The 288,358-nt window shown below is 44.9% G+C and overlaps 1 non-coding gene across 1 annotated transcript; it reads right to left on the bottom strand.

Moving 5' to 3' along the window:
- Positions 1 to 234,320: 234,320 nt before the first annotated feature.
- Positions 234,321 to 234,392, bottom strand: TRNAE-UUC (transfer RNA glutamic acid (anticodon UUC)). Its single transcript has one exon. It is a non-coding gene; the product is annotated as a tRNA-Glu (tRNA).
- Between the last annotated feature and the right edge of the window lie 53,966 nt (positions 234,393 to 288,358).

The raw sequence follows: 288,358 nt of genomic DNA, 5'->3' as shown, positions 1-288,358 counted from the left end.
GTGATGGGTGTGTAGTAGGCCTTCCAGAAAGCTTAATTTCCTTTCTTCTTGGGGCAAAATACAATGGTACTGTACACAAAGAAAGGTTTTACTCTGCCCAGAGGACCCAGTAAAGCTTCCCAGAGAGACTATCATTCAACTAACTAACTTAGAGCTGCGGGAGGGAAACAGGAGAAGATGTGTGAAGATGGAGGAATAATTAGAGTCAAAAGCCGGGCAGTTGAGGAAAATAAGTCAGAGGGCTCTAATCTTCCAATAAACAGAAAGCAAGGTTGTCTTTTGAGGGTAAGTGTTACGGGCTGAATTGTGTCTCCCCAAAATTCATATGTTGAAGTCCTAACCCCAGTACTTCTGAATGTGACTATTTGGCAACAAGGCCTTTAAATAGGTAATTAAGGTAAAATGAGGGCATGTGGGTGGGCCCTAATCTAATATGACTGTTGTCTTTATAAGAAAAGATTAGAACACAGGTTCATGCTGGAAGAAGATGTCCACGTGCAAGCCAAGGAGATGCCTCAGAAGAAAGCAACTCTGCCGACACTTTGATCTCGGACTTTTTCTCTCCAGACCTGTGAGGAAATAAAGTTGTATTGTTTAAACCTCCTACTATGTGGAAGTTGTTACCACAGCCCTTGCTGTGAGGGCATAGTAACAGATTTGGGAGACTGAGAATGTTTTGGGAGAGTCACAATGAGGAAGTCAATAAAAGCTGGATGAATGGGTTCCTGAAGAGAAGACGGTCCAGCTGACTGAGGATGAATTCTTGATTCTAACCCAGCAGCACATAAAACTGGGCTGTGTTTGGATTCTGGCACCAGGAGGGAGAATGGTGACTTCTAAAGTGGCCGTGAGCATGTGAAGTGGCTGGCCTGGGGCACAGGGTCTGGAGAGGCAAATGCGGCTAGAGTAGACAAATGGATGGGAGACTAGGGAAGATTCTGGAATGGGAGAAAAATGGGGTAATTAAAGGGGAGAGAGTGAGAGGTAGGAAAGGACAGAGCTTGTGTTCACAGAAGGGCAGTGGGCTCAGAGGTGTGCTCGGGGTTTTAAAACAGTGAACAGAATTTTGTCATGTCATGTTGAGGACTGGGTAGGACTGAACAGTGACCAAGCACTACATGGAGGTTAGGGTAAGATGTTTTCTAGCTTCCAGTGGTCCTTGTTTTAACAGCAATGTTCTTCTAAAAAATGCAAACTCCTGGCTTGCAGATCCTCCTTGTCGGCCCCAGGGGCATATCTCCTTTAGAAGCATGGATATGTGAGACCCTGGACCCTTAACGTCTTCCTTCAATTATTATGTTCTGATGGAGCTAGAACCTAAGTCTCTTAATTCCCGATTTGGGACCTTCTAAAACCTGCTCACATTAGCAAGTGCATGGTGGTGAGGGCACTGGTACCCTTTCTCCACAAAGGGACAGTGTTTAAGAGCCATTGTCCCAACAACCTTTCCAGGATGAAGCCTCTGGATTAGCAAGACCCCATGACTAGGTGAAGGCAGGTGAGTGCATGAACCAATGGCTGGTTTCCTTCTTAGACTCTCACATTCTACAGTCCCAGGGCTAAGGTCACAAAATCATCCCTAAGTGCTTAGAGTGGAATGGAAGGAAACAGGAATGAAATATCTCAGAATGTCATTAGCCCTGCCCATTTTCTGCCTGTCTCTGCTTAGATGACTTTTTAAACCGTTCTTATAGATATTCAGGGACTCCATTACCCTTGCAATAGAGCCAATCATGTCCTCCACCTAGGCGAGAGCCTGCATTGAGTAGGTGCTCATTAAATGTTTGCTGCATTATTGAATGCTCAACAAATCTTCTTTCCCAGGAATTCTTTCATCCTTCTATCCTGCCACTCCTGTATTCCTTATCCTGTGGTTAGTTCTATGTTCCTGTGTTCCTTAGCCGCAGTTCTCAGCCTAGGTGTCAAAACACACTGGCTTGTCCTATCTTCCAGGAGGTACCATTGCAAGTAATTTGTTACCAATAATAAAACATCAAGTCTGGGAAGGTTTTATTTGTGAAATAGAGAAGATTTAAAAGAGCACTTATCAGGACTTCCCTGGTGGCACAGTGGTTAAGAGTCTGCCTGCCAGTGCAGGGGACATGGATTCGAGCCCTGGTCCAGGAAGATCCCACATGCCACGGAGCAACTAAGCCCGTGAGCCACAACTACTGAAGCCCGTGTGCCTAGAGCCCGTGCTCCGCAACAAAGAGAAGGCACCGCAATGAGAAGCCCACACACCATAAGGAAGAGTAGCCCCCACTCGCCACAACTAGAGAAAGCCTGCATGCAGCAATGAAGACCCAACGCAGCCAAAAATAAATAAAGAAATAATTTTAAAAATAAATAAATAAAAGAGAGCTTATCATAATGTCCTTTTACTGACCTTTCGGTTTGCTTTTTTAGTGGGAAAGCAAGGAGTAAGAGTCACAGCTGGGTTACAGGGCACCGTGTATAACCTCTGTGAAGGTAGTGGGTGTGTTTTGAATAGGTAACTTTCATCCAAGCATCCTGACTTGCAGGGAAACAAGTATGAGATTCGTAGTTAGAACAATAATTCAACGTGGAAGAGATGTACAGATCTTTAGCTTTCTCCTTGCCAGACTTAATATTCGCAGATCTGCCCAGTTACTGGACACTCAGACACTCCTAAAGAGCATTTTAATTGGCTGCATGGGTCTCTGAGGGCCTGCCCCCATTAGCATGAGAGTGATTCTTGCAAGTTGCCCAAACATAGCAAAGACAGCCGTGTCCAAACAACACCGTGCTGGGGACTGAACCGTGTCTCTCTCCATAGCCTCAGCTATTTCAAAGAGATCATTAACAAGGTGGAATTGGGTGCCCCCAGGGTCACTGCACAATATACATTGTTACTGTCTTTTAATGGACTTTCTCCAGACTTGGTGATTCTTAAACTGCGGCGTTGGCAGCTGCTAAAGCCAGACTGAGCCCTGCTGTCTGCAAGGAGAGCCGGCCTGCCAGTCCTGCCAGAGCAGATCTGAGCTTGGGCAGATGGATCAGGCCGGGAGAGGGGAGGAGGGGAAGTGGGCTTCAGGGGAGGGGGCACCAGCCCAGAAGCGAGGCAGCCCTCAGAGGTCCTTGTTATTGATTTAGCGTGAGGACTGAAAGTGGCAGGTAGGCAGGGGGTGGGGGCTGGCGGCAGGGAAGACAGGTGTAAGCAATCATGGAGAGTGACTAGCAGGGGTGCTGCAGATGTGGCTGGGGGTGCCAGCTGGTGGTGATTAGCGTGGGCGCTTCTGAGGGGCGCAGGATCAGATGGTGGTTTCAGAGACCAGGTGTGAGAGGCCAGTGAACCCCCTTCCCTGTTTGCCACCCTTTCCTACTCTTTCTCCTCTCCCAGGCATGTGTGGTCACCTGCACCTTCATCCTCTCCTACCATCCCCTCCAGGCCAACCCTCCCCATTCTGTACATTCCTCTCTAGGTGAAGGACATGGATACACAGATTGCGCCCCCCCCCCATCTTCACTCTCTCAGCCAATTTCTGAGATGATCGCACAGACTGAGCACCTTCAGACACCAGGCAAGACAAAACCTGCATGATCAGTAAGTACTATCCTGCTCATTCATGTGAGAAAGATACATGGTGGCAGAGGGTGTTTATAGCGTTCTGTCAACTTTTTCTGCCCTCCTTTTTATCACTTGCCTAAAATTTTTATAAATAAAGATTTGTACTAGAGTATAATATACACAAAAAGTAAACATACTAGTGTAACTCCCACCTGGATCAAGCACTAGAAAATTCATAGCACTTCAGAAGCTTTCCTTAGTCCCTCTTCTAGCCACTAATACCCTGCTCTCTCTCCAAAAGTGACCTCTTGATGGTAATCACCATAGATTCATTTGGACTGTTTTGGAATCTTATGTAACTGGACTCAAACAACAAGGCATTATGTTGTATTTAACTCTTTTTGTTCAATTATATGTTTGTATGCAATTTGTTCTTTTTCGTTTCTGTGCCCTATTCCACTGCATGAGTAATTCACAATGATCTGTTCTACTGTTAATAGACCTTTGGGTTATTTCTGGATTTTGGTTACTATGAACAATACTGTTCTAATCATTTTAATAGGGATTTTGCTGTATAATGTGTGCATTTCTATATATTTGGGAGTGGAATTATTAGAATCACAAGGTGGGTATGTTCGGGTAGAGTCACAACAGTTTAATAGAAAGGGTTTTGTGAAACGACTCTGTCATGCCTTGGCTCTGACATCATGAGACTAACCCTCCCATATCACAGAGGCTGGGAGCTCATGGTAAATTAGCCAACATCCACAGCTGCCTGTCCCAGACATTCTGTTGGACCACTCTGTTGGTCTAGCATTCTGTTGGATCTGCTCACGCATGTCAATGATTGGTACCCGATATCCATCCTCTCTTATGTCTTGATTCTTATCAACTCTGTTTCCCTATAACCATTTTGGGCCTTCCTTGCTTCAATTACCCCTTTGGATATGCTTCTGTAACTTACTGACCAGTTGTTCTGCCCAATTAAACTCTTGGCTACCTTCCCACCCCCCCTCCATGGAGCTCTGCTTTGGGGTCCCCAGAACTCATCCAGGCCAGCCCCAGCATCTGGCCTGTGCTTTAGAGAGGGTAAGGCGATCAGAGGTAGAGTTTGTCATCCCGAGAAGAGAAGCAAGTAGACTGGAAGACAGGCAAATCAATGAGACTGGCATTTTTCATTATTAATGGGGCTGCTTTGTCTTGGGTTAGTGGCTATTTGCAAAACTTCAGGTGGCCCAGCCCTTCGAGCTTCACTGTGTCTTGCCCATACTTCCCTAATATGCTGAGAGTATGTGTGTGTGTGTGTGTGTGTGTGTGTGTGTGTGTGTGTATCTGTCTGTCTGTCTGTATGTCTCCCAGTGTCTATTATTTCTGTGTCTGCAGCAGAGTGTTCTGCACCCAGAGGCGGATGTGATGAAGCCCTGTCACACGGTTGGTGGCGCGTGGTGAGTCAGCCAGGCTCCTCACTGGAGTGCAGAGAACAGGAACCCCCATACTTGGCAACTTGGGCTGCGTCCGCATGATTGGAAACAATCTGTGAAATGAGTCAGATCCATTGAGAAAACAATTAAGTCAGTGGGAAGAGAAAATCAGTAAAACTGGTGATTTCACATGGTAGAAAGAAAGCAGCCCATTGTTTGGTTACATTTTTCACTTTCCAGCTGGCCATCGTGACACTGAGGCTGGGCTTGCCTGCACAGATGCTTTTAACAATTCGATCCAGACTATGTCTACACAGCTCTAAAACTCTCCAGCAAGCTACTCAACAGAGTCAAATAATCAACTATTCTCCTCACTGCTAAGTGTGTCCTCTAGGGGGGCCCCATAAGAAATGATGGCAGACAGGAGAGACAGGGCTTTGGGAGCACCAGACCACTTCTGTTAAATTCCAAGTCTGGGGACTGAGTGAGCCGCTTTAAATATTATTTGGCATCCGTACGTGGGAGGCAGAGACAGCAGTCAGACGGAGTTCAAAGCTGTGAAATCCAGAGGTAATCCTCCAGATTCATGCTGATCAAATGTTTTGCTTTCATCCAAGGTGGCTGAGCTGGGTGACCCCAGATAAACAAACTAATTCTAGCCTTTTGGAGATCATTAACCCAACTCCCAGATTTTTAAAGGTGAGCAAAGGGAGGCCCAGGAAGGTAGAGAGACATGACCAGGATTATACGGGTAGAAAGTGAGTGTTTACTTGCCTAAATTCTACTGTGCTTGGCTGTCTCCAGTGGGTGCCCATGAACCAGGAGAGCTGGATCCAATGTAGGAATTTGTGATGGGAATATTCAAAAGGAATGGGCTATGGAGTAGAATCCCCTACTGAGAACTGGGGAGCTTCTCCTCATCCTTTTTAGGGCCTCTTCCCTGTATTACCTGCAAAAGCTCTCATCAATCTCCAAAGGACAGCAGGATCCAAAAGTAGGGGAAGGTGGATGATGTGGCTTTGGCTGGAACGTATTCATGACCTGAAGTGTTCTCTAATTGTGCAGATATTCCCATAAAGCTTATGTTATTAAGCTGAGCTACAGTACATCTGTCATCTCCATAAGTAACGCCACAGTGAATCTGTAGGTAAGCTCGGAACCCTGCCGTGAGCCACGCTGGGCTCTTAGCTTCTGCTCGGCGTTGTTATCTGTGCAGTTATAGCACCTCAGGGGCACGACTCAGGTGCTGGGTTTACAGGATTCACTTCCTCACAGATGCCCTTAGCTCCCCAAGACAACAGAAATTGTTACAAAAGATGGAGGCAGGAAGACCAGAGGACCCTAAATGTGTACTCCCGCTAGCCTGTTTGGAAGCAGCTTGGGGCCAGTGTAGGGAGCTGGAATGGGAAATTAATAGTCTTGGGTTCTGTTCTGACTCTTACAAACTGCTCAGCCTAAGGAAAATCACTTAGTGTGTGGGCCTTGCTCCTGCCATCTTTAAAATAGTGACACACACACACATGCCCAAGTACATGCCCCTTCATGGTAAGCACAGCAGTCTGCAAGCTGAGATGTTGAGTTCTTAGGATGAAAGTAATGACTATTAAGTGTATTCTACCAATTGGTCTGCTATCCTATGGCCATTCTGCAAAGGGCAGCAACACCTGCCATAGTCCACCATCTCCTTTTTTCTGGGGAAAGAGAGGAAAGAAGGTTAATGATGTCTCTACCCAAGAGAAATTTAAAACAAGTTGATGTCTAAATGCATTGTTGATGAAGTTGGATGACTCATTATCTGCTTGTGATGTAGAAGCCAGACTATTGTAAACATAGTAATTCTTAGTACATTAGGAATTTTCCAGCACTGACAATATTTAAGAACAATCAGATTCATCCCTAGTCATCACACCCCAAAGCCAATCACGGACTACCATTTTGGGGGCAAAACTGAGTGTTCAGTGGAGGCTGCCCCTGAAGGGACAAAATTGGGAGTATTTGCTTTAGCACATATGGTTGAATTAGTTGTTATTCGCTATAGAAAAATCACATTCCATATTTCCTAGGAAACAAGGCAAACTTTTTCAAGATTTGATTCCGTATTCAGCAGAATCTCTCTCCACAGCTTTTTCCGAGCATCACTGTAAGGTTTTCCCCTGTTTTAAAAAATTAGCTTGAGAAGAAAATGAACTGAGTTTGGAAAAGTATGCTAGGGAGATGCAAGTGAGGGTTTACAAACCCAGGGAAAACGTGCTGAAGAAAACCGCCCGCAAACTGGGGTCAGCAGACATTACTTTACAGACATGTCCATGGTTTGTCCAGATTGGTTAGGGCATGTTTCTTTGCAGCAATAAAAAACTAGAGACATTAACAAGCAATGATGTTAGATGGAATTAAGTAGCATTCAGACCATGAAAGGGAAAATTAAGGAGCTAACCTTCCACCGCCCAGACAGTTTATCCATTCAGTAAAAATAGCAAGCCTGTCTTTCCTGCCATCCCTGCCATCAATGGGAGAAAGCAATTCAGATGGTCCCGAAGGCAATGGCCGCCATATGCCCTTGTGCAGCTGTCCTTTCAGGACCCTCCTGTTGGCTTTGCGTGACTAACTGGCCCGCTAAGTGCGATATATTTTGGTTGTGAATCTTGCCTCTCTTGGTGGTTCCTGATGCACCTTGACGCAGGCACTGCCATATATCACCGCCTTTCTGCAAGAGCGCCACCCAGACACCATCCGTAGGATTGTTAACAGAATGATTCACAAACTGGTGGCAGCAGCTAAAAGCAGTGCAGTTTGCGACCCTAAGTGTGATGCCAAGATTCTAAATGGACTGTTGCAACAGCAAAGCTGCCTGAAGATTCTAAAACACAATTGTGTCAGTAGGGTTTTTGTAGGGTGGCACAACCTGTAACCGATGAGTGCACCCATCGTGTTTTCTCCCCAGGCACAGCATCCTTGCACTCTACTGGGTCTCCTGTCTCGTGGCTACTGTTTATTTGCATCCACAGGCACAGATCAGGGATTCTGCAGAAAGAGCCCCAGAGTGGTGTCTGATTCCCATAGGCCTTTGCAGCCAGCTCTCATGAAGTGATTTCCAACATTCAGTTTCTGAGAATTCCGACAATGATATGCAGACCATAGCAGATCTTAATGACAATAATATTATCTTGCATTTTCATGATGTTTAAGAGTTTACAAAATGCCTTCACACACATTATCATATTTAATCCCTGTGAGATGGGTGGTCTCTTCTCCATTCTATTGGCAGCTCAGTGTAGTGGAAAGAGCTCTGAAACCAGACTTAAGTTCAAATCCTGGCAATGACCCCACACTAGCTCTCCAACCACAAACAATTTGCTTCATTTCTCCCAGTTTCTTTTTTCTTACCTATAAGATGAGGAATCATTTCTACAACCTATACGATGAGGTGAGTGGTAAGAATTAAATAACATATGTAAAGATGCATAGCACAGGCCCTAATGCATAGAAGCACTGGGTAGTCATTAGTTTCTATCCACTTAAAGATGAAGAAAATGAAGCTTGAGAGGTTAAGGGAATTGCTCAAAGTAACAGCCAGTAAATGGCAGAACTGAGATTTCATTTATTTTATAAACATTATTGAACACCTACTATATGCCAGTGCCTCAGGCAGAGGAAAGTGGATAAAACATAATTCTAGCTCTTGAACTGTTCACGGTAGAATGCCAGAGCCTGAAATGCAAATAATCAATTACAATTTAGTGTGATCTGAGAGGCAAAACGTATTGAGAGAATGTCCTGAAGTTATAGGTGCACCCAGGTACCTATGCAGGAAATAAGTCTGAAGAAGAGGACCCTTCAGGGGAAGCAGCCATACAGTTCAATCTGAAATAGAATTTCAGCAGGTGGATCTGAAGCACAGAGGGGGACACTTGGGGACAGACAAGAGGGGAGAGGGAGGTTCTCAGGTGGCAAAAGTGAGAGGAATTGGAAGGGCTCATAAGGAATGCTGAAAAGCATGGATCTCTGTCTAATCAACACTCCAACAAATCCACGGGATGATTTTACGTAAAGAACCAATGTGGCCAGATTTGCATTTTTGAAATTGGGGCAGCAGTGTGGAAGATTGACTGGAGGAGAGCGATAATGGAGCAGCAGTTCAATGAGAGATAATGAGGCTATGAACTAAGAAAGTGGCAGAGCAGACAATTTGGAGAGATGTAGCTGAGGCGGAATTGACAGGACCGGGCAATTGATTAGATGTCAAGGCGTGAGAGGAAGAGAGGAGTCAAGAAGGACTCCCAGGTCGTTAGCTTAGATGACTGGGTGAATGGTGATGTCCCCACTGACACAAGGGGGAGGAGAGTGGGTTTGAAGGGATAATAATGGGTTCATTTGGATTTGTTGATTCTGAGAGACAAGTAGACACTGTCTAGGAGGAGATGTTTAGTAGAGAGTTAAAAACATGGGTCTGGAGCTGGGGAGAGGACTGAGGGTGAGAAGCAAAGATCGGGGGTCATCAGCTTTTAGATGATGGGTAAAGCTTGTCTTATGCTAAAACGATAGGGAAGGAAGAAAGAGGGTCATGAAGAACTCTAGAAAACACCAAAATGTAAGTGCTAGAAGTGAGGACTGTCAGAGAGGAGGAAGTACCAGGAGGAAGGGGGGCTTAAGACGGTCAAGGGTGACAAGTGTTTTGTGATGCTGAAAATAGAGGAAGGGACCATATTCCACCAAGAGTCAGAGAAGACAGAGACGGAAACTCCTATCATATTTGGCAATAGAATATCACTGTAGCAGCTTAGTTTTAGACAAGGTTGCTAAAAGAAGCTTTCAACTTGTTTTTGTTTTTACTATGACCCAGAATAAGAAGAATATTTTGTACTGTGACCTGGGACAAAAGTTTCCTGAACAATACTCACTTTCTGACATTTTATAGTTGTGTTCTATTCTATTATTCTATTCTATTCTATTCTATTCTATTCTATTCTATTCTATTCTATTCTATTCTATTCTGTTCTATTCTATTCTATTCTATTTTATTCTATCTGATCCTATCCCATCCCATTCCATTCTGAATGCTGCTTGGTACTCACAGAATTTATTTTATGACCAAGTAATGGGTTGCAAGCTGCAGTTTGAAAGAGCATTGGTTTGGAATTCCCTGGCAGTCCAGTGGTTAGGACTCAGTGCTTTCACTACCAAGGCCCAGGTTCCATCCCTGGTCAGGGAACTAAGATCCTGAAAAAACATTGGTTTAGATAAACATAATTTTCCTAGAGGAAAATTATGTGAAGTGTAAGATGGAGGAAAGGACACTGGATTTTGAGTGAAGACACCTGATTCATGGTGTGACTCAGCTACTTACTGGCTGTGTGACCTTAGATATGCCCATTAACCTCTACGTGTCTCTTTCATTATGTGTAAAATTCAGATAATACATCAGCTGCCAAGGGATCTTCTGGGGATCAAATCAGATAAAATATGTTAATGCAAAAAGAGTATGTCTAGAATAGTCCTGGTCAAACTAAGACTTTTTTTAGTCATACTCAAAGAAAGAGCAGAATGGTGCGTTATGTGTTGGTTCTGGCTCTCTTACCTGAATCCTGGAGCCAGAACATACCAAGAACCAAAATTGAACAGAAATTTAATCATGCAGCATTAGTGCTGTTGCCACAACACGTATAAAATACTCTTCTTCCAATACTATTGTCACCATCTTGGTTTTCTGATTCATACCCAGAGTACTTTATTACAAGGACTTTCAATAAAGTCCTATTGGGAGAAGACCCAATCCAGGCAGGTTTCCTCACCATAGTGTGAAATGACAGGAGAAAGGCTGCAGGAAAACATAAAAAGATGGGATCCTTCCATATAGGCAATAATCCACATGAACTTCAGTAGGCCTTGTGGTATCACTGTATTAAAGCATAATACGATCATTGATTTTTGTTATTCATTCGACCAGCTGCTACACTTGAATACCTAATATGCACTGACTTAGGTGCAAGGAAGATGACCAAGGCATGGTTCCTGACCCCAAAAAGTGTACAAACAGATGGATTAGCAGACACATAAATAGATAACTTTAAGTAAATGGTACAGGTCCCCATCCCTGAGGGTCTTCTCTACAAAGTTAGGGGGCTTAGAGTACATTGCATTAGGTCTGGATGCCACTGATGGGGACTGACTGCTCTGGCAGCCATATGGAAAGGATGTTAAGAGTGGGAAGTCCAGGGATAATTGCAGTGATCCAAGAGAGACAAGTTAAGGGCCTGAATAAGAGAAGCAGTATTAAGGGTGGAAAGGAAGAGTTCGATTTGAGAAATATTTTGGATGCTGTATTTAGATGTGGGGGTTGAGGTCAGGTAATAAATTCTTTAGGAACAAAAAATGACTAAAACTGCCCTATTCTACCCAACAATACTGTCATCCTCAAGCTCAGGGTCGAGTATGGAAAAATTAAGACATATCTACAAGGCACTGTAATGTGAAGTAGGAGATGCTAAGTGTTGAAAGAGAGGCAGAGATACCCGGCTATAGGAATCAGAAGGAAGAGGCAAAAGTTCCAGCTGGGTGATTCAGGGAAGGCTTCATGGAAGAAGTGGCATTCAAGATGGGCTTTGACAGTGGATAAGATTTTGCCATGAGTTGATAAGAGGAAAGCGTGTTTCTAGTTGAAGGAGCATCCTGAGCAGTCACTCTGGTAGGAGAAGGTCTAGTCTAGAGAGACAGGCTCTGGAGTCACATAGGCCTGGGCACAAACCTCAACTCGTTCACATTCTAATCAAAGAATTAGGGGCAAGTTACTTTGCTCCTTCAAGCCTCTGCTCCTCATTTGTAAAATCATTTATTTATTCCTTTATCTTAAGGAGTTGTTGTGAGATTTAATGAGATAATGTATTTAGCTGTGGACTCAGTGCAAGTAATCAATACAGTTAGCTGTTATCCTATTATTAGGACAAAGTAACAGGGAGTGGGGCTTGATGTGGGATTTGTCATGTAAAGGAAATGCATATGGCACAGAACAAAATGGAGAGAATAAAGGTAGGTCAGAGAGTCTGGGAGAGATTGTGGAAGGTCTTTAGAGCTAGATTAAGGCATTTGGACTCTTCTGAGATGGCAATGAGGAGCACAGAAAATTTACAAATAGGGTGAGAAGTTGAACTGCGTTAACTGAGATTAACCAGCAGCCATACTGAAGATAGTTTGAAGAAATGAGGAATTGAAAGCATGGAAATCGTTTTTGGAATTATTGCAAGAGTTCAGATGAGAGGCAATGAAGGCCCGAATTTGTGTAGTATTAGTAAGGAAGGGTAAAAGATCTTAAACATGAGGGAAGTTGTTAAGGGGAAAGAAGGAGAAATATCAAAGACACCCAAGTTTCCAGTTGTGGTTACTGGAATGAGCAATAATAAGTATTAATAGAATAACAAATATAAAGAAGACAAGAGGAGAAGTAGGTCAGGAGTTATAGGAGTCAGAAAATAAAGCAAAATGGTGGTTTCAGTTTTGGAGATTGTATATTATCCCAATATCCATTCTCCTCTCTCTTGTACAGTTAGAGACCTCATTTCCCAGCCTACCTTGCAACTGGGTATTGCCATGTGATTAAGTTCTGACTGATGGGGCGTGAGCAGAGTGATGTGTATCCCTTCCAGATCATCCCCTTTTAAAGAGCTACTTGTTTTCCATTCTTTAGTCCCTGTTCCTGAAGGCCTGTATAGAAATGCAGTAGCCAAGAGCCAGCTTCCACCATGCAGCCAAGGGCAACACCCAAAGCCTTAGAGCAACATGGGGCCCTAGCAGAGCTGCTCCTCTGCCCCCAGATCTCTACCAGCTCAAATTTGCACATAAGTGAGAAATAAACCTTCCATATTGTTTACGCCGCTGTTATTTTGGTTTCTGTTAAAACAGCTGAGACAGTTCCCCAACTGTAGAGAGAGGATGAGCTTTAGATAGAGCAGAAGGTAGATGGAGATGGTCAGGAGAGAGTTGAGGTTGAGGCACTGTAGCCATAGAGATAGGGCAGGGGTGGGGATATTGATGTAGGAGTCGTGCGAATAATGAAGACAATCAAAGCCATCTAGGAAATGGGATTGCTAAGGGAAACATTGGAGAGAGGGAAGGGGTGAGGACCACAGAATGCCCAGACAGTACAACTGCCGGGGTGCGGGGGCAGGGAGAGAAGGAACAGAGATTGAGACTGAAATGGAGACAGATTTGGAATGGTGATGAGTTAAGAAGGAGGAAGAGAAAGTAGAAGAGAATCATGGCAAAAGGCATTTGGGAGAATTTTTTTTCCATAGGAAAAGGGGCCATCAATGTCAAATTCCGCAGGGAGGTCAGGGAGGGTAAGAAATGAACACATGTGGGGGGCGAGGGATTAGAGTATACTTAGAACAGAAAATGACCACGGAAAAGTCAAGTTATTTTCAAAACAATGTGCTTAAGAAGACAGGGAATTTTATACTAAAATTTGAAGAGCTCAATCTAAAATTAATTTTTAATAAGTATAAGGCAAATAATACATGTAGAAACTTCCCCCTCCGGGAGGTAGAACTTAATCCTCCGCACCCCTCAGTCTGGGCTGGATTTAGTGACTGGCTTCCAAAGAATAGGGTGAACAAAGGGAAAAAATAGTAACTTTAGAATGGAGAAACCCGACAAATACCACCCAACTTACCCAAGCGATCAAGGTCAGCAATTCTAGCAATAAGTCACATGGATATAATGTACCCCCTATATGATGTGATGAGAAGGGCAATTCCACTCTGCGGTGTTCTCTCTCAAAACTCAGACCCCAGTCTAAATGTGAGGAAAACATCAGAGAAACTCAAATTGAGAGACATTCTACAAAATACCTGACGAGTACCCTTCAAAACTGTCAAAGTCATGAAATACTGTCACACAACAGCAACTCAGAAGACGTGATGACTAAATGCAATGTGGGATCCAGGAACAGAGAAAAGGACATTAATGGAAAAACGAGTGAAATCCTAATAAAATCTGAAGTTTAATTGACAGTACCGTACAAATGTTAATTTCTTTTTTTTGACACATATACCACAATTACATAAGATGTTAAAATACAGGAAACTGGGTGAAGGATATACCCTCTTTACTTTGTAAATTTCTGTAAATCTAAAATTATTCCAACATAAAAAGCTTATTTTTGGGCTTCTGTGGTGGCGCAGTGGTTGAGGGTCTGCCTGCCAATGCAGGGGACGTGGGTTCGTGCCCCGGTCCGGGAAGATCCCGCATGCCGCGGAGCGGCTGGGCCCGTGAGCCATGGCCATTGAGCCTGCGCGTCCGGAGCCTGTGCTCCGCAACGGGAGAGACCACAACAGTGAGAGGCCCGCGTACCGAAAAAAAAAAAAAAAGCTTATTTTTTTGGCCACGCCACGTGACATGTGGGATCTTATTTCCCCAACCAGGGATCGAACCCCTGCCCCCTGCATTGGAAGCGCAGAGTCTCAACCACTGGACTGCCAGGGAAGTCCAAAAGCTTATTTTTTTTTTTAAGTGGAAGGCAAGGGCAGAGTTTGGGGATGGTTCCTGCCAGGACTAAGCAAGTTTGAAATATAGAGCTTCTGGTCCCCCACTTTCCTACTCTTCCCCTCCCCCCACTAATTTTTTTTTCCATTAGTCTGTTATTACAGTACAATGGAATGTTCAATTTCACACTGTATGTGGCATTCCATGCCAACTAGAATAGTTAATGCAACTTTACATTTATGACTCTGCTTGGGTGTGAATTATTGTGTTTATGAAAATCTCCATATTAATGTCTGATTGTAAATCATTCTGCCGGCTCCTCTTATTAATAGCTCAATTCCCACGACTCACTGCTGCAAGCTATTCAGATTACTGCAACCGTACAGGAAAGGGGCTGCTTCCCATTTGTTTACCATTGAATTCTAACCATCTTGGGCTTTGCTCTAAAGCCACCATCCTCTAAATTGCCCAAGCCAGATATTTTGACTGTGTTTCTTTGTTGGTGAGGACCTTCTCTGAGGAGAAGCATTTATTATTCTCTGTTCTCACATTGCCTGCTTTTTAGGAATACCTGCTGGAAAGTGATTCTGGCATGGATTCTGGAGTTGGCTCAAGCCCTGGCTCTGTCCCATATTGGCCGCATGATCTTGCTAAGTTATTTAGTCTTTCTCTGGGTTCCAGTTTCTTCATCTAAAGTGGGAATTATAACACATTTTCTACAGATGGTATGAAAATTAAATGTGATGGTGTTCATAGACTTAGTATGGTTCCTGGCACATAGGAAGCCCTCAGTGGTCTTTTTGTGATGGTAATTATACCACAATAATGATAATATTAATAGTCGATATAGATGAAAGAATTCTGCCCTGGCAGCTGGAAGGTCTGGGATATAATTTCAGTTTCTCTATAAACTAGATTGCTGATCTTGGAAAAGTCACTTCATATCTCTGGCTCCCAGATTTCCCATATGTAAAATGAAGAACCTGCATTTTTTAAGCATCTCCTCCAGGGCTAGTATTCTATACTTTATGCATAGAACAAGTAATCACCCCTAAAATGTGTGCCCACTTTTATTCCTTTTTCCATCCTCCCCAACCCAGCCCCTTCTCCTTGTGTCAAAAAGTGCCTCAACTGGAGCTTACAGAACATTCAGGAAGGGGCCAGCCTTGGCTTTGCTTTTTCATGCTTCCTCACATGACAGCTCAAATCAGACCCCCTACCCCAGCCCCCTTACTGGCAGAAGGGGAAATATGAAATAACAGCAGGCAAGGAGGTTTTCTATGCTTCTGTAAATCATTAAAGCGGCCAATATTTTCCTTTGCTGCACCTCTCTTACCTCACAATATCTTTTTTTCCTGTAGTGAAATCCATTCCCCCAGCCTAGAAATGTGGGCACTTTATAGAAAATCTTTAGCTGGTACCAGCACAAATGGATAGGTCTTATTTTCTGTCTGCAGTTCATGGTGTTGCAAAGGCATTGCCAAAAACTATTGACTGAGACATAAAAGGAAAAAAACGGATGGACATGAATGTGGCCTCGTTCACATATACATTTACAAACACACAGACAATGAACATGATCGTGTCCACACCTGCAGGAAGATATTCCGCAAAGAGGCCTCCTAATCCATAGCCCGACACCCTACCCCCGCCCACGCTCAGGACCTACCCTATGCACTGGAGGAGAGGGAGAAAGCGGGGGTAAGCCCAGGCAATGTGATTTGAGGGACTGGGAAATATCCCCAGTACATCTCCCTGATCTCTGGGCCGTGATTCTGGAAATAGCACTCTTGAAGATCCATCCACTATGTCATTTTAAAACTAGAAAGAAAATAACATTCAGAATCTTTCTGGGATTCTTTTTCTAATATGATACTTCCTAAAAGTTATTGTGCTTTGTGGTTTAAGAATGACATGGGGGGGGACTTCCCTGGTGGCGCAGTGGTTAAGAATCCGCCTGCCAATGCAGGGGACACGGGTTCGAGCCCTGGTCCTGGAAGATCCCACATGCCGCGGAGCAACTAAGCCCATGCGTCACAACTACTGAGCCTGCGCTCTAGAGCCCATGAGCCACGACTACTGAGCCCATGTGCCACAACTACTGAAGCCCACGCGCCTAGAGCCCATGCTCTGCAACAAGAGAAGCCGCCGCAATGAGAAGCCCGCACACCGCAATGAAGAGTAGTCCCCACTCACCGCAACTAGAGAAAGCCCGCGTGCAGCAACAAAGACGCAACGCAGCCAATAATTAATTAATTAATTAATTAATTTTTAAAAAAGAAGGACTCAGGGTGGAGGTGTTCATATAATGTCACATGTAATCTTCACACATTTGTGAGGGAATTGTTATTATCCCCATTTTACAGATGATGAAACTGAGGTCCAAGCAGATGATGAAACTGATTCATTCAACATCACCCAGTTAGGAAGTGGAGCAGCTGGAACCCGAGCACAGGCTCTTGAACTCAGTCCCAATGTGTCTTCCATTCTAGCAGATTCTTTTCTAGCACAGGGTTCTGAAATAGAGGGGGAACCAACTGCAGAAGCTTGGCTTCTTTTTGATCAGAGGACTCATAGTTTGTGGGAGAAAGGGCAATGGGGCCTGAGAGGCAGAGAAGAGGAGTCATAGATATAGAGTTGGGATGCACAATGTTTAGTAAGTGTGCAAATGTCACTCACTTTATACTCACCCATATGCAGAGCCCAGTGGAATCCTTGTGCTTGTGTGCCCAGCAATATCGAATCTACCTATACATTTACTTACCCCCTGTGTGAATGATTTGTGCCCCATTATCTTTAGAAAGGGGGTGATAATCCTCGTCTTACAGAGGTACCATGAGAATTGCTGAGGCATGTCTACATTTGAGTAAAATTTCTACACAGGTATTTTTCAGTGATTAGTATGCAGGAAAGGGAGGAAATTTCAAATGCACCAGAAGTTTTTTACTCAGTAAGCTTTCTTGTTAAACAATCACTAAGGTACATGATTTATATACATACAGACTGCTCTACGTTTACAAAGCCAACAGCCTACACAGGTACCCAGTACCTGGCTACCTGTGCTCACGTGACGTGCTCGGGGAACAGGAGGTAAATAAATGATCTTCCTGAAAACCAGAAAAGAAAAAAAAGAGAGAGAGAGGCATTTAATTCCCTCCTTGTTTCTGCTTTCCTTCCTTCCTTCCCTCCTTCCTTCCTTCCTTCCCTCCCTCCCTCTCTCCCTCTTTCTTTCCTTCCTTCCTTCCTTCCTTCCTTCCTTCCCTCCTTCCTTCCCTCTTCCTCCTGCCCTCCCTCCCTCCTACCTCCCATTTTTTCTTCCTCCCTTCCATCATCCCTCCTTTGCCTCTCTTTGCACTATTCGGTAGCTTTGAACCCAAATAACCTGAATTAATTCATTCCAGGAGCCTCGATTGTCCAATTGTCCCTCAACCCTCACTCATCTCCCCTTCCTCCATGGCATGTACCACTCTTTTCTTGTGCGTGATGTCTTCCATGGGGCCGTGAGCATCCCTCATAACTGGAGGTCCACAGGCAGGCCTTTTATAGTCGCTCAGCACTGGCCATGCTCATTCAAACTGAAGGGCCCCTTGGATATCCTTCATCTCTGGCAGAACCAACATTCAGACCAAACGATCTGCTCAGTGTGCTTAGCCTACTGTCAGGGAGGCCTTCTGTCCGAGTTCAGCCTGACCAAAGGCTGCTTCCTTCCACAAGAACTGTGAATTGTCCAGAAAAGGAGTGGAGTGCAGGATGATAAAAGCCCTCAAAGAGAGAGGCAGGGCTCAGAGCCAGTGCTTTGAGGGGCTACAAGATTCCCTTTATGATGGGGAAGGGGCAGCTCAGCCCTCAGCACTGACATCCACTTCTCCGGGCTGGATGCCGCCTCGGCCCTCTGCCCTGCAGTGCGTCCCTTGTTTAAATGATGCACACGCTCTCCTGAGACCCCGCCACTCCCATCCTGCTCTTGGGGCTGCTCCTGCCCCCATCACATCCCCTTCCCTGGACTGCACGGACTCTCCGGAGGTTAGGGGAGAATGGCTGATTTCTTTTTGTTCCTTCTTAGATGTTCTGTTTGTTGAGCGAATTGTTTTCTTCCCGGCTCTGAGCTGGCGGCTGACACGGGCTCACCTGCGCTAATTAGCTAAGCCAGCTGGTGCGTTGGGAAGGTTTTTCTGGGCTCCTCTATGTGTGTTGCTTTTTTTAAACATGATCAATACCCTCTCGGGCTGGGCTCCCTCACGCACTCCCTATTGTTCTCCTGTTTGCATTGTGCCGGGGAGTCCTACTCAAGGACTCAGGGAGCCTCAGAAGACACGCTTCTCCCGAGCCTGGCTTTCAGCCTGGAGCTGGGGGAGGCCGCTGGGCAGATGCATCTTGACCTTCCCCCACGCCCGGGTTCGAGTCCGCGACCACGACTTGGAGCCAGTGTCAGTAGCGGTGAACAGCTCCCCAGGAGGCCCGAGTGGACCCCGGACGGTTGGGTAAAGATTGCTGTGCAGCTCCAAGGCAGACACCTTTCCCTCTCTGGGCCTCTCGTTCCTCGTTAATAAAAGGAGAGGTCAGTTTCTAGTTTGGGTGTGAGTACCCTAGCCCCGTGATTTGGTCTCCAAGGAGCATCCTGAGATTCAGACCTTCTTAGTGGGAGGGGTACAAGGAAAACACATTCACAAATAGGACGTCACTCGCTCCTGCCTTAGTCCTGAAGGTGGACAACGCATACCTTTCCCAAGTGGCACCCAAAGAGGTCTCAACCAGACAGGGGCAGGCTTCCACCCTGAAGCCCCGCCTGCAGCTGGCCCTGCCCTCCTCTCTGTCCACTGGGACCCATCTGCATATTTTGTGCAAGAGACACAGGAAGATTCTCTGCCGCTCTCCCTTCTCCCACTGGTATCTAGCTGTAGTGGCTGGGGATGCCCCAGGTGCAGACTGTGAGAAAATGTCTTCAATGTGATTTTGTTTTATATATATATATGTATATTTCAATAAACAGACGCTAGTTCAAATTAGGTTTTATTGATGCCTCATTCTGGGATTTAGATTTTTCCTGCTGTCTTCTCTAGATTAAAGCATCTTCTGAAAGTCTCTGGTGGACCTGGTGCTGGAGAGATTTTCTCTTTATATATTTCAATAAACAGATGCTAGTTCAAATTAGGTTTTATTGATGGCTCATTCTGGGATTTAGATTTTTCCTGCTGCCTTCTCTAGATTAAAGCATCTTCCGAAAATCTCTGGTGGACCTGGTGCTGGAGAGATTTTCTCTTTCCTGTTCAAGCACAGGAAAAATATTTTTTCTGTTCTCAAAAAGAAAGGTGTTAGGAATAATATCTCATTTTTACTGAGAAACTAGTACGTGTCAGATACTGTGCTAAGGACATACATAAGCTATTTTGTTAATTCATACAATGAACTTAGGTCCTCCCCGTTTTACAAAAGCTCAGAGAGGTTAAGGAACTTGTCCAAAGTCGCACAGGTAGTAAGTGGGGGCACCCAGAACCAAGCCCTGACCTTTCTGACCTTGGAGCACCTTCTTTCCTGGATCTTCTCCTGGACCCCCAGTTTCAACATCAGCAGCCCTGACTGCTGGGAGAGTCACCACATCTGATGACAACATGAAAGAGTGGAGAGGACACTGACCTCGACGCCAGGTCCAGGTTTCCAGCCCTGACTCTATGGCCCAGTGCCAGAAAAACCCACAAAACCAGTGAAGTCTCCAAGCTTTTGTATCCCGACTTCACAAAATTAGCGTGAAGATTAAATAAGATAATATTCATGGAAATGCTTTGGAAACTATAAAGCACTCTAGGAATACAGAGTATGGTATTTTGTTCTGACGCTGTCCAAGCCTGAGAACCGTGTTAACTCTGTGCATGGAAAAAGTCCCCCTGTCCTTAGTAATGCCTGCATTTCCCCACATTCAGCCCTACCGCCATGGAGGTGTGAGTGTTAAGTCTTCCCTGGCACCGGTCCCCGCAGCGATCTCCAGCTCCTTTACTCCTGAGGCTCCCTCTGGACCAGAGGAGGCTGGAATGACTGAGTCAGCTGCATTTTCTTCCATCTCAGGGCTCCCTTAAACCTGTTACTGAAATTGGCTCCGTGGTACCGCAGGTTTGCTTGCCATCCAGCAAGTCCCCTGGGGTGGCCCCCTTAATCACATTTGCTCTCTCTCCTCGGTCTGGCTGGCTAGGAGGACAGCAGGTAGGTGCGCAGGGTTTCTATGTATAGGTGAATGTGTGAGAGTGTGTCTGTCCCCTGGGAGGAGCTGGGACTAAGTTCTCCTGCAATAAAAGTGAGTTAGTTGCTGTCTTCCCATAACCGTAATCCATCCCACTTCTTCCAAGGAAGTGACAGGCCCCCGGGGTGGTGCATCTCCATGATTGGGAGAAATTGGCTATTTTAGTCCTTCTCTAGCAGGAGCAAGCTCTTTGAGATGTCTTGCAGCAGCCTGCCAGGCCCCTCTGCTGTTGAGAACACCCTCTCCTACTTTGTTCTCTGGTTCCTGGGCTCCCGCAGTGACCCTGGTGGGCTTCAGAGCCCAAGGGACACCCTGCTCTGCTCTGCCGGGAAGCTGGTCCTCTTTCAGAGGTGGGATACACCAGATCCTTTCAGATGCTCCCAGCCACCCAAGTTCCTCCTCTCAGCAGAGGAGCTGAGAGCATCCCCCAGGGGGGCTGGGAGCACAGCCCAAAGCAGGCCCGCCACCAGTGTGACGTTTCTTTGAAGTCTTATGTTTTATCTCAGGAATACATGTGAATTTTGCATTCCATGCCACAATATATATCTGTTTGTTCTAATATAAAAATGTTTAACCCCATATCTTCAAGTAAAACTGATGCCCTCGGAAGATACGTTTGTTTATTCTGTGCCTTTATACCGTCTCGTTTACCACCGCATACCCCCAGGGGTACAAGCGCTCTAGTTGGAGAAGCATCTGCAATAGTAACAACAACAAAAAGCATGTGTGTTCAGAGCTTCCCTTCCTCAGTATTCTGTAAAAGATGCTGTCTCTCTGCTAAGCTCTCATGTCTTAGGTTCTGGACACTAGGATAACAGAGAGACACGAAGAACTTGGGAAGCAGCAAAGACTAAACTGATCCACAATTTAGCCTGGCTGCTCCCAGTTGTTTGTTGAATGAATATTTTTCCTTGCTGCCTTAGTTCAACATTACCATGGAGAATCATATCCTAATCAGGCGGAGACAGCCTTTCTCCCAGTACCGCTCCCCCACTCCAGTAGGCTGCAAAGGTAACAGCCCAGGCATCTTTGTTATTTACCTGCCTATCATTTGCACCTGTCTCAGAGAGTGAACAGTAGCTTCTTTATAAGTTACGAAGTTCTTATTTTTTTTTTCATTTTCTGATGTATATATATATTTTTTTACATCTTTATTGGAGTATAATTGCTTTACAATGGTGTGTTAGTTTCTGCTTTATAACAAAGTGAATCAGTTATACATATACATATATCCCCATATCCCCTGCCTCTTGTGTCTCCCTCCCACCCTCCCTATCCCACCCCTCTAGGTGGTCACAAAGCACCGAGCTGATCTCCCTGTGCTATGCGGCTGCTTCCCACTAGCTATCTATTTTACGTTTGGTAGTGTATGTATGTCCATGCCACTCTCTCACTTTGTCACAGCTTACCCTTCCCCCGCCCCTTATCCTCAAGTCCATTCTCTAGTAGGTCTGAGAGGATATGACCTTGAGAAGTGGCTCAGGGTGTGGGGTGGTGCAGGGAGGAAGGAGCAGCAGTTCTTTTTCCGATTTGAATTGTCTCCAGGGGAAGCGCAGTTAAGAAGAAAACTGATGTCGGGATTGAGCAGATGAAAGAAGAGAAGTCTTGGAACTTTAGAAAACAAGAATGAGGAGGATTGATTTGACTGAGAGGAAGCCTTTTGGACGATCAAGGGGATTCCACTTGGATTGAACAAGTAGGACAAGCTGGTCACTGGAGGAAGTCCCCAGAGGCCAGGCAACTCTACTTAGAATAATTTAGAGGCACGTCCTTGCCCAGAGGCAGGGGACTGGACCGGGTGATGTGCTGCAGCCCCCTCGAGCTCCCTCCCTCCTTCTCCACTACCCGCTACGGTCCGCAGAAGGTACAGCTATAGGTTAGATAAATGATGGCGCCCAAAGGCACAACCTGATATAATACTCGCAGTATTTCTTAGACAAGGAAACATCCAGTTCTGTGATTTCACTTGATACAACAAAGCCAGACCTTTATCACACGACCGTACGCAGAAGCCGAGAGTGAGAGAACTGTAAACATCTCAGAGCCCCTCTAGACAGCCCCGTATGGAGACACACTTCAGTGGGGGAGGAAGGGGTGGGGAGGAAAGGTGAAGCCGGCCAAGTCGCAGTGCTCTGATTTGCAGGGAGCGTGGCGTGGATATTTCAAATCATTTCCTTTTCGTTAGTACCTCATCTCCCAACTGTTCTCTGAGCATTGTCTCAAATGTGGCGAAACAGCCGGCCTCAAATGTCAAAGCCACAGGGCTTCGTTAAATTATGTTGTCTTGCTACATTGGTGTGTCATGTCAACTCAAACTCCTGTACAGCTTCTGGGAGAAGGAAATGTTGTCTGACGATGAATTTAAAGGAAAATGAGCCATTTTTATCAAGGCCACTCAACATTAAATGTAGCTTTGGCTCTGGTCTTATCTGAGGATGCAGAAGTACTTGAGGGGAGTTACCTTGGAGCCAGAGTCCCTAATTCCTCTTGCATTTCCAGGCTGTGGGGTCTGAAGCATCAGGGAAATGGAACCAATATCTGACACCAGAGCCCCAGATGGAACTTTGTTCTATTCGCATTAATTGAAGGCTGTGCTATAAACGGTTACCTGTGCCTATTCATACAAATTAACTCATTTAGCCCTGTGGAGCACACGGTATTAGCCCCATTTTTGTCAGATGTGGAAACTGAGGCTCGGTGTTGGGGGAAGCATCTTGCTCAAGGAGCCCATACTGAAAAGTCATGCAACCAGCATTTGAACAAAGATGTCTAATGCCAGAACTTGGGCCCTTTCTGCTCCACCACTCCAAGAGGAAGCCTCATTCCACATTCATGTATTCACTTATTCCTTTACTTAGACCCTCAACAAATAGGCATTGGGCATCTACCGTGTGCCAGGCATTAAGGACACAGAGATGACTTGGACAAGGCCCCTGCACTGAAAGCTTGTAGAATCTAGTGGAACTCACCATCTAGGCCTGAAATATTTATTCAACAAATATTTAACATTTAGTCGAACAAACAGCTGGCCTGATTGCTCACACTTCTAGGCAGTTGTTTCCATGTCTTATAGTTGTTTCTGCTCTTGTTTTATGAGCGGGTGGCATCCTCTGGTACCCACGCTCAAGAGGCAAGGCAAACTCCTGGTCCAGACCTCAGGGAGACTTCATTGTGGATTTCCTAGGGCTGGAGCGAGGCCCAGACACTGTCTTTTTTTAGAAGTTCTACAGGTGAAGCATCCAACTGCCACGCCGAGGACGACTGAAACCCAAAGCTCAGAGGAAACAAATTCTTTTAGGGATCTAAGTGTAATTTTGCTTTTCTGACTTTTATTCTTTCATTTTGGGCCCTGATTAGTTTGGGAAAAATTAATGAAGAGGATTTTTTTTTTTTTGGCTTTCACTGTATGATATCTTGGATTATTATATTAAACAGACCCTCAGTCTCAGACCAGACATTAGCTGGTTAACACTGCGCATTGGCCAGTGGCCAAGAGTTACTTGTTTGAAACCACTGTCATTGAACTAGCTGGCTTGATTTTCAGACTAGCCCCTCCCCTGCGCACACCTTTCTGAAGACACTGTCTGAAAGACCTCAGCCTTGGCCTCCTGTTGCTTTTGAAAGTCTCACCGGTGCTGCCCCGCCCACCTCCCTCCTGCTGCCTCCTCCATTTAGTGGTACAGAACCCGTGCTTTGGCTCTGACACCTGCTCTTCATCCCCTGACTCTTTCATTCTCAGACTTCAAAGGCCCGCACTCACCTGGTGAAGAATGCTCCAGTGCCTTGGACCTGTGAAAGTCTGGGCCCGTTTGAGCCCTTTTTCACTTAGTCCTGCTTCCTCAAACCCCAGGCTCAGCTTAGCTCATAGGAGGTCAGAAAATTTTCTAAGACCAGAATGATGAAAAGAAAAGACAGGAGGGCTTCCCTGGTGGCTGAGAGTCCACCTGGCGATGCAGGGGACGCGGGTTCATGCCCCAGTCTGGGAAGATCCCACATGCCGCGGAGCGGCTGGGCCCGTGAGCCATGGCCGCTGAGCCTGCGCATCCGGAGCCTGTGCTCCGCAACGGGAGAAGCCACTGCAGTGAGAGGCCCGGGTACCACAAAAAAAAAAAAAAAAAAGAAAAGAAAAGAGGATAGTGGTAAAAATACTCTTTTCTCACTCCATACATACATATTTTGGTGCTTAGAACTAAAAGTTTACCCCAGGCTTTTAGCATCCGTCTTTTCTTCCTCCTCTTCCCCCCTTCTCCCCCTCCTCTTCCTCCTTTTCCTCTTTCCCATCCTCTTTCTTTTTTAATTCTATCCATCATTTAATCCAAGACAGAGAACTATCTGAAAAAAAAAATAGAATCAGACCATCTGAGTCCAATTACTTTGTCCAATCCTTTTGTTTTTAATTTATTTATTTTTAATTAATTAAGTTATATATTTATTTTTGGCTGCATTGGGTTTTCATTCCTGCACGCCGGCCTTCTCTAGTTGTGGTGAGCGGGGGCTACTCTTCGTTGCGGTGCGCGGGCTTCTCATTGCGGTGGCTTCTCTTGCTGTGGAGCACAGGCTTTAGGCGCTCAGGCTTCAGTAGTTGTGGCGCACAGGCTCAGTAGCTGCGGCTCACGGGCTCTAGAGCACAGGCTCAGTAGTTGTGGCACAGGGGCTTAGTGGGATCTTCCCGGACCAGGACTCGAACCCGTGTCCCCTGCATTGGCAGGTGGATTCTTAACCACCGCACCACCAGAGAAGTCCCAGTCCTTTTATTCTGTAGACAACAAAAGTGAAGCCCAGAAAGGGGGAGGGCTTTTCCCAAAGGCACCCAGCCTCGCAGTGCTATTAGTAGGACGGGAACCCAGAGCATCTGAGTCATCTCTCTAAGGTATAAAGAAGATCGTGTATTCTTGTCAAGTCCCATCCTGAATACACACCTCCGGATGGCCAGAGATGTCGACTCCGTTCTCAAGCCACTCAGCCTAATTCCAGGACAACTTCCCTGGTAGAGCCAAGAAGACAACAAGTTCCACAGTGGGCCAGGCCTGCGGTGCATCCAGGCAACCACAAGCATGTCATACAGCCCAAGAAGGGGTCACTGACATTCAGGAAATATGACAAGCCTCTGCCCCCTGTCTTCTGCCATGCATCGTGCATTGCAGTACACGACAGGAGTGGCCCTGGCTGGAGAAAGGAATCAAAGGCAGGGCCATCCCCGCAGCTGCAGGTTAATAGTGGACGAATTACACACTTGGAAAACAGTTTTCCCCTCGATGCGTTATCTGGACCATTTCAAAGCCCTTTGTCTGGGCTAAGCTGGCTGCGGGTGATGTTTGCAGGCTAGGGACTTGCAGAAAAGATATATTTTCTGACAAGGAGAAGGTCACCCAGGCAGAGGCCATTACAACGTGCTACGGTCGGGTCGGAATTTCCAGGATCCCGATCGATGTGGTCTCAGGGCATTACTCAAGCATTGGAATTAGAGCGCTGGCCAAGAAAATGCTCTTCAAATTGGTCGACAAGTCACGTGCCGTGGAAAGTCACTCTCTCATTTACCCTCAATCCCTCCATGCTAAAGCTGGGGCCCCGGGGGTCAGCGAGACTTCAGGAGGTGAGATTAGGGAGATCAGCAGATGGGGGGCCATGGAGGAGCAGTTGGCCCCAGGAAGCTGAGCCCAGAGAACTCCAGGCTGACGGTGGGAGATGGGGTCCCAGCCCCAGTTTTGCCCTGAACTCACTGAATAACCCTGAGTAGGTCACTTGATTCTCTGTGTCTCAGTCTACTCATCTATAAAGTGGGACAAATAAAACTGCCTCCTGGACACCTTTGGTGTTTTACTCATTAGACACAACAGATACAGAAACTGAAAACTTAAAAGTGGTAGTATTATCTTTCGGACATAATTTAAGGAAACAAAAGCCCTTCTTCATCAAGCCCCTTAGACGCATGTAGCTGGGAACAGATAGGTTATAATCGGTCCTTCCGACAACCTCGCCAAATTTAGTGTGAGTAAAACCAACTCAGACCCAACACAGGACTCTGAGCCTTGCTTCCAGGCAGTCTTTCCCAAGGCATTAGCCCAATCTTGGGAAATGGTCCATCTTGCCCATCCCATCTGCTTTGAGCTGTGTGTTCCAAATGCAAACTGACCCCCAAAATCCAGCCTTGATTTTAAGCAGTAGAAAAGTTGGGCTACTGTAAGGTTTCTTGGTTCCAAAATGCTGCATACTTGTGCTTTTGTGGTTCAAAATTAGTCTCTTGATCATGCAGATGCAATGAACTGCTTATGCTCCAAAAGACTTGGCACTGACTGGTTCATTTAACACCTTTGAGAAACACACTAAGGCCCTAGAGAATGCTTTGACCCATCCAGGGTCTCTGCCCACAGGGATCTGGGGACTGTGAGGCACAGATGAGAAATGCCTCTGCCATCAAGTTTTTACGCCATCAGGACCCAGTGTTCCCAGGTTGAACACATTGGACTCCTGCCCATAAAGGCGAGACAGATGCCATGATTTGCACAACATGTTCCCACACCCTGCCTGCTCCTTCTTGGGCAGCCACCACATTGATCCAGCTTCCAGTTCCCATCCAATTTCTGTGACTCTTATCACCCACTGGTTGACCTGTCCTTTGTTCTTGATGGTCAGGTCTGGCCTCCCAGTGCAGACCCCCTCGATGGTAATGAGAGGGGTGCAGACTCTCCTTGTCCGCTATAGAGCTGTTTACCCAGTGCAAGTCATTTCTGCTATTTAGTCTCCTGTGGCGCTAAGACCCTGAGTTCCTTGGGTTCTGGAAGTCAAGACACCATCACATCACAGAATCTTCTAGCAGGAAAAGCCTTTAGCTCCCACCCAGTTAGTAGTAGATACACAAACTCGATTTTTTAAAAGGTGGGAACTTCTCTGGTAGAGGCAGACTCCTGAGCTCCACCCATTTCCGCAGCAACCTCTGGGGATCCTTAGAGCCCTAACTATTCCACTGAACCCAGTATGAAAATCACTGATCTAGTCCAACCTCTTCGTTTTACAGGTAAGGAACTGGAGGCACAGAGAGTGAAGTGACTGTTGGGCTGAGTCACACAGCTATAAGCAGGAGAGCTGAGATGAACCCTGGGAGTGCTCACTTTCTAAGTCAGCACTCTTCCCCTGCACTTCATCATTATCTTCATCATCATTATTTTCATCAGTCACAATGTCCCCCAGCCCTTAATAAACATTGTCTGCTAAGCCAGCTTCCTTTTGTGGCTGTGGGTAACTGCACGTTATCTGCCGAGCCCGCCATGATATCTCTTCCCGTGATAGAGAATGTAATAGCCCCGGCTCAGAAGCAGAAGTGGTAGGGTTAGGAAGAGACCTGGCTTGAGAGGCAGGGATCTTAACTAGCCACCCAGTTCTGCTTCTTAATAACTCCCTCCTCTCTTTGGGTCTCACTTTCCTCATCAGTGAAGTGGGAGGAGCTCCATGGACTTCAAAGATTTGTTTTGAGAACCCAATGAGGAAGCATCCCTTAAAGTGCTGGGTGCTGTGTCCTGACAGGTAGCGGGTGCTCCGTTAAATTCCTTCATTTCAGATCAGAGGCCCACAGGGAACCTGTTGGAGGAGTTTCTGCTTTGCCTAAGCGGAGCAGGCATTTCCATCCAGATAAACTCGGCTTCTTTCTTTGCAGTCATGTTGCCTTCTTTGGCTGTTCCTGTGGCCGTAACTGAAAAATAAATAAACACGAGATGGGGGTGAGAGGTTGAGGAAAGGATGTGGCAAAAGACAAAGAAAGAGAGAGGGAGATTGATTTCTGGGCAGAATTTATACCTTTTTGGCTTTTTCCAAGGTAAATGAATAGATTGTTGTTGTTTTTCTGAGTGTGTGTGCGCCTTTATGTTATGTATAGACCCTTTTAAAGGCTTCTGGAAGCAATCCCTAACATTCTCTATAGGGACAGACAGATAATTGAATGCTTTCAAAGACCACTGTGAGGCGGGGAAAGTTCAATTTTGCTGTGTGCCATTGCCTGCATTGACTGAGCGCGCTGTGTGTGTGTTTTCTTGGGGAAGTTGAATATCTTTTTTGCTTTTCTTCCCACTACTGCCCCTTCACCCCTTTTCCCCCTTCCCCATGTCTGATGAAGCACTTAGACAGAGGACAAGAGACTATATATAATAGCCCCAAAGTCACACCAAATAAACACAGCCAAAACTCCCAGCCACTTCTCTGGCTGCCAGTGAAAAGCGCTGCCTCTTCACTCCGGGGCCTGAAGGACGGGGGGCCTTTCTGCTCAGCTATTATTAGAGCCATTGTGGCAGAAGCCCAGGCAGCTCTGGGCGATGGGGGGTTCTTGTTTTAATTTGTTGCCTGTGCAGGCAGAACAAAGTGACATGGGGAGAAAGGATGGGGGGATTTCCTCCTGCTGCTATTTCTCTCTCCATGACAGGCATTGGTGGATGTGTGTGTGTGTGTGTGTGTGTGTGTGTGTGTGTGTGTGTGTGTGTGTGATATGCTGGGGCTAAGGCCTGAGTGTGCCTGCTGGGTAGAACAAAAATAGCTGCATCCAGGTAGGAAAAGGTCCCCTTTAGGGTATAAAGGGGAGATGCATAGGGCTTTGAGGTTAGGCAGTAAAGAAAGCCCACCCCCAGATTCACGGCAAATTCAATGAACATTGGCCATCAATCTTTACAGAAGGTGCCTAGTTTAGTTCTCACAACTACCCTTTCAAATATGCCCTTTCTCTCTTTACAGATAAAAAAACCCTGAGGCTCAGAGCTGTTGAGTGAATTACCTAAGTCCAGTTCAACTGGCCCTCATTTCAGTGCAATTTCTACTATACTTGACATGTCCCACTGTGATTATGGAGTAGATCAGAAAGAGAATCTCTTAGGGTTTCAGATCCAGACACTGAAGAAGATTATTCCTCCTGGCTGAAGAGGGCAGGGTGGCAGACACAGTGCCCTTCCTAGAAGTTTAAGTAAAGAATGTCCCAAACATTCCCCATGGTATCACTGTATGTCTCACTACTAACCATCCCCTAGGGACCGTGTGGACCAGGAATCCTGAGTACATTTTCTCCTATTCTCACGTTGTAAGTCAGAGAATATAACTCACCTACTCAGGGTCACCAACCGATGAGGGACCAGGCTGAGATTCTAAGCCAGGTCCTCCCTCCCTTAAGCTCAGTGGTTCTGTCTTCTCCAGCAGTTCAGGCAGGGAAACACTCATCCTGAGTTCCAGGCACACCACATGGTGTCTTAGTTCCTGCCTGGTCCCATTGCTGCTCCTCCCAGCGGGACTGGAATGGCACTCATTCCAAACTGCATTTCTACATCCTGAGGAGCACATCAAAATGCTTAGCAAATGCTCTTTCCCTGGCTTTGCTGTGGTCTGTCTTGTTCCCCCCCCCCTTGGAATGCAAACTCCCCCAAACCAAAGCCCCATGGCCAAAAAGTTTTAATTTACCTTTAACCCGTCCCCCAATCTAAGGGCTTTAGCAACCACATAGAGAGAACTCATCATATCCTATACTATGCTAAGTACTCCGTGTTATTTATAATCCTCACAGTAGACCCAGGAGGGAGGGATTTTTACAGATGGTGAACTTGAGGCTCAGCAATGTTAAGTAACTAACCCGAGGTCAAACACACAGCAAGTATTAGAGCCATATTTGAATGAAAAACCCCACGCTCCACTTGTTGTTTTCTGCCTTACGGTGTGTGTGGTTTAAGTGCCTTTCCCTGTTCCTTTCACTCTGCCTCCCACTACTCCCCACCCCAACTATGGGAGACATTTAGTGCTATACTGCCCTCCCACGGAGCCTTGGTTCCCACTGGCAGGATCTGTCCAATCTGCAAGGAGGCTCAGCTATGTAAACTCTCTGGAGAGTTCTGAAGGGAGCATCCCGTTATCTGCTCCTTGTCAAAGGCATTAGAAGTTTAGAGCTTGGGCTCTGGCACAAGAAGGGCTGGGTTGGAATCCCAGATCTACCACTTATGAGTATGGTCATTAACTCTTCATGACTTGGTTTCCTTATCTGTTAAATGGGGATAATAGTATGTGCCTCATATGGTTATTAAAATGAGCTATATAGGTAGAATGCTTTGAACATTGCCTGGAACTTAGCAAATGTAATAAATGTTAGCTAATATTTCTTTTAACATTACTATTTTCTATAGAATCATAGATTTTAGCTCTAGAAGGAAACTAACAAGTCACCTGGTTGGCCCAATGTTCTATCTTGAGGCAAATAGAAGATGTGTAATCCAAAGGCCTGAATTTGAATCTCAGATCTACCACTTACTGCTGGAATCTATCACTTTGGACAACTTGTTTGATCTCTCTGAGTCTCAGTTTCTTCAGATGCAAGAAAAGGGTTGTAATAATAAATATCTGCATATCTCATAGAACCAGTCCTCTCATGGAGGATCAAGTGAAGGGATGTAATGAAGAGGGCAGATGGAATTTTATATTAATATTATTCCATTATTACCAGAAGACACATAAGACTCAAAGAGTTTAAATGGTTTACCCAAGAAGAAAGTGCTCATACATCAACCAAACAACCTGCAGTTATGTTTCCACCATCATGCCATTGGATGAAGGCCCAATGACTAGGGGCTGTCTGTAGGTCAGTGAAGACTGGAACTGTCCCCAGCAACAAGAGTGAGGCATTGTGGTGCCAAATGGCAAACAGACTGAAGAACTGGGAAACCAAAGTCAAACGATGAACAAACTCTCACCATAACAAGAACAAGTATGTAGGTTTCATGAGCCAAGATTATGTACAATATGGTGACAATGTCAGGAGAAAACACTGCTGATCTAATTCTGATTCCCACTGTAGAATGGGGAAGAACCACTGCTTTCCAAGTTCCTTGTAGAGGTTATTTGTGGTATTGTCTCTGCCCAGCTCTACCTTTCAGGACTCTGCACATTCCCTAGTACCTAGCATCCACCACCCCCATGTCTAATGCAGGAACAGCCTCAGCTGATAGGTCTGAGGATAGACAACTGACTCAACCTTGACCAATCAGATCTCTCTCCTGAGATTTTTGAATTTCACACCTGGACGCTTTAAGGCCAAGGAGCTTCCAGCACCCCTGTTGCTCTGTTTTCTACCACGTGGAGAAAACTTACCTGCAGAGAAAGTGAAGAACAGAGCTACAGCTCAAAGCAATGCATAAAAATGAATGAAGAGTGAGGCCTGATGACTTTCAAGACTCTCCTTCCAGTTCTTTGTTTTGAGATGCAGCCATAGTCCTGACCATGCATTCCTTTTCTTACAGTAAATTACCTTTTTGCTTAAGTTAGTTCCAGTTATGTTTTGTTATTTTCAATCAAAGCTGATCTGATCTTTCTATAAACTAATTCAAGAAGATCCTCAGTGGCCGTCTTCTTAGGGCTCTAGCATAAGATCTTGGTGGCAAGGGGTAACAAATGGGCAATTTGCAATTTACCCATGTGGATTGCCTCTCTCTTCTGTCTGGACTCAGCTTTGATACCTGGCCTCCTTCCTCCCCACATCGCCCCTCTCTTCTCTCAAGGTGCTTCCAGAGGTTCGGGTGGTCATTCTCTATGGATATCCAGGCACATTTACATACAGAGGGCACACAGCACTCAATTTTCAGAGAATGGAGCTGAGATAAAGTAAGGGTTGGTCTAGCCCTTTGCTCTTCTGGAAAGTCCTTGAATTCAGACCTTCAATGATTTTGAGGTTCTTGGACACAAGGCCCCTTTGCTTCTGCTCTATGACAGCCTGCTTCCCCCAAATTTACGAGCTAGCAATCATCCTCTCTGCCTACCACCTCACTCTAATGAGACATAGTCTTTGGAAGTAATGAATATCTTTTGTGCTAAGAGGTAAATATGCTTTAACGTAGTGATTTTCACACAGGGTATTGGGGAGGGGAAATGATATGTTTAAAATTTCTGGTGGGTGTAAACTATTATATAGAGAATGGATAAATAAGGTCCTACTGTATAGCACAGGGAACTATATCAATACCCTGTAATAAACATAATGGAAAAGAATTTAAAAAAGAATGTATTAAAAAAGAATGTATGTATAACTGAATCACTTTGCTGTACAGCAGAAATTAGCACAACATTGTAAATCAACTATATTTCAATAAAAAATTTAAAAAATAAGAAAATAAAAAATTTCTGGTGGGCATGTTTTTGCATAGTTAGAAAATGTATATATAATATATCAGATGTCTTCATAATATAAAACATAGAAAAAGCTCAGTGTAATAGTTTTGCGTGGTTTTGGACATGCAGAAGACAGAATGCAAATACAATAAGGCACAGATTTTGATGCACAAAGATTTGGAGCCCTGCCACATTTTCTTTACTGTTTCTAATAAGATTTAACTTACAGGTTACAGGTAATAAATGTACATCCCCAGAGAATGTTTACCTTCTCTCATACCTGCGTAACCAGCCACCACTGAGATCAAGATTTAGAAAATTTCCAATACCCCAGGAGGCTTCCTTATATCTCCTTCCAATCAATAGCCACCATGACCTCCCGCATCTCAAAGATAACCATTATTCTGACCTCCAATCACCATTGTTAGGTTTGCATGTCTTGGAACTTACTGTAAATGTAATCACAGTTCGTTTGGTATCTGCCTTTTGTGTGAAACTCACCCATGTTGTTGTGTGACTAGGACCTCCTTCTTTTTCATTGCTACGCAGCACCAAGGCCATGGGATCCTTGTGTAAATACACTACAATTTATTTGCCCATTCCACTGTGAATGGACATTTGGGGGGCTTTTAGTTTGGTCCTATTAGGAATGAGCTTGCCAGTCTTGTGCATTTCTTTGGATAGACAGAAGCACACTCATTTCTGTGGGATATTCACCCAGCTGAGTCACAGAGCATGTGTATGTTTGGCTCTAGTAGATACTGCCAAATAATTTTCTGAAGAGACTGTACCCACTGCACAATTTAAATTTTTAGTTCTTCAAATAGTCACTGAGCACATATTATGAGCCAGGAGCTGCACTAGGCATTGGGAACACAAAGAAAGTGAGCACCACCCGTGGCCAGAAGAGCTAACAGCCCAGTCACCACACCAACAGCTGGCTTTTATGTAATACGGTCAGAGCTGGGTCAGAGGTGTGCCTTGGGTCTCCGGGGTTGGTGTTCCAGACTTCACATGACCTAACAGAGGGCTTAGGCAGGTGTGAAAAGGACAGAAGAGGGTCCTCCAGCCCCTGCATATGTAGACCTTGCAGGCCCTTCTGGCTGGGAGTCCCACAGATGGAGTGGCCAGCCTCAGGCCAGGCTGTCAAGAGTAAACAAACGTCTGCCAACGTGAGCAATGATTTAAAGGAGAAGGTTGAGACAGTGCTGAGATGAATACCACTGACTCTGCTGCCATCCTGGAAGCCATCCATCAGGGCGGCTTGGCAAAGAGGGGCATAAATCCCCAGCCAGCGAGACCAAGCAGGGCACCAGGAGGAACGGGAGGCTATGGCAGCTTACAGGGCTGCCTCTGGCTGGGCAGGAGCCAGCATTTTGAAAGGTGTGTGTTTGGCTGAATCCCCAGAGGAGAGTTTGGTAGTGAGGGTCCCTGCTCTCCTGAGATGTGCATCCCCAAGGAGGACACCACTTGGTCACTTGCCATATTTGTTCCCCATCCTGTGCCCTTGCTGGAGAACGATGATTTATTTTTCAAACGAAAGGGGAATATTTAGAAGTGGGTTTGAAATGCACACATGCCCCTGTCCTCTGAACCTCCCTACCAGCAACCACTGCCCCCCACCATCAGCCTGGGGCCCAGAGGGATGGAGACCTGGGAGGTGAACAGGAACAGAACACCGAGTGGGAACAGCAAAGCGAGCAAGTGAATGGGAGATTTTTATGAGTGAAATTTGCTCACGAGCTTCTTTAATAACGTTATTCATCTTTCTGTCAAAGTCGTCACATTAATGTAGTGGGGAGAGATTTAGAGGAGATGAATTAAGATTTAAATACACAAGATGACTTGGGGAATATTTAAATACAATACATTTTATTTTGGTGCAGCATCCTTCGTAGCGGGTGTCGCTCATGATTCTCACCAGCGCACACAGCCTGGGAATCAACAAGTCCCTCCCCGCTCCTCTCCCTCCCGAGGCTTCAGCCACCCAGTGTTTGCTGGGCTCCTAGCATGGTGAATTAATACAGTCTAAAATGAGCACATGAAAAATAGTCTGGGTGTTGGGAGACCAGGGTGCCTGTTCTGGCTTAGACAAGTCACTTTTCCTTTGGGGACCTGTTTCTTCATTGGGAAAATGAGAGGAGTTTCACACTGAATTTCAAAGGATTCAGAGAATCCTTAAGGACTGATGCAGAGAAACACAGGGGAGCCCTGGAGGCAGAGTTTTGGACCCTCTCCCCTGCTTCCATAATAGTTCGTTGCTCTGCTTTTACGTATTGGCAGCTGCATACTGTTGCATTCAAAATAAAGTCACCTTGGCTTTAAAACAAGAAGAGTTCATTCATTCATGCATTCATCCATTTGTTCATTCATTCATTCAATAACCAGTAATCAAGCCCTTTCTCCGGGCCGGGTGCTGTGTTAAGCTCTCAGGATGCATCAGTGAACAAGGCTGACGTGGCTCCTGTCCTCTTGGTGCTCCTGGCTGGCCAGTCCCAACTCTCACATTCCCTGGTGGCATAGCTGAAAATAAAGAGTTTGTCCAGCTGGGATTAATCAGAGAAAGCTTCCTGAAGGAGGTGGGCTTCAAAGGCCATCTTCCTCTCCATTTTCCATGCCTGTTGAGCTTCTGGGCACACAGAGCTAGATTTTCCCCACAGGATGGGGAGGCTTAGTTCTAGCTGCAAAGAGGGTGAAGTGAGGACATCAGACGGGAAGCCAGAATAAGAGCAAGGAGCATGGCCCAGACATCGGGCATCCACTTCATCCATCTCCCCGCTGTCTGACTGGGCCGGAGCCAGGCACTGAAGCCCTGGGGAGGCTGTGGGATCCTATTCCCTTATCCCATCCCCCACCACCATTACCACCATCCTCACCTCGCTCGCTCAACTCTCCCCTTCCTCTGCTTAGAGTGTTTGTAGAACAGGAAAGGGATGGCTTCTTAGATCAGAGACTTTCCCACCCTGACAGCCTCTCTTGTCCCTCTCTGAGTCCCTCTCCCTGACCAGAGGCAAGCACCTTCACCCGTAGCCCTCCAAACCCCCAGGGAGCACTGCTCCTAGTGACAGGGCCAGAGACACATCTCAGCCTGACCCAGGTGAGTATGTTGATGGGAGTCCAAGAAACCTCCGGTCAATTCTTTTGCTCTGCCTTTTAAATCAGACTTCTCAAGTATGCTCTCTTTACATGTTATACTCTTTTAGGCTCTAGGGAAAGAAACATACTCAGGTTACTGAGATTGTTGCAAGAACACGAGAATGCAGCCTTACGAAAAGACGATCCTTGAGGTGCCAACTCAGCTTCTGTGCCTGAGTCACTGGGTCACACCCGCAGGAGCAGGCATTGTACCCACCTAGGGTCCTCCTCCCCCGCTCCCGTGGAGACTGAGCTACTCCTGGTGTTTGGGATCCGCTCCTTTGGATCCTACCGCCTCCACTTTACTCACCAGCCCACTCTCTGTACCTCTCACCTTCAACTTCTGAAGCAGAATCTGACTGATTTGGCTAGTCACCATCTGGGACTGGCCAGCTCTGAAGGTTTAAAAGGCTAACCACTACCACAGCTAATGGCAGGTTAGAGTTGACTGCCTTGGGTCCAAGGCCCATTCTTGGTCCATTAGCTGTGGTGAGAGGGATGGATTAAGTAGCCCAAGGCACAGAGACCACGCATAAGAAACCCCCCAAGAGGTCTATGGCTATGGGAGGGCAGGGCTGAGGCTCCCCAGAGGGACCAGTCTACCAGGTAGCCACCTGCCTTACTCCCCAGGACAGGAGGGGTCAAAAAGGCAGGTCAGGGGAAGGATCCATATACAGGGACTGAGGCCTTTGGAATTTGAGGTACTCAGAAACCAGGTCTTGTGTGATCCTCTGCTTGACCTCAAAGAAGCTTATACAGAGAAGGAATTGGAACTTCTCAAAGAGAGTGCCTCTTTTTCTCCAACATGGCAGTCTGGTCCAGAAAGCAGATGGTCCGAATGCAGAAATCAGGGTGATGAGGCTTAAGAGGGGTAAGCATACTCAGAACCTCGCCCTTCCCCACGCTTGAGGGGAAAGTGTGGACTCCCCGTGCAGAAAACTTGAGGACAGGACTCGTAGCTTTGCACCCAGCCAACAGATCTGGGATTTCTTCAGCCCTTTAGCATCACTCTAGGGAGGCATCCCAGGCAGTGGTAGAAATGGATGTGTGCTGGGTCATCCACACTGTCTTGCTGGGATTGCTTTGCTTCTAAGGCAATACATCTGTAATTCAGCTGCTGAGGAGAAAGTAGTGGGTCCCACAAGAGCTGCTTCCTAGAGTGGAAATTGTATGAAAGCCAAATACAGGCAAACCAGGAACTACTATCTTTTCTCCCCATCTCCTTATAAGAAGCCAAAGTCACCAGGCAAGTCTATAGTCCAGTCAGTTGAAGGTATGAGGATAGGAAGGAGTCTCATTCAGTGGCTGCCAGGTTTCCCAGACCACTGAGGAGCTATTCTTTCTGGAGACAGGAAGGCATGAGGTGACGCTATGGAGCCCTGCCAGGCCTGGACACACACACTACTGAGCCCCAGACAGATGGCAGCCAGCGGTGATGACAGGGTCAATCCAAGCGGTTCTTGGAGGCCTTCTCAGACTGCAGACAGACAATTTTTATGAAAGCATTGTGCAAAATTCTTATTGACACTGAAGCTATTATTCAATTATTAATATTACTGTTGTTGTTTGTTAACAATATGAGTCTTGCTACTCTCAGAGAATTAACAGTGAGAATATTCTTTAAAGACTGCAGCCCCTTTGGAGACCAACTCTCTCGCAGAGGTATCTATTTTTAATTCTACTAATGCTTCCCTTCTAAGAGGACACAGCAGTCCCTCCCAAAAAGGACGATTACCACCCTAGAGTTCAGAGGCTCCTAGTTTATTGAACTTTTCATTCTAAGGATGTAATACAAATGAATTTATGTCTGGGAATAAAATATAAATTGAAATATAAATGTATGAAGCATAAAAGGTCTTATCTTCGGCCCCATCTCCCCACTACTAGCCCATGAACCCATGTCCCTGAGCTTCTGGAAGATTAGATCCTCGATGGTAGCCTCATACGGAGCACATGCAATCCATGGAGCGTGGGGTAGTGAAGAGAAAGCCCTGAGCCACGAAAGAAGAAACCTAAGTTAAAATTGTGATCTGCTTCTTACCAGCTTTGTGCCTCTGGCAAACCCTTTGGACCCTTGATTTCCTCAAAAGGTACATAACAATTATCTTAGTCCATTCTGGCTTCTGTAACAGAATATCATAGACCAGGTGGCTTATAAACAACAGAAATTTATTTCTCACAGTTATGAGGCTGAGAATTCCAAGATCAAGTTGAACACAGATTTGGTGTCTGGTGAGAGTCCACTTTCTGTCTCATAGACAGCCATCTTCTCACTGAGTCCTCACATGGTGGAAGGGATGAGGGAGCTCTCTGGGGTCTCTTTTATAAGGGCACTAGTTCTATTCATGAGGGCTCTACCCTATAACCTAAGCATCTCCCAAAGGCCTCACTCTCTAATACCATCACAATGGGGGTTAGGTTTCAACATATGAACTTGGGGGGGACACTTTCAGTCTATAGCAACAATATTACCTATTACTAAAGAATTGTTGGGAGGGCCAAATGAAGTAATGGATATACACTCCTGTGGCCCTGGGCATAGTAAGGACTTAGTTAATATTCACTGAATCAGAGTTGAAGGAGGGCTATCCGCACAAAGTTGGTAGGATTCTGGAGACGGTTGGTGGAAATGTGTTCTCAACAGTTCGGGGCAGAGAATGGACAACCACACACTATGTTTAGACCTAGTCAACCATGAATGAAGGGAAATTCAGTTAGAAGCCCAGCCATAGGACTTGTCAAATCCTAATATGTGGATTCTGTAAAAATCAACAACATTCTTCCATGGATTCATTAAAACAAACAACCCCACTTATTTATCAACGCTATTCACCCCAAATGAAGATGACAACAATCAATTAAACAAACAAATCAAGTTAAAGAAAACTTAGCTCAAGGCAGACGTGATTAATTTCCTCATCATTGATTGACATTAACTGTATTAGCCAGCTTTGCTATGGTAACAAATACACCCTAAAATCTTAGTGGCTCATAACCAGAAGCGTTTCTTTCTTGTTCACAAAGCATGTTGGCAGCTGCAGATACTCTCCATGTGTCTCCTCATTCCTGGACTTAGACTGAAGCTACTTTGGGACCTGCTGTGTTGACAGTGGAAGGAACCAAGCAAGAGACCTCAAGAGAACCAGCAAATGTACCATACTTCTTAGAGTCTCTGAACTGTCCAATCCCATTGGCCCAAGTAGGTCACATGGTCAAGCCTGCTAATGCTGGGGATGGGGAACTAAAACACGTTCCCTCTTCCAAAGGCCACAATAAGTCACAGGTAAACAGGCAAGGGAACATAATGGTCTTATGGGAAGGGGATGCGTAACTGGGACTAGACAACAATCCGTCCATGGTGGACGTTGACCCTCTCCTTCTCCCCACACACTTCAATTTTACAGTATTCTCATTTAGAGGGTATTCTATGTTCTTTAATTTCATGTAGTTGGTGAATTTAGTGGGGGCAATATGGGCATGGGCCATCTCTCTGGGAGTCCCTCCAGCCACACAGTCTGCACGCTTTCTCCTTTCATCGTTCCTGTCATCTGCCCTACACTTCAGGCCCTCCCATCCTCTCTGACTGGGCTAACTGACCTGACCTTTCCCATGACTGGTCAGAAGACACAAGCTACTTCAGTGGCCTTGTCAGATCCAGCGCCAAAGCTGGACCTCCTCTGCCCCAAAAGCACCCACAGTCTGCTGGGTAGGGCCATCCAGCTCCACTCCAGCTATCCCTCCAGACTGGTACCTGAAAAACAGAATTTCTGCTTCAGGTAACACAGCTGCCCCTCTCTGAATAATGCATGCCATGCACCACACCAGACCAAGGACAAGCTCATGAGAAATTGGGGAGCTTTCATTTGATTTCATTATTTTGCTTTTAGACCCAAGCATTTGCTGCTGTCAGGCATTTCAAAGAGGACAAGACAACAGTGTGTTCTGAGACAAGCAGGGAAGGTCAATCATCCCTGGGGGCTAAAAGGACTGCAGTGGAGAAGGCAGGGTAGGGACAGCCCTCCGCAGAGGCACAGGGCCCTAAAGGGGGCACCAAGAATACTCCGTGGGGGTCTGGGGAGACTGAAATCCCGAGTAAACAGACTTTCTAGGAGACCTCCACACATATCAGTTAGTGGCAGGGGAGAGCAGGACACCTGGAGAGCTGTGACATGGTAACTAGGACCCAGAATCAGAGTTTAGAGCAAAGAATTGTCATCAGTAGAGCAAATGGTCCTTAATGCAGGAAGTTTGACTCCAACAAACAAGAGTTCAAGGCAATGAAGTAGCCCAACTAGAGTCAGACAGCAAAGCCAGGCTAACTACCCTCAAGGACTTCCCCACCCCCAGCCAGCTCCTTCCTGGTTTGGACTTCCCAAAGGACCTGCCTTAGGAGTTCCAACCTGTATCATCGTTCATCTGCTTAAAGAGGCAGCCTTAACCGTCCCGCGCTCCCTCCGCCACTGCAAACACGTGGTCTGCTCTAACCAGGCAGGTTCTCCCCTCGCCCTGCCCTGCAGAGCACAGGTGATTTCTCAAGTCCACGGCCCTTCCTGGAATCCTCTCCCCACCCCGCTCTGCCCAGCCAGACACCTGCCATCCTTTAAAGATCAGTGCATGTCCTACTGCTATTTGAACACTTAAGCCCATATTGATCTCTCCCTCCTCTCAATTCCTACAATCACCTCCACTAATGGCCAGTGTGTATGATCATTAATAAAAATGATAATACACTATCTCAAAGCATTTTCTCACTGGCCTTCAAGCTACACTTCTCAGAGGTCTAGGGTACTCACGGGTGCCTTAGAGGCCACTCTGGGGGCAAGGAAAGGCTGAGTAGGTGGTGAGCCCTACACTCCCACCCCTCCAAAATCACCAGCTCATCTCTTATCTGTGTTTTTGCTTGGAGTTTCACATACATTTTTTTCTTCTTAAAAAGGATTGCACTATTGATTTGGAAACCACTGCATTTTTTTTTTTTATTTCCTCCTCACAAGAAGCTTATGGGGCGAACAGGACTAGGTATTACCAGCAGAGGAAGCTGAAGGCTCAGAGGGGCTAACTGTCTCACCAAGGGAACAGGGAGGCTCCCAACTTCTGTCTCCTGAGTCTAAATCCAGGGTATTTACAACCCACAACTGGGAGTGGCTTATCTTCGACTGACTTGTACATTTCTTTCAAAAACAGAAACGGTATTTTAACATTTACTTATTCTGCTTCCTTCCTATTCAGAGCATGGCTGTGGGCACTCAGTAGGCATTTACTACTTACCTAGTCCAGACTGCAGGTCTGCCCTTGGCTTTGCTGAAGATGCAAGGCCCGCCATCCCCTTAGCCCTCTCGGGCAGCATGTGCCTAGGAGCTGAGTGATTTCCACAGCTGTACTAGGTACCTGGGTGTTTTGTAATCAAAGGGATACTTCTTTGCTCCCTTTTTCTCGCTTTTTACATGGTTACAAAATCTTATTGTTAGCCCAGAGGATGAGGTAATAGGACACGACATCCATATTGTCACTGTTTAATGAGTGCAGTCACCTCCCAGAGAATAATCTGTGTATCGTAGCAATAACGCTGCTGTTGACACATGCAGCCTCTGTTCTCTGCCTCCCTCACCAGCCTTACTCCATTCTGGGAATGAGGTGTTTCCACCCGGAGGAAAGATGGGGTGTCCTCCTTGGCCTCCCACTGGCCATGCTTTGGGGATACAACATCATTCTTGCCATCATCGTGACCCCGGGAGGAATCATGGAGAGGACTGCCTTCTGGTAGGGGAAGAAGCAGAAGCAGTAGGCGGACTCACAAAGGAAAAAAAGATAAATCGTGCTAAAATTGTTTCCAAATTGAATGTTTTTCCCTATTTTCAGTGTGGTGTCTGCAGTGCTCCGAGATGATTCCCTCTCGGGGTCTTCAGAAAAGCTGTAAATAGAATGAATTGCTTTTAGGGACATACTCTGATAGCTCACTTCTCAAGAAAATATATGCTAATGCATGTAGACTATCATTATTGGGGAGACCTATGTAACAACTCTTTTATGTCTATGAAGAGTGGATTTCTGATTGCTAGCATTTTGCCAAAGTCTTTGTCATGCGTGGGCTGAATATCTAGCAGGAAGAGGCAGATTCAGGTGTGACTACATGCTGGGTGTCTCCTAGGCCAGGGTTGGAGGGGGGGGGTCTGGGTTTGCCCAAGAAAAGTTTCTTATGAAACCAGAAGCAGAGAAAGAGCATCTTTGTCTAGGGACCTAAATAAAATCCAAGCCAGTCCGAACTCACCTGCAATTCTGGGACTTCAGGGTAGTTTAGAAGTAGGGAGGCCCCCAAGGAGGGGAGAAGGGTACCAACTTAGTTCAGCAGGGTGTGATGCTACACCCAGCCAGAGGGTGGCAGCACCTTCCACATGCCCTACAAGCATCTCTTCTGACCATTCCAGGGTGTTTTTGTGGGATGGCCTTCCCCTTGCTCAGCCAGCCTCTTTTGCATTTTCTTCTTCTACGGGAAAGTGGGTTAAACAGCACTTGGCTTTGCAAGAAACACAGCCAACAAATTAGATATCAAAAGTAGCTTCCTGTGTAAGAGGTCAGACTCCACCAGGCACACACACCGGCGCTCTGCTGGAGCTCCTGGGCTCTGCAGCCAGCTTCATTTAGGATTCATAAATACTTCTGCGCACTCCCGCACATACAGCCACCAAAGGAATTTCATTCTGTATCATGTGCATTCAAATGCAACAAAGTGAGAAAATGTGGCCATTAAAAAGAAGAAAAAGAAGAGGAAGGAAGAGGGGCTGAAGAAAGTCTGAGGCTCTGAGTAGCAGGTGTTTGCTGGTTGATGACTTGATGAGGATGCTTCCATCTTTATGTCCCCTCAGAGAATCCTCCCCCTGGCTCCAGTTCAACTGGAGCCAGGTGGGTGAATGCAGCCTATACTGGCTGGTATAGGGTACTTCGGTCAATGACACTTTAAATATGCTAAATTGGATGCCTGTCAAGGCGGGCATCAACCTTAGATATGGGTTGGCCCTGAAATCCCTTCTTCAAGGCTTCTGGGGAACTGGGATATTTTGAATGACAACTGGGGGTTTAAGTATCAAATCCAGATGCCCTTGGGAACCAGGTTGAGGGATCTAAACATACCAAGCTGGTCAGGTGATAACCTGGATGCGGCTGCCCATGCTGAAGGGGGCAGCAGTTACTCAGTGCCAGCGGGTTATGCCCAAGTGGGGATTGTTGTCAACTCTCCCAATTTATCAAAAGAAGCTGGAAATCTGTGTGTTTTTTTTTTAACATAAAATCTCTTGATTTTCAAATGATGACAGCTAATTTTAAAAATTAATTACTGTGCTGGCCAAAAAAACAATTCCAACAGAGTGCACCTTTCAATTCTATCCTAAACACCTTAGTCTGTCAAATACTTCCCTTCTCTGCTTGTTTGAAACCCATATGATCTGTGCCCCCAAAATTGCCAGGTTTGATTTTTCTGACTTGGTCTCTAGCTTTGCACTGTTTGCTCAGCAAGACTCTACACATTTCAAGGGCAAAGGCTTGTCTTTTTTCCCCAATAGTTCCAGCTGACAGTAGATGCTCAGCAATTTTTTTTGTGAGTTATAACCTACCCTATTCCATGAAGGATTTGAAGAATCCTACATAAATACATGCTGCAGAAAAATAAAATAAATAAGCAAGAGCATCAGGGTAGATACTTAGACTTGACCTACTGACTGGGTGCCTCTAAGGTATGGTGTTGTGTGAGTTTCCTCTGGATAGCATTCAGATGTCTTCCTTAGATTATATGCAGAACCCAGAGGGTTAAGAGGGTGCCTGGAACATGGGGAAAGCTCACAGATTGTTAGTGGAGTGAACGGAGGACAAAGCAAGTGAAATGGCCCTAGAGAAGGAGGCCTGTGCGCTGTGAGGCAGAGGGATCAGAATGTAAGATCCAAGCTCTGCCTTGAGCTGGGAGCCAGAATAAAGAATTGCAGTTTCTTTATTGAGCCTCCTTTGGTTGCAAGTGACAGAAATATAACAAAAACTGGCTTAGGCAAAAAAAGGAAGGTACTAGAAGGATATTGATGGAATATCCTTCCAAGCCATGAAAGAGAAGGGATTCATTTGGACCCACAGGAAAATCTGAATGAGATAGATCTCTCTCTGTATTTCATCTCTCCTTTGAGTTCTGGCTTTATTTTCTCCCTCAGCAGTCAGACTTCCTTCACGCATTAGGGAACAAAGCTACCAAAAATCTCCATGCCTCACATCCAGTAGCTTCTACCCCTGGGGGAAACTGCTTCATAATCTTTCTCATAGCAAGATTAAGACCCACGGGGAGGGGCTTTCAATGCCTCTCTGGGGTTTCAGTGCCCCTCCCCAGGGCCATCCCAATCAACCATGACAGCCACAGAGAAGGTTGCCATGACTGGTTGGCTTTGAGCAGATACCCACATGGAGTAACAAAATGGTAGCTTTTTTTGTTTGTTCTGGGTTTTTTTGTTTTGTCTTGGTTTGGTTTGGTTCTTTTTGGTGGGGGGGGGAAGAATTTGAAATTTCTTTTAATATTTTTATTTTATTGGGGTATAGTTGATTTACAATATTGTGTTACTTTCAGGTGTACAGCAAAGTGATTCAGCTATACATATACACATGTGTTCTTATTTATATTCTTTTCTCATATAGGTTATCACAGAATATTGAGTTCCCTGGGCTATATAGTAGGTCCTTGTTGGTCATCTATCTTGTAGACAGTAGTGTGTTTAATTCAAACCAGAAGGTTTGTTTCAGGGGAGGAACATTTCCCAGAAGATGGAGGCTCTGTTCTCAGAAGCAGGGAAGTGTCCTGGCAGATCAAACAGCCTCTGGAGTTCATATAGCACTTGGCTACAAGTGCCTCTTTTAGGATCATCTCATTTTATTGGTCCCTCAGAAAACTCTGTGAGGAGTGTAGAGCACTTATAATTGTTCCCATTTCACTGTTAGAAAAAATGAGGTTCAGAGAGATGAAGCAACTTAACCAAGATCACATAGTTTCTAAATGACCCATCCAGGCCTCAAGCATTTTTTTTCACTTTAATACCAATGCTTATCCCTTTATAGTGGAGGTGAGTGAGAAGGTTGTGAGCTTTCTAGAAAAGGAGTCTCTTATTGTAAGATCATGCTTTCCTGAATTATATAAAGCCTCAACGGGTAGAGCCCTAACTTGGTTGCTATTCCTCAGTTCCTTTTGGAAGTTTGTCAGGATCCCCTGAGATACATGCATCTGACCTCAATGGCCATCTCCTCACGGCTCAGGAATTTTGTTGTCTACCCAGGATTCATATCCAAAGACTCCCTCTAGCCACTCAACTCTAAACAGTCTAATTTTGCGTATTTAGAGGTACTTCTGTTTTGTGAACTGCTTGGAGTCCTCTGGTCCAGAAGCACTAATGCCCATAGGAAAAGAGGAACTGGAAAAAGGGAGACAATCCACCTAGGAGACGTGGTGTTGCCCAAGACAAAGATGATCATTTCCATTTCTGAAGTTGGGAGCAGCTCCAGCCACCTTTGGTGGGTGGCACTACCTCATGAGTACTGAGAACATGGTGGCAGGGTATTTGGAATCTTCCAACCAAAGATGATGAGGGGAAAAGAACTCCTTAGCTGTATCACCACTAGACTCCCAAGTCTCACGCCCTCTCCTGCTTTTGAGGCAAATCGTGAATATGCATCTTTCCTCCTGCATGTCAATGCCCAGAGAAGTACTGGATCGAATTGATTTGAGTTGGATCAGCCAGACCCTGTGCCCAAGCTGCCTTGTCTGAGTGTAGTCAGCACAGCCTAATAGAAAGAAAGAATTACTCTTGACACCAGGATTATCACTGCCAAAGACATCAATAACTTTTTAAAGATGTGAGATAATATAACACTAATTATCAATTGAGGGAACCCATCACAAGGAGAAGGCAAGTAAGGTTTCGATTTTCCTTTCTACATGAACCCTACCCCTCCATTCCACAAAGATTTGTTGTTCCCTGGGTTTGGCCTCGTGCATAATTCAGTGATCTGTGTGGCAGGAAACATTTAGAAAACTTCTTTCGCCTTCTCCAGGAGGCTGGGGCAAAGGTGGCTTACAGCTATTCATCCATGCGAGCAAAGCTATCTCTGCTGCAGCCCTCTGGAAGAGGTGGGACCATGGCCCCTCTCATCTCCATTTGGTGACTTGCTTAAGGGTAACATAATGATTGTTGTGACAGAGTCAGAGAAGAAAAATACAGGTTGGATGAGATAAATTCATACCACCTCAGGCTTCCCATCAGTCCTGGTGGTGAGGAACTCTTCCTGCCTTGGAGGTTTTGCTTTCTCAGAAGGAAGCTGTAGTGTTTAATGTTGCTGATGAAGGTAAAGGAATGGAATTCTTTAGGGTGTTATAGGGAAACTTAAATGAATTGGATGGTCCCTAATTTTATCCATTTATTCATCCTAAAAATTCTGGGCACTGTGCTTGGTCCAGAGCATACAGTGAAAAACACTCTCAAACCACTTGAGATAAGAGACACTGTTTTAGGAAAGATCTCGGTGTTCTCCTCATTTGCTGCCAGTAGTAAATTCTCCCTTCTCCCCTCCCCACTGCCAAAAAAAAAACCACTCAGGATGTATTGAGAGGCACAAACAAGTATATCAACAGTTGTGCTTTGCCTTTCTAAGGCCTGAACTGTTGGAACCATTTATTTTTTTTGCGGTACGCGGGCCTCTCACTGTTGTGGCCTCTCCCACTGCGGAGCACAGGCTCCGGATGCGCAGGCTCAGCAGCCATGGCTCACAGGCCTAGCCGCTTCGTGGCATGTGGGATCTTCCCGGACTGGGGCACGAACCCGTGTCCCATTCATCGGCAGGCGGACTCTTAACCACTGTGCCACCAGGGAAGCCCCCCCCATTTATTCTTTTTATTCATTCATCAGAAAGATATTTTGTGAGTACCAACTATGTGTCTGGGCCTTCACTGGATGCTGGGAAGACAGCAGTATACAAGACAAGACAAGACAAGATTTCTAGTGGGAAGTTGAGCTATAGACCAGTCCATAAAATGCAAACACAAGGTAGTTACAGAATGAAATAAGTGCTCTGAAGAAAAAGTTTATGATATAATAAAAAGGGATTGGGGTGGGGGATAAGTTCAGATAAAAAGTCTGTCCAAAAAGGTGATATTTGAGCTGAAATTTATGGATTAGAAGAAGCCAGTCATGCCAAGATATAAACAGAAAGAGTGTTGGCAGCAGTGGTGTGCTGGTAAATGTTTTACAGCTGGCTCTCTGGGGGAAATGAAAGCCCTGATTTGTAGTGTTTGCCAGTTTCCATGGTGTAAATACTCCCACACTGCCAATTTCAAGCTGCCAACATGATACTGCTGCACACAGAATTGGGAAGAGATGTGTAAAACAGATTCCCACTGCCCTGCGTGAGCTGCCTCCAGCAGACCACTCACTGGCTCACGGTTACCTGGCCATACCAAGGGGCAAGTAGGTGTGGGTCCTGGCCAATATTAAGGAATCAGTTGGCTAGACTGATGGGACTAGAGAGAGAGATTTCTGGGACTATAGATTGAGGACTGGGGTTGCTACATTCAGATGCAGCTACTAAATATTATATGGTTAGCACACTCCACAATTCAATGCAAGAGGCACTGCACCTTATCCACCTTGATTCCATTTTAAAATTGGATATTCCCATATCACCAATCTAGATATTTTCTACTTAAAAAATGTAGTAAGTGTAGGGCTTCCCTGGTGGCGCAGTGGTTGAGAGTCCACCTGCCGATGCAGGGGACACGGGTTCGTGTCCCAGTCCAGGAAGATCCCACACGCCGCAGAGCAGCTAGGCCTGTGAGCCATGGCTGCTAAGCCTGCACGTCCGGAGCCTGTGCTCCGCAGTGGGAGAGGCCACAACAGTGAGAGGCCCACATACCACAAAAAAAAAAAAAAAAATTGTCGTAAGTGTCATTTAATATGTGTGTGAATGTGTATGCATGGGTGGATAGGCTTGGTGTTGTGGGTACAAAAAATGAGAAATGCAGAGTCCCTGCCCTCATGGCGCTTACAAACTTATAGAAAAAATGGAAACAGGAAAAGAAAACTAACATTTATTAAACATATACCATTAATAAAAATTAGAGATCAGGAGGAGGGAAACAGGGGAAGATTACACATAATCTGTGATATAAAGAATAGATTTTTACAGTTTGATGTGACTCAGAATTTTCCAGAAGGACAGAAAAAGATGGAAAGGATAAGTGGTTTTCTTTGGCTCAGGCCAGGAAAATGTCATCTGATAAGAATTGTCCTAATTACTCTTCTAGTGAACACATGGTTTACCCATCAAGGAGACTTTGAGAGGGACCCAGGAGGTCAGTTTATAGAATTTGGCCACAGTCACCTTCAAGAATCTAGATAGAACCTAGGACTCAGAGAGATGGGCAACATCAGGGAACTGTCAACTGATAAGATGCCTTAACAATTTAAGAGTCCTTTGGGAGTGGATATTACCGCCTAATACTTGAATGCAGATGCTATAATTTATAACATGAAGTTGTTCTCTCTGATTGGCATTTTGGGGGTGGTTCCTGATGGTAAGTACCGTCCTTTGCAGGGCTGACCAATGAACATTCAGTGTCTGGCCTTTTCAAACTGCTTTGTCAGGGACTCTACAGAGATGTATTGATCTACCCTGTGTCAATAATGAAGAGTTTGAGAGTCTGGCAGGAAAACCAGATGGAGAAATCCAGCAGAATTGCAAACCTGGGACCAAGGCTTGGAGCTGGTTAAGTACCCAGAGGAGATAGACGCTTAGGAAAGCGATTGTCCCTTTAATTCTAAGTGAAGGAGTAACAGTAGAAAACGGAAAAGCATTTACAGGAATGTTGCTGTTAGGGGCAGGAAGAAGATTGAGAGAGGTAACTGGGTAATGGATGTTAATTTCCTAGAAACAAATGAAGAGAAAATCATGGGAATAAAGAGTTTCACAAAGAAGGACACAGTCAGCAGATTTAAACATAGCCAAGAAGTTATGAGATTGAGAACTGAGGAAAGGCCATTGAAACAAATGATCAGGATGTCATTAGTCATCTTTGTGACAGCAGTTTCAGTAACATCAGTAACTAACATCCTGTATAGTGTGTGTGTGGCAGGGGTCTTCCTTATCTATTAGCTCATTTGATATTCATAAAAAATGTGATGAAGAAAGTGAGGTTCAGGTAGCAAATAGTTGATCCAGCAACTGAGCCCACGTTTCCTGAATCCAAATCTCATCCTCATTCTGTTGTGTTTCACAGCATCCCTCAAGAGAGCACCTTGTCACCAAAGCTGGACCACAAGGAAGGAGTGAGATGCAAGGATGTGGTCAATGTCAAGGGCAGCGAGAATAAAACACCCTCTTTGAAAATCTGCATGGTGAAGAGAAGGTGAGTGGTCACTGGAGGGACTTCTTTTTCCAGGATGACTATAATGTTAAATGTTTTGGACCAGGAAAGGAAGGACTGGGTATCAAAGAAATGGAACAATGTCCCAAAAGGGTAAGAAGGGAAATGGGATCAAGAATACATGTGGAGGGACACTCATGGCACATCACTGGGAGAGTGAAAAGGCAGAGGAAATTCTGAGCTGAAGATATCATTGTTGGATGAGGACATCATAAGATCACCTTTAAGGCTGAGAAGGGAGAGGCACCCGTAGAGTTGAGAGATTGAGAAGAGGGGGAAGAGAGAAGGAAAGCTGCTGTGGGTGTTTGTTTGATGACCTCCTGACACCCTGTCATATTCTATTCATGTCTCCTGAGGTTAGGGAGGACCCAGAGACTTCTTTTAACCTACAGTGGCCACTTTGGGGCACTGGCAGTCCTTTTTTGGGGTAATGGTGGTATAATGCAAACAGCCCTTGGCTTGGACACCCAACACTTAGAGTCCAGTTCTGGCCTCAAGTTTTCCTTGGCTTTTTGTCCAGGAATTCCAACTCCTGGACAATATACTTGCAGGTCACACTGTTCTCAAACTCACTGGGACCAAAGCCATCATAAAGTAACAGAATTTCAAGTGTTGGAAAGATAACCTGGTCTAATCCTCGAATTCCCTTTATAACAACTGCACCAAGTGTTCTGCTTCATCATTTCCTGTGATAAGGAACTCATGACTTCATTAGGTGCCCTGTTACTCCTTACGTTTGTCTCAGATTTGGCTTCTAGGCAATACAGAACACAGAAGTAAATTGGCCAATTCCTGCTCCCCTGGGAGTGGTCGTAAAGGCCTTGAAGAGAACCATCATGCCACTTTCGTTTTCTATGCTTCAGAAAAGCAAACCAAATTCTTCCTGTTGTTTCTGGGATTCTGACAATCACGTTTGTTTTTGCCTGGACACACCCCAAAATGCTAATGACTGTAGGTGTGCTTCAGCTGAGCCCACATTCTGCCTCTTTACCTTTTTGCCTGAGGCTCTGATCCCCTTGGACTAGACCAGAGTCTCTCTGCCTCCAGTTTCTCTTCTCACAGGTTCATCCTACAAGCTGCTGTCAGACTAACCATCCTAAAACATGTTTTTTTACAGGTCACTTCCCTTGTCAGAGAAATCGCAGCCGTTCTCTATTTGCTACGAGATGAAATTCAAATCTGGCATTAAATACCCTACAAAATGAGCATCTCAGTATTTTTCCAAGCTTTTCTCTGTTCTGAATATCCCCCTCCAACCAGGGTTGCTCATTCATCTTCCCATTTATTCAACTATTTATTTATTAAAGAAACAATTATTGAATGTCAACTTTATGCCAGGCGTATGAAAGGTAATGGGAATACAAATATGATAGAGACATAGTCCTTGACATGAAGGTGTTCACAGTCTGGTGAGGAAGAAAACTATGTATGGACATAAACAATTCATGTTATCAAATATGACAAAAAAATAATCTCTAGATATCACAGCAACGATGTGCAAGGCTAACAGGGAAGGAAGTGATCTTCTCTGCTTAGAGTGGTAAGAAAGGATTCATGGAGAGGGTACTGTTTAAGTTGAGACTTGAATGATAGGTAGAAGTATGCATAGTTAGTAAGGAAAGACAAAAATGTTATAAGTAGAAGAAACAACATCTGAAAGACCATATTCTAGCAACTTCAAGTTGTCTAACATTTCAGTAGAGTATGGATATGTGGAAAAGGGGGGAGAAAGCAGTGGTGAGCTCCTAAATCTTTAACAATAAGCCCTTTGGGGTTGCGGAGGATCCTGATTTGTAGCATTTGCCTATTTCTATGGTGTAAATATTCCCATCATGACTGATTTCAAACTACTGATGTGACATCACTGAACACAGAGCTGCAGAAAAATTGTGTTCAAATGGCTCTCACAAGCCGGTAGAAAGTAGACAAGGACATAATCAGGAAAGGATTTTATAGGTTAAGGAATTGGGTTTTTTATCCTATGGGATGATGGGGAGCCACTGAATGGCTTAAAGCTAGATAATGACACAACCAGCTTTGACTTAAGGTAAAAACCACAAATTCGAAAAGATACATGCACCCCAATTTTCATAGCAGCATTATTTACAATTGCCAAGATATGGAAGCAACCCAAGTGTCCATCAACAGATAAATGGGTAAAGAAGATGTGGTATATACATGTAATGGAATACTACTCAGCCATAAAAAAGAATGAAATTTTGCCATTTACAGCAACATGGATAGACTTGGAGGGTATCTTGCTAAGTGAAATAAGTCATACAGAGAAAGACAAACACTGTATGATATCATTTATATGTGGAATCTAAAAAATACAACAAACTAGTGCATATAACAAAGAAGAAGCAGACTCACAGATGTAGAGAGCTACCCAGTGGTTACCAGTGAGCAGAGGGAAGGGGGAGAGGCAATACAGGGGTAGGGGAATAAGAGGTACAAGCTATTGGGTATAAAATAGGATGCAAGGATATATTGTACAACATGGGGAATATAGCCAATATTTTATAATATCTATAAATGGAGTATAACATTTAAAAATTGTGAATCACTGTAGTGTACTCCTGTAACTTATAAAATTATACAGCAACTATACTTCAATAAAAAATAATTTAAAATAAATTTTTAAAAAGAAAAACAAAAACTATATACGTGTGTAATTGTGGATGGGTATGGTATGAGAGAAGTAAATGATGAAAATTAGACTAGTTAGGACAGTGGTTCTAAACTCTAGCTGTATGCCATACATTAGAATTACCTGTGGAATTAAAAAATAATAATAATAGTGCTGAGATCTTAATCCCAAGATTCTTATTAAATCTTTCTGGGGCTGGATCTAGGTTTCTGTGTCTTAAATGCTTCCTGGGTGATGGCAATAGACAGCATGGGTTGCAAAGTGCTAAGTTAGGAGACTATTGCTGTGAAATATGTTTTCTCTTTATCCAATCTCATGTTTTGCCTTGGGGACCGTTCCAGCTCCACCTCCAAACACTCTTCAATTGGCTCATCCGTTCCAAGTGGCCAGTTCTTCCCTTCAGACTCAGTCCTTCTTAATTTTCCCTCCTGAGGTTTTCTGGACCTTGTTTTTGCTTCCCAACTTGGCCTCACTCAGAAGTCAAATAATCAGTGACCCTCAGTTTCAAGCCTGGCTGCTACGAACCAGTCCGGACCAATCTCACACCAAAACCCCAACACAGGACAGTAACCCTTCTTTTTTTTTTTTTTTTTTTTTGGCTGACAGGCTTCTTCTTTTATTGAAGCATAACAAAAATACAGAAAACTGGGTAAATTGCAAGTGTACTGCTCAATAGCTTTCCCCCAAATCACCTGTGTAATCAGCATCCAGTCGAGAAATAGAAATGTGTCCAGAATCCCAGAAGCCACTCCTGATACCTTCCAGTCACTCCCCCTCACTCTAACCACTATCCTGACTTCTACCACCTTAGGTTAGTTTTGCCAGTTTGAGGACTTAATAAGAATAGAATCATAAAATATTACTGATGGACTTTATTTTATTTTATTTAGTATTAATTCAAGAATTCATAGCTAATCTTTGGTTTTTTTACATCTTTATTGGAGTATAATTGCTTTACAATTGTGTGTTAGTTTCTGCTTTATAACAAAGTGAATCTGCTATACACATACATATAGCCCCATATCTCTCCCTCTTGCATCTCCCTCCCACCCCTCTAGGTGGTCACAAAGCACCGAGCTGATTTCCCTGTGCTATGTGGCTGCTTCCCACTAGCTATTTTACATTTGGTAGTGTATATATGTCCATGTCCCTCTCTCACTTCATCCCAGCTTACCCTTCCCACTCCCCATGTCCTCAAGTCCATTCTCTATGTCTTTATTCCTGTCCTGCCCCTAGGTTCTTAAGAAAAAAAAATTTTTTTTTAGATTCCATATATATGTGTTAGCATACGGTATTTGTTTTGCTGTTTCTGATTACTTCACTATGTATGACAGACTCTAGTTCCATCCACCTCACTAAAAATAACTCAATTTTGTTTCTTTTTATGGCTGAGTAATATTCCATTGTATATATGTGCCACATCTTCTTTATCCATTCATCTGTCGATGGGCACTTAGGTTGCTTCCATGTCCTGGCTATTGTAAATAGAGCTGCAATGAACATTGTGATACATGACTCTTTTTGAATTATGGTTTTTTCAAGGTATATGCCCAGTAGTGGGATTGCTGGGCCACATGGTAGTTCTATTTTATGTTTTTTGAGGAACCTCCATACTGTTCTCCATAGTGACTGTATCAATTTATATTCACACCAACAGTGCCAGAGGGTTCCCTTTCCTCCACACCCTCTCCAGCATTTATCATTCGTAGAGTTTTTTTGATGATGGGCATCCTGACTTGTGTGAGGTGATACCTCATTGCAGTTTTGATTTGCATTTCTCTAATGATCAGTGATGTTGAGCATCCTTTCATGTGTTTGTTGGCAGTCTGTATATCTTCTTTGGAGAAATGTCTATTTAGGTCTTTTGCCCTTTTTTTTTTTTTTTTTTTTGGTACGCTGGCCTCTCACTGCTGTGGTCTCTCCCGTTGCGGAGCACAGGCTCCGGACACGCAGCTCAGCAGCCATGGCTCACAGGCCCAGCCGCTCCGCGGCGTGTGAGATCCTCCTGGACCGGGGCACGAACCCATGTCCCCTGCATCGGCAGGCAGATTCCCAATCACTGCGCCACCAGGGAAGCCCTGCATTGGGTAGTATAGTCATTTTCACAATGTTGATTCTTCCAATCCAAGAGCATGGTATGTCTCTCCATCTTTTGGTATCATCTTTAATTTCTTTCATCCATGTCTTATAGTTTTCTGCATACAGGTCTTTTGTCTCCTTAGGTACGTTTATACCTAGGTATCTTTTTCTTTCTCTTGCAATGGTAAATGGGAGTGTTTCTTTAATTTCTCCTTCAGATTTTTCATCATTAGTGTATAGGAATGCAAGAGGTTTCTGTGCATTAATTTTGTATCCTGCAACTTTACCAAATTCATTGATTAGCTCTAGTAGTTTTCTGGTGGCATCTGTAGGATTCTCTGGGTATAGTATCATGTCATCTGCAAACAATGACAGCTTTATTTCTGTTTTTCCAATTTGGATTCCTTTTATTTCTTTTCATTCTCTGATTGCTGTGGCTAAAACTTCCAAAACTATGTTGAATAATAGTGGTGAGAGTGGACATCCTTGCCTTATTCCTGATCTGAGAGGAAATGCTTTCAGTTTTTCACCATTGAGAATGATGTTTGCTGTGGGTTTGTCATATATGGCCTTTATTATTACATTCTATGCTTAATTTTTGGAGGGTTTTTATCATAAATTGGTGTTGAATTTCGTTGAAAGCTTTTTCTGCATCTATTGAGATGATCATATGGTTTTTCTCCTTCAATTTGTTAATATGGTTTGTCACATTGATTTGCGTATATTGAAGAATCCTTGCATTCCTGAGATAAACCCCACTTAATCATGGTGTATGGTCCTTTTGATGTGCTGTTGGATTCTCTTTGCTAGTATTTTGTTGAGGATTTTTGCATCTATGTTAATGAGTATTATTGGCCTGTAGTTTTATTTCTTTGTGACATCTTTGTCTGGTTTTGGTATCAGGGTGATGGTGGCCTCGTAGAATGAGTTTGGGAGTGTTCCTCCCTCTGCTATATTTTGGAAGAGTTTGAGAAGGATAGGTGTTAGCTCTTCTCTAAATGTTTCATAGAATTCCCCTGTGAAGCCATCTGCTCCTGTGTTTTTGTTTCTTGGGAGATTTTCAATCACAATCTAAATTTCACTGCTTGTGATTGGTCTCTTTGTTTTGTTTTGTTTTGTTGTTTTTTAATGAATTTTTGAATTTTATTTATTTATTTATACAGCAAGTTCTTATTAGTCATCAGTTTTATACGCATCAATGTATACAGGTCAATCCCAATCGCCCAATTCATCACACCCCCACCCCCCGCCGCTTTCCCCCCTTGGAGTCCATACATTTGTCCTCTACATCTGTGTCTCAATTTCTGCCCTGCAAACCAGTTCATCTGTACCATTTTTCTAGGTTCCACATATATGCATTAATATACGATATTTGTTTTTCTCTGACTTACTACACTCTGTATGGCAGTCTCTACATGCATCCACATCTCAACAAATGACCCAATTTCGTTCCTTTTTATGGATGAGTAATATTCCATTGTATATATGTACAACATCTTCTTTATCCATTCATCTGTCAATGGGCATTTAGGTTGCTTCCATGACCTGGCTATTGTAAATTGTGCTGCAATGAACATTGGGGTGCATGTGTCTTTCTGAAATGTGGTTTTCTCTGGGTATATGCCCAGTAGTGGGATTGCTGGATCATATGGTAATTCTATTTTTAGCTTTTTAAGGAACCTCCATAATGTTCTCCATAGTGGCTATATCAATTTACATTCCCACCAACAGCACCAGAGGGTTCCCTTTTCTCCACACCCTCTCCAGCATTTGTTGTTTGTAGATTTTCTGATGATGCCCATTTTAACTGGTGTGAGGTGATACCTCGTTGTAGTTTTGATTTGCATTTCTCTAATAATTAGCGATGTTGAGCAGCTTTTCATGTGCTTCTTGGCCATCTGTGTGTCTTCTTTGGAGCAATGTCTATTTAGGTCTTCTGCCCATTTTTGGATTAGGTTGTTTGTTTTTATAATATTGAGCTGCATGAGATGTTTATATATTTTGGAGATTAATCCTTTGTCCGTTGATTCGTTTGCAAATATTTTCTCCCATTCTGAAGGTTGTCTCTTCATCTTGTTTATGGTTTCCTTTGCTGTGCAAAAGCTTTGAAGTTTCATAAGGTCTCATTTATTTATTTTTCTTTTCATTTCCATTGCTCTAGGAGGTGGATCAAAAAAGATCTTGCTGTGATTTATGTCAAAGAGTGTTCTTCCTATGTTTTCCTCTAAGAGTTTTATAGTGTCTGGTCTTACATTTAGGTCTCTAATCCATTTTGAGTCTATTTTTGTGTATGGTGTTAGGGAGTATTCTAATATCATTCTTTTACATATACCTGTACAGTTTTCCCAGCACCACTTATTGAAGAGACTGTCTTTTCTCCATTGTATATCCTTGCCTCCTTTGTCATAGAGTAGCTGACCATAGGTGCATGGGTTTATCTCTGGGCTTTCTATCTTGTTCCATCGATCTATATTTCTATTTTTGCGCCAGTACCATATTGTCTTGATTACTGTAGCTTTGTAGTATAGTCTGAAGTCAGGGCATCTGATTCCTCCAGTTCTGCTTTTTTACCTGAACACTGCATTAGCTATTCAGGGTCTTTTGTGTTTCCATACAAATTTTAAGATTTTCTGGTCTAGTTCCGTAAAAAATGCCATTGGTATTTTGATAGGGATTGCATTGAATCTGTAGATTACTTTGGGTAGTATAGTCATTTTCACAATATTGATTCTTCCAATCCAAGAACATGGTATATCTCCCCATCTGTTGGTATCATCTTTAATTTCTTTCATCAGTGTCTTATAGTTTTCTGCATACAGGTCTTTTGTCTCCCTAGGTAGGTTTAATTATAGGTATTTTATTCTTTTTGTTGCAATGGTAAATGAGTGTTTCCTTAATTTCTCTTTTAGGTTTTTCATCATTAGTATATAGGAATGCAAGAGATTTCTGTGCCTTAATTTTGTATCATGCAACTTTACCAAATTCATTGGTTAGCTCTAGTAGTTTCCTGGTGGCATCCTTAGGATTCTCTGTGTATAGTATCATGTCATCTGCAAACACTGACAGCTTTACTTCTTCTTTTCCAATTTGTATTCCTTTTATTTCTTTTTCTTCTCTGATTGCCATGGCTAGGACTTCCAAAACTATGTTGAATAATAGTGGTGAGAGTGGACATCCTTGTCTTTTTCCTGATCTGAGAAGAAATGCTTTCAGTTTTTCACCATTGAGAATGATGTTTGCTGTGGGTTTGTCATATATGGCCTTTATTATGTTGAGGTAGTTTCCCTCTATGCCCACTTTCTGGGCAGTTTTTATCATAAATTGATGTTGAATTTTGTCAAAAGATTTTCCTGCATCTATTGAGATGATCATATGATTCTTCTTCAATTTGTTAATATGGTGTATCACATTGATTGATTTGCATATATTGAAGAATCCTTGCATCCCTGGGCTAAATACCACTTGATCATGGTGTATAATACTTTTAATGTGTTGTTGGATTCTGTTTGGTAGTATTTTATTGGGAATTTTTGCATCTATATTCATCAGTGGTGTTGGTCTGTAATTTTCTTTTTTTGTAGTATCTTTGTCTGGTTTTGGTATCAGGGTGATGGTGGCCTCATAGAATGAGTTTCAGAGTATTCCTTCCTCTGCAATTTTTTGGAAGAGTTTGAGAAGGATGGGTGTAGCGCTTCTCTAAATATTTGATAGAATTCACCTGTGAAGCCATCTGGTCCTGGACTTTTGCTTCTTGGAAGATTTTTAATCACATTTTCAATTTCATTACTTGTGATTGTTCTGTTTATATTTTCTATTTCTTCCTGGTTCAGTCTTGGAAGGTTATACGTTTCTAAGAATTTGTCCATTTCTTCCAGGTTGTCCATTTTATTGGCATAGATTTGCTTGTAGTAGTCTCTTAGGTTGCTTTGTATTTCTGCGGTGTCTGTTGTATCTTCTCCTTTTTCATTTCTAATTTTATTGATTTTAGTCCTCTCCCTCTTTTTTGGATGAGTCTGGCTAATCGTTTATCAATTTTGTTTATCTTCTCAAAGAACCATCTTTTAGTTTTATTGCTCTTTGCTGTTGTTTTCTTTGTTACTATTTCATTTATTTCTGCTCTGATCTTTATAATTTCTTTCCTTCTGCTAAATTTGGGTTTTGTTTGTTCTTCTTTCTTTAGTTCCTTTATGTGTATAGTTATATTGTTTATTTGAGATTTTTCTTGTTTCTTGAGGTAGGCTTATATAGCTATAAACTTCCCACATAGAACTGCTTTTGCTGCATCCCATAGGTTTTCATTGTCATTTGTTTCTAGGTATTTTTTTTTTTTTGTGGTACACGGGCCTCTCACTGTTGTGGCCTCTCCCGTTGTGGAGCACAGGCTCTGGACACGCAGACTCAGCGGCCATGGCTCACGGGCCCAGCCGCTCCACGACATGTGGGATCTTCCTGGACCGGGGCACGAACCCGCATCCCCTGCATCGGCAGGCAGTCTCTCAACCACTGCGCCACCAGGGAAGCCCTGTTTCTAGGTATTTTTGGATTTCCCTGTGATCACTTGGTTATTTAGTAGTGTACTGTTTAGCCTCCATGTGTTTGTATTTCTTACAGATTTTTTCCTGTAATTGATATCTAGCCTCATAGTGTTGTGGTCTGAAAAGATACTTGATACGATTTCAATTTTCTTAAATTTTCCAAGGCTTGATTTGTGACCCAAGATATGATCTATCCTGGAGAATGTTCCATAAGAACTTGAGAAGACAGTGTGTTCTGTTGTTTTTGGATGGAATGGCCTATAAATATCAATTAAGTCCAACTTGTTTAATGTATCTTTTAAAGCTTGTGTTTCCTTATTTATTTTCACTTTGGATTATCTGTCCATCGGTGAAAGTGGGGTTTTAAAGTCCCCTACTATGATTGTGTTGCTGTCAATTTCCCCTTTTATGGCTGTTAGCATTTGCCTTATGTATTGAGGTGCTCCTATGTTGGGTGCATAAATATTTACAATTGTTATATCTTCTTTTTGGACTGATCCCTTGATCATTATGCAGTGTCCCTCTTTGTCTCTTGTAATAATCTTTATTTTATAGTCTATTTTGTCTGATGCAAGAATTGCTACTCCAGCTTTCTTTGGATTTCCATTTACATTGAATATCTTTTTCAATCCCCTCACTTTCAGTCTATACATGTCCCTAGGTCTGAAGTGGGTCTCCTATAGACAGCATATATATGGGTCATGTTTTTGTATCCATTCAGCCAGTCTATGTTTTTTGGTTGGAGCATTTAATCCATTTACATTTAAAGTAGTTATCGATATGTATGTTCCTATTACCACTTTCTTAATTGTTTTGGGTTTGTTATTGTAAGTCTTTTCCTTCTCTTGTGTTTCCTGCCTAGAGAATTTCCTTTACCATTTGTTTTAAAGCTGGTTTGGTGGTGCTGAATTCTCTTAGCCTTTGCTTATCTGTAAAGGTTTTAATTCCTCCTTTGAATCTGAATGAGATCCTTGCTGGGTAGAGTAATCTTGGTTGTAGGTTTTTCCCTTTCATCACTTTAAATATGTCCTGCCACTTCCTTCTGGCTTGCAGAGTTTCTGCTGAAAGATCAGCTGTTAACCTTATGGAGATTCCCTTGTATGTTTTTTGTTGCTTTTGCCTTGCTGCTTTTAATATTTTTTCTTTGTATTTAGTTTTTGATAGCTTGATTGATATGTGTCTTGGCATGTTTCTCCTTGGATTTATCCTGTATTGGACTCTCTGCACTTCTTGGACTTGATTAATTATTTCCTTTCCTATATTATGGAAGTTTTCACCTATAATCTCTTCAAATATTTTGTCAGTCCCTTTCTTTCTCTCTTCTTCTTCTGGGACCCCTATATTTCGAATGTTGGTGATTTTAGTATTGTCCCAGAGGTCTCTGAGACTGTCCTCAATTCTTTTCATTCTTTTTTCTTTATTCTGCTCTGCAGTAGTTATTTCCACTATTTTATCTTCCAGGTCACTTATCCATTCTTCTGCCTCAGTTATTCTGCTATTGATTCCTTCTAGAGAATTTTTAATTTCATTTATTGTGTTGTTCATCATTGTTTGTTTGCTCTTTAGTTCTTCTAGGTCCTTGTTAACTGTTTCTTGCATTTTGCCCATTCTATTTCCAAGATTTCGGATCATCCTTACTATCATTATTCTGAATTCTTTTTCAGGTAGACTGCCTATTTCCTCTTCATTTGTTAGGTCTGGTGCATTTTTATCTTGCTCCTTCATCTGCTGTGTGTTTCTCTGTTTTCTCATTTTGCTTAGCTTACTGTCTTTGGGGTCTCCTCTTCGCAGGCTGCAGGTTTTTAGTTCCCATTGTTTTTGGTGTCTGTCCCCAGTGGGTATGGTTGTTTCAGTGGGTTATATAGGCTTCCTTGTGGAGGGGACTGGTGCCTGTGTTCTGGTGGGTGAGGTTAGATGTTGTCTTTCTGGTGGGCAGGTCCGTGTCCAGTGGTGTGTTTTGGGGTTTCTGTGACCTTATCATGATTTTAAGCAGCCTCTCTGCTAATGGGTGCCCTTGTGCTCCTGTTTTGCTAGTTGTTTGGCAAAGGATGTCCAGCACTGCAGCTTGCTGGTTGCTGAGTGGAGCTGGGTCTTAACATTGAGATGGATTTCTCTGTGTGCGCTTTCACCATTTGATATTATGTGGAGCCAGGAGGTTTCTGGTGGACTAATGTCCTGATCTCAGCTCTCCCACCTCAGTGGTACAGGCCTGACACCCAGCCCAAGAAGTCAGCCACACGGCTCAGAAGAAAAGGGAGAAAAGAAAGAAAGAAAGAAAAAATAAATAAATAAAATAAACTTATTAAAATTAAATATTTTAAAAATTATTAAAAATTTAAAAAATTAAAAAGAAATAATTAAAGAAAAGAGAAAGAAGAGAGCAACCAAACCAAAAAAACAAATCCACCAATGATAAATAACACTAAAAACTATACTAAAAAAGACAGACAGAACCCTAGGACAACTGGTAAAAGCAAAGCTCTACAGACAAAATCACATAAAGAAGCATACACATACAGACTCACAAAAAGAGAAAAAGGAAAATATATATATATAACCTTTGGGAAGTCTGAGGTCTTGTGCCAGCATTCAGTAGGTGTTCTCTAGGAGCTGTTCCACATGCAGATGTATTTCTGATGTATTTGTGGGGAGGAAGGTGATCTCCATGTCTTACTCCTCCACCATCTTTAAGGTCTCTCCCTAATCCTTCTTGAAAAAAGAGAATGGACAAAGGCCCTTGTAGGAAAAGATGAATAACTGAGGCTGTGAATATGGTGAGGAATTAATGTTAATATAACAATGACAGTGAGTGAACAGTTACTGAATGCTTTCTGCAGGCCACTTACTGCAGGCTACTTTCTACATGCTTTATGTATATTAGTTAAAATCTCCCAACAATTCTATGAGGTAGGTAATATTATTATCCTTCCTACTTTATACATGAAGAAATTGAAACATTCAAAATAAGTAACTTCAACAAGGTCAATAGCTGGTAAGTAGTAAAGCCAACCTTCAAACTCATGCAGTTTGGCTCAGAGGATCATGTTCCCAATCATTACATGATTCCACCTCTTTTAAGTAATGCTTAGGTCTACCTAAGAGAGGGGTTGGTTATTACTGATGTCTAATAAGGAAGCAGTAGGAGTCAAATTCCAGGTTGATAGCACAGGCCTTTGAGAGGACAGGGCTTTCACCAGTCAAAACAGAGTGGTAGTGAGGAAGAGACATTTTGCAGGATATGAGTTTGAACATGTTGCTTTTGAAGTGCTGTGAGAGATTACCTGTAAATTGCATATGATGTGGAACTTAGGAAAGGAAGTTTGAGTTGGAAATATACATTTTGGTAGTTGTCAGGATTGAACCAGTAGTTAAAGCCTTGGGAATAGGGACAATTATTGCAGTCACCCAGGAAAAATTTGCTGACTGAAAAGGGAAGAGGGCCAAAGCCAAGCACTAGGGAGACCAATAGTTAATGTGACCTGAATGAGTACACTGAATGCAAAGAATTAGAAGAGAGCAGAAACATCAGGGGAGCTTGATACAGAGGAAACCAGGGAAGTGGATTACTCCCTGAAAGAGGGGATTGAGCAGCAGTATCCAATGCTGCAAGAGCACAGGTAAATAAGGACAGAAAAGCAGTCACTGGACTTGAACATAGAAGGTCATTGGTGACCATAGCTAGAGTAGTTTTAGTAAAATGGTGAAAGCAGTGAATTATGGGAATATGTATATATAGGTATATGTATGTATATATTATAGATTTTTTTCTCTTTAATTTGGACAGTTCTTTTTATGACCTTAGAAATTGAAGGGATCCTTAAAAAGGGCGGGGTGGTAATGATAAGCCTTGAACAGAAAAATGATCTGATTATACAGATTACCCAGTATTCCTGTTATGGATTTAGACATAAGTACAGTTCACTCACAGCTGATGACCTCCATATTCTTTATGAAGCAGAAAGCAAGAGGGTAGCGTAGTGTACTTGAGCACAGATTGGTTGGGAATGCCTACTAAGGTAATATTGGTCATGAACTGTCTAAGAACCAAAAGGAAAATTTGCTAAACAGAATTGAAGATCCAACTCTATTGGAAACTCCAAATTTCTAATGATGTTGGTCTGCATGGCTGTACAATTTTCTTCAGTTCTACTCAGTCTTACAGGTTTAGGGGCAGGGAATAAAGATTGTAGAATGGATTTGGAAAGGGTACCATGTAAGAAAATGGGAGCAAAAGGTTACAAGTGAATAACTCAAGGAATCAACTGTGGTTTTTATGGATGATAAGCAAAGAATGAAATTAAAAGGTAGTTGATAGATGAAGGGAAAATGGAAGATTCAAGGGACTTAGAGACATCAGCAGGATTGAAGGGCAAGTACAATGGGAATTAGAAAGTAAAAGAACTGGAACCATGGTTTTGGCAGAGCAGGGGACACTGGATTTGAGATTTTCACACTAAGGGAAGAGCTAGGTGATAAGATGTAGGCCACATGAGAATGGAAGCAGTGTTCACTGGAGTTGAGAAGGTCAAGGAACTTACAGCTATTGTGTTGAATCAGCTCTTCAAGAATGCTGAAATATCCCTGCAGGACAGGATGCACGGAAAGACTGATAAGTACTGATATATGTACTATATACTATATGGTACTGTAGTATGAGTTAAGGCATCTCAGGGGTCTGTGTAGAATTATAGCCCCTTTCAGGCTTCATCCAGCTCACTTCTTCTTTCCCACACCAAAGTTACACTCTTCTTCCCTTGCTTCTTTAACTCAGGTCACACCCATTCTATTGCTTGGAGCTCCTTCTCCCCAAATCCGGGTACAGAGTGAAACTCAGTCTTCCCAGTTCTCACTCCCTGCTGCTCCTGAAGACAAGCCTGTAGGTCCTTTTGGTTTTGAGAGCGTCAGCTCCTGTTCAATCCTGCTGATTTCTGTGAGGAACCGAAGTGGAAGTGACAGGTACCAAATACAGGAAGCCGCAGAGCTTCCAGAATCTTACACCTTTCTCTCGGGCATGGTCTCTGGGGTGTATTTTCTAACTCCTCTCTGGGAGACACAATAGAAGCTTCATGAAGCTTGCTTTCTCCTGTATTCCTAAGAGTGGGGCTCAGCAAATGAAATCCCTTTGCTGAGGGCAGGCCAATCCCTTCCTGCTTTATGTTATACGACATAAAACAGAAATTTTCAAAATATAATAGACACATGTTCCCACAACTGAAATTAAACAGAAATTAACACATTGCCATATTTGCTACCAATCTTTACTGTTTTTTTTTTAAGAAATAAAGCATTACAAATAGAGATAATGCTTCGTCTGCATCCTTGCCCCATCTCTACCTCAGAGTAACCACTAATCTGAAGCTGGTGTAATTTCCATTCATGTTCTGTGCTTTGACTATGTGTTTGTCTATAAATAATACATATCCTTTTGCAACTCATTTTTTTCATCAACTTTATGTTTTAGAGATTTATGCATTTTGTTATATGTGGATCAGGTCCATTCATTGTAAATTTTTATTGTACAGTATTTCACTGTGTGAATAAATCACAGTTTATTGGTCCCCTGATGAGGGATGGTTTGTTTCTATTTATTCACTGCTATAAACAGTGCTGCAGTGAGAATCCTTGCACATTTCCTTGTACTCATTTGCTAGACATACCAGCATCTAGCAGGTCTACAGGATATACACTAGAAGGATATTGCCATATCTTATGTATGGTAAGGCTATAGTTAATGTTTTTAAGAAACTACCAAGTTATTTTCCAACGTGTTTGTACCATTTTATATTTCTTCCAGCAGTGTATGTGAGTTCCTATTGCTCCAAATTCTTACCAACACTTAAAATTGTGTCTTTTTAATTCTAGTCATTCTAATCAGTGTAAGGGTATCTCATGGTGTGGTTTTAATTGGCCTTTCCCTGATGACGAATGACATATATATATATATATATATATATATATATATATATATATATATATACATATACATATATATATATGTCATTAGTCATATTAGTCTTTGTGTATCTGTTAAATTTTTGCCAACTTTTCATGGGGTTGTTGGTTGTTCTTATTAAGCTGGTATAAATTTTTTACATACTCTAGATTAAAATTCTTTGTAAAATACATGTACTGAGAATATTTTCTCCTAGTCTGTGGCTTACCTTTTAATTTTCCTAACAGTGGACTTTGAAAAACAGGAGTTTTTAATTAGCAACTTTTTTCTTTAGGGTTTTTTTTTTGTGTGTGTGTGTTTCATGCAAGAAATCTTTGCCTATCTCAAATTTATGAAGATTTTCTCCTACATTTTTTCTAAAAGTTTCATAATTTTAGCTTCTATATTTATGCCTATGATCTGTCTTGAGTTAATTTTTGTGTATGTTATGAAGTAAGTGTCACGGTTTACTTTTTTCTGGATATCCACTTATTCCAACATAATTTGTTGAAAAGATTTTCCTTTCTCCATTGATTTACCTTGTCACCTTTATTGAAAATCAATTTATCATAGATATGAAGGTCTATTTCTGGACCCTCTATTCTGTTCCACTGATCCTATAAATCCATTCTTATATGAATACTACTGTATTACTATAGCTTTATAGTAAGTCTGGAAATCAGGTAATATAATCTTTCAACATTGTTTATCTTTTTCAAAAAATTTTTGGCAATTCTAGGCCCACTGTATTTCCAAATAAATTTTAGAATGAGCTTGCCAATTTCAACAAAAAGAAGGCTTCTGGAATTTTCACAGGAATTGCTTGAATCTATAGATTAAATTGGAGAGAATTGACATCTTAATATTGAGTCTTCTGATTTATGAACATGGTATGTCATGCCATTTGTTTAGGTCTTTTTAAATTTCTCTCAGCATATTTTGTAATTTTCAAGGTACTGATCTTATACATGTATTGTTATATTTATCTCCACATATTTTCATATGTGATACTACTATAAATGATATTATTTCTTACTTTACTTTCAAATTGTTGATTGCTATCATATAAAAATGCAATTGATATTCGTATATTGTCCTCACATCCTATAAACTTGCTAACATCGATTATTTTTTTCTATAGCTTTTATTGTAGATTCCTTGGAATTTTCTATATACAGTACGAAGTCATCTGCAAATAAAGAAATTATTGCTTCCTTCATTTCAATCTGTGTGTCTTAAAAATAGTTTTTTGAGGTGTAATTGATATAAAATAAACTACACTTCTTTAAACTGTACAATTTGATGTTTTGATGTATGTATAAAAGCATGAAGCTATTACCAAAATCAAGAGCATAAAACATGTCCAACGTCCCCAAAAGTTTTCTCATGCCCCTTTGTACCCCTCTCACCCATCCCTATCTCCTGCAGACAACTACTGATCTGCTTTCTACCAGTATAGATCAGTTTGCATTTTCTGGAGTTTAATATAACTGAAGCATATAGTATGAACACTTTTTTTGTCTGGCTTCTTTCACTCAACATAATTATTTTGAGATTTAACCATATTGTTGTACCAATAGATTACTCCTTTTCATTGCTGAATAGTATTCTATTGTATACCAGGAAGATTTTCTTCTATGTTTTCTTTTATAAATTTTATAATTTAAAATGTTACAGTTTTTGCTTATACATTTAAGACTAGAATACTTTTTAAATTAATTTTTGTATATGGTACAAGATATGGATCAAAGTTCTTTTTTTCACACATATGGGTATCCAAATGTTCTAGCATCATTTATTGAACAAACTATCCTTTCTCCACTGACTTGCAATGGCAACACTGTAAAAAAATCAGTTATCCGTATATGTGTGGATTTATTTCTGGACTCTATTCTAGTTCATCAATCTATTTGTCTGTCTTCTCACCAATACCACTGTATCTTTGTTACTGTTGACCAAGTCTTGAAATCAGGTAGTATTTGTCTTCCACATTTTTTTCTTTTCTAAATTGTTTTGGCTATTTCATGTCCTTTCCATTTCCACATGAATTTTAGAATCAAATTGTCAATTTCTTCAAAAAACGTTTGCCGAGATTATGATTTGGATGGCACTTAATCTACAGATCACTTTAGGGAGAATCAACATCTTAACAATATTGAGTCTTCCAACCCATGAATAAAGTATGCTGCTCTGTTTATTGGGGTTTCCTTAGTTACTCTTACTTATGTTTTGTAGTTTTTAGTGTGTAGGTCTTGCATATCTTTTGTCAGCTTTTTCCCTGTTTCACAAACTCTGTGCAATTTTAAAGAGTATATTTTTAAAATTTCAACTTCCATGTATACATTAATAGCATATATAATTGATTTTTTGTATATATTTTGTATACTTCAACATTTCCAAACTCACTAATGAGTTCTAGCAGCTTTTTTTTTTAACATCTTTATTGGGGTATAATTGCTTTACAATGGTGTGTTAGTTTCTGCTTTATAACAAAGTGAATCAGTTATACATATACATATGTTCCCATATCTCTTCCCTCTTGCGTCTCCCTCCCTCCCACCTTCCCTATCCCACCTCTCCAGGCAGTCACAAAGCACCGAGCTAGCAGCTTTTTTATAGATTCCAAGAGATTCTCTACATAGATGATAATGTCATATGCAAATACAGAAAATCTTGTTTCTTCTTTCCAACTTGGATGCCTTTTCTTCTCTTGCATTATCATACTGGCTAGAACTTCTAGTTGAATAGAGGTGAAGAGAGTACACATCCTTGTGTTGTTCCTGATCTTAGGGAGAAAGCTTTCAGTCTTTTGCCGTTAAGTACCATGTTACCTGTGAGTTTTTCATGGATGCTTTCTGTCAGGTTGACAAATGTTCCTTCTGTTTTCATAGTTTGCTTACATTCTTATCAGAGATTAATATGAGACCTTATCAAATGCTTTTAGTGTATCTTCTGAGATTGTCATATGGCTTTTCTTTTTTAGTTTATTTATATAAATTTATACTGATTGATTTTCAAATCTAAATCCCACCTTGCATTCATGAGGTAAAACTTACTTGATCATAATATGTTTTGCTTTTTATATATTATTGGATTTAATTTGCTAAAGTGTTAAGAATTTTTGCCTTTACGTTCATAAGGCTGATACTAGTAAAAACTTGAGTGCTGGGCTTCCCTGGTGGCGCAGTGGTTGAGAGTCCGCCTGCCGATGCAGGGGACGAGGGTTCGTGACCCGGTCTGGGAGGATCCACGTACCGCGGAGCGGCTGGGCCCGTGAGCCATGGCCGTTGGGCTTGTGCATCCGGAGCCTGTGCTCCGTGGCGGGAGAGGCTGCGACAGTGAGAGGACCGCAAAAACAAAAACAAAAACAAAAAAACTTGAGGGCTTTCTATGTAGATCTCTTCGCTTTAATGCTCTTTCTTCCCAACTCTAGTCTTTCTGGTCTTCTCTAATTCTCAGCTCCATCTCCTCATCTCAGGGAGTACCTTCTCCTTGCCTGGATATTCTCAAAGCAGTAAGCTAGTGCAAACATGCAACCACTGGGCTCAGGTTGTTTCTTTCCTATTTCTTTGAGATCATTGTTATTTTTTGCCCGATGTCCAGTGTTTCAAAAATTGATGTTTCATTTATTTTGTCAGTTTATTGGTTGTTTCTGGTGCGAGAGTGAATCCAGTTTCTATTATTCCACTTTGGCAGTAAGCAGACATCCTATATGCTATGTCATTCCTTTGTTTCTGCCTTCCTTATTGCAGTGGCTGAGCCGTTCAGTACAATGTTAAATAGAGGTGGCAATTGTGGTTATCTTTATTTCATCCCCAGTCAAATGGGAGGAGTATTCAGTATTTCACCATTAAGTATCATGTTAGCTGTAACATTTTCACAGGTGACTTTCTGGAGGTTGAAAATTTTTCCACTATTTTTAGTATGCTGAAAATTAATTTTTCATAAATGGCTGTTGAATTTTATCAAATGCATTTTCCTGCATCTATTGAGGTGATTTTTTCTCATCTAATCTGTTATTTTAGTGAATTACTTTCATTAATTTTCAAATGATAAACCAATTTTGTATTCATGATGTATTATTCTTTTTAGCTATTGCTGGGTTCAGTTTGTTAATATTTGATTAATGACTCTTATTGGTCTGTAGTGGTTTTTTTTTCTCTCTTGTAAGGTCTTCCTGGTTTTCTGTATCAGGATTATTCTGCCTTGTAAAATGAGTTGGGAAGTTTTCCACTTGTATTTTCTGAGTCATATAGTATTGGTATTATTTTTTCCTTAAATATTTGTTTAAATTCACCTGTGAAATATCTGGGCTTGGGACAATTATTAGTGGGAAAGCTTTTACTTACAAATTTAATTTCTTTAATAAATAACTTTTCAGATTTTCTATTCCATCTTGGGTCAGTCTGGTAATTTTTATCTTTCAAATAGTTTTTCATTCATCCAAAATGGTTTAATTAATTTAAATTAATTTTAACACTATTAATTAATAGTTTTCTGTTATTTTCCCTTCAATATCTGTAAGACCTGTACTGTTGTCCTTTCTTTCCTTCCTGATATTGTTAATTTGTGTCTTCTCTTATTTTCTCAATTTGTCTAGCTAAAGATTTGTCAGTTGTATTGATCTTTTAAAAGTACCAGTTTTTTGTTTCATTGATTTTCCTCTATTGTTTATCCACTTCCTATTTTATTGATTTCTACTCTTATTTTTAATATTGCCTTCCTTCTCCCCACTCTAGGTTTAATTTGCTCATTTTCCCCCTTGATTCCTTCAGCTAGAAGTTGAAATAATTTCCTTCTTTACTAATGTAAACATTTAAAGGTATATATTTCCCTCTTAGCACACTTAAGCTGTATTCCAGTTTTTAAATGTTATGTTTATTGAGGTCTCTTTTATACACAAAAAAATTGATACTTTTTGGCATACAGTTCAATGAATTTTTAAAATTTATATGGTCTTGTAACATCAACTGACCAATATATAGAATGTTTCAATCATGTCAAAAAGTTCCCTTGTGCCAGGACTCCCTGGTGGCTCAGTGGTTAAGAATCTGCCTGCCAATGCAGGGGACATGGGTTTGAGCCCTGCTCCAGGAAGATCCCACATGTTGCAGAGCAACTAAGCCTGTGCTCCACAACTATTGAGCCTGCACTTTAGAGCCCGCGAGCCACAACTACTGAAGCCCACGTGCCTAGAGCCTATGCTCCACAACAAGAGAAGCCACCGCAATGAGAAACCTGTGCACCACAACAAAGAGTAGCCCCCACTCACCACAACTAGAGAAACCCTGAGTACAGCAATGAAGATCCAATGCAACCAAAAATAAATAAATAAAAATTAAATTAAAAATTAAAAAAAAAATCCCTTGTGCCTCTTTGTAGTTAATCCTCTTCCTCTACCCCCAGCCCCTGACAACCACTGATCTGTCTTCTGTCTCTATAATTCTGCTTTTTCCAGAATGTCTTAAAAATACAATCATAGAACATGCATCTTTTTGAGGCTGCTTTCTTTCACCTAGAATAATGCCTTGACACATGTGTGAGTACTTCCTTTTTACTGCTGAGAAGTGTTATATTGTATGACTATACCACAATTTATTTAAGCATTGACCAGTTGGACACTTGTGTTGTTTCTGGGTTTTGGTGATTATTAATAAAGCTGCTATAAACATTTAAGTACAGGTTTTTATGTGAACTATAATTTTTTATTTATTTGGGTAAATACCTAAGAGTGAAACTGCTGGCTTGTATGGTAAGTGTATGTTTAACCTAATACAAAAATGCAAACTATTTTTCAAAGTGGCTATACCATTTTGCATTCCTATCGCCAATGTTTGAGAGATTCCGTTACTCCATATCTTCAGCAGCAACTGGTATTGTCAGATTTTATTCTTTTTTAAATGAAAGCCATTCTAATAGGTAGTGGTATCTCTTTGTGGTTTTAAATTGCTTTCCCCTGATGTTGAGCATATTTTCAGGTGCTTATTTGCCATCTATATCTTGTCTTTGGTGTAGTGTCTGTTTAAGTATTTTCTAATTTTCTATTAGGTTGTATGGTTTATTTTAATTGACCTGTAAGGAATTGCTATATATTCTGTATACCAGAAATTTCTCTCAGTCCATGGGCTTTTATCTTCATCTAACTTAATAATATCTTTATTATTAAAGAGCAAAAATTGTTAATTTTGATGAAGTCTATACTTTTTGTGTTCTAATACATATTTTTCTAACCCAAGGCTACAGAGATTTTCACTTATTTTTTTCCTCTAGAAGTTTTATAGTTTAGATTTTTACATTTAGGCACATGCAATGTTTTCAACTTAGTTTTTGTATATGGTTCAATGTATAGGCTGAGATTTTTTTGGTTTTGTTTTTCATGTGGACTTTCAATTGTTCCAGTACCATTTGTTGAGAAGACTATCTTTGCTTCATTAAATGGCATTGGCAATTTGTCAAATCAGTTGACCATAAATTTTGGGTCTATTTCTGGACCCTCCAATCTGATTCATTGATCTATATTTCTATCTTTTTTACTTATATAGATCAAGACTACATGGTCTTGATTACTGTAGCTCTTTATAGCTCTTTATAGACTCTTTTAATGAGTCTTATAGTGAGTCCTCCAATTTTGCTCTTTCTCAAAATTGCTTTTATTATTCTAAGGATATTATTTATTCATGTTCGCATAACAATTTACCCAAAACGTAGAGACTTAAAACAACAAACATTTATTATCCCACAATTTCTGTGAGTCAGGAATTCAGAGAAGCTTAGCTGGGTTTTTCCAGATAAGGGTCTCTCATAGGTTGCAGTCAAGATGTTAGCCAGATATTACAAGATATTACAATCGTCTGAAGGCCTGACTGGGTTAGAAGAGTCATTTCCAAGTTCATTTACATGGCTGTTGGTGAGAGACTTCAGTGAGGGTCTCACCACATCGAGTTCTTCATAAGGCTGCTCACATATTGCTACTGGCTTCTCCCAAACTGAATGGAGAAAGAAGGATGTGTGAGGGAGTAAAGAGAGGAAGTGACATGGTGCCTTTTGTAACCTACTCTTAGAAGGAATATACAATTATTTCTGCCACATTCTATTGGTCACACCAACTAACCTGAATACCAGGATCACTGGGGGTCATCTTGGAAGTTAGTTACCACAGGTCTTTTGCCTGTCTATATAAACTCCAGAATCAACTTGTTGACTGTTACAAAGAAACAAACAAAAACAAAACCCTATGGTGGTTTTGATTGAGATTCCATTGAATCTACAGATCAATTTGGGAAGAACTGATGTGTTAAAAATATTGAATCTTCCAAAACATGGACACAATATATCTCCATTTATTTAGGTCTTCCTTGATTCTTCTCATCAATATTTTAGAGTTTTCAGCATAGAAATCTTACACACACACACACACACACACACACACACACATATATATATATATATATATATATATATATAAGATTTTATGTTTTGTGTTGTTAGTATGTATGATACCCCTTTTATAAATTTAACCTATTAGTGCATTGCTAGGATATAGAATACAACTGATTGTTTAAAAACTATGCTGCAAACTTACTGACCTCAATTTTTAATTCTGATAGCTTTTTTGTAGATTTCTTAGAATTTTCTACATACTCATGTTGTCTTCAAACTAGAAGATTTTTACTTCTTTCCTTCTAATCTGTATGCCTTTTGTTTCTTTATTCAGTTCATTACACTGATGAAGACCTCCAGTACAGTGTTTAATAGGAGCGATATCCTAGAATAAACTACTTTGTCAAATGTATTATCCTTTTTATATATTGCTGAATCAATGTTAATATTTCATTAAGGAGTTTTATATCCATGTTTATGAGGGGTATTAATCTGTAGGGATTTTTTTTTCTTGTAATATTGGATTTGGTATCAGGAAAATGCCGACCTCATAAAACTATTTGGAAAGTGTTCTCTCTTCTTTCATTTTCTGGAAGAGTTTGTGTAGAATTTGGGTTTTTTATTTTCCTTAAATGTTTACTTAGAATTCACCAGTAAAATCATCTGAGCCTAGAGTTTTCTTTGTTGGGAGTTTTATAAATACAAATTCTACTGCTTTAATAAATATAGAGTTATTCAGGTTATCCATTATTTTCTTGAGTGAACGTTGCTAAATTTGTGTCTTTCATGGAATGTGTCAATTTCTTTTATGTTTTCAAATTTACTTTCATAACATAGTTCAAATATTCCTTTATTATCTTTTTAATGTCTGTAGGATCTGCATGATGTTTCCTCTTTCATTTGTGATACTGTTCATTTGTATCTTTCTTTTCTCCTTGATCAGGTCTGGCTAGAAGTTTATCAATTTTATTGATCTTTACAAAGAACCATCTTTTGATTTCATTGGGTTTTTTTCCCTCTATTGTTTTTCTGTTTTAATTTTTATGTATTCCTGCTCTTATAATTATTATTTTCTTCCTTCTCTTTGCTTTGTTTAATTTTATATTTTAATTTGGTTTCTTAAAGTGAAAACTCAGGTAATTTATTTGAGATTTTTCTCATTTTTTAATATAAACATTTAATGCTATAAATTTCCCTCTAAGCACTTGCTTTATCTGCATTCCACAAGTTATGCTTTAATTTTTATTAAATAAAAAATGTTTACTAATTTCCCCTGTGACTTTCTTTTTGATCCAATTAAATATCCAACATATTTAAAAGTATACTGTTTAATACCTTAGTATTTGGGGATTTTTCCAGGTGTCTTTCTATTACTGATTTCTATTTTAATTCCATTATGGTCAGAGAACATACTTCTTATGATTTGAATTCTTTTACATTATTTATTTTTATTGTTTTTGTGATCTATTTTAATGAACATTCCAGGTACACATGAAAAACACATGTACTTTGTTGTTGTTTGGAGGGATGCTGTATTCCCTGGTGGCGCAGTGCTTAAGAATCTGCCTGGGCTTCCCTGGTGGCGCAGTGGTTGAGAGTCCGCCTGCCGATGCAGGGGACACGGGTTCGTGTCCCGGTCCGGGAAGATCCCACATGCCGCGGAGTGGCTGGGCCCATGAGCCATGGCCACTGAGCCTGCACGTCCGGAGCCTGTGCTCCGCAATGGGAGAGGCCACAACAGTGAGAGGCCCGCATACCACAAAAAAAATAAAACTAAAAAAATAAAAGAATCTGCCTGACAATGCAGGGGACATGGGTTCAAGCCCTGGTCTGGGAAGGTCCCACATGCTACAGAGCAACTAAGCCCATGTGCCACAACTACTGACCCTGAGCTCTAGAGCCCATGGGCCACAACTACTGAAACTCACGTGCCTAGAGCCTGTGCTCCACAACAAGAGAAGCCACTGCAATGGGAAGCCCATGCACCACAACGAAGAGTAGCCCCCCTCTCCATAACTAGAGAAAGCCCCCATGCAGCAATGAAGACCCAAAACAGCTATAAGTAAATAAATAAATAAATTTAAAATAATAAATAAATATCAGTTAGATTGTGCTTGTTCATATTTTTATTTGGGGCATCTATCCTTACTGATTTTTTGTCTATTCATTCTATTAATAATGAAAGAGTAAAGGTTTTGAATACAATTTAGATTTCTCTTTTTCTCCTTTCAGTTCTATCAGTTTTTGCTTCATTTGTTTTGAAATATATTATTAGACATGTAAACATTTAGAATTATTATGTCTTCTTGATAAATTGACCTCTTCATCATTATTAAATGTCTTTATTCCTTGTAATATTCCTTGTTCTGAAGTCTACTTTGGTATCAATATAGCCATTTCAGCTTTTTTATAATTGTTTTCATAGTATATGTTTTTCCATTCTTGTATTTTAACTTACCTGTATTTTTATAATTAAATTGTGTTTCTTGTAAACAGCATATAATTTAATCATCCTTTTTTATCCAGTTTTAGAATCTCTGTCTTTCAATTGGAGTGTTTAAGCCATTTATTTTAATGTATCTATTTATATGGTTGAATTGAGATTTACCATGTTGCTATTTGTTGTCTACTTGTTCATCCATTCTTTGCTAGTGCTTCCACTATGTTGAAATTTTTAAAATTTTAACTTTTTATTAATTGAGTACTTTTTATGCTTTCATTTTATCTCCTATTGTGGAGTATTGGATTTTTTTTTATTTTTAATGATTGCATTATGTTTTACAACATACATTCTTAGCTTACCACAATCTACCTACAGTGGTATCATACTACTTCACATATAAGAATCTTGAATCATTAACCACATATAAATAAGAATCCCATTTTTCTCCTCCCATTCTTTATGCTTTTGTCATTATGTATGTAATTTTACACGGTGTAAATCCCAAAATAAACCATTATTTTTCTGTACACAATCAATAATATTAAAAACAACTTAAATGAGTAAAAAAATATATTTACCTACATATTTGCTATTTCCAGCACTCTACATTCCTTTATGTACATCTGTTTTATTTACTATCATTTTCCTTTTGGGTCTGTTTCTCTTGACTCATATTCCTTCTTCCATTTATGGGCCACACTTTCATGATTCTTCACATGTTTACTAGTTTTCAATTAGATATTGGAAATGGTAAATCTTACATTTTTCACTTCTGGATTTTGTTGTATTCCTTTAAAAAGTATTGGTTTTTATTTTGACAGGCAATTAAGTTACTTGGGAATCCATCTGATCTATTTAAAGCTTGTTTTTGAAATTTTCTTAAGGGCAGAGTCAGAGAAAGCTCCTGTAGTTTAGTTTATTCCCCTAGTAAAGCACAACATTTCGGTGTCTCTACTAAATTTTCTGTGTAATCAACAAAGTCCCTCCATTCTGGCTAGTGGGAACTCAAATGATTCCTGGCCTTGTGTGAGCTCTGTAAATTGTTCTTGACTTATATCCCCAGTAATTGTTCTTTCCCTAGGAGGTGATCTTTGCCCAATCTTGTGGAGTTTCACCCTATACATGTGAGGACTGGTTTTCAACCAACAATTCAAGGGAATCCCTATGCTGATTTATGGATCTCTTTCTCTGTGTATCTTCCCCTCTCCAGTACTCTGCCTCACAAATTCTTATTTTTTTAATATATATTTTTCTTAACATCTTTATTGGAGTATAACTGACTTACAATGTTGTGTTAGTTTCTATTGTATAGCAAAGTGAACCAGCTATATGTATACATATATCCCCATAGCTCCTCACTCTTGCGTCTCCCTCCCACCCTCCCTTTCCCACCCCTCTAGGTGGATACAAGCACCAAGCTGATCTCCCTGTGCTATGCGACTGCTTCCCACTAGCTATTGATTTTACATTTGGTAGCGTATATATGTCAATGCCACCCTCTCACTTCATCCCAGCTTACCCTTCCCCCTCCCCATGTCCTCAAGTCCATTATCTACGTCTACATCTTTATTCCTGTCCTCTCCTTAGGTCCTTCAGAACCTTTTTTTTTTTTAAGACTCCATATATATGTATTAGCATATGATATTTTATTTTCTCTTTCTGACTTACTTCACTCTGTATGACAGATTCTAGGTCCATCCACCTCACTACAAATAACTCAGTTTCTTTTCTTTCTATGGCTGAGTAATATTCCATTGTGTATATGTGCCACATCTTCTTTATCCATTCATCTGTCGATGGACACTTAGGTTGCTTCCATGTCCTGGCTATTGTAAATAGCGCTGCAATGAACATTGTGGTCCACGCCGACTCTTTTTGAATTATGGTTTTCTCAGGGTATATGCTCAGTAGTTGGATTGCTGGGTCATATGGTAGTCCTATTTTTAGTTTTTTAAGGAACCTCCATATAAATATAAATATCAGTTAAGTCCATCTTCCTTAATGTGTCATTTAAAGCTTGTATTTCCTTATTTATTTTCATTTTGGTTGATCTGTCCATTGGTGAAAGTAGCATGTTAAGGTCCCCTACTATTGTTGTGTTACTGTCTATTTCCTCTTTTATGGCTGTTAGCCTTTGCCTTATGTATTGAGGTGCTCCTATGTTGGGTGTATAAATATTTACTATTGTTATATCTTCTTCTTGGATTGATCCCTTGATCATTATGCAGTGTCCTTCTTTGTCTCTTGTAATAGTCCTTATTTTAAGGTCTATTTTGTCTGATGTGAGAATTGCTACTCCAGCTTTCTTTTGATTTCCATTTACATTGAATATCTTTTTCAATCCCCTCACTTTCAGTCTGTATGTGTCCCTAGGTCTGAAGTGGGTCTCTTGTAGACAGCATATACATGGGTCTTATTTTTTTTATCCACACAGCCAGTCTATGTCTTTTGGTTGGAGCATTTAATCCATTTACATTTAAGTTAATTATCGATATGTATGTTCCTATTACCATTTTCTTAATTATTTGGGTTTGTTATTGTAGGTCTTTTCCTTCTCTTGTGTTTCCTGCCGAGAGAAGTTCCTTTAGCATTTGTTGTAAAGATGGTTTGGTGGTGCTGAATGCTCTCAGCTTTTGCTTGTCTGTAAAGGTTTTAATTTCTCTGTCAAGTCTGAATGAGATCCTTGCTGGGTAGAGTAATCTTGGTTGTAGGTTTTTCCCTTTCATCACTTTAAATACGTCCTGCCACTCCCTTCTGGCTTGCAGAGTTTCTGCTGAAAGATCAGGTGATAACCTTATAGGGATTCCCTTTTATGTTATTTGTTGTTTTTCCCTTGCTGCTTTTAATATATTTTCTTTGTATTATTTTTGATAGTTTGATGAATATGTGTCTTGATGTGTTTCTTCTTGGATTTATCCTGTAAGGGACTCTCTGCATTTCCTGGTCTTGATTGACTATTTCCTTTCCCATATTAGGGAAGTTTTCAACTGTAATCTCTTCAAATATTTTGTCAGTCCCTTTCTTTTTCTCTTCTTCTTCTGAGACCCCTATAATTTGAATGTTGGTGCGTTTAATTTTTGTCCCAGAGGTCTCTGGGACTGTCCTCAATTCTTTTCATTCTTTTTTCTTTATTCTGCTCTGTGGTAGTTATTTCCACTATTTTATCTTCCTGGTCACTTATTCATTCTTCTGCCTCAGTTATTCTGCTATTGATTCCTTCTAGAGAATTTTAAATTTCATTTATTGTGTTGATCATCATTGTTTGTTTTCTCTTTAATTCTTCTAGGTCCTTGTTAACTGTTTCTTGTATTTTCTCCATTCTATTTCCAAGATTTTGAATCATCTTTACTATCATTACTCTGAATTCTTTTTTAGGTAGACTGCCTATTTCCTCTTCATTCTTTGATCTGGTGGGTTTTTACCTTGCTCCTTCATCTGCTGTGTATTTCTCTGTCTTCTCATTTTGCTAAACCTACTCTGTTTGGGGTCTCCTCTTTGCAGGCTGCAGGTTTGTAGTTCTGTTGTTTTTGATGTCTACCCCCAGTGGGTATGGTTGGTTCAGTGGGCTGTGTAGGCTTCCTGTTCCCCTCTTCCTGATGGAGGGGTCTGGTGCCTGTGTTCTGGTGGATGAGGCTGGATCTTGTCTTTCTGGTGGGTGGGTCCATGTCCAGTAGTGTGATTTGGGGTGTCTGTGAACTTATTATGATTTTAGGCAGCCTCTCTGATAATGGGTGGGTTTGTGTTCCTGTCTTGCTAGTTGTTTGGCATAGGGTGTCCAGCACTGTAGCTTGCTGGTTGTTGAGTGGAGCTGGGTCTTATCATTGAGATGGAGATCTCTGGGAGAGCTTTCACCATTTGATATTATGTGGAGCCAGAAGGTCTCTGGTGGTCCAATGTCCTGAACTCAGCTCTCCCACCTCAGAGGCTCAGGCCTGACACCTGGCTGGAGCACCAAGACCCTGAGTCGTCAGCCACACGACTCAGAAGAAAAGTGAGAAAAAAAAAGAAAGAAAAAAAGAAAAAAGAAAAGAATTAAAATTAATAATGTTAAAAATATTATTAAAATAAAATAATTTATAAAGTAATAAAAAAGGAGAGCAACCAAACCAACAAACAAATCCACCAATGATAACATGCACTAAAAACGATATTAAGATAAATATAAAATTCAGAACCTAGTCAGTCGCATACAGCAAACCCCAATCTACAGTTGCTCCCAAATTCCACCATCTCAATTTTGGGATGATTCGTTTTCTGTTCAGGTATTCCCCAGATGCAGGGTACATCAAGTTGATTGTGGAGATTTAATCCGCTGCTCCTGAGGCTGCTGAGAGAAATTTCCCTTTCTCTTCTTTGTTCGCACAGCCTCTGGGGTTCAGCTTTGGATTTGGCCCTGCCTCTGCATATAGGTTGCCCTCTGGCATCCGTTCTTCCCCAGACATGAGGGGGTTAAAGAAGTGGCTGATTAGGGAGCTCTGGCTCCCTCAGGCTGGGGGGAAGGAGGGGTACGGTATGTGGGATGACCCTGCGGTGGCAGAGGCCAGCATGACATTGCAACAGCCTGAGGCACGCCGTGTGTTCTCCTGGGGAAGTTGTCCCTGGATCACAGGACCCTGGCAGTGGCGGGCTGCACAGGCTCCCTGGAGGCGAGGGGTGGTTAGTGACCTGTGCTTGTACACAGGATTCTTGGTGGCTGTAGCAGCAGCCTTAACGTTTCATGCCGGTCTTGGGTGTCACGCTGATAGCCGTGGCTTGTGCCCATCTCTGGAGCTCGTTTAGGTGGTGCTCTGAATCCCCTCTCCTCGTGCACCCCGAAACGATGGTCTCTTGACTCTTAGGCAGGTCCAGACTTTTTCCAAGATTCCCTCCCAGCTAGCTGTGGTGCACTAGCCCCCTTCAGGCTGTGTTCATGCAACCAACCCCAGTCCTCTCCCTGGGACCTGACCTATGAAGCTGGAGCCTCAGCTCCTAGCCCCCACCCGCCCCAGTGGTTGAGCAGGCAAATCTCTCAGGCTGGTGAGTGCTGGTCGGCAGCAATCCTCTGTGGGGGTAACTCTCTGCTTTGCCCTTGCACCCCTGTTGCTGTGCACTCCTTCATGGCTCCAAACTTTCCCCCCTCCACCCCCTATCTCCGCAAGTGAAGGGGCTTCCTAGTGTGTGGAAACTTTTCCTCCTTCACAGCTCCCTCCCAGAGGTGCAAGTTCCTCCCTATTCTTTTGTCTCTGTTTTTTATTTTGCCCTACCCAGGTATGTGGGGAGTTTCTCGCCTTTTTGGAAGTCTGAGGTCTTCTGCCAGTGTTCGGTAAGTGTTCTGTAGGAGATCTTCCACAGGTAGATGTATTTTTGATGTATTTGTGGGGAGGAAGGTGATCTCCACATCTTACTTCTCCACCATCTTGAAGGTCCTTTTTGGGCTTAAACTTTTAATCACATAAATTTGTTAGATCCCAGAGGCGAGTCACTGCATGCCATGCAGGGCCACAGAGGAAGCTCCAGGTTTTTGTCGGGTGGCAAAGACAGGAGCAAGAGGAAACTCTAGGCCAGAGCCTTTAATGGGGTTTCTGAACTTGAGTTTACTCGGGAATAGCAGAGGAACTGCAATTCTAGAAGGCACAACATTGCAAGTTACAGGTCAGTCTGTGGAGAGTTCAGGATGGGCTGTATTTATCCCTCACAAATTCTTATCACTTCAGTTTTGCTGGACTCTGGTATCTAACTTCTCAACTCATTGAGACTCTCAGATGTTTTTGGTTCCCCTTCCCACTGTCCAGAAATTGCTTCAAGGCAGAAAGCCAGGGTGATTTGGGGATCCACTTGTTTGTTTTCCTTCTCTCAGGGATTACAGTAGTGCCTGCCTCTTGTTCAAGGTCTGAAGAATGTTGTTTCACATATCTGTCCAGTTTTCCATTTGCTTACCCTGGGAAGCCAAGTCTGGACTCTTACTCCTTCAAAACCAAAGTGGGTATTGCTTGATTATATATTCATATTTCACTTTATAATGTGTATTGCCCAATTACTTGCAATCCGTACCCCCCTAGGAATGTTTGAGTTTCTTCATCCCTCAATAACTCTTATTTTTGTAAATCAAATAGGTATCAAGTCACATCAGATTTTTAAAGTTTGTATTTCTTGATTACTAGTGAAGATAAGCACCATTGTCCTCATATGCTTTTTAAATATAAATTTTCCCTGTTTATATGCTTGGCAATGGTAACTAGACACTCTTGCTTACCTGACACAGTCTTAGGGTATATTGTAAGGTGCATAAACAGTATTAGATGTAGAGTATTTTTTGTGCTTACTTATGTTTGGATTTAATTGTACTTTTCATTGTTCTATTCTTCCCCAGACTTTCCTGCTTTCTATTTAATCGATTGCATTTCTTTTTAATTTACTTCTTTTATGCATTATTTTTCTCCTGTGTGTGTATGGGGGGGAGTTAGCTTTAAATTTTTAACATGGTGGCTGACTTGAAAATTCTAAATTTAATCAATATTTCTACCCTTTTCCTGAACAAAACAAGGAAGTTTGAACACTTTAGCTTCCAACTATTATGCTATATTTTGCTTGATATTATAGTCCACTATTTTATTTTCCACCTTGTTTTGTAAACCCCAAGTCAAGTATTTCCATTATTTTTATTTTATATAGTCAATTTTTGTTTATGTTACCCACATGTTCACCAGTTTCTTTATTCACCATTTTGTTTTCCATCTTACTCTTTCCTTATGGGTTTAATTCCTTTCTAAAATTTTTCTCTCAGTGGGATTCCATGAGTTATAAACTCTTTTAATCTTTGCTTTTCTAAAGATATCTTTATTTTTCCTTCACTTTTGAATGATAGTTTACATCAGGATGGAATTTTGAGTTGCAGTTATTTTTCCTCAGCATTTTGAAGACATGTTCCATTATCCTCTGGGTTAAATATTGTCATTAAGAAGTCTGCTGCCCAAGTAACTATTGTTTGTCTACAGAAAACTGTCTTCTCTGTTTTATCTTTGACTGTTGTATTTAGCAGTTTCACTATGATGTGTTTAGTTATAGATTTTTTAAATTTATTTTGCCTGAATATTATGCATTTTTTAATATAATTAATCAAGTTTGTCATCAGTTCTGGACAGCTTTCCTCTTATGCATTCTCAGTTTTTTTCTTCTGGAACTCCTATTAGGCATTTATGGTGAGTTTATCATTCCATTCTTTATTTTTACATTTTTCATATTTTCCATCTTTTTCTCACATCATATTCTACTTTGGTTAAAGCCTCCTGATCCTACTTCTAATTCATTTATTATCTTTTCTCCTATTTCCAACATGCTTCCATTGAGCTTTTAGTTCCAAAGACTGTATTTAAAATTTTTTTTATTTGGTTCATTTTAAAACCTGCTTGTTCTAGTCATTTCATAATGACTTATGCATGTATTAGAATCTACATTACTTTTTAAAGGTCTTTATTCATTTTAAACATACTTATATTATCTTTCAGATTGCTATTCTATTATGTCAACTTTCTGATACTCAAAGCTTCCTGTCGTTCGTGTTTGCTGTGCCTCAGGATGGACTAGAAAGATGTCAAGTGCCCAAGCAGGGCTCATTCTGGATGTCTGGCCTCACCTCTCTCTGTGCATCTGCCTTATTTTTCTCTACTTTCTTTCAGATTGGCTTTCCCTGCTTCACATGTATGTGGCCAAACTTGGCTATCAGCTTCCTGATAGCCCAGCTCACCTGTTTACTACTATCTGTTCAAGGGACCAGCTCAGGCTGAAACTAGTCTCTTAGTCTCCTTTCTCAACTTCCGGGGGAGAAGATTGGATTGGCCCTGCTGGGTCATGAGTCTACGCTGGTCCTCTCAGGTATGGACAAGGAATCAGGGCCACATAACATAAAGACGGTTTCTGGACCACACTCCTATATCAGGCAGTAGTCAAAGAACTGGATGACTGTGGATTGGGAAGATACCCCTCAAAAATACTTACTACATCCTTAAGCAGAAATGTTATCCTTTGCATAATTACTGACAAAGTGATCTGGAGGCTCATAGATAATAACAGTGAAGAGAGGCAGAAAAGGGTCTCAGCAGATGCTCTGAGCCTCAAATTGTCATTTGTGACATTTCCACATGAGAGAAAGAATAGTGATCTAGTAACAGAAATGACTAGGTAGCAAAAAGTTGACCCTTAAGTCCCCACCTTGTCTAGATGCTACAGGGTGGAGGATAAGAGTCCCCCATTAAGAGGACTCCAGAGGAAGCCATGACCTCTGGGAGATCTGGGTTTTTATTAGCGCCAGAAGATAGAGTATTGGTGACAGAGTTCGCATACAGGACTTTTTGGTTTTTTACAATGCAATAGGACTGGTTGGGTTACAGGGGAAAGGACTAGGGGAAAAGTAAATAGTGAGAGATCAGCTGGCAGGTGGGGGTGGGAGGTGCAGAGCAGTATGGGAAGAATTCACAGATGCACGTGAGCTGACACTGAGCAAGGAGGCAGGGATGAGCATGAGTGTAACTGATGAGAGTTGGTCACATGCTGGACCTGGTGCTCAGGGGTCACTGGGTTTCAATGCCTTTAAATATATCCTATATAGTCTTCCCCTTCCCTTTTTCCTGTTCTGTTCTTTCAGTTTTCATCAGCTCATTCTTTAAGATGCAACCCAATTCCCACTTCCCTTGGCAGGACTTCCCAGGGGCTCTCTAATCTACAGCGACCTCTCCTGCCTCCTGTGGCCCTTCTGGTCGCATCATTCATTTGATGATTACCTCTGCACTACTCTGTGCTATTGTTCCAAGCTTCCATCTACTCCTATATCATCATTTAACTACCCAGGGTTTATGTTGGGTTTTACCAGTGAGACTGGAAGCTCCAAGAGGAGGAACGTGTCTTGCCCTTCTTTGTACCTGCTATAGCATGGTGGATAGTGACCTTCACATAGTAGGTGTTTAATATGTATTTATACTGACTTTCTGGGTTCTTGTTTATGACCTTCGGCACATCACTCTGTGCCGTTCAGTTTACCTAATTGTAAAGTAGAGATAATAACCTCCTCTCTCCATTCATCTATTTTGTCTCTCAGTCGATATTTCTTGAGCACCTACTCTGTGTGAGGGTGAATGTGTGGAGTGAAAGCTTATTAACAGGATTGCTAAAAGCATCAAATAAGATATTGGATGTGAAAAATGCCAAGAAAAGCAAGAAGCACTTACAAAAGAAGGGCATTACTTAAACATTCACATTTAGACGTTGGAACGTTAAATTATTTTATAAGCTCCATCCTGAGTTCCTATAGGACTCTGAGTCTATAGTACCTATGGTATAGCACTTATCACATTGTATGATAATTATTTGTGTATATTTCTATCTCTGCCCCAGACTGTGAGCTTCAACATGGAATCCCCAGCACTTAGCACAGTGCTTGCCACGTAATAGGTCTCTGTAAATATTTTAAATAAATAAATGAATGAAAAAAAATCAGCTTCCAAACATGCTCAGCCTATAAAAATGTATTCAGACAGTAAGCACACTGACAAGAATTCTGTCCTAAGAATCTTGTGGAGAGGGTTACAAATGGAAAAAAAAAAAAAAAGTATGGATTTTGCCCTGAAGGAGCTTATAAATGGAATGGAGCAGCAGAGAATATGCATCTAAAAATGCCTTAAGATGATTTATCAGATTACCTAAAAGCAGTTGTATTTTTAAACTAGGACACTAGCATTGATGGATTTCAGAATAACAGGCAGGTGGAGTTAATCAGGAGAAGCTTTTTGGAGAAACAGGGAATTACATAGGGTGGCATTGACAATACAAACAAAATTTACAGTCTGCCACTTCATGGATGGAGGGGTTACATGGACCACTGGCGGTTTGCAGGGGTATTTGAGAGCTCTAGGGCCATAGTGCTTGTGGGAGACTTTCTGTCCCTCTGTTGGATACACACACGCACACACACACATCTTTGTGGCTACAGTGGTGGAGTGATGGGCTTGAAGTGCTTCCCTTCTCTGGAAGGAAATCCTCTGTCCTCAAGTGTTTCTTTCTTTGCTTTCACGTCCACCCTTTGAAGGTAGCCACTTTGCAGCTCTCAAGAGCTCTCTCTCAGGACTGGGCCTGCTCTGAAAGTGCCCCCGTTTCCAGCATGGAACACAAAACTCATTCAATTATGATTCTTTGTTCCAATGCCTTTGATCATCTTAGGGAGAGGTCATTTGAGTAGGTCAGCTGAGGGCAGAGCCAGGGTGACAATTGTTTCTCTCACTCAAGATAAGAGGTGAAAGGCACAGGCCTCTGCTTTTGAAGATGTAACTTATTGCCTGGTTCACAGCCAGTCCTCCTCAAACAACATCCAGAAATATGGCCTCAGAGCTCACCCTACAATAGGTATTCTATGCTCATTGATTCAACAAATGTTTACTGTACTGCTGTGATGTGCTAGCTATTATTCTAGGTGCCAGGGATGGAGCTGCAGGCAAGAGAAAAAAGTTTACTAGTTTCACAGAGATTATATTTAAGCGAGAGAAAAAGAAAATCAGCAAGTTAATTTTATACAAAATAATGTATAGATACTATTAAGAAAATAAACAATGGGGTCCTAGAGAAGTCTCAGGGAAAATGTCCCTGAAGTTGCAATATTTGAGCCAGGAGTTTAAGAATAATGAGGAACCAGCCATACAAAGAACTAAGGCAAGACTATTCCAGGCAGAGAGAAGAGTAAATGCAAAGTGCAGAGGCAGGAACAGAATTGGAGACTTCAAGACGTGTGCATGTGCTCACTCACACATGTGAGTAAGAGCATTTCAGGAATCAAGGTAGAAGACAGCAAAGGCCAGATCACACAGGCTTAGTGCCCCACGGTAACACACTGGGATTTTATTCTGGGGCCAATGGGAAGCCACTGACCCACTGGAAGCAGGGGGACGATGGGACCCCCGCAGGAAAGGCTTCGTATCTAGCCTGTGTTGTGGGAAGCAGCAGCTGCTGTCGCAAGGTCTTAGAAGTGGTGAAACGCCCCATATGACCCTCAACCTTTCATCTCTCCTGAACCATGGCATTTTCAGGTGGAGACATTGTCCACAATCCTCAAAGGCTGCTTTAAGATATGACTTTAAGATAAACTGCAAAGCCCAGAAACTTGAGGCTACTTCTGTCTTGTGGGCTCCTTTAGAAAGGCCAATGAGTGGACGGAAGACCAATCAAAACTCTTTATGTCACCAGGGATCACCCAAAATCACTGAAGTCACCTCGGAATTATTTCAGACATATCAGTGCCTCTTCTGCATTGAAATATTCCTAATAAGCATTTTGTCTTGTTGGTGTATTCCATTATTGTCCTTTCTGGGAATTTTCCATTAGCCCGAACTCTTCCCCTGATGACATAGCCCAGCTCCTTCCCCACAAACATAGAATGTTGGATCAAGAAGGCATCTTAGAGGATATCTCATCCAATATGCTTGGTTTGTAAATGAGTAAGTGGAGGTTCAGAGAAGGCAAATGACTTGATAAAAACCGTATAATCCGTATCTTTGGGTCTCAGTCTTATCTCCTTCCAGTAGACTTGGCTAGCATGAAGAAGGACAGATTAGGTAAGTTTAGACTGGCCTCCTGATTCAGAAAAAGAGTCTCCACATGAAGAAACCAATTCAAAGTTTGCCAACACGGAGAGTCTGGGAAGCAACATGAAATGTTTGTGATGGACGGGATAGCTCCTCAAGCTCCAGCATCTATAACTCAGAACCTCCAAAACAAGGCGGGAGAGTGATGACCATGGGGCCTGAAAATCTCATCAGTGTTTTTACATCTGCAGGAGGTTTCAGGTGAAGTATCCTGGTGGGGGGTCGTGTTGACAGCAAGTCCTTGCTCTTCATTCATGGGAGCCAAGTGGCTCACCGTGGGGCCTGGGAAGACAGGTGCAGGGCAGGGGAGGGCCAGCTCTGTATGAGGGGTGAAGGGGATGGGCCCTGGTAATCCAATATCCTCTTGGAGCCACTCAGTGCTCCACTCCAAATCCATCACTGCAAATGAACCAGGTGACAGGATTAAATATCCCCTAATTGCAGTCCCCCGGGAGGGGCTGTGCCAGCTGTCTCTTCCACATGCCCAGCCCAGCAGATGGGAGATCAGATATGCAAGGGTCACTTCTGATGGCCCAGAAGACAGCCTGGGTCCTGGCCACCCGGGCTGAGTGGAAGGAGGAACAGAGGGCAGATTGGGGTGCTGTAATGGGTCTGAAAAACAGAATATTTACTACCATCTGCCCCTTAGCATCTATGTAGTAAGGTCTGCACTACTCTGTGCCTCCTGCTTCTTTGTCCTCCGCGTTCACCAGGGCAGGATATGGGCTGCTGCACCTTCTCCTCCTGCCCTCTGCAACTCACTGCTAGAAATGGAGTTCTGCCTCAGAAAACCAGATATCCTCACGGGCATGTGGAAGCCCACCTGCCCAGCCCCTGTCTCTGGCCCAGTCTGCTCCTCACTAAACCCTCAGAGGCAAGGATTTCTCATTATTCCTTCCAGACCTCTTGGAAGAGAGGCTCTGTAGGGTTGCTGGGCTGTGTATTCTAGCATCCTGGGCTTCAATAAAGGGCGTGTTCTTCAAATTCCTTGAGGACCAGGGCAAGAAGAAGAGGGACTTACATTTGGGCTCAACAAATGGACTTGAGCGCCAAATAAAGCTCCTGACCAGGGGAAGCTGTCCGGGTGCAATTGGCTGGACTGAGAAAGCCTGGAGCAGGGGAAGAGCAGGGTGACTTTTGTCAGGCTCTAGGCTCTTTTCTTCTGAGACCTTTTCACTTGGGGTGATCTGCCATTGTCTTCCCTCAAGACTGCATTTACCCAAATCAGCTCCCATCCAAGAGTGCTGGGCAGTTCTGTGGGAATAAGATGCATTTTCAATGAGCTGAAATCATGATATTGTAAAATCAGCAGGAGCAGGTATAAGCCAAGAAAAGCTCTCCATCCAGGGAAGGCGCCAACTCACAGGTAGAAAGGTCTGTGCGTCAAACCTCACTGGGGCTCAGGCAAAAGCTAGAAACAGGCATCTAAAGGAGCCCTCAGCCCACGACGCCAGGACTGAAAAAGACTCTGGGGACCTTTGAAACAACACGATTGTTGAGAAAGACAAGACCTCAACAGAGGGGCCAGGATTCAGGTCAGTTTTCCTTGGGGCAGCTGGAGAGCTCTGAGGTCATGGGCCTCTGGACTTAGAAGAGGGTCTGATGCTGATCCAGCTCTAACTGATCGTTTTTCTCTTTTTAAAGGGTCTACCATGTCCTTAGAAATATGCTAAGGGCAAAGGTGATTAAGACCAATACTGTCTTTGCCCTCAGGGATCATGTTTGACTTAGGGAAGTCACTGCATTGCTCCAAACTTCAGTTTCACCATCCATCAAATGGAAGGTGTGACATCTACCCTAGGTCCTTCGGAGAGTTGCTGGGAGGCTCACATGAGATGACCGAGGGAAAACTGCTCTGGAAAAGCTCTTTGGCAGGTACTATAAAAGTGAGCAGTATTTGGAGTAATGCGTCAGCTGAGAGAACAATGTAGTTGAGTTACCACGAAGCTGAGACCTCCTTCCCTTTCTCCCTGGTTTCCCCTCCCTTTATTCTAAACAGAGACTTAGTCCAAAGAGAACCATCCTATGCTTGATGATAAAAGGGACGATGGGATTTCCGGGTGGTCCTCTGGGGCCACAGATAGGAGCCCTGCAGTCCAGGATGCCAAACAAACCAGGTGATTTGTGAGCGAGGCAGCAGCAGAGCTATAGGCTAAGAACAAAGGACTTGGCCCATTTCCGTGTCTCTGCAGTGGTCACACACCAGCTGAGCACATCAGCTTCTACTTGTGTCCCAATTTTAGGAAAACCAGAAATCTGGAATCTCGACATAACTCACAACCCCTGAAAAGGACAGGCGGTTAGAGCAGGATGGTTCCTGGTAATGGTGTCTTCGGGCTAATCATGTGTTCCCATATAGGCCAGTGAGCCCAAATGCTGGAATTACCTGGGAGATTTGTCAACATACAGATATCCAACTTCTACCGCGAGAGATTCTGATTTTGAAGGTTTTGGGGTGGGACCTCAGAAAGGATTCTGATCTACCAGAAAGCTTGAGAACCTCATATATAGACAATCCACCCATGTCTTGTCTGTTTTCATTATATGTTCAGGACGGAGCACAGAATAGACATTCAATAAATGTTTGTTGACTGAGTAAATGAATTTATTAAAATATATCCAAATACACTCAAGTAAAAAGCAATGAATGGCAAAAAGCAAACTATTTTTTTTAGGATTTAGAAGTCTGCTAGGATCCAGCTGTACCTGATTGTCTTTCTGACTCTCAATTCTTCAGGGTACAAAATTGAGAAACCTAGATTTGACTCTTTTGTGCTTTCTATTAGGTTTGTTCTGAATAAATGAAACCTTGCTCCCATTGGCATAAGATACAGTTGATGTAAAAATGGTTTATTCTTGCTCCTTCCTTCAATATATTTTATTATTATTAATGCGTTATCAGTAATAATAATAATAGTAAATGCCTTTATTTCATTTCCTCATTAGAGATCTTATGAAAGAGATAGGGAATTACTATCCCCACTTAACAAATGAAAAAGCTAATGCATAAAGAGGCCATAGAGCTCATCCCTGCAATCACCCAATTAGAAAACAGCAGGATTGGACTCTTGACTCCAAATCTGATATTCTTCATACTCTAGCAAGCTTCCCCTGCAGATGTGAATCCAGTGACCTCCCACGTATGTCACTCCAAATGTGCAAAACAGAATGACTGGAATCATCCACAAAGCACCAGGATGTGTTCCTTTACCAAAGAATCCCTTCTTACAAAAGCTCTTCATTTTATGTAGGATCATTAAGAGGTTAAGTAAGACAGATAATGTAAAGAATCACTCACTGCTAATTGAAATGCAGGCAAATCATCTCTGAAATGATAATGTAAGTTAATAGGAAAAAGGAACTCATTCTCAAAAAAATCTGGTTTATATGTGACTTTTCAGGAGTATACCTATCACGGGAAAGTCAGGTAAATGTATACACGCATATACCACACTTCTATAGGAAATACAGTCCTGAACTGAAAATAAATTGACAGATAAGCTGCTTTTCCTTTCTTCTCTCCCAGAGCCAGGTCCTCATTCCTCAGAATGTTCCAGCATCCCAGCCACGGCACTCAGTCAGACCATAGGCTCATGTATTTTCAACTAGGCAACTTTAGCTTAAAGAAGCTATCAATGGAGTCCAACAAAAGCAGCACAGCCTTAGGCTGGATCTAGATGAGGCCCAACTAATGAAAATGATGGCAATTTTCTGAATACTCTAAACTTCTGGATTTTGAAAACGTCATTTGCTCCAGAGGCAAAGATGATGACTGAATATTTAGCGCAACCTATTATCTTAAATATTTTAAACAATGCGTAAATCCATGACTTTCTTTAACTCCTGGCTTTGGCCATTTATTTTTTAACACCTTTATTGGAGTATAATTACTTTACAATGTTGTGTTAGTTTCTGCTGTATAACAAAGTGAATCAGCATATACCCAGAGAAAACCATAATTCAAAAAGAGACATGCACCCCAATGTTCATTGCAGCTCTATTTACAATAGCCAGGACATGGAAGCAACCTAAGTGCCCATCAACAGATGAATGGATAAAGAAGATGTGGCACTCATATACAATGGAATATTACTCAGCTTTGGCCATTTTGAGCGGAACTGATCCAGTAATTTATCCTAATGTCAATTTGATTAAATAGCCAATCAATTCAGTTTAACATCTGGCTACTCCAATGAATGGACTAACTGACGAAATAGACCAATAACCTTGACAATGGATTTTGGAGACTGTAGGAAGTAGGAAGTCACCAGCTTCCCAATGTGGGACCACTTGCTATAAAGCAAGGGCTGAAGCAGACATGAGTGGAATAAAAATGCCCTTTATTCTCTATAGGTGTCTCTGGGGCCCAGAGAGATGGACATCCTTTCCCCGGAGAAGCCTGGTTGCCTTATGGAGAAGCCTGGCTGCCCACCAGCTCTCCCAGCTGCCCCTCACCCGCAGCCAGCCCTCAGGCACGCAGGTCCCTGTCAGCTCTAGCAGAGGGTGGGGACTGGTCAGGTCATTCATTGGTTCTGAAGTTTCTTCTACTTAAACCAATTTGTTAGGTGCTTCGTGATTTACGGCCACAGTGGAAAATGAGGCTGGGTATTGATTCTCGGCCTTTTCTATTGCAAATGGGTGCAATGTCTTATAGTATGTCAGAATAATAGCAGTGGGCACTCTGTCAATGTCAGATGTTAAAAATGATCAGCTATTGTGATGTAGGAGATTAAATATGGAAGCGTGATGGGTATATACAAGTGAAACGGCAATAATAAAGGGATTTTTACGTTGGGCTCATTGCTCTCTAGAACCCACCTGGGGAGCTATTAGAACCTATTGTGCTGATCAGTGACATATCACCATGGGTTAAAGGACGGGACAGGTGTGCCCCTCCCCAGGTGCTGTTGAGCCTGGCAAAGTGGAATTGGAGAACCCAGGTGAAGAGATCAGAGTTCACCTGGCCCTACCTTCCGGAGCTTGAGTGCAACTTCTAGGATGACTAGGAAGGAAAAGTACAAGGCAACCAAAAGCAATCAGAAATGCCGGAGGTCACTATATCCCTTCTTATTTTCTCCTGCGGTGATGGCTCAATCTTTAAAGTCAGCCAAGAGAATTTGTCCTCTTCTTTAAGGTCTCTGGAGAGATGGCAATCCCATTTTGTGCAACTACAGAGAGTTACAACTGGAATAGATCTCATTGATCACCTTGCATAGTCAACTTTCCCTTTTAAAATTCAGGGAATTGAGGCCCAGAGAAATAGAGATATGCCCAAGGTCACACAGGCGATGAGTGCCAGAGTTGGACCAAACCCAGGTCCAGGCTGGAAATCTCCTCACCGTCTGTCCTCATCTGCCATATGTGTCTGATGCCATCATGTCCTCTAGATCAGCACTGCCCAACAGAAATATAATGGAAGCCCTATCCGTGGCTTTAAATATTCTAGTAGCCACATTAAAAAAGTGATAAAAAATAGGTGAAATTAATCTTAAGGTATTTTATTTAATCTAACATCTTAAATATCATTCAACATGTAATCAATATAAAAATTACTGATGTATTTTACATGATATGTTTCACACTAAGTGTCTGGGTGTATTTTATAATTGTGGCACGTGTCAGTTTGGACTAGCACATCAAGTGCTCCACAGCTGCGTGGGCTAGTGGCCTCAGCTCTAAATGGAGTTGTCTGGGGCCTGGGGAATGTATCCATATCCCCTAGGGAGGTATGTAGGGCCTAGAGGAAGGCATGTGTACTTTGAAAAAGCAAATAAATACTACAATACACTTGGAAATTTTTTTTAAAAACTCATTTATAAGCACATACTACAGACCATAAACCTTGACAAAATCTTAGTGAGGGCACATTGAAGACAGACTGTCAGTCACAGATGGGACGTTTCAGGGAGGTATGAAAAGTATATTTGAATTTCTGGACATTGTAAGGGGCCTTGGAAATTTTTTATGTTTGCCGAAAATAGACATGAATTTACAAAGACTAAGAAATGGACTAGCCTTCTGGGGCAGAGCAATTTCTCAGATGATGTTGTCATCAGCATATAAGTTACCAAACTCATTTTCTGAGAGCAAAACCAAGTTTGAGAACTGCAGAGTGTCATGCAGAGGTTGAATTAAGCCTTAGACTTTATGTCAGAGACCAGGGAACCCTTGAAGCATCCATCTGCCTGAGTCACCGACGCCCCTTTCTCAAGCACACAGTGGAATGGCAACCTTGCCAGGCATGTCCTTTGCAGATAGGTCCATCCATGGCCTGGAATGTCCACTGGGTACACCCAGGGTTGGGGGAAGGAGAAGTCATGGTCCCCAGCTTCAACCTGGAGATCAGCCCATGGCCAGCAGGTGGGGAGGCAGGAGCTGGGGGAGAGCGGCGATCAGGGTACCATGCAGCTGCCTCCGTGTTGCCATTCCTGAGAGCAAGCCGACCACATAATGCACGCAAAGCCAGCCTGAGATCTAACACCAGGTCCCTTTCAGCCAGAGACAGGTTGTCACTCTGACAGCTATCAAACCAATCAAAAGGGTAAATTAAGGTGTCCTTGTTTTTTCTTTTTGGAGGGGTAAGGGGTAGTTAAAATGCTGATCTCCAAGTGACAGTTTTCTGAGCTGAGAGTGAACTCTCACTGCTGCCATCCTCACTCTGGAGGCTCTCCAGAGGAGCATATCAGGGAAACCAGGAGGCTTCTTCCAGACCTACTTACTCCCTAAGGGCATCCAGGCACAAGTCACACTGTGTGATCTGCCCCTTGGGACCCAGAAGGGGAGAGTGCCAGTCTCCACCCATTCCCACTGCACTGGGAGCCAGGGATCAACTTTCCACTTTTGGGGGAGAAACTCCTCCTTTTCGCCTTAATTGCAGCCTTAATAACTAAGTGGGTGCTTTCATGATGTGGGCGTCTCATTACAGAGTGACACTGGAAACGCACGCACACAGAGGCACACACCTTCATGCACACACGTGTATTCTGGAAGCCAGGCATTACATCATTTTAAAAAAATTATCATAAGCAAAAATTTTAAATAAAAAACAACAAGGGATATATGTGTGCTTAATTAAAAGAGAACTTTATTAGCTGGCACTAATTAAAGCACGTTATGATGTCTGACAAATGCCTAGAATAGTTTTGATGCAAGTAATTTGTTTACGACTAGAACTTGGTGGAAAAGTTCAAGCAATTTTATTTTTCCCTGGGTAGCACCGCGATGTCTGGGGGATAATTAACCATTAGTGGTTTAATAGCAGAGGCACATTCATTATCCCGCTTTCTGACTCCTGCCAAGACATTCATGTTGAGTGATCAAGTCCATTCCGCCTCCATGTACCTGACAGCTGACCTCCCACTGGCAGCTGAACCCATTTCACAGATAAGATTTCCGGAAGCCAAATGCCTGCTCTCTGGTCCATCCAAGATCTCAGATGTGTTCAAGATGGACTTCCTCACGGAAGAGGGGCATCTTCTAGTTGGCGTGTTCTTTATAATCCCTTCCTTATGTGGGTGTCCCTGGCCAGTGGACAGGCACTATCATGAGTGTGCTGTTTTGACTCTCTCCCAGGAGCTCTGGGGCTGACCCAGAGAACAGCAACTCCATTCCGAAGCTAGGAAGGCCTTGGCTGGCCCCCTCACAGGTCCTTGCCTGTTGGCCACCTCGTCTGTTCTTCCTTCTCCTCACACCACCAGGGCGAGGACAGAGCTATGCCGATATCCACACACTAAGCTGTCCACACATACAATCAGAAAAAGCCTCAGAGTTTAACCCCAAGTCATCATTTTGTAAAACGGAAGTATAGTTGATGTATAATGTTGTGTTAGTTTCAGGTGAGCACAAAGTTAGTTTCAGGTGTTAGTTTCAGGTGGCTCACAAAGTATTCTTTTTCAGATGCTTTTCCATGATAGGTTATTAAAAGATATTGAGTATAGTTCCCTGTGCTATCCAGTAGGTCCTTGTTGTTTATCTATTTTATATGTAGTAATGTGTATCTGTTAATCCCAAACTCCTAATTTATCCCTCCCCCCCACCCCAAATCATCTTAATTGTCTGCGCAAGCATGAATATATATACCACACTTTGCATTGGTTTTTATGTCTGCGCAGAATGGTTCAATGCCCTGCTCTGAGCAACATGCTTTTTGGGGGGCAGGGGAATGGACTAATTGACCTCCTGGGGCCCCATCTAGTCTGTAAATCTGAAACAAGGAAAGGTCACTTCTTAGTCAACTCTGTGGCTTGCCTCCCACTGTTCTTAACCTAGGCATACTTCCTGGAGGCAAGAAGACAGACTTGGAAGAAGATAGTAGTCAAAAACATTCTCTACTTCGTCACACAGACCCGCAGAGGATTCCCCCTCTTTCTCCTTCTTTTTTTTTTTTTTTTCCTTTTTCTTAAACCAAAGTTTGAAGCTAAATCCACTGTGGGCTTAAGGAGGCACTTTAAACTTCATTGACTTCAGAGTTTAAACGGGAAGATTTGACAGGTATGCTAATGCTCTTCTATTAAGTCTGCAGAAAATGACATTAAAGGTATTGGTTAAAGACACGGCTCAGTGTTTGAGCAATTTAATGAAGTGTTACACACAAGCTGACCTTGTAGAGGGAGAAGCTCACGGCTCTCTCTGCGTTTCGGGAGGCCCTGGCCACTCTGTTTGACATCTGAGCTTAACACCAACCCCAGACTCATTACTGTCTTCGAGGTTCTGGGAGCCGCCGAGGGGGAGACCAGCCTTTGCTTGTAAAGTCCAGTGACAGCAATGAGAGGTAAAAATAGTGGCTTCTGATCCTCGGCTGCGTGAAGCCAGAGGTGCCGATTTGAATGACATGTTCGGTTTTCATAAACATGGGCCGTGGTCCCCTGGAGGAGCCTGAACAGGGGAAAGGAGGGGCTCCTAGAGCAGGCAAGGTGGACAGGGTCAGCCGTGTGTAAAGGCCAGAGCTTCCTATGGCATCTGAACGCCAGGTGAGCTGGTGGAGCTCGGAAGGTGGGGGTGTCTCTGCCAGTAGAGTGGGCAGCCCCACAGGGAGTTCAGGTCAAGGTTTCCTGAGCATGCATCAGCACTAGAAAGATGTGAACCCCTAGAAAAGGGCAGGTTCCCCAGACTCCTACAGCAACCTCAATTCTTCATCAACTCATTCATTCATTCATTCATCATGAGTTTTTGAGCACCTGTTGTATATCACATCTCTCTCCAACTGCCCCCGATTCACTATGTTCCAGCCATGCTATGGTCTGCCAATTCCTAGAACGTTCAAAACTCCTCCCTACCACAGGGCCTTTGCACATACTTTCCCCTCTGCCTGCAATACTCTTCTGAGATTTTCATAAAGGTAGCCATTTTAATCCATCCAATATCAGCTTACACATATTCCTACCAGAGGGGCAGATGGGTTTAGAGAAGTATAAGGCCCACAGGTCTTGCTTGGTATATGGTAATTAATAATTGTTATTAGACTTATGATCCTTTGCTTTTGAGTGGCTCATTATACCTTTCAAATTTCCCTCATACGTTATCCATTTGGGGTTTCCCCGCAACCTCCTAAGTCAGACAGAGGATTTGCTGGCTATTCTTATGTTGATCAGGTAGCCTGAGGCCATCAGAAACTGTGCGTGTCCAAGGCAACTGTGCTGACCCCAGACCAGGATCCAAGTCATCTGAGTTTCCGTCGCTGCAGATGGTCCACATATCTCTCTCTGTCGACAAAGTGGACACACATGTAAGGGCCAGGCCTGGAAAGCAGCTCTCAGAACCCCTCAGCATGGGGAGACGTGACAGGTGAATGAGCCGTGATTCCTGCGTCGGGCACGGTGCTGGCAGGGCGGACACACAGAGGGCAGCCCTGCCCTTAGGAACCTGTGCCCCTGGCCTGAGGGGCAATGAGAGGAATGTTTGACACGTCCCTTCTACTCTCTCCTATCTCTCCTTCCCTTCCCTCTGCCCCCCCTTAGCCTGTGCTCAGAGCTGCCACGTTTCCCTTGCTCTAGTCAAGCTGGCTTGTTCAAGCAGAATTCTTTGGAGGAAGAGCCCAGTCCAGGTTTTCCAGGAGAGATATTCATCCATCAGTGAACATCTGTTGAGCGTGACCTCTGCGCCCTCCCTTCTGTTCAAGCTCTAAAGATAATGCCTGACGTTACTGAGCTGTTGCCCATGCAGGCTCTGCTGCCTTCCTCCACCCTCACAGCAATCCTAGGAGAGAAGGCCAACCGTGTCCCCATCTTGCAGGTGAGGAAACTGAGATTGGAGAGGTAAATAATGTGTCTAACATCACACGGTAACAGCTGATACAAGCTGGCTGTGAACTCGGGGTTGTCTGACTCAGGGTTGCCCAGAGTCAGGGCCCAGAGGGCTCTGTGCAGTTGTAGTTGGTGAAAATGGTGCCCCCTAGAGGTGTGGGTGCACAAGATGGGCAGCTGCACACAGGGGTGCTGGCCAAGGGCTTAACCATCATAAGATTCTCCTGCTTATGATTCCCTTACAAAGCCACCAGACGACAGTACAGGCAGGGGCACCTCCTCTACTGCTGGGCCGTGTGGCACCTTCAGAAAAGAGGGATCTTTGGGGTTGGAGCAGTCTCAGGGGGCTTCATGGAGAAAGCAGGGTTTGAGATGCCAGATCTCAGATGGACAGGACTCAATGGCCTAATGGTAAAGAAATCCTTTTCATTAACATGAATAATTTTGTGCCTGGCCCTACTGTGGGTATGTTACATTATTATCTCATTTAATTTTTTAATTGACATACAGCACTGTATAAGTTTAAGGTGTACAACATAATGATTTGACTTACATACATCATGAAATGATTATCACAGTAGGTTTGTTGTGTATATATCATCTCATATATATACAACATTAAAGAAATAGAAAAATATATTTTCTCCTTGTGATGAGCACTCTTAGTTACTCTCTTAAATTTCACATGTAACATACAGCAGTATCTTAATTATAGGTATCATGTTGTGTATTACATCCCTAGTACTTAGTTATCTTACACCTGGAAGTTGGTACCTTTTGACTGCCTTTATCCAATTCCCCCTTCCCCAACTCCTACCTCTGGTAACCACAAATCTGATCTCTTTTTCTATAAGTTCATTTGTATGTTAGTTCATTTTTTGTTGAAGTATAACTGACCTACAACACTATGTTAATTCCTGGTATACAACATAGTGATTCGATATTTCTATACATTTCAAAATGATCACCATGATAATCTAGTTACTGTCTGTCACCATACATAGATCTTACAGAATTATGGACTACATTCCCCACATTGTACATTTCATACCCACGACTCATTTATTTTGTTCATAATGACCCTGTGAGGTAGGTGAGTGAAGACCTGAGACTCTGATCTTTCCTCTGCTGTTCTGACTCCTGTCCACTGTGATCTGGTGGAAAGAGTAAGGACTTTGGGTCTTGCAGACACACATCTGAAGCCTGTAGGATGCTGTGCTGTGCAATCCCAGGCCGGGTGTTGGGGAAGGTGTGTATAAGAACAGTATAAACATGGTTGAAACACACACACATACACACACATAGGCTAATGAATGGTCTTAGAGTTGGACTATTGAACATGATAAAATGTTGACTTGATTATTCTAACTGGACCCTAAGTAGCTGGTGAGGCTTTCAAGGACTGCATGTAGGGGTCAAACAAGCAGGTTTCAGCCCCAGATACCAGTTCAAATCCCCACTCCGCTACCTACAAGCTGCATGACCTTGGGCAAGTTCAATCACTGTAGCTCTGAAATGAGGACAACACAGCATCTCGTCCTGGGCTTGTTGTGAGAATTAGGAGTAACTCCGTCAAAGTGCTTGGAGCTCCGCCTGCCCTCCCATGGTGCGTGACGCATTGGCTACTCTTAGCAATTCACTGAGTCTTTCCATTGAGCACCTCTCCTGAACCAAACCCTGTGGGAAATAGAAAAAGGAAGTAGGCCTAGTCTTAGCCTTGGGTGTGTATTCAAATAACTAATTCAGCCCAGAAGGGGATCAGGTGCTGTTTCTGAAGTGCAAGTAAAGCATTTCTAGAAAGAGATCAGTCCTGACTGGGTGGAGAGAAAAACAGTGAGCTGGAGCTTGGGGAAGGGGCAGGGTTTTAATAGACGGAGAGAGCAGCAAGCAGTTTACTGTTCTCACCACATCCATCAGGCGTCAGCTAGTGGGGTGTCTGATGCACCCAGGTGACACCTGCTAAGAAGAAAAAGAAGTCAGTTAAACAGGTAAACTAGCATCGCCCCCTAACATGGCGGAACTCTCCATCCTAGCGCCAGTAAAGATCTCTCTGGCATGTTGACGGACAGAAGCGCATTCCTGTTTACTATTCATTTTGGAGCCCCTGTGCAGACCCAGCCTTACCCCACTCCATCCAGGACTTTATGCAAAGGGAAGGGCTAAACCAACACTGAGTGGCACCCACCTGACTCTTAGCTTTGAGTCAGGCATGATTAGAAATAGGACTGAAGGGGAAAGATTCTCGGAAAGACGGCATGAGGTGGAAGCCTGGGGCCCAGCCCTTAATCCCATGGTGCTTCTTAGACTAGGACACCCCTTCCCTTTCCCCCCCAACCTTTCTCTTTTTTAAATTGAAGTGTAGTTGATTTACAATGTTTCAGATGTACAGAAAAGTGGTTCATTTATACATATATATATATTCTTTTTCAGATTCTTTTCCATTATAGGTTATTACAAGATATTGAATATAATTCCCTGTGCTGTTTAGTAGGTCCTTGGTGATTATCTATTTTATGTATAGTAGTATCTGTTAATCCCAAATCCCTCCCCCCACCTTTCCCCTTTGGTAACTATAAGTTCGTTTTCTATGTCTGTGAGTCTATTTCTGTTTTGTAAATAAGTTCATTTGCATCATCTTTTTAGATTCCACATATAAGTCATATTATATGGCATTTGTCTTCCTCTGACTGACTTTACTCAGGATGATAATCTCTAGGTCCATCCATGTTGCTGCAAATGGCATTATTTCATTCCCCCTCCAACCATCCTTTACTTTTTCCTTTTTTTTTTTTTTTTTGCTTTTCTGGTCCTCTTCCTTCCTTTGCTTTCCTTCCCTCCCTCCAGCCTTCTCTCCCTCCTTCCCTTCTTTCTGGCTGAGTGCTATTTTTGGAATTGAATTAAGAACCCCTTCTGCCTCCTACAGACATACACTCTAACATCTTCGTCCCCACCCACATCATGAGCCAGAGACTCAGCTTCCCTTTTTCCTGGAAGATGGACAGGTGATTTATAGCTGGGGGCAGAGAAGAGAGAGAAAGAACAGCAGAAATAATCCTCAGGCCAGGGGACAGTCTCGTCTCCTAAGGAGGAAAATCAACCCAGGAAAGAATTCACTCACAAACCTTTTGAAGGGACATGGAGGAAAGTGGAGAGATTTTTCCCTTCTCCTTCAGGAAAAAAGCTTTTAAAATAAATAGCTGACACGTCTCTTATTTGAGTAATTCTCTGCTGGTTATAAATGTGCCACTCTAGAATGCTTTATTTAGAAGTTAAAAAAAAAATGTATTCTCCAGAAGAGGGCTCAGCAACACCCAGGAGAGTCAGGCTCACCCTCGCCTGGCCCTCCCGATGCCCAGCTTTGGACATTTATATATTTGCCAATAATCTGATCTAGTTAATACTTTTTTTAAAAAAAAAAAAAAAAAAAAGGAGAGACAGCTGGTTCTCCCACACACATCTGACATTTTCCTTTATGCCTGGCTTAACTTTTTTATGACAGCCTGGATTCACTCCATTGGAGAATTTCTCTCTTCAAATGAGCTTTGTGTTTTATGTTTGAAAATTTTTCTTTAGACAAACCTAGTAATTTTTCAAGTGAAAATGTGTACACTTGAAGCGCTTAGGAAGTTTCAGGATCCATCCGATCGGCACAGAAATCTGAGGTTATTCAGGCTAAAGTCCCCATGTCTAGCTGCAGTCTTAAAAAAGTAATAAAAAGCAAGTGATATATTTTAACTTGTTTTTTAAGCAAAAACCTCCAGACTGTCAGTTTCGTTAAGTAATTGATTAGTACCTCTGCACACTTCCCACTTTTCCCCTGTGAATACAGATATGAGGCTGCTCCTGGAGTGTACCAGGTACTTGTCTTGGAGTGGGAAAGGAAGATAGGCCAACTGGGTGTCCTTTCTCTTCCCAGTGGGGAGATAAATTTTTCCTCTGGTGGCTCATGTCTGCTTCTTCCCAAGGCAGGGGCTCTTTGCCAGGCCCATGTCCAGTACTTACACGGTGTCCTAGAAACATGTAGACTTTGGGAGTCCAGCACCCAACCTTGAACTTGACTTGCGCTTTACTGACTGAATCACCTGAGAATGCCTGCTTGACCGCTCTGTTTTATCCATCTGTAAAAAAAGGAGTTACTCAAAATCTCTACACTACACATTGTACTAAGTGAGATCATACGTGTGCTTGGTAAACACGCCATCTCTGTATGATTTTATTTGTTGGTTTAACTTGGAGGGAAACCAGATCGCTTAACAGCCCACTCCCTTCAGACCCTTTGGTGATCCAGCCAGAGGCAGAATGTCCAGTTCAACCTCTCATTCCTACCTCATCATACCCTTATTTACAGGGTTAAGGTAAATATACGTGGATAACAAAGACACCATCTGCACGCTTGGCCTTCCCCTTGAACCCACCTGCTCTGAGGTTCAGGGGCATCTCTGACCCATAAGAACTGCATTCCTTGTTCGAACTACATCTTTTGATTTGGCCACACTGATACCATATAAGTAAACCCATCCATCAGTGGAGTATGGGTCCTTTTATCTCTAGTTGTGCTCAAAGCGTGGTCCCTAGACCAACAGCATTGGCATCGCCTGAGAGTTTGTCAGAGGTGCAGAATCCCAGACTCCCACCCCAGGCCTACCGAATCCTAATCTGCATATCGGCAAGACCCTGGGGAATTCGTACGCACATCAGCTTGAGGAGCATAGCCCCAGAGCACGGTAATATTGCGGGGGTGCAAGTTTCAGCCAGGGAAGGACCTTCCATCCCTCCTATCCCGCTGCTAAGGGCCTGGAGCATCTAACCCATAAAGTGTTGCCAGACAGACACCAGCTCCTACAGTGGTTGCCTGGTCGCTGGAGACTCTTCAGCCTCTTTTCCTTTTTCTCCTCTAACACTTGCTACGACAAGGCACAAGGTTTGGGTAGACTCAGATATTCAAGGTCTGAGACTAAAGATGGAAGGTTCAGCTGAGTTCTGAACTGAGAATATTCCCAAGATTCCTTCCATCTCTACTGCACTTAATGTTTTGCATATATCACATGCTTGATTCTCTGAGCACCTGGGTGGGGGAGGGGCCAGGTAGGTCTTCAGAGAAGGGAAAGAATCTGCTCCACCCACTCATGACGGTAGGATGGGGGCTAGAACTCTGTCTGGTGTGCATAGCGATTTGCAAATTTGTGCCCCTTAGATGAAGCCTGGATAGAATTTGAAGGGCTTCTGCAACTAAGGGATCTGTGAATTCTAGAGATATCGGACAGAGGTTTGCAGCCCAATCGCCACTATATCCATTAATTTAGCCTTCCAAATAGCCCTGTCCACTCACCCAGGGCTAGAGACTCAACTCCTGGAGTGGAGTCAAAACTGCAGATACCACTCGCCAATCAGCCCGCAGCATTGATTGAACGCCCACTGTGGGCAGCACATCACGCCAGGCCTGCGGGGGAGTGGGCAAGGATCACAGCAAAGAAATGTGCTTTGGGAGACATGAAGGAGGACAGTGTCCAAAATGCTGTTCAGTGTTCTGTAGAGAGAGATATGTCCAGTAAACGTTTACTTGAGTTTTGTGCCAGCAAAAATAAACTCTCCCCACAGTTGAGTCTGTATGCTTTTTTTTGTTAGAAAATTAAAAAAAACACTGTATAACTCAATGAATATCCCTCTTTTGCCTCAGCTGCCAGAAAACCCAGAGTAATTCTGCCCAAATCGTGTAATCGACTCATTTCAGAAGCCTGAGCGTGTCTACTGCTTCTGCACTCCTTCAATAGTCTCTCTTACTTTTTGTTTTGTGTTTTGGTGTGAAAATCACTTTGAATCCTTTTCTGGTAATAGATAAGGCACAGACACACACAACTTTGAGGCGTTTCCCACTTGGTTTCAGGTGGTGGAGGAAAGGCATGCATTATCTTCATGAGGTGTCTTACACGGGGGCTAGATGCCCCGACTTACAATTGAGAGTCTGGGGTCTCAGGTATCCTACTGATTTGAGGGGTGATGTTGCACAAATCATTTTCCCTCTCTGGGCCACAATTTCCTCATTCACAAAATGGGGAGGTGAGACTGGCTCCGAAATTCCGCCAAGAGAAAAAGGGAAACAACAAAAGAACAGGCACAAGGTAGTAGAAATGCAGAGGATGAATGGCATGAGCATCATTGGGTGTTGTGTCCCAGAAGGAAGCTCTGCTGAAGCTTTGAACCAGGTGTAGAAGTCAAACATTAGTGTATGTGTCTCCACTGCGGGTGAGGGGACAGAGGCAAGAGGCTATTCAGGTTGTAGCCGATAAAGGGAAAAATGGCCACCAATTCCTCCCCTCTGGCTTCGTTTGCAGAGGTGGAATCCTGGAGGCTATTTCTCCACTCCTTGACCTGAGTAGGCCATAGGACATTAGCCTGTTTCTTTGGCCAATAGGACATTAGCAAATATGACCTAAATAGGACCAAATCTGTGCTTTGGGAACCCAGCTACCTGAGGCTTTTGGAACCTGGCTACCTGAGCTAGCTGCTAGATGATGAGAGGCACATTGCCCCTTACTGTCATAACCAACCACCCAAAGTGTGATTGGGGCCATAAATCAGCCCCCAGCCTACAGATCTGCACAACACTGAGCCCAGCTGAGATCAGCCTAGCCCAGCCCAGATCAGAATTGCCCAGGAGAATCGTGATCTAAAGAAATGATGGTTGTTTCAAGCCACTAAGTATTAGGGTGGTTTATTTATTATACAGCAAAGGCTAACTGGTAATACCAGATGGGAGAGCAGGTCTATTTGAAGACATGAGAATTGGAACCAGCAAATCCCAGTTGAGCAGCCTGCTGGAGATAGAAGATAGCTGGGACCTTTTTCTCTACATTTGTAAGGCTGGATAACTTCACACCCTCCCAACCCTTATCCCTGTCACCACCGTCCTTTTTTCTCTCTTCATCCATCATGCTTCCAGCAGAGGCAGGAAGCAGGCGTTCTCATTCTTGGCTCCTTATACCAGCTAAAGGGAGAGAGGATTAGCTGTGGTAGACCAGACAGGGGAGCAGGACGCCTGATAATTAACCCATCCTCCTACATACCCTGGCTTCCAACAAAAGGAGCTGTACAAATGGACCCAACGAAATTATCAGCGCTAATCTCCCAGCCCCTCCTTACTGCTGTCCCTCTGTTGGCCAGCACCCGGCAGGGCCTGTTAAGCCATCACATTCTCCCCCCTCTACCCCCAGCCCTGTCCCCACTCACCTTTTCTCTCTTTCTCAAGTTGTTACCGCACAGGCATCACAGAAGGAATCAAACAGGGACAGGTTCTATTGTTCAGCAGAGGCAAGAAAAAAAAATAATCAAAAAAGCAGGGGACTTAAAAAAGACCAGAATTATTTCTCAAATAGAATGGGAAAATCTAACATGCCTTATCACTACGGAGAACAAGCACTGTGCAAACGCCCAGGCCTCTGACTGGCATGCTGGTTGTTTTGAATAGACGCATGACATTGTCAAAGAAACTGCCATTGTGTTGTTGAAAGGCACTTGCAACATTGCATAAAAATCAGGCATTCGTGTCACCCTTAGACTAGTCAAAGCTGCTGTTTTTTCTTTCTATCTTTCTTTTTGAAAGAAGAAAGAAGGAAAATAAGAAATGTCCCTAGAATAAGACCTTCAAAGCCAGATAAACGTTATGTCTGAAAGACATCGGAATCTGGGCACCCAAGCAAAGCCATCAACTGAAGAGGTATTCTATTTGGAAAAGAGGCTGGTAGGGCAATGAGGAGGTAAGAGGCTGGTGTAGGGCTACAGTCATGGATGTTTGCAGAGATTGAATTCTTCAGCCTTGACTTGCTGGCCAATCCTCTTGCTGGCTCCTCTCTGCTCTATTCTTCCATCGTGAGAGGTTATGTAATTTATGCGTGTTGTTTTCCAAGACCCCTATAGAGTCCTTCTCAACTATCTCCCTTCTCAGTGAGGACATGAAATTTCAGATCCTTGGAATTCCAAAGGGATCTGAATTCATCTCCAGAGACCGTGCTTGTCTCCAGCCACTCTTCAACTGGGAAACTCAGAGAGATGTGACCATGGCTCTTCCTCAGGCTCAACTCTTCATTGCAAAGAGCCTGCAGCGTTCACGGTTTGCCCGGAGTAATCAACGATGACTGTAGGTAAAGGGTTTGATGTTCTCCGGGTGAAACAGGTAAATCTTATTCCGCAGACTAGAGATGCTGGAACTCGGAAAAGTCGTCAGAGAGGGGCATGATATGTTCTGTCTGGTCATCGCGTTGAGAGACAACTTTTCCAGTTCCCTTACCGCAGGAGAAAGCGAGCTTCAGGAGCCTATGAAGAAGGTGAGAGATTTGCACACGCACATAAAGCCCGTGCAGGGTTCTAATCGATTGCTGTCCCATACAGTTCCACAGATTTAACCTTTAAGAAGAGGGAAGAATTGAACTCTAACATTTATTTGACTTCCTGTGTGCCCATGGGAAGGGACCAGGCTGGGAAACTAGCTCTGGGTGGGCGTCTGGCTGATGGATGCTCCCTAATCGCAAGCTTTGATTAGTTCAGCTGCTTCTAGATTTCTGGCTGTTAACAAATGGCCCTTACTCTGTGCCTGCTTCTTCGTACCAAAGGGCTGCCCCTACAGGCTGCCAGCTTCCTCTCACAAAGGGCTGGGTACAGGGAAAGAAGCTTGGACTGGAAGGGCAGGTCTCTACCCCCTGCCTGCCACATGCTCTTGGGTTGGCCACTTATCCACTTTAAGTCTTAGCTTCTTCATAGGTAAAATTTACTTTATTTATTTATTAGTGTCCCACTTGTTCCAGAACCGATTTAAGGTGGCTTATCTGTAAAATGAAGGGATTAGACTAGATGATCCCTTCTAAGGTACGCTCCCAGCGCTAGGAAGCTCAGACAGTCTTGCCTGCCATTTGAATTTGCAGACTCTGCTGTTCAATTCCAAGTCAGAGGGATGCCAGCTGCCCCTTGAGTGTGAGTGATTCATAGTCACAGAGGGACTGTGGGACTGACTGGGGAGATGTGTGCTTTGCGCTATGGTAACACTTTATACTTAGGGTTTCACACCAGCAAACCAAATTCTGGGTACTAACAAATTTCATATTCACACACCTTTAATAGCAAAGCATTTCTGTACTGAAGCAATTTCCAAACATGTCCCTACAAAGTACAATTCATTTTTAAATACTCGACAGAATAATTCAGAGCCTGACCAACTCTCAGGCCTGTGGAGTCTCTTTATGACATCCTGCAACTCTGCCTCACCCACAGGTCACAGGAGCATTAAGTCTGAAGAGTCCATTTGGGGCACTTCATTCTAAGAAAGACCCTGGCAAATGGGAGTTTGTGCTGAGGAGTATGATCAGGAAAAGAAAGGTCTAGAAAGAGTGCTTTATGAAGAATAATAGGGGAAGTGGGGATGTTTAGCTCAGAAAAGAGAAGACTTCCCAAGTTTGCAGAGTTGCCGTGATGAAGAGGGGCCCGTGGGGACCACTGTGGAACAGCTGCCCATCAGTGGGGTGGGAAATCTTAGGAGGTGGTGAGCTAGCAGCACTACAAGTGTCAACCAGAGGCAGGGTGAGGGCGCCACAGGAAGAACGAATGCCTCATTTGGTCCAATTTAGCAAACGCTTGCTGAGGGTCTACTAGGAAGCCAGCTCTGCCATGAGGTAGGTACAGTGGAAGATACAAAAGCGAACCCTGCACTATTAATTAGAATTCTCCTGGTTACAAGTAGCACAAACCAACTGGAGATCTTAGTCGAAAAAGGGCATTTATTATAAAGACACGGGGATGATCTTTATACAAAGGTACATAGGTGTTGCTGAAGCAAGCCAGACTCAGGTCTTCAAACACCAGCAAGATTCCTGTCTCTGCTCCCTTCTGCATGTCTTTTCATTCCTCTTCTCTCTCCTTCTTTGAGGAACCAGCTTTGTCTGCTTCTCAGGTCCACTTAATTGAAAATATGGCAGTTGACATGTCCCAGGTCTAACTTCCTGTCTCTCCCAGATCCTCAATTTTGACAAAAGTACACTAATTGGTCCAATTTGGGTCAGTTGCCCAGGTACTCACTATTGACAAGCACGGTTCCTGGAGGGCACTGCTGTCACGTATGGGTTGGACTTGAGTTGGAGAGTTGCCAGAAAGGAGTCCAGATTAGAAAAGAAAGTAAAGAATGTCCACTATAAAGGCACGGTTCTTGGACTCAAGGAGATTGTAGTCCAGAAGGGAAAGCCAACACATCAGGCATGAACTCCAGTCTAGGATCGACTGTGATGCATGCTGGAACAGAGATGTCTGGTCCAGACAGTGCACAGAGGGAAGAATTCCGACAGGCAGAACCAGAAGGCTTCATGGCAGAGATAGCATTCCAGCAGGGCTGATGGTCTTCTTTTGTTGCTGTTGGTGGTAATGAATTTTTAATTTCACAAGTAGTAAATAAATACATTCTTCCTATTGAAAAAATTTACCATCTCCTCATGGTTAATCATGGGATATATCCTTTTAGACTATGTCCATAAATTTAATGGCAGTTGAAAAACTGGTCTACAAAGCAGCTGTCCCAATTTATCCTCCATCATCAGTGTATGAGGGTGTGTTTCACAACACCACATTTTATAAGTATGTGCCATTCTTGTGGGTGACAAGGGGTAACTCGATGTTGCTTTGATAGTCATTTCCCTGATTACTACTGTGCTGAACGTCTTCAGTCTGCCCTTCCAGTTCCACTCTCCACATTTCTCCACCCCATTCCCTAGGAAGCTGACCTATAAGGACTACGTCAACAGGCTCTTCGCCAATAGAAAACTTAGAGGGCAAGAGAAAAATGAAGTTAGAGAAATTATTCTCTCTCCTTCTCTGCCAGTTCCCAATGGCATAGTGCACCCCAGTACTCAAAGCCACAGTTCCTGTCACAAGCCCTCTCCATAAAATTCTCCCAGGCTTCTACTCTTTCTCTTGTACCTTCAGGCCTTGGGGTGGTAACAGCTTCCTATATATCTTTGGTGTTATTTTGCTACTTGTTCTATCAATTACTGAGAAGTTGTTTAAAAAGCTATACTTATGGATTTCTCTATTTCTCCCTCTAGATTTGTCAATTTTTGCTTTCTGTATTTGAAACTGTTATTAGGTACATAGACATTTAAGATTATTAAGTTTTTTTAATGTATTGACCCATTATTTAATTTTTATTTCCAATAATGTTTTGTTTCAGAATATTTTTTTCTGATAGAAATATAGCCACACCAGCTTTTTTATGCTTATTCTTTGCAGTTTACAACTTTTATTTTTAACCTCTCTATGCTTTTATATTGAAATATTTTTAAACACCATACAGTTGGGTTTTTAGTGCTTTTTTGGAGAGGGAGAATATACATGCTATTTATTGTGGTAAATATATACATATATAACACAAAATCTTTGTAATGTAAAATTACTGGCCAAGGATACTGTACCATCCCTTGTTTGTTATTTAAGTCCAGTTCACACTTTGTAAACAGTTCCTTTGTTAAACTTTCCTCATATTGCCTACTTTTACCCTCTGTTTCCTGCTGGGTCTTTGAGTGATAAAAAACCAGTGAGGCTGAGTATCTCTCCAGGTCTCTCTTGGTCATATTAATGTCTTCTGTGACTTTCCTGTTCATATCTTCTGCCCACTGTCTCTTTCTTGTTAGAGTGACTCCTTGATTTGTAAACAGTCTTCATATAACCTCGATACTAATAATCTATTGTCTGTTACATATGTTGAAAATGTTTTTCTCAAGTCTGTATTTTGCCTTTCAAACTTTGTTCTTGGCATTTTTGTAACTAATAAGTTTCTATTTTTGATGTAGTTATATTTAGCAATATTTTCACTCTGTGTCAGCGGTCAGCCATTTCTGTAATTGACCAGATAGTAAATATTTTGAGTTTTGTGAATTATCTGGTCTCTGTACTCAACACCACCACTGTAGCACAAATGCAGCCAGAGGCAATACATAAACGATGTGTCCCAATAATTTTTTTTATAAAAATAGGTGGTGAGCCAACCCTTGTTCTATATCTCTTGCATATTTTCATTTATTTAAGAAGACTCTTCCTACCCTGAGGTCATAAGCAAATTATTCTATTGTCTCTTCTAAATATTATGGATATTTTTATGTTTAGATTTTTAGGCTATTTGGAGTTGACTTTTGTGACTGGTAGAATCTAGCTCTATTTTTTTCCTCAATGAATAGTTAATTGTCCAGTCCAATTGATGTGAAATGCCACCTTTGTTTATTGACTCCAAAATATTTATTGTTTATTATGTGCCCAGCAAATATATGTACTTATTTCTGGACTCAGTATTCTAGTCTGTCAACCTGTTTGTCTATTTATGAGTAAATAGCACAGAATTTTACTGTTTTAAATACCATACATATATAATATGTTTTGATATCTGAGAGGACAAATCCCCTTTCCTTTTTCTTTTAATTATCTTGTTTTTCTTGATAGTAATTTTTCAGTCTGGATTTCAAAATTAGCTTGTCAAGTTCTATGAAAAATCTTGTTGGGGTCTTGATTGGGAGAGCATTAAATATTTATAGACCATTTGGGAAAGCACTGACTTCTTTGCAATATTGAATCTTATCAGGAGCATGGTAAATGTCTCCATTTTCCAAGTTTCCTTTTATGACAGTAAAGCCTGAAATATTCTTAGGAGGAGACTGGATTCTCTGACGTGTCTGCCAGCTGTGTATCAGAGTAGCCCCAGACTGATGGGTAGACTTTGCACCACCTCAAACTTCCCTTCTCATTTTCTGGGACCCTCTAGAAAGTCAGTGTGAAGTTTATTGATGTGTCAGAAGAGACTTTCTTATTCTAGGATCATTCTGCATATCTAAGAAGCAGAGGTTCCTTTGGTTCTCCAGGCCAGTTGGGCATATACTTATTTTTATATTGTGTCAGGAGTCATGCAAAATCTTCTGAGGTTATAGGTATTTAGGAAGATAGGCTCATACATTTGTGTCGTCAGCTAAACATAGTGATTTAGAGACCTTCAACAGATAGTTAATGGGGATGACCATGAGCCAGGAAATGTGTTAGCTGCTGGGGCACAGCAAGAATGATCTAGTCTCTGCGTAATGAATTTGCATTCCAGGATTGGAGGGCGGGGCTAGAGACCACAGACACCTGAACAAGGAATTGTCCTCAGGGCAGTGCACAGGGGACTGTGGATCACAGGATAGGAGACTTAGCACACCTGAGATTCAGCAAAGGCCTCTGGAAAGGATGATGCCTAGGCTGAGCCTTGATGAGAAAGTAAGCAAGTCCAGCAAAGAAAAGTGGGGAGGGCACTCCAGAGAGAAGGAGAAGCTTTACATGAAAACACTGAGATGGGAGACCTCCTGGTGTTTGCAATAAAAGAATTATAAGCAGTTTAGCATAACTATGGAGTATAATGCAAGGGGAGAGGCAGAAGATGGGGCTTGCAAGATAAGCAGGGAATCACAGAAGACCTGGTCCAGTGCTCCACAGAGAGTGGCATTTTTTTTCTTCTTGTAAGTATTTGGGAGTTACTGAGCTTTTCTTGGAGCCTGGGAATGGCTTCGTCAGAGATGTTTATTAAGTCACCCACTGGCTGAGTATAAAGGATGGATTTAATGGATATAAGACCAAAATCAAGGAGACCATTAAGGAGGGAATTCTACAGTCCATTTCAGAGATGAGATTGAGCTGAACTGGGAGGGAAGGAAAGAAAGGGCCGTATTCCTGACCGGTCTGTGGCACAGTGGTTCGGAGCACAGGATCTGCAGCTGCAGGGCCTGAGTTCTAGTCCTTGCTGGAAGCAGAGACTTGGAGGGGGGGATTTTTTGCTCCTTTAAGCTCCAGTTCCTAATCCCTAAAATAGAAATATTAGTAGCTATTTCATTAATTTATTGTGAGGACCAAATGAGATAACAAATGTCTGGCACATAAACAGTTGCTCAATAAACATTCATTGTGCAAATGCTGACAAGGGTAACAAAAGTCACTGCCATATTTCCTGCACATGCCTAAGAAATGAGTCTGTTTGGCTTTATTTTAAAGTAAGGGCCAGGAAAATGAAATGAAAGTAGTTGCCTTGTTGGTCCTACAGGGAAAAGGTTTGGTAGACCAATGGAAAAAGTAAACTCTTGAGGGTATCCAACAATAATTTTTGTTTGCTGGTATTTAATAGGAAAGAATGGTTTTGGTTTCTGGTAAAAGACAGGATGCATTCTGTCCATGGTTCTGGAGATAACACTTATGCCTAGACTTGTGGGAGGGAGAAAAAGGAATTGTCCTCTTTCCTGTGAACCACATGGGACCAGGAAAGCCAAGCCCATGTAGTAGTTAGGAAATGTGAGTCAGGTTGGATTGGGAAAAAACATCAAATTTGTCTCAGAAAACCTGGATCTGGATCTTGGTTCTCTAACCATTATGTGTTCCATGGTCTTGAGCACATCTTATAATTGCTCCGTGCCTCAGTCTCCTTATTTGTAAAAAGGGAATGATAATGATATATATATACTAGCTTAATAATAAACAAAAGTGGTACAAAATAGCTTACTCCGCCTAGTTGTAAAATTCAAAGGAGATGGGGGAAGTAGAAGCACCATGAACTATAAAATGGTGTTTAAATATTAGTTATTATTTTGCTAAGTGAAGCTGGGGCCCTGGAGCAAGGCTGAATATCTGGAAACTGGTCCACACCACAGCCCAGCAGGCTTCAAGTCCAGGAAAGAATTCAATTATTGCAGCGTGTAATTTTCTGTTTGCAAAGATCATATTGTGTATGTAATTGAATCAGAATAAAGAGATCCAAAGGCTGCGGGCTTGGGATAAGGCTTTGGAGCTGGACTCCAGGTGAAGCCAGGCTGGAGGGGGGTCAGCTGGAGGGGGGTGGCTGGGGGAGGGTGAGAATGTGGGTGGAGGCACTTTGAGAGCCAAGCAGACCTGGGAGCAGGGGAGCTGCTCCTCTTTTTGCTTGGTTCCCCTAAGCCTTCTTTTCCCCACAGATACAGAAGCTCATCTCTAAGTGCAACTCCACCTTGGCTGGACATCTCTTTTTTTTTCTCTTTTGCGGGTTGAAAAGGCCACACTGTTCCAATCTGAAGGCTCTTTTCTTTCTCACCGAAACCCATCCTCTTGCACGCTCCTTACTGCCCGCTGCCTGTTCCAATAGCACACGTTTAAAGCCAGGAAGGTACCTCTCAAAAATGGACATCAGAAGCCAGGTCAGGGGTCAGGGGGTGATTTGGGTCGGGCGACCAAGGGTCCTGGTTTGCCCAGGACTATCCCAGTGTTAGCCTCAAATCCGGGCACAATGGGTGTTAGGTTCTAATTTGGGGAGAGGGTGGATTTCAGAACAATGAGCCGTGAGATTCAGGGAACCAGGTAGGGAACCCTGGAAACTAAAGGACCCCTTCCTGGATGCGGCATCTTCCCTGAGGCCAGGAAACAGCCCCCGTCCCTGTGTGGGCTGTGGAGGACGATGCTGTGGCTTCTCTGAAGTCAGTGCTGCTGGAAGGACAGAAGACGGGGAGGAGGGAGGGAGGGAGGAATTTCTGTCCCTGTTCTCTCTGCACTTGTCCATCACAGGCCTGGTCCTTTGTCCCAGCTGACTCTGACCGCTCTCAGTGCGCCTGCACACAGCCAGAGCCCCAGTTCCCCCTCCCCTGTTCTATCCTTGCACCCTCCCTATCTCCTCTGCCAGCCTGCTCTAGCCCTTCCACTCCTCTCCAACCCTGGGGGAAGGGAGTGGGATTTGGCAGTTGGTCCAAGCCAGGGAGACTAAGAGATTGAATTCCAGCAAGGAGCCAAGAGCAGGTCGGAGTCCAGCTTCCTAATGACATTTTCTGAGCACTAACAAATCCGACTCCAAGACCAACAGCCAGCAGCGCCTAGGAGAGAAGGAGGCTGGCAGCTAGCAGAGGGGGAGGAAACGGGGACTGGGAGAGAGACAAAGTGAGGGGGAAAAAAAAAACGCAGCACACCCAACCCAATGGCCCAGAATCTCTCCCACATCTGCAGAATCAGAAACACTTATTAATAGCCAGCAAAAGGCAAAGAGGAAGTGTCTCATTGTCTGCGGCTGTCATTCCTCACTCTGACGAGCACTTAAAATGTCAAGACCCCTTTCAGCAGCTATGCACAAGCAATCAGGCCCTCTCATCGGTCACTGCGATTTCGCAGCCGCCGCATCTCAGTCCTTACGACTTATTTCCACGCTGTGTTTGGAGACAAGGCAAGTGTGAGCGCATAAACAAGCACTGTCTTTTGGAAGGACAGCTTGCGTGGAGGGGGCCAGGGAGGCAGGAGAGGGCTGGGGTGGGAGGGAGAGACCAGATCCTGTGTAGCCCGCTCTGGGAGGTGGGAGAAAGAGCCATCGCACACGGACATTCGGAGGATTGAGTCCGGACAGGGGGCGGGCGCCCAGCACGGAAGGTTAACCTTCTTCTGGAGGGTGGGAGCAGTCAGCTGTTATGCAAAGGAGATTTTACACATGAAACTTTTAGGCAGCGAAGGGTTGTTCTCTGGAGGTGGGGATTCTGCTTAATCAGTATCTCTTCTGGGGGCAAAATAAGACTAAATGGGCTGCGGCAGGTGAAATTTAGGTGGACTAGAAGGAAGGACTTCCTGACCCATAACAACAGGTATAAAGGCAAGCGGGGCTGGAAGAATCACTTTCCCTGAGGGTGTTTACCTGCTCTCCTGGGCCCTCCACCTGACAGCATTGGGTGGAGTCCTGGGGTGGGCGCGGGGAGTAGAGAGGAGGGAATGGGAGATACAAGGCTTTCTGCAGCAGCTGTATCTATCTCTAATTGTACGAGTTTGCAAGGGCTGCTGTAACCAAGCACCACAGGCTGCGTGGCCTAAACAACAGAAATGTATCGTCTCCCAGTTCTGGAGGCTAGAAGTCCAAGATCAAGGTGTCAGCAGGGTTGGCTCTGAGAATCTGTTGCATGTCAGTTCCCTAGCTTCTGGTGGTTGCTGGCAGTCTTTGGTGGTCCTTGGCTCGTAGAATCATCACCCCAAGTCTGCCCTCATCTTCACATGATGTTCTCCCTCTGTGAGCGTCTGTGTCCAAGTTTCCCCCTTTTATAAGGATTCTAGTCGTGTTGGATTAGGGATCCACTCTGCTCCAGAATGGCCTCGTCTTAACTAATTACATCAGCAACAGCCCTATTTCCAAAGAAGGTCACCTTCTAAGGTACTGGGGGTGAGGACCTCAGCATATGAATTTTAGGGTGACACATTCAACCCGTCACTCTTATCTATTAGAAAGAAATAAAAGATTATCAAGAGGGTGGGTGACCCAGGAAGTCCAGAGTTGGAGAAAGCATTCCAGTCTCCATTCCCTGTGGCTCCACAGAGACACATCCCTGTTATTTATTTCTGTTGGAAGAGCCAGGATCTGCTTCTCAAACTCAGATCTTTTCTTCCCCTCCCCACCCAGTTTTACTCCCCGAAGCAGCAGACAGTCCTGATGTTACGGCTGAAGGGAGTTCATGGTCTCCTCAGCTTAAAGGGCCGCCTAGTGCCCAAAGCATTCTAACCGCCAGAAACTCACAGCAGGACGAGGGGCTCACCTCCCAACTCCCCACCACAGGCTTCAGGACGGACTCAATGAATTTGCTCACTTAGGAAAGGGGAGAAGGTAAAATTATTTCATGTCGGGCTTTACGCTGACCTGATGATGACACTGCCCAGGGATCCAGTTAATGTTCAAAGAAAAATGACCTGTTGTTCAACATTCTCCATAATGTCCATCCAATTCAATTAGTTAATAGAATCATGAAATGTCAGTGCTGGAAGTGTAGAGATAATTCAATCTAAGCTCCTCATTTTTAGATGAAGAAAGCAATGCTGAGAAAAGGCACAGCACTGCCTGCACATATAGTCAGGGTCCTGTGTGGGAACAGTCAGGTTTGAGGGCTCCCAGCCCAGGGCTCTGAATTCAGTGCACATTTCCTGAGCACGTGCTGTAACCAGAGCCCAGGGCAGGGCTCTGTCCTGGAGGAAACAGGGTTGGGTATAGTCTAAAAGGACATAGCTGCTGCCCCTGGGGAGCAGTCTGATGGGGAAGCCAGGGGCGCACTGTTCCCCTCTGGCGGGGCTGTTCCGCGTATGCCCCTCTCTCTTGTTGGTATTACCGATGCCCCTCCCACCTAAGGGCCAGGGCTGCAGGTCCAGCAAGAGGCCTGGGACATCTGAAGTTGACTAGCTGACGGGCAAAGGGACCCGTGGCTTAAGCGTCACTGGCCCATCCTCTAAAGGAAAGAACTAACGCAATGGAACACCTGTGAGCAGGAACAAGCACCCACAGCCTGGCCCATGTTTCTGCTCTCTCCTGGCAGTTCCCAGTCCCTCCAGCCTGCCCTTCACCCACTCACAAACTGGGCCAGGGACCAAGAGTGGTGTTTGAGGTGCGTGAAGGCCCGCCTGATGCAGCCTGGGACCAAGCTCTGTTGTCTCCCGTTCCCTCCGGCCTGGGCTGGCGAAGCAGCTCTTGGAAATCTGCAGCTTCCAATCCCGGCACCATCCTTAGCCTCTTATTCCAGACCCTGGCAGCCAGTTAATCAGAAGCTGAGCCAGGAGATCGGACCTGAAGACGACTAGGAGATCGTCCATCTTCCCTGGGCGCTCTGGTTTTCCAGCAGGGTCCTAAGCCACCCCCAGAGGTACCTGGACTTTGAGGATGGAGAGGGGGTTGGAACAATAGGGAGGCCGACTTCCTCTTACTTCCTGGCTGGAGACCGGGGGGGAAATGGACTATCATCCCCTGATCTAAAGGGAGGGAAGTGTGGAGGGAATGGGGTTTGAGTTTCAGAAGGAAGTATCACAGGGATGGGAATTTTAAAACAAACAGAGACACCAGCAGTGTCCTTTCAGTGATAGTCATGGTAACAGACCCTGCTGGAATCGCAGCCAGCACGGGGCCTGCTCCTGAGGCCCCAGAAGTGGACGCAGCGCTTGCTCTTTTCCGGTCCTCTTTGTCATGATTGTTGCTGTTTGAAATTCTCAGGGTTGTGAACACAGCAAACCCCAATGCAGGGTGGCACTGCACACACGCACCCTGACATTCTCACACGCATACCCAGGCCCTTCTTTTCCCTTGTGCTCCCAGAGCCCCAGGCACACTCATGAACGTGCACCTGATACAAAGACACACCCTGGGGTGTGACACAGAGACACAGATGTCCACATACGTACCTTTGCTAATTCCCACATCTGCTTAAAAATACTGGACTATCGTTGTCAGAGGTCGGCAGGGGACTTGGACCCGGGTCTTCTGCTGCTTTTTCCGGGCTCCATAAGCCTTTTCACACCCTCACAGTTTCATCTGACATCTTTTCTGCATGTGTATATTCCTGCTCACTGGCAAGTACATGGTTCATGGAGGTCTTCACAGCCAAGGTCTCTTCCAGGTCTGACCACATACCTGCACGCCAAGTACCTACAACTGACATATATCTCCTTGCTCAACAGGCTTGAGCATCCACATAATTGTGTTCAGCATCTGCTCCCTCAAATGTACGCTCTTGACCACAAGCGAATGCGTGTTCACCCACCCTCTTTTGTGTCCCTGTAACGGTCTCTCGGCGTAACAGTCTCTTGGCGGGCTTGAATGTTCAGGCAGAGGTGCTCCAACAATGACAGGCCAAGACACACTCCAAAGTCCCCCTTCGCACCCCGCCTTTCTCTCTCACTCCCATGAGCTCTCTCTCTCTCTCTCTCTCTCTCTCTCTCTCTCTCATTCACTACTTCAGTAAAATACACAGAGTGAGTATGTTTCATATGCCCCACGCAAGGTGAGAGAGGGAGCACAGACAGTCACACACGGGGCTGTGAGGCCCCTGGGTTCTTCAGCAGGCAAAAATGGGCAGTGATGTAGTACCAGAGCCAGTGTGTTTTTAAAAAATCGCGCACATCTCCCAAGGAGGCAGAAAAATCAAAGGCTCATCATTTAAAATCCCCACACAACAGAAGGAGAAATAAACACAGAGCTCTCAGAAAAGGCTGAGGCTCTCCCATGCATCCCTCCCTCCCCAGAAGAAAAGACAAACAGAAAGCAAACCAAAAAGCAAATCTGGACTGAAAGGAGCGATTGTCGGATGAATAGCTCTGGGCTCACTTCTCGCACCGGGAATCTCACTCCCTACCCCGCGAGATGGGAATGAGAAGGACTTGGGCGGGAGCTGGTCAGAGGGGCAGCCTAGGTTAGGCTGATCCAGGGGATGGGGTCTTTGCTCTTGGGGAACAGGCCGGAAAGATCACAGGCCTGGGAGGGAAACAGACCCATCATGGAGGCCATGGTCTCTCATTTACTAGGTGTGTGACCTTGGACAGGGCTGTTGCCTTCTGAGCCTCAGTTTTCTCACCTGTAAAACCAGAGTGATGCAGGGTCCTTACGCCCAAGCCTGGCTGCGAGGGTCAAACGACCAAAGAAAGACCTCAGGATTCTAGAACAGGGGAGGGCTCCAAACTCCTGTATCCAATCACAACAAATGCCTGGGATACCCCCAAAGTACAAGGTGTGCCTTCACTCCTGGGAGAGGAAAGATGTCTAAGGGGAGGGAGTGAGTGGCCATAACTGGCTCCTTTTCCCACACTTTCCATGGTCTTATCCTAAGACCCCAGCTCCTCCCTCCTGCTGGTGAAGGTCTCCTCTCTCTTAGTTTCTCTCCTCAAGAAATGAATAGGTTTTTATTTTTTACCTACTCCATGCTTGGCCTCATACTAAAGCCCCAGCCAGACCCATAGGTCTAAGATTGACTCTCTGCTCCTAAGTGCTACGGTTCAGCTGGGGAGAGCAGACCCTCGTCTGAGAAATATTACAGCATCCCTGTATCAGTTATCTTAGGCTGTTGTAATAAACTCCCACTGGCTGGATGACTTAAACAATAGAAGTTTATTTTCTTACAGTTCTGGAGACTAGAAGTCCAAGATCAAGGTGCTGGCATATTCAAGTCCTGGTCAGGGCTCTTCCTGGCTTGCAGACAGCCATCTTCTCCCTGTGTCCTCATGGGGCTTTTCCTCCATGTGCTCGCAGGGAGAGGGAGAGGTCTCTGGTATCTCTTCTTCTTCCTAAGGACCAGTCCTATGGGATTAGGGCTTCATATCTGTGACCGCACTTAACCTCCATTAACCTTCTCATAAGCCCTATCTCCAAATACGTCACATGTTTGGACATGTACGGACACAATTCAGTTCATAACATTTCCTGTCCCTCATGCCATCTGTCCTTGAAGGTGGACAACATAGAAAGCAGGCCAGGCCAGGAGAGGGCTGCCCATGACAGGTGCTTTGGCATGAAAAACCTACATTCCACATTGGGGCAAGGAGAAAGTACTCAGAATTAATTCTTGGGTTATGCATGACTGGTTAGCAAATGTGACAAAAGACAGGGGCTAATACCTGGACTCCTTCCCATTCCAAGAAGACTAGACCCCAGTGAGCAGATGACAGAAAAGGCCAACCGCTGGCTCACACAAGAAGGGTGTTGGAAACCAAATAGGAACACTATCCTTCCCTTGAAGAAATAACTGTGCAGCCACACATAGACTGCCATGCAGGACCGAACTTGAAACTCCAGAAGGTAACTGTAAGCAACTTCCCTTGTCTGTTAGGAGAACTCCTGCCGTTCTTTCACTGCCTAGCTCAAATACCAGCTCATCTATAGACCGTCCTCTGTCCCACACACACATATATGCACATACACACATGCACATACACACACACATGCAACAATCATTGCTTTTTATTCTATACATTCATGGTAGTTGGTGCCAACCTTTTAATGGCATGCTCAAATTGTCTATTGCTTTTTTGGTCATTTCCCACTTTATAGGGTGTGAGCTTCCTCAATCATTGAGGGTGTTACCAAGCAGGACCCTGTAGGGCTCCTGGGCACAGAAGCCTTTCTGTGTCCCCCCATTTCTTGAGTACAGGAAATAGGCTTCATTCAGTCTCCATAAACTTCCCTGAGTTCCAACAGGCAGGTTCAAACAGTTGCTAATTAGTGAAGGGAGAGTATGGGGGGAGACAAGGGAAGAATAGTCAAGAAACAATAGTGCAGGCTTGGGGCAGGGTCCTGGTTCCCCCTCAAGGAATACACATAACAATATCTTTGAGCTATTTTGCAGATATTCCCCCACCAGGTGGGTGAAATTAACAATATGCTGCCCACAAGCAGGTAGACCTCAGACCAGTTAGAACCAGAAGGTTGACTGATGCCGACTCCCACTTACCTCACCACCAACCAATCAGAAGAATGTCTAAGCTAATCACACCCTCTTTGAATCATTACTATAAAACTCCTCACTAGCCCCTCCAGGTAGGGACACACAGTTTTGAGGACATTAGCCCGCTGTGACCCCCTTTGCCTAGAAGAGCAATAAGGCTATTCTTTTCTACTTCACCCAAAACTCTGTCTCTGAGATTTGATTCGGTGTCAGAGTACAGAGGCCAGATTCGGCTTCAAGGGAAGGATCCTGTCCATCTGATTCATAACTTTAACTGCAGCATTTAACAAATGGAGCCTGGTAATAGGGTGACCAACCATCCCAATTTGCCAGGGACTGAATGGTTTCTCAGGACAGTGGACTTTCAGTTAAAGCCAGGAGAGTACCAGGCAAATGGGAATGATTGGTCACCCTACCTGGCACGTGGTAGGCATTTGGCAAATAGCTAACATGCAAATACTGCAATAAATAAGGAAAAGATCCAGGAAATCATTACAGAATGATGAAAGGGATGAGGGTAGTAATGGGAAGCACCTTAGCAGATTCCCCAAAGACAAGGCCTGGGAAGGAAGATGCTGAAAGTAGGTATAACCCAAATCTATAACATCACCAGCTGAAACAAAAGAAGATTTAAGAATGTTTGAATACATTATGGGTCACAGGGGCATAATGGGAGAAAACAGAGTGTTTGGGTCTATCTATAGCTTTTTAAGGATTGATGTACAAAATGACAATATATTCCTCCAAACCCCTCACAGAGACAGACCCCCAAATTGCCTGGCTCATGAGCTGAATAGCTATTTCCTTTCTGCACATATTATCATAACAGCATTAAAAAGACATTTAAGGAAAGAAAATAAATCACTCTAGTTGACTAAACTCAGCCCAAAAACTAATTTTCTTTTTGTATATTCTCTTTTAGTCCTTGCTTATAATTCTACATAATTATAATCAGAGTGAACATACAACTTTGTATACCATTTTTTAAAACTATGGATTGTGTGGGAAACATTTTCTACATTGTTACACAGTCTCCATCGTTAGTCTTTTTAATGGCAAGAGAATAGTCTGTAACTCAGTTAACAATTCCCCCCTTGTCGGCATTTAGATTGCTTCCAGTTTTCTACTAATGAAGATAATCCTGAAACGAATATCTACATGCACATTTCTTGTTCCTTCTTTCGTAATATTTCCTTAGGTTAAATTCCTACAATTGAGATTATTACTAGGTCAAGGGATAGAATAACTTTAAGATTGACCCATGCTCTCACCAAATATTTATTGAACATGTACTGTGTGCCAGAGACTGTGTCAGACACTAAGGATCCAAAGGTGAAATAAAGTGTCTGCCCTCATGGGATTCGCAGGTGAGAGGGGACACAATCACATAAGTGATACAGTTTGATAAATGCTGCAACTGTGATAGAAACAGAGCTATGGGGTCCCAGGAAATTATTTCTAACAGCTGAGGAAGATGGGTGTGGTCATGCAAACTGCTCCAGGGTGGAATTTACTTGCAAATTACTTGGGAATTTTAGGAAATGTCAACCTGGTGGACAGGTTGGGGATGGAAATTCTGAACAGGGAAAACAGCAAGATCCAAGTGATAGCATAAGAAAATACAATGTATTCTAGGACTTGCTGGTGGCTTGATAATGTTGGGATATAGATGTGGACAAGGAGAGGGTTCCCAGAGGCTAATGAGGGGACATAAAACTGAACCTGAACAGGTAGGTGGGCAGCCTGTGTACTACACCAAGGAGTTTTTATTACCCTTAAGGTCATGGCAAGCCAGTAAGGGATTTTAAGCAGACTCTTGCTACATTTTTTCAATTTGTTTTGTAAATTCTTTGTATGTACCAACAATGAGAAAACCTTTTCTAGTTTTTCTCTTCTAGTTCTCCTTGGGATTCCTCACAGCTCTATTCCCATTTCTGCCAAAGGATGGGGGTGGGGCAGGGTGGGAGGGAACAAGTGGCCTCTGGCCTGAGGCTGTTATAGTTGAGTGGAGATGAACTTTACCCAAGGAGGAGGAAAGGGAGTTGATGAAGATCTTCCAGGACTGGAAACGGAAGCAAAGAGGGGATTAGAATGGGAGGTACCACTCCTGCCACCTCCCTCAAAGCAAAGCTCACCAAGATGACAGACTCCCTAAAAGCCTCTTAAACAAGGGCCTCCTGGTCCCCTTATGCTTCTCTGAACCTTACCCTGGGTAGTGTGGCTTAGTCAGATTGACCAGTGTGGGGAGATGGATGTAATTCCTTTATCCCAGAAAGCTGGAAGCTTCTTGAACCTACTGCCATTCGTTGACAGGGGCCCTAGAGGGAACATCAGCTGCTAGCCTCTCCTGGTTTTCCCTCCTTTGCTCTTACATCCCCCATTTTCCCCCAAACACACCATACGCCCATTAATGACTCCAGGGCTCTGAACCATGACCTTCCTTCTGCTGGGATTACCCTTCCTCTCTGTACCTGTCTGGCTAACTCTGCCTTGTCTTCTGGGTCTGAAGCCAGGCTCTGGAAGCCCGCCAAGCCCTCTAGTAAGAGCCAAGCCAGCCCTGGACTTTGCACTGATCGCTTTCACTGTGCTTGTTAATTAGGGCATCCTTGTGTGGGCGTCTTCATCTTGCAGTAGCCTGTGAACGTCTTGAGGGCACGGACCGTGCATTACTCATCTCTGACTCCGGCACCCACCCAGAGGTTGGTACCTGTAAGTGCCAAAAACTACTGTTAAATGCTTAACTAATATTTGTTCATGTGACAAGCAGACTATGAGAAAGGGATAAAAGGGAGGAAGGATGAGCACTGCCAGCTACAAAGGACCCTGCGCTACGTCCTTTCATTGGGATTCATAAGAGATATTTGGAGCCCCCGAGGAAGCTAGCAGCTATTTGTCCCTTTTTCTCTTGCCTACATCTTCTTTCTGCCTCCTGTTACCTTCCCCTTGGCTTCTAAAGACACGATTAGGCATCCACCCCAGATGCCCTGTCTGCTCACCTTTCTTCCAACCCCGGGGCTGGAGCAGGGAGCGAAGAAGCTGGGCCGGCGATATTGCGTTTCCCTGCCGACTCTAATTCCTGTCCCTTAATACATTCAAGGCTGATTTGGGCTGTGTGAGTTTGCTGAATCACCTGCTGTCTGACCGATTCCTTTTCTTTTTCCCCTCCTGGTGACTAATAGCTTCTCTTTGCTCCCTTCGGAGTCTCAGAGTCTCCTCTCCCCCTTCTTCCCATCCTATTCGGACCCACATGATTCCCTGGAGCACAGATCTAGAAAGCAAGGCCACACCCTCCAGGCAATTCCTCCTTTGGGTCCTGGGGTTCCTCTCTCCAGGGAGGGGTTGCTGTGGAAATGAGAGCATGGCTGGGAGGGACTGCAGGCCAAGGGAAGGAATAAGGGGAATAGAGAGGCTGGGACTGCCAAACCACTAGGGGAAACTTCAGGAAAGAGAGACAAAGTCTGAGAAGCACAGAGAGCCCAGGACAGATAATAGAGCCCCAGAGCAGGAGAGGACGAAACATGGGAGATAAGATGACAGTGTAAACCAAGGACACTGGAGAATGGCGTAGGAAGAGGTGGCTGGGTGACATGGGGACCCAAGACAGCAAAACTGTAACAAAACAAATTTTCACACTTGAGAACTTGCAACTTCTTGCCGTCTTCAGAGGAGTGAAAGCAGCTGGGAATCAGCTCAGGAACCCCTTGCTGCATAGATGAGCAGGGTGGCACTCCGACAAAATCATCAGCCACAGAACCCAGGGCTGGGCAGGACCTCGTGAAGGCTGAGTGTGCTACACGCACACACACGTGTGCCCAGGGCATGAGCCCGAGGCCAGCTGAGGGAGTCACAGCCTGACCCTAACAGGGTCCAGGCTTCAGGTTGGTGACTGTGGAAACACAGATTGTGCTGATAGCTTGGGCGCCAGGCCAGGGGGTCTGCACACCTACCTCTCAGTGAGGCGGGTATCACACTAGGAGTCGGGCAACTCGTGTGCGAGTCCCGACGCTTCGCACAGGGCCCTGTAACTAGTCACTGGACATTGCCGAGCCTCTGTCCTCACCCGTGTTCACAGTCCCAGCTCTGCATCTTGTCATAACTAAAACCGATAAAACACGGGCATGGGAGCATTTCACAAACGGCAAAGCACTCCAGAAATAAGAAGAGTGACTGTCCCCTTCCCGGTCAGGAGATCACAGGAGGGAGCAGAGGGAGACCGTGGACACCCCAGGCCACCTGCTGCCTCTCTGTGTTAGTGGGTCTCCCCCCATTTATGCTCCAGCCACCCTGAATTTCTCTCCATTCTGGCCCACCATCCTGCCTCTCTCTCTCTGTCTCCCTCTCTTTCACCTCTGGGCGTTGGCACATTGATCCCTCTGCCTGTAATGTTTTCCCACCTTCCTTTTACTCAGCTAACTCCTACTCTGCCTTAGGGTCTCAGTTGAAACAACGCTTCTTCCAGGAGGCCTTCCCAGACCCACCAGTACTCCTGAATTCAGTGTTGCCGCTGTGTGCATTCATGGAAGCCTGTGTTTCTAGGAGTGTGTGTGTGAGAGAGAGAGAGAGACAGAGACAGTGTCTATGTGAGGGGGAGGTGGGTGTGAGTCTCTCAGTCCCAATTATAGCCGACTCCAGGCCCCGAGACCAGCATGGAGAACGGCCACAGCCACACGTGGGTGCCTGGCCACCTGGCCACCAGCTGCCACTCTCTTCACACTCTTGGGGAGAAGCCACGGGAGTCTGCAGCATTTTCTGGGTCACCGCCTGGCACTTGGTCTCTCACTGAGTGAGCCCTGAAACCCGCCTTCGCCTCATTCACGAGCACCCGTTGCCATGGTGGTGAGCCAGCCTTCCAGGCCCAGCTGAGGGGGAAGCCATGGTCTCACCTGGCTCCCGGGACCCCAGGCACCCTGGCTGTGGCACCTCTGCCTCTGTGAGCGGGTGTCTGCTTGGCACACAGGGTGGTGGGACACGCCTGTGCCCGGCTCTGCCCTCAGACGTGCAGGGCACTCTGAGAACCTGCCTTCACTGGGGTCCTCCTCACTTTCCCAGATCAGGTTCTCTCTGCCCCCTGGAACTAGGCTGCCAGGCCCTTAAATGGAGACCAGGATCCAGTCCGTTGCCTCATCCAGGTCTCTGCACGATGTCACCTCCTCAGAGCCCCCCAGTCACTCTATTTAAAACAGCCCCTCCCACTTCTAATTCTGCACCTGCTCTGTTCTTCTCCACAGCACTCAATGTTACTGGGTCATATGCCCTTTTTTCATTTTCGGGAGTGGGTGGGGTGCGGGGTGTATCTACTGTCTGGTTCCCTCCAGAATGAAAGCTGGAGGAAGGCAGAGATTTTGTTGATTTTGCTCCACTCTTCTGGCTGATCTCCACGGGCTCCTGCCCCACTCTGGTCCATCCTCCGCCCTGCTCTGGCCTCAGGAAGCTGACCTGTGGGCATTGTACCTCCCGGCCTCTCTTGTTGACCAGTGCCTGGCTGGGTGTGGCCAATGTGGGCACCAGAGAGAGACCAGAAGCCAGGGGAAAAGGGAGACGGGGAGTTTCTTCTCCACTCCTTCCCTTTGACGCCAGGAATCTGGCAGCTGCCTCCCTCCACGGCTGCAGCTCTTGCCAGACAGCTTCTCCCCTATGATTCCAGGGCTCACGAGCTCCACTCAGTAACTCTGCTTCTTCTGACTGCCCTGTTATTCCTGGTTTCAGAGCCCTCACCATGCTTTGGGGGTTCCCTTGGTCTGCTCACATCTCTGTAGCGAGTCCCTCCATTAGAGCCTTTTCATCTGAACGAATCCATGAATGGCAGGCGCCCCAGGCTGACGCCCCTGACCTGAAGCCCAGGCTCTGCTATGGAAGGATGGGGTGGGAGGCAGAGAAGTTCAAGGCAGACATGGGCTCTCCACATAGGACAACCCCGAAATTGTCCCAGACCAAGAGCAACACTCACATTTTTAAAGGTTATGAGTAAGAGAATTCCAGAGTCTCCCTCAGTGGGTTGTTCTTATGACTTATAACTTTCCCTGGCAGAAATATCTTCCTAATGTCTAACCCAAATCCCTTTTATTATAGTTGGAGACGCCTTCTTGATCTAAAGATAAAGGTTGCGTCTCTATGTTATTATTCTAGGAAATCATTACACTACATTTGCATGCAGTCATCTAGTATGTTAATATCTTAAATGGGAAATGCAATGAACACAAAATTTCAGTCCAGAAAAGCTAAAGTATAGGTTCTGACACATTATGCTGAGCAACTTCTAGCAACTCATTTAACCTCCCAAGTATCTTTTTGCCATCTATAAATTGGGTATAATGGTGAACCTTGCCCAGCCTACCTCCTGCCCTGCATTTGTGAACGTCAAGCGCAATGACTATGTTAATGGAAAGCATTCTATATCCAAGTGTTAGCTGATACTCTCATTCTCTTCAGAATATTTAATCCCAGGATCTGGGATTGTCTTAAAGTTGTCTTTTTCAAATCCTGCTGAAACTGAGCCAAGTTTTCCACAGGGCTCTTCCTGGTATTGCCTATACCTGGGGCACGGGTTGGGGAGGGGTACCTCAGTTTCTCTTCCACGACCTTATTATATTTGTGGCCCATCCAAGCGTGGTGGGAGAGATGACAGTTTGTTCAGGCAAGAGCCTTGGTGAGGATGCTTGGTTTCATAAGAGGATGCCAATTCTGCCACCCATTTGGTTGATTTATGAAGGACGTACGCTACCTTGTGCTGACAACACAGAATGCCAACACTCTACGTCCTCACTGGGAAACATAAATTCGAAGCGTCTGCTTCTGGCTGTCATGAAAAGCCCAGTGCAGGAAATACACATCATGGGGGATTATCTGAAGGACATGCAGCCCATCTACTCCTCCAGATATTCTAGATTTTTATCCCTGGATCAAGCCAGATGATCAGAGAACTGCATATCTGGACCAAATGGTTTTGGCTTCTCGTGGAAGCAGCTTTATTGACTTGTGTTTAGTCATACGGTTTTAAGTTTGCACTGAAGAAAGCTTGAAGGGAAATCTCCAAGTCTAGCTATTATATTTAATGGAAGAAGCCTATTTTTCAAATTGCCTGTTAGATCTCTGTGTTCCTTTTTGAAGTCCCACATGGGAAATTTCCCTTAGTTTCAGCTTCTCCGGGGAAACTGGTCTAATTTTGACTAATGGACAAGGCAAAATCTGTCACTGGTGGCTTTCCTTTTGTCTTTGGTTGCTAGGAAGTGCAGACCTTAGGGCATGAATTTCTGTGTTCTAGCTTTTCCTTGGTCTCATATCTCTATTTCTCTTCATCTTCACTTTATCCCAACCACTTATCTGTGTTTTTTTTCTTATTGTGGCATGTCATTATTTTTTGTAATGCTGCAAAATAAAAAGACTGGTGGTTCAGAGTATTATGAAAGTTTGGCAAAGGGGTAAGAGTAGCCTAGACAAAAGCAAAATAAACATATGAGCCTATTGAGAGATGGACAGCAACACACATTTTTTCATTAATTTGTCATACATCCTTTGTGATTTACTGAATGTTTACTATAATACTAGGTCCGAGGCATATAAAAGCAAATAATATTCATTAATTTAGCAAATATTTATTAGGACTTGCCAGGTGATAGACATATAACAGGGAATAACGTGGCTACAGCCCTTGTCTCCATGAAGCTTTACAGATGGTGGAGAAGGCAAATGATTTCACCAAAACCTGCCTTCAAATGTGAGGAACGTGTTCACTGGAGGAAGTACCAGCTGGGTAACCTAATTCTGTCTGGAGTCTGAGGGGTCTCCCAAGGGAAGGAATGTTTAACCTGCTATCTGAAGAGGGATAAGGAATTAGACAGGCAAGAAGGAGGAAGAAGGGAGGGAAGGATGTCTCCAGAAGAAGGAACAACATGTACAAATGTCAGGAGACAAAAAGGGTCATGTCCTCAGATGAGCAGCTAGACAAACCTATCTTCATGTATAAAATGGAATACTACTCAGCCATAAAAAAGAAAAACCTATTGATATACACAACAACTTGGATGGATCGCAAAGATACCACACTGAGTGAAAGAAGCTGGGCTCATCTCAAAAGGTTACATAGTGTGTTTATGATTGCATGGATATCCCATCTTTCAAAGAAAACTATAGTGATGGAGAACAGATTAGTGCATGGTAGGACTTAGAAAAAGGGAAGAGTATGACCACAAGGCAGATTTTACAGGAGTGATGGGACTCTTTTTACTCTGATTGCGATGGTGGTGTAGACCTCTACCCATGTATTACAATTTATAGAACTGTACACCAAAAACAGCAGTCAATTTTCCTGTTGGCTAATTTAAACAATACAATTTTAAGTCACAAAAGAAAAAGTTTATAGCTGAAGACCTCAGAAAGGAAAAATGGGGCTGGAGAAAGGTAAACAGTGGATCTCAACAGTATCTGCGGTATTTTGTTTCTTACAAGATCTGAAAGAAAACACTAGTCAGCCGAGGCTGTGTTTGCACATTATCCTGATGGTGGTGGGGAGACACTGAGTGGCTGTGAGCACGGGAAGGACATAACCGGCTTTACACGTTAACACAGTTCCTCTGGGTGCAGTATACAGAGTGGATCAAAAGGAGCCCCAAGTGGCTATGGGGAGGCTAGTGAGGGGCGGTTAGGGAGGTCCTGGTGGGTGAAAGTGACTTGAAGTAGGAGGATGAAGACAAACAGGTTCACACACAGCAACAGCCTCTGCACAGGTCCAAAGGGAAGGGGAGGGAAGAGGGTCGGAGATCCCGGTGGGGCCATGGGCCTCTCTGAGCAGAGTCCTGGAGCATTGCCCATCCATGAAGATGAGATGTATAATCCCCTTCCTAATCTGGTCACTTGGGTTAGAACCCTGTGGCTCTCCTAGTCAGTTGGTCCCATTTCCCCAGCTTTGGAGTAACAGCTACCTCTTAGGGCTGATGGAAAGGCCAGTCCAGGTGGTGGGCCTGGCCCCGGGAGGGGAGCAGCTGTTCACTTCAGGGTCTTTTCTCTCTCATCCCATCTCCTTCCTCTTCTGGGTCAGTTTAAATTTGGGAGAGGAGGGGTGCGGGTCCAAGGGCAGAGAAGGAAGGGAGGAAAGGCAAGTTGTAATACTGTTCCCCCCAAGGCCTGCTGAGAAATGGCTTCCGAGTGCTTTATCTGCCCTGGATATCGGCTGCAGGGATCTTATCAAGCTGTAATTACCCAGCCTGGGTTTGTGCTAATTGGTTCTCTGGAGTAAAGTTACCTCCAATCTGTGTGTTACGGGTGCACAGCAGGAAATGATTTGAGCCAAGGAAGTTGTCTATGATGCTATGTCAGGGAATCACTGTGGTGACTACAAGGACACAGGGCTGAGACGTGGCTTAGAGGGAAGGAATCATTCCGTGTGTTCTAATTCCAACCTGAAATGACCAGCCTCACGTCACCTAGGGTCCAGGGCTCCCTCAGAGGACAGCCAGTGTGAGATAGCTTTCCTCCATTGTAGAAAGAGGTGGGGGTCGGGAGGAGGGAGGGAAGGAAAGAAGGAAGGAAGGAAGGAAGGAGGGAAGGAAGGAAAGAAGGAAGGAAGGAAGGAGGGAAGGAGGGAGGGAAGGAGGAAGGAAGGAGGGAAGGAGGGAGGGAGGGAGGGAGGAAGGAAGGAAGGAGGGAGGGAGGTAAGGAAGGAACTAAGGAGGGAAGGAAGGAAGGGGGAAGGAAGAAAGGAAGGAAGGAAGGGAGGAAGGGAAGAGAGGGAGGGAGGGAGGAAGGGAGGAAGGAGAGAAGGAAGGAAGGGAGGGAGGAAGGAGAGAGAGAGAAAGCAGGAAAAAACCCTCTCTGACCCCACTGACTTCCCTGGTTATGAGATTCTTGACAATTATTTCAATTACTAGATCTCTAGGCACAGCCTTATTACCTTACTAACCGCTTCTGTAATCTGGTTTCTGTCTCAATCTGCGACAGATACTCTATTTGCAAAAGCCTCCAAAGACCTAGGATGAAGGAGTCGGAGGGTTGGCAAGGATCTTAAAGATCATCCAGTCCAACATGTATCTTCCCCTTGACAGCCTCACCAAGGGGGTGCGCAGTTCCCACACACCCTCTGATGGGAGCCCTTTCCATGCTCATAATGACTCTATTAGAAAGATTTCTTTGTTGATTTTTTTAAAATATGGAGCTCAAACTTGTCTCCTTACAGTTTCATCTGCCCCTCTGGTGGCTCTAAGAAAGGATAATACTTCTTCCCCCAACAGCACTTCAGCTATTTTCCCCTAAAAGTATCAGAACCCGACACCACCATGCACTCTGTACCTAAAGACAAGATCCTAGGTGTCACATACAATCCCCTTTCACCACCTCCTATGCACATAACACATCATGTCAGCTGTTTGCCTCCAAAAAGCTTTCATTTGGCCACTTCTCTCCACCGCTGCTGGCATCACTCCGGTCCAAGGCACCGTCATCTCCACAACACCATGTGACAGAACCCCCATGCCCACTGCTGGTCTTCTGCTTCTTCCCACTCTCCCCACCCCCAGGAAGCCCCACATCTATTCTCCACTCTGTAGCTAGAGTAATTCGTTTGCCATTCTTTTTACCGTGGCAAGATTTACATAACATAAAGTTTGCCATTTTAGCATTTTTAAGTGTATAGCTTAGTGGCATTAAGTACATTTTGAATGTTGTACAACCATCACAACTGTCCATCTCCAGACATTTTTCATGACTCCAGACAAAAGTTCTGTACCCATTAAGCAGTAACCTCTCCTTCCTTTCCCCCAGCCCCTGGTCATCTCTGATCTACTTTGTCTCTGTGAATTTGCCCCCTCCGGGTACATAAATGGAAGCACATAATGTCCGTTCCTTTGTGTCTGGCTTATCTCAGTCCATTCTTTTGTGTCAGGCTTAGCATCAGGTTTTCAAAGCTCATCCTTGTTGTAGCAGGTATCAAAACTTTATTTCCTTATAAGGCTAAATAATATTCCGTTGTAGGTACATACCACATTGTGTTTATCTGTTCAGCTGTTGATCTGTGTGGTCTTAGGATGGTTACTTGATCCTTCTGAACTTAATTTCCTCAACTGTAAAATAAAATGAATAATATCTTCTTTTTAAGACGGCTGTAAGAAAACAAAAAACTTCATTTAAAAAATTTGGCAGAAACCCGAATAGACTTTTTTCCAAAGACATACAGATGGCCAACAGGCACATGAAAAGATGCTCAACATCATTAATCATCAGAGAAATGCGAATTAAAACCACAATGAGATATCATCTCATACCTGTCAGAATGGCCATCATCAAAAAGACAACAAATAACAAATGCTGGTAAGGATGTAGAGAAGAGGGAACCTTCATACACTGTTGGTGGGAAAATAAATTATTGCAGTCACTGTGGAAAATAGTATGGAGATTCCTCAAAAAACTAAAAATAGAACTACCATATGACCCAGCAATTCCAATCCTGTGTATATATCTGAAAAAAACAAAAACACTAACTCAAAAAGATACATGCACCCCAATGTTCATAGCAGCATTATTTACAATTGCCAAGATATGGAAGCAACCTAAGTGTCCAACAACAGACGAATGGATAAAGATGTTACATATATGTATAATGGAATACTACTCAGCCATAAAGAAGAATGGAATTTTGCCCTTTGCAACAACATGGGTGGACTTGGAGCATATTATGCTAAGTGAAATAAGTCAGACAGAGAAAGACAATTGCTGTATGATATCACTTGTATGTGGAATCTAAGAAATACAACAAACTAGTGGGTGCAACAAAAAAGAAATAGACTCACTGATATAGAAAACAAACTAGTGGTTACCAGTGGAAAGAGGCAAGGGGGAAGGAACAAGATAGGAATAGAGTATTGAGAGGTACAAACTACTATGCATAAAATACATAAGATACAAGGATGTATTGTACAGCACAGGGAATATAGCCAATATTTTATAATAACCATAAATGGAATATAACCTGTAAAACCCGTGGATTACTGTGTTGTATGCCTGTGACTTATATAATGTTGTACATCAATTATATCTCAGTTTTTAAAAAGTAAAAACAAAGTGGTTATAAGGGCTAAACAAGATAGTATAACAAATGCACATTATAATACATTAATTAATCCATTAATTATAAAATTAATGAATGTGGGTATAAATAGATACTTCATTTGAAGAAGTGAATAATGTTTGAATACCAAGCAAATTACTGTGTGTGTGTGAGAGGGAGTGGGGATGTATGTTTTGGCATCCCACAGAGCACACTAAGAATTTTGTTGTCTACTACTCCTCTGCATATCAACAGCACTGGCCAGTGCTATTCTGCATAGTCTTCAATAGAATCGAACTTTAGAACTCAGTTTTTTAAAAGAACTCTTTAGATTAAGGAACTATATCACCTTCTAATCTTACAAATTCAATTAAAATTCAGAAAGCATTTATTAAGCACGTTGTGGGAAATACAAAAATGATAAATAAGACTTAATCTCTTCCTTCAAGATGCTCACAGTCTGGTTGGGGGATAGGACAAGAGCATCAGTGACTATAAAATCTGTGCCATAAGAGAAGTGAAAGTGCTATGGTGGGCCAGAGAGAGAGAGGCTATGTAAAGAAGGGAAGGGTCTGCAGAAGGACTGGAGGAACAGGCATTGGGACGGGCAAATGCACACATGTGCAGACAACACAGTCATGTTGGGGAAACTTGAATGGTCCAGTTGGTACTCAGTGCCTGATTATCAGACCTCTGCCATTTATGAAAGAGGAAATCTCCCGTGGCCAAGAGATCTCATCAATACACAGCCACTAAGCATTTGTTGAGCATGAACTTGGGCATGATAGATGGAGAGAAGGCACTTTGTGCAACTGTCCCTTGTCAAACTTGACATGGAATAAATTGTCCACCTTCTCCTTCACAAAGGGACAAAAGCCAGGAAGAGTGTTTTACATTCAGTGAAAGTTTGAATATATTATTACATTTTATTAATAAATGTATTCTATATTCATTAAATACTGATATAAATAATGAACAGATTCTGTATTTTATTTTTATCTCACGTTGAAAGCACTGTTTTTTTTTACTCCTATCCCGCCTCTGAGACCTGCAGAAGCTAGAAATTTTTCTCGTTACCTGCCATCTGGTTTTAGATTTAGGAACTAAGTGTATGTATTTACCTAGACAAAGAGAGATTGAATGTATTCTGCATGGCTATCATACTATTATTTGAGTTGATAATGGAAGAGATCTCAGCCAGGAGTTGCTGGAACCATCCCATGCCAGCTCAGGAGAGCTGGTCGTGGGCATTTCTTCCCAGTTCCTTGTTCAGTGACGTCAGATTGGCAGCTTGAAATTGGCCATGGTGGGTATATTTACACCGTGGAGATAGGCAAAAGCTGTAAATAAAGGCTTTTCCTCCCTGGAGAGCTGGTTAACTATTTCCCAGCACACCCCTGGACCACACTGTACAGAAGAGGAAATGGAAGCAGAGAGGTAAAGTGACTTGTCCAAGATCACAAAACCAACTGTGCTCGCGAAGCTGGTACTAGTCAGGTCACCTGATGCCTATATATTATCACTCTTTTCACTGGAAGCTGCAGAACTGATTAGGATTTAAAGGGTGGCTCTAAATAAGAATATAGACACCAGCACAGATTATTATGCAAAAGAAGTAGATGCCGTGGTCTTCAAGTTAATAGTTTGCCGGGGCTAAAAGAAGAACATCCAAGCTTCTCTCCCCAGATGGCTCTTTTGTACCCCTTCCCCCATACTCCTACCCTCCTGGGCGGAGGGGTTCTAAGAGCGGAGAAGCAGGAGAGGATACTTCTATGTCTTCCAGCTTTGCACTGGAGGGAGTGACGGAAGGCATTTCTCAGCCAAGTGCCTGGATGCTTTGGACTCCACTTTGCTCTGTAATTAGTGTCTATTTGTCTCCTTAAGTCGAACTGGTTTTCAGCAATTTAGAGCCGGGGAACCCATGTTATTTCAGTGAAGTGATAAAAAAAATGGATATGTAATTGAAATCCTGTTCTACTCCTCCGGGAACCTGAGATGTTGCTTCACTCGGCTGAATGATAAAGATTCGGGGCCCTGATCACAGGCAGATAAGTAGGTTGGTTGATTAGGATGAATCCCACAGGCAATCCCTAATCTAGTAGTCTGTTTGTTAACTATCTGTCTTTTTAGAATATTTGGTTTGCGTAATATGATAATATAATAATGCACACGCTCTTTAAAGGTGGAAATGAACCCAAATTAAGGACAAAATAGCCACAGCTGGCATCTCTCCTCCCTGCTGCAACAGATCAATTATCAATTAGCCACAAGTTTTTATTGAGTGCCCATTGTTTGCACGGCACTAGGTTAGGGAAGAAGAGGTGTCAAACGTCCAGTTTCTGGCCTTCCGGGGCTGGCAAAGGCAGCAAGGCACGCCCACAGGAAATTCATAAGTGCTGTAAAAAAGTGAATGCTTTGGTCCTAAATGTGTGAATCAGACCAAAGGAGTGGGTGGAACAGGGAATTTGGCTCTTGGCTGGAGAAAGCCATGCAAAGCTGCAGAACCTCACGAACCCCCCAGTCCTCTCCTGTAAAAAGCAAAGCACTGAAGTGTCTGGCTCAATGTCAACCTTTGTGGTTAAATGGCATCTCTTTATACCCCCGATCCAGGGAGTTCCAGGCACATCCAGAACACAGACTGGCTCCTCCCTCCCTGTGAGATGAAGTTGGTGGAAGTGGCTTGATGGGTGGACTGGTAACTTCTGCCTTCTGTGTTTCTCCTACGCTTCAGTAAACATACGAAGAATGCCCACCACCCGCTGAGCTCCTGTGCCAGGCTAGACTCTGTGCCAGCTGCTTTACCCATGCTGTTCCAATGTCACTCCTGCCACAAATGCATGAGCATGTTCAATAAAGAAGGTAACTGAGAAAAACAGACAAAGACTGCATGGTCTCACTTATACGTGGGCTCTAAAAAAAAAAGTTAAATTCCAAGAAACGGAGAGTAGAAGAATGGTTGTTGGGGGCTGGGGGTTGGGGGAAAACGGGAGAGGTTGGTAAGAGGATATAAACCCTCAGCTATAAGATGCATATGGTCTGAGGATGAAAGTAAATCATGGTGACTACAGTGGATAACAGTGGATTGTATAGTTGAAATTCGCTAGGAGAGCAGAACTTAAATATTCTCACCAAAAAGGAAAAAAAAAAAGAGAGCTAAGTACATGAGGTGATGGATGTGTTAATTAACTAGATGGGGGAATCCTTTCACGATGTGTATATATATCAAATCATCACGTCATACCTTTCAAATATCTTACAATTCCATCAATTGTGCCTCAGTAAAGATGGGGGTAAAAAGAAGCTAAGCATCGGAGTGAGGGAAGCCTTGTCCAGGGTCAGCCAGCCAACATTCCTACTCCAAAGTGCATGCTTTTCCCATCAGTCCTATCCATGTAAATCAGTAATTTCTCAATCTAGTCACACACCATAGTATACAGTTGCCGGGGCCCCACTCCCTAGATTCTTTTTCTTGAAATCTAGGCTGGAAGCCAGGCAAATGAACTTTTAACCAACTTCCCAGGTGATACTGTCCAAAAGTGCAGGAAAATAAGTGCTGTTACCTGTTGACATGCTGTCTCTCATCCCCTCCCTGCCCCAGTCCAAGGGCACCTCAAGGTCAGGAAGTAGGTCTGAGTCACCCCTGGGTCTCCAGCATCAGTGCAGTGCCTGCACAGTTGAAGCACCCAGTGCATTTTTTGTGGCCATGCTGCGTCACGCTGCATGGTTTCTCTGTCTTTGCGGCTCTTCTACAAATAGGGGCTGGCTTATCACACCTGCTAAGGCTTCCGGAGACCCAGCTCACTGAGTGCCTGGGGAGCTAGTTTGCAACACGTGCATCCTGCCAGTACCTGCAGGCACCCCCAGTTACCACTCGGGGCTCCCTATCTGCTGGATCCTCAGCCGCCAGCCTTTCCCTCTGTTGGGTGTTTCTGCTCAGAGAAAGCTGGCTGAAAGTCAACCAACCAGAAAAAGCATGATCGGGAAGAAGGAGATTGGCAGACAGACTCTATAGGACATTCCAAAATCACCCAGTGTGACCACTGGCTCTTCCTTGGTGTGAGATTGGATGCTCTCCCCTCCCCCACTCCCCTCACCTTCGTGTAGAATTGCTGTGTGAGAGGCACAAAATATTTGACGGAGTGAAACCCAAGAGACTATTTTGTCACAGACCCCCAAAAGCATATTCCTGTAATCATCAACATCCATGGGACGTTAATAAGTGTTCTGCAAAATTTAAGCCAAAACAGGTTGAACAGAAACAGTTCTCCCTATTATAGGCCTTTTAAGCATTGCATTATGTTTATCTGTCAGTTAATTATCTTTATATATTAGGCAGCATTTCTCACACATTTTCTTGAATTTTTTTTTTCTGGAACTCTTTTCTGTCTTGAAATTTTTCACTAATGTTCTGAGGTATAGCGTTTTTGAAAACTGATGATCTGGGACAATTCTCTTCGCTCCAACACCCAACGTCCACTTTGCAGGTCAAGAAACAGAGTCAAGAAAGGAAAAGGGAGTTGTCAAAACCTCAGAGCTGGGGACTTCCCTGGTGGCGCAGTAGTTAAGAATCCGCCTGCCAATGCAGGGGACACAGGTTTGAGCCCTGGTCCGGGAAGATCTCACAGGCCGCGGAGCAACTAAGCCCGTGTGCCACAACTACTGAGCCTGTGCTCTAAAGCCCGAGAGCCACAACTACTGAGCCCACACGCCTAAAGTCCGCGCTCCACAACAGATGCCACCGCACTGAGAAGCCTGCACACCGCAACGAAGAGTAGCCCTCTCTTGCCACAACTAGAGAAAGCCCGCGCACAGCAACAAAGACCCAACACAGCCAAAAATAAATAAATAAATTTATTTTTAAAAAAAGACCTCACACCTAGTTATGCAGGATGCAGGCCTGGGTCTCAGGGATGCTGAGTCACTTCTGCTCCCAGGATCTCACCTGAGATCACCACATGCCCACAGGATGGGCCTTGTAGCCAAGATCAATGCCGGCAGCTTTAGACTGTAAGCTTCTGAGGAGCATCCTCTCTTCAGCATCCAGCCTTTGACTACACCCAAAGGTGAGAAACAAGATGAGTGTGCATGGAACACTCAGTCCTTCACATCCTATAGCTTGACAAGGTCCACTTCCAGAGCCTCTCCACAGCCTAGGCAGGAGAAACACACAGGATTTGTGGGTTTCAGGGAGTCGGAGGCTGTGAGAGGTTAACAAATATATCTGAATAGTTCAGCTGACAAAAGGACAGACCCAGGATTTGAATCCAAGGCTTCCACCTTATTCTCCAGCCACCCTTTGATGACAAATCCATCACTGGTGCCAGGAAGCTAGTTCTCAGCTCACTATGTGGTAAGTGAGCACATTACCTGGCTGGGGCCCCTTAACAGGCTGAGAAGCTCTTTGCTACCCATCTCAGGGCAGGGCTTACTCACCTTGCCCTCCAGGGATGGGGAAGCAGAGTGAGTGATTCATTCTCTCTAGTGTGACTACATGTCTAATTCCTTCCCCGGTCCTTCTCAAGCCCTTGGCCTCAATTACGTTCTACGACCAGCAAGTGACACAAATTAATTATCTGCTGGGAAAAGAAGGGCTTTCTTTTATCTGTTTGAAAGTAGTCACCTTCTCATTTCAGGGATTGGCCTCATAAATTCCAAGGAAGGACAAAGAAGATGGCTGCCAGTAGGAGGGAGGGAGAGAGAGAAAGAAGAGAAAGGGGAAGAGGGAGAGGGGAAAGAGGAGAAAGGGGGAAAGAAAGACAGGCAAAGAGGATGAGGGAGACGGGAAAGAGGAGGGTGGGGCAGAGTGTGTAACAGTTAGTGCAATATTAAAGACATTATGATAGAAGAACTGTAGACACTGGCGTGTACAAAGGAGATGACACTTAAATCTGCTGAGGGAGGATGGATATCAGGAAAGGCTGTAATACTTAAGCCGAGCATTCAGTCATTCAGAAAACATAAGCTCCATGAGGAAAGGAACCATCTTTGTTTAGTTCACCACTGTGTCCCCAGCACCTGTCACAGTGATTGGCACACAGTGGAAGCTCAGTAAGCATCCATCTGTTGAATGGATGGATTCATCAGTAAACGTTGGCCAGGCAAATGGAACAGGAAAAGCCATTCAGGGAAGAGCTAGTAGTGGGAGTAAAGACAGCTGCGATGACCAGCAGTTTTCCAGGACTAGAGCACCATGTGTGCGTTGAGGGATGGAGAGGCAGATGCGAGGTTGGAAGGGCAGCCAGGAGCCGAAGATCTGGCTAGTCTGTGCTGGGGGCCCTTGATCAACAAGAAATAACAGCACATTCCTTTTACACAGACAATCCCATTTCATCCTCATGGTCACTCTGTGAAGGATACAAGGAGGCTCAGAAGGCTTACAAGATCACAGAGCAGGAGCAAGCACCTGATCTTGAACTCAAACCCTGTGATCTTTCCGTGACAGGTGTTCTTCCCTCAGGTATCTGGCCTGGGATGATTCGTGCACCTTAGTGCTTTTCTTCTGACCCTGACTATCCTCTGGTCTGGGTTCAGAGCACAGGCATGTGTTTTCATGGAAAACAAAGATGGAAAATATGCTAAAAAGAAAATCCATATAATTCATTCCAAAGGCAAATAGGTGGTCATTTGCTTCATCAGACACTCTTTGCAACTCCCTGGGCCCTCGTTTGCTCAAAGGTGCGTTGCCCAAGGGTAGCTATAGACAAGAGGGGGAGCTTCATGTCATTTCCCTAGTTGCTTCAGGCTAAAGGGAGATAGAGAGAGAGAAGTGCTGTCACTAAGTCCACAGACAGGTCCCAAGGACTGGCACTCACCTGGGCACGGCCCACCAGAAAGTGTGTTGAGGACAGGATGCAAAAGGCATAGAAGACACCATTTCTGCCTCAAGAGAACTACCCACATGAGGCAGGAGACCGAGTGAGGTTAGAAGAATGGATGACTTGGGAATAAACTGGTCTCATGCATGCTTCCACTTGGGCAGGGGGAGGGAGCAACACAGAGTCTGTGGAGCCAGACAAATCTGGGTTCCATCCTGGATCTGCCACTTGCTGGCTAGATGAACTCAGCTATCAGAATAATACCAAATGCACGTAGAGGGCTATACAGGTCAATGCATCATCTCATCTGAACAGCAGAGTACTGGGAGACAGTGTGGGATGGAGTACTTTTTGCAAATCCCTTTTTCTAGATGAGGAAACTGAGGATCAGAGTGTGATTTAGCCAAAGGCACCCTGAAAGCAATAGATCTGAGATTTCTACACTCCAAATCCCAGGGCCTCCTGTGGTGCTACACGGAGCAGGAAAGCCAAGTTCTCCGAGCACCAAGAACAGCACCAAGGAATCTTAGCAGGAACCAGACAAAAGCAGGGTATGGATTTTAGATCCCCAAGGTCTTGTACCAAGGGGCCTGGGGAAGGGAAAGTGGAGTCTCATTAACATAGAGTTGGGGACCCAGGACTCCTGGGCTGTCTTCCCAGCTTCCTCCATCTTCGCCCACTGCCCTTCTCTCCCAGGTTGCTGCCTAATTATAGAGCTGTTGATGCAAATTATTCTAATAACGGTGCTAATTTATACACGTTTACATATAATTTGCAATTCACTTGCTGTCCACATTTAGTCAAACTTCACTAATTCCGACAGAAGTGGAGAAGCCTGGTCTGAAATCAAAAGTCTAAATTATGGAATAATTCAATAGTTTCTCACAGGAGAGTCTGCTTTAAAATCAAGCACGTGAAGTAAAAAGGAGGTATTGTCAAAATTCTCCTTGCAAATCCTTAAAATCTCCAAAACATGGGCTCTCAGAAGCTCAAAAGCCAAAAATTAATTCCTTTTATTTCTCTCTGAATTTGAGCTCTGGAAGAAAAGACAATGGGTAAATAAAGGTCTCCCTTTCTTCTCTCTCTCTTTCTCTCTGAATTTCTATAATGGAATTCAGGAAGTTCAAGTTCAATTATGTGATGTGATTCCACCTACTAACTTAGTTTGAACTAGTAAACTTCTCCTAGTGTAAAATCCTCCAGCCCTCAAAATATGTAGATTGAAATTACTTAACTGAGACATCATAAAGTAAATTGGGCTTTGATATATGAGGGTCATGTAGTTAATGAACATAATTCAGGAAGTGCAAAATGACAACTGGGTTTGTGGGGTATACACTGAATGACAGCATTGGAAAAGAGATAGTCTGTTAAGAGATAGTAATAACAACTACACACACATAAATGGACATATTGTCTTAGGTTGAGTACTAGAAGCAGATCGCGAGTAGGAATTCTCGCTCAAGTGATTTATTAGGGGGACTAGGGGGAGCACTCTTAGGAGGGCTGGAGAAGCAGAGTAAAAATGTGGGAAGTAGATCCAGGCTGATCCCATGGGGAAGCTCTAATCTAGAGCACTGAATGAACCAGAGTTAGTCCCACCTATAGGACTTTTGTCCTCCCCATGCCAGTCAGTCATTGGCTGAGATCATCTCTTAGAGTGGGAAGGGGATTGTCGCCTCCCCAGTCAGGTGCCTGGCACTCACAGTGGGTAAAGAGTGCCTGGGATGGGCACCAAAAGCATTTTCTGCAGTTCGCCTTTGCACAGCTCTGACCCCTTCACTTCTCCTGTTAAGTTTACTCCATCCAGACACAGTATCTCCAGGATTCTGATAGGTCACAGTTTCCTGGAAAACACTAAAAGGAGGGTGAATAGAATGAACGACAGCCCTGCTGCTTGTTCTCGAGGCCATGATGCTACTTGAGATTTCCACCTCCACCACCCATTTTAGATCTCACATTCTAGCACTTCTGTTGGTCTAAGTAACTCATCTGGGGGGTTGACCTACCTTGCACTATCCAAGCTAGGGGTCTGCTAACATCACCTGATAAATGGGATGTAGCAGAATTCTCCAGTGTGGAATATGCTGCCTCCAAAACCCTAAGAAGCCCACTACGTGTTATGTTTCTTTCTTAGTGATAAGAGGTACAAGGAGCAATAACTCATCCTGGGGAGGGACCACCTCTAGGTTATAAATCCTCTAAAAACTTCTGCGACGTTGCAGTCTCTAGGACCTAAAAGTCTCTAGGGTTTTATCACCAACCCTCCAGAATGCATGGATCTTACCATGGCATCCAAAGTGTTTATTAATTCTTCTCACTGGATCCAATTAACATGATGGCATTAATAGACTGGACCATTCTGACGTTTTATCAAAGGTCCAGACAGTGTAGGACCCTTTGGACCATATTATAAACAAAGAATTCACATTCCCCCTGAAACAAGAAGGTGAATATGTACTGTTGTCTGTTCCATATGAATGCTAACTGCTTTTCATCCTCCTTGCTTATGGGTATGAAAAAAAGGATTCATTCACCAGATCAATAGCTACATACCGTTTATCCAAGGTCATGTTAATCTCCTCTAGTAAATAAGGATGACGGATAAGCAACTACAATTGGGACTACCTTGCAGTAGTCCACTGTCATCTGTCACAATCCACCTGTGTTTGGCAGGAGTCAGACTGGTAAATTATATGGGACTATGACAAGGAACCACCACCTCAGTGTCCTTTAAATCACTTAGGGTGGCGCTAATCTTTGCCATCTTCCCTGGAATGTGATATTGTTTTTGGTCTTCTATCCTGGTGGAGGAAGAGAACTTTCAGGGGGTCCTACTGGTCTATCCTATTCAATAGTTCTTACACTGTAAGTCAAAGAAGAAAGTAAAGGTTATACCTTCTGCTAACTATGTGCATTCCAATTATATTTCAGTAACCAGAGAAATGACCACCAAGTGACATTTTGAGACATTTTGGGACCAGAACTCCATTTATTACCTGGACCCTTCTAACCTCACAGGAGTGTCATAAACCATGCTTTGTGTCCCCAGGTGTCAGTGTCAACTCAGACCTTGTCTTCAACAGACCTCACAAGGCTCTGAGGATTCCTTTTCCCAGTGCCTGGTTATGCAAGTAAACAGGTGCTTTGGGGGAAAACTTGGGGAATCAGTACTGTATACAGTATTCTACTCTATATAATTATCATAGTGGTGCAGGGCCCCTCTGTGTGAGAACTTGGCCTCTCCTTTAGTCAATGAGTTCTGGGTTTGAGAACTGGTTCACTTCTGGAAGCGAGACAAGGGATCGTGGCTTTCTATTGGAGAAGCTGAACTCGGCCTTATGCTCAACCATCCTAGATCTCTTTCTAGTATATATAAAGCAGTATTCTTGCTGGCTGCCCGGCTGCCCATCTATTTTGCCTCTCGGAACACCATGGTCTATGTGCCATTTCCAGAAATCCCTGCAGGCTAGGCTCTCCTAGTTGCCATCCCAACCTTTGTGCCCATTCCAGTAATTATGCTCACCTTGCCTCTGGCAACTAGGTGCTACCACTAGGCCTCTGCTATTCTGGAACATCCCCATTTCTACTAGGGAGCCCAGTGTGTAACAAGGTCTCCATCAGTCCTAACGCTGAGCTCTCTGCAGATGTCGGTGCCCCTTATCATCTTGGTAATCACAGTGTCATCCAGGCCCTCCTGAAAAGCATGGTTAGTTGGCAGATTTTCCAGATTATATAACAGACCCACTCTAACATGCCCCCTTCATTGAGGCTTCTGATCCTCTCCTCCCCAGTTCAACGTGGCAACTCTGTTTTGTTTAATGTGGGCCATTGCTTTAGCCAAGCTTCCAAGAGCCATCTTAGCAGTGTATTAAAATAGAAACTTGGTGCACTTGCCAGGGCTTTATATCCTGTGTCATGGGAGAGTGCCCTGTATTGGAAAATCCCGACTTTATATTCTGACCCCCTCCCCAATGCAGGCCCTTCTGGGTCTACTCCTGTTTCCTGCCACTATATTGCAGCCAGATCCCATAGCTCTGGATATAATCCTCTAATCCCTTAGCCAGGCCCAGCACTTCCCCAGTCTGGCTATGCTGAGATTTGACCCTAGTCTGTGGTTCTGATGACCAGAAGGGGAGGTGGGGAGACCTGAGGAGGGCAAGCATAAGGCGTCAATTGAAGCATCTGCATCACCTTCAAGCAAGTAGGAGCCTCTGTGTTTTAACAAGGGAGAGTAGGCCATTTGTGCAGGCCCAAATGATTCAGGGAACTCTGGGGAATCAGACTTAAGTACCTAGTTCCAGATATTCCCACTCCAGGTATCACGGTCCCACACCTTCCCTAACAGAGCTCTGCTTTCAGCATAGACAACTCTCCTTGGCTGAGAATTCAGTCTTCTTTGAAGTTCTGCCACTCCTACAATAAAGGCCTATGCCTGTCTGGTTTTCAGCTCTGTCTGCTTCTGGCTCTAGGTATGAAATTCCTCTTTAAATGCTGCAACTTTTCTTTAAATTGTTAATAGATTTGAGCCTGCCATTTTCTCTCTTCAGCAAATCAATGGTGCTTAGCAAAAGTCACCCCATCCCACAGTCTTTCTAGTTGTTATTTCCCCCATTCTTTCCGTTATGGATTGAATCGTGTCTCCCCAAAAGTCATATGTTGAAACCCTAATATCCAATGTGACTGTATTTAGAGATAGGGCCTTTGAAAGAGGCAGTTGAGGTTAAATGCGTCATAAGGGTGGGGCCCTAATCTAATGGGACTTGTGTCTTTATAAAAAGAGAGAGAGACAGTAGAGAAGTGTGTGCACAGATAAAAGGCCATGTGAAGACACAAGAAGGTGGTCATCTGCAAGCCAAGGAGAATGGCCTCAGGAGAAACCAAATCTGCCAACACCTTGACCTTGGACTTCCAATTACAAAATTATGAGAAATCAATCTCTATTGTTTAAGCCACCCAGTCTGTGGCAGCCCAAACAGACTAATACACCTTTCAATTTCCCAAGACACTGAACCAGCTAGTGCATCCCCTTCCCAGTTCACCTTGGTAAAAATCTTAGCAATCACTGTGCTACAGCCTGCCAGGGACTATCAACACTCCATCTACCACCAGCAATGGGGGTCCATTGCAATCCAATTCTAGAATCCTATACTTAATGCCTGCTTTTTGTTTGTTTATTTGCCTGCATGCTTTTTTAGGACCACTCGATACAAAATGTCTTAGGTCAGACTCTCCAAAAAGCAGAGCCTTAGATAAGGACTTTCATTGATTTATTGGGACAGTATACTCAGGAGTGGGGGATTGAGAAAAGCAAAAGAGGGTGAGGGAAAAAAGCTAAGTAGCAATATGCCCGTGGCTGAAAACTAGCATCAGTTTGATCTCATGGGAAGGTCTGCAGTGCAAATTCTACCACAGAGTTTGTCGCACCTTGAGGCAAGAGGGCTGCCCTTTTACACTTTGCCATTCAGTCATTGCCTGAGATCTGCCACTGGGAAGGGAAGATGGGTGCATAGCCTCAAGAGTAGAGCAGCTCCTATTTGGCCAAGGGAAATTCTCCAGAAAGGAGGCAGCTGTGAAGTGTTATGAGCCAACATTTACAGCATCTGGGAGACAGGAGCAGTAAAGGTTATCTGAGTGGAGTACCAACAGCATCTACTACAGCAAGATAGATGGATAGATGGATAGATGGATAGATAGATAGATAGATACAGATAGATAGTGGATAGATGGGTAGATAGATAGATGGATATATGGATAGTTAGATAGATAGATGGATAGATGGATAGATAGATAGATAGATAGATAGATAGATAGATAGAAGGAAGGAAGAAAGAAACATAGGTGATAGATGGTAAGTAAGTAGGTAGATGGGTAGGTAGATGGTAGACAGTGTTTTGTAGGAATTAATAAAGCATGAGAAGTCTGAAAAGAATCAAACCAACATATCTCTGCTAGATGAAAAAATGTAGATGACCTCATTGCATTATGTCCTTCCTAACATGCCTCTTTGGTACCCAGCTTACTACTGCACACTGATGATAATGGCTGGAAAGGATACTACAGTAACGCAGACGAGGTTCGCTGTGTTATAGGTCAAGTTGCCCAGCAATCAGCCCCTGAGATGGAAATTAGTGGGCAGGAATATTATTATGGAGTATTCACGGGATCAACCCCTCTGGGACAGTGAAGGCAGCAAGACTGGGCAGAGGGAGGAGGTGGGCTGAAATGCAGCCTCTTTAAAGGCTACAGTGACACCACAGCAAACTGAGGCTAGACTGGCATCTCAGAGCTGTATCAAGCTGAAGCAGGGCCTAGGCCTTGACACCTTTCCAAGGGCCAATCATCGGATGCCGGCTGCCCCATGAAAGGGCCATGACTTCGGGCAAGATGACTCTCTTCAGCAATGACAATTCCTAAAGAGGGTTAACAGGTAAGAGCTGTCAGCTGACAACTCTCCCAACAGCTAGCAGAATGCCTCCTCCAGTGCCTTCTTCAGAAGGTTCTGAGCTGCACAGCACAGCATCCACCATCATCGCCTAACATAATCCAAGGGAGAGGCGAGGTTTCCGTGATGAGATGGCACATAAGCTGGACCTTGACAGAGAGTGGGAGTCAGGTGGGGGGCCAGGCACTGCCCTGCTCCCTTCTTCAGTGCCAGATTAGGAAGCCCTCAATTAAGCCATTACACGCTGAAGACTTCTGCGGAAAGAAACATTCTGCGGAAACAGCCATTAAGTAGGATACCTGTTCTTTCTCTTTTGTTTTCTCTTTTAAAAACAAGCTGGAAAATATGCCTTAATTAACCTGCTTTTCATTTGGAAGACGGCAGCAGAGCTTCTGAGCATGTCAGTTGCTTGAAGATGAAATGGAAGAGAGCTTGTCAAACATCTCCCAACAAGGGCAGGAAAGCAAAATTGGGAGGTGAAAGGTTGGGTGGGCGGATTGCTCAGACTCAAGAAACTATCCACCAGGCACTAATTGGGCTGCCAAAATGCGCTGGGGCAAAGAGGAGAAATGCAGAGGAACAGATTTGCAGCCAGGGGTCGGCGACGAGGCCAGGGAAAGGACTAGGACCCTCCACAGCGCGAGAGCCTGAGAACTAAGTGGGGTTTCCAAGTGAGGCTGGGGCAGCTTGCAGGGGCTGATGACCATTGAACTCCCTATTTCAGGCCCAGGTCCAGGCCATATTTCTCCCCCTGCCACCCCCCTCTGCACCCTGCCCATCTGCAGCATCACTGTGGGGGATTGCTGGTGGGGAACAGCGGGAGGATTTCTGAGCCCAACATTCCCAAGGAGGCTGAGGAGGAAGGCCAGGGAGGGCAGGCTCCTGGAGTCTCTCCAGAGGGCAAGGCTAGCGTCATGGAAGAAGGGGAGGGGTGGGGACGAATGCTGCTAGGGGCGGGCAAGGAGAGTCCCGAACAGTTTCGGGGTAGAAGAGAAAGCTTAGGGTAGGGAACAAGGTATGTGAAAGTACAGAGAGGAGCTTGTTTGCCTAGCTCCTTTTCCACTCTCTGTTCCTCCACTTTCCACTTCTCAGCAGAACTTTCTTAGCAAGTTAGGTGGGCCACGCGATGGACCCCCATCCTGACTACCCAGGCCTACTGCTCCCCACTGGTGTCCTCTGACCGCTACCCAGAGTGAGTCCGCAGAGGGCAGCAGGTAAAACTGCAGATGTATTCAGCTTCTGTGGTTAATTTCATTGTCATCCTCTTCCCCACCAGTTCTTTTCCTGAGGGAACTCCCTGGAAGCCAGAGTGTATTTCCTTGATGGCCTGAACATTTTTGTAGAGAGAAGCTCTATCCAGGGACCTGGTGTCATTCATTCATTCATTTATTCATTCATCCTTTTTCTGTGTATTTATTAATTTCTCAAATGTTATTTAAGCACCTAGTATGCCAGACATCATGTTTGAAATGAACACTATGCAATTCCTACACCTTTGAACTCACATCTAATGGAAGGGAGAAAGCCTTAAGCCAGTATGCACACTGTAATGGAACCAAGCTGCAAAGTGATGGAGAGATTACTTCTGCCTGGGGCTGGGGCATCGGGAAGGTTTGATAGGAGTTGGGGATTTAAGGGTTAAGTGAGCATTGACTAGATGTAAAAGGATATGAGAAAAGAGATTCTAGCAAAGTTATAGAAGCATGAAATAGATTCCATGTATGTAATCAGAAAATGTTGAATAATCTGGTAATGTCAGAGTCCATATGGGGAGGTAAGGGAAAGTGATTATGGAAGGCTGTAAAAGTGAGTCTAATTGTTTTAGATGCTGCCTGACTCTGCTTGGGCTGCCATAACAAAATGCCAAAGACTGGGTAGCTTAAAGGAAAATTTATTTCTCACAGTTCTGGAGGCTGGAAATCCAAAATCAAGGTGCTGGTATGGCCGGGTTCTGTCAAGGCCTCTCTTCCTGGCTGGCAGGTGGTCACCTCACATGGTCTTTCCTCAGGGTGGGCAGGAAGAGAATGAGAACAAGCTCTCTGGTGTCTCTTGTTATAAAGGCATTAATCCCATCATGACAGCCCCACCCTCATGATCTCATCTAAACCTAATTGCCTCCTAAAGGCCCCACCTCCAAATCCCATCACAATGGGATTAGGGCTTCAACAGGTGAATTTTGGAGATGCACATTCAGTCCATAACAAGTGTGGAAAACCAGTGAAGATTTTTAGGCAGATTTTTAGGAAGTGGTATAGTTAGATTTGAACTTTTAGAAATACCCATCTATTAGCAGAGGGGATCATGAACTGGTGGGGCAGGAGTGGAGGCAGGGAGACCATGTAGGATGCTGTTGAAATAGTCAAAGCAAGAGGTGATGAGGGTTTGGCAGCAAATTCCAGCAGGGAACAGATATTTGTCAAATAAGCACAGAGTGGTATTTGAGAGATTTTGTGGCTATCCTCAAGCTGGGTGATGGGTAAAGATGGTCATAATATTGATGTTGCTGTCAAAAAAGAGAAGTATTCAGGTTGTGAGGGTCCCCTTCCCTTGCACCATTGTTTGGTTATTCTCCCTCCAGGAGAGGAGGAGACTGAGGATTTGGGAGCACAAATGGCAAGACATATTATGGTCTGGATTGCAGTCATATTAGATGACCTCTGATCTGTGACAGCCCCTCTCAACTTTTGGGAGGATGTGAAAGGCTGAGCTTGCCCATTGGTGTGGGAATGAGAAGAAAAGTCCTCATAGGAATCACAGAAATAAGTCAGAGCTGAAATGTTCATTGCCACCTGTCAACCCCACCTGCTACCCCCACCCTGATACCCAGATCACAAGTGATTGCTTAATTAGGTGACCATGTATCCTGCTTGACAGGGGACAGTCCGATTTATACTTTTTGTTCAGGCATAGTTATTAATATAATCCCTTTCACTCTCAAAAGTGTCCCAGTTGAGATGCTAAAATATCAGTTTACCTTCCACATCAACTGCAGCCTTCTTTCCCGCTGAGCTCAGATGAAATCTCAAAAATCCTTCTCAACTCAGCCTACTTTCTAAGCAACAGCTATCAGTCAGTCAGGTATTGAAACCTATTTGCCACCTTCAACAAAAGAAAGGACATCGGTCCAATATTAGCTGGGCAATCTCAGGCATGCCATTTGTTCTCTGGGAGCCTCCACCTCTTCATCTGACAATTGTAATAACAGCATTACCTACCCACAGGGCTAGTATGAGCAGTAAATGAGGTAGTGCATAGAAAAGTACCACACAAATGATGGTGTCTTTATGATTATTCAAGGGAGAAACAGTTGGTGGTGTGGAGTCTCAGGGATCTTGGCGTCTTCCTTGCTTCTGCTCTAGGAGGAGACCAGGATCCTCCATGGGAAGGAGGCTGCTGATGCCAGCAACTCCTCCTGGAGTTTAAACCTCTCCTCCCCTCTTCTCCTTTGGAGACAAACAACAAACTCCTCCATCACCCCCGCCCCTCAGATCAACTCCATCAAGAAGTAAGGCTTCTCTTTGTACTAGAGCAAACACACTTGTGTCTCTAACTGACACTCCCCTGGGACCCTCTGTGGCAACACACACAGAGCTTTGTAGTTGTGAGTGTGTTTAATGCGCCAGGGTCCCGTCTCAGTTCAAGAACAGTATTTTAAGTCCCTGAGAAGATGGGAATAAAGTTTTGAATGCAGAAAGAAATAGATTCTTAACAGACTTGAATGATAAAATATCACAATCCCATCCAATTTCAGCAGCCAGCTCTGAAGAGAGACCAAAGGAAGAGACAAATGATTGGGAAGCCTGACTTCTATCCCAGCGGTGAGCCACGTTCCTGCCCTAAGCTGGTATCCCCTCCTCGACTTGTGATAGGCATGGGCTAAGCATGAGGGTGTGGGCTGCTGGGGACAGGGGGCAGGGAAGTAAACCTAACTGAGGTATGGAGGACAAACACACGGGGTGGGGAAGTGACCCTTGAAAGAGTCCTGCCTGAACGAGGTGTCACCTGGCCAAATCATAAAAACCCAAAGTGGGGAGAGTGTATCGCCTGACCTAGAGTCATCGGTAAGAGCATAGGCATCTTTTGTTTTCCTTTTCAAATGAGCTACCTTATTTTGGAAACAAACTATAACCTTAGCTGCCCATGCAAAAGGAGTCCAGCCTTCAGGAAGGAAGAACAGAGGTAGTCTTCTGGGAACTCCTGGAGGAAAGAAATATGAGGCAGATAACTCCTGAGATGACGGTCTCCTCATGAATTCTGGAAGGACCTGGCCCAGAACCTGGGTGGAGAACAGGCTGAGCTTCACCAAACCAACTCTACCATCTGTGCTACAGACAGAGGGACCTAGGAGATGTCCGGTCCAGGGAAGAGGCCACATTGAGAGGCCAGGGTAAGCTTAGTGGTACCTGAGATTTGGGAAGGGCCTATTATTCTGAAGGAGTAAGGCCAGCAGCCTGGGTTCATGATGGAGGGGTAGATGGGAAGGTCGTTTCATAGTGTCATCAAGAAGTTTAGGTCAGGGCTTCCCTGGTGGCGCAGTGGTTGGGGGTCCGCCTGCCGATGCAGGGGACACGGGTTCGTGCCCCGGTCCGGGAAGATCCCACATGCCGCGGAGCAGCTGGGCGCGTGATTCATGGCCGCTGAGCCTGAACGTCCGGAGCCTGTGCTTCTCAGCGGGAGAGGCCACAGCAGTGAGATGCCCGCGTACCGCAAAAAAAAAAAGAAGTTTAGGTCTCATCCTGATCTTCAACTTTGCAAAAACAGGAATATAATCCCCCTACCTCTCCCAGGAGTGATCTGATGCAAGGGGGATGTTTTACATTGAGCTAAGGGCATCTTAGTCTTTTTTCTGGAGGCAAGCACAAGGCCCAGCATACACCAGGTCAATGATTTCAGCCCTGGCCACTCATTAGAGCAACCTGGGATGCTTTATAAAAATATTGATGTCTAGGAGCCACTTCCAGTACCTCTGAATTCATTGGTCTGGGGAGGAATCTGGGAGATTTTTATAACTCCCCAGAAGATCTGAAGTGGAGGCAAGGCCATGAACCATTGCAACAGTTCGTCTGTGAATGTGAGTTGAATGAATGAAAGAACCAATGAAGGAACAGGAGAATTGGAGATGAATGCTGGCACTCATTCACAATGGCAGCATCTCCTGCAGGACCACTGGCATCGGCGTGGGCTGGTGAACAGGTCTGCTCAGGAGGCCAAGTTATCCATTGCAAGGCTCTTGAGTGAACCCAACATCAAAGCAAAGGGAAATTGGCTGTTGCTGGAAGAATCTTCACAACAAACCACTGTAGCTGGGTGTGTTATCCTCTCTTCCCTGCCAAATTCTATTTAATGTACTGTTATGTGTCTCTCTCCATTTCATTCTCATAACAAACCAGGGTCATAGGCAGGATAGGTGTTTTTATCTATGTTTCACGAGTAAATAAAATGAAGAGCCCCCTCTCCCAAGATGATACATGTTGTCCCAGGTCACTCATTTCCCTGAGGCAGAACCAAGGACTCTGTGCTCTGGATTGGGTTCACCTGGAAGCTAAGGGTTAAACTGGGAGTGACCTCTTCTTCCCAACATCTATTCTACCCTGTTCCCCATCATACAGGCACACACAAAGGCTGGGGCAACACAACTGGGTGTCCAAATGGGCAGATATCAAGCTCAAAATGGTCCCATTTCCTCCATTGTGACCTTGTAGCAATGATAAGGAGATGCAGGATCCTGAGCTTTGAGTCACAGTTTAATAAACATCTCCCCCATTGCCTGTATCCTGATTTCTGTTGAGACCCAATGTCTTCTTGAACTAACTTGTTGAGTGATTGCAAATTTCTTTGAGAGCTTCATGGGACATGATATTCAATGCAGGTTGAACAAGACACAGACACAGCCTTCTTGGAGGTGTACCCTAGCTTTATCTCTCTCTGTCTCTCTCTCTCTCTCTCTCTCTCTCTCTCTTGCTCTCGCTCTCGCTCTTGCTCTCTCGCTCTCTCTCTCTCTCTAATGTGCGCACATGCACACATTCTCCTCACAATGCCATAATGTCTATGTAAATTGGATCTTTAATTTCCTTCAGATAAATGGCTTCAGAAAGAACATGGATACAATAGTCTGTATCTGAGTTAACATGATAGGCTCTGCCTCCCAAATTGGCTCAGAGAAATTAGCAGGAAGGAAAGAAGGATCAGACGAAATAATAAACCTGCTTACCTGCTCATTAAGTTAATCTCCGCCCACCCCCACCCTCTCTCTGCCTTGTGGCTTCACTACCCATAAAATAACTAGATAACATCCAAGTCCTAGATGAAAGGGAAACTAGGTCCGGAAGCTCTAAGATTAAAGGAGAATTTTCAGTATTAGTCTTTGATTTTCTCCTCTCTCTCTTTTTTCCTCTCTCTTATTTTGTTCTTTTTATCTCAGACGTGAATGAGGAAGCTTCCCCTTCTGTCCTTCTCTCTGCTGAGCTGGTCAACCTGAAGCCTCCCCTGGCAGAGCTCACAGGCAACTTGGGGCCTGAGACGGAAGGTACTGGGTGGGCTACTCTGGGAAATTGCCCACCAAGGCTCACTGGAGGGTGTCTGTGATTTGGGTGATGTATAGGTGCAGGAAACTGCTCCCTCCTCATAGCTTGAGTCGGACCCCTTCTGGCAGATTCTTGGGTACCCTTCTCTATACCTCTCCTTCCTCATAGCTCTAGTGCTAAAGTAGGGAAGACCCCAACCCATCTAGCCTGCAGAATCTTAGGAGAGTTCAATGATGTCATGAGGTCTGCACCATCATGGGAACAAGACTGTGAACAGCTCCAACAGTGCTCAACACTGTGTGTTTCAAACAAGTTTTACACACAGCACAAGGACCCCTCCCGAGGTCACTGCCTTCCCCTTGATATGACCAGCAAAGATGAGACAGCCTGTTTCTATACTTTAGCTCCAATTCAGAGAGTTTGTTCTCATACTTTTCCACTCTTCTTGGGAGCTCCTGACAGCTCAGGTGGTAAGCCCCTTCCTGAAAGCGCTGAGTAACCAGGTCTTCATTCGTTACTCTGGCTCCAAGGGTATCTCTTGAATCCTCCCTAAAGTCTAGAAAGCAGAAGTCATACAAAGTACATAGATATTACATTCAGCTGGGGGAAGGTGAAAGCAAGACTTTTTAAACAGATGGGACTACAGATCGTCATCATCAGGCTCTGTTCATTAGATGGGAAGCACAGAGCGATGAAGGTAGAAATATGTACCAGAGCAGGAGTTTGCCCTGCTGCTCACATGGGGTGTCATTAGAATGACTCCCCAACTCCTACCAAAACCCCTTCATACAAGGTCATCTGAAACTTCCTCTTGAGTCAGACTTCTTCAAAACAACATGGGTGTCTCTACTGCAAGTGCTATAGGGTTTAGCCAAGGCACAGGCATGTGAAAACATTAATAGAGGCAAGATTCCAGGGAATTTTGCTGGGGTGGGCTGGGCTGTGCTGTAAGAAATGACACAGGAGATGTTTCTCTGCTTCTTATGAAGCCTGTCAAGAGATCTGAATGCGAATATATATGAATTTTTAAACCTCTGGCACAGAGATATCCCCATGGCTGATACGCCACAAGATCTTACCCGCTATTCACTTACAAGACCATGGACCTCACATTTGGAAGGAAAGCTACTCTAATCTAGAGCGGCAGATTTTTGATCTTATAATCTTAAAAATCACTGAAGACCTCAAAAGAGCTTTTGTTTATGTAGGTTATATCTATCGATATTTACTATACTAGAAATTAAAACTGAGAAAATTTAAAAATATTTATTAATTCATTTAAATGTAACAACAATAAATCCATTATATGTTAATATAAGTAATGTATTTTATTTTTAAAAGCTTTTCCAAAACAAAATTAATGAGACCAGTGGCATTGTTTTATACTTTCATAAGTCTCTCTAATGTCTGGCAAATTCAAAATCAGCTGGATTCTCTTACCTGCTTCTGAATACATCCTGCTGTGATACATTGTTTTGTTGAAGTATATGAAGTAAATATGGCCTCACAGATACGTAATTGGAAAAGGGAGGAATATTTTGTTAGCTTTTTCTGATGATTGTGGATATCCTTGAAATTATATCAAAACTCAACAAATGGTACTTCCTTAAAGGTTAGTTGTGGTTTGGAATAAGAAACTTTTTCATTCTCTGTTACGTTAAAATCCATTAGTCTATCTTACACTTTGAATGGAAGTTTTACATCATTGCATTGATCCTTTGGAAATATTGGTTCACTGAGTGATGCAGGTCTTGCAAATGTCAGTACATTTCATTATACAATTTTGGAAAGTCACATTCATTAATATCATTTCTAACCTCATCTGAAAAATTTTAAACATTCGAAGCTCGCAGTGCTAGTGCCCGTGTGATTCACACCTCACTGGAGAAGGCGTGGCTGCAGCTCAGCTGTACTCCATAAACTCCCCTTTTTCTTCTTTAATCCTCTCAGAAGAAGGATACTCCATGACAATAAGTGTTATTGTTGTCAATTAATCCCTAATAATATATACAATGGATAACACCTACTGAGAACTGGCTCCATTCTGGGCATCGTGCTAAGCGCTGCACGTTTATTACTTCATTTCATCCCCCAAACCACCATGAGGTGGGTACAAATTAAGCTCATTTTAAAGATAAAGAAACTGAGTTACACATCAAATTTGCACAACGGGTAAACGTCAAATTATGTGTTTATCTGACCCCGGAGCTTGTACTGGTACCACTTAAAAGTGAATTTTCCAGTAGGTGAGTAATTTGCTCCTCCTTTAAGCTGGTTTTTGGGTCACAGTCTTCTTGGCTAGTTTATCTTTTTTTCTTCTTTATATTTTTACTGAAATCTAGTTGATTTACAATGTTGTATTAATTTCTGCTGTACAGCAAAGTGATTCAATTATACATATATATATATATATATATTATGGCTTATCATAGGATATTGAATATAGTTCTCTATGCTATAAAGCAAAACCTTGTTGTTTATCCATTCTATATATAATAACTCAACATCTTGGCTACTTTATCTTGCTTCCATACCATCCCCAAACTGAGTGATTTTGTTCAGTGCCCATGGTTCCTTGTGAAGGACAGTTTTCTATGTATTCCTCAAATCCAGTCTGACTCCAAGTCCTTGGAATTCCTCTTCTCTCCTCATGGGCTTTCCTGACTTCAGCTTGTTCTCTTGCAAGCCACCCTCCATGCTGCTGCCATCACAGCTTTTCTAAACACCCACGTCCTTTCCTAGCTTAAGCGCCCTCGGGGCGGCCCCATTTCCCACTGGATAAAGATTAAGCGCTTCAGCATGTTCAAGGCGCTTTGTTATCGGCCTCCAGCTGACCTCTCCGAGCTCATTGTTTTGTCCTTGTTTCCTGTGCTTCAGAGGCCTGCATGGAGCCTCCACGGCCTCCGCAACAAGGACTGTGTCTTATTTCTCTCTGTGCCCCTCATGCCCGACAGCATCCTTGGCACACAGTGGCTGTTCCGAGCGTGTTGCTGAAGAAATGGATGATGCGTAGATGCCTCTTCAACAGCACTTCCCTTATGCATCCTTGAACCCTGCTCATTGAACGTTTCCTGAATGCTAACCTCCAAAACTGTTGGATTCACTAGATCTGAGCACCTCATTTCCAGATTTTAATAGCTAGGGCCCCCTAGACATCTTTATCCCTTCCAACTCTCCTAGGGAGTGGGTTGCCACCACCCCTCTCATCAAGATCAGCTTCTCATGGGCTCTTCCCCAGGCTTCAGATTTCCCTGTCCCAGGAAAACTTCCAGTCCTCCAATGCTCGTATTGCAGAAGGTCAGATCTGTAGAATGATCATAGCTTTCAAATTCTCTGCCATTGCCTTCTCCACAGAACTTCCGTCTCCCTACCAGAGGCCCCCAAAACCTGCCTCCCCTCAGAGACACTCCTTTCTGAGCTGTCATCATTTTGAAGGCAGTTTTAACACAGTGCACATCCACAACTTAACTGCTCCAATCCCTCTGGCTCCAGCCAGGCTGGGAGTGCTCCCAGGTCCACTTAGAAATTTTGCCTTGGGTTGCACGGATGGAAGAAGCAGAGAGGTGTTACTGCAAGGAAGCACCAAGTAAAAGCAGCAGAGAGGAAGGGAGCGGGCTACTCACTTAACACCACATTTGTTTCTTTGCAGAGTTTTGGGCAAGTGCCTTATCTAGAGGCAATGTGGCAGGGCATTTCTAACCCAGAAGTTTTGCTAGAGCCCTTCATAATCCCCTGGAATGGCTGTCTGTCTATCAATCAGTCAGCACCAATCATAAGCCCAGACCAGTACTAGCCTGGGGTGGAGACGGACAAAGATAGAAAAGTCCTGCTCAAGGACTATACGATCCAAAGTGAAGACACTCCACCAGACATGAGACAGTGAGTTATGTAATGAGCATTATTCTGGGAAGAGAGAGAAAATTGTGACCCATGGGTATGGATTGAGCTGGGGTATTCCTGATAGGGGATCAGAGAAGGGCAGTGGCATGAAGGGGCTTGCAGGCAGAGAGGGCGACAGTCTGGTCTGAGCCTTGAGCATGTGCCAATGATAGAAGGTCAACTTATGCAATAATCACGGCTTTCAAATTCTCTTTAGATAGATGATCTTATCCAGTCCCCTGAGATGCAGCCTTAGAATCTCTCTCAACACAGCCCTCGAGGATGACACTAGCAGTCACTGTGAATTCCAACCTGAGATTAAATTTATTTACAATTCTTGAACCCATAACAACGAGACTAGGGAAAAAAAGAGAGAATTTGTATGTTATCTCAAGGGGATAATGGAGTACATAAAACAGATCACTGCTTCTTTTATACCCTAAGTACACAGTACATTTGCCAAACAACATTTTAACTGTTTGCTTTATGCAGTTGTTTGTTATCTCACTTAAACATAAGTCCCTTGAGGGTGAGGAGTGCCTTATTTTTCCACGGTCTTTAGTGCAATATGGGTATCAACAGACAAATATCAATAAACAGGTTTCAAATGAATGACTGAAGGAATAAATGAATGAATAGTTGATGGTCCTGAAAAAAACGGTGATGCCACTGAGAGAAATAGAAGATGAAGAGCGAGGCCAGTGTAACAAGGAAGTTGTTTTAAAAAAAAAGTTTTCATCTCAATATAAAAAATAACTTTATAGAGACCAAGAGTTTCTACAAGATGAACTCTGCTTCATCAGGAGGTGGCGATGGTGAGGATAAAGAGAGTTACCACTGATCTGTTCATCTCATGCAAGCCTCACCCCAGCCAGATGACATGGGAGCCATCCTCATTTGACAGGTGAGAAAGCCAAGTCTCAAGGAGGTTACGTAATTTACCCAAGCAACGAAGCTGGGAGGGGGTAGAGACAGGCTTTAAAACCCGGATTCTCCTGAGTCTGGAACCTCAATGCACTTACTGCCTCTTAAACAGCAAAATTCCATTCCCTGGGGATGCACATCTGACCAGCTCCAAGCCCTTATGCCATCACTCCTCACCCGGCTATGGGCGTTGCTCTCGAACCATAATCAGCCTCCTCTTTCAGACTTTCTGTTTGGAGACCATCCCACCCCCAGGCGGAGAAGTCACTCCAGACTTTTTCTGGGTTCACATTCTAGTGTTTTCTATGAGGAAATGAGGGGCAGAGAGGGACGTGGTTTCCTCCAGGCAGGCCTAGACCTCCATGTCGTCTGGTGCCACCTGCTCTGCTGACATTTCCTCAGCCTCTTATTTGGATATCTTTCCAGGTGGGCAAGGACTAACTTTACCCTAAGAAACGTTTGGCCCTTGCCCAGCTCCTGGAGGGTACCTTCTAAGCCCTTGGAATATCTGCCTGATAGGAGCGTCTTCCTTTACCTGGAGGTCTTGGGTCACTCAGCATCCATGTGACCTCTGGGGTGACTGGATACCAAGGTCCATCATGCAGGTGTGCTCCATGCCTACGTGACTGTCCCCAATACACACTAGACACCAGGGCTCAGCCAACCTCCCCTGGCTGGCAATACGTTGTGTGTGTTGCCACACGTGGTTGCCAGGGCAAGTAAGCGCTGTCTAGATGACTCCACTGGGAGAGAACATCTGAAAGCCCACACCTGGAACTTTCCTGGGCCCTGCCTGTGCGCCTTTCCCTGTCACTGATCGTAGTCTGTATCCTTTTGCTATAATAAACCGTAACCCTGAGTATAGCAGTCCAGCTGAGTTCTGTGAGTTTTTCTCGTGAATTATCGAACCTGAGCATGGCCGTGGGGACCCCCGAGCCGCAGCCCTCGGGCCCCCATTGCTCCTGCCTGTTCCCTCTCATCACCTTTGCTTCAGACCTGGGCCTGCCTCTCTACATGTTCCCTTGCACCTGCCCCTCTACATCTTTACCTCCAAGTTTGCATTGTCCAAGGATGCCACATACGGCATCCCAGCCATGCCCATGGCTCAGTCTGGCTCCTAGAGAACCCCAGCCCAGGCTGGGGCACTCAGCTCTCTCCTCCCCAGGGAAGGGAGGCCAGAGATGCCCCACCAAAGCTGAACAACTGCTTGGCAGAAGCTCAAGACAAGGAGGGGAGGCGCAAGATGAAACAGATGACCTTTAATCTTCTCTCAAACCCTAAAGTGCTGATTGCTAGCTGTGTCCATTTGGTTCCTATGCTTTCGGTTTGAAGCAATAACAAGATTTTCAAGTGGAAATGTCCTCTCGAATGCCCACAGACAGAGCTGGGTAGATGGATGTGGGTGAGAGAGAGAATATTCACAGATCTGGGCCCTGCTTGGGAGGGGAGAGGCAAGCAGGGAGCTCTGAGTTCAGGCAGAAATGTGGGAGCCCAGGAAACTAACTAGTCAGGCTGCTTTGCAAAGCTCAGCTTTGGATTTCCAGAACTTGCTGGGGAAGGCTCCCCTTTCCTCGCTGCCAACTCCTCTTCCCCACCTGGCACCAAAGGGCCTAGCCTCAAAGTCACAATTATGAAAGCTATGCAAGGATGCTATTGCTATATCTGACCTCCCTTCAGATAACAAGGGAATCGCTCTCCCTAATTAGCCCTGCCGCTGGTAGACCAGCAAAGCCAAATGTTTATTATGGGATGAATGCACTTACTGTAAATTTTGACATATGCTGGGGAGAGATGTTGGATAAATAAGACTTCAGAGGCATGGGTTGTTTAAATAATGAATACCCACTGCTGCGGGTGACAACGGTGGAGGAGAGCGAGGCAAATAAATAAATAAATAAAAGGAAAGGATCTTGGAGCAGCGCTCAGAACCTAGGAACAGACTGGGCCAGTCAGGAGAGAAGGAGAGGGAGGAATTCTGGGAATGAGGGCAGGAGGGCTAGGGGAGGGGAGAGAATATATGCCACCAGCATCCTCATCTTGCCCACTGGAGCCTCCATGCTCCTTCTTTCATGCAGAAACTCCCTCTGTGTCCCACCTCCAATCACACCTACACATAGTCCCTTGGAAAGGGTTCTTGGGAAACAAGGACACATGTTCTTGAAACAAAGACACAGGAAGGGTCAGGAGAAAAGTGTCCCCTTGCCCCCGTGGACTCTGAAGCAGTGCATATGTGGAGACACCCTGTGTCTATTGTGGTTCATGTCTTGCTTCTTTCCAGCAAAAGGGAGGGTGAGTCTATGGGAGCCTGATCCTGTTTCTGGGCTTCCTGGGCTGGGCCGAGATATCAGAGAATCAATCATTCCACACAGTGCCATGATATTCCACGGGGCCATGATATTCTGACCCATTTAGGAAGGGAGCTGATTTTACGGGTTCCCCTTAATCCCTGCAGGCCTAGTCCTGGGAGAGCAAACCACATACTGTGAAAGAAAAATACCCACTTCTCGATGAGGAAAGACCCTCCCCACCAACCCACAGGGCTCAGGACCAGAGGGGTGATCCACAAGCTGGTCTCACATAGTTGCTGACTTCGTTTCTTTCAGCTCCCTGGGTTCCAACAGACAAAGGAGAGAGACATCCTCTCATCTCAGTGGACGGGGTGTTTTTGGACGAGTATGTGTGGACGACAAGAAAGCAGAGCGACTCCCAGTAACTGCATAGACAGCCAGGCCCCATAGAGACCAAGCCTGTTTAAGACACACAGCCCAGTCCCCGACGCCTGCGTGTCAGGTCTACACCTCAGCCCCTGGGCCTCTGTGAACAGGGTGACTCGCTACGCTCATTTCTGCTTCTCTTTCTTTTTCCGTCCCAACTAAATGACTCTCAGCACGGGTCTTAAACACGAACCTGAAAGGCCTTTACCCAGTACTGAAAGGAGTTTACTTTTCACATGTCGGCAGGCAGTGGAGAACCACTGAGGGTATGTGAATAAGGACCGACATATAGGATCAGTATATCAGTAGCACTGAGGCAGCTGAGCCAGAAAGGATGATCCTGGGGACATAGTTGCCCTGTAGGAAGCTGCTGCAATTGTGTAATCCTGAGGGTCTAAACTTAACCTGTACGTGGGTCAGAACAGGCCCCGTATGTTTACGTGGTAAACAATCCCAAATCAAAACAAGCTACCAACAACAGAGGTTTATCTCTCATTCATGATACCCAGACCCTGTGGGTCAGTGCGGCCTCTGCTCCACTTAGTGACTCAGGGACTCAGGCTTTGGAATGAGTCATATCAGGGAGGAGACAACTGGAGGGCCATTCATCGGCTCTTCTTCGCTTCAGCTTCTAAATGACCCATGAACTGCTCACAGCTCACCGGCCAGGTCTAGCCACGCAGTTCCACTTTAGTGCAAGAGGTGGGACATATGGAGGAATGTTCGGGAAGCAGCACTATTTATGCCCCAGATCACATCAGAGGGGATGGCAGAAGTTAGCATTCCTAGTAACGTCTTTCAGCCCTCCCTTCCCATGCCTGCACAAGCATAGAGTCAGAGACCAACAGGCACCAGGTCTACAAAGTCCCTCCACTTACAGATGGGGAAAATGAGGCCGAGAGTGGGCTCAGGGTACATGGGCAGCCCCCGCAAGGCTGCCCGGCCAGCTGATCCCAGCGCAGTCATGAGCCCCCAGCATGCTCCCCCTTGGTGTCTCCTAGTTTGTTCCTTGGTTCTTTCTCCCTTGTAATTTTCACTTCATTATCCTCCTCCCCTCATTCCAAGGAACTTCCAAATGTCAGTCTTTCTTTAGTTTTTCACCTCAGCAGAGCCCTCCTTTTTCTCCCTACCTCAGGCAGCCTCTTTCACTGTGAAGGGCTCCTTTTTCTCCTCCCACGGAGCACACTGACCTTTTCTTCCTCCATAGGACAAAGCCAGGCCTGGCGCACTCTTAACGGGAATTGGCTCTGGAAGTCCCGGTAATTACTCCATCCTTACTGAGTCCAGGAGGCCAGTCTTGGCCAGGGCGGCCCCCTCCCTTTTCCCCTGCTCACTTCCTAGAATCAGGCTGCAGATGGGCTGCTAACGAGGTGACCAATTAACAAACGCTAAATAACCCCAAAAGAGTATTTTTTCTCCCTGGCCTGATTTCCAGGCCCCTTTGTTTCTCCTTGGGAATCTGTCCTCCGTGACGGGACCTCGATGGGACTGTTCCCAAGCCTGACCCTATGAGAAGCTGACCCACTTGATCCTCAGTCACAAGAGCCCGTTACCCAACTCCTTTGCTTTGCGGGGCATGAGAGCAAGGAGCGTTCCTGCCTCTCAGGAATAAGAATAAAACCACACCACTGACCACTTACCATGTGTTACATAACCCTCATGAAGACTTTCATTCACTCATTTATTCAAACAAACATGAATTGAGGACCTCTGAATGGCCAGATGCTGTATTGGGCAGTACTGGCCTAAGACCTTTGCAAAAAAGGCCAGTATGTCCAAGCTCCATGCTTTGGAACATCTTTCTGTGAATTTTCTAAGTCTCTCTCTGGTGCCTGGTAGCTACTGGAGCTGGCAATGCTGACCAGATGGGCAACCCTGAGCCCTTCAAGAGCTCCATCCCAGTTTCTCCCCTCACGGCATCCCCAACTCCCGTACACACATACATGGGGTTGACCAGATGCTCTGAGGCGAGTCACCTATGGAAACTCCTCCAGGAGTGTGGACTCTCTGTAGCCATGGCAGTGTTTCTTTCATGGAGTTCCATGAGACTGGCCCACCAGAATGGTGCTGACACACTGACCTCATGTGACTTAAACTGATTATGTAGACAGAGGCCCCACCAAAAACATTTTTTCACAGGACTTTACACACTCAAGGGGTGGCCCTGACACTATCTCTATCTCTACCATAGAGATATGGTAGGGAGCAAAACAGACACAATTCTTGTCCCCATGGCAGTCATAGTCATAAACACTAATCAAATGAGGACCAGAAAGAATAAAAGATTTGTGAGACTCATACAGGGACATGTCTTGTTGTATGAGGCAGATATTATTATCAGCTTCATTTTACAAATGAGAAAACTGAGGCACAAAGATGTTGAAGTCTTGCCCAATGGCATACTCTAGCAGAGCCAGAAATAGACTGAGGAACTTGCTTGCCTAGGCACTCAATGAGTGTAGGACTTCCCCCATCTGCTCAGGCTGAAAGAGGAATATTCTGGCCTGGACACAAGGGGATGGTAATTACGAGGATAATTGTAATAGTAACAAGGGAGAGGAAATCCAGTACAAACTGACTTAAGCCGAAATAAAGGAATTAATTGGCTCCTAAAGGTCCAGCAGTGTTTATCTTCAGGCATGGCTGGATCCAGGTGCTCAGATGATATCACAAGATTCAGCCTGTCCCTTCTTTTCACTATTCTTTTTTGAAAATTGAGGTATAGCTTACACCCAGTAAAGTGAACACATCTTTAAGTGCACATGTCAGTAAATTTCTACACACAAAATTACCACCCAGATCAAGGTATAGAGTTTCCAGGACCCCATAAGGCTCTCTTTTGCCCCACTGTGATCCATAACCCCCTAAGGGTAGCTACTGTGTTAGATTTCTTTCACCGCAGTCTAGTCTTTCCTATCTTGCTTTCATACAAATCGAATCATACAGTGGGTATTCTTGTGTGGCTGACTTCGCCTCATCAGGATTACGATTGTAGACTTTGTGCTTCTCGTGTGAAAAAGAAAGTTTGTTCTCTTTCATTGTTGTGCAGTATTTTATTATATGAATGTATCACAAATTATTGTTGATAAACACATAGATTGTTTCCAATTTTGGTCACTGTGAATAAAGCTGTTATGAGCATTTTTTTACACATCTTTTGGCGAACAAAAGCACTCATTTCTGTTGGGTATATATACTCAGAAGGAGAGTTGCCAGAAAATAGAGCATTTGTATGTTTAGTCTTAATAGATACTTCAAAATCGTTTTCTAGAGCAGTTGTCTCAATTTACATCCCCACCAGCATTTTTTAATTGGATTGTCTGTCGTTTGCTTACTGGTTTGTAGGAGTTCTTTATATATTCTGAATATTGTAGTTCTTTTTCTGATACATGAGTTGCAAATATTTTGTCCCAGTCTTTGGCTTGCTTCTTCTTTCTCTTAATAATGTTTTCTTATGAATAGAGGTTCTTAATTTTAATAAAGTCCAATTTAACGTTTATTTTATGTTTAGTTTTGTGTGGGTGTGTGTGTATGTCCTGCTGAAGAAAATTCTCTCTCAAAGGCATGAATATATTCTCCTTTGTTTTTCTACAGAAACTCGATAGTTTTAGCTTTCATATTTAGACCCATGATCCTTCACACATTAATTTGTTATGAATGGCATAAGGTAGAGGTCAAGGTTCATTTTCTTCCATATGAATATTCTATTAACCCACCACCATTTATTGAAAAGTACATCCTTTACCCTCAGTGAATTGTAGGGAAGCATTTGCTGTAAACCAGGTGATTGTATATATGTTTCCACTATACTTTACTCTTTATTAGCCACGAATGTGGTCACTCCATGTGGTATCAAGATAGTGAAAAGCGGCCCCAGTCTTACCTTAATCAATTTAGCAGCACCAGGTAAAAAGAATACCTCTTTCCCAATCAGTAATCACCATTGCACTTGGGTTTCCGTACTAATCCTTGGACCAGTCGGTACAGTGAAATGTTGATTGGCCATTATTTGGTCATACGCCGACCCCTGAAGGAGGGGTGGAGGGTGTGGAGAGGCGCCCATCCAAAGCTCTCAACTGCGGTAGGAAGAATGTGGTTCTTCTAAGGACACTTGGGATTCGGTTACCAAAAGAAAGGGAAATGGACGCTGGGGCAAACAAAACAAGAACTTCTCGGACTCTGTGAACTTGGAAGGCCCCTTGATCTTTCACACTGTCACTCTCCTGATCTGACTTATTCGTGAGACTTCCCTGGTTACGAGGCACTCTGTGAATCTCTGCAGGTGGTAGAGATGCTTGAAGATTTCGTACCCACCCCACCTCTGGTGATAGGTAAGACTAAGGAAGCCTGAAGAATGATAGAGCATTACTGGGTCTCTTGGGTTATGCAGTGAACCCTGGGCAGGGCTGGGCACTTCTGAATAGCCACTGTCAGGCTGCAAAGGGAAGGCAGGTCTGGAGAGCTGCATGTCACGCCTCATTTCACCAGGTGTGATTTCCAATGAGACATCGCTCCACTGAGGACTAATGACACTGGGAGAGTCGAGCAGGGTGGCTGTGATTTCCAGTACGCCCCAGCCAGTCATTACTAGCAGGAAATGGATTTTTGCCGGGTAATCAAAGTCAAATCTCTCCCTTTCCCCACCCTTAAGTGCCCCCCACCACCAGCCTCCACCACACACAAGGTGTCCTGGCTGTACCCTACTCCCTGAGTCCTCAGCAAACCAAAGCCAAGCCAGGCTCCCTGCCATCCCCCCTCCCAAGGAGACAAGATGCCATCCTCTCATGGGATACTTGGATTCCTGTGGGGGAAGGGCGTGTGGGGAGAAGGACAGAGGAGTAGGAGGGGTGAGGTCATAGGAGGGAGGGGTGAGGTCATAGGAGGGAGGTCTTCACCTGGCAGGAAGTACAGGAAAAATAAAGCAACAATGTCAGGGGTTTAAGCAACCTTTGAAGACTTCACTGTGTTTGGACAGAAGTGTGTGAATCATATTCATTTGGATTGGCACCTGTGCACACCGCTGAAAGGAAAATAGCATTTTGTCGCAGTTGTGACGAGCAGCAAACAGTCTGTGGAGACAGGCTGCACATCTCCTGGAAGCTGGGAAGATGGGTTGCTTTCCCTTTTGTTTCCCTCTCAGGGTGACCCTGTGACTCCTTGAAAATCTGGTGGCTCAGAGTCAATGCCTGACATTCCATTTTCTGCTTCTCCAGATGGAGGAGGAATAAGAAAATTCCTGGCAAGGGCCTTCAGCCAGGTTGTGAATTGCCACGTTTCTGGTTCTGGCCCCACCACTGGCCCACTTAGGAGGCCCGGGGCCAGGGGAATTAGGACTGTGCCTCAGATCCCCTGTATGCAACGTGCAGGGGACCTGTCTGTCCCTCCACACGTCTGGTTTAGGGTGAGGATCACAGTGGGAGAGGTGACCCCTGAATCCAGAGGGTTATGTGAGGGTGGCCATTTCCCTTTTCCTGAAAGGAGCCTAAAGGCATTCCAGAGCATTTAAGCCGCAAGACAGCCACATTGAGGGCATCAAGGGACTGAGCGCCTTTCAGGAGCCCCCATCTCTTCCTCCTCGGTGTGAGGCAGCTCCACCTCTCCCACGTCTTTGTCTCTCTTGCCCAGGACAGTCCAGTCTCAAGGGTAAAGAAGACTCTCCATAGCCCAACCAAGGTCATGGTTGAAAGTTGAGAATTGTCAGCATTTGCTCTGGGCTCCTGGTCCAGCTCCCAGGCGTCATGGATTCTGGCAATCGGGCCTGTGCCCGAGCTGCCCTAGACACCCTAATCCTGTCCCCAAGGACACCCCAACTTCTGTAGATGAGAGTTCTCCTTCTTACTCTTTAGAGACTCCTCTCCACCACTGCCGTGGGGCTGCCTGGGCAAGAAGTGCTGATGAAGAGAATGCCCAGATGCTGCAGACCCCCACCCCTGCCCACCCCATTGGGCTGTCTTAGGCCTTTGGATCTCCCCCTCCAGTAGTGTGCTCTCTCTTCCCTGGTCCCTTTCAGGCCCTTCTGTCCTATTAAACACCTTCTGAACCCCTCCACCTTCTTCCCTCCCTTCTCCTTTCTCTTCCCCCTTTTTCTTCCTTTACCCTCCCCTCTCTCTCTCTCCTCCCTGCTTTGTCTCACCCGCCCGTTCCTCCCTTCTTCTTACCCCTCATTGTCTTTTCTTCCCCACAACTCTTCTCTTATTTATCTTCCAAGACAACTGTCTCAAGGAGCAGACACAGCACCTCCTCCCAGCCAGCCTCCCCAGCAATTCTGGCATGTTGGCCTTTCTAAATTATTGCCATGGGATATTTCCTCCACATAGACCTGACACCACACACACAGGCTCCTCCACCCACCAGGAGGTCACACAGTTGGTGGGGACACAGGTCCCTCACAGCACAAATAAGCCACCACATTAGTCACACAGGATGTGCATCACCAGCTCCTGCTTTCCTTTACAGAGCAAAGTGGGGCCATTGACATTTAGAGTAGAAGGACCCTTAGAAATCCACTTTCTGGCCCCAGAATCCATTGTGATCCCAGTCAATACCAATAATATAGCAGTTTGCTATTCAAAATAATACGGTATTAGATATTAATGTACATCTAATAGATCTCATTAGATAATGACATCTAACATTCAATAGTACCTATATTACAGTACCATGTACCACAGTATAATATCTATATATAGTAGAGATAGTATCCACAATATAGTATAGTATATATATTATAGTGTTAGATACTATCTAATATTAGGTATTAATGTCTATCTAGAGAAAGAACAAAACTGGAAGAGCCACAGAAAAACTAAACAAAAAGAATGAGAGAGAAGAACTGCTCTATGAGGTACTGAAAATATTTTAACACTATTATAATTAAAATAACCCATTATTCATGCACAAAGGGAGAGACAGTTCAGCGGAAAAGAATAGAGACCAGAAATAGGCCTAAATACAAAAAATCACTTAACCTATGTTAGAGGTGGCATTTCAAACCGATGCAGGGAGGGGCGGACTTGATCAATGTTATTGGGGTTATCATTTAACCCTGTGCTGTCCAATATGGTAGCCACTAGCCACATGTGGCGGTGTGCACTGGAAATGTGTCCAGTCCAAAATATACAGTGGATTTTGAAGACTTGGTATGCAAAAAGAAATCTAAAATAGCTCATATATAACTTTTATATCAGTTACATGTTGAAATTCTATTTTGGATATGGTGGGTTAAATAATATATGCTATTATAATTACTTCCACCTGTTTCATTTTTACTTTTTTTTTTTAAATTTTATTTATTTATTTATGGCTGTGTTGGCTCTTCGTTTCTGTGCGAGGCTTTCTCCAGTTGCGGCAAGTGGGGGCCACTCCTCATCGTGGTGCGCGGGCCTCTCACTATCGCGGCCTCTCTTGTTGCGGAGCACATGCTCCAGGCGCGCAGGCTCAGTAATTATGGCTCACGGGGATAGTTGCTCCACGGTATGTGGGATCTTCCCAGACCAAGGCTCGAACCCGTGTCCCCTGCATTGGCAGGCAGATTCTCAACCACTGCGCCACCAGGGAAGCCCTCTTTTTTACTTATTTTAATGTGGCTAATAGAAAATTTTAAATCACATATGTGGTTTACATTATATTTCTATTGGACAGCACAAGTCTAACAATTTGGAAAAGTAAAACTGAATCCCCATCGCACTCCTTATACCAAAAATGAAGTCCAAATCAATAATTTTAATGAAAATATAATGAAAAGAAAATATGTATGATTAATTTTAGTATTTTATTTTATGATCCTGAAGTGGGGAAGACATTTGAAACCATGACAAAACTCAAAAGCTATTTTTAAAAAAAAGATTGATAAATTTAATGTCATAAAAAATAAAATTGTCTATACACAAAATTATCTTTATTAAGGTCAAAAGACAATTAAGGTTAATGGGCAAAACATTTGTAATTGATGACAGCAAAAAGTTCATGCAAGAAAGCTCTTACAAATCAGGTGTGTAAAAAAGATGAATAAACCTGTAGAATCGGCAAAGCATATAAATAAGCTGTTTGAAGTAAAAAAGTAATTAAAAATCATCAACACACATGTAAAAACTGTTCAACTTCACAACTGAAGCATGAGAACTTGAAAATAAAACACTATTTTTCTTTTAGCACATTGACAAAACTTAAAAGATGATGAGGGCGGCAAGAAACTAGCCCTCTCACTGGTGGGGTATAAATTTGTGGCACCTCTCTGAAAGTCAGCTCTGCAATAACTATCAAAATGTTAAGTGCATACGTCCTTGGACCCAGGAATTCTACTTCTAAGAATTTAACCTACAAATCACTTATATAAGAAGGCACAAATTAGTGTATGAGAATGTTTGCTGCAATGCAACCGACCAACCAACCACCAACCAGCCAACCTAAAACAACTTCAAGATCCATCAGTAAGGATGAGAAAGTACATTTTGATACAGCCATGGCATGGAATACTACGCAGCCATAAAAAGAATGAGGTAGGCTTACGTATATTGATATGGAAATATCTTCAATCTGTATTAGTACATGATCAAAGCAAATTACCAAAAAATGTATAATATAATTCTATGTGTAGTTGTCAAAGATATAATTATATATGTTGTGATCACATGAAACATTTCTGGAAGGATCTATAATTTGTAGAAGGTAGTTACCTCCCAATGGTGGGAAGAACTCAAGAGTAGGGAAGGAAATAGTTTCATTTCTGTTTTTATCCCTTTGTGCTATTTGAACTCTTTTTGAAAATACCATGTTCACCTACTACTTATAATTTTCAAAATAAAGATTTTAAAACTGTCCAGTCTAACCCATCATTTTAAAGAAGAAAATCAAGATCCAAGAGGGGAAATTTTTTTTTGCGGTACGCGGGAAATATTTTTTATTAATAACAAATTACTCTAGAATTTAGCAGCTCATAAAATTATTTTCTGGTGCTCATAATTTTGCCAGTCAGGAGTCTGGGAAGGGCTTGGGGGTGGCGGAAGTCCACTCTCCTTGGCCCTTGCAGTCAGATGCAGGCTGAGCCTTCAGCCATCTGAAGGCTTGACTAGGCTGAATAGGTAAGAGGACTCATTGTCACGGCCAGCATTCAGTGCTGGCAGTCAGCTAGGAGCTCAGCTGCACTGTGGCTGGAACACCTCTCCAGGATGGCAGCCTCAGGGTAATTGAGTTTCCTACATAATGGCTGGCTTCCCCCAAAGATAATATCCCAAGAAAATTCGTCAGAAGCTGTGTGACCTTTTCCAACACAGCCTTAACTGTCACATAGCATCAGTGCCACCGTTCTGTATTCACAAACCCACCTATTCAAGAAGAGAGAGCACAAAGTCCCCCCACTGCCCAATCACCGCCACCACCTTCTTTGGAATGTGTGTGAAAGAATTTTGTGGCCGTGTTTTAAAACCACTACAGAAAGTAACTTGCCCAACGCAATAGTTAGAAAGTGACCGAGGCCAATGGAGACTAAGGAAGGAGTTCTCTGGCTCCATCACTGCTCTGAGCTCATTCTGAATGTGACTTCCCAACCTCCCATACCTGCTACCCAACTGACTCCCACGCACCAAGGACTCCCATCCCCACAGCTGAGCTCAGTTTCCCCCCTTTTGTACAAATGTCTAATTGTTCTCCAGAGGTGTCCTCTGGGGCAGACACACAGGAGCAGCCATCCTTGCAAGAGTCTCCTAAGGTCATCTATTTATCCAGTCCAACTGAGTGAAGCTGGGGGCCACCTGGGCCTCCTCTGTTGGCTAACCGCGATAGCTTAATTACTGAACTAATTCCTACCTTGCCCTCCTCCATTCACTCTTTCCCCCTCCTCTGCCCGATCTCTGCTCACCCCTCTTCTCCTTCTTCTTCAAGAGCGTTGGCAGAAATTGTCAGGGAGTTGATCAGATTTATTCAATTTAGACTTAACAGACCTGGGACTCCTATTTCTCCTTCAGGTTCATAAGGTTTTTGATTCCATTTACAGGTTTATTCATTTATCAGATATTCGTTTCAATTCACTATAAACACCAGGCTCGAAGAGATGAGTTCAGGAGAGATGCTCATCATTTACTGCGTTGGCTCCTTCGAGAGCTGCTGGGCTGGCCCCGTTTTCAAGTGGGCTGTGGTGTCAGCTGGGGAGTGCTTTAAAGGAACAGGACTCCAAGTGTGCGTATGCTGGGGAAAGGTAGGGCTCTGGGGCACACCTCTTTCCTAGATGGCTTGAGGCATTCTGGGGTGGGTGCCCTTGGGAAAACGTATGGTACTTCCATTTTCTGACCTAGAGTATGCTGCCTTTCCAGACTGGGAGCTTCCTCCTAGTCTCATTTTCTTGGAGCTAAAGGTAAAGCTCCCGATAGAGCCTTCTCACATTATCCCAGAAATAAAGAACGCCATCCTTCAACCACTGCCCGCCTGCCCTCCATCACTACACCCCTCCATGTATCTCCAGGAAAGGATGCTGCCCTATACCCTTCAAGGTGGCAAACATGCCTCCAAGGGGTAGAGGTGGGGCAGGAGGGAAAGAGTAGGCCTGAGGGATCTCCTTTACGTCTCACCCACCACCCTGCTGTCTTCTACCCCAGGGCCCAGAAGCCCCCTCGCTACAAGCAAACCCCTTCATACATCTAATCTATACTCTCCTGCAGGGATTTAAGCCCATTTCATTCTCCATTTGCCATCTGTCCATCATCCTCTGAAAGGAAGAAAGGAAAAATAAAAGAACTTTTTAGTTATTTAAAAAGCGTTATTAAACCTCTGAGTTTTGTTACTCCAATTAATTCTCCTACAATAGGAGTGCCATATCCCCAGCATCTCTCAGATGGACATGTCTTCCTTCTTCCTGTCCCACCTCCTACTACAAAAAACCAGACATGGGCTCTACTGCTGCCCACCCTTGGGATGTGGCATGGGCCCAGTCGGCCACCTGCTTCCACCTGGGCCCTGGTTCTGGGTGGGTAAGGAAAGACAGTGGCGTCCCAGGACCCTGGGCCCTAGAGATGGGGGGCACAGGGAAGAAGGGTCATACAGTGGCAGTGGCCATAGAGTGTGGCCGGCTGAGGCCGTGACAGCCCCATGCAACAGTAGTGTAACGTGCTGGCCACACATCTCCTGCTTGAAACCAATGGTTGTCCCCCTTGTCTTATTCTCCAGGACCACCCTAGTGGCTGACCATTCCTCAGCCTAGACAGGCAGCCTTCCAAAGATTTAGTGAGCCCCTGACATGCTTACAACACAACCCCCTTTTTATTTACGGCACCCAGAGCCAGTTCTGCCAGCTTACAACCAAGAACTTGCCTCTCGCTCCAAAAAGACAGAAGGCCAGGCTGTTCTGTCCCTAGGGCCTGAGCAAGCACGTGACAGGTGTGGCTCCGGAGCTGCCCTGCCTGCCCCAGAGCAGCTCTCCTGAGAGCGGGGCTCACCCCTCGGCAGAGGTTGGCAGGCCTGGGCACTAGAGGCCAGCACCCCACTAAGTGGCTTGGGCAGCGCCATTAGCATTCCTGTGGCCATTGCAGCTGCTTATGGGTTGATACTGTGACCTCACTGGAGAGAGGCCTGGGGCTTGAAGAGCCCGCGGACTTTTGACAAGATGACAGGTACAGTGAGAAAACAGCTACATGGCTTCCTCCTTCAACCTTGAACCTGCTTCACATGCCCCCCAGACACACACACGCACACGCACACGCACACACACACACACACACGTCTCTCCTTAGAACAGACAGGTAAGATCCCAAGCTCAAGTAATGCCAAACTTCTGCTACCACCTCGTATGGCCTCTGGCAGGCCCTTTAACCTCTCTCCGCTTCAGGCTTCCTGGCTGGAAGGCGGCGGGGTGTCCTCCTTCATCTTCTCAGCCTGTGAAGAAAGGCTGGGCTAGAGGAAGACGTTCCTGAGTGCTGTGTAAGGGAGACACTACGCACGGCCACTGCCTGGCCCATCCCAGGGCTCTGCTGGAGAGAAGGAAAGGCCTTAGAGAGGCTGCACATGAATGCACATAACCACTCCGTCTTGCTGACCTATGGAAACAGAGAAGACATCTTTTTTCTTCTTGTCCCTGAAGCAGTATATACGTGGGCCCAGAAAAAACTGCAGTGTGATCATTTCTCCTTTGAGATCGTTTATTCCAGAGAGGCCAAGAAAAGAAGAAAGAAAGGGGAGATCTGACACAGGAAGAACTTTCTGGAAAGCAGCATTTCAGAAAACGGAATGGAAGACACATCCAATTGGAATTAGGAGGTGCTTTCTAGGCAGATGAACCTCGCTGGCCCTCAGTTTACGCATCAGGAAAATCGACACAGTATATTTGCCATCTGACTCACAGAGTGTTGGGGGGGGATGAACTTTGAAGGCTGCCCTCCATTGTCTCTGGAAAATTCTCTTCACTCCCCACGGTGCTCATCAGAGCAACTTGCACCTTGTAGATACTCAATACTTAAGTATATATTTATCTAGATCCTGCCTTGTTCTAAAACGATTTGAAGTGCCTCATGTTTCAATGTGTACAATGAATGCATCAATTCATGGGTTAATGCATGTGAAAGTGCTGCGAAAAATATAAGATGAAAGAGACTTTTGTCATCAGAATAGTGATGGAGAAAGCCTACGTACTACTTTCCAGAAGCAGAGGCCCTCCTAGGAACTCTGGCCTGAGGAGGGGTGAATTTGCTCTTAAGGCCAGGTGCTGGGTCGACTGACCTGTGAAGGTGACACCTATTCAGCATTACCTTAAAAAGGGGGTTCTGATATCCAGGTTTTTAAAAGGCAGCCCTGAGGCTCCTAGCTATAAGTCACAGGTTTTTTTGTAGGACATTCAGCCTCCAGACGCAAGCTACATGCCATACTAAGGGAGGAGAGGGATTTCTCTAGGTACCTTCCTGCATCCACCTCAGCGGGTCCCGTCACTCCCAAACATTCTCTGGAATCACTGCCTATCACCTATAGACCTCTCAGTTCCCTGTGCAAAATGAGCCCACCCTGGTCTTCCATCGAAACCCCAAAGCCACGGCTGGAAGGTCTGCTCTGAGGGACTTGAGTCCGAAATCCAGGGACACAGGGCTGGGGGCAGCAGTAGTGGGAGAGGCATGGGGAGCTGTATGCAAGGCCCACAGCGAGGGTCAGCTGCTCAGGGCTAGTGAGGTATGTAGCCAGGTCAGGCAGACACTGAGCCACAGCAGGGCACTGCACGTGACTTTACAGTTATTGTCCCTCAAACTGGACACCCCCTCGGAGCTCACACAGTATGAGATGAAACAGCCTGCGGGAGGCTGCTAAGAAATAGAACAGTGGTGGAGGGGTTTTATTTCCCCCCCGTAAGGGAAATGCTCTAGACATCACAACTTCCTTCTCCCCCACCTCTACTGCTGTCAGCTTGGCTCCAGACATTTTTATCTGGACATATTCACGGTGTCTCCAGGATTGAAATGGACTACTTCCCCCAGACACTTGCCCCCATAACTGGTGGGGTGAATCCAGCACTTTGGGAAGGAAGGAGGGGTTAATTACAGGGAAAGGGAAGGTTGCTGCATGAAACTATGTCTGCATCTGTATCTACACGGATGTATATCTTTGCACATGCAAACCAGCATTCAAGTGTGTGTGTGTGTGGTTATGCTGTGTATGTGAACTTGCATGTGTGCATTATACATGCATGCATATGCGTATGCATATAAACTGTGGGATGCAGTGCACATGTGAAAGAGACAGAGAGGAAAGGCAGTATCCCCCCGGGTACAGTCTGGGCTCTGTCCACAGCTCTGAACCCTGCTATTGCAGTTCAGCCAGAGTCGAATCATTACCACCAGCTGGAGACATCATTTGGCGTCACTTGGCTTTGCAGAGCTCCTGTACCGGTGAGGAAACCCAAGAGGGAGAGTTCTTTTGGAAAAGAACAAAGGTAAGAGAGAAACAGAAAGCACAGGAAGCAGAGGGAAGGAGCAGCAGGTCTCTTGAGAAGAGGCAGAAACGGAATGTTTGGTGGTGATGCTACAGGTAAACTTAGTTGGCTGACCGGGCTGGCTGAATTTGGGACAGAGCAGGCCTTCTTCTCCCTTCAGTAAAAGAGGATTTCTATCATCGTTCAAGCCATTTGAAATCCCTTTCACCTTCCCATTTTACATTTCACAAAACAGCGAACCTTTGGAAAAGTTCTCCAGAATTTAGGAGCAAGGTTGCTGGGGGCGCTCCCTCAGAACACAGTTCTGGATTTGATTCCAGTTGGTCCACGTTTAGCTTTGCTTTGGACCTGCCTCTGTGCATGGGACTTGGAGGGCGCAAGGGTGAAGATATGAGGGACTCCACCCTCTGAAGGCAGACCTCAGTCTGAGAAGGTGTGTGAGTCTCCTCCGGTGAGCTCTGGGTTTCAGGCCACTGGATTCTCCCCCTACCCTACCACCTGCTGCATCCAGTTAGGGCAAGGAAGAGATTAGTTGATCCAATGGCTGGATGGAGGATAGACAGGCAGGAGTCAAAGACCGCCCACTGGGTGCAGAGGCCCCTGTGCTTTATGATGGTGTCTGGGCTAGAAATCGTGTCTTCATTGCTCTGACTCCAGAAATCTCTCCCACCTTTGTAAATTCCTAGCAATGGAGTCTTCCTAACTGCCTCATTAACTTAGCCTTGGCTGCCAGGAATTCTTAAGTCTTATTCAGCTAACATGAGTAAAGACTCTAAGAAAGAACAGCTCTTTACCTTGGTAATACCTAACGTCCACAGAGCACTGGTATAAAACATGGGGTTAGATGTGGTCTTTTATAACATTTACCGTACACTTAAGTCCATTCTCAATTTCTTGTTTGTTTTCATTGAAAATAACATGGAATACAGTCCTGCATGCAAAGGAGGAAAAGTCAGTGAAAATACAGCAGCAGGGAATAAAGCAGAGTTGACTAGGCAGAGCCGTTGTGCGTAAACTGTGGCTTGCACAGAACTGGGGCCCTATAAATGCTGAATAGATGAACGAATAAATGTAACTCAGAAGAGGTAATCAAGAAAACACACACACACACACACACACACACACACACACACACACACACACCATTTCAATGTCCTGGTTCTGTCTTAGTCTGCCTGCATCAGAACAACCGAGATTCTTGGTAAATAGGTGATAGATTCCCCGCCCAGGAGCCAGACTAACAAAAACAGAATCTCGGTGATGAGGTAGGACTCAAGAACTTGTATTTTCTAACTAGCATCTCAGAAGATTCTGATGAGCCACCAGGTCTGGGAGTCACTGGGTTGGATATCTTAGGCACCATGTGAGACCAGCATAGGGACACTGAGACCACCAGATGACACTGATATCACCGGAGGCAGGTGATCTCGGTTCATAACTGGCAGCCGACCGTGTGTTCCTGGGCGAGGACACACAGACAATTGTTCTTTCTGGGACTGTGTATGGTCTTCTGCAGATGTTGAGAACAGGACGACAAGGTCCCGTCCAGCACAAAACTCCACATTTTCATAACAAATGAGTGGGAGAGAACTAAGGTGAGTTCAAGAGCATATGAGAGATAACCTTGAAGTGGTGAAGACCCTCCTGGCTCTCAGCCTCCCCTGCCTACATGGGGAAGGGGGTCTAGAGGCAGCAGTGGTCTGGATGCAGGTCCACTCAGCTGCGTCACTTACACAGCCTCCTGGAAGAAAGCAGGAGGACCAAGACCCAGATCCCAGGCCCCCACGGCCCTCTGACAGTCACCTAAGTCTCCCGGAAATGGCACCAAGGGGAAGCTCTAAATCACATGTGGATTACAGTCGTTCTGTTTGCCTTTTTCCGCAGTAGATCCGATGATTTAAATTAGGTCTCGATTCTTGTTTAAATTATAGTTTACTGTTCTGCACCCCGCTCTGAAGTGAATTACCTTAAGCAGCGGTATTAATAACATGGTTATAATTAAGCCTCATTACTGCAGGCAGTTTGCTGAAACAAATTGCTTCTTCATTATTATTATAGCACCTTTGGTAAAAAGACATTTCCCCAGAATGCGACCTTGATGCTTTATATAGTAAAAGCCGAGCTATGATAGAGATGTAAGGATGAATTAGCATCTTTTGCCTTCTCTATCCGGCTCATTAGAAGGAAAGGAACGCAAGTCAAATCCAAACAGCCTTGATGGCAACGTTAATCTGTATGAAATGGATAATGAATAGTTTTGAACTTTCTGTGACATTTTTGTCATAGTGTTTTATTTATATGATGCCACTATTAAAATGAACAAATAAAGAAAGAAATACAAGCCGAGGAGTAGAGACAAGAAAAGCCAGGGGAGGTCTCACCAGACAGCCAATGGCATTGAACTTGAGCTTGTTATCAGCAATTGGTTTGAGAGTTTCTGGCCCAGAGCCTGTTACACTGGGGGAGAAAAAAGGGAAGGATGGTCTGTCTATTTATTCTAATTCTGCTGCCTTACGCTGGCCTCAAGGCCTGGAAGGAATGACCTAGAAACTCCGCAAACCAAGTTTGAAAGGCATGCAAACTTCAGAGAATGTGGGGCGCCTTAGGAAATCTGTAATGCTCGCTGGTGCTCTGCAAGCTTTGACACCGCACGATCCCTTCTGGTCTCCTCCACTCCCCAACCAAGTGGTGCTGAGAAGCAAAGCACATCTTTGAGGACTAAGGGACTCAGCAGGGTCATTTCCTGTTTCGCTTATTAATTACTCTTTCTGGTGATAATTAAGACTCTGAAAACTAATTTTGTTTGGTGATTTACTCTTTTCTTGTAATTAGATGCAGTGATTAGAATGTGCTTTGTATCGCATTAGTGTTTTCTTAGAAAGAGGCAAACAGAGGCTCACACACACACACACACACACACACACACACACACACACACGGCATCCACACTCACGAAGTGCAGCCCCCTCCCGAGGGGACAGACACCACTGCCAGGACAAGCCGAGCCCCGCACGCTGCCCATCCCACCTCCCATGGACAAGGGGGCTGAGCTGAGCCCCTTGCTGCCCGCCTCCTTTTTCTGCTGCCCAAGACCCTGACAGGGTCTAATCCAACTCTCCCGACTTTATCTCCAGCTCAAGACACTCCAGCCCCCGTAGTCAGTGGTGCCAGAATGACACTCTTTATTGACACGTCATGTTTCTGTCACACAGGCTGCCCCCAACGGAACGGGTGGAATAATCAGTAGAATAAATCCTCCCTTTCTCCCTCTCTCTCTCTCTCTCACACACACACACACACACACATCAGATACTCAAGGGGTGAGAAAGCCCACATAAATCAACTGCACATTCATAGCCCTGGGACCAACCTCAAGGTGACAAAGTTCTCCTGAGAAGCAGGCAGAGCTACCGGGGCACTGTCCCACCAGCGACTGTAAAATGTAGTTGATGAGAATGTGGACTCTGGGGTCAGAGATCTGGGTCCAGATTCTAGCTCCACTGCTTGGTAGCCGTGCGGTCTTAGGCAAGTGACTGAAGCATTCTGAGCCTCATATTCTTTTCATTCTTAAGTCACCTGGTGCTGTAGGCGTGAATGGGAGAGTTATCCGAAGTGCTGAGCCCAGTGCCTGGCTCATGGAAATACCCATTAAGTGGAAGCTATTATTATCATCATCCCTCCTGTATGTTTTTTCTTCTTTCTCTAGGGAAGAGCTCCTGTGCTACGTAGGAGGCCATAACAGACTTCAGGAGGCCTGGGGAAAGGTCAGAGGGCCAGTCAGGGGACTCTCTTTACGACACAAGAAGTTCCCTAGGATAGCTGAACCCATTTGGAACAGGCCCCCAGGCCTCCAGCTCTCTATTCCTCGGTGGCAGGGCTGCTGAGCTCAGCCTGGCACATGAATAAGGAGAGTGAAAGAAAAGAGACGTGCACCTTCTCACTGCTTCTCTAGCACCCTGCCCTTCCTGGAGGAGCATCCCTTGGTTCATTGCCACTCACCTCCAAAGAGGGTTCGTTGAGTCACCAGCCACTGGGGACTTGCTGGGCACTGAGCTGGGCACAGGGATGGTACCAAATGACTTTTACATGGTTCTTGACCCCCAACAGTTTACAGCCTCATAGGTGTGCCTGTGTCTCCAGTTGAAGTTAAAATCAGGATATGCCAGGAGCCAGCAGTCCTCAGCTGAAATCAGGGATAGCTTCACCTGGCGCTTGAAACCTCGGCAGAATATGGATGGGTGACGAAGAAAAGACAATCAGATACAGAGAAGATCACATCGGCCAAGGAGGACGGCGCGACCCTGCTCGGCACACTCCACAATGGCGGAGAATGGGGTGGGCGGGGCTCCAGGTGCGCGGAGGGATGTTGCAGGAGCTGAGACTTGAATGGTAGGTTGAGCCCAATTCCTAGATGAGTTTAAAAGCCAAACCAAAGAGTTTGAACTTGTTTCACAGGCTTTTGCGACTTGTTGAAGGATCTGGGGAAGGTGACATTGTTCCGATTATATTTTACAAAGGTTACGGTGACAGCAGTGAGAAACAGGGTGGAGGCAGGAAAGTCAAAGCGGGAGCTGGAAGGGCCTAAGCAGAGGCAGGGGCACGCCCCGCACCGCAGCACAAGCCACCGAATATAGGGACTTGTTCTCTGTTCCCCCTGGGATGTCTCTCAGCTCAGCCTGTTTCCCTGGACAATGCAATAAGGACCCCGCCATCTGCCTGCCTTGCTATTTTCAGACTTAATACTCAAGAGGCAGCCAGGCGCTTTCCATCCCACTCTCCATTTTGCTCTTTCTTATGCGGACGTGCCCCAGGCTCGTCACCCTCTCCTACCTGCCCACAGTAGACCCCTCGCGGGAAGGCATCCCCAACACCTGGGCACAGCCTGATCGCTGTTTGGGTTTGAATGCCCTTCTCAGTCCACCTTTGTGGCAGCTGGGCATCGGGCCCGTCCACAGGGTGCCCACCCGCTCTCTGCCATCCCTCTCCCCTCCTTGGCACAGCTCTGACCCCTGACACCCCGACTATCCAGGCATTTAGACTTTGGAGCCATGGTTGCATGCTCTTACAGCAGGGGCCTGGGTGGCATTTGAGGCAAAAAGCCATAAAGCCAAGGGCTGAACTTTTGTGGCCCTTCAGTCTCTTGTCATTTCCCTGCTCTGTAAGAATTGTCTGGCTGAATGACACTGCGCGTGTCATTAGATCAAAGGTTACTCCGAAGAAGAATCTTTGCCATCGTTAAGTAAGAGACAGGCCAGCCAGGGAGCCCTGGGAACCTTTTCCTTGGGAGTTTAACCCCTCATGAGCCAAATTGTATAGAAGGCTGGAAGATGCTCCTCACAGGCCAGGGAAAGCCTCTTGCAGGGAAGCACCAAGACCACCAACCTCCCTGACTGCATGTCCCACCAGCCCTCGGGAGCACAGCCTAAACCAGGGTAGAGAGAAGAAGGTGAGAAGGGGACAGGGCACTCCTCTGGGGTGGCTGTCTGATTTGCAGGAACCCTCAGACCTCCCTTTCTTATTTGTAGGACAGAGGCCATGCTGTGTGGTTGTGAGGAAGGGAGAAGAGGGGCAGTGATGAACTGGGACATCTAGTTGGCTTCCTGTGGGCAGCTCTGCTCCACAGTGGGGACAGGGAGGGAATAGAGCAATGATAACAGGCAGAGAATGATAGCAACTGAAAACCCTGGCTTTCCCACAATAGCCCTAATTGCATGCAACTGTAGTATTAAGTATGTAGTGAAATGTCGTTTACTATGCATCCCATTGTATTTATACATCAGAAGAGAGAGACCTCGTGTTTTAATGACTTATACCACTCAACACAATTTTTTTGATATTTGTTTACGACTGTCTTATCCCCTAGACTCTGAGCTAGTGAAGATCACAAACTGTCCTATTCATCTTTGATTCCCAGCATTCAGCATGGTGCTGATATATACATGGCAGGCTCCCCATTAATTATAAACAAATAAATGGAAGGGCAAGGGAGAAGGAAAACAGACTAACATTTTTGTGCATCTATTCTGTACCAGGTAGTAGCATAGACATTTATTCATTCATGAATCTTACGCCAACCCCTGTTAACTAGATAGCCTCATCTCGTTACTCTCAGGAGGAAAATGAAGTTCCAAGACATTTAAGACGTTTGCCCAAATCATACGGGTATTTGAACCAGTAGCCTACTGGCTTCAAAGTCCTTTTTTATGTTGTCTGTCCAAGATCAAAATTGCAATGAATGTTTTTCTGAGTGTCAGTCCCCTCTTCTTTCAGTAAAAATATTCCATATTTTCTCTCAAGAGACACACTTCTGCACTCTCACTCCATGTGCTTTGGAAGGAATCGACTCAACTCCCAACCTCAGGGGTCTTGTGACAGGTGGATCCTTAGAACATGGCAGATCCAGACCCAGTGCTTTTTCAGGATATTCACCTAATCCAACCATAACCAACAAAACACAATCAACCCTTAGCAAGTGAATCATGGGGAGAGGGGCTATTTGTTGATACTCAGTATTGTCTCCACCCTTCTTAGCTCTTTCCTGGTACATAGAACCAAAAGCCAGAAGATTCTCTTTCCCAGACTCCCTCGCCAGCCTGGTTTCTGGAAGAGTTCACCAGTGAGAGTCACGTGTACAGGATATGGAAAGTGGAAGAAAAGAAAGCCATTTTTCCTCCAGCTGCATGGAGTTCCAGGCTTCCAGGCATCCCCTTATGAATCACTCATTCAGGTGCTAACAGCCCTGAGACCAGGAGTGACAGCTTCCCTGAGATTCCTGCATGCCAGATCTCCTGGGGGCTAGCAGCTACCTTTCTGACATTTGCTCCCCAGTCCTTCCAATGGTTGTATAAGTTTTACTCTCTATATTAAATGCATTGTTCCTCCATATACCTAAAGTGGTTTCTTGTTTCCTGACCAAACCTTCACTGCTCTCATGCTATCGCGGGGACTCCTAGCAGCAAGGATGATTTTATCCTGGCCCCGCTGGGAGATGTCCTAGGAAACTTGAGAATGGAGCGCAGATTAGAGGAATGGAGGTGAAGTGAAACTTCAGTGACATCATTTGAGCACCTGAATCCAGCTTTGCCAGAAGCCAGTGCTAGCCCAGGGCTTCTCAGTGCCCAGTCTAACAAGGTTCCCTTTGCAATTATTTAAGCCCATTTTCTCTTGCATTCGTCCAGCTAAAGATTCTGATCCTTCAGCCTTCTGGCAGATCCTTCAGCCTTCTTCTGTAGACATCTGTTCCAGCTTCAACTGCCTCTTGAGCTCCTTCCTAGACCTGTGACCATGAAAAGCTTCTCCAAATTCCAAAGACCCAAGTGCAACAGTTCTTTACCTAGACTCCTGCAGGCCTCAAAACCCACCTCCTCAGTCCCCTCTTTTAGAACAAGAAGAGTGCCTGTGTGTCAGGATTTCAGAAGCAGCCAGATTTTTCTTTCCTTCCCTGCTATTCTTTCACCCTCCCCCTTCCCCAGCTCACTACCTCCTACTGCCCACTTCCACCTATCCGCATAGATGGGATCTTAAGATTTGACAATTAGATATTCATAGTCTGTGCATGAACATAAGACCTCTGGCCACAATTAAAATGTACATCCCTTGGGAGAGGCAACACAAGCTCTAGTAATGGGGAGAACAAGAATTCTAGTCTTCCATGCCAAACGTTTGACTCCTACCTCTGTTTAACTGCCTTGGGCTAATTTCTCAGAGCCTCAGTTTCTTCACTGGCACAATGGTGGCTGTATGCTTCCCTCACAGGATCTTTGTGAGGGTTGAGTCAGGCATTGCCTTTGCTCACTGTGAGGTGACAGACGGAGTCACTGTGACATGGACTGAGGGCTTACTGTGTGCTAGACCACCAAACCCTTCCCTGGGTTACGTCATCCTATCCTGGCCAATCCCTACCCTAGGGTACTAGAATTGTCTGTATATAACAAATAAGGAGACCGCAGCTCCAACTGGTTGTACTACTTTATTAAAAGAAGGCAAGACAGTATTTGGACCCCGGCAGAATGATACAAAACCCACACTCCTAATCTTTACTTCATATGGTGTCCTGATCAAATATTTTACTGAAATATTTTTTGGTTTTTAGAAGGCAAAAAACAAGCGGTCTTTGGGAACCAGAAAAGGGGGCTTGGCTGGGAGAGAGGGTGCTAAGAATCAAGGGCCAGGAAGGTAAGCTGCCTCAGGGCTACCTCCCACCCCACTCTTAACCAGCCCAATGGGCTCATACCTTCCCTTTTAAATTTCAATTAAGTGAAAGTTTATTGAACAACTACTGCCCTAGATTTTTGTGGGAGACATACATATGGCCACGTAAAAGAAAAGAAAGTTTAATAATAGTGTTTTTAGAAGAAGGAAATGTGTCTACCACTTATGTTCAATGACTGGCCTGCTAATTTATTTGTGTGTGTGTGTGTGTGTGTGTGTGTACAATCCCGTACACACAATCTCATAAAGTACATATAATATACACAGACAATCCTCTGCCGGTACGCCCTGATTCTGAGGGGCAACCCTCCGGAGCAGAAGGGGTCATGTGGGAAGAAGGAAGCCCTGAGGTGCTGTTGGCCTTGGGCCTGGGCAGGCCAGCCTCCGTGTCCTGCTCGTGGCCCAGCTTTTCCCAGGGCAGGTCCACAGCCAGCGCAGGAGGTTGAAAGGAAGTTGCTCCTTAAATTCATTTCTGGGCCAGTCATGGTTTCGGGCCTCTTCATTTACATTTGTAATTGACAGCTCCTTAGCAGCTCATTAAAAGTAGGTCTTTGTGACCAACAAAAAAGGAGGAATGAATCCCTGGGGCTGGGATTTGAGAACCTGTTTAAGAATCTCAAAAGACAGCAGACAGATTCCTGGGAACCGAGAACACAAGGAGTTTAGCAATCACCACTGGCAATGAACCTCAGCATTTCAGCACTCTGCAGTGAGCCTAGGACCTGTGTCTGCACCTGCTGTGGAGGCGGGAAAAGCAGGGACAATGGACTGAGGCACACAGGCTGGTGCTGCCACTCAGAGATCAGCTAGTGACTACGCCCCTACCTCATGTGGTCCTCAGGGCATCAACAAGCAGAGGCTGACCCCTTAAAGTACCTGAACCCCCATGCTGGGGAGGCTTTAATGGCAAGAGAAACCATGCATCCTACAACTGTTTATCAAGCACCAACTGTTTGTTAACCGTATCCCATATACTAGGTTGTTTTAATCCTTACAATGGAATTCTAACAGGATAATCATCTTCATTTATTTTACAAAAAAGGAATCTGTAGAACAAAAAGGCTTATTAATACATTAAAAGTCCCACAGGCCAGATCTTATGAGTCCGGTAACGATTTCCCCACAACAGCACAATGGACAGCCCAAGGAAGATGTGCCAAGTGTGAAAGGAGAATCATGGACAGCAAATTCTACAGGAATTCAGGGAGATAGAGGCCATCCTGAACCAGGGAAGCCAGGGTAGGCTTGCCAGGAGGGGTGGCCCTTGAGCTAGGTCTCAAAGGCTGAAGTTGGATTTAGAAAGACAGAAGGAGGGAGAAGGGCCATGGGGTGAGGGTAGAAGGCAAAGCGTGGGCCAATCAGCCGTTCCATGCAAGAGGCCTCTGATTATCTTGGAGCAGATAAAGACTGGCACACCTGTAACACAGGATGTAGGTGGGTAAGAGCAGAAGGCGGTGCTCCAAAGGTGTGCTGGGGCCAGAGCCCGGACAGCAGTAAAGGCCAGATTAAGGAATAAGGACCATGGCCTCTGGGAGTTGGGAGCCATTGAAGATGCTTGAAAAAATACGGTGCTTCCGAAAGATGGCTCCCAGCAAGGAGGGGAATCTCCTGACCAGGGCTAGGCCTGGGCCTGGGGCCTCCCCTGGGCTGTTTCAACAACTGCACTCTGCTCTCAGACTCCTGCCAGCTTAGGCTTCCTTGCCTAGTGGTGCCCCCTCTACCTGCCACCCTGAGACAGGAGGGAAGGGGTTAGGGACAATCATTAAAAGAATGACACAGCCATTGAGTATATGCGAAAACTGACGAAAACCAACTAGGCCCAAGATGGCAGAAGACTTGACTTCCCATAGACCTTGAGCCTCATTATATGCTCATTTGTAATACATTAGCGTGCTGACACACCCACAGACCCCAGGACAGTTCCAAGGCTGACTATAAAATGCCAGAAAGAGGGTGGTGGCCCAGTTCCTGGAAATCCCTGCCCTTCCCCCAAATAGATGGAATAATCCTTCCACTCATTAGCCTATGAAATTACCCAGCCCATAAAAACTAACCACCCCATACTTCGGGGCCACTCTCGCCTTCTGAGATGGACTGCCTTCTGCCTATGGAGTGTGTATCTCTCCAAATAAACCTGCCTTCGCTTTACTATGGCTCACTCTTGAATTCTTTCCGCATGAAGCCAAGGACCCTCTGTTGGTGGCCTGTCCCAGGGATTCACCCGAGATCTGCAATGTGACCATCCTCTCGTGCCCCATTCTCCTGCAACAACCCTACCCCTCCTTTCAGACATGCAGTTTCCAGTATGGCACCCAGACATACCCACCCCATGCCAGGGTCTGGCTTTACATACCAGGTACTATCCCAGATGTGTTTCTGTGCCACCCCCAATGGAGCAGATTGCTAACTCCTCTCCCCATAAACACCACCCTCTTCCTCTAGGTTCTGGGTTCCCTCCCTTCAACCCTGGGCATCACCACCACTGAAGCTGGATCTTTCTTTCTTCCTCCACTAGAATTTGTGTGTGACTCTATTCACATTTCCTGACATATTTATTGGTTTAAGCTATTCTCTCATTTTTCATGTATATCTTCCCTCGCCGAGTGATTATTAGCCCAGCGTGAGCAGGCGCAGAGTCCTCCCTCTTCCCTGCTAAGCCTTTTCTAACACCCCCTTCCACGGGCATCTTTCCTTCCTCAGAACCCTCACCTGTCCTTCACACACTGAAGCCAGCTTGCACACTATTTGTTTCCTACTCATTCCTTCACTCATATATTCAGTGGACCTGCATCTCACCATCTTGAGGAAATCACTGGACTACTCCAGACTGCAGTTGTATTCTGCGTAAGATTGGGGCGATAAGAACAAATCTGGCAGGGAATTGTATAGACATTAAGTAAGAGAATGTTTGGAAACACACCTAGCACAGTCCCGGGGGTCTGGAGACAACAGATAAGTGTTCAGTGATTCTGAATTAGTGATTTTACCTAACTAGCATTCTTTGAGAATCGACAAGGCAGACAGACTCATAAACCCTCATCGTGTAACCAAGCAGGACTCTATGGATCCTTCCCAGGATAGACCCCTCCCCCATATCCTCTGCTGTAGCTCCTCTCTGAAGTACATAGATAACAGTATCTGATGCACATTTCCTGAGTTGTTTTACAGATGCTAAAACCACCACCAAATGGAAGACATTAACTACTTGATGATCATGAGCATGTAGCACCCAGACCTACTGGCGCCTATGGATTAATAATGTTAAACCCTGTGACATCGCTGTTACCTCACCATCAACCAATCAGAGAATTGTGCATGAGCTGATCATATACCCTGGGATACCCCTCCTTCACCAGGCCTTTAAAAATGCTTTTCTGAAACCCACTGGAGAGTTCAGGCTGTTTTTTGAGCACTAGCAGTCCTGAATTCCTTGCTTGGTTCCCTGCAGTAAACACTGCACTTTCCTTCACCACAATCCGGTATCAGTAGACTGGCTTTACTGTACACAGGCCAGCAGGGCTGAATTTGGTTTGGTGACAATCACGTCCACTCTTCATTTTGTTCCCTTTACCCCCTCATTCCCTTTTTTGCCTACTGGACCTAGCACATTTTTGCATACAGGGTAAGCTTCAGTAGACGTCTGCCAACTTCATGGAAGTGAATTTGCATTCTCAAGACAGCTCCCAGGACACTCGGTTTATGTTAGCATCAATAACGGCAAAGGAGGCACTGGAAGTCCTGACCCAGTTATCTCTCTCTATGGTCATTCCCACTCCCTGACTGACTTGTAATTACAGGATAGGCAGTGGCCACAGGCAGATGGTGACAGATCAGCTTGGTTGGATCCTTGCTAGCATTGTCAGCTTCAGTGGCCTGGAGCCAGCAGGAATGTCCCAACTCTTCAGCGTGGCAGTAGTGTTGACACTCAGGTTCCTACCAAACATCAGCTCGTCAGGTAGCCTCACTACCAGCCCTAATCCTTCTCCTATGGCCTGCACAATTCTAGCAAGCTGGGGTCCATCTCCCTGCCTCTGCAAGAAGCTGGTTGTGTCCAAGCCACTTAGGGGCCTTAGCCAGGTAATTGGTTCCAGAAGCCCAACCCAAGAATCTAAAATTAATTCTGGTGGTGTTGTGTCAGGAGGTGGAGAAGACAGCACAGAACTGTGATAACAACACCTGAGCTCCAGGCCCTGTTCTGCTGAAAACCAGCTGAGCAACTGCAAACAAATCACCTCCCTTACCAGACCTCCCTTTTCTCCTCAAGCTGCAGGGTTGTACCAACTGCCTGTGACCTATCTTCCAAGTTCAAAGGTGAGTGATGTCAGTGTCCCAAGATCAAAAAGACCTCTTCTCAACCAGCTGCCAGCCAAAAATTCTTCCTCCATAAATAACCTCAACACTTTGTCTTGAAAATTCAACTCACTCTTTTTGTGTTAATGTCTAGGTTAGAGGCAAATTGTCATCACGTTTTGCTCTTGTTCCAGTGTTCTTAGTAAGAGTGGGCATAGGGAACTTGTGCTGGGCCAGAAAGAGAAAGAGAAGGAAGCTTAATATGGCTGGTTCTTTTCATCCTTCAGAACTCAGATTCAATGTCATCTCTTCAGAAGGTCAGTTTTTACCTTTCCTGACCATCCAATCCAAATCCACCCCCACCCACCATCATCTACACTCATTATTCTCTATCACTGCATCATTCATACTCTATTTCATCTATGGCAGTTACCACTATGTGTAATTTATTAATGATTTATTTCTTCACTTATTTTTTGTCTCCATATTCATTTCCTATTGAAGCTATAATAAATTACCACAAATTTAGTGGCTTAAAACAACACAAATCTATTATCATAGAGTACTGGAGGTCAGAAGTCCAAAACCAGCTTCACCAAGATAAAATCAAGGTGTTGGCAGGCCTGGGTCCCTTCTGGAAACTCTAGGGATTCATTCATTTCATTTCCTTTATATAGAAACCACTTGCATTCCTTGGCTTATGGCCCCTTCCTCCATCTTCAGGCCTGTAATGTAGCATCCTTAAATCTCTCTCTGACTGTGACCCTTGCTTCTGTTGTTACATCTCCTTCTCTAATTCTGACTCTCTTGCCTCCACAAGTACCTTTGTAATTACATCCATTAATTAAAATCAACTCAGAACTGGCATACATGTTAGAATTAGGATACAAGGATATTAAGAGTGTTATTATAACTGTATTTCACATGTTGTGAAACTAAACAGAGATGTGGAAGATACAAAAAAAAATCCCAACTGAACTTCTAGACATAAAAAATCCAGTAAGTAAAATAAAAAATACACTATATAGGATTAGCGGCAGATTAGACATTGAAGAAGAAAAGAATAGTGAGCTTGAAGACATAGCAATATAAACAAACAAAAATAAAACACAGAGAGAAAAGACAATTTTAAAAATAAACTGAACATCAGTAAGCTATAGGACAATTTCAAACACCCTAATATATTTGTAATTAGAGTCTCCAAAGGAGAATTGGCAGAGAAAATATTTGAATAATAGTCAATAGTTTTCAAATTTTGATGAAAACTACAAATTGACAGATTCAAGAAACTCAATGAAACCTCAAGACAAGAAACATGAAGAAAACTACAGCAAGCCTCACCATAATCAAATTGCTCAAACTATTAACAGCAGCTAGGGGAGAAAAAAAAAAAGACATGTTATATACAAGGAACAAAGATAAGGATGACAGTACATTTCTTGTGAGAAACAAGGCAAGTGAGAAGACTGTAGAGCAACATCATTAAAGTACTAAAAGAAAAAAATGGGCAACTTAGAATTCTATACCCAGCAAAAATACTTTCAAAAAACAAAGACAATATAAAGGATTTTCAGATGTAAAACAGGTAAATTAATTCATCATCAGCTGACCACACTATAATAAATGTTAAAGAATATTCTTTAGGCAGAAGGAAAATGAGAGCTTTACCTGCCACCAGTCCCTCCCATCAGGAAACTTTTACAAGCCCCTTAGACAACCTCATCCACCAGAGGGCAGACAGCAGAAGCAAGAACTACAATCCTGCAGCCTGTGGAACAAAAACCACATTCATAGAAAGATAGACAAGATGAAAAGGCAGAGGGCTATGTACCAGATGAAGGAACAAGATAAAACCCCAGAAAAACAACTAAATGAAGTGGAGATACGTAACCTTTCAGAAACAGAATTCAGAATAATGATAGCGAGGATGATCCAGGACCTTGGAAAAGGAATGGAGGCAAAGATCGAGAAGATGCCAGAAATGCTTAATAAAGACCTAGAAGAATTAAAGAACAAACAAACAGAGATGAACAATACAATAACTGAAATGAAAACTACACTAGAAGTAATCAGTAGCAGAATAACTGAGGCAGAAGAACAGATAAATGACCTGGAAGACAGAATGGTGGAATTCACTGCTGTGGACCAGAATAAAGAAAAAAGAATGAAAAGAAATGAAGACAGCCTAAGAGACCTCTGGGACAACATTAAACACAACAACATTCACATTATAGGGGTCTCAGAAGGAAAAGAGAGAGAGAAAGGACCTGAGAGAGAAAATACTTGAAGAGATTATAGATGACAACTTCCCTAACATGGGAAATGAAAGAGACACCCAAGTCCAGGAAGTACAGAGAGTTCCAGGGAGGAGAAACCCAAGGAGAAACACGTTGAGACACATAGTAATGAAAGTGGCAAAAATTAAAGACAAAGCAAAATTATTGAAAGCAGCAAGGGAAAAACAACAAATAACATACAAGGGAACTCCAATAAGGTTAACAGCTGATTTCTCAGCAGAAACTCTACAAGCCAGAAGGGAGTGGTATGATATACTTAAAGTGATGAAAGGGAAAAACCTACAACCAAGATTACTCTACCCGGAAAGGATCTCATACAGATTCAATGGAAAAATCAAAAGCTTTACAGACAAGCAAAACCTAAGAGAACTCAGCACCACCAAACCAGCTCCACAACAAATGTTAAAGGAACTTCTCTAGGTAGGAAACACAAGAGAAGAAAAGGACCTACAAAAACAAAACAATTAAGAAAATGGTCATAGGAACATACATATTGATAATTACCTTAAACGTAAATGGATTAAATGCTCCAACCAAAAGACACAGGCTTGCTGAATGGATACAAACACAAGACCCATCTATATGCTGTCTACAAGAGACCCACTTCAGACCTAGGGACACATACAGGCTGAAAGTGAGGGAATGGAAAAAGATATTCCATGCAAAGGGAAATCAAAAGAAAGCTGGAGTAGCAATACTCATATCAGATAAAATAGACTTTAAAATAAAGACTGTTAAAAGAGATAAGGAAGGACATTACATAATGATCAAGAGATCAAACCAAGAAGAAGATATAACAATTATAAATATATATGCACCCAACATAGGAGCACCTCAATACATAAGGCAACTTCTAACAGCTATAAAATAGGAAATTGACAGTAACACAATAATAGTGGGGGACTTTAACACCTCACTTACAGCAATGGACAGATCATCCAAAATGAAAACAAATAAGGAAACAGAAGTTTTAAATGACACAATAGACCAGATAGATTTAATTGATATTTATAGGACATTCCATCCAAAAACAGCAGATTACACTTTCTTCTCAAGTGCGCACAGAACATTCTCCAGGATAGATCACATCTTGGGTCACAAATCAGGCCACAGTAAACTTAAGAAAATTGAAATCATATCAAGCATCTTTTCTGAACACAACGCTATGAGACTGAAATGAATTACAGGGAAATAAATGTAAAAAACACAAACACATGGAGGCTAAACAATACATTACCAAATAAGTAAGAGATCACGGAAAATCAAAGAGGAAATCAAAAAATACCTAGAGACAAATGACAATGAAAACACGACGATCCAAAACCTATGGAATGCAGCAAAAGCAGGTCTAAGAGGGAAGTTTATAGCTATACAAGCCTACCTCAAGAAACAAGAAAAATCTCAAATAAACAATCTAACATTATGCCTAAAGGAACTAGAGAAAGAAGAACAAACAAAACCCAAAGTTAGCAGAAGGAAAGATATCATAAAGATCAGAGCAGAAATAAATGAAATAGAAACAAAGAAAACAATAGCAAAGATCAATAAAACTAAAAGCTGCTTCTTTGGGAAGATAAATAAAATTGATAAACCATTACCGGACTCTTCAAGAAAAAGAGGGACAGGACTCAAATCAATAAAATTAGAAATGAAAAAGGAGAAGTTACAACAGACACTCCAGAAAAACAAAGCATCCTAAGGGACTACTACGAGCAAATCTATGCCAATAAAATGGACAACCTGGAAGAAATGGACAGATTCTTAGAAAGGTATAACCTTCTAAGACTGAACCAGGAAGAAATAGAAAATATGAACCCACAAATCACAAGTAATGAAATTGAAACTGTGATTAAAAATCTTCCAACAAACAAAAGTCCAGGACCAGATGGCTTCACAGGTGAATTCTATCAAACATTTAGAGAAGAGATAACACCCATCCTTCCTAAACTCTTCCAAAAAATTGCAGAGGAAGGAACACTCCCAAACTCATCCTATGAGACCACCATCACCCTGATACCAAAACCAGACAAAGCTACTACAGAAAAAGAAAGTTACAGACCAATATCACTGATGAATATAGATGCAGAAATCCTCAAGAAAATACTAGCAGACAGAATCCAACAACACATTAAAAGCATCACACACCATGATCAAGTGGGATTTCTCCCAGGGATGCAAGGATTCTTCAGTATACATAAATCAATCAATGTGATAAACCATATTAACAAATTGAAGAATAAAAACCATATGATCATCTCAATAGATGCAGAAAAAGCTTTTGACAAAATGCAACACCGATTTATGATAAAAACTCTCCAGAAAGTGGGCATAGAGGGAACCTACCTCAACATAATAAATGCCATATATGACAAAACCACAGCAAACATCATTCTCAATGGTGAAAAACTGAAAGCATTTCCTCTAAGATCAGGGACAAGACAAGGATGTCCACTCTCACCACTATTATTCAACATAGTTTTGGAAGTCCTAGCCACAGAAATCAGAGAAGAAAAAGAAATAAAATTGGAAAAGAAGAAGTAACACTGTCACTGTTTGCAGATGACATGATACTATACATAGAGAATCCTAAAGATGCCACCAGAAAACTACTAGAGCTAATGAATGAATTTGGTAAAGTTGCATGATACAAAATTAATGCACAGAAATCTCTTGCATTCCTATACACTAATGATGAAAAATCTGAAAGAGAAATGAAGGAAACACTCCCGTTTACAATTGCAACAAAAAGAATAAAATACCTACAATTAAACCTACCTAGGGAGACAAAAGACGTGTATGCAGAAAACTATAAGACACTGATGAAAGAAATTAAAGATATACCAACAGATGGAGAGATATACCATGTTCTTGGATTGGAAGAATCAATATTATGAAAATGACTATACTACCCAAAGCAATCTACAGACTCAATGCAATCCCTATCAAATTACCAATGGCATTTTTTAGGGAACTAGAACAAAAAATCTTAAAATTTCTATGGAGACTCAAAAGACCCCAAATAGCCAAAACAGTCTTCAGGGAAGAAACAGAGCTGGAGGAATCAGACTCCCTGACTTCAGACTACACTACAAAGCTACAATAATCAAGATAATATGGTACTGGCACAAAAACAGAAATGTAGATCAATGGAACAAGATAGAAAGCCCAGAGATAAACCCACACACCTATGGTCAACTAATCTATGACAAAGGAGGCAAGGATATACAATGGAGAAAAGACAGTCTCTTCAATAGTGGAGCTGGGAAAACTGGACAGCTACATGTAAAAGAATGAAATTACAACACTCCCTAACACCATATACAAAAATAAAATCAAAATGGATTCGAGACCTAATTGTAAGACCTGACACTATAAAACTCTTAGAGGAAAACACTCTTTGACATAAATCACAGCAAGATCTTTTTTGATCCACCTCCTAGAGTAATGGAAATAAAAACAAAATAAACAAATGGGACCTAACGAAACTTCAAAGCTTTTGCACAGCAAAGGAAACCATAAACAAGATGAAAAGACAACCCTCAGAATGGGAGAAAATATTTGCAAACAAATCAATGGACAAAAGATTAATCTCCAAAATATATAAACAGCTCCTGCAGCTCAATATTAAAGAAACAAACAAACCAATCCAAAAATGAGCAGAAGACCTAAATAGACATTTCTCCAAAGAAGACATACAGATGGCCAAGAGACATATGAAAAGCTGCTCAACATCACTAATAATTAGAGAAATGCAAATCAAAACTACAATGAGGTATCATCTCACACAGTTAGAATGGCCATCATCAAAAAATCTATAAACAACAAATGCTGGAGAGGGTATGGAGAAAAGGGAACCCTCTTTCACTGTTGGTGGGAATGTAAATTGATACAGCCACTATGGAGAACAGTATGGAGGTTCCTTATAAAACTAAAAATAGAATTACCATATGATCCAGCAATCCCACTACTGAGCATATACCCAGAGAAAACCATAATTCAAAAAGACACATGTACCCCAATGTTCATTGCAGCACTGTTTACAATAGCCAGGTCATGGAAGCAACCTAAATGCCCATAGACAGATGAATGGATAAAGAAGATGTGGTACATATATACAATGGAATATTAGTCAGCCATAAAAAGGAACGAAACTGGGTCATTTATAGAGACGTGGATGTATCTAGAGACTGTCATACAGAGTGAAGTAAGTCAGAAAGAGAAAAATAAATATCGTATATTAACACATATAAGTGGAACCTAGAAAAATGGCACAAATGAACCGGTTTCCAGGGCAGAAATTGAGACACAGATATAGAGAACAAAAGTATGGACTCCAAGGGGGGAAAGCGGCAGGGGATGAGGGGTGGGGGGGGGGTGATGAATTGGGCGATTGGGATTGACATGTATACACTGATGTGTATAAAATTGATGACTAATAAGGACCTGCTGTATAAAATATAAATTAAATTAAATTAAAAAAAAACAAGTGAACAATTAATTCTAACACTTTGTAAAAGCAGAACAACATGGATATGGAAAAATATAAAGGGCCTTTTTATTTACACAAGAGTCAGAGATAGTCCAAACTAGACAAATTTTAGTATATTATACCAACTCAATCTTTATGCTTGACAAAAAATAAATACTGTTGGTTAAGATTCTTGGAAACCAATGCTTTGACTTTATCAGTTAGTATATTTTAAATTACTTAAATATTTAAAAGAAATATTAAACTGGATGAATTAAAGAAGGAAAATGATACCAGATGGAAATATGGGTCTGCACAAGAGAACGAAGAAGATGAGAACTGATAACTATATGGGTAAATATGTGTTTTTCTTCATTGTTTAAATACATTTAGAAAATAATTGATTAAATAAAAATAATAGCAATTTAGTATGAGATTTATAAAATAGATAAAATGTGTGACGGTAATAGCACAAAAAGTGAGAGGGGAGAAATGGAAGTATACTATTGGTAGATTCTTATAATACATATTAAATAGGATAATATTATTGGAAATTAAACTGTGGTGGGGAAAATATATTGTAAACCCTAAAGTAACCAATAAAAAAATTAAGTTAAAGCTAATGACACAAGGGAGATAAAATTAAATTTTTAAATATATTTAATTTATCTAAAAGAAGAGAAATATAGGCGGAAGAAATAGAAAATAAAGAGCAATATGATAAATTTAAACCTAACCATATCAATAATCACTTCAAATTAACTTTACTTACTTCCATTATCAAACTGGATAAAAAATATAAGATCCAACTATATATTTCCAACAAGAAAAGTATGTCAAATATAAAGATACAAAGAGGGTACAAACAAAAGGATGGAGAAAGATATAGCATGCTAACACTAATCAAAAGAAAGCTGGAAACAGATTTATACTCCTAGGAGTATAGGGTAGATGCACTTTTCCCTGTCCTTCCTACTAAATACAACTGAATATTCTGGACATTGCATATAAAACATGACAACTCAAAAAGGTGGAGAGAGGAAGTCATATCAGCTAGGGAACTCAAGATGCCAGAAATAATATGGTGGTATTTTCCTGGGATTTCTTTTTGCCTCATGATCCCAGAAGAATATATGAAGACGCCAGCAACCCAGAAATGCCAATGAGCACAGATCAAACAAAAAAGCCTGTTTTTTCTAGCCAAAGACCAAGAAAGGAGCATCTTGCAAGGCAGAAAACGTTTAGACAATAACCTCTCTACTCCACCCAAATAACACAGCAAAAATTATGGACTCACTCCAACCCATGTTACTAAAGCCTGAGTAGGGAGCCTAGATTCCACCCCCATGAGGCTATAACAAGGCTCCTTAACATCCCCACCAGTGTGGTGTCAGAGAAGGACAAGTAGAAGTCAGGGTTTTCCTTCCCACCTGGTTTAAATCCACTGCCTCCCGCCCCCATGATGTCAGTACAGACTACATAGGGATTCAGAACTTCCCCCCCAACTTGACAGTAATGAGGAAACCCTTCCCCTCCCCACTGGGGAATAGTCAAAGGAAACCTAGTCAGGACTTTCACTATCACCAAGTGGTAAAGAGGCCACTCCCACCATGACATCAGTGGAGACCACCTGTGATCTTGACCTCTCATGGTGGCCCAGTAGTAATGAAGAGTCTCTCTCCTTGCATGTCAATGGAGGTTGAATGGAGAACCTGAACTTCTACCTGCCAGTATCAAGACAGTAACACCACCAGCCCACCCCCATGGAGCAGTGTCTGAGAGAGGTAGTTAAAACAGAAAGTGTAAATAAGATCCAGAGTCTCAAAACATATTATTAAAATTTCCAAAGTTCAATCAAAAAATATTCATCATACCAAAAAATATTCATCATACCAAGAACTAAGATCTCTCTCAAACTGAATTTAAAAAGATAATCAATAGATACCAATACTGAAATAACAGAGATGTTAGAATTATTGATAAATATTTGAAAGCAGCCATGGCAAAAATTCTTCAGTGAGCAATTATGAACATGCTTGAATCAAATGAAAAAAACAGAAAGCCTCAGCAAAGATATAGAAAGTTTCAGCAAAAAGAATAGAAGGTATAAAGAATAAGCAAATTGACATTTTTGAACAGAAAAACACAAAAGCCAAAATAAAGGCTCAGTGAATGAACTCAACAGCAGAATAGAAGAGAGAGAAAAAAGATCAATAAACTGGAAGATAGAACAAAAGAAATGACTCATTCTGAACCACTGAGAGAGTATCAACTGAAAGAAAAGGGGGGAAGAAAAAGAAGAAACAACAGAACCTCAGAAATCTGATAGGTAATAACAAAAGCCTTAACATTTGTGTTATCAGAGTCCCAGAAGAAAAGAAAGAGGGTGGGGTTAAGAAACTACTCCAAGAAATAGTGACTGAAAACTCACCGAATTTGTCAAATGATATAAACCTATAGGCTCAAAGAGCTAAGAAAATCCCAAACAGGAGAAACCCAAAGAAATCCATGATAAACATTATAATTAAACTCCTGAAAAATAAAGACAAAGAAAAGTTCTTGAAAGCAGCCAGAGGAGTAAAGAATTCAAATTATAGTGTATTTCTCATCACAAACCATAGAGGCCAGAAGGCAGTGGTACATTATTTTTCAAGTGTTGAGAGAAAAGAACTGTCAATCCAGAAATTTATTGCCCAGCAGTATATATCCTATATTTGGCAAAAACTATCCTTTGGTCATGAAAGGGAAATAAAGATATTCTCAAAATAAAGAAAACTAAAAAAAGTTTTTGTCAGAAGACCTAACCTAAAAGAGTGGCTAAAGGAAGTTCACTACACAGAAAGTGAACCATGAAAAAGAAATGTTGGAGCATCAGGAAGGAGGAAAGAACATGGTAAGCAAAAATATGAGTAAATTCAATAGGTTTTCCTTCCCTTAAATGTTCTAAGTTATGGTTGGCAGTTGAAGCAAAAATTATAACATTGTCTGATTTTGTCCTAAATGCATGCAGAGGAACTATTTAAGACAAGTATCTTACAAATAGGGGAAAGTAAAAGAATGTAAAGGAAGGTAAGGTTTCTATATTTCACTCAAACTGGTAAAATAATGACGTCATAGTCTGTGGTAAGTTATGTATATATAATACCTAGAGCAATCACTAAAAATGCTACAGAAACAGATATATTGAAAAACACTATTAGTAAATCAAAATGAACTTTAAAACATATTTTAGGGCTTCCCTGGTGGCACAGTTGTTGAGAGTCCGCCTGCCGATGCAGGGGACGTGGGTTCGTGCCCCGGTCCGGGAGGATCCCACATGCCGCGGAGCGGCTGGGCCCGTGAGCCATGGCCGCTGAGCCTGTGCTCCGCAGCGGGAGAGGCCACAGCAGTGAGAACCTCGTGTACCGCAAAAAAAAAAAAAAAAAAAACAAACATATTTTAAAAAGTTCAAGTAGCACAGCTGAAAGCAGAGAAAGGAAAACAGAGACACAAACAAAAAAAAGAGACCAAACAGAAAACAAGAAATTAAGTAACAGACTTAAGCCCTGACATATCAATAATCATGTTAAATGTAAGTGGTATAAATATATCAATTAAACAAGTGGATTAAAAGACTGACCAATCTATATTCTGTGTACAGGAAATTCACATTCAATATAATGATATAGGCAGGTTGAAAGTAAAAGGATGAAAAAATTACATATAATGCAAACATTAATCTAGGCAAAGCAAGAATAACTATATTAATATCAGATAGAGTAGATTTCAGAGTAAAGAAAATTACCAGAGATAGCAAGAGATATTATGTAATGATAGAACTGTCAATCTAATAAGAAGACATAGCAATCCTAAAAGGTTATGACCCAAACAAACAGGGCTGAAAAATACATGAAGCTAAAATGGTAGTACTGAAAGGAGAAATAGAAAAAACACAATTATAACTGAGGACTTCAACACTGTACTCTCAGCAGATGATAAAACATCTAGATAGAAAACCAGCAAGGATATTGAAGAACTCAACAACACCATCAAACAAAAGAATCTAACAGACATTTATAGAACACTCCACTCAACAATAATAGAATACACATTCTTTTCAAGAGCCCTGGAACATATACCAAATAGACCATGTCCTTGGACATAAAACAAACCTCAACAAATTTAAAATAATTGAAATCATACAAACTGTGTCTCTAACCACAATGGAATAAAAAAAAATCAATCAAAATCAATAACAGAAATATAACAGAAACATCTCTACACATTTGGAAACCAAACAAGACATTTCTAAATAATCCATGGGAAGTCTCAGGGGAAATCTATAAATAGTATAGAGAATGGAGGGAAAATTAAAATACAACAAATCAAACTTTGTGGGACACAGCTAAAGCAAATTTATAGCTCTAAATGCATACATTAGAAAATAGGAAAAGTCTCAAATTAGTAATCTAAATTTCCACTATAATAATCTAGAAAAAAAGAGCAAATTAAACTCAAAGAAAGAAGGAAATAATAAAGATAAGAGCAAAAATCAATGAAATTGAAAACAGAATAATAAAACAAAGAGCTGATTCTTTGAAAAGATCAATATAATTGACAAATCCTTAGAAAGACTGACAAAAGAAAAAAGAGAGAGAGAAGACACAAATTACACAAATATAAGGAATGAAACAGGGGATATCATTATACACCCTACAGACATTAAAAGTATAACTGTACATAAATGTTTATAGAAATCTTGCACAATGGCCCAGAACTGGAAACAACCAAGATGTCCTTCAGTACATGAATGGTTAAACAAACTGATTCATCCATACCTTGGAATACTACTTAGCAATAAAAAGGAACAAATCTCTTCTTACACACAACAGTCTACATGCACTTCCAGAGAATTATGGTGAATGAGAAAATCCAATCCCCCCCCCCCAAATCCCATACACATTGCATGATTCCATTCATATAACACTTTTGAAATGACAAAATTATAGGAATTGAGAACAGATTGGTGGTTGCCAAAAGTTAAGGAGAAAGTGTAGATGGGGGGGGAAGTGGGGATGGCTATAAAAGGGTAACATGTGGGATCCTCGTGGTGATAGAAATGTTCTACATCTTGTGTCAGTGTACATATCTTGGTGGTGATAGTGTACTAAAAATTTTCAAGATGTTAGGGAAACTGGTTACAGGATATATAAACTCTCTCTATACTATTTCTTACAACTGCATGCAATCTACAATTATCTCAAAATAAAAATATTAATTAGCCTCAATGAGAAGACCACATATTGTCCAATTCTATTTATATGAAATATTCAGAATAAGGCAATCTGTAAAAAGTGAAAATGGTCACCTATGGCTAAGGGAGGAAAATGGAATGAGGGTAACTGCTAATGTGTATGAGGTTTCTTCTGGTTAATAACATGTTCTAAAATTAGATTGTTGTGATGGTAAATCTGTAAATATACGAAAAACCATTGAATTGTACACTTGACATGGGTAAATTTATGTTATTTAACTTATATCTCAATAAAGCTATAAAAAAGAAAGAAAGAAAGCTTGAGTGGTTACATTAATGTCAGACAAAGTGGATTTCAGTTCAAAGAATATTACTAGATATATTTTAAGTTATTTCATAATGGAAAAGGAGTCAATTTGTCAAGAGGACATAATAATCCAAAACATTTATGTACTTAATAACAGAGCTTCAAATGACATGAAGCAAAAACTGATAGTGAGAGAGTGGCATGGACATATATACACTACCAAATGTAAAATAGATAGCTAGTGGGAAGCAGTCGTATAGCACAGGTAGATCAGCTCAGTGCTTTGTGACCACCTAGAGGGGTGGGATAGGGAGGGTGGGAGGCAGACACAAGAGGGAGGAGATATGGGGATATATGTATATGTATAGCTGATTCACTTTGTTATAAAGCAGAAACTAACACACCATTGTAAAGCAATTATACTCCAATAAAGATGTTAAAAAAAGAAAAAGGACAACAACAAAAATAAACTGATAGAACTTCAAGGAGAAATGGGGCAAATCCACAATTATAGTCAGACACTAAAAAACTCCTTTCTCATAATTGATAGAACAAGTAGACAGAAAATTATTAAAGAGATAGAAGATTTGAACAGCACCATCAAACAAATTGACCTAATTGACACCATAGAACACTTCACCCAACAACAGCACAATGCAATTTTTTTCAACTGCACAAAGAACATTTCACAAGATGGAATGCATTCCATACCACACATAAATGTAAAGAGGTCAAGCTATACAAAATATGTTTCCTCAATTTAATTGGATTAAGTTAGAGATTAATAACAAAAATATCTCTGAAAAATCCCCAAATATTTGGAAACAAAATAACACACTTTTAAATAACCTATGAGTCAGAGAAGAAATAAGAAAGGAAATTAGAAAGTATTTTCAACTGAGTAAATATGAAACACAATCTAGTCAAAATTGTGGGAAGCCACAAAGAAGTACTGGGCTGGTGAGATGCAGGGATTTAGAATACTAAATGCCTATATTAAAAAAGAAGGAACAGGAAATTATCAAATCAAAGACCTAAGCTTTCACCTTAAAAAGCTTGAAAACAAAGAGTAAATTAAACCCAAAGTAAGCAAAGAGTTCTGATGCTAATAAAGATTAGAGTAGAAATCAATGAAACAGAAAAGAAAACAGAAAAATCAATGAAACCAAAAGTTGGTTTTTTGAGAGTATCAACAAAATTGATGAAGCTTTAGCCAGGCTGATCACTAAAAATGGGGCGAAGACACAAATTACAAATATAAATAATGAGAGACATGGCAACTGTACAGATTACACATATATTAAAGAATAAGCAAATATTATAAACAACTGTAGGTCAATAGATCCATCTTAGAAAAAATCAATACACTGAAAGATACAAATTACCAACTCTCACAAAAGAAGAAATAGATAACCTGAATAGACTTATAGCTATTAAAGGAATTGAATTTGAAGTTAAAATCTTCTGATAAGTAAAACTTCAGGCCCAGATAGGTTCATTGGTGAATTCTACCAAATAGGTACAGAGAAGTAATACCAATTCTACACAAAGTCTTCTAGATAACTGAAGAGGAGGCAATACTTCCCAAATCATTCTATGAGGCCAGTGTTACCCAGATATCAAAATCACACAAAGATATAAGAAAAGAAAGCTACAGATTAATATCATAGATGAAAAACTTCTGAACAAAATTTAAGTTGAATCCAACAATATACAAAAAAGGTAATAATCATGACTAAGTGGATTTAACACTGGTATGTAAAGCTAGCTTAACATTAAAAATGTATCTATGTAATTCACAATAGGAGCAAATTTTTTAAAAAAAGAAAAGGCATATGATATTATCAATACATGCAGGTAAATCATTTGACAAAATCCAACATCCACATAAGAGAGAAATTCACAATTTAGTGGGAATAGAGGGGAACTTCCTCAACTTGATAAAGGGCACCTATAAAAAAGATTAATGCTCACAGACACACCAAGATCAAGAACAACACAAGGATGTCCTCCAGCACAACATTATATTCAAAGTTGTGCTGGAGGTTCTAGCCAGTGCAATAAGAAAAGAAAAAGAAATGAAAAGAATCAAGATTAGAAAAGAAGAAGAACAGTCATTATTCACAGATGACATTATTGTCTATGAAAAACATTCAGTGGAACCCATTAAAAGCTACTAGATCTAATAGGTGAGTTTATCAAGGTTGAAGTATAGAAAATCAATAGACAAATATCAATTGTTTTTATAAACTAACAATGAATAATCAAAATAGAAATTAAGAAAGCACAATATCATTTATAATAGTATCAAAATACTTAGGGATAAATGTGCAAAAGTTGTAAAAGATAGGTGTACCAAAAAACATAAAACATTGCTGAAAGAAAATTTTAAATACCTAAATAAATGGAGATATATACTGTGTTCATGGGTTGGAAGAGTCACTATTATTAAAATGTCAGTTCTATCCAAATTCATCAGTAGATTCAGTGCAAACCCAATCAACATCCCGACATACATTTTAGTAGACATTGACAAACTGATTCTAAAATTTGTATGGAAATGCAAAGAACCTGGAATAGCCAAAACAACTTTGAAGAAGAAGCACAAAGTTGGAGGATCAACACTACCTGATTTCAAGAGTTATTATAAAGTTGCAGTAATCAACTTTGTGTGGTAATGATGTAAAAACTAAAATTAAAAAAAAAATCAATGTAACAGAATAGAGTACAGAAATAGACCCAAACATACATATTTTTAATTTATTTTTTTAATGGAAGTAAGTCAGAAAGAGAAAGACAAATACCATATGATATCAACTATATGTGGACTCTAAAATATAGCACAAATGAACCTATCTACAGAGCAGAAATAGACTCACAAACACAGGGAACAGACCTGTGGTTGCCAAGGGGGAAGAGGGTGGGGGAGGAATGGACTAGGAGTTTGAGATTAGCAGATGCAAACTATTACACATAGAATGGATAACCAACAAGGTCCTACTATACAGCACAGGGAACTATATTCAATATCCTGGGATAAACCATAATGGAAAAGAATATAAAAAATGATTGTATATATGTGTATAACTGAGTCACTTCTCTGTACAGCAGAAATTAACCCAAATATGTATAGATAACTGATTTTTGACAAATCTGTAAAGGCCATTCATTGGAGAAAGCATATTTTCAACTAATAGTAGTTAGAACAATTGGATATCCACACGAAAAACAGGAACTTTGATCCATTCCTTATACCACATACAAAAATTAACTCTAGGGCTTCCCTGGTGGCGCAGTGGTTGAGAGTCCGCCTGCCGATGCAGGGGACGCGGGTTCGTGCCCCAGTCCGGGAGGATCCCACATGCCACGGAGCGGCTGGACCCGTGAGCCATGGCCGCTGAGCCTGCGCGTCCAGAGCCTGTGCTCCGCAATGGGGGAGGCCACAGCAGTGAGAGGCCCGCGTACCGCAAAAAAAAAAAAAAGAAAAAAAAAAAAGAAAAAAAACCTTAACTCTAAAAGGAACATAGACACAAATGTAAAACCTAAAACTTTAAAAATTCTAGAAGAAAATTTTTATGACCTTGGGTTCAGCAAAGATTTCTTAGATACAACTGCATAAAAGAACAAATTGCGGGGCTTTCCTGGTGGCACAGTGGTTAAGAATCCACCTGCCAATGCAGGGGACACGGGTTCGATCTGGGAAGATCCCACATGCTGCGGAGCAGCTAAGCCCGTGCGCCACAACTACTGAGCCTGTGCTCTAGAACCCAAAAGCCACAACTACTGAAGCCTGCATGCTTAGAGCCTGTGCTCCGCAACAAAGAAGCCACCGCAATGAGCAGCCCGTGCACCACAAGGAAGAGTAGCCCCTGCTCGCTGCAACTAAAGAAAGTCCGCGCACAGCAACAAAGCAGCCAAAAAAAAAAGAACAAATTGGTAAATTGGACTTCATCAAAATTAAAAACTGCTCTTCAAAGATGCTGTTGGGAGAATGAAAAGACAAAACACAGACCAAGAGAAAACAGCAAATCATATATTTGATGAAGGAATTATATCTATGGATATGTAAATAATTCTCAAATTCAATAAGAACATAATCCTATTTAAAAATGAGCAAAAGATTTGACTTCACTAAAAAAGGTATACAGATAGCAAAGAAGTATATGAAAAGATGCTCAATGTCATTAGGGAAATGCAAATTAAAACCACTGTACCTAAGTAATAAAACATATATTTTTAGTCCTTTGTAGTTCTCTGGGCTTTAAATATTTTTTGTGCTTTTAAAAAGTATTGTATCAAATTGTTTTTCAGTTGGTCATTTCTTCATTAGATTTTTTCAGCTTTATGGAGGTGTAATTGTCAAATAAAATTGTATATATTAAAAAAAAAAAACAAAACACTGTACCTCTATTGGGATGGCCAAAATTAAGAAGCCTACCATACCAAGTGTTGCCAAGGAAATGAGGCAATTGGGATTCTCATACACTTCTAGGAGGAATATAAAATGGCACAACTAATTTGGAAAACAGCACAGCAGTTTCTCAAACATTTAAACATCCACTTACTATATGGTCTAGTCATTCCTCTCTTATTTGTCCAAGGGAAATGAATGTGTAGGTACATACCAAGACTTTTACACAAAAAGTCTTCACAAAAAACACAAAAAATAGTGTTCCCAAGGGCACGATTTGTAATAGCCCCAAACTGGAAATAACCCAAATATCCATCAACCAGTGAACAGATAAACTATGGTGTATTCATTTAATGAAATACTATCAGAAATGAAAAGGAATAAACTATTGATATATACTACAACACAGATGGATCTCAAAATAATTATGCTGAGTGAAAGAAGGCAGGCCAAAAAAGAGTGCATACTGTATGCTTCCATTTATATAATTCTAGGAAATGCAAATGAATCTATAGTGACAGCAGATCAGTGGTTGCCTGGGGATTGGGGGTGGGGGAGTGCAGGAGAGAGAGATTACAAAGGGGCACAATAAAACTTTGGGGGATGATGGATATATTCATTATTTTTAATATACATATGTCAAAACTTATCAAATTGTACACTTTAAATATGTTCAGTTTATTGTATGCAGTTATATTTCAATAAGGCTTAAAAATTAAAGGATCCACAAAGAGGTACAAGAGTAGTAGGGAAGATTATTGTTTTGTCTCTTCCCTTCCCCTGATACTAATTCCCCAGTCAAGGCCTGGAGATGATGGAGGGAGACAGAAAGAGTAAAGATGAAAGGACATCTGGGCTTGGACCAGTCTCAGGGCATCTAATGTACTCCTTTACCTCATACCCTCCCCTATCCCCCTCGACTCTCTGTTTCTTAAATTGATGAGTTTGAGAGCTGGCAGGGACCTGAGAGATGATAAAACACACACAATAGTCAGCAAATATTTATTGAACACTGTACTGGGGCTCTCCAGAGAAACAGAACCAAGAGTATACACACACATACATATACACATGTGTGTGATATATATGGAAAGAGAGATTGATTGATTTTAAGGAATTGACTCATATGATTACAGAGGCTGAGAAGTCCCAAGATCTGCAGGCAGCAAGCTAGAGACCCAAGAGAGTCAATGGTGTAAAACCCATTGTGAGGACAGGAGGAGACCAATGCCTCAGCTGAAGCTGTCAGACAAGAGAAGGGAACTCACAGGAAAGCCAGTCTTTTGGTTCAATTCAGGTCTTCATCTGATTAGATGAGGCCCACCCACATCAGGGAAGGCAATCTGCTTTACTCAGTCCATGGTTCAAAGGTTCATCTCATTGAGAAACACCCTCACAAACACACCCAGAATAATGTTTGACCAAATGCTTGGGCATCGCATAGCCCAGTCCAGTTGACACATAAAGTTAACCATCACAAACTCCTACTGTGTTTTAGATACCAGAAGCAAAGGAACCAAGACAAACATTCAGTCCCTGACCCCCGGAGCATTCAGTCTACAGGGAGACAGACATTAAGGACATTGTTACCATAATTCCCTGTGGTCAACAGAATTCTAGGACAGCCTCCATGATCTCTGTCCTCTGGTGCTTTTCCTTGTCTATCTCCTCCCCTTGAGTGTGGACAGAACTGATGACTTGCTTTCATCCCATACAATATGACAATGGTGATGGAATTTAACTCCCTTGATCATATTACTTTAAATGGCAAAGGTGAAGGCAATTTCTTTTCAGATGTAATTAAGGTCCCAAATCAGTTGATTTTTAATTAATGAAAAGAGAGATTATCCTGGGTGGGCCTGGCTTAATCTGGCAAAACCCTTAAAAGAGGGACTAGGCCCTTCTTGAGAAGGACACTCTCCTGCTGCCCTTGAGGAACAATCGGGCATGTTGTGAGTTGTTTATGGAGAGGGACAGCCTCTTCAGTCTTCCGGCCACGGGAGCTGAATTCTGCCAACAACATGAATGAGCTTGAAAGAACACCCTGAGATCCAGATAATTATGAACACAGCCCGACCAGCACCGTGACTGCAACCTTGGGAGACCCAAGCAGAAGACCCAGTTAAGCCACACTGGGACTTCTGACCCGCAGGATTTGGGTGCTGTTCTAAGGTGCTAAAGTTGTGGAAATTGGTTATGCAGCAATAGAAAACTGATACATGCACTCACTCCAGACATATTTTAGAGAAGAGATCCCTGAGGCCCAGAAAAGTAAAGTGACTTGCCCAAGGTCACACAGCTGGTTACTGACAAAGTGGTAATAGCTAGCATTTCCTGAAAATTTACACTGTGCCATGCACTATGCCAAGATAATCTGACAAGGCAGTGGTGTGCATATAGATAACTATGTAATAACCTTCGTGTCCCTGTTTTACAGGTGAGAACCTGAGGCCTAAGGAGGTAAGAGAGCTGCCAAACACCACATGGGTGGGAAAAGGAGGAGCTGGGATCTGGGCCCAGAACTTCTGGCTGCCAAGGCTGAGCTCCTGACTTCTGTCCCTCCTGCTCTAATTGTGAGCTAAGGGGCAGCGGAGAGCTGGTATGGCAGCTGTGGCCAAGCTCACCCCTCACTAACTGTTTATTGAATGACAGTTCCCAGAGAACTTTAGTGACAATGTACTGAGACCTGAAATCACACACTTGAGTGTCATGTCCCCGATCCCTATCTCAGTGAACAAACAGAAGACCCAACCTTCAGGAGAACAAAAATGCAACATTTGTCATGTCTCACAATTGTGTCGCACTTAGCAGTTTGCAAAGCACCTTCACAGGTCCTGGCTCAGCAGAGACTCAAGATGGCCCAGGGAGGTGGGCAGGGCAGGTGCAGGTCAAGATTTGCAGACAGCAAGCTGGAGAGCCAGGTGTAAGTTCCAGATGCAAAACCACAGGCTCAAGACCGGGAGGAGCCAATGTTTTGGTTCCAGTCTGAAGGCAGGAAAGAACTGACATGCCAGCTTTTCCCAACTTGAAGGCCCTCCTCAGACAGAGTGAGTCTCCCTCCACTCAGTGAGGGGCAGACTTTTTGTCCTAGTCAGGTCTTCATCTGATTGGGTAGAGCTCACTCACATGACAGAGGGCCGTGGCTTCACTCAGTCTGTGTTCAGATGTTCATCTCATCCAGAAACATCCTCACAGACACACCCAAAGGAACGTTTGACCAAATGTCTGGGCACCTGTGGCCCAGTCCAGCTGATGTGCAAAATTAACCATCACATCCACGGAGGGGACTCTTTGCAAAGATGTGGGCAGGGTTAAGGGAAACTGGCAAGGAAGAGTGACATACGTCAGGGCTAGCAATTGCAGGGAGCCATTGTCACTCCTAGGCTGAAGGGATCTGCGGGGGGAGCAGTGACCAGAACTAGATTCAGTAGCTGTAGGAGAGCAACAGGAGATGAGTGGTGGCCTTTTAGAGAGGGATGCAGACGACCCATGGCCCAGCAGGGTGGGAGTGAGGTTAATAGGTCCCTTCCCCTCAGTCTCCTCCTGACACAATCTCTGTACTGGGACCACCGGTCAGCCACACAGGAGGCAAAGGGGGCCAGTTGATGCAGTCTATACAGAGCAGCACCCCCAGGGCCCAGAGCAGTGCAGAGAAAGGTGGCAAGTGGCGCTGGAGGTGCCAGCAGTGTGCCCACTGCAGGTGAGGATGTGAAGGTTCAGAGCAGAGAATTTCCTAAGGAACAATTAACAGAGCCAGAACCGAGCTGGCTTTCCTGATGCTGAGTCCAGGATTCTCCCCAGTCCCTCCTGCAGACAGGTTTGCTCCTTCTCCCTCTAGGGTAGGGCATGGGCTTCTTTGGGACACAAAGCCTGGATACTGAAGGGCCTCCTCATCAGTGAATTCGGTCAAGATCCCAGACTCTGCATCTCCTGCTCAAGATGGCTCCCTGTTGCCCTAAGATCCCCACTTGTGATGCTCGCCTACGTCAGCAAATTCACCTCGTGTCTCCCTTAGTCTCTCCAGCCACTGATCTCCTTTCAGTACCTCAAAAGCACCAGTCTTTTTCCTGCCTCTGAGCCTTGGAACATGCACTTTCCTTTGCCAGTAATGCCCTTCCTCTCACTCTTCACCCAGTTCACTCCTCTTCCTTCTCTCTTTCATTTCCCACCCACCATTTAAATTCAGTCCCCCTGCTGTTCTCTTATTGCCCCTTGCTCCTTTCCTTTCTAATCCTGTTGAGTATGTAAGTATGTATTAATTGCCATGATTTGTTTAATAATTGTGCCTCCCACTAGCTTTTAGTTTTTTAACATCTTTATTGGAGTATAATTGCTTTACAATGGTGTGTTAGTTTCTGCTTTATAACAAAGTGAATCAGCTATAGATATACATATATCCCCATAGCTCTTCCCTCTTGCGTCTCCTTCCCACCCTCCCTGTCCCACCCCTCTAGGTGGTCACAAAGCACAGAGCTGATCTCCCTGTGCTATGTGGCTGCTTCCCACTAGCTATCTACTTTATGTTTGGTAGTGTATATATGTCTATGCCACTCTCTCACTTCGTCCCAGCTTACCCTTCCCCCTCCCCATGTCCTCAAGTCCATTCTCTACATCTGCATCTTTATTCATGTCCTGTCCCTAGGTTCTTCAGAACCATTTTTTTTTTAAGATTCCATATATATGTGTTAGCATATGGTATTTGTTTTTCTCTTTCTGACTTGCTTCACTCTGTATGATAGACTCTAGGTCCATCCACCTCACTACAAATAACTCAATTTCATTTCTTTTTATGACTGAGTAATATTCCATTGTATATATGTGCCACATCTTCTTTATCCATTCATCTGTCGATGGACACTTAGGTTGCTTCCATGTCCTGGCTATTGTAAATAGTGCTGCAATGGAGATTGTGGTGCATGTCTCTTTTTTAATTATGGTTTTCTCAGGGTATATGCCCAGTAGTTCCCACTAGCTTTTAAGTTCACCCAGGGCAGGAGCAGTGCTCTTTTGCTCACCAGTGTAAACCCAATGCTTCCCACAATGCCTGGCATATAGTAGGTGCTCAATAAATCTTTGTCAAATGCATAAAACAACTGGCTCTGTGACAGAGCTTGAATCTGAGCAAGAGATGGAGAGTGATGAGAGGCACCAGCCATCAGGGCGTATCCCCACACCCAGTGGCTCTTCTGCAAGGAAGCCATTGCTTTCCAGGTGAGATTGTAGGAGCACCTCTCTGCTTTATTGCAGGTTTACGAGATACTTCCATTAAAGCACCAAACCTTTAGTTTAAGAATAATCAAGTAGGGACTTCTCTGGTGGTCTAGTGGTAAAGAATCTTGCAATGCAAGGGACGCAGGCTCGATCCCTGGTCCGGGAACTAAGATCCCACATGCCGTGGGGCAACTAAGCCCACGTGCCACAACTACAGAGCTCGCGTGCCTCAACTAGAGCCCGTGTGCCACAGACTACAGAGCCCACACTCCCTGGAGCCTGTGCGCCACAACTAGAGCGAGAAAACCTGCATGCCACAACTAGAGAGAAGCCCACGTGCCCCAACGAAAGATCCCTCATGCCTCAACGAAGATCCCGTGTGCCGCAACTAAGACCCATCGCAGCCCAAAATAAATAAAATAAATAAATAAATAAATCTTAAAGAGAAAAGGAATAATCAAGCATTTTATCCCCTTGAGAAAATGAAAGTCTCCTCAGGAGAAGTAGAAATTTTAAGCACATCAGTCACTAATGCCTCAGGGTGAGTGAGTTTACTGGACCCTTGAAAAGAAAGCATGAGAGGAAGGGTGACTGAAGGGATGGAGAGGAAGGCCTGCCACTAAGGAACAGAGAGAGTGGAGAGTGAGAGGCAAGGAAAGGCTCTGCCTGGACTCACTGCAGGGATGCCAGCTCCAGACTTGAAGATTCCCTTTAGCATTTGTTGGGTATAAATGATGTGGCAGACATGTGCCTGGTGCCTTTCACACATTACTCCTAAACCTCACAACCCCCAAACAGGGCCAAAATACTGCCCCCATTTTACCCAAGAGGCACTCAAGGCCCCATGAAGGTAAAGTGACTTGCCCAAGACCACACAGTATGCAAGCAACAGCACCGGGGTTTGGACCTTGATCTGTGTGCCTCCAAAATGTCAGGATTTTTTCCTCCAATTCGACTATTCCTTCCCAAAATCATGGAATAATTTATGGATGAAGTCATAAATTTAACCCTCCCCATGGCAGAAGGACAGGGTGGAGTCAATCAGATATTTCCATCAAGAGCCGTGGAAGCCACAAGCCAAAAGTCTAATACATCTAAAAATATCAATAATAACAACTATAGTAATGGTAATAATAACAACAGTAATAGCAGCTGCTTAAGAAGCACTATGGCCAGGACCATATTAAGCATTTTACACAGATCCCCTCATATATTCCTCACCTCAATCCTAGGAGAGTGGGGCCTTTATTATCCTCATTTTACAGAGAAGGAAGCTGAGGTGTAATGATATTAAGTACTTCCCCCCAAATTATGCAGCTAGTAAGCCAGGAGGCAGACCCCAGAGTTCAAGCTTTGATTCTGCTCTGCCTTATCTGTGGAGTTCAGCTCCTGAACTTGCCACAGGTGTGCTGTTCCTCCTTTGGGGTGGGGGGAGCTTCTTCCCACCTCCCCAAACAGCTGCCATCACCTGGGGTGCAGCACAGCCCCTGCCCCCCTCCCCCGCACCATCCCACAGCCATGTGGGCAAACACCCTGCCTCTCCCCAGGCAGGGGACGCCGATTTGCATAACTTAATTAAATTCTGCATTCTCGTTTTTGGAAGGAGCAGGCCTATGAAGGACGCTGAGTACATGGTCTTAAGGCAAATCAACGTAGATGATGAAAGAGCCTATTTCGGTTAAGCAAATTATGAGGAGGCGGGCGATGTCCTCACTCTAATAATTTCCCGTGAATTATTTATATGGAAACTGCAATTACATCGGGCAAAACAGTGTTGTATGCATAAAGCTCACTTAATTACCCAACCACCTGTTGGGACACAGGGTCCTCCACCAGCCCATTTCTTTGCCCAACAGGTCCTTCTTCTGGGAGGGCAGGGGACCTGGGGACCTGGGGACCTGGGACCGGCGGGGCTGGGAGGAGAACCGTGGCTGTCTTCCTGAGGACGTACAACCTCGGCTCTCATCTCAGGCTGAGTCCCCATCCTGGCTCCTCTGGCCCAGCTTGGAACTAGACTCCCATTCTCTAGGGCCTGGACAGAGGCTGGCCCATCACTGCCTCTACCTCATCCCCGAAAAGGAGAAGGAGCCAGTAGGGAGTAAGAAAGGGGATGAGAGAAGAAGGAGGGAACCAGCCCCACACCCTTCCCAAAAAACCTTTAACCAAAGCAAACGAGACTCCTTTCATCAGGGCCCGGTTGTTTAACTGGAAATGAGGGTTGCCATGGAAACCGTCCTGTCACATAGTATTTCTTACCAGTTGTCAGCGGGAGAGGCGTTGATGTGTAAGAAGAACCCTGGCTGGGTGGGGAAGGTTGGGGAGGTGGGGGTCCCCTGCTGGTGATCCATTTGTTGAAACCCAAGTCACATAGGCCTGTCCCTAACCCGGGGCATTTCAAGTCCATCTCTCCCTTTCCCTGATCATGGGGTGGCGTATGGAGGTGAACCTCTCCTTCTACTCACCCCCCTGGGAGAAAAACATTGTAAATGTCAGAAATCTGATGGCACTGTCAAAAATACATGAAATCAGCTATACAAGAAATGGTGAAACATACGTTCTTCCTTGTTCTGTGACTGTAAAAATCATGAAATTTCTTCAAGAGAAGGTAAAAACAAAGAAAAATGACCACTGGGAGAGGTTGGACTGGAGTCACGAGAGTCTGTCCCAAGATTGGAGGAAGATTCCTCCCTTCACGATGGCATTTTAACCAGGTTGGTCCAGGGCCCAGGCAGTGGACACAGGTCTGGTGAAGAGGTGAGCAGAAGGGAAAGTTGCTCAAGGAAGCTCTTAGTCGTGGGGTGGAGAGGAGCTGTGGAGGTCAAGGGCTGCCTAGTTACAAAGTTGCAGGGGACCAAGAATCCTGGCTTCTCATCCTATCTGTCACTTACTGCTGGGTAAACTTGAGAAACTGATTAACAGAAAAAGAAGCAGCTAGCTGTGAAGTTCAGATACTATGATTGTAACACCCTGATTTATTCCACAGTTACTGATATAGTGAGTGAATATGATAATAGTCATGTTTAATAGTGTCCAGTAACAGAAATGGCTCGTATGTGTGGAGCCTTGACTAAATGCCAACCACTATGTTGAGATTTGTATGCATTTATCCTGACTCCCATTTCACACACAAAGAAACTGAGACTAAGAGAAGGTAAGCACGTTGTCCTAGCTACAAAGGTAGAAGTGACAAAGCCAGCATTGAAACCCAGATCTTTCTGGCTCAAAACTCATGCTCTTACCACTGGAAAAAGGTTTGGGAGATCAAAATCCAAGTTGTCTGAGAGTCCAGCCCTCCACCAACGTCGCCAGTGCAGTCTCTCCCCAACTAGTCTAGAACCAGCTGCTTAGCAGGAAAGAAATGGAGTGTTTTTTCTCCTTTAAAGATTTACCATGTATAAATGTATGAGAATATTAAAGGCAACAATTTTTATTGGAAACCTTATATTCTCCACCCTCATTAGAGCTGCCAACAAGATCTATTATTAGTATTACTATGCAGATACTGTAATAAAAAGGGTATTTAAAGTGGATAGTTTGGCAATGAAATAAAATAGCTTTTCTCTCTCTTTCTTTTCCTTTTTAAGATATATGTGTGTATCAGAGATGGTCTGGAGCAAGACAAAAGCCTCATGGGACCCGAGAACTGAAGAGCTCATAAAATGTCCCTCTACAGCCATTGCAGAGGCTGAGAGCAGGTGGGGGCCCCCCGGAGGTCATTGGAGCTCCACCCGCCTCTGGGTGGGATTGTCCCCAGCACTGCGTGGAAGAGAATTTCTGCAGGGGAGAAGCCCCTGCTTGTTGGAGCAGAAATATGCCATAGGGCCCAGCTGCTGCCTTTGAGGTTGTGAGTGTCTCTGCAAATCCCTCGTAGGAGTTTCAGCCTCTTCCATCTCGTTCTCACATCTCAAAGATGACTTAAACTCAGGTAATGACCCCATACCCTTCCTCCATTCACCCCACATCCCTGCCTTGGGTTATGGAAAGTCAGAAATAAGAAGAGCCTGCCTCCTTGCCTTCTTATCCTGGTTGCGTTCCCTGCTAGCTCATCAACCTGCCTTGCTCAAGCCCCTGTCTCAACTCAGAAGGCTTCCTGGATGAGGGGAGGATTTCTCCTGGGTCTTTCCCAGAAATAAATGGAGCGTGGGGTGCTTGGGCTTTCTCATTCATGGGCTGGCTCGCTTTTGTAACACAGAGAAGTCACTGCCCTCCCTCCCAAGGCCACCTATCTGTTTCCCCTCCCTGCGTTAAGCCCAGGATAGGTGAGACAGGAGGGGCAGGAGACATCCAATTCCTGCCTCACTGGAAGCATCCCTGGACCTGCTGAATGGAAAATTCTCAGCTTAATTAAAGGCTTAGCCCTCCTGTGAGGGCCTAACTATGCAAGCCCTCATGCTTATGATTATTACTCTTTTTATTAATGTTAATAGTTACCATTTATTGTATGCTATGTGTTTACTCATTTAATCTTCACAACCACCCTGTAAGGTAGGTACTGGGGTCATCTTCATGTTGTGAGGAAACTGAGGTTCAGAGAGCTCATGTAACTCACCCAGCCATCATCCTTGCTGAACTGAAGCTTTGAAATAACCTTCTAACCAGTCTCCCTACTTCCACTCTCGATCCCCTGCTATTCGCTCTGCATGGAGCAATAAGCTATAAACCCGGGGAACATGTCAGCCTTCATTGTGCCCCAGGGCCTTTGCACTGCCTGTTCCCTCTGTCTCAGCAGAATGTCCTTGCTCCAGATTACCTCTGCATCATCACTCAGGTTTCAACTCAAAGAGGCCTTAGCTGACCACCTTCCTAGGCACGCACCTGTCACTCTTATTCTATACGCTATACCACCACATGCCTAGAACAGTACCTGAAACACAGCAGGTACAATAAAATACATAGTAAATATTTCTTGAATAAATGTTAGCAAACTTATCCAAGGTTACATGTTCTGGGTTGTAGCTGAAAGTCAAATTCAGGTCTGTCTGACCCTTAACCATGCAGCATGTACATGTGTGGTTTGGGTGTTCAGGTGAAGGACGAGTGGGCTGGGGTCCTTGTGGACAGCTCACCAAGAGTCCAAATGTAAATCCTTCCCAGGACCTGACCGGCAGCCTAGGCAGTGAAAAGGCAGGTCAGGACCGATTCACAACCTAGGGGGAAAGCGAGCCCCAGGAAGGAAGGAGACAGGGTCAAGAGCGAGTCCTGGGGCACTGTAGGCTGTAGCCGGGAGGCCAGGGCCACGCAGGCGAGCACTGCTTGGCTACTTGAACCCCACTCCAGGCTCCCAGGACCCACTGATCCCAGATGCCAATCACTGAATCTTATTTCTCCCTCTTGTGGAGAGCCCTGGACAGGGCTGTGGGGCAAGCTTCGGGGGGCCTCAGGATCGGTCCTCGTTGGCTGGGTACTTTGTGTCAGTTCTGGACTTCCCTGGGGGCAACCTCTTACCCTAAAACAACAGAGGTCAGGCTACACGGAGCTTGCTCTGCTGTGCCACGGTGCCCGTAAGATTTCACACACTCACCTCCAAAGAGATCCATGACTAGAGGTCAATTGTGCCTTCCATCTTTGACGGGGGAAGGCTGTCCTGAAAGGCTGTCCTGACGCTTGCTTTCCATTCACACTAAAGTATCTGGCATGCCAGCAATCACCCTTGAGCTCTTAACTACTGAGCCCGGTCCTGAACTGTGGGGAGATGGAAAGAATGCAGAAAACACAAGCCTCTTCCTTGGACATCGACCGTCTAACTGGGAGAGAGAACACACACACACACACACACACACACACACACACACAGACACACACACACACACACACACACACACTGCTTCACCAGCTAAGAGCGTGGGCTGCATCAGACCAAGAGGCTCACGTCCAAATCCCGACTCATCTACTTATGATTTGGGTAATTGTTTCAAACCATCTAAGTCCCAAGTTTCCCATGTGCAATGCACAATAGTTCACGTACACCCCATGGCACTGTCGTGAGAGTGAATAGCAGAGCCCTTCGTGAAGGGTCCAGCACTTGCACGCTTGTAATGTCAGCAGGAGCAGTTGTAGCAGTAACAGTAGCTGTTATAGGAAACAACCCACAGGCCGCCTATTAAGAAGTACACATTAACTAAATTTCAGGCTAAACCAGGTCATGAACGCTAAGGAGACCATGATGGTGATACGTCGTTGAACGATGTTGTAGGGGCAGACTTCTCAGAAGAGGTGCATTTTGAAGCTAGGAGATGACTCAGAACATTAGCGATATTATCCCAGCAGACTTCAGAATCGATCTCCAGGACTTCTTAACTTGTTTTACATCATGGCGCACAGAGGAATGGTAACATTTGTTTTGCACACTGGAGCATACAGCATCGGCTACTCCCAGCTGGAGGAGAGCCGGCCAGGGCCCTGGGGGCCGTCCCCACCCACCCAGGCAACTCGAGGGCTGAGGGAATCCCTATCTCAACAATGCTTATCTTACCTATTTGACTTCAGCCCCCCACCCCGCCGCCGTGTACCGCAGCACATCTGCTGGGAAGCTCAGATTCAGAATAAGCTCCACTGACAGATGAGAAAACAAATTTGGGGAGCAAACGTGACTTGGCCGGGGTCACACACTTGGGCCAGCACCAAGTGGGAAACTAACGTCCCTGTACTATATTGTCTGCTCTCGAAAGATGGGAGAACATCAGGTCGTGCGGGGAGGCCAGGGAGCTCATTTCAGGGCAAGGGAGTTAACCCACATTCACAGAGGACACCTGATCCAATAAATAATGAGGATGACAGTAGCTAAGCTGAGCATCTACAGTATCTTGGGCGTGTGCTAAGTGCTTTACCTGCCATTTTTCATCCGGTGCTGGTACCCTGAGAGGGCACTATCATGGCCTGTGGAGAGGGAACAAGGTCAACCAGGTTGTTATGCCACGTTGGATGAAAGCTTGGGAAGGTCCGTCTCCAGAGCTGTGCCCACCACACTCACATGGGGCAGGAAGCAGGCTGACCCTATAGGCTTGGACCTCCAGAGCCAGGGCCAGAGAAGAGGGTCCCCTGGGAAAGAATGGCAGACCCAGGTCCCTTTAACATTAAGGAAGCCCCCCACCCCATTCTCCTCCCTGCTGCATCCGTGGGAGAAGCTTTGAACTCGGCCCTGCCACCTGTCCACATGCATCTTCTGCAGCTCATCTCCCAGGTAAGTGACATGTCAGTATTGCACACACTCCACCTGTTAGTTAGAATCACCAGCACGTACAGGAAAGTGAATCACAGATCTACAGCTTAATCACAGCCTAAGGGCCAAGTCTGGCCTCTTCCATCAGGAGCTATTAAGGCCTGGCTAGCTAGGCCATCCCCCTTGGCTCCAGTCCCTGGGTGCACCTAGCCCTTTCTCGTCAAGCTGCCCTCCCAGTGGCCCCTAAGAGCCTCTGGTGCTGGCCCCAAGGTCCTCCTCCAGGACCTCTTTGTTTGTGCTCTCTTGGGCATCCTCTTCCCTGGCTGAGTTAAGCTGTACCAGTGGCCCCCACCGCGAGTCACACCAGGGTCTTCAGAAGCCCTCTACTCATCGCTGCTATGCCCCCGCTTTTCCAGATGCCATGGTCATCCTTCGGCCTTTCGCTGTGCCACCTAAATGCATCTGTCACATGCCTTCTGCATAGTGGAAATAAGAATAAAATCCAAAGTCTTTAACTTGTCTTAGGAAGTTTTGCCTCGTGGTCTCGCCCCGCCTCCTTCTCCACCATCATCTCCTGCCACTTTCTCTCACACTCACTCTGCCCAAACACACTGTCTTTTGGTTGGTTGTTTTTGTTTTTTTTAAACATGCCCAACTTTCCTACTTCAGGGCTTTTGGGCAGGCTGTTGCCTTGCCTGGAACCCTCTCCTCCCCATCTTTACCTGCCCCCATTCACCCGGCAGATCTGAGCTTATATGTCACTTCTTCAGATGAGACATCTCTACCAGCCCCCATCCAACTTCTCTCTCTCATGTCACCCTGCTAATTTCCTTCCTAACACCTGTAAAAGTCTAGGATTATATACTCATTGGGCCCCACTCCAAGGCAAACTCCTTGAATAGAGACCGTGTCTCTTCTCTACCATCCCCTTGGCTGGCGGAGTTTGGAGCATATACTAGGTATTTACTAAAAATCTATGAATTGAATGAGTTAGACATCCTGAATTTCAGTTCCAACTTTGCTGCTGACTAGCTGTGTGACCTTGGACAAGTCACGTCCTGCCTTGGGACCTTAGTTCTTCCTCTGTCAAATGGGGGTGGAGGAGATGTTTGCAGTCCTCCCCAAGTTGCTTTCAGCTTTATTCCTGTCTCAGCCTGGAGGAGATGGAGAAGCCAACGTTAAGAGGAAGAAGCACATCTCATCTGAGCAATATCTCACCTTCTCCGGGCCCAAAGAAAGGAACCACCAGGCAAGAGGGAAACAGCTCCCTTGAGCAAAAACAGTCTTACTGGACGGAGCTTGAAACGGAGGCAGCCTTGGGGCTGGCAGGCCTTGGGCGGAGCCCCTGAGGCCCCAGTGGGCCATGTTGGGGGCCGAGGTGGGGACCTGTAGGAAAAGCAGCCCCCAAGGCCTTAGTTCAGTGCTGGACTTCCATTCAACAGAGCTCAGCACCTCACAGAGAAAGCACCCTGGGGTTTGGGAGAGGCACAGCGCTTATCATCATAAAAAAGAAGCTGTTTAGTTTTCAAAAGTTTCACACACGTGATTTCATATATTCCCATTATAACCCGTTTTTCCCCCTACCCCTATATTTCCTCTCTCGCCTTCCCTCTCCCCACTGGTACCCACTAGTTTGTTCTCTATATCTGTGAGCCTCCTTTGTTTTATTCACTAGCTTGTTGTATTTTTTAGACTCCACATATAAGTTATATCATACAGCATTTGTCTTTCTCTGTCTGACTTATGCAACTTAGCATAATGCCCTGTTGCTGCAAATGGCAAAATGTCACTCTTCTTCATGGTTAAGTAGTATTCCACTCCATATGCATACACTACATCTTTATCAATTCATCTGTTGATGGACATTTAGTTTGCTGACAGACAAGATGAACTTATACATAAAAAACATGGATGAATCTCATAAACATACTGTTGAGCAAAAGAATTCATATACAATAAGGTATTTACTGTATGATTCCTTTTATATCAAGTTCATATACATGCAAAATTAATGGAATGTTATTAGAAGTCATTATAACAGTTACCTTGGGAAAGAGGTTAGTGACTCAAAAGGAACATGAGAGCAATTCCAAGATGCTGTTAAAGTTCTGTTTCTTTTTTTTTTTTGAAACACAAATATGGTTTTTTTTGACTCTTTTTAAAAATTTTTATTTTATATCGGAGTGTGGTTGATTAACAATGTTGTGTTAGTTTCATGTGCACAGCAAAGTGATTCAGTTATACATATACATTTACCTATTCTTGCTCTATATGTAGGCTACAGAGGTGTGTTCATTTTGTGAAAATTCATTGAATTTATAACTAGTACACATCTTTAACTATCTGTTATGATTTCATTAAATTGCATTTTATATCTTTCAAGTAAAAAAAAACCAGATGCTTAATCTGTGTTTTAAATTTTAAATGAACCCTCTCATCTCCCTGTCCAACACTCAACCCTTCATTTAAATTCCATTTCTGTCCTGACACCCCTCCCCTGGAGGCCAAGTCCATTGCTAGGAGTCCTCCACTTATATTTCATTTGGGGGCTCCTTCTCTCCATCTCTGCAAAGTTTCTTGGCTCAAAGGCAGATCCAGAAGCTGTCTGGGACACCCCATTCGTTGCCTGGTAGATATCCTGGGCACTCAACAGGTCAGCCCTCAACCCCAATAAAGCATCTGAGAGGCTCTGAAGCTCTCAGGGCTCCCCACATCTGAGGTCTCCATTTACCTCAGGTGGCACACACACCATTTTGTCTCCTTCTGCAGCCTGACTCTAGGAATCCCTTTACCATGCTGATGTTTGGGGCAGACACTGACTGTGGGATGTGTGCTAGGCCTAGAGCCCGAGTAGTATCACAAACAAGGCCTCTTCCATCTTTGTCCTCTAAGCTTCAACACTTGGTCTTGAACAGCTGCTATGGCTCCTATGAGTGGTTTCAACAGCCACCATCTTAAATACAGTTTAACTCTTCAAAGATCTTCCTTTCTTTTTCTATATTCAATCCCCACAGTACCCCCAAGCAGCAGCCTGCTGTGGCCAAAAAGCCAGGGACTAGATGTTAAGGGTCTGATTCCGCCCCTCCCCTGCCGTAAGACCAGACAGGTCACGACCTCAGCTCCCTCCTCCATAGAATGAGGAAGTTGGGCCAGGTACCTTGGTTCTGATATTCTAGAGAGGCAGAGCAGGTTTTAATAGTCCCATTTTACAGAAGATGAAACTGAGGTTCCAAAATGATTGGCTAAAAAACTAAGCTTGGAATTCCTCTCCAGAATGCCATTCCTAAGTTATTTCCATGGGACCACCTGGTTGCTACCAGACAGCACAGATATAGAATATTTCCATGATCACAGAAAGTTCTATTGGGCCATTCAGGTTTGGAAGGAATCTATATCCACAATTAGATTGATCTCCTCAAGGGCAGAGGATCAGCATCTGTATCTTTGTTTCTCCAGTGCCTGGCACTGTGCTTGTTATCAAAAGTGCTCAGACATCCATCATGGATTTGTTTTCTGGCAGAAAACCTTGCCACCCAGCTAGGATCTGGGCCCAAAGTTCAGGCTGGAGAACTCATGATGGAGAGCGGGATCTGTGTAGGATGGGGAGATCCCATCCCTCAAAGGGGATGGCCAGGAGCCCAGCTGCTGGGACAGAAGTTCTCACTAATCCATCTGTGTTCTATGGGGACAGGTGAGGGGAACACCTGGCACCAGTGGGAAGGGAGTAGGCCGGAAGGAGCAGACACAGCCCTGGGACGAAGCCAGGAGAGGGTGCCTCCTTCTCCACTGTGAAAGGGAGTCCCAGCTGGGCTGCTGCCTCACTGGCACCAGGAGACAACTCTGCTAATTATCAAATCCAAACTTGGGATTTGCATTTTTATGAAATGCTCATACAGGAGGCAAATCTCTTCCCTTTAAAAAAAAATCAAGATGGTTAGCGGGAGAAAAAGCTCATACCAGTACCTATTAATTCAATCTAATCTTGGTCATTTCAGTTTCCATAAGAAAGTGCTTTCATAAAGCTACAAAGCTAACATCCATAACTCTCCAGTTTCTCCAGACAGGATACCTCTGCATTAAGGTTCCCATTTATCTTCCGAGATGGCAAATCATCCACTTATAATGGGATCTAGTGAAGCAAGCTCCCATCGTAGTTCCAGCTGCTGGAATGCACCTCAGACCCAGAACTGTTCCTCTGGGGCCCATGACTGTCTCAATCTTCTTGGTGGTCCCCGACTACATTTGTCTGGGTGCACAGTGCCTGAGGCATCCACACACAACACCATGGGGTGGCACGTGTGTGCTGAGGGGAAGGGCCATGGCCATCAGAGAAGCAGGTACCCTACTCCCACCAGCCTGTTGACACACATCCCTTCCTTGAGAAGCCGAGATGAAGACCAGTAGGAAAGGAGCTGAGCCTGGCTTAGTCTTTAAGGTAGCTAGAGCTTGCTGTAGAAATGACAATTTGGGAAGAACAGGGTTTAGCAGACCAGTTCCAGAGGCTCAGCTAAGCAGGCAGGGGTGAGGTCCCACTGTCACGTGGTGGGTTCCTTGGGAAGCAGCCTCTGAGATGGAGTTTAGCCAGCAAGGTGTTTATTAAGGAGTGCTCATGAGATCCACACCAGTGGGAAGGAAGGATAGGAAGTAAGCACAGGCAGAGGGAGGAATTCAGCTTTTCTATAGACCAACAGCACCTTGGCCTACCCCACAAGGAGCTCTGGAGCTTGGAATGGCCCTATGGATCTAGTCCCCGATCCAGCCGAGATGGCCAAGCCTTCTATTCCCGCATCTATCTGTCACTGGATGTGGGCCACCCCAGAAGGGGGATAACCTTGGGCAGGAAGCTTTCTGCAGCTGAAACAGTCTCAGATGGGGTCAACTGCTGAAGTCTGTTTGCTGATCCATTCCCCAGCAGCTAGTTCAAGTCCTTCACTGAAGGCAAATCTGCGCATCCTGCAAGGGTGTCTAGCGTATACCTACTGTCCCTCTCCCCCGTCCACAAGAAAATAGGCTTTAATCACACTACTCCTGGGCCTTTGGTGCCCAGGCCCTGTGGGGTAACAGGCAATGAGCCCCGCTAACTGCTTGCTCAGTCCTCTGCCCTGGTTCTTCTCTGGTCAGGTGACACAGAAAAGGATACTCCCAGGGGCATTAATTCCTTGGCACTTTCGGCTTGCTGAGTGGGCAGCACGATAGATTCTGGGGGCCAGAAAAACTGTCAGGCAAACAAATGCAGGTGCTAATAATCGGAAGTTTTCCAGTGTGCACCAAAGAGATAAGGGAAGGGGGATGTGGGCAGTCATCCATAGGATCTGCTGTACCCCCTCTTCTGTATCCCCAGTATATGCCCATGTAGCCTCTGCTCAAACTTTTCCACTGACGGGGAGCTCACTACCTAAAACAGTAGCACATTACATTGTCGAGCAGTTCTAGTGGTCAGAAAGTTATTTCTTAGGTTAAGCTAAAATTTGATCATTGCCCAGTCTCGGTCCAGTGTTTTTCACTAGGACAGGGGCAGGAATGTTTGTCTATATATTTCATGCCTATATCCTCAGCATCTAGTAAGAACATGTGGCACATGTTAAGCTCAGTAAATATTTCTTGAAGGAATGAATGCTTGTACGCATCCGAGGAGTTTACGACTTGTTCCTATTTCCAACCTCCTTTCCCACTTATCACCTATGTGATCAGATTCTCATCGTCCCCATGGGTTTAAGGGCATAGCACAGTGCCTGGAACAAAGCTGAGCTAAAGTGCTGGTACTCGTTCATTCAAGGAGCACGCAGTGAACTCTTATGTGTGTCAGACACTCTCTCTAGGTGCTCCGGGATCTGGCCTTTGGAAGTACAAAGTGTTAAGATGGAGATAGAGGGCAAAAAATTACCAGCAATGAGTTTGATTTTAGAAAAAGTTTCTAGGTGTTTCATCAGGCACAGTGGGCAAATGTACACATGCTCCCTCCTACTCACAACTCACCATTCCCTTCAACAGAGCCAGCTCTCCCAATATAGACCCTGAAACCTGGCCAAGAAACAGGACCCTCAGGGAAAGCAGCAACGCCAGCTCCCTCACACACCCCCTTCAGGGGAAGGGACAGGTCACAGACCCGGGGACACCATTCCTGCCACCCCTTAGGTCTGGAGGAACTGGGTTCTCACAGCCCCTCCCTCTGCCATTTGTATTTCCTTTGAAATGCAAGTCGGGGGGAATGGATTAGCTCCCCTCCTAAAACAGCGCTCTGATGCCAGGAAGAGCAAGCTGGAATCAGCAAGGCGAGTTAAGCTTTCCGCCTGGAGCCGCGGGCTTAGTGGGGCCGATTACAACAGCAGGTGATGAGCCACGTTACCGCCGCTGCGGAGCCTGTGAAAATCCTGTTACTGGGCAAAGGCGTTTTAGCTGCAGCTCCAAATTTCGAAGAATGATTGAGCTGGAACGTGGCAGGCAGGAGGCAACTGGGGACCAAAGTCATTTGACTTAAACTGAGAATCAGGACCACGGGGACTACGGGGTAGAGAATTCCAGAGAGGGGCCCAGGTGTGCCACCCTCCTCCACTGCCCCCCCCCCACAACAGATCCTCTCTCCCAGCGCACACCCTCCTTCCCGCCATCCTCCCCTCCCCTCCCCAGCCCATCCTTAAGCAGAAGGAGCTTCCATCTGCCTTGAATCCTGTCTTCCTCACCAATCTGTAAGCTCCTGGAGATCAGAGCGTGAGATTTCTTTCGCCCCACAGGGTTTATCACAGTGCTGGCTCATGTAAATGCTCAATAAATTTCGCCGAATGATCCGTTGGTTACGGCCTCAAAGCCGCCTCTTCCTTGCCTTATCCTGCCTGATTTCTAGATTCCCACCCCCCACCCCCCACCCACAAAAACACACTCCCACTGAGTGCTTCTGGAAACCCATATCTTTTATGCAGCCACCCCTGGTTCTTTGGAAAAGAAGTAGTGCCTGGTTAGCAGATCCAAATCTGACTCCAGATGAGACACTCAGACGGAGGAAAAGATTTTCAAAAACAACCCAGGAGAAGAATGAGCCTTGGGTATTTCCTTTGCCCTATTCGACAGGAAAGTGCAAAATCGCAAGATTTAGGGTCTATTCTAGGGTCCTGGAAGCCAACATCCCCATCACCACCCTGGTCAACCGCCCCCTCATATTGGCCCTCATTTGCCTTTAATGGGAAGCAGCCTGATGCAGTAGAAAGAGTATTTGGGCTTGGATGCCTTTAGGGATCTGAATTCAAATCCTAGTTTTTCAAGTCGCTTAAGCTTTCTGACTTTCTCTGGTACACTACCCACCTCATAAGCCTTGTATATACAAAAACAACATACATAAGACACTTCTCAATGGTCAGCACACAGTAGAAATTAATCAAATAATAACAGCATCATTAATGTTAGCATCAAGGTTACCATATGCTAACCCTGAGCATTGCCCCTCGTGACTAAGGAAACCCAGTTTACAGAGGGTGTGAGTCCTTGCTCTGATGTGATCTCCACAGCGGCCCTGTAGGAAGTGACTGATTCTTATTCCCTTTGTACAGAGAGGAAACTGGGGCTCAGAGGACTAACTGGCCCAGGGTTGCCTGGCTGGGAAATACAAAGGCCGGAACTAGAACCCAGGTACTGAGGCCAGAGCCTGGAGCTGTTCCCCACACCAGGGTACCCCCCAGACAGGAACAACTAATTGTAATCCAGGGTGCACATCCATTGCCTAGCAGACAAAAAAGATGGGGGCAATTCTTTCTCTCCTTCCTCCATCTCTCCCTCCCTCCCTTCCTTTCTTCCTTCCTTCATTCCTTCCTTCCTTCCACCCTTCCACCACGCAGTGATTAAACATTCACCATATGCTCAGCCCTCTAGTAGTGAGCACGGGGGATAAAAAGACAGAGACGAGACATACTTGCTGAAGGCAACTTACAGTCCAGCCGAGGAGGTGAAATGACTATCACAGGAAGTAATCTCAGAGCAAGGGCCACATTCCCGTGGGGGCGCGATGGCTCTCCAAGCAAAATGCACATGCAGGGTCAGAGGACACGCATACGCACAGCACTGCTATGAAGGAGGAGACCCCAGAATGAATGAAAGCTAACAGGAGACAGATTTCCCAGGCAGGAGCTGCACAAAGACGAAAAGGGCGGCCCTGGAAGCTTAGTGAGGTCACCGTCTCCACAGGGGTTCAAGGAGTAGCCGGGTGATTAACTTCAGACCCCACCTCAGCCCCAAGAGTCTCCAAATTAACAACAGTTCCTGTTAGAGTCCATTGTAAGAGAAGCAAGGAGATCCAGAACAGTCTGCACGCATCCTCTCCTGAGAAGCCGGAGCTTCCCCAAGCAGGGCGCAGATCCACTGCCCCCCAGCTCAACCTAACGTGGCTTCAGCCTTCTCATCTCACATAAGCCATCCCCCCTCCAACTTCTTGTGCCTTCCAGGCCAAGATTTAGAGGACCCGTGGCGGCTGCCTCTCCCTCCAAGGGAAAACAAAGGAGAACGCGCCCAAAGACCATCTGAAAATCCCTTGTTTGCTTTCCTCTTCCGAGTCACTGCAGAACACAGGCCGGCAGGGTCCCAGACAAACAGGAGACCAGACTCCACTTCCGCTCTGCCCTTTGCAAAGGCTCCCGTCCACCCACCTCCCCCAGCGAGGCCCTGCTCTCACACAACAGGGGAAAGGACAGCCGGCCCTGAGGCACTCTGGGACAGCTGGCCACTTGTTCCTCCACCTGTCACTTTCCTAAGTGCCACCAAAATGAAGGAACCTCCAGGCTTCCTGCCCTGGGGGTCCTCCTTGTCATTGGAAAGGCTTTCGTCCCTAGGGTCCCAGAACTGGAAAAGGTGGCCCTTTGTGTTCATCTCCTCCAGCCTCCTCACTTACTGTCTACTGCAGATGACACCACACAGCAGTGTCAGACCTCCAGCGACTCCGTTCACAGACTCACCACTGACCACTGAGCTGCCTGGGCAGGACTACATTGCTGTTGTGGGAATTCTGTTATATCTGAGCATTGCCCCTCAGCCCTCAGGCAATACAGTTTATGGGGCCTGCACAGGCACATAACATCCCAAGACGTAGCGGAAAGTGGAGGTTTTGAAACCCACAGAAGCTGGATTCAAATCCTGGCTCCTGCAGTTAGCAGCTACCTGACTCTGAGCTGATGACATGCAGCCCCTCCCACCATGCATCAGTTTCCCTGTGGTTAAAACAGAGACGAGATTTTCCTGTGCTGAGTTTTCATGCAGCTTCAAGGATGCAAGGCATGTAGAGCCTTTAGCATTTAAGTAGTAGCCCCCTTCTCCTCCCTCCCTGAGGCCCCTAGAAATGGAAATGCACTTTCTTCCTTTCTGCAAAGATCTGTCCCAGGATATGGTTCCTATTAGCCCCAGTCACCACTGCCAGTGATTCAGCCAGAAGCAGAGAGGGACGTGGTGGGGAGGGGGAGGGAGATGGGCTTCCTCATCCTGAGAGCAAGTTATCTCTAAGATAGAACCAAGCACGGGCCAGCCAGCTTCACTCTCTCTGGCCTGAGCACCCCTGACAATTCCACCCTGGAACCACAGCTGGATGCACTGGGGAGAGGGAGGGCAGGGCACAGGCATGGTAGATGTGCCTCTGGCCCAGCTGAGGTAAGAGGAGCTGGCTGCTCAACTGTGGAGAGAGGCAACGTAGTGGGAATGGGAAGCATCTTCCAGGTGGGGTACCCAGGCCCCTTCCCAGGAGCAGTCAACTAGGCTGAACACTCTGAGCCCCACTGAGGGGCTTCCCCCTTCCTTGTAAGACCAGTTAAGGAGGACCAGGCTAATGGGGAATTGTAGAAAGAAAGTGTGATAATTAATTTTACATGTCAACTTGACTGGGCCACCGGGTGCCAAGACATTTGGTCAAACATTATTCTGAATGTTTTTCTAAGGGTGTTTCTGGAGGAGATTAACATTGAATCAATAGACTGAGTAAAGCAGATTGTCCTCCCTCGTGTGGGTGGGCCTTGTCCAATCAGTTGAAGGCCTGGATAGAACAAAAAGGCGGGCACTCCATGAGTAACAGAGAATTTCTCCTGCCTTTGAGTTAAGATACAAAAAGTCCCCTACATACAAACGAGTTCCATTCCTAGAGCACGTTCATAAGTCCAATTTGTTTGTAAGCCCAACAAAGTTAGCCTAGGTACTCAACTAACACAATCAGCTATATAGTACTGTACTGTAACAAGTTTATAATAATTTTCACACAAATAATGCATTAAAACAAAGAAATGCAAAAAATAAAGAAAACATTTTTAATCTTACAGTACAGTACCTTGAAAAGTACAGTAGTACCAGGTACATCACTGATGCTTTTACACTTGCTTCTGAACATCCTGGTCTTGAAATAAAGATACTGCACTACTTACTCTATACAGTACTGTACAGTAAAGTACACAAAAGCACAACCCCCTGTAGAGAATGCATGCATGTATGCCACACACGTGAACTAACTTACATGATTGGACATGTGAACACACGTTCCCATCTTTGAAAGTTCACAGCTTGAACGTTCATATGTAGGGGACTTACTGTATTGGCTTTTTGCTGCCTTTGGACTCAAACCAAAATATTGGCATGCCTTGGGTCTTGAGCCTTCAGACTGGAAATACACCATTGGTCCTCCAGCTTGCCCACTGACCGTGGAGATTTTAGGACTTGTTAGCCTCCATAATTGCATGAGCCAATTCCTTTTAATAAATCCCTTTCCACATATATATATACATATATATGAAAATATATATTTCTGAATACAATACATATGGCATATGAATGTGAAACTGTATATATGCACATATATGTGGAAATACATATATGGACATATATGTGTACATATATATGGAAATATATACATATATATGGAAATATATGTATACACATACACACACACACACATTCTATTAGTTCTGTTCTCTGTAGAACCCTGACTAATACAGGAAGAATCCTACGCATCTCTAGAGAACATCTAGAGAAGATGTTCTAACACTCTGAGCTGCCCACCCTGGATGTATGAAAGCAGAGCCCCATCCGGCATCCACGCATTCAGTAGGGAGCTGAGTTTGACACTTTCCGAAGAATATTCTGTCTCTCAAAGTCTGTGATTTTAAGGCAGAGATGGGGAGGGCATGATGCAGCCCCTTCTCCCCAGAAGCTGGCCAGGGCAGCTGCAAACAGAATGAAAGGAACATGAAATCTACCTCCCCTGTGAGCTTTTCCTTTGAGCCCCCAGCACCTCAACCCACTGAGATCACACGGTGAGCAAAGTGAGTTCTTCTAACTCCCAGCCCAGTGTTCTCCCTTCTCTGCAATGCCGAGAGGGGCATGCAGATGCTAAGGAGGGAGGTAGAGGAGTAGTCCTGGAGAGATCCAGGGCTCATCAGGGGTGAGAGTCCAGGGGTGAGTGTGTGGTCATCAGGAGGGGACGGGAGAGGAGTCCAAACACCCTGACCCAGGCCCCAGCTCTGAAACTCAGAATCACAGCATGGCCTGGGGGCCACCTGAGAATAGCCGAGGTCTGCCTTCTCTACCCCCAGAGGGAAATAATGGGAGAATGATAAAGATATAAGGGCTACTTAATCTAGAGAAGAAAATTCTGATCTTTGTGTACTCTAAATACAGATTTAAAAGAAAACAGCATTTCTCTCGCTTGAAATGTTTTGGGGATAATCCTATTATGAGGAGAAAGTGTGGAGAAAAGCTTTTCTCCGTGGCCGTGACAGCGAATTTGGAACGAAAGAGAATCTAATTCCCACTTGTCTCTCTTCTTACCCTTCTTCTCCATCTCCCCCACTTCTCTGACCCTTCCCACATACCCCATCCCCAAGTCTTCTTCAAATGTGCTTGCTGGCTGGCTTGGCCCAGATGTCCCCAAGGACACCTGAAACGGCCACCGGGATGCTGTACTTCCTCACACCCTGCTGACGGGAAGCCGAGTCAGCCAGGGTGGCCGTGGGCGAGCTGACACACAGGAACCTGCAGCTGTGAGCAGAGATGGTAACAAAGAGGTGGGGCTGCTGAGCAGAACCTAGGGTGCCCTGGGTGTCCAGCATCAGAAAAGGGAGCTGATAAGGGGACTGTACTCACCCCTTGCCCCCAGAAAGCCAGGCAGGCTCCGACAAGGAAGGGGAACGCTGTTGAGGAGCCATTAGTCTTCTCTGGAATAGATTTCACAGTGGCAGAGTGAGTTGAGTGGAGTCTGAGTATTATAAGTTGAATTATGTCGCTTGGAAGTCCCGACATACACAGTACAGCAGAATGTGACTTTATTTGGCAATAGAGCCTTTACAGAGGTAATCAATTAAAATTAGGTTATTAGAGTGGGGCTTAATCCTATATGCCTGGGGACTGAATTGCATGCCCTCAAAATTCATATGTTTAAGCTCCAACCTCCAATGTGGGTGTATTTGGAGATCAGGCCTGTGAGAAGGTAACTAAGATTAAATGAGGTCAGCCTGGACTATAGAGTACTGAAAATTATAAATTATACATGGAAATTGTAGATTATACATTGGAATTAGTTTAAGCTAAGGCTGTGTAATTCTGAAGAGTTAGGTCAACGGTGGAGCAGGTTGTTGATAGAAGAAATGTTTACAGGTTACAGGTAAATTGAACTCAAAGGAACCCAATGGAAAAATAAGACTGTCAAAGAAACTGTTGGAAGAAGAAAATAAAAGTCCAAAATTTACAAATAAATTAAAACTCCCCCCCCCAAAAAAAGATTAAATGAGGTCATAAATGTGGGGTCCTAATCCGATAGGGCTGGTGTCCTTATAAGAAGAGGAAGAGACACAAGAGCTCTCTCCTTCCACGTGAAAACACAGTGAGGAGGCCATCTGCAAGCTGGGAAGAGGGCTCTCACCAGAAACCAAACCCTGCCAGGTCTAGATCTCGAACTTTCCAGCCTCCAGAACTGTGAGAGAATTCATACCTATTGTTTAAGTCATACCATGGGTGATATTTTGCAACAGAAGCCTGAGCTGGCCAATACAACTAGTGTCCTTATAAAAAAGGGAAACTTGGACACAGAGACACCCACAGGGGTAAGATGACACAAAGAGACGCAAGGAGAAGACGGCCGTCTACAAGCCAAGCAGAGAGGCCTGGCACAGGTCCTCCCTCGCAGCCCTCAGAAGGAACCAACCCCGCCAACACCTTGATTTTGGACTTCCAGCCTCCAGAACCCTGAGACAGTACATTTCTGTTGCTTAAGCCACCCAGTCTGTTGCACTTTGTCACAGCAGTCCGAGCAGACAAACACACTAGGCTAGACAGATAACCACAGACCTGAGGCTGGGAAGATCAGGTTTGCCCTCCATGCAGCCCTCTGCTCCAGAACCTCCCCTCAGCCTGGAAGGGAAACAGATTATCAGACCCTGAAGTCCTTCTTTTCTATTGACTGTGTTCTGGGACCCTAGAGTTCCAACTTTCCATCACATTTAGGGGGTGGACTCCACACAAAACCCTATTTTGCTTTGCAAGAAGGAATCATTTTTCATCAGGCGACAGTGACGCTCAGAGAGAAATCTGTGGAGACAGAGCAGGCGTGGTGCCAGTGGGAAGGCTAGTTGCCAAAGCCCAGCTCCCTACTTTAATCCCATAGCTCCTGGGGGAGGGCATCTCTGCCCCGCCGAAGGGTAGGAGAAAGACGGGGTACTTATCAGCAGAAGCAGACGCCCTCCCAGAGGCCTGGCTGGCGCCCTTCTCTAGCTGGGGTGACACTGGCATGATATTAAGCTGGATTGGAAGGAACTAGAGGCAAAGGCAAGCAGAGGCAAAGGAAAGGGGTGGACTTCAGAGAGGAAAGGTGGTGGCCTGACACCGGCAGACAAGTTGATTACGGCCCTGTTTCATCACCCGCTCCCACAGCACATGGGCAAGGAGTCCCCGTCATGCGGTTACAAAGAGAGATGAGAGACAGGGAATGGAAGGGATCTGGTGGGCACCCAAAGAAGGTTGGCATGAGAACAAGGGACAGAAACAGGAGGGAAACACAGACACATGAAGCTGCCTCCAGAGGCTGCCAAGAGGCTTCAGAGAGCACATCAGTCCAACTTTTCAGTCTTGCCCAGACTGCACTACCAGCCCCTTGGGGATTCTCTCATCAGTAGAAATTAGTGACAGCCGGGCAGTCTGCAGCCCCTGCCATCTGCCCCTGCCCGGCTGAAATGCTCCTCTAGGCGGCCCTGAATGTAGTCAGTGTGAGAGCAGGAGACGGGGGCCCATTCCGCAGAGCGGGGAGGGAAATGAAGGGACCACAGCACATATGGATTCCCAGATCAGAGAATGAAAGCCCGAAACCATCACGTTGATTCAGGATCCTGGCAGGCAAGCAAATCTGCAGATGAGAAGGTGCAAGAGCAGCTTGACAAAACAATTCGAACCCAAAGAGAATTGCCTTGAAAACAGTCACTTCCCACAACAGGTCCTCTTAAGAGAGCTTTGAATTCTCAGTGACGGATCCAGAAAATAGACCAATGTCTCAGCCAGCAGTGGCAGCAGCCCGTGTTTTCCCAAGTCAGGCATGTCAAGTTCAGTTCCGCCGAGTGCACTAAAGAATGTGAAGCTTAGCGTGGTATCTCCAGTCGCCGTAGAAGGAAGATGAACTTTGGAGCAGACAGAGCTGGTTTGCATCCTAGCTCCACCTCTTACTAGCTGGGTGGCATGGACGAGTTCCATGAATCTCTGAACTTGCTTGTTGTATTTTTAAAATAGGAGTAAGAGCATCTACCTCATGGGTTTGGTGAGTGGATTAAACGAGATTATATGAAGAGTTGGGCACACAGTAAATGCTCAATAAATATTCTCATCGCCCCCACCCCTCTTTCGTACCTAATACATCAACCTCCTAGATTAGACTCATGGGGAAAGTTTCCCAGGCTCTGTTTGAAAATCTCCAATGATGGAAAACTCACCCCTTGGGCAAAGAGTGCACTTCCATTTGGACAGCTCTCGTGGTCAGAATGCTATTTTGCTAATAATAAGGTAAATCAAAATCAGCCTGGCAGTAATGTCTCATTGGTCCTTATTTGGTCCTGCACCCCATCAGAAATGAGACATAAAAAGAGAAGGAATATGTTCTCCTCCTCCTGTAATAACAGGTCCTGTCATCATCTGTACCTTATCCATTCGTCCATCACTTCATCCATTTACTCAAGTCACGGAGGCAGGACACAAAGACACTAGTCCTGAATTTACTCTGAACTACCAACTGGCCATTATCTCAGAGTAGCTCTGTAAACTTTTTTTTTTCCTCCAGCGGAAGTACAAAAGGAAGGAAAGGAAAAAACTGGCTTTGGGAATACCTCTGGATGGAAAGTCATGTCCTCAGGGCCTCCAGAGAATCTGAAGATGGTGGCAGCGGAAGCAAGGTGATACTAATTCCTAGTTCCCAATAGGACCTAAATCCTCTGTCCAAGGTTGGAAACCACTCTTTACTTTGAGATGAGCCAGTTCAGTCTTATTTGCAAAGCTGTCCCCAAAGCCTCCACAGGAAGTATAATATCACTATAAAGAATCGTTATCTTCCCATGTGCCTATTTCTCTCTCTTTAAAAAAATAGTCTGAGTTTGTGGTGAGCAAGCCTCCCTCTCCATCTCCCTCCTTTACCTGATATTATTTTGGTCCCCGATAATTACATTAGGTATAGAAAGAGACTTTATGGTGCTAATAATTAAACAGGCTTACAAAACAGATGGGTCTGGGGATCTGGAGGGGGAACGTTTATGGACTCGGAAATGAGACATTTTGTTGTAGGAAATGGATAGTTATTTCCAGGTTTTATTGCTGTATTTTGTAGGACTCTTCTTAAATCTTGCGGATAATACTTTGCCTGTATTACCTTCCATGCATTTTATAAGACAGCTCATTGGTCCCCGGTGTGCTGGGAAAACGACATTAAATACCTGGAGAAGGAGGGGAAGTCAGAAACAACAGGGGACCGGTCGATGCCACTGGGAGGAGGAAGCTTACAAACTGGGGATGGGAATCCCACAGAATATCTGAGTAAGAAGGAACCTTAGAAATCATCTAGTCAAGTAGTTCTCAAGGTGGGCTCCCCAGACCAGCCGTATAATCATGGTCCAGGAACCTCTTAGAAATGCAAATTCTCAGGCCCTACACAGAAACTCAGGGTGGCACCCAGGAACCAGCCTTTCGTTCCAGGTGATCCTGATGATGGCTAAAGTTTAAGTCACTGATCTGCTTCAATCCTCTCACATTAAAAATGAGTAATCTGGGCTTCCCTGGTGGCACAATGGTTGAGAGTCCGGCTGCTGATGCAGGGGACGCGGGTTCGTGCCCCGGTCCGGGAAGATCCCACATGCCGCGGAGCGGCTGGGCCCGTGAGCCATGGCAGCTGAGGCTGCGTGTCCGGAGCTTGTGCTCCGCAACGGGAGAGGCCACAACAGTGAGAGGCCCGCGTACCGCAAAAAAAAAAAAAAAAAAAAAAATGAGTAATCTATATAAAATAGATAAACAACACAGACCTACTGTATAGCACAGGAAACTATATTCAATATCTTGTAATAATGTATAATGGAAAAGAATCTGAAAAAGAACATATATATATATGTATGTATAACTGAATCACTTTGCTGTACACCTGAAACTAACGCAACACTGTACATCAACTATACTTCTTAAAAAAAAAAACAAGAAGCGTAAACTAAGGCCCAAAGAGACTAAGCGATTTCCCTCAACTCCCCCAGCCAATTAATGGAGAGTCAGCACTAGAACATCCAATCCACCACACTCTCCCTAAGACACCATGTGGTGCCCCTAAGAACTAGGCACGCGATGTAGCTGACTTGCTTCTCAAACTTTGGTGTGTATAGAAATCACGTGAGGATCTTGTTAAAACGCATATTTGGATTCAGTAGTTCTGGGGTGCTGCCTGTGCTTCTGCATTTCCAGCAAGGCCCTGGGTGATGGGATGCTGTTCACCCCTTGAACAGCACAATGCTGGCATACACTAGTTGTGGGATTCTGGGCAAGTCACCGCCCGCCACCTCCCCTTTCCCCATCTGGGCCGCAGAGCCACTGAGAAGGGGCGCTAATTCTGCATGTCCCTCTTATGAGACAATCTGAGAAGCAGTGACTTTGCATCCCTCTGCTCACCTCCTCTCGTTCTCCCTGGAGCTTTGGTCAGTGGGCCACTACCTGGCCGGTCCTTTGCTGTCTCTGACCTGTAGACTTCTCCCCTCTGCAGGCTGCCATACTATCTTGGGGAGAGCCAGTCTTCTCCCATTTTCTCCAAACTTCAACATGATACACAGAAAATGGGATCCAGGAAAAATGAAATATATCTCCCTTTCTTTCAAGGAACTCCTGTGTAAAAATCCCAGAACCCTTTCCTGGTCTTTCTGGCTCCTATTTCTCTTTGCTCATCAGCAGTGAGCTCCTTATGCTATCCCTCTGGCTGCCACAAAAGTCATTTATTTATTCACTCAACAAGCACTTTCTGAGTGCTTTTTAAGTGAAAGCACCAGCGTAGACATTAGATAAATGGGCTTCATCTGTTCCTTATCTTCTTTCCCCATCATTTGTAGCTTAAAGAAAATGAGGTCCCAAGCTAAAACTCCCACAAGGACCCCTTGTCAGACACATTTACTGAATTTTTTCTCACTCCCTTTGGCTCACCTTTGCCCTGTCCAACCAGGTAGACGTGCCTCATCCTCCTAATTGGGAACCCCCCGTCTCCAGCCCCCAAGCACACCACTTTGTTAGCTGCCAGCAGACCTGGCTCTGCCTTTTTCATATCCCATCCCTCTAGAAATCTCATTCCCTCCCCGCTAGTCCCTCTTGCAGACAAATATTGATAATGAATAAATCTCTTTCAGGGAAGGGAATGGGCTGGCGTGTCCATGGGGATGGCCCTGCAGACACAGGCAGGATGGATGGCTGGTGGGAGCATTGCCTTTGGCTCTAATTAACGTATTATTCTCTGGGCTCCAGCAGGATTATGGATGAGCTCCACAAAGCAGCCCATTTAACCTGAGCATCCTGCTTCCAATCTATTACTTTCTCCACTGGCTTCAGCCTACAGTTTGGCCTGGTGTGGAGGGGCTGAGTGTGGGCAGCAAAGCCAAAAGAGCTCAATTTGAGATGTTCCCCAAATGCACACACCCAGCTCGCTTCTACCTGACAGGTCAGCCTGTTGGAGGACTGGTCTTATCCCCTCCCCGATTAGTGGGCAAAGAAACACAACCCAAAGTGCCCCAAGTCTCTGATTTGAGGTCCCAGCCATAAACTCTTGCAGATAAACCCAAGGAGGTTACCAGCCCGCCAAGATGTGGGAGCTGCCCCATGATCCCTGGCTGGCAGAAAAGAGCCCAAAAAACCTTAATGAGGTTCCTAAGATAAGTTTTCATTTGCATATCCCTGAAAGTCTTTGCTATCTTTTGACTATTTTTTTCACTCAAAAACTATTGTCCAAGGGCTGTTGTATCCAAGGGGACAAATTGTACAAGACTTAGCTCTCACTCTGAGGAGGCTGGCAATCTGCTGAAGAAAATAAGAAACATTCCCATAAGACCAAGGCACCAAGGGTACCTCCTCTCCAAACATTGCCTGAGGGCACAAATGCGATGATGTAAGAGTGAAGATTATATGGGGTGATTAAGGGAGGTATATTTTAGGTGACAACAGGTAGGCTGGCAATGAAGGCCACCCAGAGAAGGGGATTCAGGGAGAGGAACAGGGCAGCATGGCAGGAGAATTTGAGATATTTAGGGTAGTCAAGGGTGCTCCATCTGGACCAGTAATCTCGGGACAGAGTATAAAGAAATATGAGGGCTGACTAAGGAGTTTGGACTTTATGATAGTCGTGAAAGTTGCTGAGTAGAAAAAAGACATGATGAAATGTGTGTGTGATTAAGAAAGTTACTCTGTCAGGGATGGGCAGGAAGGATTTGAAGAGAAAATATGCGGTGTTGGGGAAACCAACTGGGAGCCTTGATGTCCTCATAGGGTCTGAAATGAGGGTGGTGGCTACAATTTCCAATCTGCAAGGGAGGGAGGCTGGTCATACTGAACACCAGAAACTCTACATGAGATGCTCAAAGTCACACAGTTAACTATGGATGGATTTCCATATGAATGTCTTTTGACTCGTAACCCAGGATACTTTGCTGAGGATCATATAATCAGAATTCAAATCCCAGTGCCTCTAATACCTCCAGGTAAACAGTTATCAACTAAACTAAGCTACAATGGCCTAGGCTCTCCCATTTTTCCAGATGCTTCCCAGAGCAGAAAGGCAGCAAGAACTCTGCCCACTCCTGACACCATTTGCATCCTACATAAGCTTCACCAGGGTGTCTGCTCTACAGGATAAAGAAGGCTGATGCTTCACCCACCTAATCTCAAATCTCATGTCTAGGGGGAGCCATGGCAGCAAGGGAGGAAGATGGGAGACCAGGACCAGAAAGTTCTCACGTTCTCACTCTCCTACAACCTCAGAGAGGCTCCTTAATCTCTCTGAGCTGCAATGTGCTCAGTTAGAAGCTAGGGTTATACTACATATCTTAGGGGGTGGTGATAAGGGTTAAATGAGATATCATGCATAATAGAACAGATAGTATTGTCATTATCATTATATTCTTATAAATGTAAGGACTTCTAGACCTAGAACAAGGACCAAGGAAGAGTGCTCTGTTAGTAAAGCTTAATGCTTCAAAGTAAAGTACTGGAAGGAACAAGCACAGTTCTGGAATCAGGAGACCTATGTCAAAAAACTGATTCCACCATGATTAGCTGTGTGATTCTGGGTGTGATGAAGACTGGCAGGGCTCACCAATGTCTACATTCTCCTCTTCTCCCTGGATGCCCAGCTGGACTACATTTGCCAGCCTTCCTGTCATTAGACGTAGCCATGGGACCATGTTCTAGCCTATGGAGTGTGAGCAGAGGTGATGCATGCCATCTCCAGGCATGGCCCATAAAAAGCATTCCATATGAACCTTTCCTGGCGTTTCCATACACCCGCTAAATCAAGATATGCCAAATACCTGGAGGACACCAGAGCAACAAGACAGAAGGAATCTGGGTCCCAATAATACTTCATCAAATAGAGCATCCCTGCCATCTCTCACTGAAGAGGGACATGTCTTTGAAACTTTGATTGAACTAATCCACGGAGATTTGGGGGCTGTTTGTCACAGCAATGAGCTTAGCCTGACTAGTGCACTATCCTAATCTCTTCTGGAGAAAAGATTCAATAACTTTCCCTACATCCCCATGTCCCCACTTCCCTACCCCAAACACATCCATACAGAGATTTCTTATCTCTGCTGGGTGGACCCAGGGCAGGTGCCAGACTGAAGCTTCTACTGAAACCACTGCATCCCCAGGCTGGGGGAAGCCAGGCCCCCTTCATTCCCCTTTGCAGTAAAGAAGATGCAACCTGCCATCATCCCCTATGTGGTGTGTTTATTGCAAAGATTGATAGGGATATAGACCATCAAGTCCCCCACCTTTTCAGAGCAGGATGTAGAAGTTGGGAATGGACATGGGTCCCTGGAAAGGTCACTGGTGTACCTCTAAAATGTAGGCAAAGTGCATGTGCATCTGTCTCCATATGTGTGCGTGTTTGAGAGGAAATTGTGTGTGCATCCACGCGAGTTTGTTTTGAGGGCTGCACACACATGAGTTTGTGTGTTTCTGCAGGGTGTGCATGTGTGTTTGTCTGAGAGCTGTGTGTACATCTGTGTGGATGTGTTTGAGGCATACACACATGTGTATTTGAGGGGTGCACATGTGTGTTTGTTTCAGGGTTGGGTGCACGTGTACAGTATGGGTGTATTTGCAGTGTTCGTACATGGGCAGATGTCCATGTGTGCACATACAGAAGTGTGTGTGTCACGGGGTGGGAGGTGGCAGAAGAGGAGAGGCAGAGGGACCATCATTAGGTAAGTTCTCCCAGGCTCATTCTGCTGGAGAATCGACTGGAACTACAGGGGATGTCATTGTTAGGAATATTCTTCATCTCCCTTTCCTAAACCTTTTCCCTGGATGTTCTTTTTTTTTTTTTTTGGCTGTGCCACATGTCTTACAAGTTCTTAGTTCCCTGACCAGGGATTGAACCCGGGCCACAGCAATGAAAGTGCTGAGTCCTAACCACTGGACCACCAGGGAATTCCCTTTCCTGGACATTTTAGAAGGGACATCTTTTCCCCTCCACACCCTGAAGGAGGCAGAATCATCCGTTGATACGCCTGCTCTTTCCTGCATTTATTAAATATCTGTTCTGCTCCTCTCTGCACCCAGGCCTGGGTTGGGCTCTGGGCTTCAGGACCCTGGGCCCCTCACCCCGTCCAGGCCTGCTTTCCAGCCCTGGTTGAGAGAACAGTGTGCAAGAGAATTCTTTTAGGAACAAAGAAGGCCAGATTGGTGCAGAGAGGGGGAGGGAGGAGGTCTGCAGCCCTTCTGGGAAGGGAGGGGACAGAGTCAAGGGTGGCAGAGCCTAGATTGGGAGAACTGCAGGGGAGGCTCTCAATTCTCAGCCCCGCGGGGCGCCAGGGAGAAGCAGCTCCCAGCACGGCCGGCTGTCGGGTTAGGAACAGGCTCCTGACACAAGGGGTTTGCACAGGCGCACAAATGAAAGAAAATCGGAGGAGATGAAACCATACAAATTCCGGGTAATAGAAAGAGATGTGCGTGCGGTCCGGGCCTCGGCTCAGAAAGGTTGATTCCAAGAAGATGCTGTCCAACTTTATATTACTTTTCAGAAAGCCAGTGAGCTGAAAAATAACTCTCACCTTTTTTTTTATATGATTATTTGTTTCTTTGGAGTTTCTTCTTCACATTGTTTTGTGCATCTCAGTGGTTCCTTTCTCCCAGTCTGATTTCTTTTGGAGATTTGGCCTGGAGCCTGGAGGGAAAGATGGCCCTTCTTCCTAAGAATGCGTTTATTTCAAATCCTCGGCAGCCCCTCTTGGGGGTGGGGGGAGATGCAGGGAGGGCAGACCTGCTCCCCTGGTTCACAGATGCTTGCGTGTTGTTGTTGCTCACGGGCAGATACACGTGTACATACGTGTGTGTGCTTGAGGAAGCATGAGGGTTCGTGAAGGGGTACACGCATGAGTCTGAATGCACGCAGGCATGCGCAGGCAAGGGTGTACGTGTGCCAGTGCACGTGGGGCCCAGAGCTCCATCCAGGTGAGAGGAACCTGTGGGGATGGGTTCTTCTCTTTCACTTGACTCTGAGGTGGCAGTGACTGGCTCCCTCACCTTTCGCCAAGCTTGGCAAGGCACAGATGTTTGAACCAGGGAAAATGTCAGCCCCCAGGAGGAGCCCAGCTCTAACTTAGAGTGAGCCCCTAGGAAGCGTGGCAGTGCATTATGGATGTTGTGCTTTGGATCCATTTGCATTTGCTCTTTCCAGTAACTAAGAACTGGTGGGTGGGTGTGAAGGAAGTAGGGACTCTGCCTCAGTGCCCACTGCCCACCTCCCACCCCCAGCTTCGCCAGGCTCCTGGTGAGGCTGTGACACCAAAGAGAGAGACAGAGAAGCAAGAGCAAATGCCCTAACAAGCCCTGGCTTGTCTTCCACCCCCATGACAACCTGGAAGGATTCTTCTGGCCTGAAGAGCTGACTCCTGGGTTTCGGGAGGGGACCTCAGCGCAGAGGCTGGGTGCTCTGGCGTGTGTCCTGCCCTTGGGCAGGTGCATCTGGAAACAGCCACTGGTGTTTCGACTGTATGCTTGGGGTGGAGGTGGGGCCTCTGAGCTTTGCTGGAGCCAAAAAAGTGAAGGATACAAGTGTCCTTCCCTCCTTCATCACCAGCAGAAGACTTCACCAAGCCCCAGAGGTAGGGGCTCTGTGTGAGGCCCTCCCCGCCCCAGGAAGAGTCCAAGGGGCTGAGCAGAAGGCACAACACTCCCAGGGCCCCATCACCCCTGGGGCCATGGCTCATTCGGGCCACGCCACCATTTAGGGAGATGAGGGGACTTGGCCTCAAAGAGGCTAAGGTACTTATGCAGGGGACACAGCCAGGAAGCTGAAGAGCTGAGTTCCCTCTCGTCACACAGGCACCTGGCATGTGGGCTCACTCCTGGACCCGCACTGGGAGGAGACAGAGACCAGAGTGAAAAGAAGAAATGCTTTAAGCTTCAGTGCCACCAGGTCACAAGCAGACCGAGGCCCCGCCCCAGGTAAGCCCAGCACCCTGTGAAACGGGACCTTCGTGGGACTGTGGTATCACTGGTGTCTAGGCCTCTGGAGGGCCCACAGAGCTGCTTTCCAGGTTAATACAGGATTATTATGGTCCATCTGTACCCGCTGAGAACTAAGAGAGGCAGTGGGGTGCAGTGAGAAGATTCCGTGGAACCACGTCCAAGTCACTTAAACTCTCAGCATCTCAGAAATGATGATGAGGATGGATGCCTGACTCACAGTGTTGGTGTGAAGTCTGAATAGACCAACACGTATGGAAAGACCTCCTGCGTTGCCTGGCACGTGGCAGTGTTCAGACTGGGTCCGCTTCCTTCCACTTCAATGGGCCAGAGTCACTTGAAAAGCTTCCCAGGTGCCCATAGGAGGGCTCGGCTCAGTCACCCCTCTGCTGAGCCCTTGTAAACACTGCGCCCTCCACCACCTCCACCGTGGGAAGCTGGGGTGTGGCACCCGTGGAGGTGATCCCCTAACCTAAGGTGGGTCCCTGTTCCCCACCTTCCCGTGCAGAGTCTGTTAGGCTACAGGGTGGGATAACTTCCACCACCACCCCTCCTCTTTGCTCAGGGTCAGGAGCAACTGACTGGCTACAGCAGGAAGGGTCTGGTTTGCCCCAGAGAAGACCTTGGAGAGAAGACAGCCTAGGAACCCCAGCTTTTCCTTTGCATCCTGGACCTCCAATTCACTGAATGTGAGTTTCCCCTTTGGCAGAAATCCCCAACATTGGTGGATAATAATAACTGACATTTTTAAGCCCTTTGCAGTTGAAAAACATCTCTGCAGCATAGCAGGATGATAAGACGTGTGGGCTTGGGAGACAGAGGACCTGGGCTCGTACTTACTGCTAGGTTCTGTGTAAAGTAGAAGCAAGGATACCAACCCAGAGGGATGTTGGGGGAGGAAATGAGTAACAGATGAGTTCAAGTGACCCAGTAGCCTAATTAGCCTAAAATGAACCTAATAGCTCTAGCTGTGTGACCTTGTGCAAATTGCTTAAACCTTATGTGTCTCAGTTTCCTTATCTGCAAAATGAAGCTAATAACAGGATCCACCTCGTAGGGTTAAATGAGTATTAAGTGAGGATTAATGCAGGATTAAGTGAGTTAATAACATACTTAGAATAGTACCTGCCACATGATGAGTGCTCTGTGAATTATAATTGTAATCCTTTCTTCGACTATTTTGCCATCACGATTGCCCTTGGAAGTCAGGAGCGGTGTTAGTCCATTTCATAGATGAGAAAACTGAGGGCAGAAGGGCAAGATCACCGGCCCAAGACTTGAACTTCAGGCTTTCTGGTGCTCGGTGAGACTTCCTTGCACTCCTCTGCCTCCAGCGGCTTCGGTGGCTTTTCAGCTATGGGGAGACTGTCCAGCAGACTCTGGTGCCCCGCAGTGTCCCTCTCAGCCAGCCAAGACAGCCCCTCCCTCCTGCTGCCTGTTGGAGTCACCACCCTTCAGAAGCTGGGTGGCTGGCTCAGGCTTTCCCTCGGGGACACGGGACATCTGCTTTCTCCCCAAAGGAACAGCCTCAGGAGAAAGAGGCCATCAGCCTGGCATGGGATGGCTCCTGCCCTGGGTTTTCCAAAAACTCTGCTAACAGCAGGCCTCCTCCTTTGGTCTCTGTGGCTCTATGTCAGAGACTGTGGAGTCACAGCTGTCACCGTGTGTGTGTGTGTGTGTGTGTGTGTGTGTGTGTGTTGGGTGGGGAGGTGGGAAGCGGGGGCGGGGGGGGCTCTCTCCCCAAACCACCCCCAGGCACTCTGCTGTAACCGGAGCTTCGTGGAGGGTCTAAATGGCACGGTGCCCTTCAGAGGCGCCGCCTGACCAACCTGGGTCCCCTTCCCGAGCCCCCGCACAGGCCCCCCCAACACACATGCGTGCGCGAGCACACAGCCCTACACAGAGGAGACGATCAAGTGCAGAGAATCTTCCTGTGCTGCTTTATATGGCAAATAATTGAGCCGTACCCTTGTGGTCTCGGTGAGGAGCTTCATCCATATTCATGCCTCGCGTTTCCTGTGGAAACGAACACGCGACATTCCAGCACGACGACGGTGGGAGCAAGAAATCTGAAGCACTAATTCAGTCTCTCCACTCCCCAGCCCGGCTCCAGCGCCGGGGAGAGCAGATTTAGCTGGTGTCTAACCAGCCAGGAGGCAGCGTGCTCGGCGAGGAAGACTTGTCCCTCCGCGTCCATCCAGCTCTCCCTTTCTCTGGCTTCATCTCCTTCTTCCTTTCTTTCCTCTCCTCTCCCACCTTCTTGTCTTCTTTCCTGCGTCTCCTCTCCTTCCCCATCACCTCCCCTCCCCCCGCAACCCCCCCCCCCCCCCCCCCCCGGCCACACACACACACACTGCAGCCTTTTCCCTCCTCGCTCCATCCACCTGTCCCTGCCTTCAAAGCCTCCTGCCCCCTCGCTGCCAAAGTTACCTTCTGTGCCTGGAGTTTCACTTTCCTTATCTAGTTCTGATGGGAGGCTGGGGGGCCACGGTGCTGGGAAGCAGGTTGGGAGCGTGTCTATGAATACCAAGCATGTTAATAGGTTAAAGTAAATCTAAAGTAACATTTGAAAGCAGAGAGATGAAAGCAGATCACAGGCCAAAGATCAAACAATCTAGAGCCACTTCTAAGCCTTTTACAGCTGGAGATTATTAGCATTTGAAAGAGAGGAGCATTAGAGGGAGAGAGGGAAAAAAAAAGTTGGAAGGAATTTTTGTTGTGGAGATAAAAACTGAAATAAATGACAGTGGAAAGGGAGAACTAGAGAGAGGCTGACTTATTTTAAAAACCACATTAAGACAGTGGGGGAGGGGGGACACCTCTGGCTGTATATTTAGCTCATCAGCCAGCATCTGCGCTCTGATGCTGATGTACGCCACCCTCCCTGGTCTTCCTCTCCCCTCCTTCCTCCCTCCCTGGCCTTCTAGGGGAGGAAAGAGGTTTCAAGTCCTCCTTGGCACTCCCTTCCCTCCAGCTGTGAGACAGCACCTCTGTTCTGGGAGGGGAGGATGGTAAGGGGATAGTGGGACAGGTAGTGGGACTGAAGCCAGGCACCCCAGGACACCCAGCCACCACTCCCTCTGAGGGGTATCCAGCCAGTCCTTATAATGCTAGAACATCTGAGTCGGTGGAACCAAGAGATCATCCACTTTTGCTTCTTTTTTTCTCCATCCCAACCACAATTGATAATCCCCTAATCCAATCCAGCCTCTCTGTTTTCCAGAGAAGACTGAGGATCCCCACATCCAGGGCACTGAACCTTGTTACATAAGAGAATATATAAAACCTTCCATCCTTCATACTTTTAATTCAGTCAGTATCTGTTTTCTAGGAACCAAATTAGTTATGAACCTCGTTATGAGTTAGCCACTCTGCTAGGAAAAGTATTGAATAAAACAGGCATAATCCACATCTATAGTGTCTTACGATGGAGGGGGATTTATTAATTAAACAGACTTCAGGCTAAAGATGGTGGATTGATAACAATCATTTATCACTGTCCTCTCCCCAAATCACCCTAAAGTGAGATTCAAGTCACTAAAAATCCTGCAGGAAAAAGAAAGTGGAAGAGGTGACAACAGCACACGAGAAATGTTATCAAATTTGGGGGAGAGAGAAAGTAAATGGAAGAGTGACAACTGACTTAACAGAATGGAGGAGGCTTAAGTGTCCCAGACTGTGGAGGGAGGTGTCATGAGAAAGGAGTCATGGCCCCTGGGTACCTCAGGAAAGCCTGAGGAATCAGCACATCAACATGGCAGAAGGTAGGATGGGACTGGGGGCTCACACAGAGGCACCAGTTAGACCTTCATGGCCCCTCACCTGGCCTGTACAGCCAAGCAAGTGTCCTGATCCCAAAGTACGGGAGGGAGAGGGCGCGTGAGGGGGAAGCCAGCTCCTGAAGAAATTGAACCAGAGAGCACAGGGACACCACACACACAGACAGAAGGGGGCAAAAAAGTAGTATAAAACAGGAATATTAAGTTAAACTCTCCATATTGAACAGGGACATCCTCAGCCTCCTTCCCAACTGAGATTTCATAGTGGTAACAGCCAAGATATCACTCAACTCCCATCCCTCACCCCCACCCCAGGCTGGAGGCAGGAGAATCTTCCTCTGGAAAAATGAAATGCCCCAAGTTTGTAGGGGGCCAACAGAATTTTGTGGGTCTTTCAAAAAAAAATAAAGCCAGCTCCTTGTCTATTCACTCTACAGTGAAACCCACCAACCAACAGGGACCCATCCATACTCAAACAATTACCAATCAGGTTATCTTTTAAAATGATTCACACTCTTAAGTATGGGCAACTGAGGAGCACCAGACATTCTAGGAAAGCCTCCACCATTAAGACTAGATAAGCAAATAGGAGGAGAATAAGGAACTCAAAAGAAACAGAGACAAGGTTGTGAATTAAAAAAATAAGTTCAAAAATATATATGATTAATATTCTCAGAGAGATGAAAGTAGATATTTTACCTGAAATAAGAGCAGGAGAAAGAAAGAAAGAAGGAAGGAAGGAAGGAAAGAAAGAAAGAAAGAAAGAAAGAAAGAAAGAAAGAAAGAAAGAAAGAAAGAAAGAAAGAAAGGAAGGAAGGGAGGAAGGAAGGAAGGAAGGAAGAAAGGAAGAAAGAAAGGAAGAAAGAGAGAAAGAAAGAAAGAGAGAGAGAGAAAGGAAGGAAGGAAGGAAGAAAGAAAGAAAGAAAGAAAGAGAAAGGAAGGAATAAGGGAGGGAGGGAGGGAAGGAAGGAAGGGGGAAAGGGGGAGGGAGGAAGCATGATATAGACTGCCATATATAAAATCAAAACACAAGGAAGAGCTCTTGGCTATTAAAAGTGATAGCAAAAATTCAAAATTCAATAAAAGTTCTGAAGGATAAAATAGAAGAAATTTCCCCAAAAGTGGAACAGAAAGAGAGAGAGTAAGAGAAATACAGATAATGGGAGAGAAGGATCAGCTCAGAAGGTCCAGCATTTGACCACTGGGAATTCTAGACAGGTTCCAAGAAAATGGAGGGGAAAATTTTCAAAGAAATAATAGAAGAAAATTTCCCAGAACTGAGCAATGTTGGTTTTCAGGTTGAGGTTTCACTAAAGGCCCAAAGTATAATATAATGTCATTATGTTTCAGACACCAGAAATGAGAGGCTCCAAAATGCTTCCAGAAAGGGAGCAGCAGTGGAGTCACCATCAGTGGATTAGAGGACAGTCTCCTGGGTAAAAAATTAAGTTATAGATTATTGATACACTTGCTCATGTGATAAATAATACTGATAGATGGTCTCCCATTTTGTTGAATCATAAAAAAAATTATGAGAAGACCATAGAAAAGAAAGCAAACCAAAAATGAGGAAAAGCATAAAGTTGCCCAAGAAAGGAAACAGAACCATCATAGAGTCCTGTCTCAGGAGTGGACATGTTTTACTTCTTGTTGTGGAAGAAGAGTTATAGATTTAATTTTCAAAATGTGATATAAGTATATTATGGGGAAGCAAAGCTATGAGCTAAGACTCATGCCATAATAGGAAGTCAGTAGACAAGATCAAAAAATTGTCTTGTCAAAAAATAGAGTTAATAAAAGAGAAAGCAGTAGCTGCCTGCCTTATGTGGGCAGCCGTCGGCATTTACTGCAAGGGTGCCTGAGGGAATTCCCCAAGGGGATGGTAAAGTTCTGTTTGGTTACATAGTCACATGCATAGCTTTGACCTCATGGATCTGTATGCTGAAGGTTTGCACATTTCACTGCCTGTAAAATTTATCTCAAAAGGAAGGAGAAAAGAACCACAGGCAAATATTGAATTCTAATGATATGTGTGGTGAAGTGTTTAGGGATGACTAAAGTGTACTCCTATCTGCAACTGACTTGGAAATGTACCAAAAGATAAGAGGGAGTGACAGATGGATAGAAGGATTGAAAATTACAAAGTTATGTGATAGAGTAATGATCACAAAATATTAATTGTAGAATTAGATGGTGGATTTATGGATGTCCGCTGTAAATCCAACTTTTTTATATGTTTGAAAATTTTTGTAATAAGATGTTAAGAAAAAGGTGGAAGTGTGAATATGTTGCTTAGATGAAGAGATCTAAACACTAGGAGAAACAACCCAGAGTTGAAAGTGGTTGACTCTAGAGGGTGGAAAGGGCCTGGTGCCTTTCCTGCAAAACCTCTTGACGTTATTTGATTTTTAAATTTTGTGTGTCTATCACTTTGGTTAAAAAGTAATTTACAAAGGAAAGGAAGGACATATTAACTGATAAGTATTTTTAAGATAAGTATTTACACAAAAGTATACAATTTCATAATTTGGGAGGGGCCATGAAAGACAAGAACAGGGTGCGTTGGCAGCGAGAGGGGAGGGTACAGGGGAGGTAGACAGTCACAAAGGCCCAGGGCAGGAACCAAGAGAAGACCAGTGGGCCTCAGTGTGAGGAAGGCCTAGGTGGAGAGGGAAGCGGGGGAGAGAAGGGGGGAGGAGGGGAAGGGGAGGGGAGGAGGGAGAAAGAGAGCAAAGGGGAGAAGGAGAGGCAGAATGGGCTGCTCCCACCTTTGTATGTCCCAGGTAGAGAGCCCCAGGGTGACCAGTGACCAGCTGGACCCAGGGCAGAAGAGAGCTCATAAGTTGCTTGTTTATTGTAGTTGCTATTCTTTTGTCTTCCACTAGTTTTACTCTGTTTTAAAAAAGTCCATGCTTTGGAAACCCAGGGAAGGTTTTCAGGCCTTATCTGTGTATCCAAGTTACAAAGGTTGGAGAGGGGGCAACAAGACCTTGGTCATGGTACCTGGGGGAGGGGATCCCAGAGGAAGGTCACTTTATCTGGTCCCAGCCTCCAGTCTGCACCACAGCCCTGAGGTCTCCTCTGCCTTTCATCTTGGAGGGCCTGCCATTTATTGTCAACAAGGGCGACTGCTGCCCCGCGCATCTCTGCCCACACAGTAAAGACTTGTTATCCAGGGCGTTAGGCAGAGAATCCAGAAAAGCGTGTCCCCCTGCTCTTGAGCAACACCGAGGTCCTCATCCCCAAGAGCACTTCACAGCTTCCCTCTCTCACCTCAGATGAGAAAATGAGGGTGGGCACAGGGCATCCTAGTCAGAGAGAAAAAAAAATTAGGAAAGAGAAGTGTGAGGGACATGGGAGGAATTAAGCTGAGTCACGCTGGAAGAGCAGAATTTTCCCATCAGGAAACTGGAGGGGCCTGGGGCATTTGGGGCCCTCCTCGGGACAAGGAAAAGCTGGGACAAAGACAGGGAGGCTCTTTGCCTCCTGGGGAGAGGGCTCAGAGGTACCTGGGTGGGCTGCTGGGTTGCTGAGAGAGCTGCTGCAGGAGACCAGAGAGCCGGAGGTGCTCAGGGTCTGACACCCGGGCCTGAGATACAGCCATGCACCTCTGGCTGGCAGGTGCCTACCCCTGGTGACAGTGAATGGCACCAGGCAGGGACGCCCGAGGCTCTGGCACAGAGCCTGCAGCTGCCACTGTGAGGTTTTTTATTCTAATGCCACTTGTCAAGCTGGCAGCCCTCAGGGCAGCTGGACTTGACAGGGAAGCAGCTGGGTGCCCTGGGTTTTGTTTCCCCAGAGCCTCTCCAGGTCCTCAGAGATGTCCAGCAAGAGCTCTGCACTGACTCCAGAAAGGGGAGGGCTGGAGGGGGAGGGTTGGTGGCTGCAGAGGGGAGAGGGACCCCAGGGCTCCACAAGAGGAAGAGGATTTCCTCTAAATCCCACCCACTCTCGAGTGGGACCCCAACAGCTAGAATGGATGGTACAACTGGATTTTCCCAGCGGGAAGGGAGCAGAGGATTCATTCTGGATCAATATTAGTTCAGCCCTGGGGAATCTGAGAGGGGACAATTGTTGCAGAGGGCAGAGCACAGGGCACCGGAGATAAAAACTTTGGTCCTCATCCGGGTCCTGTCACTGTCACTGTGTGACCTTGACCAAGTAACGGTACCTCTGTACATGTCAACTTCCTCCTCTGTGAATTGATGGTAAAGGGGATGGCTTAGGTGCACTCATTAATTTAGCATATATCCACTGAATACTTCTTAGGTACCAGATGCCCTCTTATATGATGCAAAGATAATAAATACATCCCTGACTTCAGATATTGATAGATTGGTATTCTTGTAGGGAGGGTGGGACATTCCTCAGATTCCATGATCTAGGGCTTTAATGACAGGTATCTAGGGGATCCCAGGTCAGGGCATCCCTCACGGAACATGAGCCCAGAGTGGACGCTATGATCTCCACCCCAGTGGACACCAGGGCCCTAACCTGGACCTGAGGTCTGCAAGATTCCTGAAAATTACTTTCGAAACTAGTCAAGACTCATCATCGGGGGCATTAGGCACAGAATCCTAACCGGCAGGGTATGTAGGGGAAATCTCTTTCTGCCTTTTTCCACAGGAGGCTGGGAGACTTGACAGCCTGAAAAAGCACTGGCCTTGGAGTCAGGAGACCCGTTTCTAGTTCCCAGGAGCAGTGTGACTGCAGGCCAGAAGGGTTCTTCCTGTCTCTGAGTGTCCATTCTTCCATTGGTAAAATGAGCCCCCTTCATCTTAGGAATTCATTGCTCTCTAAATGCAGAGCACACCTCCTTACCCTTTCTGGGAAGTAATCCTGCCCCCGAGTCTGCCTGGCTCCTAAGGATGGAGCCAGGCAGCAAGTCACCAGCAGGTGGGACCCTCAGGAATGCCTGATGGGTACAAATGTATGCTTACTCATCACCCACCCAGCCATCTACAGCATCCCTGAGACGCGTGGGGACGTTTCCTGTAATTGTGTTATGGATGGTTCTCTCAGCATTGTGTCTGGCCATAAAATATACTCACTTAATAGTCTCCAAGGAACTGCCAGGCCTTCCGGGCTATAACTCTGAGCCCCCAGCCCCTCCTGCCTGGCCTGACACTTTGTTTGGTGAATCTGATTTGACTTTGATCTTAAATCTGCTCTAACAGCCTCAGAGCAGTAGCCACAGGGAAGGGGTGGGTATGGGGGAGAGGAGGATGGTTGCTAAGAATTATGACTCAGGCCCATTAGGAAGGGATGACCGCTCAGCACAGCCCCTTCTAAATCACATCTGAGAAGACTGTCACCGAATCCAGAGCAGTGCTGCAGTTGGCAGGCAGGGAAAGTGGTCGGGAGGTTGGAAGGGTGGGGACTCGCTCAGCCTGGCCTGGCTCCCCTCTGCACTCAGGGCCCCCCACATTCTTCTTAGGCCTTCCAGTGACTGCTGTGTCTAGACACTCTCTTTCTCAGCCTTGTCCAAGAATTTTTTTCTTCTTTTGTAGGATTCCAAGAAGTTGGTACCAAAGGTTGTATGTTGTAGGGGATGGGAGCCCTGATGAGTGTGAAAAGGACAAGGTCTCCAGGCCCTCTGTGAGAGGGTAAGAGTCACTGGGTGCTCCTGTGTGATCTCACCTCCTTTTCTCTCAGGAAAGAGCCACTGAGAAGGATGGTGTGGTGGAGACACTGCCGGCTCCTCTCTTCGATTGGGCCCTCCCAGCTGTTGGCTAGAGCTGGGGCCCTGGTTACCGCCCTACTCCAGGAGCTCTTATTCATCCTCTGCAATCCTCCTATCACAGCCTCTCCTCTAGGAGACCCTTCCCAGTCCTCCTGGGGAAAACTGGTCCCTCCCTCCTCTCTTTTCTTTAACATTTGGGTCCAAAGACCCTTTGGTGCAGTGGCCAAGTGAACTCTGAAGTCATCCTGCCTAGATTTGAATCTAGATTCCACCACTTCCTGCGTGACCTTGGACGGTGACCTCACCTCCCTGTGCCTTTGTATCCTTCACTCTAAAGGGCAGGATAGTGAGAGTGCGTGTCTTGTAGGATCATTGTGAGAATTATCCACAGACAGCTCTCGGAGCAGAGCCTGGTACACAGTAGGAGCTTAATAAATGTTAGCTGCTGCTCTTGTTGTTTGTTAGTATTTCCTGGGATGGGTGGGTGGGTGGGAGCGGAGGGACCCAGGAAGTATGCTGAATGTTTACTTTCCACTAGACCGTGTCTTTCCATGTGTTGTTCAAGGCGTGGGAAGGAAGGAAGGAAGGAAGGGACGAAGGGAAGAAGGGAGGGAGGAAGGAAAGGAGGGAGGGAGGGAGGGAAGGAAGGAAGGAAGGGACAAAGGGAAGAAGGGAGGGAGGAAGGAAAGGAGGGAGGGAGGGAGGGAAGGAAGGGACGAAGGAAAGAAGGGAGGGAGGAAGGAAAGGAGGGAGGGAGGGAGGGAAGGAAGGAAGGAAGGGACAAAGGGAAGAAGGGAGGGAGGGAGGGAGGGAAGGAAGGAAGGGACAAAGGGAAGAAGGGAGGGAGGAAGGAAAGGAGGGAGGGAGGGAGGGAGGGAGGGAAGGGAGGGGAGGGGAGGGGAGGGGAGGAGGGAGGGGGAGGGGGAGGGAGGGAGATCTTTGAGCATGGGACTATGGGGGATGCAAAGACCCCAAAGCATGGTTGTTGCTGCATAGTGCTTCCATTCTGGTTGGGCTGCCAGGGCAGCCATCACAGGGAGAATGTCCCAGAAACTTAGAAACTGGATCCCAGGCCCACCAGCACCAGGAGGGAGTAACAGGAGGTTAGGGAGGGCCTAAACACCCCCAGACATTACTGTAGGGAGCACATAACAGCACCAAAGGGCTGTTATGCAAAGGAATATGTAGCTCCACAATTCACTGAATTTACCCTAAATTAAGCCTCCTAAGCTTTGACTCATACTTAAGATTCCTGGATGGCTTTGGTCCCTGAGTATTAACTAATCTTTTAGTGTTAATGCCTAGAGATTTAAAAGTCACAAAGACATGATTTTTTTTTTTTCTTAGAGCTGGAAGGACCTTAGGAACCAACTAATTTACACCATTACCTTATAGAAGGGAAAACTGAGGTTTGGAGAGTTGAAATGGCTTCCCTAAGTCCACTGAGCTTCTGTGCAAATGTGTCTCTGTATTTCTTGGCATTGAATCCCTAGCGCCACATTGGTAGGGGGGTTGTGGGAATCATTCTTCCAGTTTTGGGAAATTGAAAGGAAGCGTTGAGACCCAGATTGGTGAAGTGGCTTACCCCAAACCACACCAGAGGTCAACAACAAAGCTAGCCAAAACAGGGGTTCTGACCCCCAGACCAGACCTTTCCCCGCCACCCAACCCCAACTGACCCCACTGTCAAAAAAAAACCCTGATTATGCGCAGCTGAGGCCTCCCGGAGTGGAGGTGGGTGCGGTGCAGGCCAAGATGCTCCTACTCTCTTGGGATGGAGAGGGGTCTGAGGCCCCCCTCCCTGCCCCACCACCAAGCACCTGGCAGGGAACCTGGCCTTCCAAACCGCCCTTTGTCAGCTGCTCCTCTAAGCATAACACACCGCAGCCCGAGAAAGACTTGAGCCTTGAGTGCCAGGGAGGCTCCAAGCCTGTATCATGAGGATTTTCATAAACACAACTGTCTGTGTCTGGGCAGCCATGTGGAAACTTGCAATATAACCCACTGATGTCATGTGGCACGGGAAACAAGATTTCCAGAGGCAGCCATGCTGTTCTTTCCAACCTCAGTGTGGAGCAGAATCCCAGACAGGCTTCTGAAAGAAAGGGAAGGAAAAAAAACCCTGCAACAAATTGCAAAACAGAACACCGATTCCAAGGTCTCCAAGGGAGGGTAGGGAAGGGGCTTGGGGAGGGCTGGAGCTGCTGGGGAGGAACAGCTGGGATGGGGCTTCAGGGGCCGTGCAGGGTCACCCGCCAGGGCTCCTGAGGGTTTCCTGAGGATGGCGTGGGCAGCCTGAACAGGAGCTGGGCAGGGCCATTTGGTGTGAGCTGAGCTCTCCCTACTGCCCATCACCTCAAATCTCTGGACTTCAGAAATCACCGATCATTCCTTTTACCTCAGGCAGGATTGACTCCTCCCCTTGGACAGACGCTGGGTCTCCAGGTCCTTAAGATCTCCAGATTTCTGCAATCCTTTCTACCACTGATTCCAGGATCACATATGAAGTTGAACTCAAATTCACCCTGCTGCACTTTAAGCACAGTCCTGGTTCTCTATCCACCAGGCAGGACTCCCACAGAAGAGGCAGTGAGGGTGGGAGTGGGGTGTTCTTACCTTCTCTGTTGGCGTTTCATAGAATGTTACCTCACGCCTCTCCTGTCTCCACTGGCTGGCAGACCTTGGCCGGGTCATTTAACTTCTCTGGGCTGCAGTTATCTCTTTTCTAAAATGGGGAAGCAGAGAGCATATGATATTTAAGTTTTCTTGTAGCTCAAGAATCCTATCATTTTATGACCATCTGCACAGAAGGAGCAGTAGGGTAGTACAGATTACCTAAAAGATATTTTCTGGCTTTATTAACACTTACTGGGATTTTTTTCCAATTATAAAAGTAATCATTCCAATTGCAAGAAAACTTGAAAACCAAGAGTAAGCATTTAAAAAAAAAAAACCTGTTTCCCAAGCTTTTTGGAATGTGTTATTTTCATCTTTAGTCTCTGCATCTTCTCATATTTTTTAATAAAAATATTATACTGTAAAAATGCTCTAAAGTCTGCACTTTAATCACTTTGGAATGTATTCTAAACATTTCCTTATATCGATATTCTTCTACAACATGGCATTTTCTTATATTTGTAGTTTTTCTTATGATTTTTAATATTCAGGCAAATTGCAAACAAAGAAACACTAAGGGTCACTAATCACATGAAAACAATTTCGCCTCAACAATAGTCAAAGAAAAGGAACGAGATGTTATTTTTACACATCAGATTAGCATAGGTTTAAAAAAAAAAAACCTGGCAAAATCTACTTTGTCAACTGGAGGAAGTAATGGACAATATTTTACATGGCTGGAAGGGTGAGGATCTATCTGGAAGACAGTTTTATGTATCAAAATATAAAATATGTGTGATTATTTACTTAGTAATCCTATTTCTAGGAATTTACCCTATGAGAGCAATCACCTAAGCGTGAAAAGATAGAAGCAAAACAATGTTTGTTCAGTCAATAGGGGAATGGTTCAGATGAGTGTGAAACCCACAAAACAGCAAAATAGTATGCAGTCATTAAAAATGATAACGCAGCTTTAAATTTATTGACTTGGAAGGATGGCTGACATTTTGTGAAGTGAGAAGAAATCACAGAACAGCATGCAAAGTCTGAGCCCGTTTATGTAAAGTTATGTGCAGAAATCTGTATGTGTGTCTTAGATAACTAAATGCCTAAAGCATTGCTGGCTTCAGATAGAAGGGGCTTAAAGGTTGAAGTCTCGTTGGAACAGAGGGGCGGGGAGAGGATCGGGGCCCACTTTGAAGCTGCATTTGCTGACCAACCATCAAGTTTTTGTGGTTTTTTGTTTTGTTTTGTTTTTCTTAGAATATATGTTCATTGGGGATGGCAGGGAGGGCAGTGGCCATCTGCTGACAGGTGTTGACCAAAATATTAATAGTTATTATCTCTTGGAGGCGGGATTTGGAATGTTTTAATTTCTTCTTTGAACTTTTACTATTATTCAAACATTTTACAGAAAAATGATTTGTAACATGTTCTGTTAGGGATGGCTCACAAATACTGGTTTATTTTTTTATTTTACAATATCCCAATAGCCTGGATTTCCATGTCTTGCCTATCAAAGTCTGCAATCTGATTAACTTTCTTCACCTTCCTCGGAGAACTTCAGTCGTCTCTTGCCAAGTTTGGGGTATCTCGGTAGGTGCAAGCCCATGGGAAATCCGTAACTCAGATTCTACCCTCATCACACCCCAAGCCCGCTGCCCCACCACCATCAGAAGGATGCTGTTCAAACGTCTTCTGTCCAGGCTGACCAGGGCCCTCTCACCTTCCTCTACCACCCTTTCTTCAGATTTGCACCTTGGCTTCTGATTCCACTACTGAGCTCTCATCAGACATGGAAATCCCCGCCATCAGCTCTACTCCTCACCTGAGCCCTGTGCTGCTAACACGCAGCCTGGTATCTGACCTTGCTCTGTCTTTCATCTTTGACTTTGCTGCTTCCTGGCAGGTTCAAGCCACCCTACCATGCTAGGTGTGACAATGCCCCATCCTACCTGATTCACAGTTCCAAAAGCACCCACTGTGTGCTCATTATGTGCTCAGCCCCTGGCTCAGTCTTGTGAACACAGAAACCATGAGCGTAGGTCCCTGCTCTTGAGGGGAGCTCAGTGTATTGGAGGTGACTGAGGGACAACTACGATGATGGTAGCTGACGCTGAAGGTTTATTACCGCCGGGCACTGCCCTACAGGCTTTGTTTGTATCATCTCATGTAACCCTAACAATAACCCTATGAAGTAAGCACTTCTATGTACCCATTTTAAAGAGGAGGAAACTGAGGCATAGAGGTAGCTTCCTCAAGGTCACAGAGAGCTGAGCAGTACATCAGGGATTTGAACCCATTAATCCAGCTCCAGAGACATCAGTCTTAAACATCATGCTCTATGGGGAAAAAAAAAAAGAAAGGAAGCCAGCTGCTGAGTCTTGTGATAGACATTTATAAAAAGGGCTGCAGCACTATGGAAAAAAGTATGAAGTTTCCTCAGTAAACTAAAAATAGAATTGCCATATGTCCAGCAATTCCACTCCTGGGCATCTACAAAACTATAATTCAAACAGACATGGACAAAACTATAATTCAAAAAGACACATGAACCCCTACGTTCATAGCAGCGCTATTCACAATAGCCAAAACATGGAAACAACCTAAATGCCCATGGATAGACAAATGGATAAAGAAAATGTGGTACATATGTACAATGGAATACTACTCAGCCATAAAAAAGAATGGAATAATGCCATTTGCAGCAACATGGATGCAACTAGAGATTATCACACTAAGTGAAGTAAGTCAGAAAGAGAAAGACAAATACCATATGACATCACTTATATGTGGAATCTAAAATATGGCACAAATGAACCTATCTACGAAAGAGAAACAGACTCAGACATAGAGATTTGTGGTTACCAAGGGGGAGGGAGGGAGGGAGAGGGATGAACTGGGAATTTGGGGTTGGGAGATGCAAGCTATTACATTAGAATGGATAAACAGCAAGGTCCTACTGTAGCACAGGGAACAACATCTCATCTCCTGGGATAAACCATAATGGAAAAGAACATTTTAAAAAGAACATCTCTATGTGTATAACTGAGTCACTTGGCTGTACAGCAGAGATGGGCACAACTTGCACATCAACTATACTTCAATTAAAAAAAATAAAGTATATGGGAGACCTAAAAAAAAATAAAAACTAAAAAGGACTGCGGGAGTTCGGTGAAAACAAGTCATGGATTCTTCTGCTCTCAGACTCTTGGCTGGCATGAGACCCAGACATGTAACCAGCTTCCTCTTAGCTGCTCACCTAACCAAGCTTCTGCTTTTATCTCTGCCCTGGTGTGACACCTCTTCTGTTACTTATGCTCGGTATCCATTCTGAGTGAGCAACGTCTGCTGGCTGGCCTCCAGCTCTGCGTCCACCTGAACTGGGCTGGTTGGCCCAGACCCTGCTCCACGTCATCTCAGACCCAGCGGGCCAAGTGTCCCATCCCCATCCCAGTGCACAGAGACACAGCTGGCCCTGGAGCTCTCCCACCTGGGTCTCAGCTCCTTCCCAATGCTCCATGAGCCCTCCAGTTGGAGAGGAGTTGATGAACATTCTTCCATGACCATTCCGCTTCTGTAAGTAGACTACGTTTTCTGTAAGGAAAGTCTTCCAGAAAAGTTTTGTTTAAACTAAATATTTGTAGATCCATTTAGAATATAGTGGAATAATCTGGTACAAATGCAAAAATCAGACCTGACAGCACTGACTAGCATGGAGTATATACCAGGTGCCAGGTACTTTGCTTGTAATGCCCATGTAATTCTTAGAACGCCCCAGCAAGGCAGGCACCATTTTCATTATACCCATAGGAAGAAACCAGGCCCCGAGAAGTTAGCTGACTTGCCCAAGGTCACACAGCTAATAAGTGGCAGAACTGACTCTTGGCCACCACTCAGTCTAAACCATCTCTCTGAGAATTCTTAGGCAAACAGTCTCTTGGGGATGCAAGTTTTCTAAGTTTCAATTCATGTTTTGTCAGAAGAGGACAGACCTTACTTTCTTGATTCAATCTTCAGCCACCAGGCTGGGGTGAAAGGAAACATGGGTCTTGCTGGATAGATCTGGGGCAGGCGTAATAGAAGTTTCTCCCCAGAATCCCCCAGAAAGGGAAGCTCCGGAGATACCCCATCTCCAACACATGCACACATGTAAATACACACGGATGCACCTTCCCAGTCCAGCCTATGACTGTGCCCTTTGACCAGGCAGCTGCCTGGGCACACAGGACAGAGCCACTAGGAGCCAGGGCAATCAAGAGCAAGACAGCCGAATGAAAGCAGCGAATACTGTATCTACGATGCGCAGCTTTAGTTGTAATAAACACTGCAGCTGAATACTCCCGTGGGGATTTCCTAATGGAGGAGATGCGTACGCTCCAGAGCAACCCCAGGGGCTTTATGCGCAGCTCTGACTAAACTCCCTATAAAATCAATCCCGCCTTTTCACCAGTTGTGACAGGGTGTTCTAATATTAGTCCACTCTCCTTGTCTGTCAGCTCCCCCAGCAAAGGCTTTAATGATCTTTAACCAGGCATAATCAACACTACACACTCAAGCAGAGAGTGCCCAGACCCAAGCGGCCCCTGCCCCTCGCAACAATCCGCTGGAATTTTCGAGGGGGACAAAGGCGAACCCCTCAGCCCACTTGAGCTCCCTCCTCTCTCCCTGCAGGATGGGCTGTGCAGGAGGGCAGCCTCCCATGAGGGCAGGGGCAGTGGGTCAGCGGGCTCAGGCTGGCTCGGTGAGTGGGGTGCAGGGCCGGCCCCTAGGGACCTCCTCCGCAGGCTGGGTATGGTCCGGACAATGGCCTCCGGGATGCTGACCATTCCGGGCAGCGCTGCTTCTGCAGCTCTGCCTCTTACGCTGTCATCAAGGGCATCCCCTCTGCGCTTCCGACAGCTGCCTTCTCTCTAAAGAAAAGCCGGGCCTGGGTGGAGGATCCTAGTGGCCCGGGGAAGAGCAGAGGAGCCTGCAGTTTGGCCTCTGTGCCTGGTCCCCCCAATGCCCCCAGACCCCGGAGAAGGTGGGCCTGGGACCAGAGAGAGTGGCAGGGAATAAAGGCAGGTGGCGGAGGAGATGGGCAGACACGTAGTGGCAGGGCCCAAGGCCCGGGACCTGGTGTGAGGAAATACATGTGTGGACCAGGAGGGTCTACCCCGCAAAAGCCTTAGTCCTTCTACTTCCAAATCCGTCTTTGAGCCTTCAAGGCTGTGCAGTGTTTATCGGAGCCAAGCAGGGCCCCCGCACTGGCTCTGGGGCAGCTCTGAGTACTTCTGGCTCATACAGGAGCCTGTCTGGGAAGCAGCTCTGTAAGCTGCCTGGCAGCTTTGCCCGAACCTCCCAGCAAATTCCCTCAGGTGACAGCGAACCAGAGCCTGGATTTTGGCCTCTGACTTCAGAAAACAAACTGGCCTGAGCTGTTTAATGCAGCCTCCCTGCTGCTCTGGACCACAAGGGACAGTTCCGCAGAGCCCAGAGGCCTGCGGGTGGTGTCCGGCTTTCCCGCAGCCCTGAGGGCCCTCCAGAGCTGCGCGAAGTTCTGGGGAACAGAGGGGTGCCTTCACTGTTTCAATAGAACTTCATTTAATTTTTTCACGTTCCCAACAAATATTTTGTACTTCACTTGAGAAAAATAGGAACCATATTAAAAAGTAGAAGGGGAGGCCATGACCTACAGCAAGCACTGTTAACATCTGAATACATTACCTTCCAACATTTTTATTTTCTTAAAAGTGTTGAATTCGAGTTTGCCCTTGGACTTGTACCAGAGACCTGCAAGGGTGCTTTTGCCTGAGAAAGATGCTCCCTGTGTCGGGGAGGGAGGGATTTTAGCTCATGATTTATTGGGAGACCAGGGCCTTTCCTTAACTCTGTGCCTCCATGTTCCCAATTATTATAAAAGGAGATAATAATAGTACTGCCCTCGAAAACTGGTCATAAGGAGGAAATGTTTTGGTATGCAAAGTCCTTAGAATAGTGTCGGGCATAAACATGAAATACGTGTGGGGCGGCACCACCAATAGGTTTATTATTATCATCATCATCATCATCATCATGACTATTTGCACTATCTTCCCTGTGAGGAGTGGGGAGTAGGGACCAGCCCCCCTTTCCCCAGCAGCTATGCCTTCCATGGGGGAAGTCTAAGCCCTCAGCTGTGTAAAAGGTAGGCAGGTAGCCCGAGAGAGAGGAAGTCACTCTAGGAGGACAGAAAACAAAATATCACCTGTCCAGTAATCTGCCTTTGCTGGGGTGAAAGGGTAGGGGCGTGGCTACCACCCCTCGCGTGAGCTCTTCTCTCCTATGTAGCTCTGTGCTGGCACCTAAGAGGCAAGTGGCTGCTCCTTCCCTACCCTTGCCCCCATGCAGGTCATTAATCCGGCATCTCACTCCTCTCCATTGAGCCCAGCCCAGGATATGGACTATTTCTAACCCCACAGTCCAGTGGGCTTCTCTCATACACCAGGGCTGGCTTTCCAAAGGATGCCTACTTGCCGACTTCCTATAGCCCTGAAAGCTTTCTGACTTAGGCCATGAGAATATCAGAACATCCCTGGAAAGAACCCTAGAGGTCCTCAAATAATAGCTCATGACAATAACAGCTCGGATTTGTTCAGCACTTACTATGTGTCAAGCCCTTTGCTAATTGACACATGTATTATCTCATTTAATCCTCACAACAAGACACGAGACAGGAACCATCCCTATCTCAATTTTACAGTTGAAAACTTAGCTTGGAGAGCTTGAGTCGTCTGCCCAGGATTGATGCCTGGCTACATACGCTACCAAGGGGACTTGAATTTACCTATGGAAAGGCTGCCCTTCGTTCTGGGGAAATATTACTGTGGACCTTTAAGTTTCCTACAGCTATTCTAAGGGGAAGCCTGATGCCATCGTTAACTTGAATGCTGATGAATGAAGTGTTGGTTTTTATCATGTAAGCTGGGTGTATCTCTTATCTGTGACATTAAAAAAAAAAAAAAAACCCAGAAAGGGTAAATCACTTTCCATGGCCACATGGCTAGAAAGTCAGAGCCTGAATCAGAGCCGGACTCCCCAGTCTCATGTTCTTTCTAGCCTATCCTGCTCATATTCTGTCCCTTCCAGAGGGTCCTTAGCCCAGGCCAGACACCGAGTCTCACACTCTTCTAGTATTCCCTGCACGGTACTCAGCACCGCCGGCACACACCGCAGGTACTCACTCAACCCCTGAGAGCAAATGGATGCGAACTTTCTACAGGAGAGTCAGAGCACACACTGAAATGTACACCCAGCCTTCTCTCCATAACTTGCCATGGGTCATTCACTCATGAACGGAAACAAGCTTCTGCAGAAGCTGTTGATACTGCGGGCCGGAGCCCAGCCTGGCAAACTAACTCTGAAAAGCTGAGTCTCCCCGGACCCTGTTCTTTTTCTACCTTCTCCGCCAAGCCCACCCACTCCTTTCCCCTCTTTCCTTCTCCTTCCTACCCCTAAGAACACAGCACATTCCCAGCCCAAGTTAGTGTCCCTGGAGAAGCTAATATTGTCCAAAAGCATCTGAGAGAGGAGAGCTGATTGGATTTTATTACAGTGCTGATGCCTGATTTCCTCTGGGAGCTGCCTAATTTCTCTCATTCACAGGTTGGTGACTTCTTGCCTGCTGCCTGACAGTGGCTGCGTCTGCGACCACGGACTGGAGGCAGGCAGCCTGGGCAGGCCTCCACCAGCAAAGCACTTCTGGCTGGTGGTAACTATGCATTTTTTATTGAGTAAGCGAGTTAATGGGCATGTAAAGCACACACAACTTGTCAGCCCGTTAGCTGCTGCCATTGCCGTGGCTGCTCTTCTGCCTCCGGCTCAACTAAATTGCTCGTTGCCTTGTTCTCTTCCTCCCTCTCTCTCTCCTTGTTTTTTTTTTGTTTGTTTTTCCCAAAGTCTCTCTCTCCCCAACCTGTACCTCCCTCCCTCCCCAAACAGCTAAAGGGTCCCAGTTTTGTTTATTTATTAATTTTTTTTAATTTTTTTATTTTTTGCGGTACGCAGGCCTCTCACCATTGTGGCCTCTCCCGTTGCCGAGCACAGGCTCCGGACGCACAGGCTCAGCGGCCATGGCTCACGGGCCCAGCCGCTCCGCAGCATGTGGCATCTTCCCGGACCGGGGCACGAACCCGTGTCCCCTGCATCGGCAGGCGGACTCTCAACCACTGCGCCACCAGGGAAGCCCCTGTTTACTTATTTTTTTATCATAAATAAATAAGTTTGAGAGAAGGCAGCCAGTTTGAGAGAAGACTTAGCCTTGAAGTCTCACCTGCCTCTGCCCAGTTAATGCTTTGTTCTCGGTTCCTGCCCAGGAAGCTGGGTTCAAGGACAGAGGCAGCCCAGAGTGAGCTTTCGCCCAAGGAAGAGGCACCTAGTTTAGAGCACTTGCCAGATGCGGGACACGGGTGCCTGCGTGGACACGCCTCCAGTTGTGCACATGTGCTCAACTGCCTGCATCGGCAGGCCCCCACCACCCCCTCACACCCCCAAAACCCCACTCTGCATGCACACACTCAGCCATCCACATCGGCATGTACAGACCCTAACAGCCTCAAAAAATCCACATCCCAAACGGGTACCCTTGAGTATTTACACTTGAAAGAGCCCACAGCTGAGTGCACATCCTACACCGTAGCCCCCTCTCTGTACCCCTTCCCGAGGGGCCTTCTCAAGCCTGGATGCACACGTCTCTCACAGGCACACACCCACACACTCACACTCAACGACACAGGTCTTTAGGCACACCCCCAAGTCCACAGGTGCATTCGCTGCCTTCAGACACCCCATCCAAAGGCCATATTCAAGTATATCCCCACATAGATGCACCTTCAGAACTCTTGTAAGTACCTCACAGCTGTTTCTGCACACACACACCCCATTTATGTACACAGCCTGAAGCCTGCCTACACACTTCCAATGTGTGTGCATCTCTAATAGTCACATCTGCATGTGCACACACCAGATACACTCAGCCTCAACAACCCATGCCTGCAGTGCACACTCCTGCATAGACACAGGCTGTAGGCAGGTCCTGTCTGCCTGTGCACCCCACTCCCTACCCCTGGATATGTCCCCAAACCCTCACGTCTGTTGCATATGCATATAAACCAACACTCCCAACAGCCTATCTGCAAGTTGGCCTTTAATGTATATTTCAGGTATATTTGTACACACCTCATGGGCACACATACGCTATACCCCATTCTACATGCTTACAACCCATGCACATACACTCTCAACCCCTATTTGTATGTATGTTTCAAGTAAACATCCCACAATGTTTTATTGTCTGTATGTTCACATCATATGAACTCATAGAAGACTCCTGTTCTGCCCATATTCATACTCCAACTTCCTATCTGCATGCACGTCTCAGATGTACACCCCCAAATGCTCTATTCTACCTATGCGTGTGTGTAAGCCCTGCAATGATTCCATATCTGCTTACAGAGACCCCAGTGCGTGGACATACACCGAAACCCACCATCTCCACATGCAAAGGCAGCATGTACAATCCCCTCTGACACACCATGGTCCTATCAAATGCTCAGCATCAATTCAGTTTAATTAAAACTAAACTAAATGATTGAGCCCATCTCAGACTCGGTGCTGAGTGCTGGAAATATGCAGATGGAAAAGAACAGAGGCGCTTACCCTCAGGAGCTTCCTGTCTAGGAAGAGAAACAAATAGGAAAGCAGCCAGTTAGTTCAGTCACAGAAGTACGTGCACACACGAGCACACAGGCTCAGCAGCTCCAAATTTACAGGAACATTCGACCTGCACATCTCAGATGTACAAATGGGCACAGCTGAATTCACATTCCCATATATCCCCATTCTGTGCCTACATCCCCAACTTTAACCATGTGTGATCATTCATTTCCTTTAGTCATAGTGGCTTCACAGGTCACCATCAGTCTCCTCCTGGACGGTAACGCTGCTACTAGGCGAGAATATTCTCCCCTGAGCGCTTCATTGCTGGGACTGGGCCTCCTTTCTTGGATTGCTCACTGAGGACCTAGTCCAGCAGCAACAGGGCCGTGGGTACAGAGAAAGTCCCCTCAGCAGCCATCCTGCTTCATTCTCTGCTTCAAGGCCTCAGATGAGTCACCGGCCTTGCAGTTAACCTCCTTCTCTTTGCCCTCTACAGAGGTTGCTGTCCCCACAAGGGGCCCAAGGGCACTTTCCTGCCTACTCTTCCTTGCTTGGGTGGCTGCCACTAGTAGTTCTCTGATAACGATTATTTTTAAAAACTAATCCAATTCCAGTCCAAATTCTTAGAATTTCAGTGAACTGAATTCCTAGAACTCGGCCTTGCAAGCCAAATCCGGCCCACCGTCTGTTTTTGTAAATAAGGTGTTATCGGAATGGTCACACCATTTGTTTAAGTATCGTCTATGGCCGCTTTGGGGCTGTAATGACAAGAGTTCAGTAGTTACAACTAAGACCATCACTAGTAAAATATGTAGTACCTGGCCCTTTATAGAAAAAGTTTGCCAACCTGATGTCAAGCGTGGCGGTGGTGGTCCTACTCTGGTCGTCCCTGGTCAAAACAGCACAATACATTCTAAGAGGTAAATAGAGAGACCACGGAGTGCAGAGGCAGAAGATGGTAAAGGAAAGGAATTCAAACCACATCTTCAATTCACCCCGCAGATATTGATTGGTGCCTGCTATCTGCTGACACTCTGCTGGGCATGGGGTTACAGCAGGGAATGGAACATGGCGCATGCCCTCCTGAAGTAACCAGTCTACTGGGAGACATTAAACTACAGCTTACACACAGACTCCATAGTGGAATTGTGTTAAGGGAAAAATGGGAATCGTTGAAGGCAGGAAAAGAAACTTAGAAGTACTTTGACAGGTGAACTCAAATATGTGAGGGATTGACAAGGTAGAGGGATTGAACAAGCTCTCTGGATACCCCAAGGTGGGACCTGGGACGAGGACAGCACAGTGAAAACAGGAAGACCTGTCTCAGTGGGACGAGGAGATTTTAACCCTCAGCACTGCTCTATGATGGGCTCTGCACACAGGAGGTTGCATGCCACATGAACATTAGGGATGGACAGAGGGGATTAATACTCGGGTTGGCCTACATGACCTCTGAGTCCAAGTGTGAGACTCACCATGGCTTCTCAATACGGCACCAAGCTAAGCTTTGCCAATGTTCCCTCCCCCCTTGCCAGCATCCTTTGCTCTCCTGTGGCAGGTGTAAGGGACAACCTCTCCTGATCTGACCCTTGGGTGGGCCATGAACAGTTCCATTTGCAGGGGGCTGTGAGGGTGTCCATCACTCCTCTGGTCATTATCAGTTCATACATTAAACCCTATAGGCCCTGAAAGTAAGTTTCCATACCAAATGGCTTCTAGGAAGACCCTCAGAACCTTCTCCTCCCCTTCTCACATTGGACCCCAACCTTCATTCAGTTGCTATCTCCTCCCAAGTTCCAGACTTTTCCATCCCTCATTTTTTTTTTTGCGGTACACGGGCCTCTCACTGTTGCGTTCCCTCCCGTTGCGGAGCACAGGCTCCGGCTGCGTAGGCTCAGCGGCCATGGCTCACGGGCCCAGCCGCTCTGTGGCATGTAGGATCCACCCGGACCGGGGCACGAACCCGTGTCCCCTGCTTCGGCAGGCGGACTCTCAACCACTGCGCCACCAGGGAAGCCCTCCATCCCTCTTTTGAGGCTTCCAGCCCCTCTCCTCCCCAGCCCCTCAGGTGGGGTCCACAGCCTCATGCCCGATCCCATCTTGCAGAGTGCTCAAAGGAGGACATCAAAGTTCAGTCTCACCCTTAATCCAGGATTTTTTGTGCTTCTTGTTCTGGACACCAAGGACACAGATGAGGGCAAGAGAGAAGCGAAACTGGCAGCAAGAAGAAAGGCAGGATCAGGAGGAAAAAGGAAGGAAGCAAAATGCAAGAGAAAACACAAAGGCGAATGGGGAGATCCTTAGGAACCTTGTGTTTAAGTGGCCGGATTTTTAAATGAAAAGTGTTTGGTGCAGAAGCCCACCTTTCAAAATCCCTGCTGGTGGTGAAGCATATAAAAACCTGAATAGCAAATATTTACTCAGAATTAACATGGAACAGATCCCATCAAGCAACCTTGGGACTGTTTCTGGAGTCTTACCTTAACGTCTTGTGTGGCATGGGGGCCCAGGCATGTACTAGACCTGGCGTAATATGCTAAACAAATCTAATGGTGTGCCTTATTTCCCCCCTCAGCAGAACTCTTAATTATGTACCTTGCAAGTGCACGGAGAAAATGGCTTAACCACGCAGCTGTTTCTAGCTGGAGCGGCACTCTCCCCAGAAGCCTTTGCAAGGAGCTGGTGGGCTGGCCCGACAGGCCCCACCAGGGAGCTGGCAGGAGTCTGGGAAGTACACAGGTGAGAGGCTGATGAGGATCTGAATCTTCAGCCGGGGAAGTGTCCGCCCCTTGACACCCCAATGGGAGAGGTGGGACATGAGTTGAAAGGTGAGTGGTAGGGGGGTCAGCCCAGTCTGTGGCCGTATGGGCTGAGGCAGGCTCTTGGAAAGGCTTCTCTGTGAAGACCATCTTGTCTGGTCCACCCACCCAGAGCCATGTGCTAAACGCCAACTGGTTGTTTAGTGGGGTGACTCACTACTTCCCCCTTAGTTTCTCCTAACAAATTGCAGGAACCCAGGTATCAGTTTCGTTGGCACTTATCAGGGTCAATGGAAAAAACTGGGACCCAGAATGGGTTCCATGGAGGAAGAGTAACTAGGGAAGGCAGACCAATGGAGAAAACTGGAAGGTGATATCAAGATGCTAGGTATAAGGGCAGAAACCCACTATGAAGTAACGGTCTGGGGACTGTGTGGAAGAGAAACATTCTGCAGATGGGCAGAACACCGACATGAGCCAGACACTGGTCAGGGACAGAGCACCACTGAGACCACCTGTCCAGTGAACCCAGAGAGGTCCAGAGATGCTGGTTTGCATGTCTGTGTGTCTTGAGGACTCTGCCTGGGACATAAAGGTCTTTCTCTGTGATGCCTTTGGCACTGTTGTCTTGAGCTGCAGGATATCAAGCAGGCTAACTGCATGGGGGTTTAGTCCTGAGTTTGAGTCCCATTCTAACACTCACTAGCAACTCTTGTATGTAACCTCTCTGGGCATAGTTTCTCCATCTGGTTTATGTAAAAAACTGGCATGAAGACTTGAACTCATCAATAATATTATCTGAATCTGAGTGTGTTGAGTGGCCATGTTGCCTATAATGGATTTCTCCCGAAGTTGAAGGAAGAGTATTGGTTGAAATTTGTGAAACAGCTTTACGACCTGGAAAGGGCAATAACCATATGTATTGAGCACGTACTATGTGCCGAGCACCGTCCACTCAGTCCTCACAGTAATCCTATGAGACAGGTCCTATTAGTATCCTGATCATTCAGAGGAGGACATTAAGGCAAAGAGAGATTACCATACGTAAATTCCCAAAGTTCGCACAGCTAATAAGTGGGTGGAGCCAGGATTCAAACCTTGGCATTTTAGTTCTATCTGCTCTACAAGTGTTATCAGTGATTGTTGTGATATAAGACAGTTCTCCAGAACTGGCCGGGCTCAGCGGAAAACAGGAGGAAGCAGGTCCACGCACGTCCCGGCATCACAGGAAATTGAACACTAAGGCGAAGCTTCGGGCTCCTGTCATGTAAACAGTGAGACTAAGGGCGTAGGCTAAATTCAAAAGACAGAATGAGACTACAGTGTAGGGCCAGGGCGGGAGTATGGCCTGAAGAGGAGCAATACGGCAAGAACAAGCCTTGGAAGCAAAGCAATGCTACTCCACACACTCCCCGGATGGCACTATGCAGTGCCTCCCCAAACATCTATTCCATTCCATTTGATGAGACACATGGGGGATAAGATGACTGAAAGCCATGATCCCCGCCCTGTGTAGCATAGACTCTACCAAGGAAGGTTGATCTTACTCAAGTAATTGTAAGCATGATGAGTTTAAAGAAGAAAGAGGTTTGGATGTATATTAGCTCGGGTAATGCTAACTGCTAAAACAAATAGACCCCCAAACGTCTAATAGCTCAAACTCAAGAACTATATGCCTCACTCATGTGGCAGGACAAAATGAATGTTCCTGATTGGTGAGAGCAGCTCTTCTTTCATTTCTTTCAGAGACAGGCTACCGGCACCTCTGCCATCTCAACCTACATCCTCCTAGGCAGTCCTGGGGTCACCATTGCAGCTGGCCAAAGGGAAAAGGGCTAGAAGGAGTGTACAGGAAGGTTTTCATGGGCCAGGTGGAGAGGAGCACACATCACTCCCACTCATATTTTAGTGACGGCACCTCAGCCCCACGTCACACATAATGTCCAGGGAAGAGCAAGGTGCCCAGGAGGCCGTGGGCTTAGTGAAGAGCTAGCAGACTGCCACAGTAGGCCACACAGGATCTTTGCCCACCCCCTGCCCTCTGCTTGGAAAGCCTCCCCCAGGCCCAACTTCCCTTCTTTCTACTCAGCAAACTCTGTGGCTTTGTGAACAACGGTGTATAATATTCAACTGTAATGTTTTCTTCTCTTCTGGTACCTATAATCCCCCTCTGTTCCCAGAGGCCCTATAAAAACTGTCACTCATAACACGATGTGCACCAGTGGTGTCTTGGGAAGGGAAGAGGCCTTTGATCACATGTGGGCAAATCTGGGCAGGCAGCAAAAAGCAGCAGAAAGCAAGATATCCAGAGGGGACTCCAGGATTGAGTCAAGGACAGGAATTCAGAACCACCGGTAACCAGCGGAGCACGGGGCCACCCCAAGAATCCTCAGACTACTGGGGAGAGTGACTCTCCAGAGGGGTGTGGGAGGGAGACTCAGATCATTTTATTTAGAAACTAAGAAAAAGGTGGGGGAGATATTCATTAAAATCTAGAGGAAACCTGGGGAAACTAATGAACATAACATAAAGTGTTTCACAAATGTTCTTAGATCAAAGACCAACAGACACTGGTTATTCCTGTGTACCAGGTACTCTGCTTCACAACAGCCAAGTTAGGTAGGGATTGTGCCCAACTGACAGATGAGAAAATCTAAGAGAAAGTCTCACCACATAAATAGGGGAGCTGGATTCAGACTTAGATATGTTCTTTTTATTTTATTTTATTGAAGTACAGTTGATTTACAATGTTGTGTTAATTTCTGCTGTACAGCAAAATGATTCCATTATACATATACATACACTCTTTTTCATATTCTTTTCCATTATGGTTTATCACAAGATACTGAATATAGTTCCCTGTGCTATACAGTAGGAACTTGTTGTTTATTCACCCTATATATTATGTTTGCATCTGCGAATCCCAAGCTCCCAATCCTTCCCTCCCCCAGCCCCTCTCCCTTGGCAACCACAAGTCTGTTCTCTATGTCAGACATGTTCTCAAGTGATGTATTCTACTGCCTCCTGCCTGAAGGGAAGAATAGATGAAGAGCAAGAGGACAGAGGTTAGTAGGAGCTTGAGGTGGAAGTGGGCAAGCAGGAGATGCAGTTGTAAAGAGGGAGCAAAACTTCCAAAGGCTGGACTTCCTGGAGAGATAGGGGCAGGCCAAGGAGGGTGAGAGGACCCCAGGCACCTGTGGGAGGGAAGCTGGTGATTTCTGCCAGCCTCCCCAAAGGAAGGAGGGAAAAACCTGCTCACCCAGTGGCTGCTCCTCTCTGCTGGGGCAGAAGGAAGGGAGCTCTTGGCGATGCTTGACTTGCTAAGCCTCAGGGGAGAAAAAACAGGGAGCTGGTGAGAGCAGCTCCCTGAGGTGCCTCGGGTGGGATGCAGTGCTTTCCAGCAGGGAGTAAAATCAGGAGGAAGCGAATCAAGGCCAGATGGAGTTAGTGTTCCAGCAAGTGCATGTGGTTTTAGAAATGAAGGAGAAACATGGATTGAGGCCAAATCCAGTCCTCAGGCTTCCACCAACCTGCAGCCTTTGGGAAATCACACAGACAGGATGTCGGGGCTGGAGGATATCGTAGAGATCATCCTGTCCAGCTGCTCCTTCTACGATGGGGGGAAACTGAGACCTGGAGAGAGGAGGTGAGTGAAAGGGCTAGGACATATGTCAGCTCTCCCTCCATCGTCACCAATGCCACCGAGAAGTCATGTAGGCGGCAGGCACCGAAAGGGCCACCCTCCCACACCCTCCCTCTGCACTAACTCTGTGCAGCACCACTAGCTAGAAGGCGCTAAAGCCTTGGGGGGCTGCTGAGGTGCGAGTGCTTTGTGCAAACTTCCCTCCATCCCTCCCCCTGACTACTGGCTCGGTAGACGGTCCCCGTTCCAGGGCCTCCAAGTGCTTCAGTAACCATGTGACCTTAGCAAGATACTTCGCCTCTCTCTCTAACTCAATTTCTTCACCACTAACATGACACGGTAGGACAAGAAAATCTTTAAACCCCAGTGCTTTTCCTGCTAAGGTTTTCAACAATTTGCCAAACCTTCTCCCTGTGCCTTCAAAGGCTACGATGTCAGTATAAAGGCTGAGATAGGAAGAAGTCAACCAAGATTGTCACAGGGGATGAGCAGAACCTCTCCTAACCTTGGGGGAGCCCATGGCACCAGAGGCCAATAAAACTTAGGTCTAAATATTTAAAAGGTACAAATTAAGATAACAAACTGTATGGTAAATTATGCTTGCCCACCTCCCTTGACAAGTACACCTTCATGATGACAAGGTCAAAAATATCAGTGGAAAACCATGGATTTCTTTTCATATGATTGAAAGTTGGCAAATATCAAAGATAGATGAATTTAATTATTATTGCACGTTTGAGTGCCGACAGTGTTTGTATGACTAACAAAACAAAGATAAAATAATTCAAAAACTACTGAATATTTACTCCAAAATTAATTTTCTTGCCTTTATTTAAACAGAATCCCTAATTATGTTGTTATAATCAAGATGTTTACATAATTTGTGTTCTATTGAGATCAGTGCCAACTTAGGCATCTCTTGAGTCATTGTCATTCTTAGATAGTTTTTTTTTATTAATTTCAATTTGGAGAAACTTCTCTGCTGAGGCAGGAGAAGTTGGAAATGACAATAGAATTCTTAAAGCCACACTTCCATGTACTCAGAAATGAGCATTGAATTTTACTTATTTTTCAAACATGATAACGTGGCCACATATGACAAATTATCGTTTTCATCACTGTTCTTATAGCAATACCTAGATCTACACAGTAAGGTAGAGAATCCGTACACACCGCATGCATTTTATATCTAGACATACATCTACACAAATTTAAGAGAAATGTGAGTTGTTTAATATCGCAAAATGTTTCTGAGTTTTTATGTGCAGCTACTGCAAATACCACACTAATGAGTAAATACCTCCACGAATGTGAATTTGAACACAAAGAATACAAGAAAATGGTTGCTCAGCACTCAGGATACTTGACGATGAAAGAATCTATCGCCCCGTGCTATCTGAGAGGAAGGATTTGACAAGTTAATTAATTGGTCTTATATTTAAGCACTTGCACTGCTTAAATGCATGTTTCCCCCACCACCACCCCCAAAACACTGTCTCCTGATGTGGGCAACAGTACAACCCACCAAGCTTTGGGTCATTCTAACCCAGCTGCCTTCTGTTTCAAGAACAGAGGGCAAGAGACAGGGAGAAGCATTTCCCTGGGGCCTGAACCATGATAGTCATGAGAGTGGATGCTTAGAGTTACAGCCAGGGCTGAGCCCTGGAACGCACTAACAGAGGCACCCACGTGTTCTTTAATAAATGTACTAGTGTGGGGACTGGAAGGCGAGTAATTGGGACCTTTAAAGTGCAGGGCCCAGGTAACGTTCTCCCCTTGCCCAGAGGAGTGTTGTTCCTGGAAACTGTGAGCTGGAAGGGTTGAGGCTAGCTGGCCACCTGATACTGCCTAGGGGCCAGAACCTCTCAAATCATTTTCAGGTTCTTTCTGAGAGCGCATGATAGCCTCCCACGCTCCCCCCTCCCCTGTCCCATCACTTACCCAGTCATCTCACCAGAGCCCTCGGATTCCCCCTGCCATGTGCTCACACCCCTCTGTGATTTTGTTCTCGTGGTTACCTCTGCCTGGGATGTCTTTCCCCATTTTCTTTGTTTCACTGGTTTATTAAAGAGTTTATTAAACAGTTTATACTCAGTGGAGCATAAATACAACACTTTTTTTTTTCTAGCCATAACTTTCATCTGTTCTCTGGAGTCTCTCATTAACAGATACTCTAACTATCTGTTCATTTCCCTGGGTCCTTTGGTGCTAGGGACAGTGAGGGGGTTAGGAGAGAGGGCTGGAGCCATAGTTCATGACTGGCAGCCTGACCCCATAGGGAGGGCCCTGGTCTCTAACAACTCAGCCTGGTTCAATCTCCAGCTGGTGGCTCCGTCCATATGTAGGCACCATGGCTGTCTTAGATTCGTGTTGGCCTCACTGGCCAGTTAGGTGCCGAGGACCATGTCAGGAAGAGGGAGCCATGGTTACCTTAGGCCCCCACCAGTGGCCTACCCCCAAGGACCCTCTCTGGGAGGGCTATCTCTTTATATAGCAGACAGCCCCAGAGTACCTGCCTCTCCTCTAGACCTGGCTCTTTCACAACCATGCGATCTGGGTTTTCTTCAGTACCCTCCTAGAGATAGAGGGAATTACGATGGAGGGGAGACTCTTCCATTTTCTTCCCAGGCTCCCTCTGGCCTTCACCCAAGCTGTCTCAACAAGCTATCGTGTTCCTCACTTCCCATCGCCCCTACCCCGACCTCAGACATCTCCAGGAAAGAAGCAAGAAGAGAACACAAGTCAAGTTGTCCCAAGAATGCCCTCCATCCTCAACTCCATCCAAAGCACTAGGATGTCTCCTTCAGCCTGGGAGTGAGATCTCCACCCCTCTTCTTACTGGCCCTCCCAGCCTCCATGAACAATGCCCTGAGAGCTTCCCTCACATGGCTTGGGGGAGGGAGAGACGATGTCACAACAGCTTCCACTAAACCGGTGGTTTCCCCTCTCTCTTTATCCATAGCCTGGGATACTGGACACTGGGGTGTGGTGAGGGGGTATGACAGTACCAGATGTGCCTCTTCACAAGCCCTGAAGAAGCCCAGGTGTTGGTGTCCCTCTTTAGTGTGGTTTTCTTATCATTTCTTTGTACCCAGCCATTGATCCCATTGCCAAGTCGACCTCCCAATACTCTTGCCTGATGGAAGACCTTGAGGACCAGATAGGTTTCACCCATCTGTGGAGTCGGCCTTAGCCCCACCCCACCACCAAGCAGCCAGCCTCTCCTCGGGCTCCCACAGTGCTTTGGATTAATTTTTGGCCCATTGTGTTGTCCTTAGCTGTTTGCAACCATGCTCCTTGGCCTAACTCTGCAGGCAAGGAATGGGCTTTGCATCTCTGTACCCCCAAGACCTACCACTAGGTCGGGCACCTCACAGGCCATTCTCAAAGCTTGTTGAAGGAAGGAATGAAATGAATGGACTTAAGAAATAATGAATAAGTCAGTTATTGAGTAAAGGAAGACAATCGTAAGTGAGTGAATGGCTGAAGGAGTGAATGAACAAACCCAGCGCTTTTCTTCCCCCTTCCTGCTCTCCAGCCTCCTGGGGGCTCCCAGGAAGCCCATGTGTAGAAGGCCCTTAGCTCAGCAGATTCCAGGGGAGCAGGCAGCCCAGCCCACGGTAATGGAACTGCTAGCTCAGGAGGCAACAGCCTTACCGTGTAAAATCACTGTCTCTTCTAGTCAAATTAACTAGGTAATACTCTGCATTAGTGTAAAATTCTCCATCAAACCATGAAGACTGGCATTTAAAACATTCAAGGCCGGAGAAGGGGAGGAGAGGGCAGAGAAAGCAAGAGAGAATCAGTGCTTTTTCCTGACGAGTAACGTTTGAAACGTCTCCCAGCTTCTCCAAGCCAGGAGGAGCCCCACCTGGGATTGCTCAAAGCCCACGCCCGATGCTCCTGGCTGGGCCTCTTCTCCCAGAGCTTCCAATCTCTTCACAGGATCTCTTTTCTTGGGGTCACTGCCCCTATATTGGGCCCTTCCTCTGGGGGTTCAGTTGGACGATGCTGAGGTTGTCAGAGGGAGGGACAAGATGGAAGCTCCCCAGTACAAGCATGCCATGTCATTTCTTGACGACCCCTACTCTACGAGGAAGCCGCCCCTGCACAGATTCTGGAGTATCCTTCGCACTTGGAACCCAAGGTCCAGCCACCATACTTATGAGTGGTGCCTAGGGGTCCCCCTAGCGGACCCATAATTGCACTGAGCAAAGACCACTCCTGAGTCTGGCTGGATATTACGGAGAGCATCTGTTTCTGATAATAACACTTATTGGGCATCTCCCACAGCCAGATACTAGGTAGTGGAGGGGAAAGCTTTTGCAGGGGTCACAGGTCTAGTTTACAGGTCGTCTGTGAACCTAGGAGATGGGACTGCGTTTCTGACACCCTCAATGGCACCCAGTCAGTGCCTGGCAAATGCTACAACATTCATTCATTCAGAAATGAAAAGTGAAGTAACAGAGCCAGTGATACAAGGTACCTCTACAAACACCCATCAAACTGGCAGCCACTCAGCCCAGCCCCTTAGGGCTCAGTCCTGGAGCCCCCCACAGGAGGGGGAGAAAAAGAAGCAGCTTCCCAGGGGATTGTTCCATGCTGAGGTAGCATACTGGCTGCTGTGCCCTGGGGAACCAGCTCCCTGCATAAATGTGCAGATAGACGGATAGATCTTATTAAGCATACAACATTCAGGGGCCTCATTTGGAAAAGACGTTGATTCTAAACGGCTGTTTGCCATTGACAAGCCACAGCACCAAGGCAGACAGCTCTGGGTTATTCAGCTCACATCCCCCCACACCTCCATCTCCTGCGTGGGCACATGCATGCACCCCCAGGTCCCTCTGCTCTAGCCCTGTGCCCAAGCTGATACTGCATTCTGGGCGGTGGACTCGCTTGGAAGAGACCAGATGCCAGCACATCCCTCTCTGTCCCCTGGGGATCTCAGGCCCAGCTGCAGCAGCCAGGCAGCCCTGGGACCCTGCAGTCCCCACCAGCCCCCACCCCCAGAGCCCATCAGCACGACTCCCCATCTCTCTGTCCCCTTTCCCACCCCATCCTCCCTCCTCACTGCTTATGCCTTTGTAGGCAGGAGGCAAAGCCATGAGAATACATTAACATTTCCTTAATTCTATCTGCGCCTCCAAAACTCTGAGTCACAACTGGGTGGGTTTTTGTGCCTGGTGAACTGTCAGCCTCATTCAGAAATGCCACTTTCTACTTTGTTCCTGGATCAGCAAGGGAACAAGGGGTGGGGCTGAGATGGAGGGTGGCACACTGAACCCTGACTGGTCCTTGACTGATGACAAGATCAGGGCAGAGCAGTTTCTAAAAGGAGAAGCCATAGAGGGTTCTATGAAGAACCCTAAGAGCAATGCCCTGCCTTTTATTGAAATTTTTACGTTTTACAATGTGCATTCACCTTTTTTATTTTGTCATTAGCACACCCATTCTGCATATGTGAAAACTGAGGCACAACGATTTGAAATGCCTGCCCTGGATATCATACAGCTAATCACGGTAGAGTCAAGACTAATACTCATCTTTTGACTCCAAGTCCACGCGGTGCCACCCGGCCTTGCAGCTGCTGGCAAAACTCCAGCAAAGTCACTGTTTCCCCAGAGATGGAGAGTTAAGGTTTGACCTTGAAGCAGCAGTCACACATGGGAGATCTCAGACATGCTTTTTCTGCCAGAAGTGTTTTTGAAAGAAGTGGATCTAGATGTCTTAGGCAGAGCACACGTCCCACAGTTACCCACATCATTCTCATCCCCGCCTGTGTTACACTGACAAGTTCATACATGCATGCTCCCTGCCTGGCTCTAGAATTTGCCCCTCACATAAGGTTTCTGCCACCTAAGGACAGCTCTGCATTTACACAGAGAAGGGGGCACCAATGGTGTGGGATCTCTAGGGTGTTAGCCAGCCCCCTCTGCTCGGAAATAGCTCGCTCTCTTTTAACACGTGTTAAACTCTGTGGGCAAGGCTCTGGGTGGATACCAAGATGAAAAAGTGTGGTCCTTTCCCTCCAGCCATGTAATCTGTCATAGGAAACAGACACAAGAATTACATCATAAGCCAGTGGTGTGGGTGCAAAGATGCCATAGAACCATGGCAGCCTAGGGCCGTGGTAGGGGAGGGGAAAGGACCGTAAAGGAGTGAGCGGTGCTGAAAGGGAAGGTGAGAGGAAACCAGAACAAAATATGACTTTCTCCCCTGCATCCCTGCTCCCAGCCACCCAGGACTTCCAACGGGCCCAGCACCCTGCTCCAGTCACTCCCCACCTAGAGATGCCTTGAGCTTCTGATATCAAGATGCCAGCGCAAAATGGTACACATGAAGTTACTTACAAAACAGAAATAGAGTCACAGATGTAGAAAAGAAAACCTATGTTTACCAGGGGGAAAGGCGGGGGAGGGATAAATTAGGAGTCTGGAATTGACATATACACACTACTATACATAAAATAGATAACTAATAAGGACCTACTGTATAGCACAGGGAACTCTACTCAACACTCTGTAATGACCTAAATGGCAAAAAAAAATCTAAAAAAAAAAAGGTGGATATATGTATGTGTATAACTGATTCACTTTGTTGTACACCTGAAACTAACACAACCTTGTAAGTCAACTATATTCCAAGTTAAAAAAAAAAAAAAGATGCTACCTCAAGCATTTGGCCATAGTGGTTGTGCTCAATTGAGTGCCTGTCCTCTCTTCCTCAGCATCAGGGAAACTCAGAGAGAAGTACCAGATTCTGCCATGAGTCGGTCCTGCTTGAGCGCAAAGAATGCTGGGACTTCAGCAGCAAAGTCTGCTGGGAAAGGGAGACCAGCTTGAGCCTAGGTGTGGCCAGGACAAGAGAAACACATGGGTTGGTTGGGTTCCCAGAAACTCAGGAGAGCAGGGAAAAGTCAGACCTATCCTGGGCCCCAACCCTGTATGTGGAATTGCCTACAGTGTGATATTTCTAAAGGAGAACGTCTCAACCCACAGATCTCTATCAGTTGAGAGAGATTTCAGAAGTAATGTATTCCAAATAATTAAAAAATTGAATTTTGCAAATAAATTGATTAAATCAGGGTGGATTCAAGCTTATCCATGAAATCATATTCATTCATTTATTCACTCATTTATTTCACAAATACTAGCCTTGATTATATAAGATAAGCCCTGCACCTCTCATTCTTAATTGTTGCACTAAGTGTATTCTCTGAATGGCAAAGGGAAAGGTAGAGACCACCCCGGGGATTCCGCGTAACTCAGGCGTTCTGCAGAAGTGTCTTGTATGCAACCGGCATCTGCATGTATGGTAATGAAACAAAGTTGAGAAACCAGTTCTAAAGGCTTAGCTGGGCACTTCCTGCACCAGCCCACATTGACCTGTGGCCATGGGCCTCTGGGACCTGTGACTGGGCCTGCAGCCCACAGGCTGGGTGCGCTGCATAACTAATGTCAACAAACTCATGCTTATTCAAAGCACACTCCCTCCACTGACGTCCAGGCATTCAGAACTTCATCTTCAAAAACCTCACACGCACACACAACACCTCTTCACCATATCCTGTTCGAGAGCCCCAACACGGTTCCCAGTTCCCGTTCTTTGTCCCAAGGCAGACAATGCTCTCTTTCCTCCTTACACGTACTCTATCCTCTTCTCATCTTGAGAGGAGCTGATAAACTCATTTCCCCTGATGTGCTACTGCCCAGCGAGAGTGCCTTACCTGGAGTCCCATCTGGGGAAATGTCAGGCTGTCAGATACAGCACCACGGTACTTGGTAGCTTTCTAAAGCTGGAGAAAATTTAGGGATCCTTTAATCCCAACTGGTTTTACAGACTTGGGAGGCTGAAGCTCAGACAGGAAAATGAATTTTCCCAAGAACACACAAGTGGGTATTGATCACATCCAGTGCTGCTGCTCAACAAATCAGCCCCAAACTTAAGGGCCTAAAAGCAACAGCCACTTATGTAGCTCACAATTCTGTGGACTAGAAATTTAGGTGGGCTCAGTCGGGATGGCTCACGTAATCTGGGACCACTTGCAGGTCAGCGAGGCGTCTCTCTTTCTGGGTTTTGACTGTCAGCTGGATAATGGAGGCGAATGGGCCACGTGCCTCTCACCATCTCAACCAACTGGTCTGGGTGGCAGCAGCGTTCCAAGAGAGTGAACAGAGGCAGGCAAGCCTTCTAAGGACTAAGCTTGGGGCTGACACATGATCACTTCCACCACATCCTATTGGCCCAAGCAAGTCACAGGACAGCCCAGGTTCAGGGAGGATGGAAATAGACTCCACCTCTTGATGAGGAGAGCTGCCATGTCACACTGCAAGAGTTGGAGACACAAGGAGGAGTGGATGGTGACCGCTTCTTGCAATCTTTAGCCAAGACTGGAACCCAAGTCTGCTGACTCCATGCTGAAGGTACAGCACCCTTTCCTGATTCCATCTGTCCAACTCTTCCCTACTGTCCATGCCAGTGTCCTCTTCTGCAATCCAGAAACCTCCTCTGCGCTGGAAGGAAAAAAATATCCAGCATTGGACAGAAGGTCAAGCTCTTCTGTGTCGCTGGGGAGAAACAGTAGGAGCACAGTTTCTGTATAACTATACCAACATCCTCCCAACGCATCCATCATTCCCAACTGCCACCCACTCCAGGACAGTGGCCAGAGTCCCCCTCCTTCTACCCTCAGCAAAGCCAGAGGGATCCCAGATCCCATTTTTTACAACTCTCCCACATCACTAAAAGCTCTTCACCGCTCCATCGTCCTGGAGGGGGAGATGGCAGCCAATTTTCCAACACTGAGCAAGCTAGCCCCTGGAGTCACTTTTGAAACACCACCAATATGTTGTGCCAGCTTCTTTTCTGGGGGAGAACAAAAGCTATTTTTCTCTCTTTTCTCCCCCTGATGGAGAGAACCAAGACCCCTTTTGAATTCAACTTTCTCTTCTCTGGTATTAAAAAAAAAAATTTAAAAACAAATCTGTCAAAATTCCCACCCTGCTTTCCTAGTTACATTTTTTAATTCAGCTGGCTCCTTGTGGGGGAGTCTTCTATTAATAGGTATACCAGGAGGCTTAGCAACTCAGGCAAAAGAGTACCTAGGAGAAGCCTGGAGAGGGCTGACGCCGGAACAGTGAGCAGGAGTCTAACCGGGCTTAATTAGGAAAACATGACTTCCCTATTAACGCCCCTGTTCGTGTGATGCTGCCACTAGAAAAAAAAATGCCAGGAAGCTTATTTGTTTTGCAATTACGGATGAAATAAAAAATTACTTGGTCTAATTGGACCTCTTTTACTAAAAGAAGCGTGCAAAATAACCTCAGTTTCATTAGCAACTCAAAATGCACTATTCAGTGCGCTACATATGTTTAAGTGAAATGTGGAGGGTCAATTTGCTATGTAAATTTCTACAAATTTGGCTAAACTAAAATGATTAACCTAACGTGTATGCAAATTAACTTAATTGATAACGACTTTTCTCCAGGAACTTTAAAAGGGGGGGAAATATATTCCAATTCTAACAATTCTCCCAAGTGTTCTGTCACCCAATAGCAAAATGATATCTTGACAAATTAAAGAGAATATAATGAAATCAGATTAATTAATGCCAAGACCAATTAGCACATGCAAAGAAACAAATCTCACTAATAGACAAATCCAGCAATCATTTGAATGAGATCTTGAAAGCTTTCCCTATTTGTCAATTTGTGTGTGTGTGTGTGTGTGTGTGTGTGTGTGTGTCATTCCATCTCTGAAATGTTCCCTTTTGTTTAGGATATAGAATGTAAGCTGGAAGGGACCACACACTCTGAAACCTCCACTTGAATTAAGAAACTGAGTCTCAAAGAGGTGAATTTATTTGTGCAAGGTGGCACAATTAGAACCCCTATCTTTCTTCTGTAGCACCCCATCTGCCGGCAACACACTTGGACATAGAAAACATTCCACTGCCCCTGCCTGGGAAGGCCCTGCTCTGCAGAAAAGCATTCGCACCCTCCTTTTTCCCAGGAGACTGTTGGTTTCCCAGGCTGAGAGGCAAGCAAAGCGTTCTAGAAGGCCCCTTCAGCTCTGGGACTACCTGATCCTATAGTCTACATTGGAATGTTTACCATATTAGAATGCAGTCTACATTAGAATAGACCTATATATTTAAGAATTGAGGGGATTTTCATCTTGAGTCTCTTTTCCTTGACTCAGGCCACCTTTTTCACACCGAAAGCAATCATCGTAATAAGCTGCAGAGGCTAACCCCTGTCCCCGCTGGGCTTAACTTGAACCCCTGTGCAGTTAACAGTGAATTCTCCAGGCTGATCATTTGTCCGTGAAAGTTTCAGCCCATCTATCCCCTTCCCCACTTCCCCATAGCTAAGGACTCCAGGCTAACAGGCAGAGCTCCGGCTTGGATTTATGACTTTTATTTATTTTTTCTCGTTATTCCAGATGGTTGTTGCTGGAAGATTGAAGTATGAATTACTTCCAGTGGGATGCTCAGACAATGGCAGAGTGGAAGGAAAGGCAGCTCAGGATGTTGCTGGGGCACCAGGGAGCAGTCAACCCTCTATCAGGCAGCCAGAGGCGGCAGGAACACTGCAAATGGAGCCCACCAGGCTCATCCCGTGGACTCGGGCCTAAGGCTGCCTCCTTTGGTCAGCTCCCAACCTTCTTTTTTTTTTTTTTTTTAAATTTATTTATTTAATTTATTTATTTTTGGCTGCGTTGGGTCTTCGTTGCTGCGCGCAGGCTTTCTCTAGTTGCGGCGAGCGGGGGCTACTCTTCATTGTGGTGCGCAGGTTCTCATTGCGGTGGCTTCTCTTGTTGCAGCGCACGGGCTTAGTTGCTCCGCGGCATGTGAGATCTTCCCGGACCAGGGCTTGAACCCGTGTCCCCTGCACTGTCAGGTGGATTCTTAACCACTGTGCCACCAGGGAAGCCCTAGCTCCCAACCTTTGGGTTCAGCTCTTGCCTGGACTGAGGCAGGACTATGGCATAGCAAGCCAAAAGAATAAGAGCAGGAGAACAGACACTGGCTGGGGAGTCAGTAGACCCATCACCAGGCCACTGAACTTGGCCAAGTCATTTCCCCTCTCTGGCTGTCAATTCCTCCTCTGAATGGGGATATGGATTAATAATCTCCTCTGGCTCTGAATCTGAGTCTCAGCCTTCGGGGTACAGTATTAGGCTCAAGAATGACATCAACCCCATAAAGTTGTTAAGAGGATTCATGACTCTATACATGAAGTGCTTAGAATAGTGCATGGCACATAGCAAGTGATTGGTGAATGTTAACTTGTATTATTTTTAACCTGCCAAGTGGTCCTTCCCCACCGCTCGAACACTAGTGGAAAGGATCGCTACCACTGTGGTGAGCTGTTAAACGTTTAACAACCAGCAGAGGCTAGGGGTGGGGTTCAATTTTGTCAGGTTTGCCAATTGCCTCAGTGTAAATAATTCCACTGTGGTTGATTGCAAGCTATCAATATAGTGTAAAACAGCTCACAGAATCCTGAAAATTTAACAGTTCATTTTTGCACGCCATTATGAGACAGCACCAGAGCACCATTGACATACAATACCTCCCATTCTCATTCTGTTTAAACAACGATCGGACTGTTGCCCATCTTGCATATGGAGAGACTGGATGACAATTAAATATAATGTCCTTGTGGCTATTCTCCCACTCAACAGTCTTGGGGGCCACCGCGAATTTCCTCCCCATCCACCCACTCCCACGTCCTCCCCTCAACCCTCCAAGCAGAGCGGTCTGTGTGTACTTTAGAAACATAAACGCACATTATCATTAATCTAAGTCAAGCATCATTGAGAAAGTACATCTGCTGAAAAGAAACATTTATTCATTTTTAAATTTTGAGGACGTGCGTATTAATCACTGTTGAGGATTATCCACTCCACACCCTCTTGCGTGAGTCACCTTGTCCCCATTCCCTCCGTCCTCTGCCTTTGACCTCAGCCTCAATTTTCATGGTCATGGCCTCTCTTGTTGGGATGGTTTCACCTAGATCCCGAGCTTAACGTTCCTCCTGCTCCCAGGAAGTTGGTTATTTACCGACTGAAAATGGAGAATTAAAAGAAGGAAAATAAAACACCTTTCCCGGCGGGGGCCATAAAAGGCTCATGAAGTCATAAAGACAATTACTGGCAGGCCTATATGGAATACCCTCTGTGAGTCATCTGTCTTCTGCTGGCAATAAAGACATACAGCAAATTAATCGTGAGGGAGGCCCGCTCACTTACCCTGTAATTAGACGGAGCTGCAAGATGCTTCCTTTCAAACTTCATGTGGGAGGGTCTGTTCCGACTCCAGATGGCCCTGCCTCCCAGCCCAGCCAGGCCTGGGCTCCTTTGGCTACTGCGCACACGACCTGGGCCTGGAGCAACAAGAACAGGGACGAGGCAGCAGCCTCCCATCCAGGGTGCCTCTCCTCGAGGTCTTCAGAGTCTACTGAGAGAGGTGGACAGAGTGTGAAGAGTCAGAGGGCTGACCATAAGCTTCTCAAAGTGGCAGGAATACCTTTCTTTCTCACATCTTCCACTCCTTGCTCTCATGCATTGTACATTTCAGCCACATTAAAGAGGTTTTTTCGCAAGTTCATCATCTGCCGTCTGGCCTCCATACTTACACACGTTCTGTTCCCTCTCCTGGAATGTCCCTATCCCTACAAGGTCTCGGCTCACAGAGACCTAATGTGAATCACATGTTCTCCACAAAGCCTTCCCTGACCCATTTCTGGGCGGATTAACGAGCTCTCCTCTCCCTGCACACCTTTGTGCAAAACTTTTACTTTGCACTCATCCCATCGATTATAAAAACTTGTTTCGAAATCGTTTTCCTCACCCCAGATTGTGACTCTGAAGCAAGGCAAAGACTGACTAACGTCTTGGAACCCCACTTGTCATCCCACCGCCAATCGCAGCTCCCGGCACCATGGTCTCACCCAAGCACGTGCACAATAAGTTAAGGGCGGGTGTAGCTCCTCCACCAAGTCGAGATCGCATCGCAGGGAGGATGGTTGGAGTTGCAGGCCTGGCCCCTGCATTTGGTGGAAGCAGCCCCCATCTCCCACCCCATACTCTTTTTTTTGAAGTCCTTTCTCTCCATTCCGGACACCACTTTTTTGCAGTCAGCACCTCAATTCTGGCTCTGCATTGGGAAGAGGAAAATGAGAAAAGGTCAGGGAGCATGCTTGCATCTCAGGACAATCACCTAAGATGCTCAGCTCCCCAGAGCAGGATCAGGCATGCAAATGAGTGCTAGCCCACGGGCCCTACGCCGAAAATAAATCTGCTGGAAGCAAGATGAATTATGGGTTAAAAATAAAATTAAAGGCGGTGCTGAAGCTGTGTTTTCCTAAGCCCAGTGCATGGGCAGCCAGAACCTTCTTCCTCAGGACACTGGTGAGTGAGCAAAGGGCAAAGACTCATGGGGAAGAGGAGAGAATCTGCAGGCCGGTGTCTGGAGTCTGAATCTGTGGGCTCTTTGGGGCAGGAGGAGAGGAGAGAAGGGCTGCAGAAGGTGCCAGATGCCCAGATGAGCATATCTACCATGACAGGTACTGCCCTTTTAAAAGTGTTTTGCCAAATCTTGCCCCAAACTTCCTGTAGGACCAGCAAATCAGAAGGCCTTCCAGTCGTGTAACGAGTATTGATTTATCAAGTGTCCACCATGTGCCAGGCATTGCCCCAAAGGCTACAGATACCAAGGTAAACAATATCGTCCCAGCTCTCATGGAGCTTAGAGTCCAGGCATGGGGTGCAGGAGGGGTGCGGTATGGCGGTACCCAGTAATTACCGACAACTGCCTAAAATGACTATTTGTTATAAGAGTATATGATGGGTCCTGTTCCAATCGAGAAGTCAGGGAAGGCCACCTGGAGGAAATAACATTTATACCAAGGCCAGAAGAGGTGAGTGGCAGCCAGTACAAAAGGCTCCGGGCCAGCAAGGACACCCAAAGGAACTAGTGTGGCTACACAGTGGGTGGGAAGGGAAAATGGTCATGGCTAAAACCCAGTGACTGTAGACCGTGCTGAGGATTTGGACTTTCCGAGGGGACTAGTGGGGACTGAAGTCCCTCCCACTCTCCACTCACCAGGCCTGCATCCTATCACAGGGTTGCGTTCCCCAGGGGAAGGCATCTTTTCCACAGTTTCACACAGGCGTCATCTAGGGCCACGTCCGCAGCACTGAGCTGACCCAGAGGAGTGCTGTTTCAAACCCACATGCAGGCGCCTCTGGGCAATGGTGAGTGTGTTAGACTAAACATCTCTGAGACCCCTCCCATGCCAGCCTTCTAAGTCCTTAAAAGAAGGGAGCAATTGTGTCACAGGGGAGGGGTGAAGAAATGGACTCAAAGCCAAAAGAGCCTTCCTTATCTTTAATGTTCTGTCTGGACCACCAAGCAAACCCCCAGCAGAGGGGAGGGAGCGGATGGGGGCCCCCTGATCTGAGCAGGACGGCCGAGGCTGCTGCAGAAGGGCCATCCTGGATGAACAGCCTCTGTGCGTTGGGACTTGCAGGCTCTGTGCTCTCGTTTTGGAGGAGAGCCCAGGGAGCAGAGTCCTCAGGGAGGAGGTATTGTTTGCACAAAGCATCTGTCGTTGCCTGAGGCCTGCAGCTCCCCTGGACAGAGTCCCCAGCTGGCTGGCGCTCAGATGCCCTGTGCTGGGAGGACCTAGGGCACTCTGTCAGATCCCATCCATCAGGGCACCGTGGGGGGCACCACAGGCACCAGTGGCCAAGGGCTCTGCCTCTAGCCCCCGTGCCTAGAGAGGAGAGGCGGCTTCTTCCCGGCCCGTGCTCCGTGGTCCTGCAGTGGCCACGCCCAGCCTCCTTCCCCATCCATGTCACACCCCTAGCAATGCACACCTGAGCTCAAACTTCTGACCCCTCCTTGGCAGGCTGAGCATATCAAAACCGCCCCCACCCCCAGATTTGGTTGCTGGCACTGCAGTGATAATAACTGTGTCCATCTATGGACTCTACCAACTGCAGACCTTGTCCCAGGGGGACAAACAAAGCAGGGGAGGCATCCATGAGCAAACAGACACGGCCTCGCCAGTCCCACTGTTTAAAAACAATGCAACCTCCTACTGTATAGCACAGGGAACTATATTCAATACCCTGTGATAAACCATATGGAAAAGAATATGAAAAGAACATATATATATGTATAATGGGATCATTTTACTGTACAGCAGAAATTAACACAACATTGTAAATCAACTGTAGTTCAATAAAATAAATTAAAAAAAGACAATGTGACATTTGGTAATGATGTAACGTGTTGAGCCTCAGTTTCCTCATCTGTAAAAAGTGCAAGGGACTGTGGGGAGGAATAAATGAGACTAGCGTAGAAATAACTTCTTATGGTGCCTGGTGCAAAGTAAATCCTCAATAAATGTTAACTGTTACCATTATATTTATTGGGCATTCCCAGCTCTGTGCTACAGGACTTACAAACATGCCATTCGTCCTGCCCTGCAGCTGGAGCAGGTGTGTGGCATTATCCCGTTTCACACAGGTGGAGACAAAAGCACAGTGAGTACGATTTAATCACAGGTCTATGTGACTCCAAACCACTGAGTTGCACTACCCAATATGTCTGGGACCCCAGGTGCTCCATCTGCTTTCTGGGGCAGCTTTTTTTTCACTCAAGTTCCCCCAGCAGCTCCTGAGAGAGAGCCCCCAGGAGGGGAGAAAGAGAGACCGAGACACCTCGGACTTCCCAGTCAATACCAAGGCAAGAGCTGTGACTCCAAAATGTTTTGGGTCAACCTGGGATTCTCACCTTGTCTGCATCTAAACCAAGGGGGAGGTGAGGAGGGAGAATCTGAAGTGGAAAGAAACTGGGATTCAGAGCACAAAGCCTTGGCCCACCACTTATTAACCATGTGACCTTGAGCCACATATGAAATGTCTTTGATACTCACTTCCCCATCTGTAAAATGGGCTAACATAATAACCACCTTCTCAGAGATGCTCTGAGGATGAAATTATCTGTGAAAGTGATCTTTCTCTACTATAGAGTGATATTCAATTATAAAGAATTGTCACTGAGGCACACATGCTTAGAAGAAATAAGTTAAACTGTAACAGGACTTTGGTTTAATTTAACACATGAGTACTGAGCTATATCGAAGGCACATATTCAAATTCAAAGATGAGACTGAAGAAAGGAATACAATGTCTTATAGGGTTCTATGGGGCTCACAGACCAAGTTCAGAGTAGAGGCAGAATTTCCTGGAGGGATGTTTGCTCACTGAACTTTCGAGAGGAGAATGAGAAGGACGTTGATGCTGAAGGAGGCTGTTCCAGCAGAACACAGATTGGTCGAAGGCAGGGGTGGAGAAACCAGAAGCAGGCTGAGTCCAGGGTGGCTGGACCACAGTGTACCCACAGGAGGGCATAGGAGAGAGGCTATGAAGCTGACACGATTATTATCCCCATTTGACAGATGGAGAAACCGAGGCACAGAGCAGTTACAGAAGTCACACAGCAAGTGAACGTGGTTGTAGTCAGCCAGGGGTCGGCTCCATGTTCTTAACTGTAATCTCAGCCTGGGGCTGTGGGAAGAAAGTGAACGAAGGGCCCTGCAGATGTCTGGGCACTTTGTGGGATGAGAAGATGAAGGAAAAGGAGTTGGGAGGGTGGGTTGTTGGGAAGCTCAGGTGAGTGAGCCCCCTAATAAGAACCGGCAATTGCAAGTCCGGCCAAATGTTTCTGAGGCCTTTTCTAGCCTGTGTGTCAAAAGCCCCTCCTGGTGCTTGCTAGGCAAGAGTCAGGAGGGCAGATGATATTGTGACTTTGATGGCCTGGTTAGCACACCAGCCCCCAGACGCCACAGCACCCCTGGGAGGTTCCCATGACCCTGGGCCACAATGTTGGGTGTCCAGATGCTCCCCTCATTCTTGACTCTTTAAGATGGTAGCCTTCATGGAATTCCTGGTCTGTCTTTGCTGTGCAGATTGGAACAGGTGTAGCCGCACAGCATCTCTGTGCACCTGACCCACCATGAGCCAGATTCCTTCTCCTAAGAGGACACAGGAACCTGGCCTTCTCATTTCCTGGGGGTGGGGGGTGGAACAGACAGAAGGGCATAATGGGGAGAACTTGGACTTTGGAGGCAGACCAACACAGACCCGATTCCTGGCTGTGCCACTCACAAGCTGTGTGACCTGGAGAAAAATCCCTTAATGTCTGTGGGCCCAGTTTCCTAGTCTATAAAATGGGAGCAAATAACATCTACCACACAGACCAGAGAAGTACAAGGGTCCACACAAGGTTGATTAATGCCTATCCCAAAGGGCCCTCTGTAAATGCCAGACCTCTTTGCTAACCACTCTTCTGGACCAGTGTTTAGAGAACCCACACAGTGGCATTTTCTCTTTGCCCAGAGCACCAGCCCAGATAAAGACAGGTAGCTCCAGGCCCTGCCCCCAAAGGCACAGACAGATGGAGAGGCCTCTTGGCTACCTCAGAAGATAAATCCATCAGCAGCTCCTACCGAAGTCCTTTGATATGGATACGACCCAGGCCTGTGGGTCTCACTGCTTATGAAGATGGTGCTGAAAGATTTATAGAGCAGACCTGTGGGGGACATAGCAAGAGGAGGGCAAGCTGGAAAGCAAGAAAGTGCACATGCCTAGGGACAGAGCATCTGAGAGACGTGATTACAGACCCGTCCATGTTGATTGGGATGTGAGTAGAGCTCCAGGCCGGCAGGCTGCTCCCAGAAAGGGGACAAAACAAACTGGAGATGTGCAAGGCCCCATCCATGTGTTGGCTCATTTGACCCTCACGGTAGTTCCCTGTAGGCAGGTGAGGAAACTGAGGCCAGAGAGGTTAAGTACCTTGCCTGGTGCCACACAGCATCACAGATGTCCAAAAAGAAGTGGCATTTGAGTTGGGCCATGAAAGATGGGTAGGGTTTCTACAAACAGGAAGCTGTCCTGGGAGGGGCCTGCCTTCTGAGCAGGGCCATCACACGGGCAGAGGGCATAAAGGAAGACAGGGAGGGGGACAACAAATCAGGTGTTGCTCAGGACAGGGGGCTTGCGGGAGCACATGTCTGGTGGGGAACCTACACATACTAGGTATTCTTGGGATCTAAGAAACTTGTTCAATGTCATACAGCTGGTGAGTGTTACAGAGAGAAGTTGAAATCATGTCTTTTGACTGTCTTACTAAGACAAGATTTGACTTACTCTATCTGCAGAAACAAGATATCAATCCAATGGAAAAGGCAAAAAAGAACTAGAAATACCCAGTTCAGAGAAGAGAATACCGAATGAGGCATGAGACGGTAAGAATTGTCACCAAACCTGGTGACCAGAGGCTCCAGTACTTCCTCCCCAGAGACAGGAAGTGGGGAGATGGTAGAAGTGGTCCAGGCCTGCCCTTCCCCTCACCGCCCACTGGGTTAGGCCCAAACTCCACAGCCTGGCCTTCAGCATCTCCACACTCACCTGGCTCCACACTCACCCCACAGCCTAGTCTCCCCTGTTCCCCACCATGCTCTTGCTTCAGACAGGGTTCTCACAGTCCCCCAAATCTCTAACCCCTTCCTCCAGCCACTTTCCTTCCCCGGCTAACCCATCCTCCTATTTCTTCATTCACAAAATGCAACCAATACAAACTACATCACAAGATTGTCTCAGGATTCCATGAAATGACTCATTCTCAGAGTCCACGGATATTTTTTGAGAATATCGGGCACCTGCTACGTGCCAAGCACTGAGCTAAGCACTGGGAACAGTAGGGAACGACGCCGCCGAGTCCTTGCGCTGGGGGAGCCGGCCGTCTGGTGGCGAACAGACCGGTACATCGTCCACTTGAGAGCACTGACACTTCCAAAATTCAGTGGTGGGATTAAGGGAGGATTCCTGGAGAAAGTGACAGCAAAGCTGAGACTTGAAGAACCAACAAACCTCGGCAAAGGGCAAGGGTGTTCAAAGCAGAAGGAGTAGCACTTGCAAAGGTTTTCGGGCCATGAAGAGCATGACATTTGGAGAAAGTATCTGCGGTTCAGTGTGGATGAAGTATGGAGTCACTGGGGCCAGGGGCTCGGGGGTGGCCAGAGATGAAGCCAAATGGCGAAGCAGGGGCTACATCCAAGAGGCTTGAAGACAGGCATCCTTAACCTTTGCAGACACCATGGACCCCTTGGAAAGGCTGGTGACGCTTTTGGACCTCTTCCCAGAATAATGTCTTTAAATGCATAAAATAAAATATATGGGATTACATAGGAAATAAATTATATTGAAGTGCAGTTAAAGAAATATTTTTTAAAAACAATTTGTGATATAATAATATATGAGTTTTTTATTAATGCAGTGAACAATCAGTCCTGGTGGCAGGTCTCATTACATAATTTTGAAATAGTGCTGGGAGAAAACAATATTTCAAGATTAAGTGTAATAACTATAATAGGATATAAAAGTATCTGTGATTTCCATTGATGACAAAGTCACGAGTGCTGCCAACATTGCTGTGGATTAGATGCTACGGAGGGTGCCTACATTTGTAATTAAAGGAAATGCTAACTTCACTGAGAGTTTAGTGATATTAAAGACTTTTTTTTTTCTCATCCATGTTTATCATCCCCGGCTTTGAAAACCTGTTAAGGAGTGTTTTCTTGATCCCCAACTCTTGAAAAGCCCTTGCCGTGGCCACAGCCTCCTCTCCAGTCCTCGTCTCCTACCACCTGATGACTAGATCCCTCCTTTTCAGCTAATCAGCCTCTTTGCTATCCCCTGAACACCCCAAGCATACAGCTGCCTCAGGTCCTTTGCACATGCTCGTCTTCTTCTTGGATTGCTGCTCCCAGAAATATGTACATGAATCCCCCTCTCCTTTCTTTTAGGACTCCATTCAAATGTCGCCTTATCAGAGAGGCCTTCCCTGGCCACACTATGAAAATAGTAACACCCACCTGCCCCCAGTACCCATATCCCCCGTTCCCCACTTTATCTTTCTCAATCACACTTATACTACCTGACATTTGTAAGACTTTGCTGCTTGTCTTCTTCACCCCACTAGAATGGATGTGCATAATAGCACAGACTTTGTCTATTTTGCTCGCTGCTCTCTCCCCAGACCTTGGAGCAGTTCACACGAAGAACCTATGACCCCCGACCCGCTTCTGCTCATCTAAATCCTTCAAGGCCCACTAGCAGCATGAAGTCCCCACCACTACTCCAGCCTTCTCTGGATACCCACACTCAGGAAGACGAGGCTACTGAGGATGGAAAGCATGCCTTGCATTTCTGCATCTCCCCACCCTGCTTGGGTGTGGACCAGGCTTTTTAAAACGCGTGAACCAGCCGGCCTAGGCGGCTACTTGAATGAATGGAGCTGGCCAGAGGAGACTGTGGAATTCCATCTGTAGTAGGCTGAATGGTGGCCCCCAGAAAGATATATGTCTATGTCATAATCCCCAGTATCTATGCATGTTACTTTATTTGGAAAAAACGTCTTTGCAGATGTCATAAGGTTAAGGATCCTGAGATACAGAGACCATCTTGAATTATCAGTGTGGGCCCTAAATGTCATCACAAATGTCCTTCTAATCAAGAGGTAAAGGGAGGTGACACAGACACACAGAAGAGGAGGTGATGTGAGGAGGGAGGGAGAGATTGGAGTGATGCAGTCACAAGCCTAGGAATGCCAGGGCAGCCCCCAGAAGCTGGAAGAGACAAGGGGTGCATTTTCCCCTCCAGCCCCTGGAGGAAGGGCAGCTTCACTGGATTTTGGGGTTTTGGACTCCAGAGCTGTGAGGGAATAAATGTCTGTTGTTTTAAGCTATTCAGTTAGTAGCAATTTGTTAGAGCAGTCACAGGAAACTAATGCACCCTCTATAGGCCTGTCATGGGGAAACACAGACTGAAACTAGATCTTCCCTTTTTTTCCCCCCGAAAGAAACTGGAAATTTAACCTCTAATATGAACGCTCCCGGGGACTTCCCTGGTGGTCCAGTGGGTAGGACTCCACCCTCCCAATGCAGGGGGGCCTGGGTTCGATCCCTGGTCAGGGAACTAGATCCTGCATGCATGCCGCAACTAAGAGTCCTCATGTCACAACTAAGAAGTCCACATGCCACAACTAAGAAGCCCACATGCCACAACTAAGAGCCCACGCACCGCATCTAAAAAATTTCCCACATGCCACAACTAAAGATCCCACATGCCACAGTGAAGATTCTACATGCTGCTACTAAGACCTGGCACAGCCAAAATAAATAAATATTAAAAACAAACCAATATGAAAGTTCCCGATTTCTAAGTACGGCAGTCTGGGTTTCTGTTGCAGAAGCCAACTCTGGCTAACGTGAGCTAATATGAATGCTTTATTAAAAGGAGCTAGATGAGCTCACAGAATTGAGAAGATGAAATAAAACCTGGAAAAAGGGCAGGATCCAAGGGAGACCTGCCATTTCCAGACCACAGGGGCATCTGCTAGGAACATCGATGCTTCTGGCCACTCATGACCACACCACTGGCTGCCACCGCACTCCAATCCCAAGATCACAAGGAAAACACATGGGGAGTGGCTTCAAACCCAGGCAGTCAGGCCCCGGAGCCTGCTCCCTTCCCCAACACGAGAAGCATGTCAAGGGAGGCTCTGTAATAAGACAAATGTCTGAGTGACGGGCACTCCCAAAAGGAACAGTGGCTTTTAGGCTTGTTGTTTTGGGCCCACAAGGAGAAATGCATTTTAGATCACAGACCAGCATAGAAACACACCACATATAAACTTGAAATAATGTTTACGTTGCTGTGTACAGTCTCTGCTGACAGCCTTCTTCCCTCTTCCTTCACGTCTCTTCTTTTATTTCCTCTCGCTTCTGCTTACTCTCTCCTATCCCGTCCCATCATACCCCATCAATTGCATTCCATTTTCATTCCCAGCCAGAGTGATGCTCATTTCCGAAAGTAAGAGAAAATATCCCCTATGCACTGAAAGACTCAGAAAAGATAACCACTTAAGAATTTACTTAGAGATAAATTTTTCCCCAAATCACAATTTAAGAATGAGTAACTTGGGATCCCTTCTAAACTGATGTCAAGACCCACTGAGGGATCATAAACCACAGTTTTAAAAAACACCACCTCAGAGCAACTAATTCTACTAAAGAGAAAAATCAAAATACAAATAAACAACAAGCAACCAACAGTATTAGGGACAAGAAAACACGGTTTTGAGCTGGACACAGTCGTGGGCTTGCAGTTTATGTCCCCTTTATTAAAATCTTGATGTAGTGATCGATGGATTGACTGATTCAACTGTAGTAAGAGAGAATGTAGGGAGAGTCCTCTTTGGCTTAGATTTTGTAATGACAGATTTAACTCTAAGCATCTAGCACAGGGCCTGGCATACAATAGTTGCTCAATAAATATCTAAGTACTATAAGGGAAAAGAATCTGAAAAAAATATATATATACATATATGTTATCAGATATATAGATATATATATATATGTAAACTGATTCACTTTGCTGGACACCTGTAACTAACATAACATTTTAAATCAACTATAATTAAAAATTTTTTTAAAAGGAAGGAAAACAAATAAAATTAATAAATATTTAAGTGCAACTGAAAACAGATGGTTTTCCTCAGTCCCCTTGTCCTGTGGCAGGCCCAGCTGGAGACTGGGTGTGGCCATGTATAGAAAGGGACCCACGTCCACAGGTGGTCCAGAGCCCAGAAGCACCTCCACTCTCGGTCCCTACCAGCCTCTCCTTCCTAGGCTCCACTTGTCACCATCCTCATAAACACCCAGCCAGGGAGTGCTTTGCTTCACATCAACCGGCATCACCCTCCTCTCCCCCTCTCCTTCTTGCATCTCTCTTTTGGCAGCGCTATTTGTTAAACCGCAAAAACACACCAAATATGGCTCTGTATTTCCAGGGCGGGAGGAGAGTAGGGGATGGGACAGGCGGAGAGGAGAGAGGTGCAACTTTGCCTCTAATGTCTTCGTTAGTTGAACTCATCGGCTAAAATCATTTACGGAATTTTTTTTTTTAAAGAGGGGAGAGAGAGAGGGAAAAAGAACTTATCATATGCAGGAGAAATAACTCAGATGTGAAAATCCTTCAGACTGGGAGATTGCACTATTTATTCACCCAAGTGTCCTGCTGTGTCTCTGAAATGCAGTGATTTAATGAGGTGCTGCAAGGGTATTTGTTATTAAGAAATTCTGTCTCTGCTTATTCTCCTCCGTGTGATTAGGACAGAGCCAGGCAGCAGAAGCTCCTCGCTGGCATGCTATTAAAGATTTAGGAGGCTGTTGCTCTTCCCCGTTCCCCTCTTACAAGCGCCTTTTGAAATAGTTCCAAAATTAAATATTGTACAAGCCGATCAGCCTTGTTTAACGCAGATGCTGAGTGAGATTTAAAAAGAAATTAGAAAAGCATTTGTGTTAACAGATGTTCTTCCTTTTCTCTCTTGGAGCTGAGATGATTGGGGCTGGATCCCTCCTGAGCCACGCCAGAGCGAAGAGGGATAAGCCCCAAATTGCACAGGGGCAGAGAGGGGACACCTGGGTCCTCAATCCCTCTGTTGGTCAGGACCTGGGGGCCCTGCAGGAAGGAGGGAAGCAAGCTGCTACCTGGCAGGCTCTTCCCCAAATCTTCTGGAGTCTCCTGGAGCCTCTCCCAAGGCCAGGGCATTCGGTAGGTCTCGATGGAAATCTGCAGCCCCGCAAACACCATGGCCCAGAGCTTCAGGGAATCAGCAAAGGAGC

This window comes from Delphinus delphis, chromosome 8 (assembly GCF_949987515.2).
Source record: "Delphinus delphis chromosome 8, mDelDel1.2, whole genome shotgun sequence".
NCBI classification, from domain to species: domain Eukaryota; kingdom Metazoa; phylum Chordata; class Mammalia; order Artiodactyla; family Delphinidae; genus Delphinus; species Delphinus delphis.
The sequence above is the reverse complement of the archived record's forward strand: the minus strand, read 5'-3'. Positions and strand labels throughout refer to the sequence as shown.